Source organism: Mustela erminea, chromosome 10 (genome assembly GCF_009829155.1).
Source record: "Mustela erminea isolate mMusErm1 chromosome 10, mMusErm1.Pri, whole genome shotgun sequence".
Taxonomy (NCBI): domain Eukaryota; kingdom Metazoa; phylum Chordata; class Mammalia; order Carnivora; family Mustelidae; genus Mustela; species Mustela erminea.
Window position 1 is genome coordinate 102,088,404 of NC_045623.1, and position 245,817 is coordinate 102,334,220.

The 245,817-nt window shown below is 56.9% G+C and overlaps 1 protein-coding gene and 1 long non-coding RNA gene across 8 annotated transcripts; both read left to right on the top strand.

The window, feature by feature from the left end:
* Positions 1-83,239: 83,239 nt before the first annotated feature.
* LOC116567316 lies at positions 83,240-86,582 on the top strand. Its single transcript, XR_004276186.1, has 3 exons — positions 83,240-83,503; positions 83,970-84,114; positions 84,980-86,582. It is a non-coding gene; the product is annotated as an uncharacterized LOC116567316 (long non-coding RNA).
* Positions 86,583-98,306: 11,724 nt separating this feature from the next.
* CASZ1 (castor zinc finger 1) lies at positions 98,307-242,863 on the top strand. Of its 7 annotated transcripts, XM_032301782.1 has the most exons (22): positions 98,307-98,438; positions 130,784-130,931; positions 178,613-178,664; positions 190,503-190,541; positions 218,033-218,509; positions 221,585-222,419; positions 223,419-223,487; positions 225,005-225,095; positions 225,790-225,954; positions 226,800-226,972; positions 227,146-227,990; positions 230,302-230,437; positions 230,683-230,746; positions 232,023-232,177; positions 232,282-232,404; positions 233,337-233,675; positions 235,203-235,401; positions 236,098-236,269; positions 237,944-238,095; positions 238,289-238,430; positions 239,062-239,361; positions 241,055-242,863. In XM_032301782.1, the coding sequence occupies exons 4-22, from the start codon at positions 190,526-190,528 to the stop codon at positions 242,173-242,175; spliced, it is 5,574 nt and encodes a 1,857-aa protein (XP_032157673.1). In that variant the 5' UTR covers positions 98,307-98,438; positions 130,784-130,931; positions 178,613-178,664; positions 190,503-190,525; the 3' UTR covers positions 242,176-242,863. The 7 variants fall into 7 exon arrangements, with proteins under 7 accessions (XP_032157673.1, XP_032157677.1, XP_032157671.1 ...); XM_032301780.1 differs by lacking the exons at positions 98,307-98,438; positions 130,784-130,931; positions 178,613-178,664 and adding an exon at positions 189,802-190,063; XM_032301781.1 differs by lacking the exons at positions 98,307-98,438; positions 130,784-130,931; positions 178,613-178,664 and adding an exon at positions 189,802-190,063 and having other exon boundaries at positions 241,079-242,863.
* The last annotated feature ends 2,954 nt before the right edge of the window (positions 242,864-245,817 follow it).

The following is a 245,817-nucleotide window of genomic DNA, read 5'->3' on the forward strand; positions in this document are numbered from 1 at the left end:
ACAAAGCCCCATGTCACCCACGTCCCTTAGCAAAACAAGAGCTCCCTGCCCTGGTCCGCTCAGAGTGCTTTACACGGAAAGGCTTATGCAGAGTTTCTGGTCATCCCAGGAGGTAGATCTCTTCTTATGCCCATTTTACAGGTGAGGAACTGAGGCCGAGTTTGGGTGATGGTTCCAAGACCACGGGGCTTGTAAGTGTGGAACTGTGTGATTCTAATCCAGGCTGGGATCCTGATCCTTTAACCTCTCAGATGTCTGCTGTGTTTTTCTCAGGGCAGGAAGGAATTCCGGGTCTCACTTGGACCACACGGAGCTCGGGTGAGGGGTCATTAGAGCCTGCTTCACACAATACCTTCCTTTAGCATGTACTTTTTGAGCGTTTACTATGTGCCAGGTGCTACGGACATAGGGGCGAGCAAACAAGATGTGGTCCCTGTGCTCCCAGAAACAGCCCATTAAACTCTTTGCAAAGAAAAGAAAAAAGCCCCTCCAAACCCAGAGGGACACAGGCATTGTTTTTATGGACCCTCTGAGCCTTGCCAGGCTGCTTGGCCTGCAGCCAAACCTCCCCCCTTCCCCGCAATTCTCCCACAGAGCCCAGGGCGACATGTCTCTCCAGCAGCTGACCCTGGACTCATTGGCATTGGTTTCTGGTGACAGGTGAGCAGAGTGGTGTCACCGGGTGGCAGTACCCTGGCCCGCAGGTGAGGTGTAGCCCCGACCCAAACCCCAGCCCCTTCTCAGCCAAGATCTGGGTGCCCCCCCACGACTTCCTCTTTGCCTCTCCCCCAAATGCTGGTAATTGGTAGACAAAGGAGTTTCAGACAGTTGGGGACCTGCGTCCTTTGAGTCCCTGAAAACATGCCATTATTAATTAAAGACTTTGGCTTCGGTGGGGCCCAGGCCTGCCTTTTTCTGGCTGGGCCTCAGACTTATGTCTCTCCAGTAGTGTCTTCTTGCTAAATTTTTCAGTGTTTTTAACATCAGACTGATGTTACGTATAATTACCAACTTTGCACCCAAATTATATTTGACATGGCTTGTGTGGGAAATTAGACCATTTCAGCGCCTACAAATTCACCTGGGGAAGCCAAGGCAGTCATGAGGGCGTGCTGGGGGGAAGTAATTTAAATATTACATGTGCCCTCGTGAAAATGCCAAAACTCTTTAAACTGTCAGGAAGGATTCTGTCTCCCCCTCGACCTGCCCCCCTACCCGCCCCTGACTCACTGAGCGCACTGCGGGGTGGGAAGCCAGGCTCTGGGGGAGTGGGAGGCTGTGGGAAGAGCTTCCCACTGGAGACACTCACAGGGATGGCCTGGTTAGCAGGGGAGGGGCCTTCAGAGATGCCCCCGGGGGCCGGGGGGAGCCCTGGTGTCAACCCTGCAGAAGAGTCTGGGTTGTCTGCCTCTCCCCATTCTTCCTCCTGCCTGTGACCCGACTGTCCTGTGCTGGGGGAAAGAAGGCTCCTGGACAGGGTGCCTTCTGGACAGGGCGGGGTCGGGGGCAGGAAAAGCATGGCCACAGCCCCCAGATCCCAGACCCTCGGATGTCTCAAGGCCAGGGCTCCATGGGCCGGTCGGAGCAAGCGTCCATCAGATCAGATAGGCCCACGGGGGGTTGCTTTGTCACTCCGCTTCCACAAACCTTGAATATCTGCTACGTGCTGGGATCCAGAGAAGACTAAGACGCATTCATTCATTCATTCCTCTGATAAGTGCCGATTGAGCCCCTCCATGGGCCAAGCGCAGTGCTGTGCACCAGGAAGACTGATCCTTACAAAGATTCACTCATTCATTTGTTCACCTAACAGCTGCCAGGTTCTGTGGTGGGCTGTGCCCACCCTCGGCTGCTCGCAGGGAAGCTGGGGGACAGCCTTCAGGCAGATAATGAGTTACCGAGTTGATCAGGCTGGGGGGGCCAGCCCTGCTTCGGCTGTTCCATTGCGCATGGAGGCAGCCCCGTGAGGGAGGGAGACCCTCGTGACATCTGAGTCCTGTGGCCTGGACCTGTGAATCTGATGACAAGGAAGTTTTCTGAAGGTGACAGGCCACCCCGGTCCCAGCCCTGAGGTCCATGGGGGCAGGGAGATGCGAGGCCCAGCCTGGCAGGGTCAAGGAGACACGCCCCCTTGCTCTGCCCCGACTCCCTGTCTTAGATGCCGGAGAGGACAGCTGGTCTTTCGGTGAAGTTTACCACCTGCTGGGAGGTGTCCTGGGCCTGCCTGAGAGGCTGTGGTGTGGGAACAGAGAGCCCCCTCCTGCTGCTACCCCCATTACTGTGCTCAGCAAGACCCCCCACAAGCAGAGACCCTCAGCCCAGGATAAGGGGCTCCAGGGAGGTACCAGGCCTCGAGGCCTTCCCAGGGTGTGTTGTGTGGGCACCAGGACCTAGGCATGCGGCCTCGCAGCACCCTTGGGGAGCCATCCGGGAAATCCTAAAGCGAGATGTCAGCTTCCATCCCTGATTGGTGACCAGACCCGCAAGGTTTCCTGTCTTCTTTGCTGTCTATGCCCTGAGAGGCTTTGCTGCCCTCCTGTCCTGGGGGAGGTCCGCCCCATGAGCCCGGCCCTCAGGATGTGCGTGATCCCTGGTGATCGTTTGCCAATGACGGGGCCGCCTCATCTCTCCTCCCACGAGTTCGTGCTCAGTGTGATCGCCACAGCCCTGCCTGCCCCGGGTGGGCTCTGCGACCCTCCCCTTGAAAGTGGGCAGATCTCTGGGAATGCCTCGACCCATGGACAGGATGGCCGCGACGCTCTGGGCCTCCCGAAGCTCCATCGTTGAACTTGCATGCGCTTCAGTCTTGTTCTCTTGGGACGCCAGCCTTTGGGACCCCGGCTCCGTGCCGTGCCATGCAGGAGACACGCGGAGAGACCATAGAGAGAGGCGGTGCAGAGAGTTCTGGCCAAGAGCCCAGTGGAGGCCCCGGCCAAAGCCAGATGCATGAACAAGAGCCGTCAAGGATTCCAGACTCTGGGTCTTCCAGATGAGGCTGTAGACTCGTCGTGCCCTATTCGAGCTCCTGCCCCACGCAGTCTGTGGCCCTGGTGAGACGGCTCTCTGAAGCCACTAAGTATTGCAAGTTGGGTGTTACGCAGTCATAGTTACTAGAACAATCTCGCATGGACCTCTCCATTTTCCCACATGTATTTCCCTCCCTGGAGAGAACAGGCCATGTTCTCCCACACTCCCTGCCTTTGGCTGCACTCTTCCCCCGGCCTGGAATGTCCTTCCTTCTCCATTTTCCAGGCAAATGTCTGACTCTTCCTTTAAGAAGTAGCTCAAACTCTGGCTGAGAGTCTCCTCCTCCAGGAAGACTTCCCTGATATCCTATAGCTGGTGAGGTGCTCTTCTGTTTTCCTGCAAGGCTCATCTCACTGATTTCTACTATTGTAGCAGTCCCAGGTTCCCCCAATAGGCTGCAACCTTCTGGGGAGCAGGCCGCAGACCCTGTTTCTTCCCGGCACCCTTGCTTCCTGCCCCAGCCAGCACCTGGGGCCCTTGTGTCTGGCAAAGACACAGGCTCCTCTGACTGAGTGGAAGGAACAGAGGATGCATGCTGTCCCAGGGAGCCTGGCGGTCCTTCCTTGAAGTTTAGGGGCCACCCTTGCCTGTCCCCTGAGCGTTGGAATCACCGTTGGACACGAGGGCCTGATCTGGACTCTGAGTGACCGGGGGTTGGGCTTTCCCATTTCCAGGCCTCAGTTTCCCCCCACTGTGAAAGAAGAATGTTGGATGACGAGGAGACGGGGGCTCCTCCAGCCCATTTTCTCTGGGATCCTTCGAGAAGGGTGAGGCAGTTTTCCTGGCACAGATGCACAGGTTGATAACCGGACAAGGAATGGGGCAGGGATGGTTATGGGAAGGAAGTTCTGTCTGACCATCTTGGCTCCTTTTCATGGATTTTGTTGGAATTCTGGCAAGACTCAGCAAAATGCAGCCCTGGGGGCTGAACCCAGGCATGACTGAGGGTCTGCTGGGAGCAGGTGTACCTTGAGGGCAGGGCCAGGACCACTGAGAGGCAAGGGCAAGGGGCAAGGGCAAAGGTCTGGAGTCTGCCTGCCTGCCTGCCGGTCCGCTTCTCTTCCTCACTGGTGTGACTCGGGCGAATCACTCAGAAAGCCTCAGTTTCCTCATCTGGAGAATGGAGACAGCAATAAAGCAAATGCTGTGGGGAGCTGCTTGGAGGATTTGAAGACTGTGGGGTGTGCGCCAAGGGCTCTGTGCAGTGCTCCGTGTTCCCCACCAGTCAGGCCATTCATGTGATAGAAGCCACCCTTGATGGGAACTTGCCAGGCGCAAGGGGCTAGGTGTCACGTGTTCTCCTGCCATCAGTTCCCATCCGTTCCCTGCAGGCATGAATATCTTTATTGCTGTTTCATAGGGGAGGGAACGAGGCTCAGAGAGGTTGCATGACTTGTCCAAGGTCACACAACGATGGAGAGATGGGGCTGGAAATTAGAACCCAGGTCCGGCTGATCCCAGAGATCTCCCTGCCTCCCATCCTTGTGTATTTCTGGGCAGGGCAGGGCCCAGAGCTGTGACAGCTGACACCACGGCACAAAGAGCCAATCTCGGCACTGCCTGTTTAACAATGATGGCAGAAGAAGAGGGGGGTATGGCCTCCCTGGTCTCTTTCCCCATCCCTGCTTTGGGCAGGTACCCCCACCCCAGGGGCCGAACCCCGTAGGTGAGTAGGCACCAGAATGGGACCATGAGCCTGCTCTGTGGTGGGCTGGAAGCTCCCCTCACCCCCAGCTCCCACAGGCAGAGGCCAGGCTGAGGCCAGGCTGAGAGAAGTGGGCAAGTGACACTCTCCCCCAGTGACCGGTGATGGCGGTAATTAGGTGAGCAAAGTCCTGCCCTGTGCAATCCTGACCTCCCGCGGGGACGCACGCGGACACAGGGACAGACCCCCAGTCCAGCAGACACACGGACACAAACACAGTTGTGTTCAGAGGCTCACGTGTGCATACTTACCACATGCGAAGAGGCCTCGTGGGTCGGGCATCCTAGATTTGCAGGGCCTGGCGTGCTCGAGGCCTCGCCCACCTGTCCGGGCTCAGCGCTGGTTCCTGAGACCACCTGGGCATGTCTACACGGATACGCAGCAGGCCCCCAGCCCCTGGTGTCCCTTGGCTCTGGGCAGACACATATGAAGAAGGCGGGGCGGGGTCTTGAGAAGAAGCAGAAGGTCCCAGAGCCGAGACTTCCATCCAAGCCACAGATCTCCTGCGTTCTGAGCCTCATTCAGTCCTGGGGACAATCCCATTCATCAGGTAGTAAGAGAGTAGCCTTTTTTTTTTTTTTTTTAAAGATTTATTTATTTATTATTTGAGAGAGAGAGGGAGAGTGAACGAGCGTGGAGAGGGGCAGAGGGAGAGACAGAATCTCAAGCAGACCCATCTCGCGACCCTGAGATCATGACCCGAGCCGAAACCAAGAGTTGGACGCTTAACCGACTGAGCCACCCGGGAGCCCTAAGATGGTAGTTCTTATTGTGCCTCATTTCAGTAGTGATGAAGCACAGAGGGCTCAGAGACGTGAAGCAGCTCACCCAAAATCACACAGCAGGGATAGCGTCAGGCAGCGTGGCAGCCTTGAGCCCCAGGCCTTCCTCGCCCGGGGAGGCTGGGGCAGTGTGGGGGCCCTAATATGCCATTCCATCACAGCCTCCCCGACTTGGCACCCTGTCCCCCCACCCACCCTAGGGGCCCCAGCACTTTAACCATCTGTGCTGGTTTAAATGCACCGTGAATTGGAGCTCTTGGCTTTTCTGCCCCCTCCTCTCCCTCTCCTTCCCTGCCCTCCGCCAGCCCCCACCGCACGCACCATGTAAACCCCCCAGAATTACAAACGAGCACGTGTCTTGTCCTGTCTGCACTCCCGGTGTCCTGGCACACAGCCGGGACTCAAGAGCTCTGTGCTGCCCGCAAGGACTGGTGCATGAATGAACGGGGTCATCCCCGCGGACACGCGGGACATCTTGCTGTTCCAGGCCCCGAGGAGCGAGGGCTGTGAGGCAGGAGGCTGCGGCTACTGGGGGGCTGCAGAAGACACTCTTAGCCCCTTCCTGCCTCACTCTTGGTGTCTCTCGGTAGGAGTACAGACATCTGAGCTGTGGCTGGCGGGGGCTGACCCGGGACTCCTGAGCTGGGCACTGGGTGTCCTGGAGGTGTCCCTTCCCTGTTCTGCTCTCCCACATGGACGGCAGACCCGGGGGTAGGTAGCCTCTTGGGTGCACACTGGCCCCAGGCAGTGCCCGGAGAGGTGGCAGATCCCTGTTCCTGGATCCTTCTCTGGTCCCCATCCTGCCCCAAAGCCCCACCTGCCCCTGCCAGGCCCCCTGGTGCCCCTGCCTACCACTAGGTGGCACCAAGTGCTCTGAGACAGTGGGGAGCTCCCCCCCACCCCGCCCCCTTGCAAGTTCTCAGGGGTGGGGACAGGTGGGGGTGGGTCCCCGTATCATACATTCTGGCGCTGGCTGGGCTTCCTGCCGCCATGGCCCTTCCTTCGAATGGCGGAGCAGCCCCTAAATGCTGAGCTCTAGGCTAGTGGATTTTCATACATGACCTCACACCCCCCTGCAAGCCTCACAAAGGCCAGAGGAGGTAGGCACCATCCTTGCCCCATTTTACAGATAAGGAAACTGAGGTTGAAGCTCTGTGTCCAAGTCACATAGCTAATAAGAAGCAAAGCCTGGTTCTACTCTTAACCGATGCTTCCCTGAAGCTCTCTCCTAAGGGTTTTGTGTCCCCCCTGAGTGAACGAAGGGGTCCCAGAGCTGGCCTGAGGCTCTGAGGAAGTCTTCAGAGGGAGGACGCTGGCTTGGGGGGCAGGGGTGGGTGTGGAGAGAAAAACAAGGACCTCACAGCAGGATGGAGGCTGTGGTGGAAAAGTCCCTGCTCCTGCCGATCGCCCAGCAGCTGTCCCGCCAAGGGGCCAGGACACGGAAGCAGGAGTACCAGGAGGGGGTCAGGGCCTAGAAAGGAAACTGAGGTGGAGAGGCAGAGCCAGCTCCCCCAGAGTGCCAAGAGGAGCTGGGAGAAACTTCAGGCAGGGGGGAGGCACAGGATGGAGGAGGAGCTATTCCAGATGTTAGAGGCAGTGCTGTGTCCATACGGCGCTGAAGTAACTGCACGGGCTGTGCTGGGTCAGGCCCAGACTAGGGGCCCCCTGGCTCTGGTGGAGGGATGGAACCCCCAAATGTGGGAAGCTGGGCTTGCCCTGGGGGCTTTGGGAAACAGAGCAGGATGGGTCATGGGCCAGATGTGCTCTAGGCTTGGCCACGATGACAGCCACGATGACAGCGTCCATCCATCCAGCCTTCTGTCTACACACGGATAGTACCAGGTACTGGGGACCCTGCAGTGAAGAAGACCAAGGCGATCTTTGCCTCACTGGGCCTTATGCTCTAGTTTGGAAGAAACTGGCGAAAAAAGTGAGTGTAAGCAGAGAGGTAACGTGAAAAGTAATGGAGAGTCTACTTTAGATTGGATGATCCTGGAGGGCTTCTTGGAGGAGGCAGCATTCAATGGAAAGGGCCAGAAAAGACTTCAGGCAGGGGGAACAGCAGGATCCCAGATTCTAAGGCCAGAGCAAGCTTAGTGGCTGGAGGAAAAGAGCAAAGATCAGTAGCCCCGCTACAGAGTGAGCACGGGGCAGGGGGTGGGAAAGGAGGCTACAGAGGAGAGCAGGCCCAGACCAGGGGTGCAACGTTCTGGGGCGCAAAACGTTGTCTCGGTGGGATGGGATGTGCTTGGAGAGTATTAGGTAAGAGATGGTTTGCACTTCGGAAGATGACACTGGTCAGTTTTAGCGAATGGATTATACAGGCAAGGATGGGACAGAGAGACCCCAACCCGAGGGCGTCTGGAGACTGCCAAGCACCTGGGTAGCTGGGTACCACGGGAAGGGCATGGAACTGGGTCTCTGGGACTCTGTCCTGGATTCTAGTCCTGACCACATGGGTCACTGGATGGTGACCTGGAGTCACCCCCTCTCCGCTTTGAGCCTCAATGTTTTTAACTACAAGAACGGCTGCCCAGACTCCTTCCCTGGGATGCAGTGAAGGTCACGGTGGGGGCAGGACAAAGGGCCAGAGCTTTATCAGCCTTAGGGTGTTGACGGTGAAGCCGGAAGGTGGGAGGTCCCTGAACCTGGGGCTACTTTGGGGGGCAGGTTTTTTCTGGGAGGAGTCGATAAGAGGGTGACATTGTGATTGAAATCATCCCTGGGGGGGTCAGCCCCCATCGCTGCTCTAAGCTCCCCAGTCCTCCTAGCCTGGGATCCCAGCGCGAGACTCCAGCGCGAGACTCGCCGGTCCCCAGAGGCTGCTGCACCCCTCCCCCACCCAATGTCCCTCAATTTTTTTTTCCCCTTGCATCTCCTTTTTAAAATAAAAACGCCGGCCGCTCGCGGCTCACTGATGTTTATGCCTCAGTAATACATTATGTATTATTTTGTTTTAAGCACAGCTTTTGCATCCTGACAGTAACAATAAAATGTGACTATGGGATTGCTAATACAGACAGACTAATGTTTCCATCGCCCGCCTCTTTTTTTTGCGTCCTAAGCACTTTTGAAAAGGCTCCTTTTATATTCCTAATAAAATTATAGCAAAATACATCGATTTACTGGAAAAGAGTTTAGGGTCGGGGTTGAGATTTTTTTCTCCCCCTCCCCTTGTGTGGGCTTCTCCCCCCCCCACCAAAGGCTGATGAATATTCTTTCTGAATCAAGACTTCTAAGTGCTTTTTGACCCGGGGCTCAGGTTGTGTCCACCGCGGCCTGTCGGATGGCTGCTCGGCTCACCTGGCCCCCAGCCAGCTTCAGGGCAGGGGCGGGCGGGTGCTGAGCATTCTGGGTGTTGGGAAGTGGGGGTGTATCTGTATCGGGGCGTCTGGGTGCCAAGGTGCGCAGGGCTCTGTGCAAAGATGATTGAGGTCTGACTGCGTGTCCGGGGATATGCACTAGCACGGGCGCTAGGTACCGCCTGTCCAGGTGAATGTTTCTTACAGGGGTGACGTAAGGGTTTTGGGTGTCGAGGTGTATGTGTCTACACAGGTCCCTGTGGTGTGTAAGAAGGAGGCATGGCAAAGTGGTTCCACGTATCCAGGGACCACTACTGGCTGGCATGGCGGTGCGGGGGCTCGGAGGCTAGGTCAACAGGCAGACATCAAGTGTCTGGAAGGGTTGGGGGTGCACCCCCCGATGGCGGTGGCCTCCTGGGCAGGAGTGGTGAGGGGAAGCAGGTAGGGGAAGGGTCCCAGGCCACGGGGAGGAGAAGCTATGGATGGAGAGAAGGAACAGGGATCCCCCGGACAGGTGACAGGCCACCCATCCAGCATCTTCGCCAACATCGCGGCCAAAGTGTGGGCAGGAGGTCATGGTGGGCCTCACAAGAGGAGGTAGCCTTAACACTCTGCCCTGTTTACGCACCCAGTGGCAGGACCGAGAATCTGGGGGGGGGGGGGGGCAAAACCTCTTTTTCTATATCCTTAGGAGTTGGTTTCCATGGGGCCAGACCCTGCCAGCTTCCACCCTGCCTCTAGGATCAAAAGTCGGGGGAAAAATAAAGGGACCCTCAGACCCTCCTTACCTGGGACCCCCTGGGACACCCCCAGCCCCTCAGCTAGAGGTGCCGCTTCCTGGGTGTTGAGCTCAGGGGAGAACCCAGCCCAGGACCACGGATCCCCTACCCCCCTCCGGCTGAGGCTGAGCCGAGTGCCCGCGCTCCTCCTGCCACTCCAGCCGAGCCTCCCTTCCTCCCCACCCTCCCCGCCCGCCCTCCCCGGAGTATATGTGGATTTGCACGATCCAGAAACAGGGAAGGGAAAAAAAAAAAAAAAAAAGAATTGGGTTTTGTGTACTAAGCACTTTTGAGGGCAATCTGGGGCCCCCTAATCCAGAGGTTTATAACCTCCTCAGCTAATGCTCTCTGACACTGTGTTTTGATATCATTACTACATTATACTCACAATTTTTGAGTGAAAAAATACAGTACTTAGAAAGTCGAAATTCATAAATAAATTCATGTCAAACCGCACTTAATATTGATTTTGTTAGTGTTCAGATTCAATAATAAGGTACTGCGTGCATGAATATTTAAATATAATCATCATTTCTGCATCTCCTAATGGCCTCTGCTCCTCTACACTCAATTTAAACACAATTTAAAAACTATAATGTATTGAAAAATACTAGGATTTAGCAATAAATCATCATCGGGAGATTCCAGGCCTCTTATAGGGTGGCTCAATATGGGTTTCTCCGGGGACCGTACAATTAGATTCATGTTTTTAAACTTCTCAATTATCCATATACCATAATTTTATGTGAAAGTTTGTTTCGCTCCCCACCCCGCCCCCGCCGCCGCCGCCCCCCACCCCTCACCGCGCCCCCCGCCCCCAGCCTCTCTCTGTAGGAAGTGGTAGAACAGCGCTTAAGTGTTCTCTTAGCCTGAGTGGAGTAGGGTCAAAGGTGGCCGTCCTCAAACTGAATTAGAGGCCAGGCCTGCCAGAGGCAGCCGGCGCTGAGTCACTTAATCACATTATTTGGGAAAAATATAGGGGGGAAAGAGATAAAATGACTTAAAATGAACTTGCCAAGGAGGAAGTGGAGTTTTTTAGATTTATTTAAAAAGCAATCCTTGGCTTGATGAAATAGACGTGGGGCTGCCGGCAGGATGTGGTCTGGCGGGGGGGGGGGGGGGGGGGGGGGGGGGGGGGGGGGGGCAGGGGCGGGAGCGGAGGGGCCTCCAGGCTGGTCCCTGGGCCCCAGGCTTCGGTCGAGGAGCCCCTGTGGCTGCGGAAGGCCCCCCAGGGTGAGGAGGAAGGGGTGCCCTGCGGCCGTCCTTGCCGGTGGGGGCCTGAAGTCAGCTGGGGGAGTCCGGCCCTGGAGGACGGGGTGTGGCAGGGCCCCTGGGGGCATCTGGGGCCTTGGAGGGTGCTCTGATGGCAGCCGGTGCTGACAGATGGCCTTGGAAGGGGCAGGGCCATGTCAATGGATGACAGGAGTGGGTAGGACCCAGAGACCTAGAGGGCTGGTGCCCACTGGCTCAGAGCACCAAGCCTCTGCCCAGTTACAGGACCGATGGAATCTTCGACCCCCACTTCTCAAAGCACCTACTGTGCGCCAAGGGCTTTCTGTACAGCTGACATGAGCCCCGCTTACCCCCCGTTCCTTGTAAGACATGGTCATGCCCATTTTATGGAGGAGAAAGCTGGAGTTCAGAGGGACACCACGATTAAGCCAAGGTCACACAGGTTTGGGCTTGGCAGAGCCCGCGCATTCTAGAACCAGTGTTCTCCTTGCACTGGCTCCTGGCTTCTCTCGCCAGGGGCACTTGGAGGGCGGGAATGATGTTGACCCTGAGCTTTGGGCTCTGGCATGCTGCAGAGCTGTGTAGATGGACCCACAGCTGCCCCTAAGGGGGAGGGGCAAGGACTTGGCACATCTGGGTTCTGGGAACCTGTCTGGTCCCTGGACTCTGGAGCCAGGTAAGGGTCGCTCACAGGGATCCAGAGCTGGTCCTCCGGCCTTGTCACCAAGGACAACCCAAGTAGTGGACTGACAGGGTGGGAAGCCCGAGGACAACGACGTCCCTGGGACCACCCTAGACCCGGCAGGGCGGGCAGCTGGCCGGCGTGGAGCCTTTCCACATCGGACAAAGATACCGGTGGTATCTTTGGACAGGAGCTCCAACTGGGGAGGGGAGGGCCCACAAGGGGGTGGCACCTGCTGCTTCTTGAGCCCAGCAATGATGGACGTCAGGAGGAGCAGGGGTGGGGCCAGGTACACTCGCTCTGGTCCCCAAACACCTCTGAGTCTCTGAGTCTTACTTCGCTTCTGTGGAGTGGGTAGAAGGATACTTACCTGCCTGGGCGGCTTCTCATAGGAAGGGCCCATTCGCGTGGTAGACGGCTGCCGCGGCGGCTGTAATAATGGCTATCTGGGGTCTCACTTGGCCTCCAGACCTCCAGAGCAATGTTTTCCTTCTGGTCTGCACGGCCCTAGTCCTTTTGGGTGGGTTTGGGGCTGCAGGGCTTCGTGCCAAAGAACAAGGCCTTCGGTATTGGGGAGAGCCCAGCTCCCACTCCCAGCAGATGCCTCTGCCGGAGGGGGAGACCCGTGAGCCTCTGTCTGCAGGTTGCCTCTCCCCAGACCTAGGGCACAGGGGAGGCAGGAGGGTCAGGGGAGAGGGCAGCACTGGGGCCTGAGTGCCCGGCCCTGCAGCTCAGCCTCTCCAGCACCCACAGCTCCCACATGTTGAAAGCGTCCATTCATTCTCGAACTCTTTCAGCGGACACCTACTACAGTCCGAGCACAAGTCCAGGGCCTGGGATCCATGAGGGAACAAAGCAGCACTTGTAGCCCAAGACAGAGCCCTTGCCTCCTTCTTGCCAGGGGTGTTCTGCCTCGGTTTTGTCATCTGGGACGAGGGGATTAGCGTTGCCGGTTTCCACAACTTCTGCCTTAATTGTGTAAAATCTCAGAGGTGACCAGGCCCATGATGAAAGCTGCCTTCAAGTGAGCTGTTGTTCTTTTCCCAATGAATGGACGGACTTGACAGGACCCTCATGGATGGGATTATTTTTTTCTGTCTGTGTCCCTGCAGAAGGTAAGGGCAGGAGCAGAGGGGAAACAGAATTAAATATGGGACTTTGGGAAAGTGGGAGCCATGGTGGGTTCTTGAGCCAGAATAAGTCACCGAGGAGGCCTATCCAGGCTTCTCTGGTCCAAAAGGCCTGGGGAGAAGTCGAGGGTGAGGGACAGGCGGGAGGAGCCCTAGAGAAGACGTCCAGCTAATCCCCGTGCCCGAGTTCTCTGCTCTCCCTGACCTGGCTGTGGGCCCGCGATCGGGTGGGATGGGAAGGAAAGAACTCCCTTTGCCCCCATCAAAGTTAGCAGCGAGCAAGAGGTCCTGCCCAGAGCCGTGGGATCTCCTCTTTCGGACAGGAAGGGAGTTGCCAGGGAGAGAGAAGGCAGAACTGGGGCAGGCCAGGGGGCAGGTAGGCGCTCTGGGCCCCCAGGCGGGGCCCTCATCTCTGCGCTAGGGTGAGGTAGGGATGGCTGAGCCTACGGAGGCTTCTTCTCTCCCCCTTCTGCCGGCCTCCCCCCAGAGCACCCAGACATCCCCCCTCGGGAAGCCCCCTGAGCCTGCGCGCTCCTGGGCCACTCTCCGGTTCACCTCCAGCCAGCCTCCTGCAGACCTCAGTCTGTTGTCTGTCAGGTGGAACCTCTGAGGTTGAGCCTCTCAGGCAGGGCCATTGCGGGAACCGTTGCGGGAATCGTGCGGGGCAGGGAGTGCAAAGTGCTTGCTGAACAGAAGAGTCTCTGTGGAACCCCTGAGAGCCCTAAGAAGGAGTCAAGTTCCAAGGCCACTGACAGGGCGCTGGTGATAGCCTCTGGCCATGCCCTGGTGATCAGGCCAGGGAAGGGCCGGGTGCCTCCCTGGGCTCTGTCACTCTGCATCCAGGGTCCGTTTTTTTCTGGAAAACAAGCGACATTCATCACTAGTGACAGCAGGGCCCTAATGCAATCTCGGCTGGAGCCATGAATTGCAAATGCGCTGTATCGAGGAGGCTGCTCCATTAGGCCCCCCAGGGAGGTCACACGCCCTGCGCCCCAGGGCTCCGGACAGTGATGGGGACACCTAGAAGACCCAGCAGGGTCTGGGGCTCCCTGCAGACAAGCTGGGCCAGGCCCCAGCTGCCTCAGGGTCCTAAGCTCGGGGAGGGTGGGGGCAAGGACCAGGCTCCAGAGTGGGTGGAAGTGGGGGCCGGTTCTGGGTGACTCAGAGCCTGCTTTTGTCCCTCTGTGAGATTCACAGGGAAAAAAATAAAACACCCCGGCAATTAACCAGAGCAAGTCAGGTGAGTGGGACAGGGCGGGCGGGGCACCTGCCCGGCAATCTGGAGGACCTCGCCCAGGCTGGGAGCACTCATGTGACGGGGCAGCCCTGCCCGCTGCCACCCTCCGGGACCCTGGGCTCTGCCCCTTGCCACAGACAGACCCTGTCCTCCCCACCTCCATGTAGACTCCATCCAGCTGCCCACCCTCGAGTGCCCTCATCCTCCCCGAGTGAGCTGGGCTCTGCTCCATGCCAGGGCGGCTGCCCTCCCCGCCGCACCCCTCCCCCGGCTCCCACCCCGGCATGTGTGTGCCCAGCACTTCCGGTTGGAGCTCTCCACTCGCATACCTGCTCCCCGGCCTCCCATGCGCGCCCAGCCCCCTACCAGTCCAGCACCGAGTCAGGGCGCGCCAGCAGCCCGCCTCTGGCACCCAGTGTAGACGGGTGGGTTTGTTTTTCCCTGTATGTTTTGGGTTCAGGAAAAAAAAAAAAAATCCCCAAATGAGCTCTCCCTGGGGCACTTTTCCCTTCATTTTTCTGCCCAGGTGTCTCTAAAGGGAACTTCATTGTCTGTTTCAAATTCATTTGCACTTAACTCATCTAGAAGTTTTGCAAGAGCTGTTTGATGTCCAAGAGGCCTCTGAGCACCCCCCTACACACACCTCTCCCCACCCCAGTAATGAGCCCTTTAACCCTTGGAGACCCAGAGCTGCCTCAGGGCCCCAGTCCGAGGGGCAGGGGAGGAAGGGCTCAGGAGGGAGCAGGCTGGGGGGGCGGCGTGGGGGTGTGGAAGATCTGCCCAGTGTGCCCCCCACACCCACCACGTATTCCCCTGGGCATCTCTCAGCAGCCCCTACCCAGAGAGTGGCTCCAGCCCCTGCTGGGTGCAGGGCCCAGCTGTTGGGGTTTTGGCTTCCCCCACTAATTAATGGGTGCCTGTGAGGGCTGACCCAATCAAGCACCCAAATTAATCTCAATTACAGCGATTTGGTAACTGCAGAGCTAGCCAGCTCAACCAAGCCCGGGTGGGGATTTCGTCACCCGAGAACGGGGAGCCGGGACAACTCAGCCTCGATGTTATCGGGAGGGCGGAGGGGGTGCTGGGTGGGGCTCCGGGGCCCCAGGCAGCCTAGCCTTTATCAGCACCATCAAATTAGTTCACACCAGCTAATATTCACATTGGCAGTCTGGCTCAGGGAGGGCGGAGGCGGCCTCGGTTGGATCCTGGGGTGCGGGGCTCCGTTCCCTACTTAGCGCCCCGCTGGGATCCAGTAGCTCAAAAGTCTAGAAAAGGGGCTGGTGGGCCAAGGAGGTGGCTCGGAAACTGCAAGATGGCCAAGTTCCAGGCTCTGGAAGCCCGGGGCCGGCAGGGGCGCCTTGCCCTGGGCCCAGCGCTGCTGGAAGGCAGCCGTGGGCTGACGACTCCCGCACATGGGCAGCTCGCTGTCTGCAGTTTCCAAAGCTGTCCTATCCAGTAGCACTGGTTTGTTCCCTACAACATCCCACAGGCAGGGCAGGGCAGGGTAGGGCAGGGATTATTAGCTCCATTTTACAGAAGGAGAAGTGGAGGCCCAGGGAGGAGACACAGCTTGCCAGGCGAGTCAGTGCAAGAGCCAGCACTCCACCGAGGCTATAGGACTCCTGGTTTAGTGCTCTTCCCACAAGAACAATGCATCTCCTGGTAGACTGCCCTCCTCCCTCCCACTTCAGCCCTCCCCACCTCCCACCACACACTCTGCACACGCAGGCCTTCTTCCCTGCCCCTCTGGCCCCGCCGGCCCTGACCCTGTTGCCATTTACTCATTTCCTCAGACAGGTGGGCCTCCCTGACCCTCAGTTACTTCCTCTGTAAAATGGGGCTGAAAATCATGCTGCCTGCCGCCCTGCCTGCCTGCACAGGGTCCTTTGACCTGCTAAAGCCCCGTGCAAACCTAAGCCTTAGCTGTCTTTTTCCTGTAGACACAGTGTGGGCGGGTAGTGGATAGTAGAGAGGGCGGCCCTTTAGCTGTGCCCCACCCTGGGGCATTTCCCTGTGACAAAAAGGGGAGCAGGGGAGGTCTCCCCTCTGGGGTGGGGAGCTGGTAATGGTAGACTCCCGGGTGGCAGCAGAGGCTAGCCCGTGAAGCAGGTGCCCGGGGCTCTTCCTCACAATTCCGCCCCCCCCCGCCCCCCCGCCTCCACCCAGGAGACTCCCAGTATCCTAACTCAGCTCCTGGAGGGCGGAGGAGGCTGCTCCGTCACCTGCCCCGCCCACGAGGGTGTGGGGGAAGGCTCCGAACACACGGAGGAATGAATCAGGTCCAACTTCCCACTCAGGAGGCACTTAACACGGCAAAGTCAGTTACACTCACACCCCCCACCCGCCACCCACCGCCAACCCCAGCCTCCTGGGGGCTGTTCCCTGTCCAGCCGTGTCTGCCACACCCTTGGCAGAGCCCCAGTGACTCCCACGGGCTCCAGGAGCTCAGCCCAGGGCCTGGCCAGCGGGGAAGGGGCCGAGACCTTGGGACAGGAGTCTGCTGGGAGTTGCTGTGGCCAACATCCCTCCAGCGCCCGCAAACCCTGTCCTCCACCCGCCCTGGGCTGCCACCCCTCCAGGGAGCGGGTGCCCCGAGAGCCCTCCTGCCTGCCCCCACTTCCCGCAAGCGAAGCGGCAGGATGATTGATTTTGCAGGAAGAGTGGCCACGAGGGGGGGGGGGGCGGGGCGTCAGGGGTCCTCACTCCATTTGTCTGTGGCTGTGAGTCAAAGTTAGGTCTCTCTGGGCAGGGTGGGAGGTGTTCCCCAGCTGCTCAGCCTTGCTGTGGGGGGACAGAGAGAGGGCCCTGGGGGTCCAGCAACACGGGGAAGGGATCCTCTGGCCCCTCAGGGTCCTGGTCTTCCCCTCAGAGTGGCTGGCTTGACTCAGGGAGGGGTGGACTCCTCAGCCGTCCCTTGCTTGGTCTGAATTTTGCAGTGACTCCTGGGGCTGGGGTGAGGGGAGGGGCCATGAACTAGATCGTTCTACTGTTTCTGATTCCCATGGCTTCCGCCTCCACGCACGTCTCTTCATGGACGCGCACACACACACACGCACACACGCACAGGGACAGAGCCAGGCCCTCGAGGCATCACGCCCACAAAGTGAGCCCTTGACGTAGGTGTGCCCATCACAGGGGCGCCTGGATGTGTGTGCCCCCAGGTAACACCCGCAGCAGGGGTGATTCGTGGTGTTGGAGCAGTCCCCAGTGTGTGCACCGGGACAACGCGCTCTCCGGTGATTAGAAACAGCAACTTTTTTTTTCCCCCCTCTCTCCTGTTCCTATCGGAGAGATGGGCACACCAAAACCTAGGAAAGAGAAATGATTCAGACTCTGGGTGAGTCATCAGGCAGCCAACAGGAAGGCACCTGGATTCCCGATGCTCCAGAAAAACAGGCTGGATGCCTCTGTGTTTGTTGCATTGGTCTCCGTGCCCCTGGGCCTGGCATGGGTGGGTGTGGGGAGAAGTAGCTCTTTCTAGCAACAGCAGAGGAGGAGATGGCTTCCGCCCACACTGAGAATCATGGGAGACTTTTGGGAGGAGGAGACGGGCAGGAGAGGTCTTCAGAGAGGAAGGGGGAAGTGGGCATGTGAGAGTTGTAGGCTGGCTGTCCCCACTTGGGTGAGGGAAAGGAGGCAGGCTCTGGGAGCAGGGGGCAGCGAGAGCGGCGGGGGTGGGCTTCCTGATGGCATGTTTGCACACAGCCAGGCTGTGCTGGGTGCCCTGTGAGACCCAGGGAGGCCCTCAGAGGTAGCCTCGCCGCCAGGAACCTTGTGGGTCAGCTCGTAGGACAGATCATTTCCGTCATCCAAATACAATCATGAAATCATGGGAGCGTTAAGAACCCCCACCTAAGTTAGCCATCCAGTTAGTGCCCCTGGAGTTCAAAGCAGTTGGGGACCCCTGGGTGAGAGTGGCCCAGAGACAGGCACATTGGGGTCAGTAGAGAGAAAAGGCAAAGAGGCAGACTCCAAGCTCCAGACCCTGTCCGGGGACACCTAGAGAGACCAGTACAGCCCCCAGAGGCCCCACAAAGCATAAGGGTGGCCCTCAAGCACTCCCCACACCACTTCATATGCAGAGACTTGCCACGAATACCTTGTGAGGCAAGGAGCGCCCTCTTACTGACAGCTGTCATGGGCGCTACAGTAGAGGCTCTGATAAGGCCTGCAGAGGTGAGGCTGCTTGTGCAGTGGTCACAATTCCCTGACCCCACGAAAATTTCACCTTGTCATATGCTGTGGCACCAGCATTTGGAAAACTCTGCCCTACGTCTTTAAAACCCCCTTTGTCCGGATTACCCGAGCACTGCAGTTTCCCTGTTCATTGTGAGAGACCTGCAAAATACAACAAAGAAGAAAAAAGGTTGTTTAGATCTTTTACTATCTCATCACCCAGAAGGAACCACTGTTAACATTTTGGTCTATTTCTTTCCAGTCTTTCTTTTTTTTAGGAACGTGTAAGCCTGTCAGGAAGTGCATAAAAACATGTAAATCTAAATTTACAGAGGGGCACCCGGCCGGCTCAGTCAGTGGAGCACACGACTCTATCACGGTTGTGAGTTCGAGCCGCACATTGAGCGTGGAGATGACTTAAAAAAAATAAAATCTTAAAAAAATATATTGGGATCACATAGTCTTGTATCCTGCTTTTTTTCTGCATCCTTATGAGTTACGTAATACTATTAAAGAATATACGCAACAGTTAAAGAATAATAATAAAACAGACAGCCAGATATCCACTACTCCGTTTAAGAATTATATACTACTTTTTCACTTCCCATTACGCTGTGGACATGCCATTAAATATTCTTTGAGAACCTGAGTGTTATTGGCTGCCTCATCTCTCTCCAAAGGCTGTACCATATTTTATTCAACAAATCCCGTCTTCTTAGAAAGTCAGATTGTTCCTGATTTTATATATTTCAAAGAACACTGTGATGAACCCTATCAGATGTAAATCTTTGTCCATAATCAGAATGCTCTCTGTTTCTTTAAGTGGATAGAAGTGGAATTGTAGAGTTTTGAAATGGTAACAGCCAATATACACTAAGCATTTCTTTGCGAGGCATGGTGCAGACAGCTCTGTACCCACTGGCTCATTGAAATGCACAGCTCCAAGTGGTGGGTACTATTCTTACGCCCATTGTACAGATGAGCAAACCGAAGGTGAGGAAGTGAAGCAAATTGCCTCAAATTCCGTGGTAGTAAGTGGCAAAACAAAGTCTTGAAGGAGGTGAGGAAGGAAGCTCTCCTGTGATCTGATGGGAGAATACTCCAGATAGAAGGATCTGCAGGTGCAAATGTCCTGAGGCAACAGTGAGCTGACTGTGGAAGGGGCAGCAAGGAAGCCAGAGAGGCTGGAATCGAGTGAGAGGTGGAGTGTGGGAGGAGAGAGGTCAGACGAATCAGAGGGTCAGGTCTCAGGGCTCCAAGGGCCACTGTAAGGGCTTGGAGTTTTCTCCCAGAGAGGTGAGAGCCCTGGAAGGTTTTGGAGCAGAGTAGTGATGTGATCCTACTCTAACAGGACCTAATCCAACAGGATCCCTCTGCCTAGTGGGTGGAGAACATCTGTAAGGGGCAAAGTTGGCCACTGAAAGGCCCCTGAGACAATGGAGTCTGGAGATGGCCGTGTAGACCAGGCTGGGAGTGTGGGGTGGAAAGAAGTGGTTTCCTTCTGGATATATTTTTAAAAATGGAGTTGACAGGATTTATAAACCACTTGGCTATGGGACTTTAAGGACTCAAGAATGTCTACAGTATGGAGCTTGAGCCCTGGAGCGGAGTGCGGGGGGAGAGGGGGTTGGGCGGCGGGGGGTGGGGATGCATTTAGCCCAGCTGAGAAAAGTGTGGGAGGAATTTGGTTTGAATCGGTTGAACTCAACCCATTCTGGACACTAAGGCAGACATCACTGCTAGCCTCCTAGTCCGTTCCTTCTGTCGGGCCTCCAGGAGGAGGGGATGTCGTGCCAGCTTGGAGTTAGACGTGACCACAAATGAGCTCTGGTCAAGGAGTTGTGGGTGAGGGGATGTGTGTAACTCCTGGGCTAGGGTTTTATTTCCTCCATCTCTGCTGATCCCTTAGTGAGCACGTTCTTGGGTACAACTGCCACCAGCCAGGGCCCCTGAGTGACCCACGGAGGAAAGTCCTCTGCCCACCTGCCCTGGACATGTCTCATCCGAAATAAACATTTGAGGGCACCTGGGTGGCTCAGTGAATTAAGCGTCTGCCTTCCGCTCAGGTCACGATCCCGGGGTCCTGGGATGGAGCCGTGTGTCAGGTTCTCTGCTCAGCAGGGAGCCTACTTCTCCCTCTCCCTCCATCTGCTGCTCTGCCTACTTGTGCTCTCTCTCTGTCAAATAAGTAAATCTTAAAAAAAAAGTTTGTTGTTCTAAGACACTGAGATTTTGATTTTTTAAAAATAATTATTTATTTATTTGAGAGAGAGAGAGAGAGAGATAGAATGCAGGAGAGCGGGGAGGAGCAGAAAGAGAGGGAGAAAGAGAATCCTCAAGTAGGCTCCCCACTGAGCATGGAACCCAATGCAGAGCTTGACCCTGAGATCTCGGCCTGAGCTGAAATCAAGAGTCAGACACTCAACCGACTGGGCCACCCAGGTGCTCCTTGATGTTGTTTATTATCACAGCATAATTTATCCTCTCCTGAATAATACAGGTACTTATTAGTAGGATTGGTATGTAAGGTTGCACAGGTTGTACACTGTACCAGGGCAGTATCCCCAAAGGGGTTTCATTCTGATCATAGACTTGGCTGTTGCAACCATGCTCAAGGCACTCCTGAGGCTGCTCTTCTTGTTTACTAGGCTCTCTCAAAGGCCCGATTTCCCTGCACACCCCCCACCCAACTCTAAGCCTGCCCCAATCTCCCTGGGGTGGTGGGTGTGTTTGGAGTGGGACCGTTGCCTTAGCACTTGGGTATAAGTGAGCAAGAGTGTGAATAGGAGTGTGTCCCCAGTGAGGGCTACCACTACCTGGAAAGCTTCTCCCGGGCAGATCTGGGCCAAGCTGAGGGGAGTGAGGGGACACAGCCACGCTCCAGAAGCTTCACTGCTTCCTAACGGGATACATATGCTCTGGCTACAGATTTAACAAGAAGTCTGATTTATGGAACTGCCATTCATACGAATTTAAGCTGGATGCTACTGATTAAGCCCCAGACCTAGGGCTCTCTCCACCTCCCCCCTCCTGCCTCTCTTTGCTCTCCTCCCCTCCCCCTGCTTTATAGGAGAGCCAGTCTGGGGTTGCCCAGCGCAGCCTGGAATGAGTGGGCAGCTCATTCTGCTTTCCTGTGGCCAGCCTGCCTACAGAATAATATGCAGTATGAAGTTTTTCAAAAAGTTTCATTTCCTTTCTTAGGGACGGCACCATTTTTCTTAAGGAAGACAGATCAGAGGCAAGTTTGGAGCTCTGGAGAGATGTTTGAGCTTGAGACGCAAATCTGGGAATTGGCAGCATATACTGGTGTTTAAGGAGCCATGGCACTGGTTGTCGAGCGGGGCGTCCTGCCGGGGGAGATTTTACACGGAGAAGGGGCAGAAGACCGAGCTTCTGATTCCCTCTGGGAGCAGAAGGAGCAGCTTGGACATGGGAGAGAACAAGCCAAGTAAGAAGACGTTCCCAAGGGTGGAACTGACCAGCCCGTTCCAGTAAAACCAAGAGGCGAGAACTGACCACTGGGCTTTAGCTCGGGGGACCCACAGGTGTCCTGGAGGAGGGCAGCTGCAGGGATCAGGTTCAAGAGAAGATGGGGGAGGGGTGGAGACTGGAGAACAGGGAGCTCAGGTGCCTCTTTTAAGGACTCTTACTGGTCAAGGCCCAGAGGACAGGGTGGTAGTTGGGGAAACAGGGTTGAGGAAGAAGTCCTGTGCACGAGAAGCTGGTGAGAAAAACCCTGAAGGCAGGAGAGTCCCTGTGGCCAGAAAGTTCTGGTTGCAGACCCCCACCAGCAGCAGCAGGTGAGGACGGCCAGTTCCCAACCCCAACACACACACCCCGTCCCGACTGGAGCATCTCTACCCTCTTCGAGAAACCTTATGGGGTTTCCACGCCCCTTCCCGGCCTGGGTGCTAATCCCTGTGGGGGAGGGGAGGGCGTGTCTTATGCGGCGCAGGAATTAGGATTCAAACCTGAACAAAGCTACAAATGGGGAAACGGAGGCCCAGAGAGGTCAAACAATTTGCCCCAGGTCACACCGCTACTAAGTGGCAGAACTAGAACTATCTACCCTAATGGTGCCCACCCCACTCCCCCATACTCAAGGATAAGACCCTGTGGGCTCTGCGGATGGTGCTTCCCACTAGCCTTTGTGCTTCTTCTTTCCTTCCTTCACCCCTGCTACAGGGGTGCCCGGATGGCCAGGAAGATGTGACACAAGGAGTAGCCTCCAAAGAGCTCACAGACACCCCCGCCCCGGGGAGATCCACCCACGATCCCAACTATGAGAAGGGGGGTCAGATGTCCTGCGGACTGTTCAGGGGGCCGGTGAGAAGTGCACAGGTACCCCACTAGGTGTGGGGAGATGGGGTGGTCAGGAAGGCCTCCCCGGAGAGCCAAAGAATGAGCGAGGGGGGGCTTGGTCAGGAGCGGTGGGAGGACCCACGGGTGTCCCGCAGAGGGCACAGCACGCGCCAAGGCCTCGAGGCTGGACCGCCCGACCGACAGGGAACCAGCTGTGCGGACCGGGCACGGGGCGAACGGGGGTCGGACCCGCGGGGTCGGGTTCCCGCATCCCCTCCGGGCCCGTCCGCCGCAGGGGCCGCCTCCGCGGAGCCAGCTCGCCCCGCCCGCGCGGGGGTCGCGCGGCCGGCCGGGGGCGTCTAATGGGCTGCGCGGCCCGGGTTCCGGGGAGTGGTCCCCGGCCGCGCTAATGTGCGGTCGCCCCGCCCGCCGGCAGCTGGTGCCCCCGCGCCGACCCCGGGCGCCGATCGATACGCATCAGGCGGCGGGCGGCCGGGAGCAACCCCCTCCCCCGGGCGCCTCTGCCCGGTCGTTCCGGGGCCTCCCGCGCGGGGGGCGGCGGCGGGCGACGCGGGGAGGGGGTCGCCCCGCCGGGGGTCGCCCCGGGCTCCTCTCCGCCGCTGGGGGCTCGGCGCTCGCTCTCTCCCTTCTCTCGCTCCCTGCCCCTGTCCTGGTTCCGCGGGCCCCGTCGGCCCCTATCCTTCTCCGCTCGCGGTCTCCGGCTCTCCGCGTCGGGGTCTCGGGGACGACCCATCAGCCGCCACAGCCGGGAGGCTTTGGCCTTTGTCCGCAGCCTGGGGCCAGTGGCTTGGCGTCCTCCCGTCCCCCCAACACCCCCCACCCCCTCCCAGTCTCCCCTTTGCCGCTCCTCTCTCCGCTGGGAGCCTGGGAGTCCCAGGAGGCTCCTTTGGGGACAAAGCCAAGGCCAGGGGGACCAGGGTGGGGCAAATGAGGCACTGGGCGGCAACACTTGAGGAGTCCCCCCCAAACCCTAAAAAGTCAGGATCAAAATAATACTTTAATGCAATATTTTTAGAAAGCAAACTTAATGCAAAAAAAAAAAATCCGTGAACAAAAATATATCAACATTTTAAGTGCAAGGTCTGTAACTGTCAAGCAGAGCCATAGTGGGGCCCTGCAGCAAAGGGAGACAACGATCTTTTTTTATTTAAAATGTTGCTGTTCTGGGGCACCTGGCCGGCTCAGTTGGTGGCATGTGTGGCTCTTGGTGTCTGGGTTGTGGGTTAGAGCCCCACCTTTGGTGCAAAGATTGCTTAAAAATAAAATATTTTAAAATAAAATAGGGGCGCCTGGGTTGCTCAGTGGGTTAAATAAAGCCTTTGCCTTCCGCTCAGGTCATGATCTCAGGGTCCTGGGATGGAGTCCCTTAACAGGCTCTGCTCAGCAGGGAACCTGCTTCCTCCTCTCTCTCTGCCTGCCTCGCTGCCTACTTGGGATCTCTTTCTGTCAAATAAATAAATAAAATCTTTAAAAAAAAAAAAACTCAAATGTTGGTATATTGTTCATCTTGGATTGTTCCTGACTTTAAAAGGAGGTTGATCCAGAGGGGTGCTGGGCTTGTGGGTGGGATTTCACACCCAGGGCTATGATTAACCAGTGAGAAAGCATCAGTTTTAATTAGCTGTTTGATCATTTACACACCATACGATTCGCTCATTCAAAGCGTCGGATTCAATGGTTTTTGGTATATTCAGAGTTGTGCAACCATCACCACACCCATTCTGGAACATTTTCATCACCCCCAAAAAGAATCCCTGTACCCACTAGTGTCAGCTCTCCGTTCCCCTCAATTTCCCCAGCCCTAGGCAACCACTAATCTTTTGGTCTCTATGGATTTGCCTATTCTGGCTCTTTCCTATAAATGGAACCATACAACATGTGGTCTCTCGTGTGGGGCTTTTTCACTTAAGTATGATGCTTTCAAGGCTCATCCCTGTCCCGGCGTGTAGGAGTCCTTTCTTCCTAGTGCCCAGTGATCTGCCCTTGTACAGACTTACCACATTTTACTCATGCATTCATCAGCTGATGGACATCTGGGTTGTTTCTCCTTTGGGGCTGTAATGAATAATGCTGTTACAAACATTTATGTACAAGGTATTTTGTGGACATATGTTTTCGTTTCTCTCCGGTGTCTACCTAGAGTAGAATTTCTGGGTTACGTGGTAATTCTGTGTTTAGCCTTTTGAGGAACTTCCAGGTTGTTTTTCTTTTTCTTTCTTTTTTTTCTTTTAAGATTTTATTTATTTATTTGACAGAGATCACAAGTAGGCAGAGAGGCAGGTAGAGAGGAGGGGGAGCAGTCTCCCTGCTGAGCAGAGATGCGTGGCTCCATCCCAGGACCCTGAGATCATGACCTGGGCCGAAAGCAGAGGCTTAACCTACTGAGCCACCCAGGCATCCCAGGTTGTTTTTAAAAGGGGATGTGGGGCCCCTGGGTGGTTCAGTGGGTTAAAGCCTCTGCTTTCGGCTCGGGTCATGATCTCAGGGTCATGGGATCGAGCTCCGCATCGGGCTCTCTGCTCAGCAGGGAGCCTGCTTCCTCCTCTCTCTCTGCCTGCCTCTCTGCCTACTTGTGATCTCTCTCTGTCAAATAAATAAATAAAATCTTAAAAAAAAAAATAAAAGGGGATGTGATCTGTTACAGTCCCATCAGCCATGTATGAGGGCTCCGAATTTCCCCCAGCTTCACCAGCACTTGCAATTATCTGTCTTTTGGATTATAGCTTTGTTAGCGTGTGTGAAGTGGGATCTCATTGTGGTTTTGATGGGCATGTCCCTAATGGCTAATGATGCCGAGCATCTTTTCACATACTTTCGGACATTTGTGTATCTTCTTTGAAGGAATGTCTGTTCAAACTCTTTGCCCATTTTTCAAACGTCTTGTCTTTTAAACAAATGGCATCACAACCCACTTACTGTTCTGACTTGCGTCTTTGGACTTGACGTACGCTTTGGAGAGCTTTTCATGATCTTTATAGATCAACCTCACTATTTTTAAGTAATTTTTTAAAAATTTATTATTACTGGGACACCTGGGTGGCTCAGTGGGTTAAAGCTTCTGCCTTCGGCTCAGGTCATGATCTCAGGGTCCTGGGATCGACCCTTGCATGGGGCTCTCTGCTCAGCGGTGAGCCTGCTTCCCTTCCTCTCTCTCTGCCTAATGTGATCTCTGTCAAATAAATAAAATCTTTAAAAAAAATTATTATTATTATTATTTTAGGGGGGCAGAGGGAGAGAGAGAATCTTAAGCAGGTGGCTCATGACCCTCACGGAGCCCAATGTGGGGCTCAACCTCACAACCCTGAAATCAACCTGAGCTGAAATCAAGAGTTAGAGGCTTAACAGATTTAACCACCCAGGTGCCCTGCACCCCCTACACTATTTTTTTTTAAAGTAATTTCAGTATTTTATCTATAATTTAAAATTTTTATTTATTTATTTGACGGAGAAAGATCACAAGTAGGCAGAGAGGCAGGCAGAGAGAGGGGGGGAAGCAGGCTTCCCCGCTGTGAGAGAGCCTGATGCGGGGCTCGATCCCAGGACTCTGAGATCACGACCTTAGCTGAAGGCAGAGGCTTAACCCACTGAGCCATCCAGGCACCCCCCACTACACTATTTTTAAGTAGCTATTCAAGGTTTCGTAGTGCGGCTGTGTTATCAGTATTTATCCCCATCCCTGCTGGATGGACGTATATGGTTTTCAGAAATGTTTTCTCTTACAAAACATGTAAACATCCTTACACACATCTTTGTGTACCCAAGTGAGTTTTTTTAAAGCCCTAGAGGTGGAAATCCAGACTTATATAGTCTGAATGTGGATTATTTTTCTCGTGGCTCCGTCTTTAGTCACATAGAAATGTTAAATTTCATGTCTATACAAAGAGTGCAACCCTCTTCCTTTTTGGCTCCTGGGTTTCGTGTCTTATTTTTCCTACCCCAAGTTTGTGAAAATAGTTTCCTCTAATATTTACTCTAATATTAAAAGGTACATGGAGCGATATATTTTGGGTGTGATGACAATTTTGAAGTAAAATAAATTTTCCTTAAATTAACTAATAAATCGAATCTAATAAATCTAATTAATTAAATAATAAATCTTCTTAAATTACCTAATAAATCTAATGTTTTTATCAAATGGGATAGAATGTATATGAAAAGGGAATGAGTAATTTAAAAAATTCAAACGTGAATAGTTGAACGGTTGGCAGAATACATTGTAGAGTCATAGTAATTAAAATAGTGTGGTGTTGGAGGAGCACCTGGCCGGCTCAGCTGGTAGAACATACAACTCTTGATTTCAGGATTGTGAGTTCAAGCCCCATGTTGGGCATAGAGATTACTTAAAACAAACAAACAAACTTTAAGAAATAATATAGTATTGAGATCAGATCAGGTAGCTTGATCAATGGAAAGAAACAGGTCTCCGTGTTTATATGAAAGTTTACTTTATGCTAGAGATGACATTTCAAATAAGCAGAATTCAACAAGTGGTCCTGGTTCAAACTGTTATCCATTTGGCAGTGAATATTTATTCATTTATCCTCTGAATATTTGTGAATGTTTAATATGGGCCAGGCACCCTGTGTGTGGGTGAAGCAGTGAGTGGAATAGCAAAAGGACAGAAATTTCTGGCCTCATGGAGCCGACATTCTGGTGAGAAAGGCAGTTAATCAATATAGTACATAGGTAAGTTATGTGATCTATGAGAAATAAAGGAAGGGCAGGGGATGAGGAGAGAAATGGCAATTTAAAATAGAAAGGGAAGGAAAGACTTCAATGAACAGGTGATATTTCAGTCAAAACTCAGAGAAGATGAGGACGTTGGCCTTGTAGATGTTTAGAAGAGCCATCTGAGTTCAGGGAACAGGCAGTGCAAAGGCCCTGGGGCAAGAACATATTTGTGTGTTTTGAGCCCTAACGTATGGACTTGAAACTTTGACCCTGAAGGAGCTGGGGACAGAAGTGTGACAGGAACCAATTTATGCTTTAACTGGACCCCCGTGGTCTGGGAGGAGCATAGATTGTAGGGGTCAGAGTAAGAGTTGACTTACGACGACCCGGGGGGGATGGAGACTACAGTTACCCAGGGGGACCAGCATGGAAGCGTGGAGGAAAGAAGAAGTCAGATGCGGGACATATTTTGAAGATAGACAGGATTTGCTGATAGACTGGGTGGGCTGGAGAAGAGAGGAGTCAAGGATGACTTCAGGGGTTTTGATTGGAGCTTTGGAAGGCAGGGGCCGCCAATTTACAGGGGCAAGAAGGCTGGTGGGGGTGGGGATCAGGAGCTCAGCTTTGGACTGTTTGGTGTTTGAGATGCTCTTAGACCTCTACATGGAGCCACTGAGTAGGAGGAAACAGTCCTGTCCCCAGCAGAGAAGAGAGATCTGGGCTGGACACAGGCGCTGGAAACCGTGCAGAGACCTTCACTGCTGGCAGAAAGGCTGTGAACCACAGGGTCTGGTGACCACCTGAAAGGCAGCCAGTCCGACTGAAATGCTCTCTCGGTGTAAAATGCACACCAGATTTCAAAGGCTCAGGGTGGAGGGGAAAAAAAAAAAGAATAAACCTAAAACAGCTCATTAATGATTCTTTTCCATTGATGAGTGGAAATGATCATATTTTGAATATATTCGGTTAGATAAAATACAGTGTTTATGTTCAATTCACTTTTTTTTGTACTTAAAAAAACGTGGCTACTGAAAAAATGCTTCATTGTCCAAGAGGCTTGTATGATATTTCCGTTGGACAGCGCTGGTCTGGATGCTGGTTAAAAGGCATCAGTGGAATGAGGTCACCGTGGGAGTGAGTGTGGCGGAGCAGAGACCCCAGGACATGCCGCCGAGCCTCCACAATGAAAAATTTGAGCCAGAATCGCCCAGGAGGCCAGAAGAAGCAATGAGGGAGGTTGGAGGAAGAGTGGGGGGCGGGGTGGGGGGAATCTGTCCCAGAAACCATGGCCTGAAAGCTTCTGCAAGCAAGGAGGCCCGCCCTGGGGTAAAATGGTCTGATTTGCTGAGGAAGGCCCCGAGGTGAGCATTGGAGTTGGCGACCTGGTCACCAGCTGACCAGAACATTTCATTCCTACTGCACTCCCGAGTTCCTATCATGCCGTGGCTGGAGGTACAACATGAACAAGGCGAACAGGCCTTTGCCCTCCCCCCAGGGCTCACCATGTAGCTGGAGGGTGGGCAGAGCCCCCAAATAATGAGCTGCGAGTCACCTGGAAGAAAGGGGAAGGAGAAGAGCCAGAAAAGACCAGAACTAAGGTGCCGAGGTCCTGCCCCAGAGATCAGGAGAAAACCCCCATCCCCAAGTCCAAAGCCTCCTACCCCCTCCCCCACCCCAGCATAGGCCCTGGACGGTGGGGTGGGGGGAAGAACAGGGGTATCCTGCTAGGAGCTTTTCAGGGGTAAAGACTCGGCCTAGCATTCTTAGAAGAAGTCAGGATTTGAACTCAGGGCTCTCTGGTCCCAAAGCCTATGGGGCTCTGCTCCCTGCCCAGATGTCCATGGGGATGTGGGTAGTGACAACAGACTTTTCTCCCTCTGGCAGCTTGAAGCTCTCGGACTGCAGAGTTCCCAGTTCTGGTTCCACAGCGAGCCCAGAGCCCTGCAGTAGTTCCCTGCCCAGTTCCGGGGCGGGTGGGGGGAGCCCCTGCCCCCTTAGTTTGCTCATCTGTGTAATGGACCAATCAAATAGCAGCAGCGCAGCACGTTTGTGGCCGCACCACACTGCCTGTTGTGGACAGAGTTGCGCTGGGAGGCTGCTGGGCAGGTGTTTTGGAAACTGGCCACCCAGGGAAGGTGGGCAGAGGAACTGGCTGCAAGGTCACTAGGAGAGGTTGGGCAGGCACAGCCGCTGAGTCCCTCCCTGGCCTGCGTCCAAGAGCTCTGAGCCCCGTTCTGGTGCCCCTGAAGGTCAGGCAGCCTCTCCGGCCCCCGCTGCCCCCTCCCGCCTCCGACTGTCCCCTCCGCACTGGATAAACAGCGCCTCCGCCCGCCTGCCCCCTCAATCCCCCACGCTCCACCAGAATTAAATTCATCATTCATTTTTTATGGTTTATACATGGTGTAATTTATGTTTTCAAATATATTGAGGTCACACTTTAGCAGAAAAAAAGTATTTCACATTGAAATTGAAGGCATGTGTGTTCCATTAAATGGGGATGTTTGGGATAATTTTAAAAGGCTAAAAGTAGTAGAAAGTAACATTAAAATAAAATTTGAGAGATGTAATTACCCCTAATCGCACCATAAAATAATCAATACTGCATTCCATTATTTCTGACTTCCCTAGTTATAGCTTTTTTTGTTAAGCTCTTGAATATTGATGAGGTGAAAGGGTCGTGTCTTCTGGTGGAGGTCTGATGGAGGTGGAATTAAGGTGGTGTCCTCTCCGATTATCCCGTGGAGACCGTAAGTGCCGCTCCTTCTCAGCTCTGAGTCCCAGGGGGCAGCACCAGGCTCCCTTGATCTCCTGGCCAGCTCTTCCCACACGGGGGAGGCCAGGGGGAGCCCACGAAGGCAGGCCAGGCTACATTTGTCTAGGCTACATTTTTGGAGCACTCCCTGTGTGCCAAACTCTACCCAAGGCACGTGGGTATGTCAACGCACTTAATGCTTAAACAGCACTCTGCAGCAGGTGTCTGCAAGTCACCCCGCTTTACAGATGTGCACACTGAGGCTCAGGGAGCTAGACTTACCAAGGGGACAGGCTGAGAGATGGGGATGCCGGCAGGAGGCTCCATGGGTGCTGAGCCAACCCCCTGGGCAAGGGTGGCTCAGTGCCAACCTCAAGGACAGTTGTCACTGGCCACAGGGATGTGGAAACTCAGCCAGAAAACCTCTGGTTCCCTTTAGGACACCTGAGAATTTCCACCCCTTCCCTACAATTTAGATAAGGGGTTCACCTTTCTGAACCTTCCTGTTACCATTTGTAAAATGGGAATCATGTTAGAACGCCCTTCACTAAGTGCGTGCTTTTTTTTTTTTTTAAGATTTTATTTATTTATTTGACAGACAGAGATCACAAGTAGGCAGAGAGGCAGGCAGAGAGAGGAAGAAGCAGGCTCCCTGCTAAGCAGAGAGCCTGATGTGAAGCTCGATCCGAGGACTCTGGGATCATGACCTGAGCCGAAGACAGAGGCTTTAACCCACTGAGCCACCCAGGTGCCCCAACTAAGTGCGTGGTTTAAGGGCGCTCGTGCTGAATGCACACAGGAAGTGCCAGTCAGTGGTATTTATGATGGTATTGGTGACGCTAATGAAGACGTCATTTCTTTTTCCTGGCCTCAGTTTCCCCATGTCTAAAATGCTCTGGGTGGGGCACTTGAACAGGACAATGGCAAGGCCTGTCTCTCTTTGGCATTATGATTTATGCACCAGGGTTCTCCCCTGTTAGGGAGAGACTCCAGCCTGAATACCAGCCCCAAAGGGCCCTCAGAAGTTCATCTTATCCAGCCCCATCCTCCCGCAGGCTTCCATGTCCGAGGGGTACTCCCCAGTCCCTCTTCCCCCCCACCTCAAGGGACCTGGGCCTTTTTTTTTTTTTTTTTTTTTTAAGTAAACTCTACACCCAACATAGGGCTCGAACTCTCAACCCGGAGATCAAGAATCCCATGCTCTACCAACTGAGCCAGGCAGGTGCCCTAAATTTGTACCTTTTCAAGCAGTAGATAGTTTCCCTGGGGCTTAGGGTTGAGCCCTATGACAGCTTACCTACCTAATGAGAGCACCCAGGTGGTCCTTCAGACCCCTGAGCTGGGAATTTAAAGTCTGGACACCCTCACACCTTCAGGTCCAGCCCCCAGACACTCTCATAGCCAGCCTTTGTGGATATCCTTTTATCTGCTATCAAGATATTTACGCACCAGAATCAAGACATCTGCTTGCTCAGAATCCAGATAACTCGATCCTCAGGATCTGGACATCTCATAGCTGCATTATTCACAGTGCCTGAAAGGTGGCAACAGCCCAAATGTCCATGGATGGATGGATGAGTGGGTGGGTGGACGGATGGACGGATGGACAAAATGGGGTACATCCATGCAATGAAGCGTTATTCTGCTATAAACCGGAATGAGATCCTGGTATATGCCACAATACGGATAAACCTGGAAAGCAAGAAGCCAGACACAAAAGGCCAGATGGTGCATGATTCCATTTATACGCCGTACGGAAAGCAGGCAAATCCAGACACAGAGGTAGAATGGTGGTTACCAGGGACTAGGAGCAGGGGTTAGGGGAGTGAGCGCTGAATGCGTACAGAGTAGGCAAAGCCAGAAAAAGGAAATCCGTAGCGACAGAAGGCAGATTAGTGGCTGCCTGGGGAATGGGGAAATGGGGAGCGACCGCTTAATGGGTATAAGGTTACTTTTTGGGGTGATGAAAAATTTCTGGAACTGAATGGTCACATAACATTGTGAATGTGCTTAATGCTACTGACTCATATACTTTAAAATGCTTACAATGTTACATTGCATGCTCTGTGCATTTCACCACAATAAAATTTTTTTTTTTTTAATGTCTGGACACCCCAGGGCCCAGTCCTGTGCCTGAGCCCAGATCACACTCTGTGGAAGGCTCTTGGTTGTGGCTGCTCAGCCCCAGCACGCTGGGAGCCTGGGACAACAGGGAGCTGACGGGCAGCCTCACTCCGTGTCATTACCATTAATAATAAACAACAATAGAGTGTATTTTTAAAACTTTCCTTAATGGAGATTCCCAGGCAGGAACCAAAACACTCAAATTACCCACTGGTCCCCTAAAGATACTGACACATAAAAGCCTTGTGGGCCACAGAGGGCTGGGGCGAGGTGGAAGCTTCCTGGCATTGGGGCAGCCCCCCTCACTTATCCCCACCCCCCCACCAGCTTCCCTCCCCAGCTCTATCCAGAGGTACAAAGGACAAAGGCAAAGGAGGGGGTCTTCTGTACCCTCCAGGTTCTCACCAAATCCCTTGGCCCTCGGACTTGGCGTTGTCCACAGCCTCTGTTTTCTGCTTGTCCTTCCAGAGGCTGTGCTCAGAGCTGGTGGGTGGGGATACTAGGCCTGATACTGTTAGTTCTTAAATTCCATGCCGCTGCTCAGCATAGACAGAACAACCGCCAGGGAGACCTTCCTCCAGGGAACCCCAGGCCAGGTAAGTCACCAAATTTCCAAGCCTCAGTTTCCCCATCTGTCAAGAGAGCAATGACAGCACCTACCTCACTGGCTGGGGAGGGTTAGAGATGATGCGTGTGCGATGTCTCAGTGCTGAGCAAACAGTCATCATCCTTCCAGACACGAGGCCAAGCCCCCAGGCCTGTGCGGTTCACCTCTCCCAGCATCCCTGGGTCCTCGTGGCACCCTGTCCCAAGGCACGCCAGTGCCCCTGCCCCACTGGGCTCTCAAAATGAGATTCGTCTTGATCTGGGCGGTTCGAGTGCTGGCTCACCTGTTCGAGTGCTGGCTCACCTGCCTGGTCAAACAACCCTCCAGGCAACCCTGGTTGGGAAAGGCTGTTGCCTCATTTTATGGAGAGGGAGACTGAGGTCCACAGAGACAGAGAGCTTGCTGAATGGGGGTTTGAAAGCGGTGCTTCTGAGCCAAGAGCCGTTGTTCCAAACACTGTGCAGTGAATGAGTTGGGGTAGCAGGTCCCAGCGATTATACAATCTCTTCGTAGGAGTGAAGGCACCTCCCACCCCAGATTCTCCAAGGGATCAGAGACGGACCTCTAGTTAAGTCCCAGCTCCTCTACTTCACGACTCTGTGAGCCTTGGCCAAGTCACTTCCGCCCCGTGCCTCAGTTTCCCCATTTTCAAACGAGGGGTGTGAATGGAACATCCTCCGAGGCCCCTCCCAGCCCTGTCATTCGCTCCTTGGATCCTCCCACTGGATCCTCTCCCCGACCCCTTTCAGCTTCCCCACGCTCACTCGCCCTAGTCCTGGCACCCCCACCACCCAGCCTCGGGAACAGCCACAGGCCCCACCCGGCAAGCACACCCAGTAAGAAGAGAATCTGTTCTTGGCCAGGGCATATCAGGGAGAAAGCCGATGACCCTCAAGAGCTCTCTGTCCCTGTGTCCCCAACACTGCCTGCCCAGTTTTCCTCTGAGGTCAAGAAAGGCCTCAGCCAGACCCTGTCCAGAGGCCCCGGGGCCCCTCAGTGACCCCTGAGCCAGCCAAAGCCCACCCATCCGGCGTGATTTAATTGGTTTCAATTGACAAGCATAACAAGAAGGCTCTTTAAGGAAGCTTCGGAAATGGAAGGGAGGCCATTAGGAAATTTACATTTGCGAATATGATGTTTAATTAGCAATACCAATAAATTAATAGGAGAATCTTGCTGCGGTTCTGGGTTCATAAAACACCAGCCTCGGTCGGCAGAAGGGGAATGCGGCAGCCAGAGGCCGCCTGAGGGGAGAGACCAGGCCGTGGGCTCATCCCTAGAGCCCACCCGGAGCTCTGGGCCCCCAGCCCATCCTTTGGTGGAGCAGGGGGCTGGCGGGGTGAGGGGGTTGGAGGGGGGATGAGGGGAGGGGTGAAGCCAGCCTCGACTGAGGGACCGGGAACTTCTGAGTTCATATCCTGGCCCAGCCACCAGCTCCTTGGAGAAGTCACTCTGTTCTGAGCCTCCGGGTCCTCGTGGGTCCAGTGGGGACAGTGACGATAATGTAATGTGGGTAAAAGCACATGGAGCAGAAAGAAGCCGGCACAGAATAAGACTTAGTTATAGCTGCCGTTCCTGCTATGGTTATTTTAATGGATAACGAATGGGAAGCATCTGGCGTGGCAGGAGGACTTGATAAATTTGAGGTATTTATACCTTGAATATTATATATATACATATCAAATATATTATATATAAATATATATATTATATATTATATATTATAGGCTTTTACTTTTCCTGTCTCGAGCCCAAGCTGCTCTTCTGGGCTCCGGGGCCCCTGGGATGGTCACTCCAATGGCACTCTCACCTCTTGAGCTGGGCCCCCTTGGCATCACTGGTTCTGTACAGGTCAATGCCACATCTTGCTTATCACCCTATCCCCTGCCCACAGCAGGCAAACACATCTGTAAACAAACATACTCAGCTCTGACAGGTGCTTCCCCCACGTGCAGACCATCGATGGCTCCTGAGTGCTTTTAGTTTCGCTCCCACCTCTCCCCACCCCGCCCCCACCCCGCCCCCACCCCGTGATCAGCTACCTGTTCTCCCACCTGCTGGGCCCAAGGCACCATCTTCTGCCAGGAGCCAGGCTTCTCCCCTTCCCCAAGCACGCCTGTTCCCTCCTGCCCCTAGGTCTCTGTGAATGCGGGGCTTATCTCCGGGTACCCTTCTCTGGCTGATGAATTTCTGCTCCTTTGCAAAGGCCCAGACTTACCAAGCTCCCACAGACTCCAAGTGAGCATCAGAGCCCGCCCAGGGGACTGGGAACCAGGAAGCTTTAGTCACCTGTCCTCCCCTTCCTCTTCTCTGCCACCACCACGATGCCTAGCACTTGTAATGGGGACCTGCCGGCCAGTCCTTATTCAAAGCAGCTGGGACATGCACCCTGATGAGGCTGTCCTCCAGGGGCTCAGATTAGTCACCTTTCGTGAGTCCTGGATGACCCCCTCCATGCCTCCTCCCAAGGAAAACCTTTTTTGGCTGTTTCTCCAGCTTCCATGTTCCCATCTCACTTAGTTCATTCCTTCACCTCCAGGTTTTCCATTACCCTGTAATAATTTGGCTCTAGGTTGTCTCTTGCCCTAGGACTTGGCTCAGAACTGAGCCTTCCATTTCTAGCCCTTTCTAGGAATAAAGTCTGCTCTGCCCAAATGGACGAAAAAGCAAATGAATAAATCAGGAGGTGGGGTTAAATGTTACCTCCTCCAAGAAGTCCTCCCTGACTATCCTAGCTCTATTTGTATACCTTGCATGTGTCTGTCTCTCCCACCAGATTGTCAGCTCCTCAGAGGCAGGAACCTTCATGTTTTATTTACCATGACTTCCCTGGCACCTTTCCTGGAGCTTGTCACATGCTATGCTAATATGCATTCACTGGATAAGTGAATGAATGAATGAATGAATGAATGAATGAATGAATTTATTTCTGAATGAATGAGGGACTGTGTGAATGAATCAATGACTGACTGGCTGGAGAGTGAATGATTACACAAGCAAGAGAATGAATGGATGCCATCAGGTTGGAAAGAGCTTCCCAGGGCTGGGGGCAGAGAGCCCAGTTTCTTCTGAGCCCCGGCCCCCAGGAGGATCTTGTTTCTCCAACTGTTTATTAGGTTGTGTAGAGTGCATAGAAAACACGACAATAATTAAAGCAGACACAACAACAGGTAATTAATTGCATTTCCAAAATCTGATCCATGCATATGAATGAATGGGAGGTCACAGATTCATTCACAGACGCGCACCCCGCACTTCTCTATGCTCTGCAGGGAACAGAGGTCGGGGGTCTATGCCAGGTGGAGCTCCCAGAGAGGGGGAGGACATCCCTGGGGAGGCTGTCTCCTCTTCCTCAACCCCTTTGTTTGGCCTTAGCTCCACAGGTCCAAGGTGTGGGAGGGGTGATGCAGGGAAGATGGGGGGGCAGGAGGGATGTTTCCAGGACTCGCAGTCCCGGGAAGTCTAGTGGCAACTCCCCCACATTTGAGGGAGGTGGCCAGTAGCTCATCTTGGAGTAGGGGATGGGTCATCAACCCAAGTCTGCTGGCCTCACCACAAGACCCTGGGGTGCTTGCTTGGAAATGCAGAAGCTCACATCCTCCCTTGAATATTCTGAGTCAGGAGGTCTGAAAGGGCCAGTGTCCCTACTTAAAGCAAACTCTGCAGGTATTCTGGAAGCTTTGGGAACTTCTTGCTGGCTAATCGCAGGCAGCTCCTCAGGTCCTCGGTCCAGAACTGGCCTCTCTCCTTACTACCCGCCATGAGTGTCTGGGCCCCAGGACAGCTGTCCTGGAGTCCAGGATGGTGAGTGGGCACAGCTGTGGGCCCAGCACAGCAACCAGCAACACAGTATCAGCTACCAGTCAGAGGAACTTTGGAGCACAGGGAACAGTGTGGGAGGAGGCCCCTCTGGACCCCAGCATAGTCTCTGACTCATGGTTCTGCTAGGAAAATGTCCCCTCCTCCAGGAAGCCTTCTCAGCCTCCAGGTTAATTGAGTAAGTACCCTGTCTTTGGGCTCCTAAACAACCAAGAGAACCCCCGCCCCCATCAGCACTAATTCTCTCGAAAAGTGGTCTTCCTCTCTACTCTCCAGCAGGGCTAAGGCTGAGTCTGGCCATCTCTGACTCCAGGGCCTCAGTATGGCCTAAGGTAGGCACTGAGGATGACCAGTATAACTGGACCTCTGTCAAATCCCAGAAGGCACCTGCAACTTTTACCAGACAGGCCCCATCACTCTGACTCAAGCACCCCAAGGACATCCCTCTGGCCGTAGGAGCAAGCTTGGTCCCCATGCCTCGCAACCAGCAACAGATGGAAGTTGCTGGATCAATACCGCAGGCGCCCTACCGCCAACACGCGCACTCCTTGGGACAGTCCTGAGATGGGCTCTCGTCTATGCAGGAATCCCCGGTGAAGTGAACCCCAGTTGTCCACAGCAGCAACTGCACACGGGCCCCCCTTCCCGTCCTATCTCCCCACTCACTCACTGTTCTCCCAAATGCCACACACCCAGGTGGTTGGTCTGCTTTCAGGGAAGCCCAAACGGAGACAGCATCCGTGGGAGGACCCTTGCTTACTAGGCAGCATTCTCCCGGAGGAGGCTGGGTTGCCCTGCAAAACCCTGCACACCCCTCATCTCACCCGGCCCATGCAAGCCTGTGGGACACCAGCACTGCTTTCCTTCCCAACTTGACAGATGAAGAAAGCCAGGCACAGAGACGTCGGACTCCTCCGCAGAGCTAACAGAGCAGAGCAGAAGGAAACCAGGGCTTGGAACCCCGAGCCGTGCTTGAAGGAGCAAGATTCCAAGGTGAAGGTTGCTTACAGGTTGTCCTCACAACCCTGAACTGTTATCCTCTTAAGAACCAAGACTGTTGGGGCACCTGGATGGCTCAGTGGGTTAAAGCCTCTGCCTTCGACTCAGGTCATGATCCCAGGGTCCTGGAATCGAGCCCTGCATGGGACTCTCTGCTCATTGGGGAGCCTGCTTCCCCCCACCCCCCGCCTGCCTCTCTGCCTACTTGGGATCTCTGTCTGTCAAATAAATTAAATTAAAAAAAAAAAAAAAAAAGAACCAAGACTGTTCGGGAAGTTCCTGGGGATCTGTACATTTCCCATGTGTGTTGTTACCAGTCCGGGCTCCCCAGGCACTTGACTTTGCAACCTGTTTCTAGTGGCCCAGACCAAGTGCTGGCCTGATCCAGGGGGCCGGTGGTCCAGCTCAAGGTCCACGTCTAACTTCCGGGGCTGGGGTCCAGGACACAGAGAGGGCTCTCTGGCTGGAAGGATGGCGTTCCTCCTCCCTGCTCCAGGTCTCCTGTTCCATTCTAGCCTCAGTCTCTGTAGAGTGTAAGACTGAGTTCAGGTCTGCTGTGTGATCTAGGGTTCATGACGGTACCTCTCTGAGCCTCAGTCTCGTCATCTGTAGCATGCAGATGGGGCCTGCAGTCCTTCTTTGCAGGATGTTGCTGGGACTAGCGATCCCAAAACGTGACAGACTTTCAGCAGGTGCTCAACAGATGGGCTGGAGATGTGACCTAGAGGCCCAAGGTCCCAGCCTCTGGAATGCTGCCCCACCCTTCTGGCTCACTGAAGCTGGACAGTGGGGCAGTCGAAAGCAGGAGGGTCTGGAGGAGTGGGACTTTCAGTAGAATCTGTTCCCAATGTCTCCAGGGGCCTGCATGACTGGGAGCTAGATCAGCGGCCGGGAAGCTCAGCTAAGACCTCTGCTCCCCTTCTTATGACCTGCTTGTCGGGAGGAGGCAGTGGGCCCAGAGCACAGGCAGTCACGGCTGCAGACCCCCAGAGATCACAGCCATCTTGGGGGACACCCCAGGCCTGGCAGGGGCCTGCTCTTGGCCTGTGTCCTCTGCCACCTGCCATTTCCAGGTGGAGGGCTGCCAAGACAGTCCATTCCCCCCAGAAAGGAACCCTAAGGAAGACACCACCAAGACCCCTGTTCTAAATTGACAGATAGCCTCAGGAACCCAGTGGGCTTTCCTGTGTTTCATTTTAACTTAAAAAAAAAAAAAAAGATATCTTATTGTTCTAAATGTTCTACAGAAACTTGGAAACACTTGTGAAATTGTTTGCCCTATTTTTTAAAATATCATTAACTTAATCAGATAATTATATATTTAGATATTTACCATGAGCTATAGAGACAAAAATGTCACCAAATCAGTCCTGCTAATTTTTATAAATGAATGAAGTCACGTCCTCTGCTCTCTCTGGCCTTCCAGCTGGTCCTTCTCCAAGGCTGCCTTCCTGGCCCGGGCCAAGTTCTAGTTCAGGAGCCCTGGGGTGGGTGGGAGTGGGCTTCCCCATCCTCCCACCCTGCCCCAGCCCGGGATCCCGACGCGGGAGGTCCCAGGCGCTGCGCAGCCCGCCCCGCCTCCTCCCCAAACTCGGTCCTCAGGCTCCGGGTGGGTGGAGGCCACCCCCAGCTCCAGACACGGAGGGAGGGAGGGCGGGCGGGCCGGGGAGGGCGAGTGCTGGGCAGCTGGGCCGGGGAGGGGGGACCGTGACGGGGTTGGGGGGGGCGGCGTGCAGGGAGACCGGCCCCGTCCGCCTGGTCCACGCTCTGTCCCGGGCGCGGCGGGGCCGTGTCCCCGCGGAGCCCGCGGCCGCCGGTAGGGGGCGCCTTGGTCATGCATTATTCATCGCCGAGCCGCCCGCCGCCCGCCGCCCGCGCCGCCGCCGCCGCCTCCCTCGCTTTCCCCGCGCGGGCTGCGGGCTGCGCCGAGGAGCGGGAGCGCGGAGCCTTCACAATATTGTGGCAGCTCCGCGAGTGACGGCTCAGGGGAGGCGGGGGTGCGCAGCCTGGGCGGCGGGCGGCGGGCGGCGGGCGGCAGCGGGAGCTGGGGCTGGGAGGGGTCGGGGTGGGGGCGATGCGGGGTCACACGGCCTGGGGGCGGGGGGGGGGCGCTCAGGCGAGGATGGTGTGTGGTTTCGCGGACCGGCAGGGCTTTCAGCGTCCGTCCCTCCATCTGTCCGTGCATCCGTCCGTCCGTTCGTCTCCCCTGCCTTCCGTCCTTCCTTCCATCCGCCAACCCACACCTAAGGGAGCTCTGCTCTGTGCGAGGTGTAGGGGCTGTAAGGGTGACCAAGGTAGGCAAGGTCCCCATCCTGACAAAACTTCATCTCCAAGTGGGGGTGGGGGGAGAGACTGATAAAATGCATGTAAACGCATAATTAAGATACTTCCAGGTAGTGGCAAGGGCTTTGAATAAAACCAAACACGCAGGCCTGACAGCGGGTGTGTGTTGGAGGCTGTTTGGGTGGTCACGGAGGGCTTCTGGGAGAAGGTGACATTGGTGTAGAGGCCGGAAGAATAGCCTGGAGGAGACTGACCTTGGCCAGTCCCTGGGCCTCTGGGGTCTGTCTTTCTCCTTGTCCCGCCTCTGGCCTTCTAGGGGTGCTATAGAGAGGTCAACCCCCACCACCCCAAGAAAGAGGGAGAAGGGGGAGGCCCTGAGGGAACCCAGGACTCAGCCAGGAGCACCCCCCCCCCACCCGAGACTGCCTCTGGGCTGCAGGTATGGCTGAAGGCGGGGCAGGAGGCCAGGCAGCCAGGCCTGGAGCAGGGGCATCTGTGTTGAAAGGCGCCCCCTCCCCACCCCTGCGCAGACCCTGGGCTGGGGAGCCTCGGCCTGGGGTCTTCCGTGAGGGTCTCGCCATCCCCCGCCCCCACCTCCTGGTGGCCTGCCAGGTCCCCGGCTGGCTTTGGGCCTGCGGGCAGGGGGCACGGAGGGCGTGGGCTCGGGGTCATCACCAGCATCGGATTTCCTTTCACTTGTGCAAAGACTCGTTGACGCCTGAGCACATCAATATCCTTAATGACAGTGAGAGGAGCCGGACTGCAGACGCCCGCGCCCCCCACCCTCGCCCTCACCCCTCCCCGCTGCCTCTTCCTCCTTTTCTCCCTCATTCCCTGTGTCCTAGGTCCCTCCTTTCTCACACATGCCTGGCCCTGTCTCTCCTCTCTCTGTCCCGCTGTTTTTTCTCCCTTTTTTCTATCCTTGCTGGGGGGGGGGGGTGTCTCCCCTCGCCTCCCCTCTTCTGCCCTCCCCTCCTCTCCCTCTCCTCCTCCTCCCAGGGCCCCACAGCATTCAGGCATTCACAAACTTTCACCCAGCCGCTCAGGGGGTCCCAGCTGGGCCAGTCCCCCTGTCGTCTGTCCATCCCCAGTGGGGCCCTGACGCCTTCCCAGGAGACAGCATAGGGGAGGCAGGGCCTGTGCAGTGGGGCCCAAGAAAGGCTGCCTAATTCTGCCCCCACAGCACCCCGAGGCACACACACACACACACACACACACACCCCAGCATGTGTCCTTTGCCCAAAGGCATACGGGCTTTCTGCCTCCCTCTGCCCTGCCGGGTGCTGGGAAATTAAAAAGCCAAGTTTGGGTGTGGGGTGCTGCGGGAGACGGGAGAGTTTTGGGGAGGATTTTCTGTTTTGTATTTTTTATGACCATATATAATTTCGCATTTCTCCCCTCAGCCCCTGCCTCCTTGGCTCCCAGATGTGTCCCACATTGAAGAATTATCTCTCCTCCCCAGAGTGAAATAAATGCAATCAATATGAGTATTGCTCTCAGGGCCTTGAAATATTACATTAATGTTCCATGTGGTGACATTTTAGCTGGAATTTTCAAATACATTATGATGGTTCAAATTAATATTTATCAGATCAGCTTTTATATTTTGCAAAAGAGAGAGAGAGAGAGAGGGAGAGAGGGAGAGAGGGAAGAGGAAAGACAGAGAGAGCATTATTAAAATACAAAATGCAGATCAAGTCTGAAATCGATGGTCCATTTTCCCAGCACTTTCCAGGGGCTGTCTTTAGCTTTCTGGGTTTGTTTTTAAATTTATTGGTATTTCAGGCAAATCTATTGGGCTCCCTCGGCCCCCTGGTCGGTCTCCCTCCTCGCTCCCTCTTGAAGGCTATGGGTCCTTCCTTTTCTGTCTTTCTCTCTTTATTATCCTGAAATGTAAATTACGACATTAGCCCGGTCCTTATTTTTTTTTAAACTCTCCGATGATTAAATCTGCTACACGACATCCTTGTCCTTTCTATAAATTAAATCATCTTGGTTTTGCTCCTCTAGCTCAGGGCGGCCGTCGCCCGGGTGTCGAGGCATGGGGTGGTTGCGGCTGAGCGCTGGGGTCCTTGTCCCCCCCCACCACCACCCCGGGCAGACACCGGGGGAGCCTTTGCGGGGGGCAGGGAGGTTGCCCTCTCGGCTCCCTGCTTTTCTGCCAATAAGCAATGTGAACCGGAGGGAGGAGGTGGTAGCAATCCTGCATTCCACTTTATTTCAGTCCCTTCCAGACTGATTACTCTGTGAAGTGGAAAATCCAGGCAGATTAATGGTTTAATTCTCTCTCTTTTCTTTTGCATTTTCCCCTCTGCCTCCTGTTTTGTTTGGTTTTGTTTCGCCAGCCGCCCCCCCTTCCTTTCGCATCTTTTCCCTTCTCAGAGTTGCGTTCGTAGGCGCTCGGCAAGGGGGACCTGGAGCCACGGAGCCACGGAGCCACAGAGCCACGGCGTGGCCGGCAGGGAGATACTCCTGCCCCGCCCCCAGCTCGGCCTGGATGGGGCAGGGTTCACGATGCCCCCTCGTGCCCTTCACTTCTCTTTGATGATTTCCCATTTCCTGCCTCCTCAAGTTCTGAGTGAGAGTTTGAACCGGCACGAGCGTGTCCTGTCGTGTGCACGGAGGTACACACGCGTGCACAAGCCCGTGCTGCGCACCCCCCACCCCCACCATCGCAGACCACCCGTCCGCACGTGCAGACGTACACAGACACGGGGGGCTCGGATCTGCATAAAGAGAGCTGCCCTCTCCCTCCGACGCCTCCCGGCTGCTGATCCGGCCAAAAGAACGACAGGAAACTTAAAAAAGAAAAGGAGGAGGGATCGATTATTCGACCTGTACTTGAACCCGACTGAAAGAGATAAAGCAGAATTTTCAATAGGTCCCCTGCCCTTTTCACCAGGAGGGAAAGAGGAGAAGAAAAACAAGAGATATTTATATGACAGCAGCTGCTGAAAATAGCATTTCAGAGCCATAAAAAAGGCAAAAAGAAATTCAATGGTAGAAAAGGCAAGAAACTCCTCGTTTGCTCCCCAAAAGGCAAAGCAGGCGGCGAGCGTCTCCGGCTGGAAATGCATGCCTGCCTCCTATAGATCTGTTTGAAATTATACTTGTCATTGAGGGGGAATTTATGCTTCTATTGATCTGCAAAAGGAAAATATTAAATGGTTTGGTTTTGATCTTTCAGTGACCCCAAGGTCAAGGGTAGTAGCGGATTAGTATTCATAGAATTCATCACGGAATTGCAGCCTGCGTCCACTTTATGCAAACACGCTCAAAACACGCCTGCTGAAGCAGGCAGCAAATGGCCAATGACAAGGAAAGAGCCATCGGCACCCCCCCCCCCCCCCCCCCCCCGCCGTGGGGCTCGCCCCCTTCCCCACCCTCCAGGGAGAAGAAAAGAACAGCCCAGGGGTGAGTGCGCCAGGGACGGGTGGTTGGAGGACTGTCCTGGGTTCGTGATAAAGGCGCAGTTCTCCCACTGGGGCAAGTACACAAGGACGTTCAGACCACCCACCGTGGGGATGATGGCGTGGGGCCCGAGACCCAGAACACCGAGCGTGGGGGAGGGCAGGCAGGTAGAAAGGGCGCCCCCCCCTTCCCTGGAGCAGGATGTCCCCGGGTGAGCAGTGACCAGACACCCGCACACACATGTGCACACGCGCTCAGCCAGCGCGAGCCTAGGTCTTTCCTGAAGGGAGGAACATGATGTGCTGGCCAAGAGCTGAGCGTATACTGCTCTCCAAGGGTGATATTGTTTCTCGTTTCCACGCCGAGGCGCGCCTTTAGTGGGAGGCGGCCACGTTCCCAGCTGGGAGGGACAGAAAGGCCAGGCACTCGTGCTTGCCTGACCCAGCCAGGCCCTTCGGCTTCCCCACTCTCTCGGTGGCCACAGGACCCATGTCCAAACGTGTGTGTGAAAGGGAGGCTCGTGGAGCCCCTGGGGACAGGCCCCAAAAGCCCCTCCCTGCCCTGCATTCAGCACACAAGTGCCCTCTTCACAGAGTCTGTCCCCAGTGGTGGGAACATTTGGTCAGTAACAGTCACTTGCCAATGAACTAAAAATAACCTACCCAGCGTATCCCTGCAATGGCAGGAATTCTGGCTGGCCCTGGTTCTGCTGGCTGGTCAGGGGGCCAGCGGGGGGCACAGAGCCTGACTCCCGTTAGGGACAGAAGGAACAGACCTTGGCGGGGGGTGGTGGGGAGCGGGCGACGGGGCGACAGACAGGTCCGTGCTTAATATCTCTATGAGGGTTCCAGCTCTCTTGTGCGTTCCCAGCATTCTCATCTCGCTTAAGACGACCGCAACAGGCAGGGGTCTTTAAGATCCCATTGTATAGATGAGAAAACTGAGCCCCGAGATGCCAAGGCACGTGCTTCAAGTCTCAGCTCCGCGCTGACGTCAAAGTCCGCTCTCCTAGCAGCTCTGCTCTAATGGCCCAGCCCCGTTCGGGTGAATCCCAGGGTTGGTTCACGGTCCAGGCTGGGGGAGAGTGTGGGCGTCTGGGGGAGAGGGGCTCGGAGGCTTTGCAGGGGGGTGGTTTAGGAGCTGTGAGGAGGGAGAGGGAGAGGGCCCCGGCCCTGCCTCCTTGTCCCTGTGAAGAGGACAGCGTTCTGCCTATTAATCATGTTTCATTTATATTAGCTTGACTCGATCTACTGTATATTTGAAATGGATTTAATTTTAGATCACGCACTGTGGAAGGGGGCCAGTTTGGTGTAAGGAGCATTATGAATATTTTCCATAAGCTGGATATACATTATCCAGGGACAGATATACGAGCAGCGGCCCAGGGCTCCCGGCTGGGGGAAGGGGGCTGCTCTCTCCTCCCCCCCCCCCAACTCCCCTGCAGCCAAGAGGGCACAGAGCTTTGAAGGGAGCCCTCTGTGCCCCCACGCCCGCAGAGGGTGGTGGGGGTATCTTAACCCCCTCTTTCTCCTGCCTGTGAGCTCATCTCCACTGACCTTGAAGCCGCTGCTTCTCCCAGCTCCGGGCCAAGTTGCAAGCCGGCAGGTGTGTGCAGGGAGGGAGGATCCCCCAGGCACAGGGCCCCGGAGCTGGGGGAGGCAGAGGGTCCCTCCTGACCAACAGGAGGGGGGGGATGGGAGGGAGAGGGTCTCTGACCTCCACCTTCAACCCCAGGCTCTAGTGAAGAAGGAGATAGCGTTGGCCTCAGGCTCCTCTGCTGGTGTGTGGAAGCTTCCTGCTCAATCACCCAGGGATGGGCAGGTCACATCCAACCATCCCAAGACCTCCCCTCCCCCAACCCTGGGCTGGGGGCAGGCCAGGGGTCTTTTCCTTTTCCAAGGGCAGTAGAGCTAGGAGGCCCCTCTCCAGGAAGCTAAGGCTCACGGTGGGCAAAGGACAAGGCTGTGGACACTTGGCTGGGAAGCAGCTACGGGGGGGTCCTACCCATCCCCTGCCCACCCCCACTGCCTGCCATTAGCCCCCTTGGACAAGTGGGGTCCTGTGCCCTTGTACCTTCATGGTGCGTTCAGGATGGCTCACGCCCCCACCCCCCCAGGACTCCCACACCTGTTAACTTAGTGCTGACCTTCCCACCAGGGAGCCAGGACTCCTGTCACGCTTTACAGATTGAGGAAATTAAAGTTCAGGAAGGTTGTGACCTTCGCACCCAAACGTGAACCTGGCTGCCTCTCCACCCTCACACCGGCCCCCAGCGGCTTGCCCATCTGGGATCCCCTGCCTCCCCAAGCCGCACCCCCACCTCGGCAGGACCAGCCAGCCTGCGACATTCCCTCCCTTGCCACCATCCCTCTCCTGGGAACGTTGCAGGGCCTCCCAGAGTGTCCCCGAAGTTGCCTGCCAACTCCAGTCTGTGCTCAGCCCGGTGGCCGGAGAGACCGTGTTAAAACGCATCACAGGGCCGCCTGGGTGGCTCAGTGGGTTAAAGCCTCTGCCTTTGGCTCAGGTCATGATCCCGGGGTTCTGGGATCGAGCCCCACATCGGGCTCTCTGCTCAGTGGGGAGCCTGCTTCCTCCTCTCTCTCTGCCTGCCTCTCTGCCTGCTTGTGAACTCTGTCAAATAAATAAATAAAATTAAAAAAAAACAAAACAAAAACGCATCACAGCTAAGTCATACTCTTCACCTGTACTCTTGGGGTTGACCCTGAATCTGGCCAAGATTGACCCCAAATCATTGGTCAAGACGGCTCCTTGGGGAGTGGACCCTGCCGAAGTCCCCAGGGTTATCCGCTCCTCTCCAGCTCCATTTCCGGCGGTCTCCACAGCCTTTCCAACTGTTGACCTGCCATGGACCAACTGTTGACCTGCCATGGGCCACATGGACCACCCATGTGACGGGTCCCTCCATCACAGGCCTCTGGCACAAGCTGATCCCTCTACCTGGATGGCTGTACTCCCCACTTGACCTGCCTCCCTTCTTTTCAACCCTCAGGCTCTCCTTCCCCTTTCCCAGGAAGACCTCTGATCCCACACACGCCCACCCCCTCAATCCGGTCCAAATCAAGCCCCACTTCTTCCCTTTGCGAATCCTACCTCCGTAAGGGGCTATCCGGGGTCTGGCTGTCCGCACCCAGCAGGCAAGACTGGGCATGCGCAGGGCCCGCACCAAGGGCAGGTACGAGTCGAACCCCGTCTTCGCCGCCATCCGCCCATCCATCAGCTCCTCCGTCGACGAGGAATATAATACACCCGTCGCCCACCTCAGCCCGGGCTGGCAGCCCTTCAGAAGTGGCATGCGATGCTTCCCTTATTCATTCTTAATTTAAGGTTTTGTGAGTTGTAATAACCCCCCTTTCCCCCAAATCACCGGGGATGGGACCTCCGTGTCAGCCCAGGCCAGGAGAGCTGAAGGGTAATTGCATTGCACATATGCTAATGGTTGTCTGGAGAAGACAAAGACTGCAGCACTGGGACGGGGGCTTCTCTGTGCTCAGAGAACCTGCAGGGTGCGGGAGCCTAGGCTGCTCGTTGGGGAGGCTGGGGCCCTGAGCTGTCTGGGAGCCTCTGGGGACCGCGGGGTCCACAGTTCACCGTAGAGGAGAAGCTGAGAGGGACTAGGGTCCCAGTCTAGAGGGTCTGACTGGGGCCAGAAGCCCTGGAAAAGGGGATCAGAACCTTCTTCCTCCAACTCCTCCTCAAGCCTCAGCAGGGCCCAGGCCGATTCCCTTTCCTGGGAGGACACAGCCCCTTGAGGGGAAGGAGAGTCCAGAACGATGGACACGGGGAGGCAGGGACCACACAGATCCTGCTTCTGCCTCTCACCGGCTGGGTGACGTTAAACAAGCCCCTCAACCTCTCTGAGCTTCAGTTTTCTCATCTTTAAAAGTCTTCTACTAGTATGTTCCTCACAGTTGGTCCGTACGTGAGAAGAGACCAGACTGCAGGGCACTTGGTTCGTGTAGGTCTTCAACAGGTGAACTCACAGCTGAAGTTCGCGTAACTATTCATCTGATAAGGCTTTGCCCACAGTCTGTGGTGAGGTTGAGTGTGGGACTCCTGGCCTCCTACCTGGAGGAGGCGTTCTCCCAGGAGAGGAGAGTCTTGAGGCTCACGCGGCCGTTCCTCAGGGCCTTCTGCCGCCTCCTGTCCCGTTATCTCCAGGGGAGCCTGCTCTCTGCTCCTTCACTGAGCTCATCCCGGCCTGTAACTAAATATTTGTTTTCTCGCTTATTGTCTGTCTCTCTCTCTAGACTGTGGGTTTATCAGGGCACCTGGAGGAGAGAGCCGGGCACATCGCAGGTGCTCATTGAAGACTTGCAGGACGAAGGAGTCACGGAAGGAGACCCATGCAGAAGGGCGGGAGGCAAAGGGCACAAGGAGGGGCGATTCGAAGGTACTGGGGGCGGGCGGTCTCCCGGACCCTCCTTACTTCTGTCCTGGGCCTCAGGTACAAATCCTGCCCTGCCCACGGTCCTGTCCCTATCTGGTCACCAGCATGGACTTTTCCTGCCTCCCGGTGGATTCAGGAGCTGTGAGGTGCTGGTGGAGGGCATGGGGATGGGGTGCAGGGCCCTTTCCAACCTGGGTTCCCATTGTGTCTCCTCCCAGGCTTTTCCTTTTCTGCCTGCCCAAGGCCACGCACGGTGTCTAGACCCCCTTACCTCCTGGCTGGCTTCTCCCCCAGCCCTTGGGACTGAAGCCTCCCCAGCACGGTTCAGCTGTCCCTCCTCAGGGTCTAAACAGTGGCCCGGGGCACCTGAGTGGCTCAGTTGGTTAAGTGGCTCCCTTTGGGTTGGGTCATAATCCCAGGGTCCTGGGATCAAGTCCCATGTCAGGCTCCCTGCTCAGCAGGGAGTCTGCTTCTCCCTCTCCTTCTGCCTCTGCCCCCCTGCTCATGCTCGCTCTCTCTTAAATATATAAGTAAAATATTTTTATTTTTTATTTTTTAAAGATTTATTTATGTATTTATTAGACAGAGATCACAAGTAGGCAGAGAGGCAGGCAGAGAGAGAGGAGGAAGCAGGCTCCCCGCCAAGCAGAGAGCCCGATGCGGGGCTCAATCCCAGGACCCTGAGATCGTGACCCGAGCCGAAGGCAGAGGCTTTAACCCACTGAGCCACCCAGGCGCCCCAAGTAAAATATTTTTTAAAAAATAAATTAAAAAACCAGTGGCCTGACCTCCCTTCCCCAGGGAGGCTGCAGCCCTTGAACAGAGAGCTGAAGACCAGCGTTCCAGGTAGGTTTTGCAGGGTGCTGGAGATTTCAGGGAGCTTGTGACAGTGGCCAAGGAGGATGAAGAAGAAACTTTGCCAGCGCGCCCTCCCACAGCCCCAGTCCCACTGCCATAGTCCATGTGACCCCCAAGTCACCCACATCTCAGCGCCTCACAGACTCTGGCAGCAAGGACAGGCCAGAGGCCGGCAGCCCACCTGCAGCCCAAGCTACAAGCCAGGCGTGCCCTTGCCCTGGGCAGAGGAGGACATAGCGGCCCTCGAGGACTGGCTACACCTCCCTGCAGGGCCCTTGGCAAGGGCCAGGCTAAAGTGCAGCAACTCTCAAAAATTGTGTCGTGAGGCTGAGGGAGAAAACAGATCTGAGGGGGCTGAGCTGGACGACGAGCCTTCCAGCTTACGGGGGGCCATGGGCCGGAGGGGCCTGGGGGTTCTGTGACAGGCAGACAGGAGGGAGTGGGGAAAGACAGACAGACACAGAGGCAGAGAAAGACAAAAAGAGACAGATTTATCTAGAAAAAGATTCAGGGGGGTGAGGAGAGCAAAGAGAAGACCAGGGACACAGCAGCAGAGCCAGAGGGACACGGAAAGATGTTGGACAGAAGGAGGGAGTGGGGGTGCCTGGGTGGCTCAGTGGGTTAAGGCCTCTGCCTTCGGCTCGGGTCATGATCTCAGGGTCCTGGGATCGAGCCCCGCATCGGGCTCTCTGCTCGGCGGGGAGCCTGCTTCCTCCTCTCTCTCTGCCTGCCTCTCTGCCTACTTGTGATCTCGCTCCCTCTGTCAAATAAATAAATAAAACCTTTAAAAAAAAAAAAAAAAAAGAAGGAGGGAGCGGCCACGGGTGACTCCTCGGACACAGACAGACCCACGATGAGGGGGACGGAAGCCAAGATGCCAGAGAGTAAGGCCAGCGGGGATTGTGTGTGCGTGCGCAAGGCAGACGGACAGACACAGCGAGCGTCGGGGCTCAGCGGGTCTGCATGTTGGGCTAAGGGCTGCGAGCACACTGCTAGGCACAGAGCCGTTTGGCCAGCTTGAAATCTGATGGAAAATTGAGAGGGGGGGCAGGTGTCCTGCTCTTGAGAGAACGCGTGTCCTCCTCATGTTACTGTTCCCGAGTCTGTGATCACATGTGCGGGGTGGGCGCGCATGTGAGTGTGTGATGCTGTGCAGGGCTGGGGCAGGGCTCAGTCTCCCCCTCAGCTGTCCCCGTGCCCCCTCGGCGAGGACTCTGTGTGCAGATGGCCCTGGCTGGAGGGCTGCAGGGCCGGGACGGGTGGGCAGCCGGACGCACGCCCTCCCCGGGAAAGGGGGGCCCACGAGCCGTCAGCAGCCAAGGACCAGGCAGGCAGTGAAAGTGAACTGCCAAAGGGCCACTTCTCTGGCCGCCGTTCACTTGACACTCTCCAACCCAGAAGCCACCTGTTCAGCCATCAGTCACCCAAGGAAAACACAGCTTTCCTGAAACTGGGAATTGGACAGACAGTCCTGGGAGGGGGTGTGTGTGGGGGAAGTGCCTGCCTCTGCCACTTCCAGGGGGCCCTCCCCTCGGCAAGGCAGCCTGTGTCTGGCCTGAAAGCCAAAAGCAAACAAACAAACAAACAAACAAACAACAACAAAACCCCCCAAACCCCAACAAACTCCACCAAAAACGAAAGCCAAAAACTTCCCAATCTGGCACAATTGTGATGCACTGGGGAGGCCACGAGGGGTGGGGGGCCCAGAAGTGCCCACGTGACGGTGGCCTAGCAAGAGCTTCGGGAGCTGCGTGTCCCAGGGTGGAGGCGGGGCAAGGGCAGCGTGGGGTGGGGGTGTCTGTGGAGCCGGGCTGGGCCGTGGGGGGCAGGCAGGGCTGCCGAGGCCGGGGAGGGACCTGGCCTGGAGGCAGGCCTGGGGCTCTGCCCAGCGGTGACACCCCGGCCAGGCCCTGCCCCGCCGGCCCCCCCCCTTCGGGTAGCTTGTTAATTTCATCGTTTAGCCCGTTTATGGTGCTCCCAGTTGCTGTTGCTTTTATAAACAAGCATTTTGGTGACCTTCCCCTCCGGACATCAGCTCCGCAAGAATCCCGAGCCCTGAACATTTATAAATAAGCCTTCTCTCAAGTTCCACAACAGGTGTGACCTCTCCCCCGCCCCCCTCCTCTGTCCTGTCCGAAAACTGAACAGTTTCAACAAGCAAAGGGAAGCCGCCCAGGCTGTCTTAAAGGGGTCGAGTGGAGGCCACAGCGCGCGTGGCTGCAAGGGGTGCTGGCCTGCCTCTTCCTCCACCTCCCCTGCTGGAGGGTCCCTGAGGAGAGGGCCAGGCCGGTGGGCAGTTGAACCCCTGACCCCGCTTCCCCAAACATCCCGGCCCGGAGGCTGCGTCTGGAGAGGGCTCCTCAGCCAGTGGAGCATATCTGAGTCAGGCCTCTCCACTCCGGGGAAGTTTGACCAAACTTCACCCCCCACTCCCCTCCAGGGTCTCCTCCTCCTTTGTGCCCCTCCTTGGCGCCACCCTGAGAAATACAGAACATGGTCCCCCCTTCTTTCCTACAGAAAGCTGTCTGAGTCTGGATCCTGAGGTCGGGTCGGAATGGGTGGGCATCTCATACAGGGGCTTCACAAGTGTTCATTTGTTCAACAGGTACTCCTAGAGCTCCTGTGCTGAGCCAGGCTCTGTGCCAGGGCTGTAAAGCCGGAGCAGTCTCAGCCTGCCCCCAAGGAGCTCCCCATCTAGCGGGGCAGACAGTAGGGCAGTAAGACAAGGGAGCCACGGGTGCCAAGTCTCCTGATCTCCGTGGGCAGAATGGGTCCTGGGAGCAGAGAAGAGGATCTCCACCTGGTCTTGGGGCAAAATGCTTCCTCGAGGGGCTGGGTCTTGAGTTATCAGGGGCTGGTTGGTGGAGGTGTCAAGGGGAAAAAACAATGCAAGCTAAGGAAACAGACAGGGCAGGGCGCAGTGGCAAACAAGAGCACAGCCCTGGGGACACGTGTAAGAGTTTGGTCTGGCTGAGCTCAGCAGGAGTGGCTGGGAAGGAAGGACTCTTACAACCCACCCTCCGCATGGCCGGCCCTCGGAGCAGCACAGGTCCTCAATTTAGAAGCACCAGAAAACAGGGACCAGACCTATGATCGTGGGTCCCCTGGTTGGGGGGGTAGGGAAGGGGCCTTTAAAAGTTCTTTTTGTAGGTTACATAAGATGACAGATGGTGGCAGGACGATGAAGACGATGATGATAACCAGGAGAGATGATGAGGCAGAAGGGGGGTGATGAGACGAGGGTGCTGGAGGCACATGGGGGTACAGATGTTGATAGGCATGTACCCATGGTGATTGTGGCAGTGATGGCAGGGATTGTGGTGGTGATGGTGGTGGGGGGGGGGTTGGTGATGGTGGTGATCACAGTGGTGGTGACCGTGGGAGTGATGAGAGTGCTGGTTGGGACCTGTGGTAAGGCTAGTGATGGTGGTGATCAGACTGATCAAAGATGGCGATCCTTTGATGGTTGTCGTGGTGATCGCCGAATCAAACCAAAAGGATTATTTGCCTCAGTGTCGTCCTAGGCAGGAACGTGGTAGATCTTAATCATGCCCGTTAAGAGACTGTCAAGTCACGATTTGGTATGGACGGAAGGTATGGACGAAAACAGGACAAAAAGCAAAAGGATTCGGAGGACTGAGTGCTAGACAAAGTCAGGACTTGAGCGCACAGGGTGCACATCCAGGTCTGTCGGCGGAGAGCTTGGGTGGGAGTTGTTGTTTGCCTAGGCCTGGTGTGGGTCCAGGGTGGGCCTCGTGACCTAGAGGACCTGCAGGGTCTGGACTCTCCACAGGGATGACAGCGTGAGCCACGGCGGTGGGAGTAGCTCAGGGACACCAGAACTGGGGGGTCTGATGGAGGAACCGGGGGCCCTGGGGCTCCTGTCTGTATTAAGGGCCCAAATATTACTTCTTCCCATGTGTCCTGTGCCTCATCTTTTTTTAATTATTATTTATTTATTTTTAATATTTTATTTATTTATTTGACAGAGAGAGAGAGAGAGACAGCGAGACAGGGAACACAAGCAGAGGAGTGGGAGAGGGAGAAGCAGGACTCCCGCCAAGCAGGGAGCCAGATGTGGGGCTCGATCCGGGGACCCTGAGACCAAGATCTGAACCGAAGGCAGAGGCTTACTGACTGAGCCACCCAGGTGCCCCCGAGTCACTACTTTGCGTGGGATTTACTCTCTCCTCTTCTCCCCTTGTAACCCTGTTGGCCCTCTCCCCAACCCCCTCACCCTGCCCTTGACCTGGCTAGCACCGCGGGAGGCCTCCTGGGTGAGCAGCCTCAGGGGGGGTCCATCACCTCCTCTGGGATGGCTGCGTCCTGGTGCTGTACCCTGGCGATCTGTCTCGCTCCACAATTAGACTGAGCGTGGGCTGGCTGTGGGCAGACACCTGCCTTTACCTCCAGCCCCCTGACTCAGGGAGAGCTCAGAAAATGCCATATTTATTGGTCTTGGTCACAAGGTGATTCAAGACCCTCCCCCACCATGCCTGCACCTCCTTTGGCTCTGCTGCTCAGCTCTCCAGTGGGCACAGGCCTCGAGTCTCAAGAGTGAGGACAGACCGTGGGCGGGCCTGGCTCCCCTGTCAGTCTAGGGCCAGTGAAGGGAGGATTTGGGGCTGGGATGTACAGCCGTGCAGCTCCTGTGGGCTGAGCCCCCTTTAATGCTCTGTCTGTCCCGAGGGGCTGACTAATGGCTGACTGGGCACCGTGAATTTAACAGCATCAGAACCAAACCAGCCTTGTCTGTCCTTGACTTGTCCCTTCCCTGCCCAGGGACTGGGGCCTCCCTGGGGGCCTGCCTTGGAAGAGTCAGCCAAGCTCAGAGGAAGTGGGGTGGGGGTGGGGGCACAGGCTGAATTTTGGCCGGCAGACCCAGGGAGCAAGGAGAGCATCCTGGGCTCTGAGGGTGGCTGGGGTGGGTACAGCCAGGCCACCGACCAGGAGCCCTAGGACAAGTAGCCTCACCTCTCCAGGTCCGGGATGATCAGGTTAGAGACCTCCTTGCTTTCGTACCTCTCAGGATCTGTCAGTGCAAGCAGATTTATATCACCCTGTTTATACCTTCTGGGGGGGGTCATTGTAAATACAAGTCCGGGATACCGTTATTGGTCATAACAATAAAGTAGGGCCCCCTCCCCCTTTTGCATCATGCCGCAGAATCACAAAGAACAAAGCGCTGGAGCCGGTTGCTGTGCCGCAGCCCTCACTGAGAGCCCATGGCAGCCCGTTGTCCTGATGTGGAAACTGAGGCTCAAGACAGGAGCAGTGCACAGTCAGGGAACAAGCCATGCTCGGCTTCCAAGTCCCAGTGACCCTTGGCAAGCCCGCCCCCACGTGGCCTTTAGCTCCCCCAAATCTGTGTCACGGGGCACGGCCCGGTGCGGGACTGAAAATCGCTGAGCTCCTTTGGCTTCATCCATTCCACGAGCGTGTTCTGAGCACCTATAAGTGACCAGACTCTGTGCCCGCTGCGTGAGCCAACATGAGCCCTGTCTTTGTGGCAGTCATGGACAGGGCAGGAGACTCTTGGGGAGGTGACATTAGCCCGGATGACATAAGCAGAGGAAGGACTCAGCCTGCAGGCAACATCCATGCTCCAGTCGGACCATCTGGGGCCACATAGCCAGGAAGTGACTATGGCAAGGCTACCGTGGGTCTCCGGGCTGCCATCCCTTTCCAGGGCAGCTGCTGGGCCGAAGCTGGCTGGGCGCTGGGAGAAGCAGCGCCTGAGGCTTCGTTTTGAATCCTGGTTCCGCTGCTTCCTAGTTTCTTCCTTTTACTGATTTACTTATTCTCCAGGCAAAAAGCTGGGACAGTCGTGGGGCCCATCTTGTTCATTTTCCTTCTCTCAGGAATCACTGTCCAGTCAAAAGGTATAGACCTGCCCAGAGTTTCAAAGGAGGCAGTGATGCTGTTAGGACTAGAACTCAGTGCTCTGGACTCCTGGTCCAGTGCTCCTTCCTCTGTCCACTTCCCTACCGTGAATTGGGTGGAGGATCCCTGTGCTTTGGGCCCAGCTGTGGAACATCCAAGACCTCTCGGGACAGAGGGGATGGGCAGGGAGCAGGGAGCCCAGGGCTCCGTCTTCACAGACACAGCCTAGAGGCGGGTCCACAGCAGATCCTTGTCTCTTTCTGATAAAATAGCAGCCTGTTACCAACCATCAGGACAAGCCAGGCACATTCCATATGCCATCTCATATAAATCCCACAGCCATCTGGTGGGGTGCCCTTCGTTTGATCAATGGGAAACGAGGCTCAGAGAGGGAAAGTAGCTTGCCTCAAGTTTCATGGTGGGCAGGTGGCTGAACTTGAATTTGAACCTGCCTGATGCCTATGGATACATTTGGTCAGTGAAGTCTCTCTCTCTCTCTCTCTCTCTCTCTCTCTCACACACACACACTTATTAACTAAGCTCCTGCTCTGAACCAGGCAGGGACACAAGTAGTCTCCACTCTCTCAAGGAGCCCAGTCCAATCAGAGAGGCGGGCGCTAGACCAATGGCAAACTGACCTCTCGCTTACTTACTATAAACACCAGGTAGCTCATTCTCCCACTTACTCCAGGTTACGACACAAAATCACCTTTTCAGGGAAGCTTGACCATCTTGTCCAAGATGTCCCCCTGCGCCCTTTTGCTTTGTTGGGCTTTGCTTTTCCTTGGCTTGGATTGTCTAAAATACAGTATTCTTAACATCTTTGTCTTTTTTTCATCTCTCCCACCAGATCAAACCCTGGCAAACCACAGTTCTTCAGCTCTGGCTCACTGCCTGTTTACGTACAGCTGGTGAGCTAAGAATGGTTTTTACATTCTTAAATGGTTAAAGAAAAAAAATAAAAAGAATAGTATTTTGCGACATGCGAAAATGATATAAAATCCAAATTTCAATACCCATAAATAAAGTTTTATTGGAACACGGCCATGCTCATTCATTTACGTACTGTCTCTGGCTGCTTTCACACTGTAAAGGCAGAGCTGAGCAGTGGTGGCCGAGACCATATGTGGCACTCTCTGCTTGCTGCCCAGCACGCTACAAATCACAGTGACATGGTTACAACTCGATTTTGCCTCTTGGCCCACAAAGCCTAAATATTTACTATCTGGCTTTTCACAGAAGTCTGCTGACCCCTGCATTAGAATGCGAGCTTCACAGGGCTGGGACTTTTTGTCTATTTGCTTGTTACTGCGTCCCCGGCCTCTAGAACAGCGATTGGACTTATGTTCTGGACAGATGGAGTATCAGGACTGGGATTTATCCTCTCACCTCAAGTGTTAGAAAACTGGACAAAATCTACGAAACCATGGTTTTCAGATATTGGACAGCAGCTGGCACAGGATAGTGATCCCTAAGAGGAGGAAAACATGATGTGAGCCCGAGATCACCCCCAGCTTACCGCCTGGAGAAAAGCACCAGGCCAGCGAAGGTACTGGGACAGGGAAGGAACAGAGGAAAGCCAAGTGGAGCCTGGTGGTCTCCCTGAGATGAGGAGATGAAATTTGGGTTCAGGGAGGCTAAGAGACTGAATCTGGGAGCCAAGTGTGGAAGAGGAAGTCCATGCAGAGTGCGTGTGCACAGAAGTGAAGAGAGGTCCTCTCTCGGACCCCCGGAGTGGAAAGACTCCCCGCTACATGGAGCATCAGGCAGAGTCCTTGGAAGGACATGGCTTTGGAGTGGGGCCAACTGAGCCCCAGCCTAAGGCTTCGCTGAACTGACGTTAACAAAGCTTAAAAGCAAGCCTTCCTTCATGGCGTCAAGCCAACTCCATGCAGTCTAACTTGCCTTGGAACGCAGCCAGTAATATTTAAAGGAATACAACCAAATCCAGTCTCCAGCCATGTCAAATTTAAAATGTTGGTGGGACAAATAAGTACGTGGATGGTGAATACTGGAAGCTGGGTTCCCCATGGCTGGGGGGGCAGTTACAGATTAAGGGGAGTTAGACTGAACTCTGTGGACTAGATTAGGTACAGACATCAGTATAAATTCATGTTTGGTGTAATGTAGATACAGATGGAATAATGAAGAACAGATGATCAACATGTGCACATACATGGGTTGTGTCTGATGGAAGGGCCTAGAAGCATTGATATGCTAATAGCAACAGACATCCCCAGCCAGATCTTGTTTGTTTGTTTGTTTTAAGATTTATTTATTTATTTATTTGACAGACAGAGATTACAAGTAGGCAGAGAGGCAGGCAGAGAGAGGGGAGGGGGAGAAGCAGACACCCTCCTGAGCAGAGAGCCTGATGTGGGGCTCGATCCCAGGACCTTGGGACCATGACCCAAGCCGAAGGCAGAGGCTTTAACCCACTGAGTCACCCAGGCACCCCAAGATCTTGGTTTTAATACCATTCCCCAACAAAAAAAGAAATGAGAGATTTTAGGACTGGGGTAGGGAAAACTCAAAATGAGCCAGACCATCTCGTATCACTGGAAAGTAAGGAAGCACTATAAAACCAAAAGTATGAAGTATGTCAAAGGGACATATGAAACAAACTCAACTCCCACTAACCCAAAGCAGGAACAATTTGGACAGTAAAATAAATAGTGTGGTATTGGATTATAATCCAAAATATAAAATAAATATGGAAGTCCATACTGTTATAAATTTAAGGTTGACTGAAGAAAGGGGTGGGTGGAGAATGGGTAAATCTTCCTTACAGAAGAATTCTGAAAAATGTATATCGATGTCCTTCCTATAGGAGGTAAGGCTTAATTCCCCTTTAGTGTTGTCTAGACCTAGTGACTTGTTTCCAAAGAATAGAGTAAGGAAAGGAAAAAATTGTAACCTTACAGTGGAGAAATCTGACAAGCACCACCTTAACCCAGGGATGAAGTTTAACGACACCAGTGATGTCATGTCAATATCAGCTACTCCTACTATGATGCCCTAAAACGAGCTCTTCTCCTTGATGATACTCTTTCCAAAGATCCATAACTTCAATCTAATCATGAGAAAAACAACAGACAAATCCAGCTCGGGGGACATTCTATAAGCTACCTGGACCAGTTACTACTCAAGACAGTCAAGGTCATGAAAAATAAGAAGAGACTAAGAAATTGATACAGACCAGAGGACTTTGGGGAGATGTGACAAATTCAGTGGAATGTGTTATTCGGGGTTAGATCCTGGGATGGAAAGAGGCATTAATGGGAAAATTGGTGAATCCCAAATACAGTCTGGAGTTCATTGTAATGTGGAGTTCATTTGTTCATTGTAACGTGCTAATGTCAGTTGCTTAGCTTTGTCTAATGTACTATGGTCATTAAGATGGCGACAATGGCAGATATCAAACAGGACATATATGCAAACTTTCTATACCATCTCTACAACTTTTCCAGAATCTGAAGTTATTCCAAAATAAAAGAATTATTTATAAAATGTCCAGCACCCAATAAAAATTACCAAGTAAGCCAAGAAGGAGAAAAATATGATGCACAACCAGGAGAAATTGTGATCAGTAAAGTTCTGGGGAGCCTGGTGGGTTCAGTTGGTAGAGCCAGCAACTCTTGATCTCAGGATTGTGAGTTCGAGCCCCATGCTGGATGTAGAGATAACTTAAAAATAAAATCTTAGGACACCTGGGTGGCTCAGTTGTTAAGCATCTGCCTTCGGCTCAGGTCAAGATCTCCGGGTCCTGGGATTGAGCCCTGCATCAGGCTCCCTGCTTGGCAGGAAGCCTGTTCCTCCCTCTCCCACTCTCCCTACTTGTGTTCCCTCTCTCGCTCTCTCTCTCTCTGTCAAATAAATAAATAAATAAATAAATAATATTTTAAAAAATAAAATAAAATCTTTTAAAAATGCCATTCAATAGAGAGAGACTCAGAAATGTCACAGTTGGAATCAGCAGATGAGAACGTTTAGAATAACTGTTATTAAAAAACTCCCCACGTTCGAGACGGTAGAGGAAAAGCAAAACCATGATGAGGAAAGTTTAAAAATGTAGGAAGGACTCTCAGATTCTAGAGGTGGAAAAGATAGTATCTGAAATGAAAAGTATACTGGAGGGGATTAACAGCAGGTTAGACACTGCTGTTTAAATTCAGTGACCAGGGGTGCCTGGGTGGCTCAGTGGGTTAAAGCCTTGGCTTTCAGCGCAGGTCATGATCCCGAAGTCCTGGGATAGAGGCCCGCATCTGGCTTTCTGTTCAGCAGGGAGCCTGCTTCTTCTCTCTCTCTGCCTGCCTCTCTGCCTGCTGTGATTTCTGTGTGTCAAATAAATAAATTAGAAAAAAAAATCTTCAGGGGCGCCTGGGTGGCTCAGTGGGTTGAGGCCTCTGCCTTCGGCTCAGGTCATGATCTCAGGGTCCTGGGATCGAGCCCCACATCAGGCTCTCTGCTCAGCAGTGAGCCTGCTTCCCTTCCTCTCTCTCTGCCTGCCTCTCTGCCTGCTTGTGGTCTCTCTCTGTCAAATAAATAAATAAAATATTTTAAAAAAAAGTTTTCAAATTCATTGACTTTAGAGATTCACAGTAGAAATGACCTAAAATAAAATGCAGAGGGGAAGACAACTTGGGGGTGGTGGGAAGACATAACAGAGCCTCAGGGACCTGTGGGAAAACACCAAGAGGTCTAACATACATGTAATCGAGTTCCAGAAGGAGATGGTAGGAAAAGATATTTGAAGAAATATTGCTGAATTTTTTCGAAATTTGATGAAACTCTTAACCCCTCTAATCCTCAAAAGCTTCATGAACCCCAAGAGAAAGACACCTGGGGACATCATAGGCAAATTGCTGAAAACTACTTTGTGGTGGAAGAACAGAGCTCGGCACGAATGTTCAATAAGTATTTGCCAACTATTGAAACAGATGAAAATAACAAATATATAGAATGTCAAATAAAAGCTAAGGAGAACAATTAAATAAGATAAGGGGGAAAGGGAGTGCCAGACTCAGGGGAAGGAAGTGTTCCGTAGGGTGCTTCTGATAACGTGACATTGGAGTAGAGCCTATAGGAGACAAGGGAGCAAGAGGCATGGACGGGTGTCTGGGGAAAGAGATTCCAGGCAGAAGAAGAGGATGGCCAAAGGCCCTAAAAGGACCATGCCTGGAGTGTTCAAGGAAGAACAAGCCAGCCAATGTAACGGGAATGAGCTGGGCTTAGATCAGCACATGAGGTCTGTGAGTTTGGGTTTTGTGGACAAGGTCAAGACTTGGCTTTTACACTGGGGAAGATGGGGATCTTGGAGGACTTAGAGGAATGGCAGAACTGAATAGGGTTTTAGAAGGTTCTCTCTGGACCTTGCGGGGCAAGATTGACAGGAGGGGGACTGGGGAGCCATTGCAATAATCCAAGGGGGAAATGTTAGTGACCCAAACTAGGGCGACATCCATGCAGTTGGGGAGAGGTGGCGGGAGTCTGGATACGTACCTTTTGAAAGTAGAGACACCAGGATTTGCCTAGGGGTTGGATGTGGGGTAGAGGGAAAGGACAGGAGAGGAAGACTTCAACAGAGCTTTGGCCTGGCAGTCAAGAGGCACTGAGTTACCATTTATAGGAAGAGAAGACTTCATGATGAGCGGGTTGTGGAGGGTGGTGAGAATTGGGGACAGCTCACACAGAGCCATCTCCGCCACCATGGCAGACATCACGGACGCATCGCTGTACTCTTCCTCACTGACCTCAGATACAGCCTCGGAATGCTTCTGAGCTCAGTGCACACAGTGGGCCCCGCTGGTTCACGTAGGAGGCAACAGGTGTAACATTTGACAGTTTGCCCTTGGGGGCCTGATTTCCTGGGTTCAAATCCTGGCTTCACCACTAAGCAGCTTGTGACCTTGAGCAAGTTACTTCATTACTCTGAACCTCGGTTCCCTTCTCTGTTAAATGCTCCCGACTAGCCTAGTGGCTTGGCTGACACTTAGCTCATTGAGTTTTTGTGATGATCAGATGAGAGAGCATAGGGACAACCCCAGGCGCGGAGCCGGGGACATAGTGAGGGCCCCAAGGACCGTGCTGGCAAGGGCCAGTGTGACTACCCACAGGCTCTTCAGGACTTTGCCTGAGGAGGGGCCCCCAGGAGGGGGGGCGAGGGGGTGACAGAGGGTGAGCGCTCAGGTTTGCTCTCTGGCCTGTGGGTCCTTAACGGGAGGGCTAGAGAACCCCACACGGGCCCGATGAAAACTCTCCCATTTTTGGACAGAGTGGGGCGTCGCTGAAATATAAGTCCCTGTTGGAAAATGTCCCCGCTGTGAGCCCTGCTGGGTGGACTAGCTGGCCTTCCTCCTCCTCTATTGAGCGGAGTCGCGAGCTAATAAATATTTCAGGCCGGACTGTATTCAATCCAGCCCTTGTCCCGTTTGACGTCTGTTCTCTCAGCTTTCAGAAGGAGACAGGTGCGGGAGGATGAAAAGGGATTTCATTACTAAACATCCCCGACTCCCGATGTGCAAACACGCGCTGAATCGTACACACACCCACTGCCCACGGTCATGCACACCCTGTGTGCCCACGCCCGTGTGCAGGCGCAGCCACGGAGCCCTCGCACACCCACCCGTGCCCACATGTGCACACCTGCCCAGCACTCGCACAGGAGCCCCACATAGAGGCATACGGGCAGGCTGTGCCTGCGGTGGGGCGTGCGCCCAAACCAGGACAGAGCCCCCGTGGGTGTGAACGTGAGCGTGTTTGCAGTCCCTCTGGGTGGGTGTGCGTGCACGCATTCATTTCTCACGTGCTTACACAGAAGGGCACACATCTGCGATACAGCCGCTCGGGGACCCGTGCTTACACACGCACGTGTGTGAGGTTTTGCTGAGAAAAGAAGCATGGCCAATTTGTGTCGCGAGTAGTTCACCATAAGGAAAAATTAGGCGATTTAGGTGATGGGAAGGGGCATGGAGGCCTTTCATGTTGAAAACTTGTATTTTTCCCTGACATGTTACTGAGCACGCGTGCACGGCCCACGGATGAAGCCCTGAGCCCCCAGACCCGCAGGTCCGCAAACGAGCCACGCCCGGGATGCACGTCCGCTCCCTCCCCCGCCCGCGGAGACTGTGTCGCGCACACACGCACAGTAAGCGGGCCTTTGACTCGCCACACTCTTGTGCTCACAGGCATATCAGTTGTGTACACACCAACACACACACACACACACACACACACACACACACACCCCTCTGCGGGCATCTCACGTTTTCCCTCCTCCCTGAGAATTGGCCCACTCTTGCTACCCGCCCTCTGGGCGACTGGGAGACTCCAAGGCCAGGGGGCAAACAGAAAGGGTTTTCAAAAATGCATGACCAGGCATCTGGGCCTGATCTGGAGAGAGGAAGTCATGGCTCTGGATCCCATCTTAGTATCGAGGACTGGAGGGAAGGCAAAGGGATGGTGGGGAGGCAGGAGGCAAAGCCAGAGGCAGGGTCCTGACTAGCAGCCCTCGGGTCTCCCCAGCCGCCTCCCCAGGGCTGGCCTCACCGGCCCAGGGGACCAGGCCCCAGCTTAGAGCTTCTGGGGATCTCATCCCCTAGACCCCACTTGAAGATCTAAGACTGCTTTGCCCTATTCATGCCTTCGCTCATTCATAGACGGGAGAGCCAGGGAGCACCTTCTAGATGTCGGGAGACCTGAAGACTGTTACTTGCTCTGCGCTAGTGAGGAGTCCCTAAGGCCCTGAGCCCCCGACCCCACCCAGACCAGGCTTGTGGTGGGTCAGCTTGAGCCCTCTGTCAAGCAGAACCCAATCTTGCTTCTTTTTCCAAGCAGGGCCCTCGCAAGCAGGCAGGGGTTGGGGAGGGGGGCTTTCAAATAACCAATCAGTAGGCCTTATGGAAATATATGCAAATGAAAGATGCAAATCAGCACGGAGGCTTTTTGCATCTGCAGCCAGCCCGACCTGCCCTAGGTGAGCACTTCCTTCCCTCTCACAGGAAGGATGGGAGCTCCAGCCGCGGGAGGAAGCAGGCCTCTGGCTGCACCTAGTTCCGAGGTCCCTGCCTGCTAGCCTGGGGGCCATCTCCCCTCCTCCCCACTGCGGGGCCCAGCCCGCTCCCCTGATAGGGAGCGGCCCTCCTCCTCCTGCTCCGGCCTCAGCTGACCCTGTCCACACTCAGCCACACCCTGTCACACTCACTTAGGCAATAATTTGTGTTACCCACGTAAGTGTTCACAGACATCTCTGCACACTTTCACTTTGTCGCATGTACCTACACACAGTCACATCTTTGTATCTGCACATTCACACACACTCACCCCGTAGCACAGTTGTCCGCACACACAATCACTTGCACATGTTAGCACACACCCACTCGCACGCCTGCACACACCTAACCTTGAACTCGTGGGAACCTATGGACCTATAACCCATCCAGGCCAAGAGTCCGGGGTCCTGGGAGAGGCAGCTGGGTGGGGCCGTGGGCAGACTGGGTGCTCAGACCAACCGACAGACAGACAGACCAAGCTACTGACTGACCTACAGAGACGGACGACGGGAGGGCTGCTTCTTGGAGGCTGCCCAGGAGGCCGGCCGTCAGGACCCAGCGTGGCGCCCCATGGGTTTCCCTGAATGGATGGGGACCCCCCCCACTAAAAACACCCCCGACGGCCTCTGGGACAGACAAGAGGGTGGGTGCTCCCTGGGAATTCCTCCCTCCGGAAGTAGTAATTGCGGGGTAGAGAATTAGATAACCAGCACCGCCAGGAGTGGGGGTGTGCCCGCCTTGCCTTTGTTCCTAGAATGAGTATGTGGGGGATGGGAGAGAAGGAACCCAGCCAAGCTCAGGGGGAGGCGTGGAGGGGAGCGGGGTGCCCTCCTCCCTCATCTGCTGGCACCAGCAGGACCCAAGCCCACCAGTGGGGGAGTCCCTGGGGACCTGCTGGGCCTTGGAGGGGCCTGAGAGCCGCCTCATTGCCCTGGCCTTCCCCTGGGCCTTGCCCTCCACGCTGTGCACCAGAGAAGCGGCCAAGGGCCCAGGAACAACACGGACCTGAATTCAAATCCTGACTCCTGCACTTTGGGCTCTGTCACCTTGGGTGACGCCCTGAACGCTTTGAGCCCCTGACCCTTCCTGGCTGGCTCGGCACTCCCAGGTCACGGAGCACTAACGACAGTGCCCACGCTGACCCCGTGGCCAGGCTGGGCAAGGACCCAGTGTGCACTCTCAGCAAGTCCTCCCCCCAACCCCCAAGGGCGAGCAAGGGGCAGAGCTCGGGTTTAAGCCAGGTCTCTGGGACACCCCGTGTCTGCCGGCGGCCCTCTCCTGGCCCAGCAAAGGGCCTTGCAGCCTGCATGACATCCCTCCAAGGAGAAATCTTGATGGCTTGTCCCCCAAGGAAATGAGGCCACCGCAGCCAATATAGGCGTAGCAGGCAAGCCACCTTTTGCAGCCTCTCCTCGGTCCCCATCTGCTTCGGGGGCCAGGCGCCCTGCGCTTGGCCCCGGGGTGTGCAGGAGCCTTCACTTGCTCACCGGGAGGGCTTTCTCCGCCCAAAAACCCTCCCAGGCATGCCAGGCCCACGGCAGAGACTTGATCTCTGAGGCTCCTCCTTCTGGGCCTTAGATGAAGGGAATCCCTTCGACCCCTCCAGCCAGGGGTACTTTCTACTCACAACGGCCCCAGCCTCATGGCACAGAGGCAGTCGCTGAGCCCAGGGATGGGCAGGGGCTTTTCCAAAGGCATCCTCGGGGCTGCGGTTTCCCCTTCCGTAACAGGAGAAGGTTGGACTCTCTCCTGTTCCTTCTAAGATCCTCCTGAATCCACCCCGACAGGCACCTGGTGCCTCAGAGCCAAGCTCAGAGCCACAAGGAAGGTCTCCCAAGCTGCACGGGGAGGAAACACACTGGAGACCCCTCCAGAGATGGGCCACACCCGCACCAGCTACTTCCCCGCCCTTTCCCCACCTTCCCCGTCCTGTTCTCTGTCTGGTTCCGCAGCGCTGGGGTGGTCTTGACGGCACCATGTCCTCACCCCTGACCCGGGACAGGGGAGCTCAGCACCCAGCACCTGGGCCATGACTGACGGGGTGCTCCCCTTCTCGAGCCTCAGTGTTCTCATCTGGAAAATGGGGGTGACGAGTCTACATTTCTGGGGCTCAGAGGCCATGCGCTGGATAAATGCATCTGCAAAGGAGTGTGACAAGAGTCATCATCAGCGCTGTTGTTAGCACGTTGTTTGTTCTAAGCACTTCACCTGCGTCCCCTTCTCTAGCTCCCCCCGCCCCAAATCCTATGAACAGGCACTCTCACCAGCCACCTGCCATTCCCTCTGCCAGGAATGCCTTTCCCTCAGATCTGCCTGGGTCGCTCCAGACTTTTTTGGGGATTGATCTCCTGTTTCAAGTTGTAACCCCTCATTGCCCTTCCTTGGCTTCCCTCCTAATCCTGCGAGGTAATTAATTTCTTTGTCTTGACCATTGTCTGTCTCTTACACTAGGATGTGAGCTCTGTGGGGCGGGGACTTGGATCTGTTTTTTCACCCCATTGTTGCTCATCTCGTGCCCAGGGCTGTGCCAGGCACATAGCAAGTGCTCTGTGTATATTTAGTGAGTAGACACCCATTTTACAGATGAAGAAACTGAGGCCCAGAGTGGTTCTGTGCACTGCTCCAGTGGGTGGTACCTTGAGCCAGAGTACAGCCTTCTCTGGATTCCCCAGCACCGCGAGAAGCCCACCAGTTCCTCCAGTCAGCCCAGTCTGGCCTGGGGCCGGTGTTCCCCCTCTGCCCTGCTCTAGGTGGCAGTGGTGGTGGGCTGACAGTCCCCCCCCCCAACCCCTAATTCTGTCCCTCCTACTCTCCCTCAGGGACCCGAGGTTGGGAGGAGCGGCTGAAGGGTGGGGAGGAGCCTGACCCCTCCCCCAACCCATCCTGGGCCGCCCCCCACCCCCAAACCCCGGGACTGGAAATCTGACACCCGGGGCCCATCTGCTGCCCTCCTGTCCTCCCGCCCCTGGAGGCCGCTGGGCCGGCGGCTGCGGAGCAGTGATTGTTCAGGGCTGAATGGGCAGGCCTGGCGCCCACGCCAGGTGCACCATTGTGAGGGCTCTGACACCTGCCTGGCGGGGCACGGGCTCCCCGAGCAAGGACCCTCGCCTGGCTGAGCCGCAGCCCACCCGCCACCAGGGGTCGAGCTAGGGGCTAGGTTCCCGCTGCTCTTCCCATGGTAGAGCACCCCAGCCACACCCTGAGTCCCTGCCTGAGGTCTGTGCCCCCAGCCCCTCCAAACCCACCACCTCCCTGGTCCTCTCTTTGCCTCTGAGCCCGTATCAGTGACACCATCACTTGCTGGCTGTAATGGGCAAGAGACACAAGGGGTCTGAGCCTCAGTTTCTCGTCTGTAGAATGGGGATAATCACTGGACACACCCCATAGGGGCGTTAGGAAGATCAAAGGCAATACAGTCCGTGTCATATTGAATACCTAGTGGGGACAGAGAAAAGCCATTATGATTATGAAGACCTGGTAGCGTGCAGCCTGGAACCCAGGGGAGCCAGTCTTAGCCCCCAGCAGACCCAGCCAAGGGACCCCCCAGCCTACTCCCCCTGCCTGCCTCCCCTTGCCCGGCCTCCCGCCCGCTCTATGAAAATTTAATGCTGGGTAATGACAGTCTGGGCTAATGAAAGAGGCTTCTCTTCTGGCAAAAAGAGAAAAACAAACAAAAATCAACAACCTGCAAGGGGGCATTAACTTTTCATGAGATGCTCTCCCCACTGACACCAGCCGCCCCCCTGCCCTGGCTCACTCGGGCAGCACCAAGCCCCCTCCCTCCTTTCTTCCCTCTCTGAGCTGGGCTGGGCAGCCTGCAGTGGGGGTGGGGTAAGCCCGAGGGGGCCTGGCTCTTTGGGAGGCCCCTTCTGGGGGGAGCGTCTCCCCAGGACATCTGCCAACTTTGGGGAGAGAGGAGAGCCCCAGAGGGCTTTTGGGGTAGGGCTCCAGCCCACAGAATCTTTTCTGGGCAGTGGGCAGGCATGGGGGTGCACAAGAACCCCAAGTGGGTGGGAGGGAAGAGGAAGGGCTCACGGACACCCCGCTCGCCCGCCCCCACCCCTTCGCCATCAGTCGCCCGCGCTGCACGAGGCCACAGCAGCTTGGATGTCTGCTGCCAGCCGGGCTGGAAGTGGTTAGAGAAAAGGGCACGGAGCCTCTCGCGCTGCCTTTCCCTCTCTTTGTGGTATCCTGGAGAGCCATTGGCTGCTGCCTGTGATATCCTGAGAGATGCGACAATTAATTTTCTTTTAATCAAGGTCGGATGAAGTAAATTGGCGCGGCTCTGCAGCCCTTCATTTTCTGTTTTTGCAGTGATGCAAAACAAATATGATCAAATTATGCTCCTTCTCACCTTATTGAATTAGGAAGCATGACTGATCAGAGGGAGTGGAGATGGTCTAGACCATGGAGCACCCCCTGGCTCTCTCCCCGCCCTGGCCTCAGTCTCCCTGGGCTCATGGGGACTCGGAGCAGGTTTGCCGCCCGCAGAGACAGCCCGGGGCGCTGAAAGGCAACACCCCGCGCAGTCTGCGCTCGGTGAACTAGTGATTCAATGAGTCCACAAATGAATGAGTGAGTCAGTGGGTGAGTGAGTGACAGATGTGGCCGAACATCAGGGCCGACTCAGGCTCAGAGCGGGACTCACTCGCTAAAGGCCGGAGTGACGTCTGCCTGCTGAGGTTCTCTCCGGAACATCACCTCGTTTGCTCGTGGCTATCTGAAACGATCTTGTCGACACATGTATTGCCTGCGTCTCCTTCTCGGGTTTGGGCTCCAGCAGTTCAAGGCCTTGTCTGTCTTGTTCACCATGAGTCCTGGGGTCTAGTATGTGTACGCTATCAGCTGAGTATCCGAGCGGGTCTGAGTCATCCTGATGGCATGGCTGGTCTCCTGGTTCAGCAAGGGTGACAGACATAGGCAACCCTCGGGCTGTGTACTTGGTGTCACACAAGGATCTGAACTCAGGGCCGCCACAGTGGCCCTAGTTCTGGGTGGCAGGTGACGTTCGAGCTGGCTCAGCAAAGATAAAGAGGAGGTGGGCCTCAGGACAAGCAGGGGGAGAACTTTCAGGCAGGGTGTATACTGAGGCTTCTGGCCGGCCTTGACAGGGCTGCCAGCTTGCTGGTAGGAGAGGCTGCCGCTACGGGGACTTGTGTGGCCCTGGGATTAGGACTGTGCCAGGGGACACCCAGCAAACGGGGCTCAAGTCCCAGCCCCTTCCTGGACCTTTTAGATTTTCTGTCTCCCTCTCTACAGTGAGAATGACAGAGGAAAATTCATCGGAGAGTCATCTGAGGAATGAACGAGTGACAACGATGTCAGCTGTCCCCCCAGAGTAAGCACTTGGCAAATGTCAACCACCGTCATTTTTCTTTCTATTAAGAAAGGCACAGGGGCGCTAGACAGGGGAAGGCCTTGAATGCCACACCAAAGAGCAGGTAGGTATGTGGGTTTCTCAGGCTGCTGGTGAACCCAGCCCAAGACTCTCAGAGCGTGGGGGGATCTCTGCAGACAATACATTTGGCAGGTGCGGGGAGAGCTGGCCGTTTGAGCCTCTGCCAGTATCCTTCTCTAAAGCAAAGACTTTCTTAAAAGTGAAAGATCCTCCCCATCCCTGAGCGCTGGATCAGCCCCTTAAAAGAGTTACTTTTGCTTAGAGCAAGGAGGACCTGGTCTGTGAGTCCCAGGAGGGTGCTGGAACCCTCCTGTGGTGGGCAAGGGCCCTTCTGGGGGGTTGGGGATGGAGGACAGTGATGACATGGTTGCTTCTCTCTGGGAGCTTCGAGCCTCGTTGGGGGATAAGACAGGCACACGCAGTGGTAAATGCCATGAAGAAACCAACGAGGTGATACACACACACACACACACACACACACACACACACACACCCTTGGAGAAAAGGAGAAAAAAGGCTGAAGAAGTAACCCATCCCCCAGAGTCAGGGACGTTGCGTCCGGGGCACGGGGCCTGAGGTCCATAATGGCTCAGGGAGGCTGCCTGGAGGAGGACAAGAACTTTAAACAGGGGTGCAGAGGGGCTGTGGAGGCAAGAACGAGCTGTTCCCAGTGGAAGGAGCCGCGCTTGGGGAGCTCAGCGATGAGGCGAGTCCCCAAGGGCATGTGGATAAGTGGGATTGTCCGTCTCTCACTCCCGGGGCCGGGTCTGCAGTGAAAACACCCATGGATGGTCCTTGGGAGCCTTGCGGAAGCATCCTCTGAACACCAGGGCCCCCAGGGCCACTCCTGCCGAACATTCCATGGTTCTCGGGTTGTAGGAGTAAAACGACTCAGACCAGTGCCATCTCCAGCCAGACTCTGGGCATCCTGCCATCACAGGCAAGATCTTGGCTTCTCGGCTCTAACATGGACCTTGGCTGACTGTGGAACCTTGGGCAGGTGACTTGACCTCTCTGGGTGTGAATGAGATGAAGCCGACGGGACTTGCTGTGTCGTCCCGAAAACCCCTTCCTGTCTTTGCGTCTGCCCCGTCTCAGGGAAGTCACTTAGCCAGCTCCTGGTCCTCAGCCCCCGCTGGGGGTAAAGAGACGAGGGGATGTGTGAGCCATGGGGCAGACTGATGACCCTGGGCATCACTCCATGGGCCTCCCTGGCGTGTGTCTGTTGTGCCCATGGGACTGGGCCACAGCCTGTGGGACGAGTCTTTGGGTGGGGACTTTTCCTCACTAGTTGAGTCATCACCCCTGGGGTGCAGCTGGTGACCCAAATGGGGTAAGATCAGGACACATCTTTATCTCTGTCATCACCGCAGTGACTCCCCTTCCCCTTCCTCTTCCTGTTCTTTTTTTTTTTTTTTTTTAGATTATTTATTTATTTATTTGACAGACAGAGATCACAAGTAGGTAGAGAGGCAGGCTGAGAGAGAGGAGGAAGCAGGCTCCCTGCTGAGCAGAGAGCCCAATGCGGGGCCTGATCCCAGGACCCTGGGATCATGACCTGAGCTGAAGGCAGAGGTTTTAACCCACTGAGCCACCCAGGCGCCCCTCCTCTTCCTGTTCTCACCTCCGCACCCCCACCCTGTCATTGGGTGGGCCAGGCCAACACTGCGACTACTCAGCCCCAGATTCCTCCTACGCCAGACAAGCGCGCTCTGGGACTCCTAGGCCTTCTGTCTCCACGTTCGATGACAACAGTAATAGCTTCATTTCTTGAGGACTTACCAGTTACACACCTCTTTGCGTGCATTGAGTCTAATCGCTCTATATGCCAGGCGAGGTTGTTATGATTATTATCCCATTTTACGGGGGATGGAAAGGAGGCTCAGAGAAGGTGAGTGGCTGGCCCAAAGTTGCAGAGCTAGGCGACGTCAGGCAGGGATCTCAGCTGTGTCGCTCTGGTGGCAGAGCGTGAGATTTTCCCATGATGCTTTGTGCAGTTGGCATGCATCACGCCCTCCTAGCTCTCTAGGGGTCCTCCCTCCTGTGCGAGTGCCCTGGCCGGGGAACCCCACGTCCCTGTCCCAGGTCCAAGCCCACCAGGGCTCTGTTCTCTCAGCAGCCAATCGGATCTCTCCCGCCAGTTACATGGATGGACTTGCTCATTGTCACAGGCGCCTTCTAGAGCTGCTGCCTGAGTCCACAGGGCCGTGCAGGATAACCGGCGTCTCTCAGTCTGCGATCGCAGTGGAGGGGTGGGGGGGGCAATCCTGGCGTCACATCCCCACACAGGGCCTGGGATGCAGGGGGAAGGTGACAAGAGGGAAGGGGCGGCTCCCAGGGTGGGGGGCGCCCAGCTGGTGAGCGGTGAGCCCTCCTTATCCACCATCAGCGCCACGCTGGTTACCCAGGTTCGAGTTTCATGTCTCGTTTTCACTCTGGCCTTTGCTCACACCCGGAGGGGGTGGCAGTTGGGCCAAGGAGGACAGGCTGTGGGGGAGAGTGGATTTCAAGGAGAAATCCCTCCCCCACGGTCAGGAGTGATGCTCTGAGGACAAGTGACAAACACAGCTGGAACCGGGGCTCCAACACAAGGTCCCCAACCGGACATCGCCTCTGGCCCACTCCCGGGGCTACTTCTCTTCTTGTTTTCCGGATGAAAGTCGCTTTGCTGAGCTCCCCACCCCGTGATTGTTAAGGCCACGTATGTTTGTCGCATGAGGCTCGGGTGACACAGAAGTAAAACTCCCCCCAAATCTTCCCTCCTTGTGGCTGCCGTGGGGGAAGGGGGTGCTGACTCTCTACCTCCGTGCCCACAGAGGTCTTTCTCCACTGGTGGAAACAGGACAATCTGTCTCACAGTGTTCAGACCTGCCTTTTTGGCTTCCAATGTATTCTGAACATTTCTCGGTGGCCATTGAAAGCTACATTTAGGTAGCTTTCAATGGGGGTCACCAGACAGGGGTCCTTGCCGGGCTGTAATTAACCAACTCCTTCATGCTGCACATGGAAATTGCTTCCCCTCTGGCCCGTCCAGCCAGGCGTCTCGGCCTCCACCTCCCGCTGTGCTCCTCCAGCTCCTTCCCCCAAGAAGGGTCTCAGCTCACAGGCCACGATGGTGCCGGTGGTGGGCAAGGGTTCGACGCCGTGGAAGTAGCCTGGGTGTGAATGCAGGAGACCTGGGCTGAAGCATCACCTGGGGCCATCTATGAACCATGAGGACTTGAATAAGCGCTTTACCTTGATGAACCTCAATTTTCCCATCTGAAAAATGGGGGAACTAGTAAACCCCTCTTTTAGAGCCAATGTGAGGAATTTGTGAGCTCGTGGGTGTGAGCCAGTCCTGGGCATCTGGTGGGGGCCCAGCACGGCAAAGCCAAGGCAGAAGCAGGCCGAGCGGTGACGTGGGGGGGACTCCATTCCTTCTTTCTCACAGCTGCTCATCTTCACCTTTTCATTCTTCGCTTAAAAAAAAAAAAATAGGCACACACACGCTCATCGAGAAGAAGTCAGAAAACAGAGGGATTCTAAGAATGGAATTCCCTGGTGATTTGACCCCCGTGAATTAAGTACTGTGAATGTTCTCTGGTCATGGATTTGAAAGGCAGAGCCTTGCTGTTCCTGAGGGCCCTGCCCTGCAGAACCAGGAGGTCGGGATGTGGTCGGCCGTAAGTAGGACTGAAGGTAAATTGGGGAGGGACTGTCCCAACCAAGAGGGTCAGTGTCCCTAGCTCAGGTGGTGGAGGAAAACAGAGAAGGGCCAGGTGCCCCAGAACCAGAGGCCGGCGGAGCGCCCCCCCCCCAACCTTGCCACGGTGGAGGTGGCCACCTGCATGGCACTGACCCTTGAGGGTAGACAAGAAGGGTCATGAAGTCGGGGCAGGTGGCATTTTTGAGAAGACGGCTCTTCCAGAGGGGAGGACTGAGGAGGAGGGCGGGACCGTTTGCAGCCAGAACCCTGCGTCTGCGAGGGGGGCTGGTGGAATGAAAGATGGTGGTGGGCTCTGAAAATGTGTGTGTCAGCAGTGGGCAGACCCCGCCAACGCTCAGAGCTGCCAGGCCGGGAGGCACTTTCAGGGCAAGCGGAGAAAGAGCCAAAGAGCCGGGTCGAGCGATTAATCTCCGGCCGAGCCCGTTCACACCCCAAGAACCCGTATCCCCTCCGGCCACTGCCGAGGGAGGGGGCGCCGGGGATCTGGGGGTGCCTCTGTCATTCTTCATCACCCCTTGCCATCCCTGTCTCCCCAGGAATGTCCTTCATCTGGCCCGCAGGGTTCACGTCACCCCATGGAGCGCGGGCTCTGTGCCACTGTACACTTCGGAGAATCATTAGCAGAAATCATTAGCTAGAATACAGCCTCCCCCATAAATCTCTCCCTTGCACCTGGGTCGTTTGTCCGTGCCTAATTTCCATCTCCCGAACTTTATGATTTGTCCCTTGTTTGATGAGAGCTTCTCCCATCAATTGTGCCGTAAGTGCTTGCAGAGAAAGACCCCCCGCACTGACCCCATCTCAGACGGACAGGTTTGGGCTCCTTGCCCTGCGTGCTGGGTGGAGGCCCCCTCCCCAGCCCCCTCCTTGGCTCGTCCCTCAAAGGGCAGCTTAAAGACGCTGTGCCTGCAGCCTGCCTCGGAGATGGGAGGCAGAGCCGGGCCCAGAGTGCGGCTGGGACAACCGGAGGAGAGAGATGGGAAGGGCTCCTGGGGGAGGGGTCAGGAGGCTTGATCGTCGTCTCTGCCTCAGCTCACCGGGTGACCCCAAGCATGTTGCTTTCCCTCTCTGAGCCTCAATTTCCTCATCTGATGCACGAGGATTAGTGCTGCTCGTCTCTCACGGTTATGGGGAGAGCTGAGGTCATTCATTCATTCCCTTGCTGATTCACTCACCCATCTGCACACATTCAAAAACCTCTCAGTACATTCATCCTCTCTGTAAGCACTGGTCGGACCCCTGCTGTATACCAGGCCGTTCTGCACGCAGACAGGATCAGCAAAAGACTTGCCAGCCGCTGGAGCTGGAAGCAACCTTGGTGGTTAAAAGCCGGAGCCTTTGTGTCCAAAGATGTGGGTTCTGAATCCTGGCTCTGCCACTGACTCTTTCTATGACCTTAGGCAAGTCATTTGCCCTCGGGACATCTCTGTTCCCTCATCCGTAAAATGGGGCTGATGTGAGTGACAGTCTGGAAAGCATCTAATACAGAACACATGCTCGACCGTGACTCCCGTTGCCATTGTCGTCTTGTCACTCTGAGGGCACGAGGAGACAGCGGAATTCCTAAGCCACATAGGGAACGAGATGCTTAGAGAAATGTAAGGCAGGACAGAAGTGTGGGTCCAGGGGCTTCTGCCCCGGGAGGGAGCATTTATTTATATTTTTTAAGATTTATTTATTAATCTATTTTAGAGAGGGCGTGTGCTCAGGTGCAAGGGGCAGGGAGGTGGGAGGGGCAAAGAGAGAGAGGGAGAGAGAGAATCCCAAGCAGACTCCCTGCTGAGCACAGAGCTAGAATCAGGGCTTGATCTCGAGACCCAGAGATCATGACCCTGAGATCATGATGTGAACCAAGAATCAAAGAGTCCACGCTTAACCGCCTGAGCTACCCCGCCTCCCCCAGCACCCCAGGAAGGGAGCATTTAAAGCCTTGCCTCACTGCGCAGCTGAAGGCTTCAGAAATGACGGATGAAACCCAGGAAATGTGCCTGAGGGAGAGTATGAACGCAACTTAGATTTCCAGCCCCCACCAAGGAAGGGTGTTCCCAGGGTCTGTCCTCCCACAGCCTTGGGGACCCAAGGAGGCTCTCACTCCCCTGGCTAGGGTGAAGATGTGGAGTTCAGGAAATTGGGAAATCTGGCCGGTGGGCCCTTCCGGAGGCAGATCTGGAAGGCTCCCTAGTCATGACGCATGTACCTCTGGGTTTTGGGACACAGCGTTAAGCCCTGCCCGCCCACGGGAGGGAGCTGGGAGAAGCTAAGGCCTCTGGGAGTTGGGGCAGGGCTGGGGAGGCAGGGCACTGGGAGGAAGCTGTGACTTCCATTAGGTCGCTGGCAGGGGCAGGCCATGCCTAGGGGAAACCGGGGAGTGGAACACCTGGTTTCATTCTGGACTGGCCTCACCTACAGGGCAGGGAAGGGGCTCGGCTGTGATCACTGTGCCTGGTATTTGCAGGGATGTCCTTAATTCCCACTGTGGGTGGCCGTTGGGTGTATGCCTTGTGGCCTGAGGGGAGTTACTTAACCTCTCTGAGCTTCGGTCCCCTCCTTTAGCAGAAGGGATGGTAGTCTCACAGACCCCCTCGGGCTGCGGGGAGAGTAGACTGTAAACCACGTCGGTTCAGTGCTTGGGCCATAGTAGACACTCAGGAAATGGCAGTTAGCGTCACCATCCCAGAAACTACCCTCGCTAGAACATACCCACTCTATTGCCTTCTAGCAAAACTACAAAGGATGCGATTGTTATGCCCATTTTCAATGCAGAGAAACCCAGACCCGAATTGTCTCCGAATGAACACGTTTTCGAGCAGCCGGCTGGTGGCAAGACTGGGACCAGCACCTCCGGCTCCCGACTCCCAGCTCTCGGTGCCATCCGGCCGCAGACGGCCCCGGTGTCTGGCCCCCGTGTGCGAATTCCCAGGAGCTCCAAACAAAGAGCCCGGGTTCGGATTCATCAACACACTCCCACGGGGTGACTCACCTGGGAGAGCGAGAGAGCAAAAGCAGAACACACCTGTCCCAGCACATTCCCGCCCCCTGGCCTGGCAGCAGCAGCTCTGCTGACCCGAGGGCCCCGGGAAGGGGCGGGGGTGCAGAGGAGGAAGTGGAGGAAGGGGCCCCACGTGGGCAGACCACAGTGGTTTGGGGTTGCTCTCTCCCCCGGCCTGAGGGTCCCCAGCGCTCTGAAGGCCTGAACCCTCAGGGATTCCCAGGGTAATGCCCTCGGCCCGAGGGCGAGAGAGTGGACCTGGGGAGTGGGAGTGGGGTGTAGGGGCCCCCGTGTCATGGGCTGGGAAGCAGCTTGCCGGTTTTACAGGTCACATTATTTTTTATGGGCATCCTAAAAAGAATGTCAGGCACTGGAGGGTGTTTTTCCCCTTCTCTCTCTCTCTCTGACGCAGATCACTGCAGGATTTTTATCGCAGCCCTGGCAGTGGAGCTGGGCAGCCCCACTGGTACCTGCCGAGCGCTGGGTCCCAGGAGAGCTGGGCAGCCCTTCCTGGGGGGAAGGGGCTAGTACTGCGGCTGGTGGGAGCAGCCTGTTCCCGCGCCCCCTTCTGATGGAGGGGCCACAGTCCCCCCACCTAGCTAGGACATCAGCCAGAGTTAAAAGCCCCCTCTTCCCCGCTCCACACCCATGGAGTCCCCTGATGGGAATGACATGCTTCCAGCATGACCTCTCCAACCTGCTTCGCCCCGTGAAGCTCCTCATCTTTTCCCAGGTGACTCGATTTCCCCTTGGGGCCACCTTCAGCTGATCTTGCTCCCAGAAAGAGGTCCAGCCCCTCCCTGGCCCCAGAAACTGGTTTTGGGGGCCCCAAAGTCCTCCCTGAGCAGCCTCATCTCCTTCACCTTTCAAACAGGTTGTGTGTACCTCAAAGGCATTGTGTCTGGGCTTTTGGCCTTTACCCTTAATCCCCATTCTGGAGCAGACAGGGAGAGATCCAGAAGACAAGGGTGTAGGGGTAGAGGAAAGGTGCACTTAACCAGAAGAGGCATATTCGAAGGCTCTTGGAGTCCCTAGGGCATGGTGGGTGGTGGCACTGATGTGGGGTCCCATCTCCATTGCGTAACAACCGTGAGCCTCAGTTTTCCCATTGCTCAAATGGGAGCAATGACGGTAGCCTTACTTCATGAGGTCGTTGGAGGAAGTCACCGAGTTCACAGAGCCTGGCCCCATAGTAGGTGCTCAATAAATGCTAATGGTCATAATTAGTGTTATTCTTCAAGTCTGGGTACATCCGAGCTGCTGTTCTGTGCCTGGGGACTCCAGGGACAGGAGATGTGGCTGACGTGGCAGCAAGAGACACAGAGGTGACACAGCAGGAAAACACTTCAGGCCACGATACCAGCGGCAGCAAGGGGGCCGGGGGTGTGACAGCTCTTTCCTCTGAAACGGTTAAGAAAGAGGGGAGACTAGCCAAGAAAGCAAGTGCCGCCCAGGAAAATTAGGCAGTGGGCCTAATGAAAACCAGGCAGCGGGCCAAGTCAGAAATGTGACCTTCCTCCTGCCTCTCTTTCTCCTCTCTGAGCCTGGGGTGGTCTTTGCCTTCAGTCGGCCTCAGGCAGGAGGTACCACCAGGTCGGGGGTGAGGATGGGGAAGCAGGGCGTGGGGCGGGGGAGAGAAGACCGCGGGGAGGGGTCTGGGAGGTGGCATGGGACCCATGAGCGGGTCAACCAATTCTGGCCTTAGAGTCAGACAGGTTTTTCGGGCCTGCTGGACTCCCAAAGAAGTTTTAGTTCAAGTGCATCGCTTTATCCACAAGACTGAGAAGACCCAGAGGGGTGAGGGCTTGAACGGCAGGCAGGAGCAGAACCCCAGCTTGAGCCCCGGCGCTCAACATCCTCCTGACCTCGAAGCTCTGGGCTCAGCCAGAGGGATCCAGAGGCCTCTAGATGCCTGGCTTTCTCAGGCTAGGACAGCTGCATCCCTTGCATGTGAGGTCTCCAACCTTCTCCCCCAAAGAGCCACGAAGAGCACCCCTAGCCTGGGAGAGCTGACAGTGAAGCCTCAGGGGTCTCCCCAAATTAAAAATTTGACAGACGTCTGAGAGGCTATCCCATAAGGGATCCGTGCTGCTTAAATAAAAGAAAATGCTTCTTCCCACAAGCCCCCATGATTCCCCGCCCCAGGCCAATTTAAGAAAGTGATGTATTAGGATGATACACTAAGTTTATCTTGCCGATTTGTGTCCCCCAAGCGTGGGGCAGTAGCTCTGCAGGGGGACGGTTCCCCTGGCTAGAGACGCTCAGGGTTTTCTGGTCTACCCTGGACACCAGCCCCTCAAGGACGGAGGAGTCTGTCAGTGCCGTTCGCTGCTGTGTCATCAGCGGCAGGAACAGCGCTGGCCCTACAGTAGGTGTTCTGGGTATGTGGGAGGGACAGACCAGGGAAGTGACATTCCAGCCGCAGTCTGAGGGATAAGGAGGTGGGAGAAAAGGGACAAGCCCTCGAGGCAGAGGGAACAGCATGGCTGGAGGTCTTCAGGCAAACAGAGCCCGAACGAGTGAGTGTTGGAAGAGCAGACAAGGCAGAGGTGACTGCATCCAGACGTGGTGTCACCTTGGACAGGTCACTGGTTTTCTTTGAGCCTCAGTCCCCTGGACTGTCAAATGAGAGAGTAAAAGTGTCCACGTCATGGGCAGCCGGGAGGACCCAGGCATCAGCTCACAGGGCCAACCCATGGCCAGTCCTGAATATCCAGTGGCAATACTATTACTACTAATAATAATTTGACTAATAATTAATGGTAATAATAGTAATTATTGTTCTAACTACTACCAAGAAGCTCTGTTTTTCATTTTAGACCATGCCCTCATGCCCCATCCTAAACCCCAGCCAAGCCCAGGGGCGCCCCCTTCCTGTCCCCACTCCTCTGGAAGGTCGGGCCTTCCCAAGGTTATCTCTGTTTTTCTCTGGATTCTGTGAAGTCGCAGAGGTCACACTCTGGGGCTGAAAAGTGTTGCTTTTTATAGCCTTCCCTGATGGCAAGGAATGCCTGTGGGGCCCGTCCTGGGAAGTCCTGTCCTGGGGCAGAGACACCTCCAGGGGCAGGGGCCCCACAGCCACGCCAGCCAGGAGTCTGGGGCCCTCCCAGGCCAAGCACACACACACACACACACCCCACCGCTAGGTGCCAAAGGGGCAGGGAGGCTGGCCGAGAAGGCGAAGTGCCCTGGACAGAGAGCTAGGAGTCCCCAATTCCAACTGTGGTGTTTGGGCGAACCACGATCCTCTCTGGGTTCAGTTTCTCTATCTGTAAAATGGGACTACTGGACCTTGCCCGCCTTGGGCGGCAGCGGTGAAAGGTCGGGAAGCTTTGGAATGAATGGGGCAGAGGGTCAGCGGTCTCAGGACCAGGACCTTGGGATGGTAAGAGGGAGAGGGATAAGGGACGAGGGAAGCCGTGGGCAGGCCCGTGTCCGTGTCAGAGCCTCCCTCAGTCCCGCCGCGCTAAAGGGCTTGGCGGGAGGAGGGAGGAAGTGTTTCTGTGTCACAGGCGCGCTGCCTCCTTTACTTCAGTTAATCCTCCCCCTGAGCCTCGGAGTAGGAGCAGTCGTCAGCGTGGTTGACAGATGGGGACACCACGGCCGGCAGAGCTGGAGTGGCTTACCCACGGCCACCCGGCTGATAGGGCGGAGCCAGGATCAGCATTCAGTTCTGTCCCTCCTTTGGGTCCTTTAAGCAGGCAGTCCCCCGATGATGGCCGGCGCCGGGGAGAGCTGTGTCCCTGTGCCAAGCCCGCAGCTTGCAAAGTCCCTGCCCCCCACCCCGCCCCACCCTGTTCTACCAGGCGGGTGCCCGCAACCCCCTCGCCAGGCTCTGCCCAGAGTCTCCAAGGAAGGGGCTTGGTTCCGGGGTCCCCGCCAGGCGCGGGCCAGAGGGCTTGCTCAGCAAGACCCACGCTGCCCTTTGCTCCTCCCCCACCCCTCACCCCGCCTCTGCCTCCCCCTCCCTCCTTTTAATCTAGTTCTTATCGGGGATGATAACATTCAGCAATAATAAACCCGACTCCACTTTCTAACAGCTGATTGCCCCACGCCCTGATTCAGCGATACCGCAGCCCAAGTCCCAGGCAGGAGACCTCAGTCCGGCCCCGAGGCACCTGAGGCCACTTTCATCACCCCACCCCCGGCTGGCTCCCTTGGGTCGTCTGGGGAAAGGATGAAGCCTCCCATCTCTCGAAGTATCTCAGAGCTGCTTCCTTTCCTCTGGGGACCTAGAGACTCACGTGCGGTGTCCGTCTGTCCATCCCCCTCTCCAAACACAGCAAGGAACAGCTACTGTTAACCGAGCCCCTATTTGGGGATGGGCTCTGTGGCAAGTATCTGAGCATTTTCTCCACAAATCTTAAATCATAGGTATTATTCTTAACCCCATTTTACTCAGAGATGAGCCAACTAAGGCTCAGAGAGGTCAAGCAGCTTGCCCAAGATCACGCAGCTGCTCAGGGACAGAGTCAAGATTCCGACTCATGACTGCTAGACTGCAGGGTCTAGACTTACCCGCCTCCTGCCTGTGGGAAGAAACTACCAAGAGGCATCCTGGCCTCCCGTAACTTGGGTGGCTGAACCTGAAGGGAGACAGCCCAAGGACCCCGCTTTTTCCCTCTCTGCCCTGAGAGTGGGGGTTCCTGCCACAGCCCGAACCCGGGCCAGCTGCCAGGGCTGAGCTGGGGTGCCTGCACCCTGTGAGGACCTTTGTCCCTTTAATAGGTCCTTCTTGGTACGGGACGTCCCAGGGCAGAGGGCGCAGCCTGAGCGCCAGGCCTGGGCAAGCCCTGCCCAGGGCACTCCCCATGCTCTGGGGCTCGGGGGAGGGCGCCCACATCTTTGACTACAGACACAGTTTTCCTTGCTCCCAAGAGCTGGGGCTCCTTGGCATCCCCAGCCAGAGTGGGGCTTAGGGGGTCCCAGGCACGATGGTGGCCAGGTGGGCAGCCTGGATCTTTCCTAAATAGAATTCACAGACAAGACCCTCAGCTCCAAAGTTTGTGCCGATGCCCCCTTCCCCACCCTACCCTGTTTTCAACCACAGCCCCTGCTCCTCCACCCCGAGCTTTGCCCTCACCATACCTAGAGAGGGCCCGTCTCCAAGGCTCTGCTCCTAGAGTCTCCCCAGAAAGGCCTCTCCGGCTCCTGCAGGTCACAACCGTCCTGCCCCCGCTACCCCCTCACCTCGCCACCAACCCTGAGCCTGCAAAGCTCGAATGAGACCTCTGTGCCTTGTGCAGTCCTCTTTGGTCACGTTCACCGAGCCCCTCCCGTGGGCCAGTCCACTCATGAGGCTCTCTGGGTTGGGGGGTGGGAGAAAAAACAGCAACACACAGCCCAGCCTTATCAGGGTATCTCCTCGTACATTCCCACAGCACTTTTCTAAGTAGCACAAGCACCCTCCCGTGCCCCCAGGTCCCCAGGTCTCTAGCCCCAGGGGTGCAGCCGCCCTAGGTTCAGCCCTGGTGTCCGCTCACAGTAGGTCCTCAAAAAGTACTTCCTGGGTGAAGAATGAATGAATGACCTGGTACCTGTGGGTTGGCGCCATTCCCTCTCCTGGATGCTAAGTTTCTCGAGCGCAGGGACCAGGTGGTCTCACACTCAGGAAAAGCAGGTATCTCCGGCCTAAGGTGGTTAGCTAGTGCGGTGTCTTTGCAGAGCTGACAATGGAAGGGGAGGGCGAGAAGGCAGGGGAGAGAAGGGTTAGGGGCAGGGAACAGAGTGCCGGGAGACCATTCCTAGGAAGGCCATGCCATGAGCCAGGACCAGGACCAAGATCACATGGCACTTTTGAGGGAGAGCAGAAGGTCAGTGTTGGAAAGGGGAAGCCACGGAGGAGAGAGGAGAGGGCAGGGTGGGAGAGGGAGGCTAGACCCCACTAGGTGGGACCTCGTGAGTCATGTGATGGAGGCTGGACTGGACCATCGTACAGGCCCCTGGAGCCTCTAATGGACTTGGGGCCCTGTTGCACCGACGGCCGGTCAGCAGGACCAGCCGGGGGCCAGTGTCCTGTTGGGCAGCTGTAGGATTCCCGAAGAGCCTGAGGGCAGCTGCATTTACCACTCTTCCTTCCTCAGCTGGGACGGTCCGGGGCTTCCAGATCTTAGCCTCCGGGGATGCTTGGGGCTCATTCAGTCTTGTCTTCAACTTCCACATGGGAGCGTTGGGGGGCCCCAGAACTAGGGCCAGACTTGCACAAGTCTGAGAAGGAGCTGGGGGTGAGAACCTGGGTCCCAGGCCTCAGGCCAGGTCCCCAGGGAAGGGTGGTGGGCACCTGTGAGAGCAGGGGTGCGTCCGGACGCACGTGCTCAGGCCACAGGCAAGGTGGTCTTGAGTGGTCCTGGCAAGACCAGGGCATTTAGAATCGTCCAGAACTGGGGGCCGAGGATGAGAAAAGTCTTTCCAAGAAACGGGGGGAGGGAGAGCATGTAGAGGACCAGGTGTGCGTGTGCTGCGGGATCCCCAGCCCACGGAGCCCCAGCCCTGGGGGACCCCTGCCAGCCTCGCTGCTTTCAAAGAGGCAGCCTGGGTCATAAAGTAACAATGTTCTTACTCGAGCTACAGGGGTGACAGCATGGCCACCCTCCGCCAAGCACCGGCTATGTGCCCAGCACTAGCTTACTGGCCCTCGTGATCACCTGTAAGGAGGTCATGTCATTGCCTCATCTTCCAGGTGAGGAAACAGAGGCACAGACCAGTGACATATTGATGTGACAGCCATGAGCGAGTCAGGATTGGACCCTGACAGGCCTGACCCCAGAGCCGTCTCTTAACACCGCAGGGCAGATCCGGGTTATGCCAAGTTGCGGGTCAGACAGGCCTGAGCCCATGCCACGCCACTAAGTGACGATTGTCATTTATCTGGCTTCCCGAGCCTCAGTTTCCTTCCCTCTGTTTCCCGAACGTGGGGATGAGGATGAGTTGACCTCAAGGAGCTGCTCTGAAGACAGGGAAGGTGATGCATTCCGAGGGTCTGGAGCAGGAAGGGTGTCCGGCAGCCAGCCTGGCCCTGCCCGGCCTCCGTCGGTCGCACGCACCTGTCTCCGGGCACACTCTGTCTCTGCTCCACGCCCATTTGCATGCCAAGCCGCCAGCCTTGGACGGTGAGCTGGGCCCGCCTCCCGCCCTCCCTCCTGTGCACAGGCAAGGGGGAGAGGGCTGGGCCCTGGGGCGTCCTACCTGGGCGCTGAGCAGGGGGCTCCTGGATGGGGCAGGGGGGAGGGTGGGCACTGGGCACAGAAGGAAGCCATGCTCTCTGAGGGCCCGAGAATTCTGGAGAAAGGGCGAAGCCCCCCCACCCCCCCAGTTCCCCCAGGCTGCTTTCTCAGCCCTCTGTAAAGGTGTTTCATGAGCAAACAGGTATAAAGAGGAGGCCCACTTCTGGGAAGACCGCCTCCTCTGAGATGCCACATAAGCCATTCCCTCTCTCACCCCCGCCACAACCGGCTTTGGTTTAGATGTTGCCTCTGCTGAATGCTCTGGGCCTCAACCTCCTCCTCTGTAAAATGGGCTGAGACTTCCTTCCTGCAGGGTTGCGAGGTGCGAGGCTTCAATAAAAGCACCAGGAGGGACAGCTACTCCAGCTTAACCAGATACTGTCCTGCCTCTGCTACCGGGCTGAAGTTCCTCCTTCTGCGCACCCTGGGAGCCTGAGGACCTGTTCCCTTGCTCCTGGGGGTCCAGGTGGGGAACAGAACCCGGGCGGGCCAGCTCCTGCCTCTGCCTGTCCTTGGGGTGGCGGCGCAGAGACGCGGGCTCCCCTCCCCAGGGCCCAGAGGAATTTGGACAGCAAAGAAAAAACAACAAGCCCCAACCCAGTGTTTTGTATTTTTGTCCTGAACAATGCTGTTTCTGGGCTGGTTGCTGAGCAAATATTCCAGGAGGCGGGACGGACAGCTGACGCAGGTTGGGGTATTATCAGAGCTGCAGCCCTGGTCCCAGGGCCCTGATGCCTACAGATTCTTCCCCGGGGACTCCGGGTCCCCCTGTCCACCCCTCCCAAGTCCAGCCACCTCTGGGGAGGGGCCCTCAGGGGCTGGGATCCGAGGAAGCCCTGACTTGAGAGGAGTTATTATGGGGAAAGCAGGATTTCCCCCCAACACCAGACCTCCCTCTGTTTCCACCCTCTCGAGGGCACTAGGGAGTTGACAGACTGCCCCAGTTTGCTCTGGACTGTGGGGTTTCTTGTGATGGGACTGTCAGTGCTAGACCTGGGAGAGTCTGGAGCAAACCAGGATGGCTGGTCACCCTGCAGGGCTCCGAGCGTTGAGAGTCCACAGGGATGACTCCTTGGAGATGAGGAGGAGGAGGCTGACCACATCCGCTACTACCACTGCCACCATTTATTGAGTGACGGCGACCGGGAGGCCCATTTCACAGCTGAGAAAACGGAGGCTCAGAAATTGACCTGCGTGAAGTCATGCAGCTGGGAAGGGGCAGTGCAGCGAGGTAAACCCAGTGGGTTTCCAAAGCCCTAGCTTTCAGTTACTCTTGGCCCCATCTGGGAGATTGACCTTGGCCAACTACAGAGGGTAAGACCAAGGTCAAGAGAGGTGGAGAGAGCCCTGTCTTTAACTGTTCCCTCCGTGTGGCTGGCTTTATGGTGCCCTTGCCTACCCGTCTTGGGAGGCCCGGACGACTGGAGGTCCCACCCCTGACAAACACGTACCGGCTGGTTTGGGGCAAGAAGATTCTCCCGGCTTATCTAAAGGGTCCCAGAAATTTCCCCAGATGTGGGGGGTCAGTGTGGCCCCTGGAATCTCGCTTTCCTTTGAGAGCCTGTTGTGAAGTCAGACAAACTCAGGCTTGTTCATCACGGGTGAGTCACATTCAGGGCTCTGGCCACGACAGGGTCCCAGAACTCCAGCTCCCACGGGGTTCTGAAGACCCGAAGACAGGGCTCAGACCTGGCCTGGAACCCCTTCTCTGCAGAGGCTGGACCTGGGGCTGCCCATGGAGCCCCCTCCTCTCTGTCCCCTATACTTGGCCGGTGCCTTGGCCTCCGTGGCAGGGAGAGCGCTGGCGCTCGCTCTGGGGGTCTGTTTGAGGTTTCCTCCAGCGGCTGGTGGCGGCGGGTACAGCTCACTAATTAATTAGCGCTTAAGTACTTAGCATCCTTCTGCATCGTGTCAAACGAGGATTTGAGTCTTAATTCCCTGTGTAGGTAACGGTGGGAATGTGCCTGGGAGAACGGTCAGGACTTAGAGGAAACGCTTCCCCTTGCTTGGTTGCCAGCTGGGAACACCGGTGCTGCAGAGGCAGAGAGAGACCCAGGGGGCAGAGCTCCTGGACCCCCAAACCCTCATCCACCCCCACACCCACTCACTTACCCCCACGGCTGAGATCAGTCACAAGGTGGGCTCTGCAGCTAGACAGTCTGGGGCTGACTCCCGGCCCCACTGCCAGCGACCCGTGTGCCCCGAGGGAGTCACTTAATCTCCTTGGGTCTTGTTTTGTGTCGAGGTGATGATCGCTGTACCTGCCCATAGGACTGCAGCAGAGATTAAACAAGCTAACTCGGGGAAACTCTGCAGACCGTGGCTGGCCTGTGGTTGGCCCCCCACTGAAAGGACCTCTTCTCTTTCATTCAGCCACTCTCTTGGTCGTGTTTTTATTTCTCCCGCAGACATTTCCTGGGCACTGCCCAGCACAGGCCTGGGTGCTGAGGGCAGGGTTGCACAAACCTCTCCAAGCCTTCGTCAGACCACCGGTAGAATGGGGCTGATGACAGACTGTCTCAAAGGGGCAGAGGGAGGCTTCAGTGCAATGCTGTAAGTCAAAACCCTTAGCTCTGGGCCTGCCGCAGGCTGAGCCCCACGCGGCTGGGTATGGGTTTGAGGAGGGGGAGGAGGGGCTCCAGGAGAACTGAGGGGCGGGGGGCTGTAGGCCAGGCAGGTGGTCCCTACCTCCATTACTCAGAGCCCAGATTTGTTCCCAGGACCCACCTGGAAAGGTGCCAGGGTGGTGGCAGGGCTGGTGGGACTGCTTGGGAGGACTCCTCCACTCGGGGCCAGGACTTAGGGACATGGCTACAGGTCTCAATGGGTCCTTGTCAGGGGAGCCATGGGCAGGTGTCGCCAAATCCAGTCCTTCTTTTCCAAACACATTGGCATGGTCCTTCTCCCTCGGCATCCCCTAAAGATGCTGGGCCCCACAGATGGTTTTCATTCCTTGCTGTCACGAAAGGGGCATCAGTAGGGTCTCTAGCATGACCCCCTGCAATGGTGGGTCTTGAGGGTGGGGGAATGCATCTCAGCCCCTTAGAATGTTAGTTGACCATCCATGGGTGCCAGAGAAGGTCCCAGGCTACCCCAGTGTAAGGGAAAGGTATTACCAAGGGGTGGAGGTTGGGGGCTGCTGTAAGGCAGAGTAGGGGAGCGGTCGAGGGAGGTGCTCAGAACTGAGTCTGAGGTTCTCTGGTGGACCACATGGCTCTGCTCTGTGACCTGAAGAAAGGCGCACAACCTCTCTGAGTTTTGATTTTCATGAGTGGAATGAGGATGGCAGGTCCCGCAGGAGACCGCGCCTCCAGTCCAGTGCTCTGTAGATGGACAGCATGTCCGAAAACTTCAGGGATTGTGTTATTTAGGAACCAAAATTGGCTGATGGTCCTACGGAATCCTTTAGCTGTTACAGAAATCTTTACAGAGACTCAAATTCAGCTGCAGCCACTGCGGTCCTCACACAGAGTCTTACCCTTCATGAAAATCCCTGCCATATTTGCAGGACCTACTATGTGCCAGGCACACGCTAAGTGCCGGGCATTCCTTCTGTCTCGACTCCTCACCGTGGACCCCTCATGGGAGAGATGGGCGCTCTTCTCTCCTCTCAGCGATGAGGAACCCTGGAGCAGTGTGGTCAAGTCTCTCGACGAAGTTCTTCCAGCTGCTAAGGGGTTGAGCCAAGATTCCAACCCAGGTCAGCCGCCCCGAGCCCTCAGTGCACGTTTACAGAGCGAAGAAATGAGCAGATGAATGCGGGGTTCAGGGGCATCATTGGTTGGAGGGTAATGAGTGGGCTCCTTGTTTTCAGTGACGCTACAAAGGCAGGGGGCGTGGGGAGAGAGTCCCCCATGGCTTAGGTTGGTCTCAAGCTGTTACCTGTTATTGCACAGAACTCCAGAAGCTTAAGAGAAAAGAAATGAGGAGAGGAGAAGAGAAGGGAAGGGAAAGGAAAGGCAAAGAAAAGAAAAATCCGGAAGGAAGGAAGGGCCCAGGGGAAGAAAGGAACCTGCCCAGAAGGAAGAGAGCAGAGCTCCATGGCCATGGCCAGTGTGAACAGTCACTGAGTCCTGGAGGAGCTGCTACCCGCTGGGCACTGGGGGAGGGGCTCAGGATGCAATGCTGGTTGGACCCGACATCGTCCTGCCCTCGGGGAGCTTCTGGCACGTGGCAATGGCGGAGCCTTGCACAGGAGGGTCTCGTGGAAGGGAACGCATCTGGGGCAGCAGGTCGGGGCTTGGGGCCAACCACATCTCACCCGCTCTATGTGCCCACTCTCTTCTGGGAGATGAAGGGTTTGAGAATGAGGGCACGGTCCAGTCCCATCGCCTTGCTTTACGGATCCAGACCAGAGCCTGGAGGAAAGTGGATGGAGGCGCAGTAACAGACTGGGGGTTGGAAGAATGAAAGCCACAGGACAGCCTACAAGCTGCTCCTTGACCAAAAGGATAGCTCACGTCCACTGTGGGGTGCTGAGCCCCCCCACATGCTTTATTGCCCTTGGCCCTCCAAACAACTCCACTTGGCAGCTGAAAAACGGAGGCTTAGAGAGGTCACCTTGCCCAAGGTCAAACTGCTAGTAAGGGGACCTGAGATTCAGACCCCACAGTGTCTGACCGCAGAGACCAGACGGTCAGCGTGCGCTCTGGGGCTTCCCTTCTTTGGGTTGGAAAAGCTCCCAGCAGTCCCACTGCACACAGTATGTGGCACAGGGCAAGTGGGGGAAAGGCAGAGGCGTGTCCCCAGGCTGGTGGCTGGTATCTTCTCTGCAAGGCTGCCTGAGCACGCGTGGCCCCAGCCTCAAGGCAATGGACAGAAAAGGGAGATGCGGAAACAGAAGCGCTGGGAAACTCACCAGTCTCTGAGGTCACGAGAAGCTTGGACAACCTCTCTGAGGGTTCCTGGCAGTGTCCTGTGGGAGCCAGTTCATGGATTTTAAGAAAAAAAAAAATCATTAAAGAAGTTAGGACGATGGAGAGGTCGTAAATGTAAAATATTGGTGGTTCGACAGTGTATCTCGAGCAGCCGCGAGCAGAGTTCGTCTTGACAAGGCAGAACTCGGTCCAAGAAGTAAATCATTTTGTTTTCCCTAGATGGCTCCCCCTGAATCTTCCCAGGATGTCTGCGCCCAGTCTTCATTGACCCGCCTACCTGGGGCCCATGAAAACCGGGGCTACACCTAGCCGAGGAGGCATCCAAAGCCTCGGCGGAAAGAAAGGTCTGGACCCTCTGTGGTAAGGGCGCCCAAGAGAGCCAATCCTCCAGACACCCCCCAGCCCCCTAACCTTGGTTATCCGCACCCATAACCATAATGCCAAGGTCACTTCACTTCCTGGACATTCCAAGGGGTATCTTATTCTCTTGTTCTCTCCTCCCTTTGCCCTGGGGCTCCCCGCAGCAAAGAAGGCACCACCACCCAGCCACACTCCTTCATTCTGCTCCCTCCTTCCTTGGGCGAGCCATAGAGAGAATCAGGAATGAGCTGACTTAAAGGTGTTGAGGAACCCCCCAATCCCGCCGCGGGCCCCCGCGGGCTCTGCCAACTCAGATCAGATGAAAGTCAGTTGCTGCCCAGGCCTGGACCCGGCCAGCTGAGACCGGGTCTGAGACTAGAGGGAGGATTTCCAAGGTCCCACCCTAGCCCCCAGCCCCCACATCCAGGGTGACTTCCAACAAACCACCTGACCCCCGCTCCCCCCCTTCCCAGCTGGGAGACAGGGAGGGTGACATTGAGCGCCGGCTCTGGGGCGTCCTAAGGGTTAACTAATTAATGGTTGGAAAGTGCTTTGAAAAAATAAAGTGCTGGATAATGGGAAGGGCAATTATGTTGGGAGAAACTCCTAATTTGGCTGGAATTGATGTTAATGATAAAGTATCTGAAACATGTAGCAAGCAGGCGTGATTGTATTTTATATGACAGAGAGAGACACTCACACGCAGGGGACATGGAGAGCAGTTAATTTGGTTAAATAAAGTGAAAGATAAAAGGAACGCGGACGCCACAGAACTCGCTGTTTATCTGGACTTGGTGTAACACTTTGGAATTGGATCGGGCCCTTTGGCTCTTATTTATTTGTTTGTGATCGACATAAATGGGGAAGTGCTGGGTTTATGGCTCCAAAAGAGGCCACGGAAAGCAGGCTCTGATTAGGAGGCCTCCGAACAGGTGCCGGCTGCGTTCCCAGGAAGGAGCCAAGGTCTCCAACAGGGAGTCAAGGTGGGTGAGGATGTCCCCACCGCACCCCCATCCTGGAGGCAGAAGCCTCGCCCACCAGAGCTGGCGGGGGGTGGGGGACGGAGATGACCGCCAGCGCAGAAGGAGAAGCCGAGAAGGAGAAACTGAGCCCCCAAAAGAAGGGTAAAGAATATTAATCACTCTGGGAACCAACATTTAGGAGGGCTTCGCTCTGCTAGGGTACCACTTTCACCACCGTCTTACAGAGGACAAAACAGAAGCTCAGAGAAGTGGAGCAAGGTGCCCAAGGTCACACAGCCAGGAAGGAGGGGGCAGGGAGTGGGGCTCGGGCAGCCTGACTCTGGGAGTAAAACCCCATGGTCGTGACTTTTGGACTTGATATTCACAGCTCTGCTCTCCCTGACCGGTTCTGCTTAAGCAGGGAACCAGGACAAGGAAATGGGGGAGACGCTTATAACACCTGTCCTGTGAGGACAGAGCGCCAGGGCCTCCTGGCCTACCTGGGACCCTCTTGGGAGGGTCTGAGCCGTAGTTTTGTGCCTGAGAGGACAGCATGAGGTTGCCCCAGGGAAGAGCAGGAGCCTTGGTTTCTGGAAGGTCTGTGAGGTCCCCGCAGGTCCAGATTAGTATTCAGTATTTATAATATTTCCATAATGGTAAAACAAAAGAAAACAAGCAGAGAGAATGCATTTTTAATCACCAATCATTTCTCTTTGTTTGTTGTGAATGAACAGCGAGGTGAAATAGTATTTCATAATCACCCCATTCGAATTTTCCTCCCCTCAAAGCACCGAGAAATCTCTAAATAAAATAAATAAACAGCCAAGACCTTAAAATAAATTCCAGAGGGCAGAGTGCTACGTGTGGGTTATGACAGCTGCGAGGAGGCAGGGGCTGGGGGGTGGGGAAGGGAGGACAAAGGGACAGGGCCCTTGTCAATTACCTGGGAATAGACACCCGGTTCTAAGTGACCCACAGGCAGGGTCAGAATAGGAGAGGAAGTGTTTGAAGACCCAGAGAGCAGGGTGGAGCTGGAGCAGACTCTCCACCCTCATTTCCTCTTCTTTATTCCAGAATTTTCTGCTCCTCATCCTCTCACTATCAATCAAGGGAACCCCTGTCCCCTGCCCCTTTGGAGCTTCACAACGTCCCTCTCAAAAGGCTGCCCGTCCAAGGGAGCTTCTCTGTGTAGCGTCTGCCTGTCCTCTGAGCTAGTCCAACCCTTTCAGTGGGTAGAGGAGGAAACCATAGTAAAGAGAGAATGAAGGGACACGTCCAAGACACCCCAGCAAACTAGGGGCAGAGCTGGACCTGGAACTCTGGGGGCTTGATTCCCTGTCAGGCCACCTGTCATGTACTTACACTTGAAGTTGACTTTTCTTCATAGTCTGTTCCTGGTGTTTGGTTTTGTGCATCTCAGCATCCCCAGATACTCAGGTCTTAGCAAGGCTCCTGATACATGGGGCACTCACCAGGTGTTTGTAAGATATATGGATTGGTGAGTGGATGGATGGATGGACGGATGGATGGACAGATGATGAACAGATGGATGGATGGATGGTGGATGGATGGATGGATGGACGGAGGGACAGATGATGAACGGATCGTTGGATGGATGGGTGGATGGTGGACACGGATGGATGGACGGATGGAAGGATGGATGCTGGATGGATGGATGGATGGACAGACGGATGCTGGATGGATGGATGGATGGACAGATGGATGATGAACAGATGGATGGATGGATGATGGATATGGATGGACGGATGGACGGATGGATGATGAACAGATAGTTGGTTGGATGGGTGGATGGGTGGATGATGAATGGATGGACCGATGGACGGATGGATGGATGGATGGTGGATATGGATGGATGGAGGGATGGATGGAAGGATGATGGGTAGATGAATAGAGTCTAAGCTGATCTGGTCCCCTCATTAGCCATTAGCTTACTACCAGATAGATAAGCCAATCACAGTTACATCACTTAACAATCACTTAACATCTGGGGTCTCCACCAATTTCCTGAAAGACACCAGAAAAAAATCACCTACTAGCAAGTCAGATCCCTTCCAGGTAGAAATTTGAGGCAGAGCTCTGGGACCAAGAAGGCGCTATGTTCAAGTGAGTCATGTGGTAAAGAGCATTGGTCTGGGGTTGGGGGACCGGAGCTCTGCTCCTACTCTGTCACTGACTTGCTGCATGGTCCCAGGTGACCCGTGACTTCCTCCCTCTGGGCCTCAACTGTCTCCTCTGGAATGCCCTCTATTAAATGTTCTAGGCTCAGAGTCTGGTCCCTTCAACGCAGACAATTCAGCCAGAACTCGGAAGAACTCTACCTCCTGTTCTGTAGTCTGGGCAGTCCCTCTCCATCTGTCCCAGACTCCCCCTCCCCCTGCATGTTTAGGACCATCCCTTAGCCCTCTCCAGCCTTTTCCTTGCCTGGGCAGTTGGAATGGGGGTAGATCAAAGCATCAGGATATTCTCAAAGCTGGGCTGTTCTGGTCATAGCCAAGGCCCACGCTCCCTCTGAATCCTATTGAAAAAATAATAAAAAGGTAATTACTTTGTCATTACTGAACACTGGTTTGTCTTTTTTTTTTTCTTAAGCCATGACCATAAATAACCAGCCCATTACCCTTCAGAGTGGACACACATATCCATACAGGACCTGCTCCTTCTAGATGCTGGCCCTCCCCCCATGCCCTGGTATATACCTACCACACATCCACACACACGTGTACATCAAACACAGGGGCGCTGCTCGTTCCCCAGACATTTTCCAAGCATTTTGCTAGATTATTATAATACTGTTATGTGTGAATCCAGGCTAAGTGCTTTGCATGAATTACCTGCATTCATTCTTCTGACAGTGCTGTGTGAAGCAGACACTGATTGTGTTGCCATTTTACAGATGAGTACTGTAAGCTGAGGGAGGTCAGGAACCTGCCCAACGTCATGAGGCTAGTACGTAGTAAGCTAGTCAGTAGCAGAGGCAGAGTTTGAACCCATGTTACCCAATTCAGAAATCCACACTCCCATAGACCCATTATTTAAACACAGACTTAAAAATCACATACGTAGTCTGCTGCAAGAAGATAATTATAATACAGCGTGACAAATATTGGCACAGAGGAAACAAGAGGGCGGCGGGAGCCCAAACAGCGGCCTCCAAGCCAATTTGGGGCAAGGGGACATCCGGGAAGGTTCCCTGGAAGAGGTGATACCTCCTTTGGTCCTAATGGGCAAGTGGGAGCAGGACAAGTAAAGAAAGGGAAGGAAGGCCTTCAGGGCAGGAGGAACAGCTTGGACAAAGGCCTGGAGGCTCTCTCAGCAGCTCCGTGTGGCTGGAACAGAGGCTGTGCAAGCGCGCCACAGACAGAATGTCGAGAGGGGAGGCTGGAGAGGCGGGTCGGAGTCGCTCACATCCTGGCCAGGCCGGCGCAGCGGGCCAGCCCTCCCCCACCCACATTCAGCTCCCTGGCACGTCCGTGTGACACGAAGGCACCTCCTCAGCAAAACAGCTCTTTCCTGCCTCCCCGGCCAGCCCCGCCCTCTGAGACACCGTGCCACGGGCGGCGGCTGGCACCTGCGCAGGTGCCACGGGAGGAAACATGGCTACTTCCGGAGTCTCAGAGCAGGTTCCCGGGGCCGTGGTCCCGCCACGCCGACCTCACGCGGGATCACATCCCGGGGGCCGAGGCAGCCCCGCCAGGGCCGGTCCGTTCTGCTCCCGCCCCCGGAGGACCGCGCTGATTTCAGATCTGGGCGAGGCGGGGCAGGAAGGGGCACGGGCGACAGGGGCGCACGTGGGCCCGTGGCAAGAACGCGCTCCGTGGTGGCCGCGGGAGCGTGGCTTTTGCTCCAAGCACAGGTGGGGCCCTTCTGCTTCTCCATCATGGGGTCTCCCTGGCTCCCCAGCGTCCCCCCTCCCACCCCGGGCCAGGCCTGGCCCTCCCCGGCAGGCGTGGGAGGGGTCAGGTGTTGCCCGTGGATCTGTGGGTAAGAGGTGATGTCAGCAGTCAGCCCTGCCCTTCACCTGGTTGTACCTCTCTGCGTTCAGGTGTCGCTGACAGCATGAGCTCGATCTTGTGGTGTGCAAACAGCGCCCGGCCATACCTCTGTGACCAAACCCTCCTTTAAAGGGACATGGAGTTCCGCACGTGTGGTCACCCTCAGACACACACTTTCCCCTCGCAGATAAAATCAGACGCACACCTCACTGCTGGGCATGAAAGTCACTCCTATCCACACACATCCTCCAATCGCCCAGGCCCACCGCTGGGGTGGGCCCCAAAAGAGGTAGGGGAGGGGGAAGGGGGTTCATTTAAATTCATTCTTTTAGTGTTTTTTTTCTTTTTTTTTAAATCCAAGTCACATCCAAATACATGACTTTCTGAATTTTTTTTTTTAATTTTCTGCATGATATTTCTATGTGTATTTTTCTATGTTTCCTGAACCATTAGCACGGAATGTGAATTACCCTTTTCTTCAGAAACGTAAAGCTGTCTTTTTTTATTTTAAAGTAAGATGGTTCAGAGGATATTAAAACTGAAACGGGCCATAGACACCAGAAACCCTGGGATCGGAAAATATTTCCTACAAGGGAAAAAATTAGTCACCTGCCATTCTCCTGTGATCAGGCAGGGGTAAACACAAACCCCTCAAAAGTGACTTAATTAGAACTGGAAAGAAGAAGCTTGAACGGGAGCTCCGTGAGAGGCCAGGCAGGGAAAGCAAAAGCAGGTACAATGTGTGGATCCTGAGCTCGGAAAACAGATAGTATTTATGGCACAGAAATCCCTAAGGCTCTCTGTCGAGAGAGAGAGAGGTTTCTGGAAGGTGTGGGTGCAGAGAGGTGGGAGGCAGCCAGCGCTCATCTCTGCGGAGGCTGAAAGACTGAGACAGGCCCCACCCCTCCGCCCCCGACGGTTGAGCGGATGGCCAAGAAGCCTGGGCTCAGGTAGATGTACTACAAAAAGACTCTGCCCTCAGCTCCGGGAGTCTGCCCTTCTGCTCATCTCTGCCCGAGCTTGCAAGTCTGAACACGGCTGCTCAAACCCTGAAGCAGCCCCTGCTTGTGGCCAGCATGGTTCTAACAAGGTTCATTACCAGAATCACAGACTCTTTCACCCATTAAATTAACAGGGGTTAAAATTAAAAAAAAAAAAAATTAAAAAAATAAAAGGAGAGAGCGAATACCAAAGGTTGGAGAGCTTCCCGGGAGAACACGGCCAGTGGGAGAGCAAATCCACATGGCCTTTCCCCAGAAGGGGCAACTGGCAACAGGAATGAGAAGCTTGGAGATGTATGCACTTTTTGACTCAACATTTCCATTTTAAGGATGGCGCACGATTCTTTCTGGACAAGGATATTCAGTAGAGTTCTTCAGAATATTGGAAAGTATTAGAAAGGAGTCTGATGTCCAAAATTTCTCAGAGTGAGGGACTAGTTCTGCAAATTAGGACACCTTCTACAATCCAGCCAGCAAGAATCGTGGCATGGAAGAGCAGCCGGTGGTTGCAGAAATGTCCACGCTCCGTGCACGTGGCAGGCTGACACACAGCCACCGCCGCGGACAGGTGTGTTTGGCGCCATTCTGATTTTATAAAACAAAACGCAGCGAAAAATCGCAAGCGAACGAAGCAAAAAACCTAGACTGGCAGGAAGTACACCAAAACATCCACAGTGATTATTCATGGATGGTGGGATTACAGATGATGTAAATTTTCTTCTTCCTGTTTATCTGTGTTTTGTGACTTTCCTACGCTAAACACGTATTATAAATATATAGTCAGAAACAAATAATCGTGTACTTTGCAAAAAGAATGAGGAAACTGGGGTGGGGGGTGGAGGGGAGTTGGAAGGATTTGTCAAGTTCATCGACTCGGATGGCATTCAGGAACCACGCTTGGCTTTTGGGAAAAAGACCCTCTCCCATTCTCCCTTCCCAGGACTCCCAAGAGAGGCATTTGTAAATAAAAGAAATGCACTCAGCTTTTTTTTTTTTTTTTTCATTTTTAATTACAACTTGCCCAGTAATCACCATAATCACTTATCTCGGACATTTGTTGAATTATTCAGTCACTAAGCATCTATTGAGCGCCTACTGTGAGGCTAGTACCAGGCTAGGCCCAGGGACTCCAGAAAAGAGACCTCGCCAAGGAGAGTCTCGAGACCAGGAGCAGCTTACGGGAAAGGGAGACAGAGCACATAGTCTGTAATTTTTTAAATGAAAAATCATCATTCTTCGTCAACACTTATTGAGTGCTTACTGTATACAGAACCTAGCACTGGGTCCTGAATCTCTTTGGCTCTTTTTTTCGTCTTTTACAACACTGAGATACAATTTACAGTTACAGGACAGATCTGTTCTCTTTCCTCTCTCCTCCTCTCCCAACGCACTCACCTTCAACTTTCATCTCTTTATGAGCTCAGAGTAAGGGTAAAAAAAAATGCTTGTTGCTCTGGGCTAAGTCACCTCCCAGCCCAAATGTGAAGAACATTGGTTCTGGGTTCACAGCCCAGTTCATCCTTGGGAAAGTTACTCTATGCCTTGCCCTCCTCATCTGTATAATGGGTATATTATATAGACAACCCCCCCTCCTCCCTACAGCTGTTGTGAGGGTCTAATAAGATGACCCAAGCGCTTAGCCTGGTGCCTGGTGCACGACAACCACTCGGCAAAGAGTAACAATTGGCGTCCGGCTGGGTGTTGCTTTCCGTCACTGCAGAGGGGTCAGAAACCAAATGACTGTGACCAGGAGGCTGAGCTGTGATTACTTCTTTCAAGTCTTTCCCAATTACACAGACTGAGACAGACCAATGTCTTTGTGCAACAATCATCAGGAGACTCCTGGGTGCCAGGAACTGTGCTTGTCTCTCTGGCTTCTGCCAAAAAGGCCCAGATCCTCTGCTCAGGAAGCTCACAGTCCAGTGAGGAAGTTGGTAAGGGCAAGAGGAGGGGGTCTTCCCTTCGAGACTCAGAAGAGGCTCTCAGTGGAGACAGGGGCTAGATAGATGACCTCCATAGGGTCCCTTGCTGACCCTACCCCCCTTCTGCCTATGGAGGCCATTCTGCTGGGGTCTGGTTTCACAGAACCTACTCTCTCCCCACTGTTGACCCCTGGCCTCAGGTCAGGGAGTGGGAAACTCGGCAAAGCCCCCGTGCCAACCTGGCAACTTCTGGCAATTCCTGGGTTGTGACAGCTCCTCCTCCTTCCCCTAAACTTTGTCCTAGGAACTTGGTCATTCTTTTCCTGCAGCATGGGCTCCTCGAGGACAGGGACCGTGTAGACTCCTCTTGATCTGGTGCCTGACTCAAAGAAAGTGAAGGTCTTTTATGCACCAGGCACAGTTTGAGGTGCTGAGGACATAAAGGGACACAGAAAAAAGTCCCTGCCTCCCAGGAGCTCCCATTCTAGCGGGGGCAACTGGACAGGAAATATGAGAACAAAATGAATAAGCAAAATTATTGTAAACACTCCAACAGGATAAGGCGAGAGAGAAAGCTAGAGAACTACTTCAGGGAGAAAGCCTCCCTGAGGAGGTGACATGTGAGCAGAGACCTAAGTGATGTCAAGGAAGCAGGCGCAGAACGGGCCTTCCAGGCAGAGGGAACAAGTGCAAAGGCCCTGGGGTAGGGATAAGCTTAGTTTTCCAGGACAGCAAGAAGCTAGTGTGTCAGGACAATGTGACTGAGGGGAGGTCCAGGGACAGGCAGTGTTAGATCTTGTTGACCATGGGGAAAAGTTTGTATTTTATTTTATGGAAAGCTCAGGACATGCTAAGATGAAGCAGATGAGGAAAATAGCATGTGATTTTAGTCTCTGCAAGGCTAGTTGGGGGGGTGGGGGGGAAACAAGACAGCAAGAGGCTTGAGAGACTAGGGCCACGTTTTAGGTATGATGTTCTCTCTTAGTCCCTTGCTTTGTTTAAAACAAAAATTTTTTTGAGTTGGGGGGTGGTCTGGAGAGGAAGAGTTAGAGTCCCTGTTCACCTCACCCCAAAGTCCTCCTCCCCCCTCCCACTCTTGTCACTGTTTCCAGCTTCCCCCTCCCAGATGAGGTTCCTTCAGAGGAGGTAGACGCCCCCCCACCCCCCAGAGGACGGGAGAATTGTGAAGTAGCTGAGAAAAAAATGGATGGAAGAATAAATGTCTTAAAACTTTGGTGCTTGAGACACAGCTGTTGGGAGGGGGGTGAGGCTTCTAGCGAGAAAGCAGGAAGGCGAAAACCAGCCATCAGACCTTTGTGTCTTCCCTGGGAAGGACCTGCTCTTCACCGGCAGGGCAGGCGGCAAAAGACACCTCCAGCCGTTCTGGAGGAAGGAAAGGACAGAGGAGAAGAAGGAAAGGAGAGGGGACAGGAAGAAACAAGAAGTAGAGGGAGCACCGGATGTCCCAAGGAGCAATGACAATTACTGGCATTTATCGATCACTCGCTTGGCTCAAGCACTTTTCCTGCATTAACTCATTTTAGCCTCCCAACAAGCCCAGGCAGCAGGACTATTATTGTCCCCATTTTACGGTTGAGGCAACTGAGGCACAGAGGGGTCATATGCCTTACTCAAGGTCACCCCTCTGGTGAGTAGCTAGGGTCTGACCCCGAAGTACAAGCTGTGAGCCACTTCTCCATATAGCCCCAGGATTGGAATTAGCCTCAGATCCAAAGCTAGAAATTCTCCCTCACCACTACTCAGGTCATTACCCTCACTGTGCCTCAGTTTTTCCTTCTGCAGAATGGAGGGATCGGGCTTGAGATCCTTGGGGCTGGGTATACCGCTGAGTCACCAGACACAAGGGTCTTATGTGTGGTAGGCCAGGACAGCAACTCCTGAAACAGGGGACTGATCTGATGGCATGGGGTGGTGGTAGAGAGTAATGGGTCAGTGGTCCATGGGAAGTGTTAATTATTGATGTGTTGCTGCGTCCTGTTAATTACAGGGTTAAAGAGGGGAGAAAATTCTCTGAACCTGAGAGGTGTGTCTCACCCTCAAATCTGCCTTCCTGTGTGGACAAATCCCAAACATGGGATTCTCAGACCCGTTCCAGGTGGGAAGGAGACAAGCTGTACTTTTGAGGGTTTTTTTGGTGTGTTTTTTTTCTCAGCTAGTCCAAAACAAGTAGAGATCACTTGGCAACTATGGGATAAGGGCATGGTTGGGCCTCCTCTCCCAAATCTGGAGGTTTTATTAGAGAACAGGGCAAATCCTGGCCACTTCAAGGCCAGAGGGCTATGGAGTCCCCAGTCTCTATGCATTTACCAATAAACTTCCAGTTTAAGGCAGGGCATGGAATGCATCCCAGCGGATGTCTCTGTCTCGGGCAATTACCATCCAGGGCTTCTGGAAACTTCGGTCCTGAGAAGCTTTGCCGAAACCTTGCAGATTAGGTCCCAAAGTCTACCAGCCAGCACCACCATTTACTAGCCTGTGGCATTTCCTCTTAGTTTAATGCACTCTCCAAACTGAGGGTCACACTTTGAATTTGTTTTCATTTATTCAACAAATCGTTTAGTTATTTCGTTTACTATGGTGGTCAGTTTTTCACTTCTCTCCCCACCGGAGTGTTGCCCCATTTCTTTCGCTTCTTATGTTATTTCCATCATGTCCTTGTTCAGAAAGAAAACCAGGTACAGCGACTAGCTCAGTCCTGGGACAGGGGTGGCCTGGTGGAGAAAGGCAGGACCAGAGCCATGGCGCCAAGACTGCAGCTGATCTCCAAGCTCAGCCTGGTGTGGCCACCTCAGACCAGCTGGGAGGTAGGTATGGGGACAAAGGGAGAAAAGGCAGGGGCTTCTGCAGTGGGGTTGGAAGGCCCCCCCTCCCCACAGAGGCCGTCTTCCTTCACCTGGGAGGGGTAAATTAGCTTTCCTAAAAACACGTTATCCAATTGCCTGGCTTTATTCTCTTCACGGATCCTTTCACTTTCTGAAATAATATTATTCATTTGTTTTAATGCTCATTACCTTCTCGCCTTCACACCCCCTCCACCCCCAACCAGGTTCATTCTTCTCGGCCTATCTTGCTCACTTAAGGATTTATTTCTTGCACAATGGACTGAATGAAAAACTCCCTTGCAAAGAGTAAGTGCAAAGCAGATACCAAACAGTGAGAACATCACGTTCCTTTGGGTTCGACAATTCTAACATTCTAACTTGCAGAAAAGAGCTAGGTCTTCAGTGGGAAAGCGGGAAGCCGACTGGCTCTACGGGATCAGAACAGGTGAAAAGTAACCCACTCTGCCCCTTCTCTCTTGTCCCCCAGCCTCAGCTCCTCTCAACTTGGGGGGGTGGGTGGGTGGGTGCGGAGAGCTTCTCCAGCCGCAAAAGGGAGCCCTGCGCTCAGATCCTCCTCCGCAGGCCGCGTCTCGCTGCGCGCACGAGCAGCGCTCAGCCCGGGCGGTGGGTGGGAAGAAACCGGGAGGGGAAGGTCTGGGGGTGTGAGGGTGGAGCGGAGCCCGGCCCAGCGATCCGGCCCGGGTTTTGCATGCCACCCACTCGCCCGCTCGGCCGCGGAGAATTCCATAATCACAGCGGGCGAGAGCGGAGACTGGGAGCGAAAAATCCGGGATCCGGCAACTTTGGGCAGCGCATGCGCGCCCGCGGCGCTCCATCCCAAACACACACACATTTTTCCCCCGGACTTGGAAAGTCACCCAAAGCCGCCCCAAGTGCAGGTAAGAGACTCGGCGCTCTCTCCGCCGCGCCCCCCCCACGCCCCTCAGCTCCCGGGGCCTCCCGAGGTGCTTCCCCGCCTCGCCCCCTGTCCCGGTGCAGCCCCCCAGCCCCGGGGCTGCCGCTTGCAGCCGGGAGCGGGCGAGCGAGCGAGCGAGAGAGCCAGCCAGCCAGCCTGCCTGCGCGCGGCGGCTGCCACCCAACTCCGGCAGTGCGGGAGGCAGGGGGCACGGAGGGCTGGCATCCGGGCGCGGGGCGGCGCGTCGCCCGCCGCGGCCAGGGGAATGCCCAGCGCGCGGCTCGGGTAGAGGGGAGGGCTGCTGCTCCTGGGGGTCACTTACTCCAGCTGAGGGGGCGGCGGGGTAGGGGAGAAGAGGGGGAGGTGCCAGGCGCGAGTGCAGGACTTTGCGAATAGGGTGGGGGCGCCCCCCGCGCTGCAGGCTGGGGGGGGCAGGTGCTCGCCAATACCGGGTAATCACTCCTTCCCCCTACGCCCCCCCACCCCCACCCCCGGCTGCAGGGGTTCGAGCGCCCGTCAGGGCAGAGAAGGAGGCAGGCGTGAGGGGTGCCTGGGGTGACTTTGCAAGACTTTGCCCAGGGGAAGGGGTGGGTGGGGAACCCCTCCAGCCGACTCTTGTGCCCCCATACCAGGGTGTAGGTGCCACCGGCAGAGGTAGGCAGTGTTCACTTAGGCGCGGGGTGCCAAGGGGTGCCTCCGGGTGGGAAAACGAAGGCGAAGGGTTGCTTGGCTGGGGGGAGCGGCGCCCCCTTTTTCATTCGTGCCTGGGAAGTTTGTCTCAAGTGCGCTGCTCCGGGCGCGGCAAGTGGCGCTCCTCACTCCCCCCACCCCCACCCCAGGCTTCCCGGGGCGCAGGGCTGGCAGTGCTGGGCACAGGGAGCCGGGGCACCGGCTCACGGCCATGCGGCTGTCCGCCAGAGCCCGCCTGGGTCCGGGGAAAAGTTCGGGGGAGTTGCCGCGGTTGTTGTGTGCGCTGGGAGAGAAGTTGCGCCCGGGGATGTGGGACTTTGGGCTGGCGGGCCGGCAGGCGGGTAGAGCGGTGCGCTCCCAGGGGCCTCAGCCGAGGTGGGAGAGGGTCTGGCGGACTGTGCCCCAGGGTGGGCTGAGGGTGACCCCGGGCTTAGCAGTTGCGGAGAGGAATCCGTGAATCCAGGGACGCGCGGCTGAAATAGGCACGAGGGGGAGGACAGAGAGAAGAGCAGCTCGTGGGGCAGCAGGGGGGCACCGAAGGGAAGAGGGCTGGACGGACCACTCGGTCACTTGGGGTCGACCTTCAGGGCAGAGGAGCGCGTGGTGGCTGGCGGAGGAGCGTCGCGAAGCGGGGCTCCAGGGGGCGCGCCGGAATGGGGGACCGGGTCGGACCGACAGTCAGGGAGCTCCCGGGGCAGGGGGCCGAGTCGTGCGCCCGGGGTGAGCCGGCCGGGCGGAGCGGCGGCCGGTTTATTTTTACTCGGTGGCATTTGCAGAATGTGCAGCTGATGGCCGTCGGCCGCCAGGAAGTTTTGCTTTCTGTTCTTTCTCTCTTCCCGAAGCCAGCGCGGCCGGGAGCGGGCGGACTGGGGAGCCGGGCCTGGGAGGGGAGGGGGCGGCTGCCGGGGTGGCAAGGTGCGGGCAGGGGCGCGCTGGGGCGGCGGGCGGGGGCTGACCGGCGAGGGCGGCGAGCTGGCGCTGGGTCGCTGCGGCGGAGCATTTGGGCGAACGTCTGTCCCCAGCGCTGGGAGCTTCTCGGCGAGGGGAACAGGTGTATGCGCCGTCAATCACGGCGGGAGGGACACTTCGGGGGCGTAGATTAAGATAATAATAATAGATTTTTCTCTAGGGGGTGGGTGCAGATTCTTCTTCCAAGTCGTCCCCGACCCAGGTCCGAAGTTGGGGGAGGAGAAGAGTGCCGAGGGAGGCAGGGGGCCGCTTCTCCCTCTACACAAGTTCTTCCGGACCCAGCCTCAGCTTGGGAAGCGGGCCCTGGGTGCGGCGAGGACCTCCTTCCAGTCCCGCTGGGGAGGGTGCGGGTGCGTGTGCGGGTGCGTATCATTTGTCCACCAGGGAAGCAGCGAGAACACCCCTCCAACAAGCCCGGAGCTCCCCCAAACCCAGCTGGATCAAGGGGCGACGGGGGGGGGGAATTATGCGTCGCTGTCTCAGCGGAGTCTGGGGGCACGACCCCCCAGAGCCTGTGGTCGTCCCGCCAACACCCGGTACACTCAAAGAGATGGGGGCGGCGAGGGGGGAAAAGGCCAAGGGTAGTCGTGAAGCAAAGTTGGTAAATTTAGGACGTCTCGGAGCTGGTACAGGCGCTCGATAAGAGCGCGCGAGGGGGGACGGGGAAACAGATCGCCCGGTAAACTGGCGCGCCCCCCCCGCCCACCCCACGGCGCGCGCGCGTACACACACACACACACACACACACGCACACGCACAACACACGCGCGCGTGCGCGCGCGCGCACACACACGCACACACACCCCACACACATCGCCGTCCTAAAGGGAGCTGTCCGGGCTGAGCAGGAGCAGCTGCGCCGGGCGTGGTGAGGGGGGTAGTTGGTCCCCGGGGGCTGCGCCCGGGCTGCGCTCCACGTGCCCAGAGGGGGCGCTGGGCTGTTCCGCGCCCGAGCGCAAAGCTCCGGGTTTGCGCCTTGGTGGCGGCCAGGAGGTGCGTCCCGGGCGGGCGTCGCGTCCCGCGCGATCTCCCGCGACTCGCGCTACCTCCCCCGACGCCAGCCGCTTTCCCACTTGCCAAACTTCGACTGTACGGTGTGCCCCTCACTCGAGCTCTCAGACCCTCTGCAGGGCAGGATGGGGAACTTTTCCCTCCCCGTGCGGCGGCCACCGCCTCTCCGGGGATCCCGCGAGCTGGAGAGATAGCCCCCCCCACCCCCATCTTGTTAGCCACCTTAGAGGCGGTTAACGAGAGTTTATGGGGAATATTGTTGAACTTCAGTAATCAGGTTTCCAGCGATCTTATGCCTCCTGTTTAATTTATTAGACTAGTTATTTATTCTGTTGATGATAATCTGTTGCTGGTTTCTATGGAGATGTTAAACTGATCTCTTTCAGAAATCAAACTCCATATGCACTAAAACGTTTAAAGGGGCAGTGCCTCTCTCTCTCTCTGTCTTTTTGATTTTTGTTTTTTTAGACTTTGCACCTTGCAGAGACTTCACGTCTTTCCCTGAGTCTCCGTGCATTTTATTTCCTTCTTACGAAGGAGAGGAGCCGGGAGACTCGCGCTTTGTGGCAAGTACAGCTTATTATGGCTAGAAGAGAGCGAAGGCTTTGATCCCGAAGTTGCATCATCATTTAAAACAGATCATTTCACCCCCATCTTCCCCATCGTATAAGAGCAAAATTCTTTCAAGATCAAAGAGTCCAATCTAAAACAAAAAAAAAACACAACTATTGTTTAAAAAAAAAAAATAGGAAGTCAGTCGAATGTGAACCTCTCCTTTGTATCTGCTCCCCTTGTGTTGAAAGAATTTTTTAAACAAGAAAAACAAAACTTGTAGCTCAGCTAATTTTTCATACTTATTAATAGTTTATCTGCTCCCCCCCCTTTTTTTTAATTTAAAAGGAAGTTCAAAGTTAGATTTCTCTGCCTGTGGGGGTTGAGGTATATTTGCTTCTCTTTTAGATCCTGACCATCTGTTTTTGGAAAATTAGCCTCTGGGAAGAGGGGGAAAGTTTCTACTCAAACTTAATGGAGTACTTTAAAAATTTTTAAAAATATCCAAATATTTGACAGTCCTGATTTCCCCACTTTTGGGGTGGGAGGAAGATCAGTAACCTCTGTCCCGTGTATAAAAGCATATCAACTTTTTCTCCTTTTCTTCTCCTGTGTTCTTCTCAGGTATTTTTTTGGTAGACTCCTGACTTTGAAAGGGTGGGTGCAGTGAATTAAGAAAGTAAGGCAGAAAAAAAAATTATCTTGGTCTGTGACACTCTGAAAAATTGCAAACCTACTCTGAACTCAGTATTTATCACGCTGACAGATATGATACAAAGCGATTGCATTTCCTAATGATCCTCTGGGACTAAGTTGTAGGTAAAACCATTTAATGCATTTTTAATTTTAAAGTAAGGCCCGGGTTCCATTTTCTTGGAGGTGGGGGGAGTGGATGTCCCTCTCTGGAGCTGATGCTTTCTGAGTATACTGTTTTGCTTTTTCAAGAACAGTCCCCCCACCTCCACCCCTTCGCATTTCCATTTAGTTTGGGGAGGGGTGAGGCACACACAGGGCATTTGGCTTTCATAAATAAATTTATATCTGGCCAGAAGGTCCAAAGCTGAATAAGAGCACACTTAAAAAAAAAAAAAAAAGAAAGAAAGAAGCAAAAACAAACCTCAGACTCCACCCCTGCTATAGGAAATAAAACAGAGTCAATACTTGACACCCCCCCCCCCATGCCATCCTGGTTCTCTTTTACATTATTTTATTTTAGAAGGGGGTGGCGTGGTTGTTGCTTCTCAGCTCAGAGGAGAGAGGAGCAGTTCCTGCTCTTTCCCCCTTTGCTATATTTTAAAAATTTGTTTGATTTGGATTGCAAACAGAACAGGCTTACGGGAGAAAAGAGCACTGTGGCTTTAAACTCAGGAGTTTGCATATTCTCCTTGTATCTTTCCCCTTTGCTAATTATTGTGTTGTTTTCAGAGCAAATATGTCATATCCATGGCGACCGGGCAGGTTTATTGTCTTTCTGAAGCAATAGCTCACATAAGTAATTAATGACTTTCTTTTTTTTCCTCTGGCTTAGGTTAAACAGATCATTCAAGGAAAGTCATATCTCTCTCTTCTCTCTCTCTCTCTCTCTCTCTCTTTTTTTTAGCCCAGTGACATAAGAACATGAGTTAGAACAAGAAAATACTTTAACCAAGAAGTCAACCGCTTATTTTCCCCCATTTCTTTTAAAAGCTGAAGTGTCAGCTTTCAGACATATGAGGCTGTCATTCTGGCAGAGCCGCGAGCCGTGTAGAGTCCACGCCTGGGCTGGAAATCCATTTGAAGGTTGTACAGCAGGGGAAGTGTTGGCATGGTGGGGAGTAACCTGCAGGAATTTGCTTTTGAGGTGGGGGGGGGAGCCCTCCAAAATGAGTATTTCTCCTGTATTTAGCAGAATTTAATTAAATTGTTTACAGGAAAGAATTAATGAGTTGGTATTAATGTGTGCCCCCCCCTTTCTTTTTCCCAGTCTAGTTAATTGGAAAGACAAAGTTTTCCTTTTTTGATTCACCTTGAGCTTCAGCTTTCTCCAGCCTTTGTCTCAAGTGTTTTTTCCTGGAAAAGTACTTTTTGGAATCCCCTCTGGTTCATATTTCCAGAATTATAGTGGAGGGGTTTTTTGTTTTTTCCCCTTAGACCCATAATTCGAAACTCCTTTCTCCTCAGGAATCCACGATGATGATTGACTGTGACTTGGATTTTTTTCACTTTTTGGGGAGGGGGTGGCTTTTTGAGGATGTAACATATAGACGGCCTATCTCCTGTTATCAAGAGACAGTGTTATGGAAGGCAGAAGAAACGTTTTCCTTTAAAAAAAAAAAATCACCATGTATGTTCCACCCTTTTCAAATAGGCTTTTTTGCTAATAAGAAGTCTTATGATGTCACTCCTTAACTTTAGAAATACACTAGATGTCCAACTGATAGTCTCCAGCAGCTCTCTTTCCTCCCCAGCACAGACGTGCATTAATTAAGCATACTTGTACTGTGTCCCCCTACCCCCTTTTGAAATTCCACGTATCGCTAAGGTTTTGTGTGTGTCCTTAAGAAAGGGGAACGAGATACAGAGAAAAGCATTTCCATGATATTTATACTCGGACACAATTAAAAAGGATATCCCCCCCCCACCACCATTTGAAGTAAGTTAAAAAAGGCCGTGACTCAACTGAATGAATCTTGAGGCTTTTGGCATTAAAAATAAAAATATAAAGCAGAAGAGAGATTTCTTTGGTATCTGGTTTCTGAAGAGCAGAAGAGAAGGCCAGGCGAGTCTGGTGCTGAGACTCAAACGGAGCTGTAATTGAGCCTGTAACCTCTTGATGTCTATATCAGAAAAGCAGACAAGAGCAGAGGGAACCGAAGAGAGGCAAACAAGCCTTGTAAAGGAGGGAGCTCACCGGGAGATTCAGAGAGAGAGAGAGAGCGAGAGAGAGCGAGCGCGATCCGGGTGGGGGGAGAGATTTAATTTATAGACATTTTAAAAACTGTAATTTCATTAGGATCTGTTCTTCCCCTTCTCTGAAGGGCAGCCCGGCAGACCGATAAGGCCGGTCCCTCTGCTGGGATGCGTGGTGTGGCTCGGTGGGCGCGAACTTGGACATCATTTTCAGCCTCTCCGGTTCCTTTCCTCGTTGTCCCATATTCTAACGGCTTCCCTGTTTTGAAATTAGAAAGTCGCACAGGGCCAGAAGTTAGCCGTGGCTTCTGGGTGCCCGGGGACCGCTCCCCCACCCCCACCCCGTGGGTGCCATGCCGTTCCTTGTGCGGGTCTGTCTCCCGCCTGGCCTTTGGCATTCTGTGTGTCTTCTGTCTGGCGCTGGGCTGCCTGTGGTTCCGGCTGCAGGAAGCCACTGGCGGGGGTGGGGGGGCATCCCAGCTCTGTCCCCCAATCCCGCCGCAGTCAAGTTCACCAAGTTAAGTTGCTGTGGTGTTGAGGCCACCCTGTGGGCTGGGGTGGGGGGGTCGGGGGGGAAGCTGAAGCCTGTCATAAATTCTGCAGAAATTAATCAACCGTTTAAGAGCCGGACGTTAACGAGGTTGTGCAGGCAAGCCGGGCCCTTCTCCAGTTCCCCCTGCTCAAAGTCCAGCAGAGTGAGGGGTGGCCTGGAGGGTGAGGAGTGGAAGGGGGAGGGTTGCGTGTGTGTGTGTGTGTGTGTGTGTGTGTGTGTTTAATCTCAATAATTGAGAACAACTAGGGAGAGGGAAGAAGAGAAAGGGATTTATGGAATATCAATCCTCAAGTGCCCTTGGTCCATATTGTCGGAATTTTTTTTCCTTTTGGTCTGGATTTGTCCTGTGTGTCTTTGGTGGAAAAGACACGTAGAGAAAGAGAGCAAAGGGGGGGGGGGAGGGAGGGATAGAGAAGAGAGAGGGAGAGAGAGAGAGAGAGAGAGAGAGACGTGTGGCTCCTTTGGAACTCATTATCATTCTTAATAAGCCTTAAGGAATAAAGAAGAGCGTGCAGTGTAAATGCTGGGTAATCCTAACACTTCTCAAGGTGAGAGGAGTCTTGAGGACACAGAAAAGAGAGAGCGGGGGGGGGGCAAGCAGTCCTGGGGGAGTGGTGGGCCCAGCGTTTGGGAGTTTCTGTGGGAGGCCTGGAGGCTGGGGTGGGGGGAACCCAGAGGAGCCCCGCCAGCCGGTTGTCTGAGAGGACACTGGGGATCTCCAGGAGAGGGTGACTCGCTGAGGCGAGGAGCAGGGCTGAGGGTATCATCGGCACTGGGTCTGCCCCGCCTTGGGTTGGGGTGGGGAGCAGGGGCACAGGGCCGTTCCTCTTTCCCGGGCCCTGTCTCCCCCGCAGGCTCAGCCCCTGGAGCCCGGGCCTCAGGTCCCTGGAAGAGGAGGCAGGGTGGCTTGTCCTGCTCCCTTGGGCTCCCCTGCATTGTCCGCCCTGCTAAGCGGGAGGGACAGAGCCGCGGCCAGAGCTCAGCTCTGGACACTAGGTGGCTTAGAGGATCTTCGAGGTTTTCCAAGACAGCCGCTGGCTTCCTCTCTCCTCCCCGCTGGTGGGCTCTGCCGTGCCTGTCCTCTGTCGGGCCCGCGGCCGTCCTGGCACACTGGCAGGAGGGTGAGTGGGTCTTGGCACAGGGGCTTGGCACAGCTCCCGGGGCCAGCGCTCCTGATGACCGGCTTCCCAGCCAGGCGAGGAGGAAGCCCCCGGGGGCCAGAGAGGCAGCTGGTCAGGGCCACTGGAGAGGGACAGTGGGGGCACTGCTGAGCCCACCGTGCTAGTGGTCTGGGGGGGTGTCTCTGCTTCTTCCTCTTTTGAGTTCATGGGCCCCCTCTGAGAATCCTCTTCATAAAACAAGATCTCCTAAGCATAAATACTGCTTATTGTTTGAGGGGTTTCACAGGTCTTATAAACCCAGCTAAGGACCCTCTAGGGTCCCTGGCTCTGGTGGGCTTCTTTCCAATTCTCCAGGACTGTTTTTGGGGGGTGTGGTAAGGAAGTGAGGAGCCCATTCACACCCCTGCCTACCTCCGTACTGGGGGAGTAGAGTCACGTCAACTGTGATCCAGGGTCCCCCGCAAGTGGACTGGGGCCAGCACTCAGAGTCCCACCTGAAGAACCCACACCTGCTCAGGTAGATTCCCCTCTCCGGGACAAAGGCAGCCTCCCCCCTCATCTGGCAGGCATACTATAGAATTTCTAGGGTTATCTGAGGAAGGGTCTTAGCCAAGGTCATGTCCAAACCTTGGATGATTTTCTCTGGGGACAGAGCAGGCAAGAGATACAATTCAGGTTTGACTTACAGTAGGCAGGTTGTGTGTGTGTGTGCGCGCGCGCGCTCGCGCGTGTGTGTGTGAGAGTGTGTGTTTTAACTCTGTGTTTCGTTTGGAAAGCAACTTCTGGGGAGCATGCAAAAGGGGGTGCGTGGGAGTTGGAGATGAAGGCTGGTGACTGAGCTGGTGTGAAACCCGGAGGGAGAGCAGGACGGGTTAATGGCGGGTGGATTCTGCTTTTCTGTTGTTTAAAAGCAGTAATGACCAAATTGCATGCCCTGCGTGTGCTCGCTGACGAGATTTACCGAAAGGAAGGCGCACGGCTTCTCTGCTGGTCTCGGGGTGGGTAAGCGCGTGTGTGCGTGTGCATGTGTGAGCGTGCGTATGTGTGTGTGTCTGTGTGTGTGTGATGGGAAGGCGGGGTGGGGGAATCAGCTCTGCCAGGCTGGCACCCTTCCCCGGCACTAATTGCTGGCAGAGTACCCACAGGGGCAGCTCCAGCGTCTCCAGCTCCGCCTGCCCCCCTCAGCCCTGGGGAGCTCAGCTGTGCAGCTCACTCGCTATGTGAGGGCCATTTCCGGGCCCACTAGTCCCAGAGGCTCCTTTGGGAATTTCAGGGAAATCTGATCCCTCGGGGGACCATGGGCCGAGCCCAGCATTCCTGGTCTGGCATGAGGGGACGGGGTGGGACCTGGGTGGTCCGGAGCCCCACTGAGGCCTAGTTGTAGGGGTCAGGGGACCGCATTCCCAGTCTGGCTCTGCAGTAAATCACTGTGTGGTCTTGGGCGAGTCATTTGACCTCTCTGGGCCTCGGTTTCCTCTCTTATCAAATGGCCTCCGACCCGATTTCCCTGACAGGGTCGCTCTGCCGGTCAGCTGGCCTCGTAGCTGTGAACATTCGCTGAAACCGTGAAACGTGATGGAGAATTGATTACGGTCCCGTCAAGTGCAGGGTGCCCCCAGCGTCAGATGAGTCCGTTTTATGTAGTAGGGTATCAGGGATTCCAGAAAGCCAGGGGCCTGGACATGGTGTGTGCGGTGCTGGGGCTGCATGTTTGTATCAGGTTGTGTTTTTTGGTTCTCATCCTTGGGAGCTTGGGGCTGAGTTGGGGGGCAGGGTGGGTAGTTGCTTTTCAGGCAGGATGAGGGAATCCCTTGAAGAGCTGTGTATCTTTATAGATCATGCATTCTGAACCTAATTACCTGGGGATCAAAGTCATGTCCTTACATCAGTTATTTAACTAGCCTGTGCCTCAGTGTTCTCATCTGTAAAATGGGGATAACACTGCCAGCCTTGTGGGGTTGATGTGAGGATCTGATGAGCTGAGACTTGCGAAGTATTCAGAACTGGCCTGGCCCCTGTGTGTGATTCAGACTCGCATGGGAGGGAGTGTGGACACACCTGCTGCCCACCAGGGCGTGCTGTGGGCGAGAGAGAAGGGAGAACCCACTCTCTATATCTGGGGGCTGGGACTCCTGAAGGTGTGGGGTGCGATGATGTTTGTTAGAAATTCTGAGTTTGCATTTTATCTTTTGGGGCTACCCTGAGGCCTCCTGGTGGTTTTGGCGATGAGTCAGAAGGTGTCGAGAAGCGAGATTGTGCCCACCTTTGGCTTCCCACAGGAAGAGAGGGGTCATTAGTTTCTTGTCCTCCATGTGGCCAGAAAAGATGTTTCTGGAGCTGGGGAGGCAGGGAGGCTCATCACAGGAGCTTTTGGGGACAGGAGGCAAGGGGGCTGGTGGAGGAAGCCCCTGGGAATGTCTGTAAGGTGCTGGGGGCCCGCGAGTTTCATGCAAAGAGCTGGCGGGCCCTGGATGCCAGTGCATGTGGGCTGCTGTGGCAGAGATGACATGGAAGACGACATGGACAGCAGAGGGGTAGAGAGCCTTCTTTTGGAGTCAGGCTGGACCCAATGCGAACCATGTTTCTCTTGCTTAGGCAGATTAATTTCTCTAATCCTTTGTTCCTGCATCTGTAAAATGGGGTTGGAAAAGAGAAAAGGATGTAGTCATAGCCCCCATTCACTGAGGTTTGACTTGGAGAAATAATTCCATTATTTCTGGAATTCACTTAGCCCGGGGAGCAGCACACAGTGGGGACTGCAGGGTCAAAATTCGAGGAGCAGCGGGCTTTGAGCCCGAGCTGATCCCTGGACTATCTCGCACTGAACGCTAAGCTCAGTGCTCAGACAGAGGGCAGAGCTGGAGGGAAACAGGCATGGTGGGGATGGAGCCCAGGCTTCCCCCCGCTGCCCTTGGGTGGTCCTGCCATGGGGAGCAGCCCGGGGCCTGAGGAGATGGGGAGGGAGGGGCCGGGAGAAGAAGCAGAGGTGGCTTGGAGGTAGTGACCTAGGGAGCCAAGGACGCGGGGGCTGCGAAGCAGGGGGCACTGGAGGGGCGAGGGGCACTTACAGAAGATGAGGTGTGTGAATCGCCACCAGCCTCTCCCATTTCACTGCGCTATGCCAAAACACCCCGGTTCTAGTTTCACTATCTGCGATCTGGGAGCAGGTTAATTTCCATGACGAACTCCAGGCCACGTGCTCAGAGGATTTATCTAATTAAACTGATGCTTTTTTTTTTCTAAGAAAGAAAGGACAGAAGGGAGGGAATAAAGAAAGATAGGAAGAAAGGAAAGAAAGAAGGAAGAAGAAATGGACGGAGAGGGAGGGAAAGAAAAGAAGAAAGAGAAGAAAAGAAGAAAGAAAGACGGGAGCGAGCGAGGGAAGGGGAGAGAAGTCGGAGGCGGACCTGTGATTTTGGAGAGGCCTGCTGTCTGAGCAGGGACCTTGCAAGTGGGCCCCACTTCTGTCTTTTGACGCTTTTAAGTTTATTTCCCACATCGCTCTTGGCTGGGAGCGAAAGGGGCAGCTGGAGGGATTCTGGATCTGGACGGGCCAGTCCGGCGGCCCCTAGCCCATGTGGCAATTGAAAGGAACTGAAGTGAAAAATCCAGTTCTTCTGTGAACTAGCCCCATGTCAAGTACTCCACGGCCACTCGTGGCTACTATGTTGGGCCGCACAGATAAGGAGCATTTCCAGCGTCACTGGCAAGTTCTGTTGGACAAGGGGGGTATGAGAGGGGCAGGAGCTTCCCTCCAGGGGCCTAGGCTAAAGGGATGCAGGAGCCCCCAGAGGACAGTGATGGAGGCAGGGGCTGGGCTCCCAGCCTGCAGCCAAGACCTTTGTGGTGCTGGGCCCTCCTCTTCTCTAGAATCCCCTATAGGTTTCCTCTCTCCCAGGACAGGGCAAGATGGTAGGGCTACGGTTGGTTGGCAGAATGGGATTTAAATTCTTTTCTCACTTGCTGTCTTTTTGACTTGGGGCGGGGGTCGTAACTGTCTGATTGTGTGGACGCGGGCTACCGGGACGCCGCATCAGCTTGGTGGGCCTTTGGGGTCATTGCCTGAGCCGATGGGTGAGAGCACTTAGTAGAGCGCTGGGCTCATTGTGAACACTTGGAAAACGGGGACCCCGGTTTTTATAATAATTATATTATTACTGTTGATATTATTTTAATGTGATTATTGGAGAGCTTTTGCGGCTGCCAAGTTCTTAGGGACATTCCCAGACCACATGCTAATTTCTCTACAATCAACACTTTCCAGAATTAGGTTAAATGGAGCCTACCCCCCCATACACCCCTCCACCCCCCGACCCCCCACCGCCCGCCCCGGCCAAAATCCCTACCTTCTGGGAGCCTAAGTTGGATCTCTTTCCATCTCTCCCCATCCCTTCTTTTTCTGGGCAAAAAGAAGAGTTGGAACTGCCCTAGAATTAACTCTCATAAGCCTTTCTACTTGTGAGACCCCTACTTTTCCCAGCACACAGAAAATTGTGCCCATGCGTGTGTGTACACACAGACGCGCGCGCGCGCGCACACACACACACACACACACACACTACTCTACTGGCCAAAATACATTTAAAAATAAATAAATAAAACAACCACCCAAAGTATTAAAATAGGGGAGAGCAGATGTGGCCCAGGCGGGGTTGGCTGGATTGTTTGGGGCTGAGGGTGGGGGCCGTGGCCTCTGGGAGGGACGTGTGTGTTTATTCCTGGACATTGCCCAGTGCCCTGTGTGCTAATATGGAACTGAAAAGTCCCCTGTATTGTGTAGGCTCCTTTCCCCGTGAAAAGGCAATTGAGTCAGTGAGTTCTGAATGGATTGGAGCTGACAGTAAATGAGAATTTGGCAGTGGGTAGAAAACAAGTTCCCCCACCCCTGCCCTCCACCGAACGCCAATTCACTCGTCCCTCCCTAAACCCCCAAGGCTCGTCAGGTTTTTTAGAGGGTTTTGGGGAAAAAAAAAAAATCACTGTTTCCTTTCGTACATATCCACATTATCAGCAGGGGTTCGGCCCCAACCTGCCCACTTCCCCAGGGATGGCCTCACCCCCTCCCCGTCGCCTCGGTGGCTCCGCCAGTGATCCCGAATGAGTTAAAGGCTGAATCAACTCGAGACCCAGCTGTACGTTTTACTCTGGGTTCCTGAATGAAGCGATGTGCTGTGCTCAGCACGATTGGAGACTGTCTGCCCCGGGTGGCCCACCAGGCCCCCACCCTGCTAGGCTCCACAGGCTTCCACGGGACCCGATCCTGGCCACGGGGGAGCCTTGTCTGGGGGTCCCCACGTCCAACCTCCATGACAGACCTATTTGAATTTTAAAAGAAAAGGGGCCTCATCTTGAGCTGGTGTCACACCTGGTCTGCAAAGAAGGTGCACAGGTTCGATGGTTGGGATGTACCGTGGCCCTGTTCCTCCCCCACAGCCCCCACCGTATTTCCCCTCTCCGCCACGCGCACACGAGTAAGTTGGTCAGCAAACATTTACTTGTACTTGGCCCTTGTGATGGTCCCATGTCCCTAGACCTCCCCACTTCCACATGCCCAAGAGAGCCAGGGACGGACATAGGCACCTTACAGGTGTAAGGTCTGTATGTTTCTAAAGCGGTAGCTCATTCACTCAACCCTCCTCCTCTCTCGGTGGGGATGTGCAGTACCTCTTCTTCCTCGGGGGCAAGAGGCAAGGAGAAGCACTCATTTTGGCAGGATCACAGCCTGATTTGCGGGGTGGGTCCTGTGTCCCCCAGGAGCTGCGGATGCCTCTCAGGAGGTCCCTTTCTGGAAGAGGTCCCGTGGAGTGCGGGAGAATGGCCCCCTTGCCGAGGCACTGTGGGATCATTGAGTGCAACGTTAAAATTCCTAGTTCCTCCTTTATTAGTACTGTGACTTTAGGCACGTCCCTAACCCTTGCAAGGCTCAGTTTCCTTCCTTGTAAAAGGAGAGCGATCATAGTGCCTCCAGCATTCGGTTGCTGCTGGGATTAAATAAAATAATGCTGGTGAGGCCCTTGGCAAGAGGCCTGGCGCCTTGAACTAGGGGTAGCCACGAGGGCGGCCATCACTATGATGACTCCTCCCTCCCCGTCTGTTATCAGGAAGGCGGGAAGGTGGAGGACTCAGGCCTGTCGCTGTATTCAGGTTCCAGGACGCCCCGGGCCAGGCTGGAGCCTTGGCACCCCAACCCGGAGGCCGTGGCCACCAGAATTCTGCCGAAGCATACTTGCCTAACCAGCAGAGTGAACATGAATATGAACGTGTCGGCCCAGTACAGAGCACTGGAGGGGAGCAGGAAGAAGCTTGCCACACGCAGGGCTGAGTTCACAGACCCCCCAAAGTGGCAGCCCCTGGGCTGGCCTGGCCTGCCTGACTCAGGGAGGTGTTGGCTCCCAGACGCTGGCACCATCTTGATTCTCCTTGGCCTCCCCTCTGCGGTCGGGAGCATGGCCCTTGCCCTCCCCCAGGAGCAGGTGGCCTTTGCAGCCTGGCACCTGTTCCTGGACGGCGGCTGCCAGGAAGGCGCAAACCTGGGGATCGCCCAGTGTGTCTGCCGAGTGAGTCCTTCCGCGAGGCCAGTTTACTCCCTGGAGGGGCTCGCCTGGGCCTGACCTGGTGGAGGAGGTCAGAGCAGGGCTCGTGTCGTCGTCCCCGAGACCCCCCTGCCCTGCAAGCCCTCCAGGTGAGTCCCAGGAGGGTCCCAGGAGAACTGGGACCAGCAGCCTGAGGGCTGTGTTGGGGACTTGCTGGGGGAGTGCCGGGAGCCAGGAGAAGGGGTGAGGGATGTAGGAGGAAAGTGGCGAGGATGCGGGTGAAGCCTCTTGCTTTTGTCCCCAAGGGGCAGCAAGCAAGCGGAGGTGATTTTACCTTTTCAGTTTATTAAAAGGGGAAAGAAATAGACATTTTCCGAGTGCCAACCAGGTGTCAGATGCTGGACCGTGACGTTCTGCGGGACTGAAGGACACAGGGCAGGTGGTGGCTCGACCCCTGCTGTACCAGTCCTGAAATAAGGCTCAGAGAGGCTAAGTAGTTCGCCTGAGATAACCCAGCTGCCTAGAGGAGAGCCAGCCTTTGAACGCAGGCTGATACGATTCTGATGCTTATGTTGATTCTGATGATTTTTGATGTTTTTCTCCATGTGCTTGGAGAATATCACCGTATTTTAAATAGTTTTTGAGAATAAAAAAAGGGAAAACATTCACTCGTAATTTGACTATTGTAATATCACCTCCTTTAGCATTTAGTGTCTTCTGGTGTCTTTTTCCCCTCTTTGGTGACTGTCTATACTTGTATAATATACATTTTACATAATTATAATCATGAGAGAATATGGTTTTAGTTGAGAAGTAAGAGGGTCTCCTGAGCTGGGGTCACCGGGGAGTGATTGATTCTTAGCAAAATGGAAACCTGGCTTTGGCCCTGAGCCATCTTTTCCGTAACGAGGTTCCTGAAGTTGCATCGGAAAAAGCAAACTGGGTGAATGGAGAGGCAGAGAAGACCCTGCGTTCCCTCCTGCGTTGATCGGGCGCAGTTAAGTGGTAGAATTTTCCTTTTAACTCACTTCCTCCTTGCTTTTGACAAATGGGAATATTTGTACCATTTTCCCGAATGACCTCCTCTCCTTGGGGTAATGAGAAAATGAAAGTCTTTGCTAAGTGCTTTGCGATATTCAGATATAAAAATGGAGAGCGGAGTGTTGTCATGGGCCTTTTGCTGCCAGGGCGCTTTATAAAGAGGAAGTACGGCTCGTGGGGGTGAAGGTCAGCGTCAGGTTGAAGGCCGTTGCTGGAACCAGCGTCTCTCTGGGCAGGAGGGCAGAGGCGTGCGTGGCCCCGTACAGGATGGGGAGGGTTTTGGTGGAGCCTCTGCCTGTCTTCCAGGTTCACACTCCAAGGCCAGGGTGATCCAGATCATTCGGGCAAAGCCCCCACCGCGGCCACCAGTATGTGGCTAAATGGTTCCATTCATGGAAAGGTCTCCCGCAGGCCCCCTTCTCCCCCTCTGGCTTCCTAGCGTCAACCCAAGAACAACAGGGCCGAAGAAATACTGTGTCACCTCTACAGGTAATAATGTTGAAGATGATTTCGAAACATGGGAAAATGTTTATTACCTGAGTGAAAAAAAAAAAAAAAAACACCGAAGGCCAAGTATACGCCACTATAGAAACTATATAAAAATCACAAATGCATACGGACGAAGCTTGGAAGGTAATCCTCCAAAATGAAAATTACAGCGTGAGCGGTGGGACCACGGTGATTTGTTTTTTATTTCACAACATTTTCTTTAAATTCCCCCCTGTGATTAAAAACCAACAAAGCCAACGTGGCGGCCCAGGAGGGAGCCCGGGGAGGGGGAGGGGGCGGGGCAGCGCCAGGCGGGAGGGCGCCTGCTCCCACGGCCCCCGCAGGGTGCTGAGCTCACAGGCTGTGGCAGCGGCAGAAACCTATGAGATCTCCAGAAGCCGAGGCGTATCGGTGACTCAGACCTTCGTGTTATGCTGTTCAACAATAGCTTTTGTCCTTTGCCCAAAACCCTAGGCCAGTGTGTTAAAAAAAATTATAAAATTATGAGATAGTTTGTACTTTCCTTCCCAGCCCGTGCTGGCCTCGGGTGCTTTATTTATTCAAGGTGGGGAGGCAGGGAGGGCGGGGTGGGGGTTGAGGGGCAGAGAGAAAGGAGAAGAAAAACAAGGTAGAACTCGGACAAGGCCCAAGAAACGTTTGAGGCTCACCAACAAACTTTCTTTTGTTTCCCCCTGGGGAGAAAAAAATAAGGCGGAAAAAATGCAGAGGACCAGTTTGAACCAAATAAAGCTCCTCGTGTATTGTGCATGGGGTTGTTTCTTACAGTGGGTTTTGCCCTTTGTTAAGTAAGAAAGCTATTGCATGAATCTCATCTCTGGGCCAGAACATGATGAGGGCAGGAACCGAGGGGCCTGAGCCGAAAGGGCTGGAGCAAGGACAGCCAGGTTGGGCTCTAGTGAACGTCAGTGTTTCTCTTGGCTCTTCTGGCCAATCATGCCTAACTGCTAAAAGCCTTTGCCCCCACTGCTGGTTGTGTTAAGGGAGATTCCTACCTCCTGGTGTCCCTGAAGCAGCTTTGTGCGAGTGGGGCTCAGAATTCCATGTGAATCGGGAATAAGAATGAGTTTGGCTTGGACCAGCTTGGAGCAGAATGATCCTCCCAGTGTCCATTGGAAGAGGTTTTAAGCTTGAGATCCAGGAAGAAAGACCTTGGGAGGGTAGAGTGGGGAATGGGGAGGGGGGCATGGGTGATTGTGCATGTCTAATAGGGTGTGAGTGATATTGCGTGTGGTTGTGTGATTATGTATGTGACTATGTGTGCGTGTGCATGTGTTTCCCCTGACCACTTTTTTCCCTAGTTGTAATGACTGGGCTAAGCAAGGCTTATGGGGGAGGGGGGCTGCTTTACATCATTTTTTTTCCCTGTATTACCTTGTCTGCCTGCCCCAAACCATTTCTCCTAATGAACCCCTCAGGCGATCTGGACCCTGGGCGGATTGGTGATTCTTTCTTCAAGAGTAGTTCAAAGGATTCCATAGGCATAATCCAGGTTCTTGGCAGTGGTTTGACCAGTAAGAGAAAGGAGTCTTTTGGGTTAGAGGCAAAGACGCAGAGGTCTGTGGCACCCTGGACTGGAACTCAGGTGTCTATGTCTGAGGCCCTACTGGGGCCCCGGCCCTGCCTCCCCAGTCCCTCCTCGTCTAGGCCATATTGGGATTTGCTGTTGAGGTTCCAGGCTCTGTGGGCTTTAATGGGCTTTCTTGATCTTCTAGTCGCAGTGATCATGCCTGCGAAAAAGGCAGTGCAGATGCTATTGTGCCTCTTTCACAGATGGAGAGACTGAGGCCCAGAGAGGAGAGGCACCTTGTCCACAATCACACAGCTAGTCAGTGACAGATCTGGAACCAGGACAGTGTTTGGGGCCACTTGGAAACATGGTCATCTGTACCAGTGGCTCGGGGCAAGGCTGGCTGGTCCCAGACAAGGAATTCTGCCTTTTTTTTACCTCTTCCGGGAAACAAAGGGACCCTCTTGGAGCATCAGACGCTTTGTGGCTGTGGTTGGAGTGACCGGTCTGGTTTTAGGGTCTGTCTCGGTGGAAGAAAGAGCACTGGAGGGCGAGCCCCCTGCCTCTGTCACTGTGAGCTGCCACGTCCCAAGCCCTCAGCTTTGCTGTCTGTGTGCAGAGTCAGAGGCTGTCCCCAGTGGTTCCCGTCCTGTCCCACATCAAGACAGCTGAGCTTCCTGCCATAATCCAGTCCCCAGCCATGCCACGCAGCAAACCCTCTCCCACAACCTGTCAAACGAGAGGCGCCAGTCTCCTCAGGGCTTCCACGAGCTCCTGGCCCCTTTCTTATGCCAAGAAGAGCCTCTGCCGACTTGTGAAGCAATGCCCCGGCCCATGCCCCATGCACCTGCTTATTGATAACCGCGTCTCTGAATGTGCCTTGTGTTCAAGCCCTTTGGTTTGAACTTGCTGAGCACTGAGAGGCTGGGGCGTGAGGAAATACGAGCAGGGGAGAGAAGTGGTACCCTCTGACCAGAGGCAGCTGTGGTGAAGGGGGTAGGCGCCATGCCCAGGGTGAGCGCCATCTGGGCGGGAGGCCTGGCTTCCAGCTGTGGGGGCTCCGGAAGGGCAGAGCCTGGGAGGAATGATTTTGAAGCCACTACTATGGAGATTAAGGGGATGAGAATGTAAATCTCAAGTAAAAAGGTAATTGAATGTAATAGCAAACACTGCTCGCGCTATGTTAATTTTAGCTCTTCCCCTGGATACAAGGCGCTGTATTAGTGTTTTATTACCATTTTGTTTGCACTAATAAAATAGTAAAATTTATTTCAAGGAAGTTGAAGGATGGTTTTACAATGCAAATTTGAAGAAATTGGACTTTTCATTTATGCCTCTGCTATTTTAAACCCTGACGGGTGTAAATTAGCTACAGGGACCGAGCAGACCCCACTGATGGGGACTTGGGAGGCGGGAGCCCTGGCAGAGGTTCCAGACTCCCTCAGAGCAGGAAGCAGACCGTGTTCCACAGAGAGGCTGGAGGGGCACAGAGGTCTTACTGGGTGGATGGGGAGGTGGGTGAGGGCGTGTCAGGCACGAACGACTCTGGGGGTAGGCAAGCATGTCACTCACTGAGCCTGTGGGGAGACACACGTGGCCACAGACCTCTCTGCCCTTTGGCCTCCTTCCTGTCTTGCTTGACATTGAGCCTCGATTAACCAGGTGACTCCTCAGAAGGAACTGAGCAACTCTTTAATCTGCACCTAGAAAGGAGGGGTAGACCAGATGTCTGGTCCTTTTTTTCTTTAAGATTGTATTTATTTATTTGACAGACAGAGATCACAAGTAGGCAGAGAGGCAGGCAGAGAGAGAGGAGGAAGCAGGCTCCCTGCTGAGCAGAGAGCCCGATGCGGGGCTCGATCCCAGGACCCTGGGATCATGACCTGAGCTGAAGGCAGAGGCTTTAACCCACTGAGCCACCCAGGCTCCCCCCCACCCCTTTCTCTAAGTGGCTGACAATTGAGGGGAGTCATGGGGTGTGGGCGAAAGACCTGAGGCTAAAAGGAGCTTGGGGAAAAGGACCAAGGCAGGACACCAGTCCATGTTCCAAGGCACGTTCCCCTTGTCTGTTCTTCCTTCTGACCTGTGCCTACTTAAGAGAAAGAAAGCAAAACGTTTTTCGGTAAAAGCCAGCATCCCATCAGGTTGCGCCCAGGTATGGTCATATTCATGAACAGAAAGGCTAGAGAGCTGAATTAAAAAAAAAAAAAAATCCAGTTGTCTGAGTTTTAGGGAACATGATGATGGCATAGGAAGGTGGAGAAGAGAAGGCAACAGGAGATCGGAGAGTTTCATTTTGAGTTTTGGGTGAAGGCTTCAGGTTGGTTCTTGTTTTATCCAAACCGGTTTGTTTATCTCTGAGAAATTATCAGCAGCAGTGGCCCGAAGCAATGCACTGGGGGACCAGCTTCCAAAGGGTAGGGACCCGAACAAGTGTACCGATGTCTGGCGAGGTCTGTGACACGTGTTGCCCAGGGTTCTCTGGCCGCCTGCCTGATGTGGGGGAAACTGAGCTGGTGACACCGGTTTCCAGCCCCAACCCTAGGTCCTATGGGTTTTTTGTCAGTGTGTTCTCTGTCTCTCATCTGGGAGTGTAGTGTGTGTGTGTGTATGTGTGTGTGTGTCTGTGTGTTTAATGCAAAGATTCAAAGTGTTGATACTGGCAAGACCAGAGCTGAGAAACTGGAGGAGAATGGTGGCAGAAGGCAATCGGAGATTCCTTTGACTGCAGACGGTGTGAGCTCTGGGTGTCAGCACTCTGAGTTTGCAGGGAACTTGGCACTGGAGCAGAGGAGGGTGGGCACCAGCTATAGTCGGGCCTACAGGGTCATATTTGGAGCAGACTGGGGTGCCGGGAAATCACCACAGGTCAGGCTTCCAGCAGCAAAGCCAGCAACCCACACTGTTTTGCTTAGGGCAGGAAAGTTCTGCATCTGGGCCTCTCAGCTTCCTTTTGGATCCAGGGTCTGTAGGTGGCATTTCTTGGGATCATGGTGTTCCTGCAAAAGACAAGGGACTCCAGACCCAGCCCTGTAACAGGCCAGGAACCTCTTTGTTCCCCTGTTGGGTGCTGCCCAGGAGGCCCCGGTGGCTGAGGGGACAGAGAGGGGGAGGACCTGAGCTGGCTGAAGCAGCCAGGGTGAGGACAGTTTTGAGAGGGTTGCTGAAAGAAACCAGAGATGAGGACATTAAAAAGAGGTGCGACTTTTCACTTTTGAAATAGTCTCCGATTCTCAGGGAGTGGGGAGGTGCGCTGCTGTGTACCCAAGCATGTAGAGAGTGCATCAGGTGGGGGGGGCGGGTTACACTCTGGGTGGATTTCAACCCCAAACTGTAATTACATCAAGGAGCAGACAGAAATGGGAAAAGCAGATTAGTGGTGTGGCCTGCTTGGGCCTAGCGGTGGAAGTGGCTCCCGGAGCCCCTCTCAGGCTCGACCTCTGTGCCCGATCCTAGCCAAGGTGGTTCGCCCCCGACCACCCCAAGGAACAGCCAGGACCCTGGGCACCTCTTTTCTGTTCGTCTGCTCTTAACGGCCCCCAGGCCACCCCTGGAGAGTTGAGGCTCCTCCGTGCAGCTCGAGGGCTGCTCCCAGTCCTCCCTGCTTCCTTTCCACGCTGGCTTCCGCATGTCAGTTCCAGCCTGCAATAGAAGGACCGGACTTTCTTCTCAGCGCGAGGTCTATGCACGTGTGTTGGAGAAAGAGAGTGACCCTAGAGGACACTGCGGGTCGCTCTCATAGGTGGCATTGGTAAGCCCCAGAAGCTAGCTCCCTGTCTGCTGCTTTGTCCTGTTTGGTTTGGGGGAGCCTGTGGCCTGGTCCACAGCGTCTCCCCAGATGCCATTTTAATCGGGTGAAAAGGTGGCCAGAACTTCTAGGTCTTCGGCCCACAAGCCCGTGACCCTTCCTGTCATCCTACTCAGCCCCCTGGGGTGTGACGGTGGCATCCCCAAGTATTGCAAACCCCCGGCTCACCTTTCTCTTCTCCCTGCCCCCCTTCCCTGCACCTGTCAGCTGTTTCATTGACTGTCTGGCTTGGCTGCCACCCATCCTACCTCCCAGGCCAGCTCCTCCCCCGCCCCCCTCCCCCCAGGCCCACACTCCCTCCCTTCCTGTCTCTGCCCACGTCTGTCTCTACCTGCCCGTCGCCGGCACACCTGAGGATCCGAGGCTGCCTAACGGAGTGCGGGGATGGTTCAGGGTGTTTACCAGACAGCAGGGATAAGGTATTAAATCCTGTTGCTGTCTTCCCAGGGCCAGGTTCCTCAGATGGTTTTCCAAATTCCTAATCTCAGTGCCCACATCCCTGCCCAGCCCATGTTTGATGGGAGCTTTCCTTTCCGATTGAAGCTGAACTGAGCAGGATCTGTCGCGAGGCTGGGTCTGGCTTCCCACCGGTGCTCGATGACATGGAGGGCCAGCCCCTTCCTCTCTGGTTCTTCCTTCCTCTCCTCCTTCCTTTCTCGGGGAATCTTAGTGAATGGGGAGGCCAGGATTCTGCTGCCAGGTGTTCTAGAGCCTTCTTGATTGCCCCTTTCCCCACCAGTTTTGTCTTGAGGCCACCTGCTGTCATCTGGGGGAGGGAACCCCAGAGTAGGCTTAGGGTCAGAAGCAAGGAGGACCCCAGCTTGAGGACGGTCTGCGATGGAAATGAGCAGGTGAACGACAGCCTCTCCCGAGGACAGGACATCGTTCGGATTCTTCCCACTCAGAATACAGAAGGCCAGCGTGGAGTTCTGCTCACCACGCTCGGTAGCCTGGTTCGCCCTAGGAGACAGTCCGCAAGGCAAACCTGTTCCTCCATGGTGTCTCCACGCTGGTTTTGGAGAGGCAGGACTAGGGAGGCAGTGTGTTCCTGGCAGCCCTAGTTAAGCTGGCCTGGCCTTGGGGAGGAGCAACAGGAGGGCTCAGAGACTCCCCAGTGAACGGGGACATTCAATCACCCGGTGATGTTCACTTTCTGATCTGGGGCAGAGGCGGCTTCCAGGGATCTTCCCTTCTCTGGGACATCCAGGGCTTGTCTCCCATTCCTGCGAACTCTGTCCCCATGCTCAGCCTTCTCTTTTGGAAACTAGGCTAAAGGCGCAGATTAACTTACTCTCCCCATCCACTGCCACCCCCATGGCTGGGAACTTTCTAGGAAGGGAGAGGCAGGACTTTGCAGCAACCTTCAGAAACGTCACTGGTGGTGGCAGCCTGGATCTACCCTTCGCGGGTACCTGGGACTGATGGGTGTGTCCTGTCTCTGAGCTGCCACGTGACCTAGACAGACCCTTCCAATTTCAGCTTCTCTTTCCCTAGCGGCAGGCTCCCTCTTCTTTCTCTCCCCTTCTTCCTCCGGGCGTGGGGAGATGGCTTGGTATTCCCTCACTCTCCAAGTGGTCTACCCTGGATCCTGCCGCAGATTTTCCAGGGGTCCACCCTGTCCCCGTTGCCTGGGCAGTCAGCCCTGCGCTGGGCTTCTCTCTCCCTTTCTGAGTGCAGGACACCAACAGGAGCAGAGGGATCTCTGGGGCCTGGCAGAGAGGGGTTTGCAGGGCTGGGGACAGGACAGAGGGTGTGGCATACTGGGTGCTCAGCCAGGATGCTCACCAGCCAGGCTTCTTCTGTGATCTTACAAGCTGGGCTCCTAATTTTATTTGGGGGTATTCTTTTTCTAGTATGTGTTAGGCAAGGATTAAAAAGTGGAATAGGTAAAAAGAGGGCCAAGAAGTTCTGGAAGATGACAGTTGGGCTAGTGGGGAGGAGGAGGAGGAGGGAAGAGGTGAAATTAATTCATTAGAAAAACTTGTTTACTGGCTTTGCTTAGGCACCTCCATTTTAAAAGTCTACGTTTACAATAAGTCGCTAATTAAAATACAAAGTGAAGCAACAGCTATGTTTTTTTTTCCCTTACACTTTAATTGCATGATTTTTTGTGATGTAATTTCTGGAAACACCCAGTGTACCTCACAGGGCTGATTGTTTGATAAACTAGAAGCACCTGAAACCAACCCAAAAAATAAATATATAAATCCAAGGGGATCTTAAGGTAGATTGGAAATGACAGAGAACGGCAGACAGCAGGGAACCGAAAATCCATAATAATAATAAGAAAAAAAAAAAAACCCTTTTAAGTAAGGACATTTATCCTGCCTAGCCCAAAAGGAGAACTGGTCTTCCCATCTGGGATTGGTGGGGGAGAGGGGGGAGCTGAAATGGAAATGAGACCGAGTGGGGTTATCACTCTCCCGCACCCCCTAGTTGGTGCTATGGAAAAAAACCCAAAAACCACTTGGACTCTTCCCTGGTTCCATTTCTTTGCTGAGGCTGCTTCTTTCATCACAGACCTTTCAAGAGGATTTTCATCCCCCTTGTTCTGAGCCTAGATGCGGTCCCAAGAGGGAGCAAAGGAAGGCAGTGGCTGCCCCCCACCCCACCCCGGGAAGAACAAGCCTCTCCATGCTCACAGAAGGAAGACAGGGTGTCCCCAGGCTTGGGCCGCAGGCCCAGAGTTCCTGGCTCTCCTAGAACGCAGTGGGAAAGGTGGTCCATAGTAAGAATGGTGGGCACTGTCTTTTGCAGACAGCCCTGTGGCCTGCTGCCTTCTTTAAGATGCAGACCTGGGTGTGTGGTTGCAAACCTGCTGAGAAACCTGTTAGGAACTGACTCCGGGGTGGGGCTGGGAGGAACCCGGATCCGGCTGGCAGCCTGGCTGCTGGAGGAGCCTAGGCCCCAGTGTGGTCTGTGGGCACCCCCCGACCCCCGCCGCCTCAATGTTGGCATCTGGGCAGTGGGAGCATGAGGGACGGAGGGGACCCTTGACCTCACCTCCTTCTCTTTCTCCATCTGAAAGTGGGAGGCCCAGTTGGTCAGGGGTCCCAGAGATCTCTCTCTACACTCCCCACCAGGGGAGGAAGGATTTGCCTCTTTTTAGGGTCTTAAAAAACACATTTTTCTCCTTGATTATGTAACGCATGCTTATGGCTCATTGGAAAATACAAAGAAAGTGTAAAGAAAATAATTTTAAAATATGCAGTGTGCTCGTTAATCACATGAGCTAGGGGAACAGAGAGACCTGGGTTTGAAACCCAATTTTGCCACCACCCGGGCAGGGCGACTTCGGGTGGGTTACTCAAGCTTGCTGAATCCCAGGGTCCTCGCCTGTAGAGTGGGGATCGTGGTCATCTGCAGCTTGGAAGTGGGCAGATTCAGTGTGAGGATCCGCATAAAATATTGAGCACCGAGCCTGGCACCCAGCGCCCGTAAACATTCACGATTTCTGTTATTGTAGTTAATAATGATTATTCCACTGCTTTGGGATAATAGGCTTTTAAATTTTTTATTAAGAATTTTTTTTTTCCCGACATCGATGAAATTCTCTGTCTAACCCCGTGCGGCCCAATACCGTAGCCTCTAGCCACGTGTCGCTGTTTAAATTAAGTCAAATACAAAAATTAAGCGCCACCGTCGCACCCGCCGGACTTCAAGGACTCCGCAGCCACACGTGGCCAGTGGCTGCCCACCCTGGACAGCCCCGAAAGTTCTACTGGACCGCATTCTAAACAACAGAGCCATCTGAGTTTTCTGGCTTTGGGTAAATGGGTGTTGATGGCTGCATAGTAGTTTGTGAGGTGGGAATCGCCCTTCTCATTGGCTTGAGGCTTTGTTCCTGGGGTGTTGGAGCATCCTCTGGGCTCTGATTGGGTCTGCTGGGGTTGCCCGGCTCAGGCGCTGTGGCGCTCTCTGATTGGTGCTAGGCAGCAAGGGGTTCTGGGAGGAGCAGAGCCTTGCCTGCTGATTGGCTCCCGGTGGTGGTGCCAGGGCAAGGGGCGGGGCTCTGCTTGCCTCCAGTTGGCCCTGGCAGAGCAGGAGGAGGTTGCCTCCCCTGAACCCCCAGTGTGTGCCCCTCAGGCTGGCTCATCCACAGCGTCACCTCTCAGTTCCCAGACCAGGGAGAGGAGGAACGAGTCCGAGGTAGTAATAACGAGCAATAATGACCCATCCTCCACTGACTGGAGAATCCCAGGTGTACCTCGAAGCCCGCCTCCCCACGCCGAGACCCCTCCCCCACTCAGGGAGCCCCCAGGGAGCGGGCAACCTTTCTCGGTGGGAATGAATGTTGTGGTTGGGGGTCCCCAGCGCAGGCCTCCGGATCCTAGTGAGGGTCTTCAGGCTTCAGGAAGGGCCGGGACTAAAGGTGGGGGGTGAGGTGGCAGGGTGGGGGTGCTGGGGGTCCCGGCCCGAGGGGCGCTCCAGGAAGACCTCGCGATGGCAGGTGGCATCCTGCAGCGGGGTGCTGGAGGGAGTGTTGGGGTCCCGGGGTCGTGGCCCCAGCCTCTCCTCCAGCGGGGTGGTCCACGCCCCGGGCACGTGGCTGAGGGCCGCGCTCCGGATGGGGGCTGCGGGTGGGCAGGACCGGCTCGGGAAGTGTGATCCCCGGAGCGGTGGGCAAGACAGATAGGCAGAGTCCAAACCGGACCTGCTGATGTGGCCCTTTCTGCTCGCAGCGGATCATAAAATATGGCTCAGATTTTCATTACGGGCTCTATCGATTATCTTCTGGGACGGATGAATTATAGAGAACATTAAATTTTTTTTAAAAAGCAAGTGAGAGAGGAAATATCTGAATGAGTTTGGGTGGTCGATGGCAGAAAGGGCTGAGCCACCAAGCCTGCGTGGCCTCCGTCTCCGGAGCAGGGAAAGGACCAGACCACTCAGGCCGGCAGCCTGTGATTCCAGCCTACACCTGCCATCGGGGAAGCCCGTGCTCCCCTTTGCTTCCCTTGCCTGTGCCCCATCCCCTGCAGGGATCTGGCTAGCTTCTGGGAAGGCAGACAGTTGGGCTCTTTGCAGGGCTCCGACCCAGAAGAAAGGTTTTTCCCAGGTTTTGGGCCTCTGTGGCTGGAAGGTGCTGCTGTGTTCCCTCCAGGGAGGTCTTGCTTCTAGACGTGCCCGCATGGGCACTAGGGCGATCCAGAGGGCCTCCTTTAGTCAGGTCTGGGATAGGAACTCCGGAAGAACGTGACCAGCACCTCAGCTTTTCCCTGCTGCTTGTTCCTTCCGTCTGCAGTCCCTGGCTTGGAAGATTTCTGTCTTCCCTTTAGAAGCTTGAGAGAAACAGGTCTGGGTCCCACTGCTATGCACCCAGGGATCCAGTCTGGAAAGAGAACCACCTGGAAGCCCATCCCTCCCTCGCTCCTTCCCCAACTCCTTCCCCCTGCCTCTCCTTGTCAAGCAGTATGGTGCAAAGGTGGCCGGCAGGCCTGGGTTCAATCTGCTTCTGAGTGTGTGACCTTGGGTGGGTCACATGCCTCCCTGAGTCTTAGCTCCTCAGCTCTCCAGTCGAGATGATAACCCACCTCATTGGATTCTTGGGATGATACGTATAAATGGGTTAAAATCCTTAGTACATACTGCTTAATAAACATAAACTGTTATTTTCCTGCACTGCAGCAGAGTCTGGAGACCCTTATCCCCGCCTTCATTTAGCTTTTTTGATTTATGATTCCATTTTACAGATGGGGAAACTGAGGCACGGAGAGGTTAAAGTCAGTTGCCCCAGGTCACCCAAATTGTAAATGGCAGAGCCTGGATTCCTGACTGACGGCCTGGCTCCGGGGCTTCTACACTAAACTCCCGTGTCATGTTGTCCCCAGGATCTGGCAGGGGTGGCCCAGATGCGTGTGCCTGCACGTGTGCGCTGACACGAACTTCAAGAGCCCTGCCATCATGGTGGTCTCTGACCAGCCCTTCCTCCTGACTCTCCACACTTCATGGGGCTCCTTCGGATCATCGGGAAGCCCAGCATTTTCTGGGGCCCTGTTCTGCGTGGAGTGTCCTCTCCCTACCGCTGCACCATCCCCCTCATCCTGGCTTCACCTAGACTGCCCTGAAAAGGTGGTGGTTTCCATGGATATCCGGCTCCCTCTGGCGACACGCCCTTTTTGTAGAACTCTGTTCCCTAGAGTTGATTGTCTTTGGCACACAGCTCTGTAAACTCATCCAACAATTAAAAGGGGGGAGGGGCGGAACAAAAAGGAGACGGATAGTAACGGGGGGGTGAGCGAGGCAGGAGGGGCGCCCGGGGCGTGGGTCCCCTCCCTCTCCCCCATCGGCAGCAGGACAGCACCTTAAGTGTCACATAAGCAGCTGCAGCTGGCCAGGAGTTCCGCTTGCGGGGTTCTGAGAATACAGAACTACGAGTTTTCTTCCATTTGAGCTGCACTCTTGTCCCTCTTTATTTCTTTCTCCCTTAGAAATCGAGGGGCCCATCCGCAGAGCCAACGTAGCCGTCTCCGGTGGCCACCTGAAGTCCTGAGATGCCAACTCAGACCAATTTGAATATTTGCTGCCCTTGTTTTGGTTAATTGTGTATGTGTTTGCTCCGTTTGTGTACCATCAAATACCTTCTGCTTTGGGCGGACCCGTCGTAGGCTGTGTGAGATCACAGGTGAAAAATGCAGTGAAAAACACTTTCGTGCCACAACACATCATGTAGGATTTTTGTATTAAGATGTGGATTTTTTTATTGTTTTTTTTTTTCCCCCTTTTCCATACAGCCTGAAGTTGGGCAATGTACATGTCTGTGTTTTTGTTTTCACTCCGGGTGGTTTGTGAAATCTGCTCATTAAGGCTCTGTCCTGCCCCCAGCCTGGCCTGATCTTTCCACCCTTTATCCTCTCGGGTGTAGATCTTTCCCCATCACCTCCTGTGGTCTTCTCTCCTTTGGGGAGATGCTGGGTACCCTCCCCATATGCACTCACCCAGATGATAATCAGAAGTTCCTGTGTCCCTGCTTCTCAGTCCCACATCTCTGTGGCAGAGGGGCCTGGTAATAGGAGGTCCCTATGTGGAGGAGGCAGCAGAAATCTCTGTGCCCCTCCCCCCCACCGCTCATTCCCCACGGTGAAGCCCCTTAGCTTGCCCCCCCCACCCCCACCCCGTGCTGGTTTGGAGAGAAGAACAGAACCTTCTGACCCAGAACGGCCTTCTTCTGGGTAGCCTTCCTGTCCCCATCTCACCAAATGACAGCAGTGGGCGGCTCAGCCCCTTTTCCCTCCAGGAGGCCATGCCCTTGGCTGGGACCCATTTACCAAGTAGGTTCAGGTGTTTCTCCTGCTCCGCAGGCACCTCCCCATAGGCCTCACCTGCCCCCATTCACAGCCCAGCTAGAAGGAAGCAGGTAAGCATGACCTTTGTCTTCCCTCTGGCTGTGACCTCTGGGTGCTTCCTGCTGGCTTTAGGGGGTTTGCGGGAGAACTGTCTGGGGGCAGGAGGACTGAGATCCAGGAGCAGAAAAAGCCTTAGGTATGGGTCGCTGCTGAGACCAGGGGTGGGGACAGAGGAGAACTTTCATGTGAGTTGGGCCTGGGAGCCTGTCAGCCCCGAGTCCAGGCCCGAGCTGGGTGACCTTTGGCAAGTCACTTCATATCTCCGTGCCTCCGTTCCCTAATCAATCCACGGGGACCCTAATCCTTCCTACCTCGCGTTGTAAAGATTTGGCAAGATCACACGGGTACAACACTTAGCACGGGGCTTGGCGAATAGAAGGCATCACGTGGGCCTGTTGGCAGAGGGTGAAAACCACTCAGCTGGTGTGCCCTGCACTCCCGGCATGCTCTCCGTCACATAGTAGCTGCTCAGTCCGTTCTCACTGGCATCAGCCGGAGGAGGATCGGGTCAGCAAGCACTCCCCTTGAACCTGGGAGTTGTTCGTTCGTTCGCAGTCTGGATGCGGGCGGGGCTTAGGGGAGCCAGAGGGAGCGGAGCAGGGAAAACGGCCGGAGGAGCGTTCTGTCATTAGGGACGGAGGAAGCTGCGCCGGGCCCATCTGATTGTGACGTGAGATCAGGGACGTGAGTTCAGTTCCGCGAACACCTACGCTGCCCACCCTGGGCCAGCTGTTGTGCTTAAATGCTGGGGACACAAAGATAATTAGGACCTGGTCTCTGCCCTTGAGGAGTTAAAAAGCCAGTGGTGGGGACAGACTCGTGAACAAATTGCTTTAGTCCCGTACAGATTTAAATGCCACAGTGAAGGATGCGTGAGGAACAGAGCAGAGAAGTACATGGGCCTGCTTGGAGCGGATTCTGGAAGGTTACCTTGAAGAAGTGTGGGAGGAGAAGGCGGTGGGAGTGGAGAAGTTTCCGGAGCGCTCTTAGCACCTTGCCCCTCTCTTGGGGATGCCCTACCACAGCCGCCATGTAGGAGGGAAGAAGGTGTGAAGAAATGGGGCCCTGCAGAGGTCTGTAGTGGCCTGACTGGGATTCAGACCCATGTCTTCTGATTCTCGGCCCAGTGTTATTTCTGTACCTGCACATGGCTTCTCACCCCTTCACCCCAGAGCCGCTGGCCAGAGAGCTCTGTCCTCTGGGCTCTCTACCTACTGACCGAGATTCCTGCTGCCACCGTGGCCCCGGGGGCCTGTGCCGTGGGAGGGCCCCGTCCATGGCAGGCCCCGAGGCCTGTGCCCTGGTTTGGTAAATAGGTCAGGCCACTTGCTTGGGGACAGTCCCTGAGCAAGGCCGCACCCTGGCAGGGCTGGAGGATGGCAGGAATGGGGAAGACTGAGGAGGGGGGGGAGGACGAGCCCTGGCCACACCCTTTCTTCAGTTGTTCTTGCTGCTAAGGTGAGAAGCTCCCTCTGCCCTGGGTAGGCCCCTACCTCAGCTGGAAGAGGCCAGACAAGGGCCCCTCCAGGGTCTAGAAACCCCTCTTCTCCTGTAACTAGAATCCCCTTCTAAGCCAGGGCATGAGAGCCTAGTATCGCTCCCATTTGTGTGTGATCAGGCTCTGGTCTTTCTTTTTTTTAATTATTTTTTATTTGTTGGTTTGTCAGAGAGAGAGAGAGAGAGATCACAAGGAGGCAGAGAGGCAGGCAGAGAGAGAGAGGAGGAAGCAGGCTCCCTGCTGAGCAGAGAGCCTGATACGGGGCTCAATCCAAGGATCCTGGGACCATGACCTGAACCAAAGGCAGAGGCTTAACCCACTGAACCACCCAGGTGCCCCCAGGCTCTGGTCTATCTAGAAAGCTCCTTGCCAGGAGTCAGGGAGCTGGGAGTACTTTTCTTGACCTTTTCCCTGGGAAATGTGTATGTTTGCAAGGGGAGAGTGTGGGCCACCTGTACAAGATGTTGTCTTTCAGGAGAGGCAGGGGCCATTCTGATGGCATATTGGAATGGTGCTGAAGCACCCCCCGCCCCCCGCACACACACACAGCCCAAGAATGTTCTGGGGGCAGAGAGCTGGAGGTGGTCTGAGGCACCCCTTTCTCTCTGGCTTGGAGATATTTGGTTGGTGGGTGGGCTGCCCAGAGCTCTGGAGGATTCTGGACCAACAGGCAGGGGAATGTCAGAGCCCAGAAGAGTAAGTCTCCCAGTGGCCCTGAAGTTCCCATTAAAGTGTTTTTTCCTCTTTTTTAAAGAAAAAAATATTCCCAAACTGGAAAACAAAGGAAATCCACTTCCCCCAAATCACACGAAACTCACATTAGGGGCCTGGCGGGAATCCATGGAAACCAGGAAACCCGCTGTTAACCCTGTGTGGTGCCGAAGGGTGGGGTGGGAGCCAGGCTGATTCAAGCCCCGGGGCCACTGTCACTGGCCCATCACGGTGGCAGTGGCCCAGAGCAGAGGCAGGGGGGAGCTGCTGCTGAGACCTCTCGCCTTCACAGCCCAACCACCCCTTCCACTCCGGGCCCAACCTTGGGAGATAGGAGAGGAGGGGTTCCTGCCCTCCAGGGAGGCTCTGGGATCTGAGGGCTGGGTCATGTTGGAGAACCTACTGGGTCGCTGCCCACACCACACGACACCGGCAAGTCAGGCTGAGCCCACTCACACACTCTGGGAACACATAGGCACCCTGGATGCTGCCATCCCCCAGCCAAGGTGGGGGAAGGAAGGAACCGGAATTTCAGCCACCACCCTGATGCCAACCCCATGTGCAAGGGGGTGGGTGTGGGAGCAGATAGAGAACCCCCTTGGGGATTCCACACCCCACTCCCATCCATGCGGCCGGACCTCTGGGTCTGGAAGCTTGTGCACCGAGGTCAGGTGCTGTGCTTGTGTTTGAACGCACACTGGCCGATTTTTCTAAAAAGGCTGAAAATATTTACAGATTTGAAGTTGAAACGCAAACAGGAAAAGCCCTTTAAAAAGTGAGTGTAGTGGATATTCAAAACAGGAATCACCATGGAAACACCACAATATTTGCTTAAATTGACACAAAGGTTGCCGGTAGCAGGGCACCAACTTTCTTTGGCCACATTTTTTTGGCCCGCCACCTATGACACGAATCTCCGCAGCCCCTCTCGGTATGTGCCTGCGTCCTCTGTTCTGTTCAGTGGGGATGAGATGGCACGGGGCCAGCACGGATGGCGGGGAGTTGGGGGCCGGTGGGTGACAGAAGAAACCAAACTGACCATCCGGGGTCGTTGCAGAGACACCTGTCGATTCCGTTTTTAGAGACTCCCACACGGCCACTGGAGGGTCATGAGAGCAGCTGGGAGCTGGTCTGGGGAAAGTCTGGAGGGAGCAGAGGCTGGGGAGCCCAAAGCTTCGTGCAGTTGCGTGACTCTGATCCGGCTTCCAGGGTCTGTGTGATCCATTGTCAGGCTGACCTTCCCCCTGGGGCGCGGAGCCTTGGGTGCGATCCCTCTGTTACTAGCCGGGGTGGCATCTGATCGGCCTATCATGGTTCCCACCTGTCTGATTCTTTTGTTTGGTGGCACAGCTGCTTAGCGATTGGCTAGTGATTGTGCAAAGGGGGCCTGGTCGTCGGGTCCATCACCGGACGTAACACGGTGATGCGGTCTGCCCACTGGCAGGCAGAATCCGAGGCTCTGTTACCAGCAACTGCTGACAGGTTACGGTGTGAGATGTCGGCATCACGCCGTCTGTTGCCCTCTTTGGAGTAGTTTTGTGGGTCTCCACTGTAGCCTAATAATGTGCTCTCCCTCTTCATTCTGGTAGGCAAACAGAACTCATTGACTGAAGGCAAAGATCCTTCCATCTCACCTGCCCTTTCCGCCGCCACGGTTGTCGACCCCTCCCATAGAAGGGGATCCTGTAACCCCAGCATTGGAGTGGACTTCGGACACCGGCCTCTTGGGATGCAAAGGTAGCTGCTCCTAATGCCCAGGATATGGCTGGGAAATGGGGGCGGGGGCTGTGCTTGGCCAGTTTGGGGGTTCCTTCTTAGGAGAGGGCACAAGGAGGCCCTTCTCAGAGGGTTCTGACCTGGATGGCGGCAGCTCAGGCACCCTCGGTGAAAATAAGAAGATGTAGGATTGAGGACAGAGCCCTGGCCTAGGAACAGGACCAGACGTATTGGCCCTGGCTTTGACATTGAGTCTCTGCTTTCTCCCCTCCAGGTCTGGTTTGGCCGTGGGTAAAATAAGGGTATTAGAATAACTGGCCTTTAAAATCCTCCCAGCATTACCAGTGTATGACATTGAATGGTGCCAGCAGCACGCGGGTGCTGTAGGCGAGGCCTGTGCCCTAACAGACAGCACTCCTGGAGCTAAGTGTTGGGTCATTTCTGTGCATCCTCTCTGGGAGCCATAGGTCTGGTCCGTCTGCGTGTCCAAAGGCCACAGAGCTGCTCTGAGCTCAGGTGCGACTTGTGGGAGCTCTTATGGGTGGTCCTCCAGCCCAGGCAGGACCTTCCCGAGAGGAGAAGCCACAAGTGTCTTTTTTTGTTTTCCCCTAGAGATTTTATGCATTTATTGAGAGAGAGAGTGTGTGTGTGTGTTTGTGTGTGTGTATCTGTAAGCCCAGGGAGGGGCAGAGGAAGAGAGAGAATCTCAAGCAGACTCTGCTGGGCACAAAGCCCAGAGCCCAGTGCTGGGCTCGATCCTAAGGCCCTGACATCACGACCTGAGCCGAAATCAAGAGTCTGATGCTCAACCAGCTGAGCCACCCAGGCACATCCCACAGGTGTCTTTTGATCCAGGCTCAGAAATTGCCCCTCGCTGAAAGCCGGTCCCTTACAGCACGGAAGGGTCGTCTGTGAGGCTAGTGCGGTCAGACATCTCCCCGCAGGCAGCAGACTTGGTGGGTTTTGTCATGGGAGGTTCCCACACAGCAGGTGACTTACCATGTGTTCGTCCTTGTTCAGTGTTCCCTCGGGATCCCAAGAAAGCCAGTCCAGAGGGGTTGGGTGCTGATGAAGTTGATGGGCATGGTGTTAGGACAGGGGCCAAGGTGGGTCTAGAAAATGGCAGGGAGGGCAAGGCTGTAAGCCACGCCTTCTCTGTGCACCGGATGGGAGTCAGCAGCCCCAGCTTACTTACCAGTTCCGTCCCTCCCCGCGGGTGCCATGGGCAGGTGTGTCTTGCCCCTCCCTCCATGGCCAGGCTCTGCAACTCTGGACTTTGAACTTCCAGGGAGGAAGCACTTGGCAGCGATGGGCGCGTTGGTGCCCACTTGGGTTTGAGAGGTCCCTGAAGCTGTGGGCCTGCTTCGTTCCGGGCCGAGCCACCTCAGGGACCAGCAGAAGCCTTGGATACAGAGCAGGGATTTGCAAATCAGATGTAAATGTCGCCTTGGGTTACTGCAGTGGAGCAACTGGGTGGCGGAGACTCTCCTTCCTGGTGTCTAGAATGCAATCACACGCCGGGAGTTGGTCCGTCTGCATTTAAGATGTGCCGCCATTGTCCTCTGATGGCAGCGTCGAGACCGTTGGCGTCGCGGTCTTGCTGGGTGTTTGGCATGTGTACCTCGATGGCTCTACACTTCTTGGGTCCTTCTTGCCTGACTCGGCATCTCTGATGATCAGGGGTCCTAGGAAAGCAGGCCCATGTGTCTTCGAGCCTCTGGCTGGCCTCCCAGGCCCCGCCTGGGCCCAACCCATGAGCAGGTTGCCAAAGTGCGTGTGGCCCCGCTTTGAAGGGGGAATGTTGCCTGTTCTGTTCTCAGTGGCAGGCTTTTTGTTTTCTTCGTTCCCTCAGCAAAACATGCCTATTAGTTTTTCCCTTTCTGAAGTTTCCACTCACTGTTGACTCCCAGGGGCCAGGCTGGCCTAGGGGACGGGCTTCACGAGTCCTGTGGGGCTCCCGCATCCTGGCATCGGCCGTCTAAGGCTTCATAATAAAGCTTGGGAACTCCGAGGACCCTGAGAGGGAATGTCGTGGCTAAGCCGCTCTGCATTCGCCCACCTCTTCCCGGGGACTGGGTTTGGCCACAGGCCCGCGTCCTCTGGGACAGGGCTGACCCATGGTCCTCGGAAGGGTCCTTCCTCACCACCCTGGAGTGTGGGCCAGGAGCGAGTCTACACTCGGGCCTTGTCCACAGGCCTGCTCCTGTCTAGTTCAGACTCTCCCCATTTCTGGCTGTGCCATCTAAGATCTGGTTATGTTTAATCAACAGAAGCCGAGGGCCTGTGGTCTTCCAGTCATTAGGGGTAGAGTGGAGAACACAGTTCGGACTCTTACGGACATCACTCGATGTCCCGAGTGGCCCTTTTGAGGAGGAGACAGGCAGCTGAGATGGAAGGAGAGGAAGTGGACAACCATCGGAGGAGCAGGCAGAATATTCCAGAAGGAAAACAACTGGTCAAAAGGTCCTGAGGTGGTCTGAGCTCAGTACATTTGGTAACAGACAGAAGGTCCTGGAGGCCGGGACGGGGACCGGGTTTGTAGGCGTCGCGGAGCCCAGGCAAGCTGGTGTTTTATTCTTCAGGTGACAGGAAGCCGCTGGAGGGTTTTCGGCACGGAGGGAAAACGACCTGGGTTTTGCTTTGAAAACTGGCTGGGGCTGCAGTGGGAAGACTGGATCGCACGGGGACGGGGAGAAAGCAGGAGGCCCAAGGGGGGCTGCTATGGGCGCTGACACCAGGAGGTGGGCCGCCCAGAAGGGCTCAGGGTCCATGCATTGAGAGGGGGGGTGAGTAGCACTTGCTGTGGGAACGAACGGTGAAGAGAAAAGCCAGGCCAGCCCCAGATTCCGGGCGCCCCGATGTCGCCCTGCATCTCCTCCCCTCTCTTGCCCCCATCCTGCCAGGGCCAGGAACTTCCCAGGCCTTTCAGAGGCCCTGTGCTTTGTGGATTAGGGAGAAGCACCACCCGGGGCCCAGGGCTGGTTGCTGAGAGAGCGTGGTTGAGTGGGTTAGGCACATCTTGGCCGGCACTGTGCGGAGGGAAGGCCAGAGGCCCGCTCATCTCTGGCATCATTTTCAGCTGCGATTTCCAAGCTCGCCATCCATTTGGCCCTGAAGACTGCACTGGAGCCTGGTTTGTGCCTCTGCTCCGTGGGCTCGGTGCTGGGTCTGAGGTTGGGTCTAGTTCGTATCGCTCTTGTCACTGCGGTCTTGAACAGGATCTGTGTTCTCAAGGGCTGAGCATCTGCGTACCCTCCCCCAGGCCTCCGGTCACCCAGGACCGAGGAAAGGATTTGTCTGAGACCTCATTTCCGCTGGAGCCATCTCAGCTTCCAGCCCCAGTGTATGGGCAGGGATCCTGGCAGTCCTTGCATGTGGCAAGTCTTTTCACAATTCACGGGGTGGATTCCCATGGGTATCCCCCTAAGATTTGACTTGGGCCACCGTCTCTTTTCTCTGGGCCTCTGATACAAGGCTCGACTCTCCTGGGTCTTGGTATCATCTGCTGGGGCTCAGGTGAGACAGGCAACCCCAAACAGCAATGCTATCACAGTGAAGCGACCCTGGGCCCTCCTCGCTGAGTGTCACGCATCCCAAACAGCAAGCCAGAGGTCTGGCGGGAGGGAGCACGGAGATGTCACAGCCGGCTGCGGGGGCCCCAGTGAGTACTTGCCCATGTTGGCAACATATTCCCAGCCATATGGGCCAGCTCAGCCCTCCAGGAAAGCTCTGGAGGCTTGACCTCCAGGGGGAGTGACAGGAGGGAGCAGAAGGGCACGCTGGTGACATCTCGCAGGGGGTGACAGGGATGTCCCGAGCGGGCAGCTGGTGCCTCCGCCTGGCTCCGAGCGGGTGGCAGCCAGCCTTCCTGGGTGTGTCTGCCAACATCAGAACACTGGGCTGAGCCCCGGGGGAGGGTGCATCTGGGCGGGCAGCCGTGTGCGTCTGCGTCTGCGCGCAGGGGAGGCTCTTTGGCTTTCTGCCTCCATGGCCTGTACTAGATCCGTGGCCTTCACTCGTAACCAGACTGGACAGTTCTAACTCCTTCCTCCCAGGCTCGGATCTGATGTGGGGCTGGCTGCTTGAGGCCAGCAGCTGGGCTAGGGGGTGATCAGGAGAGGAGCTGGCTGAGGGACTTGGGGGCCCGAGCCCTCTGCCCCCCACCTGGGGCACTTTACGCCTGGGGGGATGGCTGAACACAAGGCTTGGGAAGTGTCATCGACCCTTCTGGTTTCTGTCTGGGGTGGGACTTCAGCCCTGATGTTGTGGACTCCCCAGCCCTGGGCCTGCTTTCTCAGTTCTCCCTTGTCTCCTAGCAGACTCAGAAATCAGGTAGCCCCTGGGTCCCAGGTGCAGACCCAAGGAGAGAGGGATGGGGAAGGACCGGCCGCTCCTGCCTGCCTGGAGCTTCCTCGGAGCCTCTCTTCATTTGGTGATGCTCATGGCTTTGGGAGGGTTAATGTATGGTGGACAAGGCAAGAAGCCCTTCTGCCCTGCCTCCATCCTCGTGACCTTGGGGCCTCCACAGGGAGAGCACTCTGGTGGTGTTGGAGGACCACCATCGGTCTGCTCCCAGAGAGGAAGCCCGGGGGGCTGGGAACACGTCATCCTCTCTGGCAGATCTTGGGGCTTCTGCAGATCTTGTTCCCTATCTTCTCTGGGCTCTATTATTCCAGAATCTACCCAGGTGTAGAAAGGTCTAGAAAGCCCCCCAGCCCCAGAGGACACCACACGGAGGCCTGGGCAGCCCAGTGTGGAGATCCTTGTGTGGCCACTTCACACCACCAGCTACTGCTTCTCTGCGAAATTAGCTCCGGGCTTGTTCCTCACCTTCCACTCCCCACTCGAGTTTTCTCTCATTTGGTTTCCTGGCCCCGGGAGCAGGTGCCTTTTCTGTCCCTGAGCCTCCATATGGCAACCCGGGGTTGGGACCCCTGTGGCCAGGGCGAGTGGAAATGGGAAGGTGTAATTAATCACTAGTTTCTCCTCCAGAAATGCTAATCGGGAGAAGCAATTAAAAGCAACTTTTTTCCCTTAGTAATCTGCGCTAAAAGCTGGTAATGAAGTTTAGGGCCGTCGTGACTCAATATTTCAGCTTCACCGACTCAAGTCAAAACAATCCAAGCCCAGGAGTTTGCCGGCAGCCGAGCCGGGCATGGGCAGCAGCTGGGAGTCCCTGCTCCCTCTCCTCTTCCCTCATTCCTCACTGCCACCACCCGCACCCCTGCTTCTGGGGCAGAGCCCATAGCAGGCCCAGCTGGGAGGGGAGGGTCTGGGTGGCAGGGAGATGGGTCCCCGGGGCCATCCCTCAGGAGACCCGGAGCCGGAAGTGCGGCTTAGGGAAAATGATAGGACCCTCTGAGAGGAACGCCTACCTCAGTGGGGCAGAGCTGGGGAAGGAGGAATCGGGGAGGCGGGTGCCCGGGAAGCCCCCAGGGCGGCCCAGGGTTCAGCCACAATCCGCTCAGAGCCGGAAGAGGTGGTGGTCCAAATCTCGACCTTCAAGCGCAGTCATTCATTCCTCATTTTCATTCATTCATCAAGCCTCACCGAGAGACACGGCGAACTGGACCCGAACCCCCGCAGTGAATGAACAGTGCTGTGGGATTTGTACTTTAGTGGAGGGAAGCCAACGACAAAGGAGATAAAGAAATGCGATATTTGTAGGATGGTCACGTGCATCCAGGAGAAAACCTGCAGCTTTGGAGAATAGGTTGGGGAGAGCGTGCGGCGGGAGTGGAAGGGATGGTTTATAATTCTAGGTGTGGCATCTGGGGGACACAGCACTGGATGGTGACATCTGGGTAAGGATGGAGGAGGTGAGGGAGCAAGTCCCCCTGCTTAATACCTGGAAGAAAAGTGTTGCAACAGGGGGAACAGCAAGTGTGAACTCCCGGGCTCAAGAGCAGCCCAACTTGCTGAAGCGCGGCTCATGGGGCAGAAGCCACATGAGGTCATAGGGGTGTGTGGGGGACCCCAGATCCCACAGGCCTCGTCACCATTACCCCAAGTGAAATAAGAAGCTTTTGGAAGAGTTCCGGGTGACTCGATCTGATTAGGCACAAGCTCTTTATTAAAAAGCAAGACCCAACTGTCACCGACTCCTCCTCTCCGGGGTCCCTAGGTGTGGTCCCTGGGTACATTGGCACCCACTGCCTCCTGGGTGGTCGCTTCTGAGCAGGGGAGGGGAGTGCCGAGGGCTCTGTTGCAAACCACCCTCCCTAGCCTCTGCCTGCCCACCTCAGTCCTCCTTAGGGAGCGGTTCAGAAACGGGCTCTTGTCACTTTAAGCAGCCCCCCGCCCAGCTTCCCTGGCCTGCTTTATCTGAAGTCCAAGCGCATGTTGTTCCAGGACCGATCCGCTTTAGCTAATTAATAATCTGACAGGAGCCACCCAGGGGATTAGCCGCTGAGCTGAGCTCCACCAAGCCCCAGCAAATGAGCCCTGTACTCCTTGGGGACACGGAGGTGACTTTGAGGGGTGCAGGGAGAGGGGACCCCCACAGGTGAGCCACGGCACCAGGCTGTGCTGTAGTGACCACTGAGGGGAGAGGCTGAGGGCGGAAGTGGGGGGACAGTGACAAGCAGCCTCTTGAATGGATGGTTGTCCCAAGATGGGCCGGGATCTCCGTTCTCCCTCACTGCCCCCTGCAGTCCTGCTCAGCCACCTGCCAGGTGTTCCTGGCTGAGAAGTGGGAGAGGGGCGACTCCGCAAATACAAATACAGGCTGGGAGCCAGACTCCTGAAACTAACAGAATGCTGTATGTTACCAAACTGGAATTAAAATAAAAACTGAAAAAAAAAAAAAACAAAAAACCCAAACCAGGATGCTCCGTGAGATTTGCATTTCAGATAAACCACAAGTAAATTTGAGTAGAAGCATGTTCTGTGTAATATTGGGGACGTACACCAAAAAAGTAGGTGAGGTTTATCTGAAATTCAGATCTCGCCAGTGGTCGTCCTGCGTTTTCTCAGACGGTCGGTCCTGAGCAGGGAGGGACGGAGGGTTCTGGGCTCTCTCCCAAGAGTAGCCTGGAGCTCCCCTTGGAAGAGGTAGCACCCTTAGGGAGCAAGGGAGGACCAGGCCAGAGACCTTCACGGGCCTGCTGGTGCAGGACAAGGAGGATGGGACAGACTCCTGCAAGCCAGCTGCTTGCAGGAGTCTCTGACCTATATTTGGGCCCAGGTGGCCCTTGGATGAGTAGAGTCCAAGTGTCCTCCGAAGGATCCATGACCTCTGGGCCCAGAAGGATGTCCCATGGCTGCTTCCCCCTGGTGGGAGTCGGGGAGCGATGGCCGGGAGGGGTGCTGATGGCTGGAGTCTGGGGCCTCTCCAGAGGGGAAGGTGTGAAGTTGCTGGGGTCAGCTGGGCTAGGTGGCCGTCCTTTGCTAAGGGCACCTGTCTGCTCTGAGCCCAGGAAGAGGTCAGCAGGGGGGCCCACTGGGTGGGCAGGGTCAGGCCAGGTCAGGTAGGAGGTCAGGGACAACAGCCTGCCATGCAGGGCCCCCGCCAGGTTCCAGGACCTCGGGGCACGGGATGGAAATGCCCATGTGCAGACCTCTTGGGGCCCACCCCCAAGGCCGCCGAGCAGCCGAAGCCAGGGTAGCCTGGGACGTCATGCTGGGGTGGTCTTTATTGGAGTCCGTCCTTGCTGTGGGGTCCTTCCTATTCCCTGTCATGACCCTTCTCACCCTGGCTCCGTTCCCAGTGGTCAGGGCGCTCAGGGCGGGGAGAGGGGCCCACTGCCAGCTGGTGGTAGGCCAGCCGCCTGCAGCCAAGGAGCCCGATGCCAGGCAGGCGGTGCCCCCGAGGTGGGAGCGCTCTCACTCCTGCTCCCTTCCGTCCTCTAGGAGGTAACGGCAGCCTGTGCCCTCGAGGCCGCCTCTCCCCCAGCCCCTGGGCTGCCCTCCTCCCAGCCCTTCCCGGCACTGCCAGCTGAGGAAGCTCCCGGCGCAGGAGCAGAGGGGGCTGGGGGTGCCGAGCCGGTGGGAACCTCTTCCTCCTGCCGAGCTCTCAGCCTCTTCCCCAGCGTGCCCGGCGGTTTGGCCCTGTTTCGCGAGCCGTCTGCTGCCCGTGCTGCCTCTGACCCACATCGTTAGCATGGGCATTTATATTTCATTAACGACATTAAGCCCAAATGGCATTAAAAGCAAAGCTGGTGATAAATAGCTTATTAATAAACAGGGAGTGCTCCGTGCCGCCTGGCCTCTCCCAGCCCCGGCGTTAACCCTTGCTGCCTGAGATAATCGTGTCTCATCCCAAAGTTCATCTCCCCCAACTCCACTGTGGGCCTGGACGATGCAGCCGGGGGTCCAAGGTCTGGCTGCTCTGAGCTGGGCGCCTTGTGGGGCCCGAGTGGGCCAGTTAGGGGTCACTCAGGCTCATGCAACCTGGCCAGACCCCTCACAGCCTCGAATCAAATCGTCACTGCCCTCTCTCTCCTCTCTAGTTTCAATTCTGGGCTCAACACTTCGGGAAATGTGGCTTTTCTAGGCCATAAGCTCAGATCGACCCCATCACTCTGTAGTTCTGGGAGGAGGCACATAGAATGTCTGGAATCCAAAAGAGTGATGCGCCTGAAAATGTTGCTAATAATAATAATAATCATGACAATGATAATCACAGTTGGCACCTCTGAGGGCTGAGTGGGAGCAGGCCCGTGACCCCTCCTCTCCCCTGTAGCAGCTCTGGCCTGCTCCCTGCGACCCCAGGGGTCGTGCAGCTCAGGTTCATTTTACAAGTGGGAAAACCAACGCCCAGAAGAGTGGGTCAGGTTCACCAGCCAGAGTCTACCTCACAGGTGCTAGCACTGGGGCACTGGGTGGCCTCCTGAAACAGGGCCATCCCCATCCCAGGGCCTCTGGGACACAGCAAGGCTTCTCAGCCTCGATTGTCCGTAGCTCCTTGCCCTGGGACCCTGCTGTTCCATCGCTTGATGTCTGGGTGAGTGTGTCTACACAGGCTGGCCACCAGTGAGTGTTTTGTTTCTGATTGGAGCCATGTCTCTATGGTGTCCTCCTGGGGCAGGGGAGGGCGGACCAGCCAGCTTTGATTGTCGGGTTTTAAGTTAGTGGTTTTGGAAACAGAGTCATCTCTTAACACCTCCAAGAAATAGGGGAAGACTCAGCCCTGGGTCCCCTACCCCCTTGCTGAATTGTTTGAAGGCAAGAAGAGTTGAAGGCAAGAAGAAAGTGGAGTCTTGTCTGAACTTTGGCTCCCCTTAGAACTCTCTCTGCTGCAAACCAGGATCAGAGTTTTCATCGTCCTCCGCATCCTCCTGGGGCTCTCTGGGCCCAGGACAGGCTGAGGCAGAGAAGGGGTTGGGGGGGGGAGGATTTATGCAATAGAGAAGGGGAAGCTGGAGGCAGGGTGTAAGGTGAAGATGTCCTGTCATTTTAAGGGGGGGACGGGGCACATCGCTGGGACCATCTGGTTCTGTCTGGGGAACACATGGGGAAGATGGAGAGTGAAATAATTAGCAGGACTCCCGCTGCCTCCTCTAGGAGCTTGGACTGCTTCTCCCGTCCTATTCCCAAGCTGGGAAGGAAGGACTTCCACCTATCCTGATGGCTGGAAGCCTGTCTAGCCGCGCAGAGCAAGGCAAACAGGAAGGTGCCAGCAGGGAGGCCCACTTGACCAGATGGTGATGTGGGGACCACCTTGGAAGGTCAGATTCATGCCTGCTTCTCCTCCTGGAAAGGCCTTCCAGCTTGCTCTGGCCATGCAGGCTTTGACCTTCACCATGGTGGGTAGCTAGGAAGAGTCATGCTTATCACCTGCTTTACACTCTGAGCGCTCAAGGCATATGCATTAAACCAGTAACCAGAGAATCCAGCAGCCCGTGGGAATGGGCCAGCCGGGCCTCATGCCAGGGGTCAGACGAGAGACCCTGGGTGGCAGAAGGGGCTGGTGGTGAGAGACGGGCTTTGGAAGCGGGCCCACCTGGGCTGCAGTCAGGACCACCTTTGGTTCATGTGTGGCCATCACGTCACCATGCTCAGCGTCAATGTCCGCCTCTGTAAAATGGATGTGATAGTCCCTTCTCTGCAGGGGTATGGCCTCTACAGTGCTCACAACAGGGTCTGGGCCCCTTAGGTGCTCCTGCCTTCGTTGCTGGTGATAAATAGCTTATTAAGAAACAGGGAGCGCTCCGTGCCGCCTGGCCTCTCCCGCTGGTTATCGCCCATCCCTGACAGTCTGTTCGAGAGCTGAGAAAGGAAACTGGTGAAGAACACAGCATATCTGGCGGGGCCCGGCGCCCCACTCCAGCAGGGGGTCGTCTTTGCAGCAGGCAAGGGCTGGCCCATCCATTCGGTGGGGTTTCTGGAGCACATCCTCCTAGCCTAGGCTTCGAAGAGGCGGTGGGGGGTAGTGCAGAGGAAAGCCAGGAGAGCGCCGTGCTCCCCACTCAGCCCGAGTGCCCATTCTGGTAGGAGAACCAGGTGTGGGTGTGGTCACTGGGGTGACGTGGGACAAAGCAGGACGGGGGTCTTCAGCATGGTTGTCCCACTGCCTTGGATGCCAGCAGTGAGGCAGGGTCTTCCTGTCCCTCTCTCGGATGTGCCCAACTGTCGCTGGCTGGCTTTAGTTGGAAAGCCCCCTCACCATCCTGCCATGCCTCACAGGTAGGGGGTCAGGCCACCTGATCCCGCCGGTGGGCTTGAGGCAGGCTGGGGCTCCTTACCCTCCGGGGTTCTTCCCCAGCCGCCTCTCTCCTGCCATGGGGACCAGCTGCTGTTATGACATTGATGCCAGCCGGTGCTTCGGCCGTGGTGGGGTTCGTGCTGGCCTTGCTGCTTATGCTTAGCACGATCCCCCCGCTGTGGGGTTTGCTCCGTCTGCTGAGTTGCATCTGGTGACAGGAGGAGGAAGAGTATGGACACCTTTCTCGGCACACCCTTACCTTCTCTTTTCTTTCCAGACCCACAAACCCAGTCCAGGGTCCCCTGTGTCCTCCAAGGGCCAGGGCAGGGCAGGGGCTTGGAGCAGGATCACGGGGTGGCCAGTGCCACCTGGAGCCCAGGGGCCATGTGTGCTTCCCTTGCCTGGGCACGTTGTCACCCCGAGGGTTCCTGAGAGCACGCCGTCACATGGAGGGCCCGGGTGAAGAGAGGCCTTGGGGCATCTGCTTTGCCTACATGACCTCAGGGCCACCCAGTTTCTCATGGACCCAGGACAAGGATCTAGAGTCACAGATGGGAGGACAGCTCCGGGGAATGGGAGCCGTGTCATGTGGGTAGATTCGTCGGTGGCCAATGAGCCGGGCCTTGTGACTTGATGGGCACATCTTTCAGTGAGTCAAAGGTCATTCCAGACCCAAAGCTTTACCTCTTTCCTTGCTTCCTTACCTCCAGGGCTGGTAGAAAGAGCTTCCCTTCCCTTTAGCCGCATGGCGCCCCAACGCTGGGTGAGCCGCCTCAGGCTGGGGCCTAGGAAAGCCCTGGGTGAAGGACCCAAGACCAAGCCTGGCCCTCGCCTGGGGTGTGCCATGCTTGGCTTCGTGCCTGCCCTCACGATGGGCAGTGCCAACACTCCAGTGCCCGCCACAGGAAGGGTAGCCTTCACCCCGAGCCCCTGGCCCTGGGAAGAGGGAAGGGGCCACACGCGTCATCCCTCCTCAGGGAGCCTTCTCCTACGTTCATTTTCCTTTTGCCACTATTTTTTCTTGGGGTCTAATTAAAGACTTGGAACCATTTACAGCCTGTGGTTGGCTTTTTATTTGGGTCTTTGGCAATTACCTCCCGCCCTAAAATAAGTTTCGATGGAACAGGGGTAGGATTTTTCTTTTTGGCCAAGTTCTCAGCTTTAATTTCGCCGTGTGTACGCACACACATGCGCGCCCGAGTTGTGTGTGCGTGTGTGTGTATGATAGAATGGAATGAAGCCTTTCCGTCCTCGCCGTTCCAAATCCTGCCTCCTTCTCCTTCTCACTGTCCTCATCTCAAGTGTCCTGTGGCCAGAGCAGAGCCTGGACAGCAGGAACAGTATGTCCTCAGCCTTGCCCTGCCTGGAGGCGGCTCTGTGACAACAGGCAGGTCATCTGTTGACTCTGTCCCAGTTTCTTCAACTGAGAATGGGGCCAGCGGGTTGGGCATAGGGCACAGGCTTCCCTACCACACTGCTTTGAAAGCAGACATCTTGCCACAGGGAGGAAGGTCATCCTTGGGGTGGGAGGAAGCCGCCCCCAACACGAATCGACCGGCCTCACTTTTCCCTCTTGGTCAACACACCTCATGTTTGACAGGATCATATAATCATGTTCCCAAATTTCTTCTCCCCACTCTGCCCATCTTGGTTCCCCCGGCCACCGTGAGAGCAGGTGTGATCACCCCGCTTGATAGGCGAGGCTCCCTGCCGCCAGAGATAATAAGTAGCTTTTCTGATGTCACTTGGCTTATAGGGGGCAGAGCCTTGGGGTTCTAATCCAGGTCCTCTGATCTCCCAAAACCTAGGACCAGCTTCGTAATTTGAGGAGCCCAGTGCAAAATGAAAATATGGGGGCCCTTGTTCTAAACTATTAAGAATTTCATGACACAGGGCGCCTGGGTGGCTCAGTGGCTTAAGCTGCTGCCTTCGGCTCGGGTCATGATCTCAGGGTCCTGGGATGGAGTCCCGCATCGGGCTCTCTGCTCAGCGGGGAGCCTGCTTCCTCCTCTCTCTCTCTCTCTGCCTGCCTCTCTGCCTACTTGTGATCTCTCTCTGTCAAATAAATAAATAAAATCTTTAAAAAAAAAAAAATAAAAGAATTTCATGACAAGGGTGCCTGGGTGGCTCAGTTGCCTGGGTGCCCAACTTGGTTTCGGCTCAGGACATGAACTCAGTGCTGGGACCAAGCCCCATGTCAGGGAGTCTGCTTGTGATTCTCCTTCTCCCTCTCCTTCTGCTCCTCCCTTTCCCTCTTTCTTTCTCAAATAAATGAATAAATCTTAAAAAAAAAAAAAATAGTGATTTCATGGCAGTGACAGCATGTGCCCTCCTGAGCATGGGGCCCTGGGTAACTGTGTGGGTTGCCTACCCAGACAGGACCCGCTGTCTCCACCCCCTTGAGCTCCCTTCTCTTGTTTGCCAACACTCCTGCCTGCGTGGTGAGGGGCAGGGAATTTCACAAGGACTCACATATGCTCTGGGTCCCCAGCCAGTGTGGCTTTCTCCCGCAGATGGAGGGGATTCTGCGTTCTTCTGATTCTTGGCCTGTCCTGCCTGACCCCTATCTTATGAAGAACCATTGCCTTAGCATGGTGCGGGCTTTCTGGGGTTCCCTGAGTCTCTCAGGGTCCTCCAGGCCTCCTTAAGTTCTCCTGAGACTTTAAGTCAGTCAGAGGTGAGGGGGAAAAAGAAAGAATAAAGAGAATTTGGTACAAACTCCATTTCCATAGGGTGGAGGGAAGATTCTGGGCATTGATCCTCCAGGCCCTTTCAGGAGCTCCACAGAGCTCTCCTGGTCAAGTTGAAGCAGGTGGTGACCCACCAAAGTATCCAAGTCGTGCTGGGCTCCGATTGCCGCGCTTGGGGAAGAAGGTCAGGAGGCCACTCCTGGGGCTGATCTGGAAACTTCCTGGTGGGTTGTTGGGGACTTGGAGTAGCCACAGAACCTTGTGGGGTTCACCAAAGTTTCCCAATAATGGACAGACTGATAGAGCGCCCAGGCGGGCACAGGTCCACACATGCAGTGGGGTGTGCATGCGCTCAGGTGAGGCCACGGCTCTCAATGTCCCAGGCCGCCACTTAAAGAAGAACCGAGTGAATGGCTATCGCTGGCTCCCCCAGACAGAGCGGCCTTTGCCTGGCTGTCTGGGACCACACTCCTGTGGCAGTACATGCTACCCCCTCACATTCATTCTCTCTCCTGCTAATGCACCCCACCCACCCACCCCAAGAAGTCTGGGGACCAAAGTCCTGGCCCCAGGACCCCCAACTCCAGCTCGCTCTGGCACCGCCTGCTTCCTAGAAAACCTTATAGATTCTGGACCTTGGGCAAACTTCAGGATGAAATGTGTCCTAAAAGCCACAGCAGCTGGTTTTACGGGGGGGGGGGCAGTTTTATCTAAAATGGGGGGACAGGGTGCAGGTGGGAACCCCATAGGCTTGAGGTCTAAGGCAGTTTGACGATAGATAGGAGGGAGAGAGTGCCCGGGTTTCCAAGGACTGATTAGATGGCATGCCAAGTGTATTAAATTTTGCAGACATTTTAACAGCAATATGCTAGATAGTTGGGTGTCCCCCGAGGCGGCTGGATTTTTTATATCCTTCACAGAAGGTCGGAACCCTCTTCTGCCTGCCTCCCCCTCCACCCCGTGCTCCGTGCTCCCCTCTCTCCCTCCCTCCCTTCCTTCAACCATTTTCCTTGCTTCTTGCTCTCTGCTCATAGAGAACCTAAACGACACCTCCGATCTCGGCCCCATAGGGCATTCTGTCCTTCCCGCCCTCCTGTCGGGAGACCAGGGGTCTCCAGGGAAGGGGACGGGCACAAGCGAGGGGTCTGATTTCTATGTGTTCTCCCCTTCCGCTTCCTCCCCCCATTTTGGAGACTGTCGTAAGACCCACTCCTGCCACCCTCCTTATTTTTATAGGGAAAAAAAAAAAAAAAAGGCAGGAAAAGAATCCATCTGGCATATGAATAATTGAAATGGCTCAACTCTGTTCCTGTTGCTACTGTCTGTTCTTGGCCCCTGGGTCCCCGGCCCAGCCCCCGGAGTACGGGTCTCTAAGCAGAGGGTGTGCGGGCATTCTCAGAAGGTTCTCGGTAGACGTCCAGGGCTTGGCTGGATTTTGAGCCCTTTCTCCCCGAAAATCCATAGGGCCGAGTCAGAGACATTTGGAAATGTGGTTTTCTTCTCACCACCCATGCCAGTAGCCAACCCCTGGCTACAGTCTCCCCAAATATCACTCAAACTGGACTGGGTCCTTCGGCCCTTGGGCCTCAAGGGACAGTTTCCCCTGACCGTGATTTCCTTCAGGGCCCCCCTGGAATTCTGTGGTTGATGCCCAGTCTCCTCCTTTCCCTAGCCTCGGCCTCTCTGTCCTCAGCTGCAGGGGACTCCTGTCTCCGGGGAGCCGCCCTCCGCCCTCCCTGCATGCTCTCTTAGCGCTGTCTCCAGGAGACTGCCGCCAGCCTCCCCCCTGCCCCCGGCGCTGACCCCGGCACCTTGATTCACAGCCCTTGCAGGCTGCACCCCTTCGCCTGCCCCCAGTTTGCCCAGCCGCGGGCTCTGCTGTGTGATGCTGCCCAGGCCGGGAACCGTGAAAGCCAGACCTGGGTAACTTTCTTTCTACAAGTTGGGAGAAGACCAGGCGGCAGCAGGGTGGGCCGGGGAAAGAAAGATAATGGGCTCAGGCCTGGCGAGAATGGGCCGCCTGTTCAGTTTCCAGAGGCCGGGCCAGCTGCACACCAAGCCCCCGGGTCCGGACGGAGCATTCACCCGTCTCTTTAAAACCATTTAGGGGAAAAACAAAAGAACTTTAGTGCATTAATTCTAGATGAAGATGGGTCTCCAGATGACAGGCTGATCTACATTATTCCCCACAAGACAAGTTCCCCCTCGCTCACCCTCCCCCCTCCCCCCCCCACCCCGCCCCTCTGCCCGGTTCTTTGTCGCCCTCCACGGTTTGTGCAAAGCCGACAACGGGCTTGCTACGAAGCGTGATGGTGCTCTTTGTGTCTGAAAAGTCAATACTTTTGTCTGTCTGTTTGGGACATCATGTTTGTGTCATGTGTGAGGTATCAACTTGCAGCCGTGCAGCCGTGGTTGTGAAGTGTTGTGAGCCAGTGTGCGGTTCAGAGCCACCGAGTGGCCGTGGGAGGGGCAGGCACGTGTGTCATCGCATACAGCATGGTGGCCCTTTCCCTGGAGCTTTCTGGGTTGGGCACATTAGGGCTCAGAAATATGCCCCCCAGAAAGAGGGTCTGAGCAGCACCAAAGTGTTCTAGCTCTTTCCCAGGTTCAGGGGGAGAAAACACACACACACACACACACACACACACACACACACAAGTGCTCGCTAAGCAAAAAATTCAGATGAAATTCAAATCAGGTTCGTTAATATATAGCTATATTTATATATAACTCTCTATATAACGATATATATGTGTATAGTTGTATGTATGTCGTTTGTAAAGACTCCTACACATGTTATAAAAGCTGCAGAATGTCTGGCATTCCAGGGCCTGGTACAAATAATTAGATATTTATATCCAATAAAACTGGTTTGATGGGGAAATCGTTTCCCTCTGCAAGGATTCTCAGTTGAAGACGAGTTTCGGTGGTTGGGTTTGTTTTTTCCCTGACAATAAAACCAGGGCTTTGGCACCAACCGATGTACTTCCGGTAAATATCTCAACCTTTTTGCACCATGGCTTCTGCTAGGCGGCCCAGCGCGCCAGCCCAGCTCCGCTGTTCCCTCCTGCCGTCTCATGCGCGCAGGAGAACCCCGGGTGTGCCGAGCCCCCCTCCCTGCGCGCCGAGCCCGGGGCCCGCGTGGGCACTCGCATACCTCGTGTCTGCTGCGTGTCCCTGTCCTCTGCCCTCACCCAGCCACTGCCTGGGGGTCTTCTCTCTGTTCTTTGCTCTTTTTTCCCTTTGAAGAATTCTCTGGAATGGGGTTTCTGCCTCATTATCCCTTAAAGCCCCATCTAAGTATTTTTCTGATTTCATTAAGGCCCTGTTACCCCCAATTTTCAGCTTCTCTTCCTCAGTCTCCTGCTTCTGGATCCTTCTCTCCCTACTTTCCCGAGCCCTGCTTAACCTCCTGGCCCATTCAGGGCCTCCTCCACAGCGTGAGGCGGCCTGGGGGAGCCCGTCTGCCTTACCTCCCCGGCTTGGGGAGAACACCCCCCGCCCCAGATTCTCTTCCATCTGTTACACAGTTGTGAACAGATGGAGCCAAAAAAGCCAAGTATGAGCGCGGCCTCCCTCTCCCATTCTACAGATGGAGACCTGAAGCCCCGCGTGGCGGAGGCGGGCTTCCTAACTGGGACGGGGCAGAGCCGGGGTGGGGAGTGTGACCCCTGGCCTTCCAGCTGTTTCTGGGAGTGGGACAGACCCACAGGCCGCACCACCAGTTGGCAGTCGTTTCTGTGAGACTTTGGGCAAGTGGCTTCACCTCCCCTGGCCTTGCTTTTCTGTATTTGTAACTTGGAACAGGTCATTCTGATGCCGTAGGGTCTCTGAGAAGAGTAAAGGCGCCAGGCACTGACGAGCCCCTACGTGGGCACTCGGCCTGTGGGCCGCCCTTCCACAGAGGGTGGTGGGAGTCAGTGTTCACCGTAACTGTGAAATGAGGACCCGTTGTGACACGGAACTGAGGCTTTGCCCGCCAGGGGTGCCCACACACAGCAGGGTGGCCTTTCTCCCTTTCCCCCTGAAAGGCCGAGTGTCACCCCTTCAGGAGGCCCCCAGCTGGATCAGAGCACCTTGTAGCTTCCCAGAGCTCAGGCCCTGACCAGCTTCAGCCCAGAAGGAAAAGCCAGGGGTAGTGGAGGAGCTGGCGGACCGCAGGTGCCGGAGGCCTGGGGGTCTAATCCGGAGCGGAACCCCGGGGAGTGGGCACAGGGAGTTGGGAGCGATGACCCAGAGCAGCCGTTCAGGGACTGGGCGCCCGTGGTTTTGACAAAGGCCTTTCAGATCAAGAATCTGAAGTCTCTTGAAGGGTCTCTGGAAAGACCGAGGGGCCAGCAAGGCTGGGGAAGGGGGACTGGGTTCCCTAACGGGGGGAGGATTGGGGCGCTCTGGAAAAGGTCTGTTAGCCCAAGTGGGAGCAGCCGAGTTTAATTACAGAGCAGCGAGTGGAGTGAAAATACGCCGTCCTTGATGTGCAGCTGGGGCTGCCGAGCGGCCAGCGTGTCCCCCGCCCCCCGGCACCCTTCCCCCAGCCCCGGTGCCCTCCGCCCTCTCCTCTCCAAGGGCACTGCCCTCCTGAGGTGTGTGTGGCTGGCAGTTCCAGGCCCCTGGGAGGATGTTCCCGCCAAGTGACATACACAGAGGGGCACCTGCCCACTCTCTCTGCGCCCACACCAGAGAGCAGGAGTGACCCACGTGCACACACACCCAGACGGCTCGCATGTGCGCATGTCTTTGGTGACTGTGGTTGAGTGACACACTTGATACAGAGCCGACTGGACCCTGGCCCGGAATTAGAAACTACCCATCAGAAAATTCTTGGGTGTCTTGTTTTCTGTTGTTCCTTCCTTTCTTTTTTTTTTTTTTTTTTCCCCCTCTGACACCCCTCCAAAATGAAAAAAAAAAAGAAAAAAGAAAACTCAACAAGAAGCAGAGCCCAAGCTTCCTGTGACTGGCTCTCAGAGAAGCCAGTCAAATCTCCCCTCGTTGAGAACATTTTGACAGCATAAAATTGCTGCCGGAATGTGACTTTAGTGAAAAGTAAAAAAAAAAAAAAAAAAAAAAAGAAAGAAAAAAAAAAGAAAAAAAAAATCGTGCCTTCATGCATATGGAGTTTTTTGGAAAAAAAAATGGTATTTTAATGCTTTCTATTAAATTGGGACTAAAAGTGGTGTCTTAATTTGCATGCATTAGCATATTTGCATATAGATCACTGAAATGGTGGAAGAGAGAAGAGCCTTTAAATGAAAATTCTTTTAAAGGCACAGGCCTGCCTCCCTCTCCTGCTCCCTCTGGAATTCAGGCTCACTCTGCCTCTCACCTCCCACCCCACCCTTTGTGTCTTTGTGGCAAGCGGACAGGAGGGTCAAGGCCGTCCATCTCTGGGGCTGGCCTGGGGTGGAGTCAAGGAGCCCTTGGGCATCCCCTGGCCTTCCAGCCTCCCAGTGCAGGCAGGACCCCACGCGGGCCACCCGGTTCCCTTCTGTCCTGGCGGCGGCCCTGGAGGAGGGCCCTGTGTTCACAGCAACAGGGCAGGTGCCCTCATGTCCCTGGTCCTCTGCCAGCCATTGTCCTGCTCCCTTCATTCTGCCCCTCTTACCCTTTCCCAGGCCACGGGGATGCTCGGCAAGCCTCAGGGCGCCCGTCCTGCCAGCCACTGGCTTAAGCCTTTGGGCACCTGGCACCAAGGGGGTGCTCCTTCTGGCATTTTCTGCTGCATCAGCCCCCTGGGACGGAGACCTTCCCCACCTTCCTCAACTGGAAGGCCCAGGCTGCCCTGTTCCCTTTTATCTTTCTGGTATCTGGTTTGGATGGCACCTCCTCAGAGGCAACTCAAGTAATCCCACCTCTGTCCTCTGTCACTCTCTACCACCGTCCTTACTTTATTGTCCCCCAGAGCTCAGTAGTTTTTGGTTCACTCAGTTATTTGTTCCCACCCTCCCTCCCCACCCCCTTACCAAGGCTAAGCCCCATGGAGGCAGGGATTTGGGTCTGTTCACACCTGTACCCGTAGGACAATGTCTGGCACATCGTGGTGTTGAGGAACCGTTTGTCGGATGAAGGAGTAGGCGCCCGGACCCCAGCCAGGGCTGAGACCACCCCGGAGTCTCCACCGGCTGAGCACAGTGCCCCCAGCTGCTGAGCCCAGCCTGCGCGAGGGGCGCTCTGCCCGGCAAGAGGAGCGGGACTGGGAATTGGTCAGCACCTTCCAGTCTGATATGAGGCCCTTGAGGAGGGCATGGTAGCCCACTGGACAGGAGGTTGGAGCCAGACCCGACCCTAGAGGACAGGCAGCCTGAGTGGCCTGGGTGTAACTTCTGGCTCAGGGGAAGAGTGGGGGCCGAGAGAGCTGGGGTCACCTTGTGGCAGCCCAACCCTACAGCTGCCAGACTCCCCCCTGGGCTCCCTCACTCCAGGTGTGGAAGGTGGAGACCCCCCCAGAAACTTCAGAGCCAGCAAACAAGAACCTCAGCTTTCTAGAACCAGCTCATGCTCACCAGCTGGTCCTACTGTGGGTGTTGGAGTCCTAGGGAAACCCCGCCACCCTCTGCGTCGCCCAGGGGCCAGCCAGGGAAGCGAGGTCTGGCTGCTGAGATCTGCACGTCCCGGCTTCACCACTCTGGTGGGTTGGGCTTTCTGAACGGCCCCTCCAGGCTGACGGTAGGCAACCCTGGGCGCCATGCCCAGCCCGAGGGGGGAGGGACCAGAGGGGTGAGGGGGACGCCCAGCCTTGGAGCAGGGCTGTGCCTCCACCGCTAATGAAAATCGGAAACCAATTGAGCAGGACAGGGTGCCCAGCCAGCAGGCTGTGGGAACGAGGGGCCTAATGGATGTGGCTGGGGGGGAGCGGATGCCTCATTGATCGCCCAGTGGCTATATTTACCCACCTTGGGTCTGTGGCCCCAGCAGCTGGATGGTGTAGGGATAAATAAATGGCCGCTGAAATATTCATGAGCTGCACATGCACATCCGTGGTCAGGGGACCGCCAAGGGCCTTCTCTTCCTTCCTCCGCCCCATCTCTCTGCAGGGGCCTTTCAGGAAATTCCTCCCACCTGGGCCAGGTGAAGTGTGGCGCACCCAGCGGGGTGCTCAGCCCAGCCAGGTACCCTGGGGGGAGCACCTCACTGCGTGTTGATCCCTGCCTTCCCTTTGTCCCCACTGTCGTTCCCGTGCTCCCATGTCCCTGTCCCTTCGTGACGGATTGGACACATCAGGCCGTGTGTGTTTGCTTGACCCTCTGTGTCCTCACTAGACCGTGCATTCCTCAAGGACGGGCTTGTGGCTCCATTGGTCCCTGTGTTTCCCACGTGACCTGGCCTGGTGCCTAACACGGCCTTGGGAGAGGGGCATTGCATGTTACAGGTGACAGCTCAGAGGTGGCTTCAAATCTCAGTCCTGCCCTATCTGCAAAAGTGGCTTAACCCCGCTGGGTCTCCGCTGCCTCATCTGCAGACTGGGATCACAGACCGTGTTGCCTGTGCCTCTTAAGTGTGGGCCTGGGACTGCCTGTCTCAGGCTCTCGGGGGGACAGGTTAAAAACGCGGATTCTGGTCCCTCCAGATACAGCATCAGATTCTCTGAAGCCAGGGCCTGATGAGCCTACAGGTTTAAGGAGGTTCTCCAATGAGTCACTGATCACCAAAGTTTGGAACTCCCGGTTTATTGCCTCATGATACCTTTGTCTGGGTAGCAAATGGGGCTTTCCTCTGGGAACCAGAGTTCTACGGCATGATTCCCAGAAGCCAAGAAACAAGGCCAGGAGCAGGAGGAGGGAGGCCCAATCTAAACCCTCTACCACCGGGGGGTTGCCGATGAGCACCTGGCCCAGAGCTAGTGCTCAATGGCAGGACTGGCCCTCTGCGACAGGTGGGTGGCACCGGGGCCCGGGCAGCAGAGCTGCATGTTGCTGGCAGAGCCCCCAGGGGACATGCCCATGGTGCTTTTCGGGGTCTGTTCTGCTTCTTGCTCTCTGCTGTTCTTCCCCCGTTCAAAGAAGGCGGGGTCAGCCTGCCCTGCCCTTGGGGAGCGGGGAGCGGGGTCAGCAGGGGACTCCCTGACCAGAGCTGGCTCGAAAAGTTCATTTTTCAGCCAGATGTGCTTGCTGCCCACCCCCCACGGTCTGTCTCTGGATACCCTGGACACCTACAATGAAGGTTGCCCATTCGGTGCAGCGCTGGCCACGCGCGGTTTGCCTGGCGGGTGGCATGGGGCCTGTCCCCTGGTAGGCAGATGCCTGTGACTCAGAAACCATTTGACCCCATTTAACTGAAGAGAGGGAGGTTAAGCTGGCCATCTGTGGAGGGTTCTTCGAGGGCTCAGGGCACAGAAAGTGGGAAAGTCATCTGGGATGGTTAAAGGTAGAGAACTTCTGTCCCCGGCACTCAGCTAAGAGGCACCTGCTGTCCCTCCTACTCGCTTGCCTGCCCCCTCCCCCAGTCAAAGTTTGATCCAAACAGAAGCAAACTTTGGGGACAGCCCTGGCACTGCGTGGAGCCAGCTGAGCCTGCGAGTGGCAGCAGGAGCGGAGGGAGGCAGCCTCGGCAGCCCCGGCGCCTGACTCCGCCGGTCCCCCGTCCCCTCCAAGAGCTCCCCATCCGCGCCCGCGTTTGCAGGCGCCTCTCTCGGCAGCTCAGAATGCAGCTTGGGGCCCGTGGCGGCTCAACCTTTCCCTCTCCCAGAGCCCCGGTCTAATCAACCCCTATAATTTATGCAGAAAATATGATTTATATTTAATTTCACCACACTTGCATTGTTAATTTGAGATGTAATTAACCCGTCGCCATGACAACTAATTTTGTGATGCCGTAAATTACCGCCGTCTTTTCATCAAAATTCAGTTACTTTGGCTCCTGTGTGCAATGTACTGATGCAATTAGGTTGCTAAGGGCAACTCAAAAGTGTTCAATTTCTTTTGTGCAACTGCAATGGGGTAGAAGCTCCCTTGCGTCCTCCCAGGGTCCCGTTGGCCATGGGGCGGGGACTTGGGGGTATGTGGCCTGCCCTAGAGGAATGTCGTTGGAAAGCCGGACTGGGTGGGCGCCTGCTGCCCCCACTTTTCTCCCTCCCACCCTCCTCTCTCCAGTAATTGTTTTTAAACAGTGACCCCTGGACACATGCTCCTCGTGCCCCACACAGGACCCCAGAGCGGGCAGAGGGACTCCCTTCCAGGCCCCAGACCCTGTCCCTTACACTTTGCTGTCCCAAACATATTGGTGCTCCAGTTAGAAAAAGAAAACCACCTCGTCTTTCTTTTCTCCTGGTGTCTAACTTGTTTATATAGATCTTCCCTTTTCCCTCTCTCTCTCTCTCTCTCTTTTTTTCTTTATTTAAAACAAAAACCCTCTGTGTTGCTTTTGTCACGTTAATTCCCATTTTGCCAACACCAGGGGCCCAGGCAGACGAGTTACCAAGGAACACAAAATTTTAATTAGTGTATTTTAATCATTCAGGCTTTCCGAGCTAATCCACATGCCCTAGAGAATTCCCGAGATGCAGCTCTGCCCTGCTTTACCATTTATTGTTGAGTCTATTATAATTACTGTTAGCAGGTGGGGACTGGGAGATGTTTATTATGAGTTTTTCATCTTTAGTATAATTACCGAAAAAAACAAAATAAAAAGATGTCGTTGTATTTTGTTTCCTAGAAATTTTTTTTTTTTTTTTCCAGGGGAGGGCATGGCCGTGGGATTTTTTTTTTTTTCCCTGTTTCTTCCCAGGCAGGTGACTTGGAGTTTCCATGCTGGAAGATAACATTCATCAAGATCAGCACTGAGTTGTGCTTGACGCTCCACAGACCCAGGAGAGGTGGGCAGCCGCCACCTCTGCTTGCCATCTGCCGGACCAGGCCCTGGGGTTGAACCCTTCCAACCCGAGTGTGCCTGCTATATGGAAAGGGTCAGGGTTGAGGCTGACTGGGCCAGGCGGTTTATCAGTGCTCCCTCCCAGCACTGGCAGCTTGGCCTGGTATGGACCAGTCCGGGGTCTGCTCTGGGTGGACTTAGCAAGGGAAAGACTAGGACCTGGCATGGTTGTAAATAGAACGCTTAACATTTATGTGGCAATCCCCATCTCGTGCTCTTTACCTGCATTATTTCACTTAATTCTTTAGCAACCCTTGATACAGATACTAATATCATCTTAATTTATAGGGGAGGGGTCAAGGCTTAGAATCACAGAGCTAAGAAGTAGGCTTCAAACCCAAGGCTCCTACCACCTACACTGTATTGTCTCTTCTGAGCTGGTCCTCCAGATACCTTCCCTGATTGCCCAAGGCTGTGTTCGGGTTCTCTTCCTGCGTTCCCACAGCTTTGCAGGCAAGGTGTCTGTCCCAGTGGCCTGGTTCCTTCTCTGAGAGTGAGATCTGTGAGGGTGGAGGGCTTCCTGCCATTGTCCCTGATGGGCTCCTAGCATGTAATCTGGTGTCTGGTGCAAAGCCAGCTCTCATGGCTGGCTGTGGGATGGATGGGCCTATAGGTGTGTCTGGTGGAGTGCTGTACCCTCACCTCTGTTTGGGATATCAGACCCTAGATGTTTGGCTGGTTGACTGTCCAGAGACTGCCTCTAAGATGCTGCTCTCAGCAAAAACCATAAGGCCTGTGGGTCCCCTAGCTTTAAATCCTGGGAGGAGGTCATGACCCGGGGCGCCAGGTCAAGTTTGGGTGCTGGCCTGGGAACTTTGTGTGTGAGATGAAAACACATAGTTTCAGCATTCACATCCCCAGCGCCCTGTGTTCTGAGGGTACCTGGGGAACCCAGCCCCTGCCCTTTTATTTTCTTTCCCCTCTTCGAGATCAGTTTTCAACTGTCTTTCCCTCTCAGTGATGATTTTGAAGTTTTCCTGGAAAATTCCACATCTCTGCACCAGAGCCAAGGTTGGGGCTGAGGATGGTTGGTTTTCCCAGCCAGAACAGAGGAAAGTGAGCTGGAGATTGCCTCTGCTCATTTCCAGCCTGGTTACCCATGGGGACCAGTGGGGGAAGGTAATTAACACGTCCCTGGGAAGGGGCCCGGGGCATCCTGTGAATTGCACACTGGTGGCAGGAATCCCTCCCTGTTCAGCTCTAAATTCTTGGGCACCCCCTCCACCAGCTCCTCTTTACTTTCTGATGGAGCAGTGGGGCCCAGGGCGTGTTCCCTCCCCTGTAGCCCGGATTCCCACGCCGCCACCGCCGCCACCACCCCCAGCCCCACCTCTCCCAGGCCAACTCGGAAGTGGCCGCCTCCTCTCCCTCGCCCTCCGCTCACTCGGGGCCTCCGGGTGGCTCTTCTACTACCTGCCAGGACCCCCTCACCCATGTCACCATCCCACCCAAGGTTGTGTCTGTCGCCATAGGATGCAGTGTAGAATTCTCAAACGCCCTTACTGAATCCAAGGCCAACTATGGGGGCAGAGAATGATTCCTGCTGGCGCCCTGCTCCACAAAACGTGACAACACATGCCCTCTGCCCTCTTCCTATCTGTTTCCCATGCCCTAAGCCAGTGGTTCTAGAACCGTTGGTCTCAGCGCCCCTTGATGCTCTTAAAAAAGTATTGAGGACCCCAAGGAGCTTTGGCTTCGTGTGGCCAATTGCTATGGATATTCATTGTATGAGAAATTACAACTGAGAAAAAAAATTCGGAACTTACTAATTTCTGTAAAGATAACAGTGGTAACACATTAATGCGTGACTTGTTCGTAAGCCTCTTTAGTGTCTGACTTAACAGGACAGCCGGGCTCTCAGATGTGCTTCTGTCTTCAGTCCTGGCTGATACATTGTTTTGGTCAGGCTGTGGAAAAAATCCAGCTTCCCACGGATGTGTGTTTGGCAAAGGGAGGACTATTGAAGTGGACTTTGCAGATCACGGTGGCTGCTCTTCTTTGCTATTACACTAAAACTCGGCTAGTGGTGGCTTCTCAAAGGTCGGGTGCAGTGTGGAATCTTGAAACCACGGCTCTGAACTTTGCGCACTCTCCCATTAAAACCCACTGGTCTGCCTTGCACTTTGAATGAATCATTTCCCAACGCGTGATTTTGTAACCTGTTGCGTGGGTCATTCAGAAAATACTGGTTCACTGAGGAATGCAGATCTTCTGAATGTCGACACGTTTCATGCCACGATGTTCTAGAAAATGACATTCCTTGGTATCATGACTGGTCTCATCGGAACACGTGACTGGTTGAGTCGTAGGACACTGTCAGAGTCACAGTGCCCGAGATTTTTATCCAAAAGGCTCATTTTCACTTGAAAGCTCAGATTTTATTACTAGTGACAAATACTGTCAGTTTTGTTTCCCCTTTGAAGTGACAGTCTGACTTTGTTCACTTTTGAGAAAATGTCTGCCAGATACCCAAATTCAAAAAAGTCAGGGTTTGTCTGTCAGTCACTCTTTCAAGTTCAGGCGGCGTTTGGTGAAAAAAGTGGCTCTCAGCGTTGTCACGAGAGTACCTGTCCTGGAGGCCAAGCCCTGGATGTCAGGACACAGCAAGAGCTTTGTGTGTATTTCCCGTTCCATCCCTCAGAATGTTAAAAAGACATGTACTCCAGGGGTAAGATTTCATAAAAATTAACAATTCTTTATAGCTTCATCAAGGACATTCTTAAGCGAATACAGCTCTTCTTTCCCAGCAAGGGCACAGCGATGACGACCACAGTGACCGCCGGCACACTGCTTGGTGTGGGGCACCAGCGGTTTTACCTGCCACTGCTTCCCACCCTTAATACCCAGGTTGCCGCCGTGAGAAAAGCAGTTACATCTTTCCATCTTTATGAAAAGTTCTCAGGAACCCCCAGAGGCCATCGGGCCACACTTTGAGAACCGTCACCCTAAGACACCCCAGTGTCCCTCTCTCGCTCTCCATCTCTGTCTGTCTCTCTGGTCAGGGCTGAAGAAAAGCGTTTTGCTCTAGCATCTTGTCTCTCCCATCAGAAAAAGCTAAGGTCTTGGCCGGATTCAGCCCCTCCCTTGGGCCCCCTGGGGACAGGGTCCATCAAGAGCTGCTGTGGGGAGAGACATCAAGGAGGTCCTGGCAGGTGGCCCAGGGAGTGGGACAGGAACCACCCTGCGGTCTGTGTCCGTGGACACTGGCACCCTCCTGGCCGTGGCCTGAATCACTCCTACAGGGTCTCCTTCCCCAGAAAACTGTAGTCCTGTAGCCCCCTGTTTTCCCATTAGGGCCCAGCCTGTGTTGAGCTTAGGCTCTCTCTGTCCCCACCCCACAGCGGCCCAGTTTCCCAGCGGCCACCTGCCTTCACGCTGGGGGCTGGGGGGCGGCATGCAGGAGCCAGAGGCAGGCCCCCCGCCCCCTTCTCCTCCCTCTGCTTCCCCACTTGGCTTCCCCCAGCTGCCTTCCAGCCACCCCCCCCCCGCCCCGCCCCAGCATGGCAGCCTGTCCGAGACACTGGGTTTTGTCCCCTCCATCCCGGCACCCTGAGAGAGAGGGAAAAGAGCTGTCCTGTGAGCGGTGGGGGAAGGCCTCTTGTTTTCACCTCCCAGTGGCTGGTTTTCTCAACTTTCCCATCCCAGCTCCTGAGGAACAAAGGGCCTCCGACTCCCGTGTGCTGGGCCGGGCCCAGTGAGGGGACTCGCCAGCAACTCTTTATTGAGTCTTCAAGCGCTGGCCAGGCGCTCCATTAAAAAGCCATTCCCCTTTGTGCTGCCCGGCCCCCAGCTGTCCCCCCTCTCATGTGACGGTCGGTCACAGTTGTAAAACAACAACACACAGAGTTGGCAACTAACGAGGCTTTTTTTCAAGCCAGGGTCTCCATGGCAACCCCCGTCAGTCACCCCTCAGGAGCGCTTTAACCTGACCCAGAGGGGGAAATAAAAAATAAAAAAAAAATAAAAAAAAAAAAAAGCCAAGAAAGAAAGACTTGGAAAGAGAGCAAGAGGCCAGTAGACAACTCGGGGGAGGGCGGGGGTGGGGTACAATTCAGAAAGTTTCTGGGGTTTGCTCCCTCAGTGGGAACACAAATGAAAATTTTCTCTGTTGGGTGAGTTGTCCCAGTGACTGTAGGGGAAGGATATTCATTTTAATTTTTACATATAGTACCTATGTTGCAACTAATTTGACAAAGGCTTCTGACATCATCCCATGGTCCATAAAATGGTCGAAGATGGTTGTCTGTGGACAGAGTGGGAGGTGGGGCGGTCTTCTGGGCTGCCATGGTGAAAAGATGGTACCATGGGCCCAAACACGGAGATGCCCTGTTTATGGCCTTGAGCCAGCAGGGAGAACCATTCCGAGCCTGGCTGGGGTCCAGCAGAGCGTCTGAGCTCTTCCACGTGCGGCCGGGTGCCAATGAGGATGGCCCATGGTATGCGGTGGGCATTGCGCCAAAGGGACATTTGGGGGCCCCTGTACTCCGTGCCATGCAGGGAAGGAGCAGACGTACCCCTGTGACGTGTCAGGGAAAGCCCAGAGCGACAGGCGGTGCTTGGACCCCTAGTTCTTCACACGATGCCATGCCAGCAGATGCCCACTCCTTGGGCACGTGGCATCCCGCCAGGGGTGAGTTCAACCTTCCACGTGTTGGCATGGTGCCGGGGGCACGGAAAGCCTGAATTCTCAACCCCCCCCACCTCACCCCCTGATACTCATACACGCTGTCTGGCCGCTAGCCAGGGGCTCCACAGGTTCCAAGGTCTGCACAGTCTGGGCACGGGTGCAGTCTGGGCACGGGTGGCCTGGCAGCTGCTGCCTGGCCCTTCTGTGCTCAGGAAACAGGCAAAGGCCAGCTTCGAGGCCCGGACCTTCTCTCTCTGGGATGCCGACCATCCGGAAATTGGGGACCCAGGTCTCCTTTCTCCACGGGAGTGGGGGAAAGTCAGAAGCTCCTGGTTCCCAGCATCTCAGGAGGCTTTTCTCCTTGGAGTCTAAGAATCCAACTTGGGTCTGAGGGGAGTGAGGGGGGGGACTCAGGAGGGCAGAGCCTGTCCGAGAGTGGGCCTTGGGTCTGCATTTGTTCAGCACCCTTTGGCCACGCCGATTCCTCAGGTCCCCGAGGATGAAAGGGCTGGGGTTCTGGAGTCTGTGGGCTTCAGGAGGCTAGTTTTTTTTCTGGACTTCTAAGGCCTTGCAAAAACCTCGCACCCAGAATAAGCAAACAACCAGGGGTTGCGGGTGGATGGATGGATGGACGGATGACCTGGCCAAAGCATGGGGTCCCAGGGCCTCTTCCTATACTGGGGCTGTGGGCTGGGCTTGAAGGGCATATGTAGGCCTCATGGCCTCGTAGCCAAGGCTCTGCATGACACCCTGGTCGCCCAGACCTGGCACTGCTTGGGCCCCATGCTACCTCGGCCCAATTCTCCCACGGCCCTCTCGCTGCCCCCCTGCCCTCCCTGACAAGTTGTAGGCCTTGACCCTGGCTCCCACCACTCCCCTCTCTGCCTTCACTTCAGTGCTGGGTCCTTCACTCACACTCGTGTGCCCTGGGGCTCTGTTCACAGGCAGGGCCGGTAAAGCCACCCCCCACCCAGCCGTCAGCTCCTTCCTTTCTCCTAGCTTTGGTGATGGGGTAGGGGGGAGCCCCCCCAGGGCCCACACAGCACTATTTACATGACATCTCAATGGGCTTGGCGGGGGTTGATTCCTACACCTCCCTCCCCACCCCCCGCCCTGAGCCATTCTCCCCCAAGATGAGAAGGCCAAGGGAGCCACCCCAGTTTCAGGGCAGGCCCGGTCCAGCCTGTCTTTGGCCTCCCTTCAGAGCTCTGGATCGCTGCTGGCGTGAGGACCCTCCAGGGACTGGAACAGCCTTGGCCGGGGCTCTGTCTTTGCTTCTCCTTTCCTGGGTGCCCCGGGAAGCTCCTGCAGGGAAGGAATGCGAGCAATCTGCTGGTGTAGTAAGCTGGCTCGGTACCCAGGCAGGGGCTGCTCAGTGCCAGAGCCTAGTAAAGAAGCTGGCGAGGCTCCTCTCCCATGCCCAGAGTTTCCTCTGTCCGGACTGGCACGCGGCCTTCAGCCGACCCAGGGCAGCATGGGGAAGAGGTGGCAGGGCAGGGCCCAGCCTGGCCTGCCTGGAGGACCACACCTCCTTGCCACCTTGCACTAGCCCCCGCCGGAAGGATCATATGGGGTGGTTTTGTCACACTGGGGACAAGGGGCCACACGGTGCAGGCTCAGCCGGGGCAGGCTGGGGTCCCAGAACTCTCCGGCTGTTGGTCAGTAGAGGCCAAACGGGGAGGTGGGGGGCTGGCTTCATGTTTCAGAGCCTCATTTCCTCCTCAGTAAAATGCAGATATGAATAGCCTACCTCCTGTCTCATTGAGTGAGGCGGTGGGTGTAAAGGGCTTTGACCTGCTTGGGATACGGTAAGCCCTCCACACACGTGAACAAGGCGCAGTAGTGTTTGTAGCTGTGACAGTGGCTACCCCAGAGGTGGTGTGAGGAGCGGATGTGCTAGAGCCCATGAAGCACTTCATACGCTGCCTGACAAACAGCAAGCTCAGCAAATGTTAGCAGTCACCATTATTATTACTATTATCATTATTATTTCCTGGTGCACTGAGGTGGATCCTCTCTCATAGGGCACACCCTGTACCGTGAGCCCTGCTCTTGCTACTGAGGGATTCTGGGTTGCTGCCCCCTGCCGAGTCTGGCTGGTCCTTCTAGAATGTTCCGTAGGTCCCCTTGCCCCCACATTTACTCTCCAGCATCTGCCCCACTGTCTTACAAGGCCATGCCCTCCAGGCCCTCTGTCACTGTCACCCACTGGCCCAGGATTCCCCAGGCACCATCCCCCTGGGCTTTCCTGGCAGAAAGGGCTCCCCCAGAACCCTACTTCTGCCTCCTAGCCCAGCCTGGCCTCCCCCAGGCCTGGAATCTGACTGGGTATTGTAACATAGTAGCTGAATGAACTCCAGTTTCAAAGGTTAATATCAAAATCTGGAGTGGATTACCTAAAAATTACTTACAACACCATTAAAATTCTGAACTCTTTTTGTTGTGGCTGTAAATTAATTTAAAATGTCAGGTTTTTTGAGAAATCCAATAAGAAATTGAGCCAACAGAGCAATCTGCAAACTGTCTGGCAAAGAGGAAAGTGTGTCTCTTCAATCGACAAGGAAAAATATGGAGCTTAACTGGAACCATATGGCTTAGTACTTGAGAGAAATCTGCTGAAGAGGGAGGGCGGGAGGGGGGAGGGCGGTGGGAGCTCAGCTGACAGCCACACACAGGCAGCGGGAGGCCAGAGGGGAGCACGGCCAGCGCAGCGGCTTTGGTGAAGCCGAGGGGCCTGGCAGGCACCTGGCACGCGGCCTACTTGGCTGCCCCCTGTCCAGGGTCACCAGGCTGCCCCAGGCAGCGACTTGGTCAGCCCGCTGTCTTAACACGTTCTCTCTGCGTCCATCCGGAGCTCCCTGGCCCACTCGGGAAGGCTACCCCACCTGCAGGGGCGCCCACGCCCCCTCCTTCCAGGGGACCGCGGGCATCCAGGGTCCCTGCCTGGGACAGCCACCTGTGTGTCTGAGAGAGCCTCCCCTCCTCAGCCCTCTGTGGGCTTCCTCCGGGCCAACATGTGGTCCCCATTACTCCTGAATTCCCCCAGATTTACAACACATTAAGTAATTTGTAGGTTATTTCAACTCCAATCTGCCAAAGTTGAGAAAATCAAAATGAAATTCAAACCACAAGGGAACTTCAAAGAAAGAGGAAGACGAGGAAGATGAGAACACTGGAGTGCAGTTCTCTCCCCCAGGTTCCCCTGGATCCTCGTACGGCGGCCTCTGGGGGGCCCCACCGCCCGTCTTCCTCTACTTCCCCCTCCTTGCCTGGGTACCCCCCTCTAGATAGGGCGGTGACCCCTGTTTCCCCTCTGAGTGTGGATGCGGAAGTCCAGGAGCGGGTTGGGGGCTTGTGTTAGCTGGTGTTTGGGGCCAAGGAGAACCCCCCCCACACACACACAGACCCACAACTGATAGCCCCAAGCTCCCCACTGCTGATTGGGTTATTCTGGAGCTCCAAAGCCTGTCTCTGCTTTTCCAGCCCATTTTGGGGGACTCTGCGCCCGCCCTCACCCAGCTCCCCGTGTGCCTGGGACAGCTGACAGCTGGTAGGTACCACCTGGCCCCTCCATTTAATAGCTCAGGTTACCTTATTTTGCTTTCTACCCTTTAAAACAGCCTTGTAAATAAGCAAACACTCGGTGCCAAGCACCTTCGGCACTTCGCCAGGCTGGTAAATATTTTAGTAGTGACTTGGTAACAGTTGTGTTCACTTTGATTTCCTCAGAAAGGTTCTTGGTGCTGGGGAGGGGGCCGCGGCTCTGGGAAATGATTTGCTGGTTATTTATAGTCCGGCTCTGACCATGTGGCCCTTGCTCTAACCCCGTGGATTGTGTGCTGGGGTATTTTTAACGTTAGTATGGCGTTGACGTTCTACCCTTTACAGCTAGATGGGGGGACGCTTCTACCTCTCTGAAAGTGACCCAGGGTGAAAGAGCTCCTAGGTCTCAGATTGAGAACAGATTCTAGACTCTTCCCTAGCAAGAACCTGAATGATCTGGGAGACCCTAGGAGACCCCAGGATTGGGGCTGACCCAGGCTGATGTGGTTTGGACTTGGTGAGAACCCCGAGGTCCTGGAGAAAGAGGGCTATGGGGAAGGAGCTACATGAAGCTGAGGCCGTGCTGAACGGGGTGGCCACCTGCGGCAGCTAGTGTAAAGCAGACTCGGGGAACAGCCACATTGCGGATGGAATTTAGGGGAAATGCAACCATCAGACAAGTTTCCTAGGCTTCTGGCTCTGGACCCATACCACTTGGGGAGAAAAAATGGGAGACGGGGCCGAGGAAGACAGAGGGCGGGAAGGTGCTTCCAAGTTGGTGCCCTGGGGTCCTGTCCTTCCCGGACAAGGGCACCTGTGAAGGGCAGGTCCTCTCTGCCCTGTGCCAGGAAGCTGGTCTAGCTTGACCCGGATCCAGTAATCATGCCTTCCATAGGTCAGGCTGCCGTGTCCAGCTGGGCGTGTGCTGCTCCCAGGCCGGGCACTGGGGGAAGGGTGAGGCAGTGGGCTGGGGGGCAGGCGTCTGACCTTAACACGATGCTCAGAGCCACGGCCGTGTACTCCTTTGTTTTATGGGAAGGTTTACTGGACAGATGGGTTGGTTTTAAAGGGATTCTAAGTCATGGCACCATGAGACCATATCGCTGTTCCCCACACCCCAGTGCCCCACTGGCTGTGCCTGGGAGCGCCTGTGGGGTGGACATATGCAAAGTCGGAACAAGGCCTGTCCTCTCTCACCGGACCGGACCAGTGGTGGAGAACAGACCAAGGGGAAAGCGGGCACTTCCGGCCGGGGGAGGGCGAGGCTCAGTGTTCTAGAAGACCCTTTCTTGGGTTCCCCACTGGCAGGTGGGGCGGTCCCGCCTGGGGCGTACGGGCAGAGCACTCTTAAGCTGACCAGCCCACCTGCTGCCACTCCCCAGCCGCCTGCCCTTCCCCCTTTGGCTCCTGGCGCCATGATGCGCGCCTCCCGTCTGCGCCCACGCACACCCCATTGGTGCTGAGCCGCCGTGGGCGCGAGTCAGGTGAGCGGCAGACGGAGTGGCAGACCCAGCTCACCTCCTTCCCCGCAGGACTGGTGCCAGGGCCGCGCTCTTCCCGGAAGGCTTCCAAGCTCCCCCGCACGGCATCCTGTTGAGCCTGTTCCTGGGGTGCGGGGGCAGGCCTTTTGGGGGGAGAGTGTCTGCCCTGAGCTGCCCTGGCGCCAGCTCTTCCTGGAGGCCCATGTCAGAGTCGCCGGAGGCAGGCAGCTGGGCCAGGGCAGGAGCGGGGGACGTTGGGGATGGGAGTCAACTGGGATGGAGCCACCTCCCTGTCGCCACCACTGCGGCCCAGGCCAGAGACAACTGCAGAGCCCTGGGCAGATGTGTGTCGGTGCCCACTAGGTGGCTGTGGCTTCAGTGGCCCTCAGGGGGACTTGACCTGCAGGAGGCCCACAGAGTCCCTTGCTGTGCCCTCAGCTGTGCCCAGCACTCAGCGGTGCTCAGGGACCCGCATCGCTCTTTGGCCTTGCCCACCCTGGCTCCCCAATCCCTGTTTTCAATGTCCTTGGGAACTCGGTGGGGTTCTAGGGAGGAGGCAGGAAGATAGTAGAGGCCTTCTGAGTGTCCAGAATGTTTGAGCCCAAATGGCAAGAGACCAGCCTTCCAAGCTCCTGAGCCACAAGGCAATGCCCTCTGGTCTTCCCTGGTCCACTGGCCCCTTGTGTGGGGAGAAGTGCGCCACACCTGGAACCCTCTTGTTCTTCACCTGGTATGTTGAGCAAAAAACTGTCTTTACCATTTCCGTTTGGCCTTTGGTAATAAGGATGCCCGTCACCACTCATTCCCTTCCCCATTCCTTCTAAAAGAAAAGGAAGCCCCATGTCCTCCTGAGGGGTCTAAGTGGCTCGGAGGTGCCTGGGCTGTGGCAGCTGACCCACCCCCTTCAGTGAGGTCACCAGGTGGAGGCTGACATGCAGATGTCTGCCTAGCTGGCATGTGTGCCCAGGCATTTCAGACATTTCCGTAGACTCCCTGTGTCATCTAAGGGAGGGCGCCATGCCTCAGTTTCCCCAGGTAGCTTCTCTCAACAAGTGTTGTGAGAAATATATCTGGAGAAGCAGGAGAAGAGAGTTGGGGTTGGGCATCTGCAGGACCCAAAGAAGCTCCCACTCCTTCCTCTAAAAGCTTCCTAGCAGGAGGGAGTAGAAAGCAACAAAGCACCTGGCCAGGAGTGGGGCAGAAAGGTGGCCTGCCTGAGGCCCGCCCCAGCCTATCAGACCCAGCAGACCCCAAGCCTCCTGCTCCCCGGTTTGCAGGCCAACACCTGAACGAAGTGCACATGGGAAGGGAGAACCACTGGCAAAGTCCTGTAGAAGGTTAGGGTCACCGGCCGCCCCATGGGACCAGAAGCAGGCAGCTGGCCCCAGACATAGGTCTGGTGGGGAGGGGCCACACAGACGGGCAGCCGCTCTGCCCTGCTTCTCCCGGATGCCTACGTGGATGAGTCCTGGTTTCGAGCTCCCTGAGAGCCAGGAATGGAGGAGATCCTATGAAAATGATGATATGTGACAATCAGTCACAGCAATTAGTGTTTTGGTTAACAGGCCTTTTTTGTTTTCTCTCACCCAGACAGAATGTCACAAATAAATCCTCTCCTGCATTTGCATATTAATTGGATCGGAGACGTCAAGCATCTTTCATTAAAGAAAATGATCTGCATATTTGGAGACATAAAATAGTTATTTTGATGGGTTTTTTTTCCTAAGATCAGGGGGTGGGGGAGGTAGGTGATGGGTGCAGTAGAAATTGAGGTAGAGTGAAGGCAAGCCAGCCCCTCTGTCTCAGTTAACCCTGTGCGGGCTGGAGTCCTGGGCCAAGCTTGGGCAGAAGATCATTAATATGTAAATCAATCCAGGAGCCCAGGGGCCCCAAGGCATCTCGGAGTGGCCCAGAAGCCCGACTTGGCCTCTGTGCAAAAGGGACCCCTATCAGAGATGTGGGCAAGGAGGTAGTGTGCCATCCTGACTATCGTCCCGGGTGCGTTTCCCAGGGGCAGGGAGTAGTGGGCAGAGGGCGTGGTTCAGTGCCCACCTGTGTCTTGGGGATCTTGGCTTGCTTTGCCCAGCTCTGTCCCCCCTACCACCTCGACCTCTGGGTCAGCTGCTCCTCTGGCCTCTTGCTTTCCTTTCCCATTGGCTTACCCATCTGTGCCTCCTTTCTGGCATGCTCTCTGACCTCGGGCTTCCCTGCGCCTGCCATCCTTCCTGTCCCCACATGGAAAGTTTTCTGGGGGCAGCAGAAGCAAAGTCATTATCACAAGCACTCACTCGAAATAACCCAGAAAGCTGCTGGGCCCATATTAGGGCATGAGTTCCCCAGGAAAGCTGAGTGAACGTAGAGTTTTTGATAGGCAAATGTGACTCCCAGAGAGTCAGCCTGGTCCCCCCCCCCACCTTCAACTCTAGGTCCTTGTGGGCTGGGCAGGCACCAGGGACAGCCTCCTCTAGACATTTCAGAGCTCCCCTGGACTCTTGGAGGAGCACAGCAGTGAGGCTGGTCAGCAATATCAGATTTGCTCCCCAGTCTCTCTGCCCTCACTGGGCCTAAAGCCACAATCCCTTGTGTTTAGGTGATGATGATGATGATGATGATGATGATGATGATGATGATGGTGACAATGACGACAAGGTTGATTGCCACTACTTTTTGCACCTAGGAAGTGTGCAGACACTTGGCTAAGCGTGGCACTCATTGTCTCTCCGAATCATCACTGCTACTATCAGCCCATGCATTTGATAGATAAGGAAACTTGACCTCAGAGGATAAGGTGCCCGTGGGTGCCATCAGGGTTCAGAACCGCGGCAACAGCCGCACTCTTCACACAAGCCTGTGGGACCTCTGGGCCGTGGGGACCAGTGGGGTCTGGATCCTGGTTTGACGGCAGCTGACTATAATTCCCACATATGAAATCAGAGGACGTGGGTTGAGACTCTGTCTCAGCACTGCTGCCTCCTCTCACCCCGCCGAGAGAGGCCGGCCCGTGTTCACAAGACTTGCAGGGGGCTGACTCCCGGGGGTTCTGTAGGCCCCTGAACCGGAGGGGTCTGTTCCAGGCCCACCTATGCTCCTGGTGTGCTGTTTTGCTTAGAACTATGAAGTGCCCACTTGCCCTGTTCCCACACCCTGCTGGTCCTTTGCCATGCAGGGCCCTGGGCTCTTGGGCTCCCTAGGGATTGGGCTGGCCCTGAGGACGTGGTCAGCTCCCTGGCTGAGCTGAGAAGCCACTCACCTGTGCAACTCCCCCCACCCCACCCGAAAAGCAGGCCAGCCTCTCCTTACACCCTGCGGTGGGCCCGAGCATCCAGTGGAAGGCTATTGGGTTGGTGTTGCCTGCCCCACAGTGCTGCTTCTAGGGAGCCCTTCTCCCAAGCACCCAGATTCTGAATGTTTGGTGTGTGCAGCCTTGGGCCATCACCTTGAACTTCAGGGTTCTTTCGTTTTCACAGTCTTCCTCTACTAACCATGGTGCTTGGGCAGAAACACTGCTCCTGGGTCTGGGAGGAAGGTACAGAGGTATGGTAGAAAGAACCAGGGCTTTTCATTCAAAATGAATCAGCCTGGACACTGGCCTGGCTGTTTTTTTGAGCTGTGTACCTTGGGCAGGATTTCTCCCCTTGCAAAGAGGGGGCAGTCATTCTTCCCAAGGAGTAATCTGGTTCATCTCTGTTGAGGGCCCAGACACGGGCCTGGGATAAGACGGACACCCCACACATGCCAGCTAAGGGGACAGGTGCTTGGGTCTACTGCCCACTCCTCAGGAGGTCGGGACTTTGGAATGGAAGCGATCATTTCCCAAAGGACCTGGCAGCTTTGCCCAGCTTGTTCCTTTTTCTCTCTGGCCATCAGCAACTTTGTCAGCATGTGTTTCCGGCAGGGCAGATGGGGGTATCTCGTGGCCCTCAAATTTGGGGTTCTTGGAGAAGGGGCATTGGGTGCCCTCCTTGAAGAGCCCGCGGACAGGCTAGGTGTTTTATGGAGTCTGGGGGAGTCCTGCAGCAGCGTATCTGTTAAATGCCAAGAAGCCAAGTTGGTTTAATATGATTGTAGCTGCTGCTTTGATAAATCAAAATAATTAAAAATAATAAATTTGATTCCTCAACCAACAGGCTGTGTGTGGGCGCAGGGCCTGGGCTGCCGAGCTAGGGCCAGGAGGTGGGAGGGGGCCGTGGGACACAGGAAGGCCTGTCTTTGTGGGGTCATAAACGAGGAGGTAGATGTGAGCCTGGCAAATCAGTTAGGGGAAGAGGGTCTTTCACTCCACAGAGCTGTTGGCCAGCCTGGGCTGGAGCCTCTGCTGGGGCCTGCCACTGGCTCTGTGGCCTTGGGCCAGCCTCGATTTCCTCGTCTGTCCCCCACCTCATGGGGCAGTGGGAGGAGTCGAGCCTGATGTGAACGCCGGTCGGCCCTACATTGAGTGGGGTCCAGTGGCCCCTCTTGGTCTTCCTTTCACACCACTTTGTCACTACCGTGGCCCGGGCACCCCCTTTTGGCAGTGCCATGGCCAGGGCACTCCACCTTGGTACTCCTGGGGCACCCCGTCTTGGGCAGCACCACGGCCGGGGCACCCCCTTTGGTACTGCTGTGGGCACAGTGACTGGACATGTTCATATCAACTGAGCAGCCTTGCTGGTCCGGCAGCTCATCAGGACCTCTTCCTCCAGCTGCCGGCTGTTGTCCTAACACAGGATTGTTCTGTTTATGAGGACGTCCCCTGTTGTAGGACGTTTCTATTGATAGCTTCCTTCTGCTTCCAGAGTTGGGGCAGGAAGTACATGCCACTCCCTGCAGACCCGGGTCCCTGGTCTGGGTGCCGGCCGCTCTGACATGGCTGGGAGGGTGGGAGTCGGAGGGGGCAACTGGCCCCTTGGCTTCCACCCTGCGCCCTCTCCCCGACCCCCCTCCACATCCTCAGAAGCTCTATTTGGTGTCTGATCCAGAACAGCCGGAGCAGCTGGAAATCTGAACTGAGTGGAGGGGGCAGGGGCCGGTGGGGCGGGAGGGACAGGGTGTCTGTCTCTTTAAATGCACTTTGTGTCAGTGTGATAAGGAATTTGATGGCTTTATCAGAAATACCAAAGCTTTATTTAGCAGGGTGAGGCTCACACCACTCAGCTCCACACAATCCGCTGATAAATTGCAAAAAAGAAAAAACCCAACATCTCACCAACACCCAGCACGGCGAGGGAGAGAAGGCCAGGCGGGCAGGAGGGCAGAGGAGCCAACTTGGACCTTTGGGGGGCTGTGGAGCTGCACGGGGTGGGAGGGCTGGTGGGAGCAGTGGGAATTGCAGGCGCTTTCTGGAAAGTGCTAACAGGCAGGTGTTCTTCCATTCTCCACCGGTGGCCTTTGTAGATGTTTCTGGTTTTTGGCAAAAGTGCAAGAAGTATCTTCATTCTTCCGGGGAAAGGGCTGGTGAAAGAGACCTTTCGTTCTCCTTGGCCACTTCTATCTGTTCCTCCTGTCCCTCTGCCATCCCAACCCACCTCAGTCTCTAGGTGAATCCTTCGAGCTGAGCTGGTGAAGGCAGAATGCAGGAGAGACCCTCAGGCATGGCAATTTGCAACTCTGGAAAGGGGGTCAAGTCTCTGCCCAGGTCACAGGAGGAAGCTGAAGGCGCTTTGGCAGGCCTCGCCTACTGCAACATTCCAGGACTTTCCAAGCTCTCTGCCAGTTGGGTGGCTCTGGGGGAGCCCCCTATCCTGGCCACTCGAGATTTCTGTACCTTCTGGAGGGGCAGCAGAAGGACAGAACGACATTTCCACTTCGGTCTCTTCCTCCTCAAGCCTTCTCTCTACACCCTGTATGTTTCTCCTTGCCCCTTTCTCTCGGGGAGCCCCTCCCTGAGCTGGCTTTCTGGCTCAAGGACTGCCCCTGTTCTCCCTTTGCCCTCAGCTCCATGTGCACCTTTCGGTGTGAGCAGACGGAATTTAAGTCGCAGTCCCCACGACACCTCTTTGTGTGTTCTCTGAAGGTTGGGCCTACTCCGACTCCTTCCAGAAACGGAGGCAGGTACCACCTCTCTGGGTCCAGATGAGAGCCACGTGGAGAGGAGTGAGTTGGGTGCTGTGTGTAGTAAAAAGGAGGCACCTCTGTTTCTGCAGCTTCCTGGGGACTGTCCTCCGCCCAGCTAGCACCGCTCCCTCGCTGCTGAGCCCCTCACCCCTTTCCAGCGGTGCCATGGCCTGGCAGAGCTAAGGGATCGGGGCGGTCACCACAGGCCCTGCCTATCCCCGGTCCATGGCTGCCGCAGCCCCTTTTCTCTACCCAGTGTCCCTCTCAGTGCCTCAAGGGGTTGGTTGAGGTGGGGACATCACTGCTCACATAGCTGTCCCCAAACATGGCTAAAGGGCCAAGGCTTCCGAGGGCCCTCCTAACTGGGTGGAGGCTGGCTGAGGCCAGAAGATCCTTCAGGAGCAGTTGTGGGGAACCCAAAGTCAGGCTGACCCAAGGCAAGGGGAGGCAGAGTTTGAGAACAGCTCTGCCCTAAGCACCCTTCACCTGGAGCAGAGGAGGGGCCGTGCCCGTGTGCTCTCTAGAGGCAGTTTCCCAGAGGTCACCTGGACAAGGTGAGGCCAGCCAGGCCGAGTGCCGCTTCAGATAGTGGAGCCCCAGGATTAGCCCACTGCCAGGAGAGGGGAAATGCTGGGCGGAGAAACAGGGGAGCTTGGAGGAGAGGGGGGAGCTGAGCTGGCCAGGGAAGGGCAGAGGGTGGAGGAAGCTGTGGAAAGGCCGCAGCAGAGAGACAGACAGGAGGAGTAAATGGAAGTGACAGGGTCAGGCCAGACCTTTGTCCTCCAGCCTGATTAGAGAGTCTGCCCTGGATTTCTGAAACTTTGGGATGTTGTCGGACAAACTGAAGCTTAATTCTGTCAGAGCGCTGGGGAGATTAGAATTGACATCCCGGGAGCACATTCCTGGCTGGGCAGAAATCCAACCCCCGCTGGGAAAAACCTGTGAAAGCATGGCCAGCCCAGGGGCGGTGGCGGGGGTGCCCATCAGGCCCAGTGGCCATCTCAGCCCTGTGGGCTGGAGCCAGGAGCCTTTGGGAGGCCGGGCTGTGTTGCCGGAAGCCTCGGACCCAGCGGACACAATGGAAGTGCAGCAGAGCCCCTTCTGGGTCTAAACCCTGGTTCTAGGCCTCTGCCTAGTGGTGCCACCTTGGGGAGAAAGCTTAATTAAGTTGGTTGAACCTCAGTTTCCGCATCTGTAAAATGGGACAAGTCTGCCTTCTGGAGCCACTGAATCTTCCTGTCCTTTGATGTTGAAGGCGTAGCCTTGGGAAGGCTGAGAGGAGGGGGTCAGTCTTCCCTGGCTGAGCTCCCCAGTGCTGGGCGGACCCGGGGAGTGCCGTTCCTGCAGGATGCTGCGGCATGCCAAGCCGAGGTGCCCACCCCTGCACCCAGGAGGGCTCTTCCAGCAGCCGGTCCCATCAGCCGTGAGCAGCCCGCAGTACCTCTGTGCCCTGTGTGTCTAAGAGCTCCCAGGAAACCCCCTCAAACCCAGTGAGCCCAAGCAAGTTGGCAGTATCCATCCCATCCAGAACAGTTCCTCTCAGACCAGGAGATGGGGTCGGAGGACCGGAGTGAGGGCAGAGCACCTTAGCCCCAAACCAGGCTGTTTGTGGAAGAACAGAGTACCCCTCCTCACTTCCCTTCCGATTCTAATGACTTCTAAATATTGGTAAATATTTTGGCTAATGCAGGCTCTCATGGCAGAGAGCAAAGCCGTCTGCAGTTCAGGACCTACAAATTATTTATTAAAGATCTGAGATGCGGCGCAATTATGTGGAAAGAACCCCCAAAATTAAATAAATAACTAACAAAATAAATAAATAACAGCCACACTGGCCGCTCGCAGGCTTGGGGAGCTGCATACATGATTGCCGTCTTGATGAACTCCCCCCGGATGTAATGAGCTGATTTTCTGCTGTTAATATTGCATCTGCTGATGAAGGATTCGTTAGGATAATGGAACGAAGCTAAAATATAAATGACTCCCTGTCAAGAAGCAGCTTTTGTTTGTTGATCTCCTGACAGTTCCCGGGCCAAGGCAGGGGTTTCCGGGCGCACACGCATTCAGGATGCGGGCAGGAGGGCGGGGAGAGGGCTCGGGGGGCTGCCCCCAGGGCCCGGCGCTCCCGGTGTCCCAGGCTTTCCCTGCCAGGTGGAACCCCATCCTTCGGTGGTGGGGGGGGGGGCCTTAGCCCTGTGGGTGGGGAAGTCCTTGATCCAGACCCTCCATCCCCGCCCAGAGGGCAGCGTGTCGTGTCGCACCAGGCATCTGAGCAGAAGCGGAAGTCATCGGGGGAGCCTGGCAGAGGCTGCTGGCCAGGGCCATGTGCATCGGGCTCCGCTCACCAGACGGGACGCTCGCGTGTTCGCGGGAACCGGAGCATCCGGGATACGGAATCCTGGGCTCTTAAGTGACGTAGGCTGCCGGGAGGCCCACCCCTGGAGCCACCTTCGCCTTTCCATATTGTCTTTTTTCCCCTCGGCGGTCATAAACCGAATCTCGCAGAGGCCTAGGAAGTCCCTGGGCAGGGGCGCCCGCCATTCTTGAGAATAAGGGACCGTCTGAGTTGTGACAATTGACCTTGTAACACCCAGGCTGAGCCGCCACCCAGGGGCCATCTTTCTCCTTTCTCAAGCTGCCAGAACTGCTTCTGCCGCCGTTTCTTTGGCTTTCTTCTTTTACCTCATTGAGGTAAAAGGGACATCCCCTAAAATTCACCTCGTCACTATTTTAAACCGTATGATTCAGTAGCATTAAGCACCTTCACGGTGTCGTGCAACCCTCACCAACATCCAGTTCCGGGAATTGGTCATCACCCCAGACAGAACCCCATGCCCGTTAGCGGCCACTCCCCAGTCCCCCTTCGCCCTACCCCTGCCAACCACCCACCTGCCCTCTGTCCCCATGGATTTGCCGGCTCTGGATATTCCACGTACTCACAATGGGACGATCCGAGCCCTCTGTGTCTGTCTTCTCTCCCTTAGCACGTTCTCGGGGCGCGGCCACACTGGGGTGTGTCTGAGGACCCCGTTCCTTTCTACGGCTGCCCGATATTCCGCAGCGTGGTTCGCCCCACCCCGTCCATCCCATCATCCGCTGGTGCACGTTTGGGCTGCTGTTTGCCTTTGGGCTCTTGTGAGGAGAGCATCTGTGAATGTCCGTGTCCAAGTTTACTTGGGTCCATGTTCCATTCTTTTGGGCTTATACCTGCATCTCCCCGCAGCTTCTTCCAGGCGGGGACCCTGAAAGGTACGAACAGGGAACGTAGCTTGAGCACTCCCCCCGTGTGGGACCAGAGTGCGGCGCGTTTTTTCAGCAAATCTTGGCCACAGCCGTGAGCACAGAAGGTCCGTGAGGACTGTCTTTGGTTTCCCACAGTTCTCTAGGCCTAGGACCGTATCCAGCCTGTGGTGCGTACTCAGGGGAGACTCAGGGAACCAACTGCCTTTGAGGTGGGCACTTCTGCTCCTACTTTTCATTAAAGGAGCTGAGGCCTGGAAAAGGTTAAGCAGGCTGGTCTGCCAGACCCCATGGTTATAAGTGACAGAAGCAAGATTGTAGTTCCTCCACCCTGACTCTGCTCTCGCTCCCATGTGCTGGATGTTTTTCCTTCCACATGCCTAGCACCGCACCCCATGCACACCATATGCACTCCCTGAATTTCTAAGACCACTACAGAGCAGGGGACAGAGAGATCTAGGGTCATTTCACTTGGCGGAGGGGCTGGGCGACGCCCAGAGCAGGTGTTGTCTTTCTGTGCATCTATGTGGCAGAATGTGACCGTCTTTCCAAGGAGGCACTGCCTTACCCTCATTGAGCTCTGAGCTGGCAAGGACTGGATTGGACATTGCCGAGCACTCTTCCCAGGAAACTTTCTTGCTGATGGTCTGGCCAGAATGACTCCTCGCCTTGACCTTCGAGGCTCTCAGATGGGGAAGCACGTGCAAACCCTGCTGCCGAGCTGGCTCCCTCTGAGTAGGGAGAGGATGTGCCCCACCAGAAAGACCTCAGGCAGTTCTGCCTTCAATGATCAGGCAGGGCCTCTGGGAAATGGAAAAGTGTCTTCCTCCCGTGGGGTCTCAGGAGGGGTAGGGAGGCTGGCTCCTCTCTGGAAGCCTGAGTATAAGGAAGGGGCCTCCCATCCCATCACGGGCTGATCACATCACAACCCAGCATTTCTGAGACAGAAAGAAGAGAAACGGCAAGCCAGGAATGGGGATTTTCAGGGCATCCTCCGGCAAAGGGACCAAGGCCTGGGCAGGGAACGTGTAAGGCGGAGAGGGTGAGCGAGAGGCCCTGGGGCTGGTGGGAGTCAGCTGAGTACTTCTGTGCTTTTCATTTATGTATTTATTAAACATATTTCCTGAGCCAAGACTTGACAGATCAAGGTGGGAAAACCCCTTTCTTGCCCCAAAACGACCGGACCCTCTCTCCCTGTTGACCCTGTACAGATTTTTCAGGATTCTGGCCAAATTCCAGCCCAGAGTGTTTGGAAACCAGTTCCCCACTCTCTCCACCCCCAGAACCCATCCAGAGACCTGCTCAGACTTCCTGGTGCTGGGGGGCCCACCTCCTGCCTGCCTTGGGGTGTTAGGTCCCTTTCCCTAAGAGGGGACAGACGCCTGCTGGATTGTGCCGAGCCCTTGGACCCCTCTTTGTCCTGCTAACCACTGTGTAAAAGTTTCAGGCTTCCTTTGACCTTTCCGTTTTGCTTGGTTACACTGCGGCTGTCCCACTGACCCACATCCCCTGGCCTGTTTGCGGGGGTAACTGCTCAGCCCCTGCCTGCCTGTGGCCTTTCTCTCCCTGGCAGAACTTTCCATTCTTTCTTTTCTCCCCTTCTATTCCTCCCTGCCTCTCTCTCTCTCTCTCCCTCTTTCACTCTTTTAACATGGTTTTCCTAAAAAGTTTTTTAATCAATCAAATTTGAGGCAGAAAATAGGTTTTGTCACGCCTGGTCCCGGGGTGGTGTGGCTCTCACTCAGGCTCCTGACAGCTCCTCAATGCAGGAAGGAGGCCAAACAGAATATTTCTCGGGGAAAGTGCCCGTTTCCATGACACTGCCCCTTGTCTGTGCTGCCCCCCTCCTCAAGCTGCCGGCTGACATGGCCTCAGCTCCTGTGAAAGGGCCGTGGAGAGGGTGTGTGTGAGGATGGGGGAGGGGGCAGGGGACGGCATGGGGGGGGGTAGATGGGGGCCGACAGCTGCCCCGAGCCGCCATGGCCTGAGAGGGTTGGGGAAGCAGGTAGGGGCGGCAGGGGCCGAGGAGCCTGGCCTGGGGCTGCATAATCAGCAGAGCCTCATACATATGGTGCTGGGGAGCTGTGGGGGAGACACTGCGAAGCCAAGTCCGGGATAGTCGGTGGCTCCAGCCAGAGGGGACTACAGCTGGGTGAGGCCTCCTCAGGTCCCGGCATGCTGGGCACGGCAGCTTCCTCACACTTCCCTCTGCCCTTCCCTCCTCTCCTTGCCTGTCCCTCCGCCTCCTCACCGGAGGCAGCCCCTCTCCATAGCTCTGGCCTCCATCCAGCCCGCCTTCCACCCCAGGACTCCTTGGGCCCGGAGGAGCCTCTAGTGTCCCCCCCCCCCGGGGCTACCGCCCCCGCCCCAGAGCTCCCCGCTGGCCCGCAGGGGTCTCCCCTCTCCTTCCCATTTCCCTCTTCCCCTTCCCCTCTCAGACGTCCACCTTCTCCCTCTCTTCCACTCTCCTCACTCGCTTTTATAATTAATGATTAGTTTTAATTGGTTTGCTTAGGCAGCCTGACAGCAAATTAACAGAAGCCAGCCCAGGGCTGCCAGGCTCGGGGAGAGACCACCGCACTCCTGCACTGGCCGGGCGAGGGCAGGCCAGGCGGAGCCAGGGGGCCCCGTGGGCCGGCCGGCCGGGCTCCAGAAGCACCGCGCTCACAGCCAGGGCTGGGCCGCACCGGGCGCGCAGTGGCCAATGGGAAGAAGGCAATGGACTCTTGGCACACGAGGCACATAACTGGCAACTTTCTCTGGGCACTTCTGTTCCTCTCCTCCTCCTCACACCCCTCTCGTGTTCTCATTCACAGATGGTGTCGTCCACATCTGCGGAATGAGGGCCAGGTATAAAGGGAGGCCAGGGGCCCTGCCTTCAGACTGGGGTGGGGCTGGCTTGAGTGGGCTCCCCCCCCGATCCTCACTCGGGCCACAGGCCAGTGGGGTTAGCGGCTTGACACCTCTGGGGCCAGGCTTCTGCTTTTTCACATGGACAGGAGGGATTCAGTCTTCCGGCTGTTGGTCTGGTTAACTCAGCTGCCTGCCTCCATCTGGAAGCTCCAGGACCTGGTTCTGTATCTGATTTCCCGGGCACCTCGACCCAGAACACAACCTTTCGGTCCTCAGTTTTCTGGTTGGAGTCCTTAAGAGAAAGACCATCGGATGGGTGGATGGGCCAGAGGGGCAGTGGCGGACAGCTGGCCAGAGGGGCAGTGGCGGACAGCTGGCCAGAGGGGCAGTGCGCGGACAGCTGGCAGAGAAGAGACGCATGGGCCATGATCCCTGAGCACGCGTTACTTTTCTTTCTCGGTCAAACCTAGAGCTTCCTGCTCTGCTCTGTGTTTTCGCACGCTGTGTCTTTTCCCTGGCCTTGCAGAAGCCCTTCCTGAGCCCCAGCGCTCTTCTGGTCCTCTGCGGGGCCCTGAGGGTGCCCGGCCACTAGCTCACACAGGCCAGACCAGACATCAGGGACAGTGGGGGTGCAGAGAGAGACAGGAGGAGATGCCTGGGAGCAAGGGGGTGTAGGGCGAGGAAGAAAACAGAGAAGTTGAACTTCTCAGGCTCTCCCTGGGGTTCCAAAACGCACCCAGCCGCCCCGCCGCTCCTGTCTGCCAGGCCACCTGCCCCGGGGCCCGTGAGAGGCGCCACCTCAGGTTGGGGCCCCACGGGCAGCATCCCTGCCCCTCCCCCTTCCTCCCCCCCCCCCCGACCCCCCCTTCCCGCCGGGCCAACTCCCGCAAAGTTTCCTGTGATTGTTGTGTGCGATCGGATCTGCAAGTTGCTCTCTAAGCTTCTTGTCACATTTTGACTTAATGAAGTGCAACTGCTGAGGGATTTGGGTTCAGAGCTCCGGCCTCCCTCGCTCCCTTGTTGTCAGAAAACAGGGGCGGTTGGGGACGGCAACACCGTGCTGCAAGTCGTTATCATTCCGGTCAGTCTGTTTAACACAAAATTAAACAAAGAACTAATTAGTGCCTCATGAATTAATAAATGCACAGTTGCAGGGGAGGATGGGAGGGGAGAAAAAGGTGGTGGAAGGGAGATACTGGAGTTACGGGGTTGGGGGGCTTTGGGGGTTCAAGGGAGGCTGGCCAGGGCACCCGGAGAGATCTCAGGCAGCAAGTGTGGGATGGACGCGCGGCCGGGTTCTGACAGCCAGGTCTGGCCAGAGTGTCTCAGCCGAGGCCCAGCTCTCCAGCCCCAGCCCTGCGGCCCCGCCCTGCTCGGCCTCTGTGTCCCCCAGCTCCCTTCTCTGGCCTCTTGCTCTTTCCACTCTCCTACCTCAGAGCCCCCCCTTCCTCTCTACTGCCCCCTATCTCAGTGGACCCCCGGCCTCTCACCCTCTGTGTCGGGTGGGCCTAGGAGGCCCCCCTGGGGGAGGGGGGCAGCCTTCCCAACAGCCCAGCACGCCCCAGAGCCCTGTGCCTGGCAGGGTGGGTTCTGCCTGGGTAGGCCCCTCTGCCCAGGCAGCCCAGCCAAGGCCGCGAAAGCTGGCAGAAGACCCAGCCCTCCTTAGGAGGACTTGTCAAGTACAATTAGCATTATCTGTCTAAATATGTCCTGGGAAAGAGAGGGCAGGCAGCAGGACTGGGTGGCATTCCGGGAGCCCTGTACAAGGTCACCTCACCTCTTGCAATCCCCCCAATCTGATTTGGGGATTACACAGCCTAAGGAAATTGGTGTTATTCCTCTTGCATCATTGATAAGCCACAAGTGAGGGAGTGGGGAGGAAAAAACGTAATAAACAGAAAAGTCTTCCCGAGTAGGGGTAGGGTTCTGAGGCCTCGGGGCAGGAGGGTGGAGGTGGGAGTCGGGGTGGGGACTAAGGGCTCCTTGGGTTTTTTATCCACATCAGGAGTCTGTCTTCCCAAACTCAACTCCAGGCAGGAGGGTCTGAGCCTGGCAAGCTGGGCTGAGTTATATGTTGGCTAAAGATCCTCTCCGTTGTTGGACCGTGTCCCTTTCCTTACATGGGCCCCTAACGTGGGCCCCCGGCGTGGGTGGGTTCGTCTCCTTGGTAGGACCTCAAGGTAGAAGGTACTGTCCTAGTCTGTTCCTGGGAGGTGAGGCTTCTTGGTGATGTGGCCCCTGGTCCATCTTTGCCCTCTGTCTCTCACTTACAGTAGTGAACAGCTTGCCATGTGGCGTTTTTATTCCCAGGGGCTGGGGAAGAGAGTGAAGGAATGGGTGCTGCTGTGCTCTGCCGTCCCAGGCCCCTCAGTTTAGCCACTGCACCCCGCTCCCCGGCCACCAACAGACTTCTGTCTCTGTCTCCGCAGACATGTGTGCAGTAGGGTGTGACTGTTCCCTCTTTGGTTAGGGGTGTGTCCTGAGGGCCCTATTTCCCCTGGCATCAGCTCCCACTGCTTTCTGAACTTTTTCAAATTTTGGTTGGAATATACTTAAATGATCCAAAATCCATTTTTGACCCCCTTTGCCAGTCCTGGAATATCAGCCCCTTGGCCCGTCGTGTCAGGGAGTCCTTGGGCACACAGCAGGATGGAGGGCACGCACTAGGCAGTTGCGGGCATCCTGCCTTGAAAGACTAACCGGCCTTTTTTTCTCTCCCTCCCCAGGATGAAGTGACGCCCCTACTGTCAAAGAGGAGCCTCTAGGACCCGCTGCGAGGTAAGGCCGAGACCCTCCCCCGATATGCTGTCCTGTCTCCTGCACCGGGGAGCTGGTGCTGGAGTCACTCAGGGCTGGGTCCCGTCCTGTGGAGCACCCAAGGGGGACTGGGAAGATGGAGACAGGATCGGAGCCACACTGCCCATTTGAACCTGGCCAGAAACAATAGCCCTGTAGGAACGTGTCAGATTGGCTTGTAGGCTGGAAATGGGCCAGGGGCTCCTGGCTAGTGGACTGTGGGCATGGAATGTGTTCGAGGTGGTGTGGGGCAGAGGCCTCCCTGGTGCCTGGGTTCGGTCACCCGTCGGTGCCAGCCCCGGTTCTGCACAGCGCCGTCTGCCCACTGTGGCAGCCTCTGCCGGCTACCTCTGGAAGCTCTGCTTCTAGCTCTTGGGGAGCCTCATGGACTTGAAAGCCCTAGAACTCCAGCCCTGCCTCTCTCCTTGAAGCTGCAGGTCCCCGGTGGCCTCCTCCCCTCTCCGTGAGTGGCTGGTAGGGAGGAAGCCGTAGATCCTGAGCCCAGATCTTGCTGCTGACCTGCCCTTCCCAGACCCGGGGGCTTCCCCCGTCTGGCTGGGCCTTCACAGGCTGTCTCAGTCCCTCCCCCCGCTCGCCAGTGGCTCGAGGAACCTCGGGGGCCACCGGGCCTCGGCCCCAGGCAGCGCGGTGTCAGAGGTGACCGGTGGAACGCCAGTGTTATGTAAATAGCGGGACCCGCCCGGCGGGCGAGCTGGCTGGCTGCAGCCATCCATCATCCTGGCTTGGCGGGGCGGGGGACAGACAGGGCACCGTGCGCCTGGCTCCAAACCTGTTTGTTTTCCCTTTGTCTCCCGCATTTCGGGCCTGGCTGTGACCGGCTCCGGGTTTTGTCCTGCTGGCCCCCTCCCCCGGGAGGATGGGGGGAAGGGAGGAGATTCGTGCGGCTCCCACCGCGGCATCCCTTTCGGACTTCAAAGGCTCCCCCAGCATTGTCTGTGCCTGCGGGCAGTGGCCCTGAAAACGTGATCAGAGGCGGCCGGTGTAGGGCAGGCCCGGCCCGCGCCCTGCGCTCTCGCTGGGGCCCGGAGATTCCTCCCTTTGCCGCCAGCTCCACCCTGGTTACAGCCGTACTCCCCGGGCCTCTCTCCTCGCCTTCCTCCCCCTGGCGTCCCCTCTGGCCAGCCTGGCCCTCCGCTGCCCACTCCCATCCCCTCTTTGCTGTAGCGTAATGCCTCTCTTGTGGTGTCGAGACTCCTAGAATGTAGAGAGCTCCAAGTCACCACCGCCTGCCCCTGCGTATCATCCATGAGGATCCGAAGCCAAGTGAAGGGCTTCTGGGCAGGCTGGGTGCCAGACCCGTTTCGGGGACATAGGGTTCCCCCTGTCAGCACCTGTTCTTTCTCTTCTTTTAATCTATCCTCTGCTGATCATGAGAGCCTGACTTCCACCTGAGGCCTCTGCCTAGCCCTTCCCTCCACTCTAGGCAAGGTCCAGATCGGATACTCCTGTCCCCAAGCAGCGGGACAGCATCCTGGATCTTGAAAATCAGCCCTAGGTGCTTCTATTCTCTGGAGGCCCACTGCCTATATTTGTAAATAAAGTTTTATTGGCACATAGCCACTCATTTGCATATGGGCGTGGCTGCAGCTTACTGTACGGTGGCAGAGCTGAGCAACTACAACAGAGAACGTTTGGCCCCCAAAGTGTAAATACTTTCTAAGCCTTTATGAAAAAAGATTGCTGTCTCTTGACCTCTGCTCTTTTCTTTTTTTTTAAACTGGCAAAATATACTTAAAGTGAAAATTACCACGTAACCATTTTTAAGTATAGCGTCTCCTGGCGTTAAGTCCATAGCATTGCCTGTCACCTGCCCTGTGCTCTTGTCTTCCATGGGATTGCTCCAAGGGGTTCCAGCAGTGGTGTGGGAGCCCATCCCGGGGGCTGCGGGCTACTTGGCAGACCTGGTCTGCTAGGGGCTGCCCTCCCTGTCTCTACCCTCCTCAGGGCCTTGTCCTCTGCTCAGTCCCACCCACCTACAAGTCCAGGTTGGCCTTTCCTTTAACAGCCACCATTTCCTGAGAGCTTGGCATCCTATTCCAGGAGCCCAGCGTAGTCTTCTGCCTTCACTAAGCTCTCACGTCCAGTTTCCTCTTCTGTAAAGTGAGCAGAATAGCTACTTTTTTTTTTTTTTTTAGATTTGTATATTTATTTGAGAGAGCGTGCCTGTGGTCGGGGGGAGGGGCAGAGGGAGAAGGAGAGGGAGAGAACCTCAGGCAGACTCCGCACTCAGCGCAGAGCCTGATGTGGGACTGGATCTCAGGACGCTAAGAGGATGGCCTGAACCGAAATCGAGACTCAGATGCTTAACCCACGGAGCCACCCAGACGCCCCCCAAAACAACTACTTTTGCAGACAAAATTAGGGGGATGAGTGAGTTCACGTGGCCAAAGGTGTTTGGCCTGGGCCTGACCGGTAGCAAGAGCTCACATTCCCTCCTTCCCCCGCAGCTTTTCACCTCCCAGAGCCCTCGCCATCCCCGGGCAGGTTCTCAGGGCTTCCCGACCCCTACCCAAGGACTTATGGGGCTGACTTCTTGGGGAAGATGAGTCTCCTCACTCCAGTGGGTGCCCTGGAAAGAAAAGCCCCGCGGGTGGCAGGCTGAGTGGCATTGGGGTTCCCAGGTCAGTGTGGGGTCCTCTGTGCCCTCCCCTGCGGGGTCCTCCGCTGCGGCAGGCTCTGGGAAACCACACACGTTTTCTGAGCACCTGACTTTCTCTCTGTAAAAGGGCGCCCCGCACCATGTTCTTTGCTTCCCAGGCTGTGGCAAGGAGGAACTAGGTACTCAGGGGAGAGCCGTGAAGGTTGTGTTCATGGGTGCTGCTGGGAGTGAAGCAGGCCAAGGGGAGAGTCTGCATTTGAACCTGGGCCCATTCTGGGGAAGGTGGCAACTAGGCCACAGCTCCACTTGAGAAGGCCCCCGAAGTTGTGTGGTGGGCCCTTGTTGCGTACAGGAACAGGGATCAAGGCTGCTCTGACACGTTACTGGTGCTGTGAGCTGATCTGGGAGCCTGGCTCCAAGCCCTGGGGGAGCCGCTGATGGAGAGGGGGCCGGGGGAGGGGGAGAGAAGGTGAAGCTGGGCGGCAGTCGGAGGTTTGAGGCCAGAGCTTGTCCACTGGCTGCCCACTCTAGCTGCTTCTGCCGCCGGCTCTCTTACTGCCGTCTTTTCTTGGGCTCCCGGCCTTTTGTCCTTCCCTTTCCCCCTGCCAGCATCCCGCTGGTTTCTCTCCCTCTTGGCCTTCCCACCACCCATACTGTCACCCCCAACTCCACAGCGCCCGCAAGCACGCGCTCTCTCTCTCTCTCTCTCTCTCCTTTTCATCTACTCCGAAGGCTTTACTTTACTTCCTTGTCACCCTAATTGATTGCATTAACCTTTCAGCGTATTGGATTCCTCGGCATCGTGCAGAGAGCCCTGCGCAATATGCTTATAATCTGAGCCATAATGGACAGTTTACAGTCAACAAGCTCCTTCTCCCTTCTCTGCCATTGGCCCCGTGACATCTCTCTTGCCCCGGCCACCATGGCCACTTCCCCCGTGGGCAGGGGTGGGGCGGCGGAATGAGGCTGGGTGGAAGCAGACACAGCCTGGTTCCCCCCACCCCCCAGGGGTCTCCCAGTACCTCCCCTCCTCCTGGCTCTGCCCTGCTGTCCCTCTCCTTCTCCTTGGAACCTCCCAGCCCAGGTCCTTCCCCAGGCCTCTGGTCTTGGAGAATCCTCTCGGCTTGGCTCTCCGCTCCTGGGACTCTGACTAATGAGTGGCTGATGGGACCCTCTTGGATTTGGGGAATAAGGGAATCGCCTGGTTCCACCAGAGGGTTTTCAGATCAAACTGGCGCTCCTTCGCTTGTCTCGGGGGCTTTGGGGAGAGATACTGGTGAGCACTTCGGGAGGCCGAGAGAGGGGATGCAGGCAGCGGAGCAGTAAGCCAGAGAGAAGCTTCTGCAAGGCAGGCAGAAGCCTCATGGAGGACCTGGCATGGGGGAGGCAGAGGAAAACGAAAGCTGGCTTCTCAGGTTAGTAAAAACGGGCTCCCTCATGGGTTCCCGGGCGGGCACCTCCTCATCCAGCAATCAGGCAAACGAGCCAGTCCATGCCAGCTGCCCGGTCCTGGGAGCTCAGTGAGCCCCGGCCTTGAAGGGTCCTGGCTGGGGCTCCCAGCCCTCAGACCCAAAGCCCGGTCAGCCGAATCTTCATTCACAATAGGATGGATGCTGGCTTGAATACATTAGTGTCAGGCCGGAGGAGCAGGACAGAAGCTCCCCTTAGCCCTGGTGCTACTTCCTCTCTCCCGCACTGTTTCCCCCCTACTCTCCGCCCCCACTCTCTGCCCATCATCTTCTTCTGAGCACCCCCTCCTGCTGTCACTCCATCACTCGGAAGGGCAGGCTTTGGCAACAGGGGGCCGGACTAGATCCTTCCCACCCTCTCCCAGGGATTTTGGGGGTGGGCAGAGGGCACAGCAGGGAGAAGCCAAGCAGCGAATTAAAGTTTGGTGATTGTCAGTGTCAGGAGAAGCTAAATAACCCTGTAACTAGTATGAAGGTGAATTCACGGTCTGCTGCACATGGAAAATATGAGTGCTCTGTGAGACGAGGAAAGTGAGCGGCAGAGTCTGCCTGCCACGGTGGGCAGCCTCCTCTCCAGGGACCTGGGCAGGGAGGCAGGAGGAGTGCCATGCCCTCTCCCATCCCTGCCAGGGAACAGCCCCCCGGGACCCCATCCACGCAGGGGCGGGTGGCTCAGCTTGCTCAACGACCTGCTGGACCAGTGCTGGGGACCCAGGTAGATGTCTGTTGGCACCCAGCCCAGGGCCCGGGATGCCAGCCCATCCGGCCAGGTCCGTGTTCATCTCTGCTCACCAGTCCTTTCTGAGTGCTTACTCTGTGCCAGGCTACATGCTGTGCCCTCTACCCCCACTCTGTGCAGTGCTATTGTTTTTCCCCCCCATTTCATTCCCACTTTGTTATAATCCACTTCTCTGAGCTGTAATTTACATGCCAAGTGTACAATTCAGTGGTTTTTTAGTATATTCCCAATATCGTGTGATCACCATCACTATCTAATTTTAGAATATTTCCATCACTCCAGAAAGAAACCCCATACTCATTAGCAGTCACTCCACATTCCTCCTTGACCCCCAGCCCGAGGCAGTCACTAATTATTCCCTTTGATGCTGAGAAAATGGAGGCTCAGAGAGGGTCAGTGATTTGGTCAAGGTGGCACAGCCAGGGAGTGAGGGAGCGGGAGTGTGAACCCAGGTAGTGGGTTCCTCCAGAGTCAGTGCTCCTTGAGGGACTGTCTGCCCATGTCCTGGCTGCCCCGGCCACCCCACCCCCTCTCCCCCGCCACACATTTCTAACAGCCCAGGCTCAGGCGTGTACAAGCACCATGCAAACACGTAGGCCCAGGCGGCAACACGCATCTCTCTCCCTAGGTACCCTTGCGAGCCCATACAGAAAAATCTCACACCCGGCAGAAGGACGGCCAACGTCCCCTCCTCTAGCACCTTCTCTTCCCCAGCCCAGGTCCTGGAAGGGAGGGTTGGCACAGGATCCAAGGGCAACAGGGGAGCTGGAGTGGCCAGTGAGACCTCGGTTGTTTCAGAGTTTTAAAAGGAGAAATCTCCACATCTCCTGTAGCTGATTGTTGTAACTAAAATCCAATGCCAACACAACATTCCAGAACAGGTCCCGCCCGGGTTGGGGCCACAGGCTGGGCCGTGTGGTGCCCACAGGGGAACTGGAGAAGCTCAGCTCCACATCACACTTACTCTCTTTCCGTCCAACTCTCGCCCTCTCCTTTGCTCCTGTCCTGTCCTCCCCCGGCCTCTTTCTTATTTACACCCCCGCTGTCCCACCCCCAAAGCTTCAAAAAGAATTTTTTTTTTTTTTTTTTTTTTTTTTTTTTTTTTTTTTGGTGGCCATACTCTTGACTTGCAAAATTTGGACATTAATCTGAAACTCATCCTGCCTCTGATAAGAGATGAATACAGGAGGAGACACAAAGGGAAAGGCAGACCAGAGAATGAGTCTGTTGGATTTGGTTTGGGGTTTTTTCCTCCTTTTCCTCTCTCCCTCCAAAGCGGAGGATCCGGCCTGGCCAGTTTGGATATTTATTAAGAAAAAGCCAAAGATAATTAACTTTTTTGTTTTTGTTTTGTTTGCGGGTGCCTCCCCTGCTGGCACTCCTGACTGCCTGGCAAATTAAAGCTTCTCCCTGCTCCCAGGGCGCTGGGCTGCTGGCAACTCGGCTGTTGGCTGCCCAGGAACCGCCCGGCCCCTCGGCTGCCGCCCGGCCCCTCGGCTGCCGCCCCAGCCACCCACCTCGGGGGTCAGACCTAGGGTCACTCTATGCCGCCACCGATGCCACGTCCCCAGGCTCTCCTGACTTCTAGAGCACCCTTTAGAGCTGGGTAAGTGGGGGAGAGAGAGGAGGGCTACTGTTGGGGTTATGGCCACCACTTCCCTAAAAGGAGAAGAGAGGGCTATCCCTGGGCTGGGGCATAAGCCCCTTGGCCAGCTCGCGGCTGTCCGCTTTCCAGAAGAGGGCGAGGAGAACAGAATGAGGTGCAGTGGAAGAGAGACCAGGCTGGGGCCAGGCCCACCCCCAGCTCTCCTAGGAGGCTGGTACACTGCCAGGACCTATGGGCCTTGGGTATTCTTCAGAGGAGACTCAGGGCCACGGAGCCATCCCGCCATCACTGTCCACCCTCAATACCGGCCTCATCCCACTCCCACCTCTGCCCCAGCCCAGGCTATCCGGGGGCCCCGCAACGTGGTGAGGGCACCCTGTGCTGCCTCTGGCCTGCCGCCCTAGAACATGCAGAGCCCCGAGGCCAAGCCCCAACCTGAGCCTGAGCCCTGTCCGTGGGCCAAGAAGGTGGCAGTTCTAGACTGTCTCTGTGGGGGGATAGAGTAGAGAGTATCTCGGGAGCCGGGACAGCCAGCAAGGAAGGCAGGTCCTCCCTAGGGGCCAGCCAAGCCAAAGCTTAGAGTTGGAGGTGTGGTTTGGCCCTCTGCTAAATGAATATGCCTCAGCCCCTCCCCGGGCAGAGACCTCTCCTCCATGCCCCTGGCTGCAACCCCAAGTGGGCAAGTAGACAGCAATATGAGGTCCCTCTGGGTGGGGAGCCTGCCTTGGAGCTGGGTACAGAAAGGAGGGCATTCTTTTTCAAGGATTTTGCTGGCCCTTTTTTTTTTCTCTGAAATATAAGGATGTGCAATTTTTTTGGTTTCAATTTAGCATTGGAGAATTTTATAATTTAGTAATTAAAATCTCTGATAGGCTTTAGAAATTGCGGCTAATTGAATTTAATGGGAAGATGATTTTCAATTTTATTTGATTACCGGGACCCCTGGCATCGGTATTTATGGGAAAAAAATGGGAAATGTGCTGTGTGGGCTAAGATGGCATAATTGAATTAGGGATAATCGGATTTCTCCGTCATGAATTTCACTATAATTTTCCTATAATTTTCCATTAGATATCTAGTTTACAAATATTCACAAAGAAATGAAGCTCTTTCGGAATGGAGATTGCTGGCTAACAGGATTACGGGGCCGAGCGCGCGGCTGTGCCAGCCCCTACATGGGCCATAATGCGATCCCTGTATCTGCCTTATACTTAGCCTAAGCCTGGCCTCGGCCCCTCACTCCGCCGCCCACTCCCCTGCTCCTCTCGGCCCTTTGCACCTTCTGCATCCCTGTGTGCCCCCTGCCCGGACACCCACCCATCCCTGGCCCATGGCCTCTTGCGGCCTGGCGGACCGTCCCGTGCCCGTGCCACAATGTTTCCTGCCCACACTTTGCTCACTCGACGCTCTCCCCGAACCCTCCCTCCGTCAGCCCGAGCAGTGCGCTCACACGCAAACACACGGACTCCATCGCAGGTGCGAACATGCTTGTTCACATGCACACACAGCCCTTTGGCCAAGGCTTCCGTGCCCTGGCCCAGTCGCCTCGGAGGGAACCAGTTTATTGGGATCCTGGGGTGGGGTGCAGGAACAAAAGGAGCTTTGTTCAAGTTTATGTGAAAGTTACAAATTCAGAATGAGAGCAGATAAAGCCTGAGATACCTGGTGTGTAAACAGGCTGGTGAGTGAGAAGGCCCCGGGCTCGGGAGGGATAGGGAATGAGTGGGCACGCTCTGGGGGTGTGAGGGGACCGGGAGCCAAGCGTGGAAGCCGTCCTGGGGAGAGCTGACAGTTTTCCCTGGACTCGTGTGAGGGGCCCGGTGGCTGGGATTTCCCGTGCGCAGCTCCGCATCTTCTCTTGGGGACGGGACGGAGTGCGTGAGGAGGAGCTGGGGCCTCGAGACCGGGAGGAATTGAGGCATTGGGCTTTCCGTGACCTGAGTCCTGGGCACAAATGTCCTCACTGTGGCCTGGCCTTAGGGTCTAAGAGGTGTCCCCTCATCGGGGTCCTCAAGGCAAAAATGGGCCATAGCCTCAGAGATGGCAGAGCTCTGGGCCTCTCCCCTTCCTACAAGCACACACCCGAAGAGAAAGAAAGAGGGAGAAGTCTGGGGACCCCTCCATTATGCAGCCTCTGACTCACACCTCATGACCTCGATGCCTCAGCCTTCTTCTCAGACTTTCTTAAATCATAACACACCAAGATGGCCTCATTCTCTGGGCCTCTCTGGCCTGTCCTCTGCTCTCGGGCGAGGCCTCTTAAGCCTGTAGTGGCTGATTGCGCCTGTCGCCTTGGCAGAACAGAGGCTCTTTGGGCCGCCCACACTCCCCTCCACCACTGTGCCTGACGGGTGCCTCCAGCTTTTGTCCATCAGAGGCCCCAAAGTCACTGCACAGCCACCCTCTTGGCCTTGTCTAGGTAACTGGAAGTTACGCCCTCCCATGCCCTGACCACCAGCAGCAGAAGCCCAGAAAGATACTTAGACACAGCCAGGAGGTCATGTGGGTCACATATGCAGGGGGCCTCCATTATGTGCGTCATCAAATAAACCCAGAAATCACCCCTCCACTCCTCTGTGACTCTTACTCTGCCTCACCCCAGCTGCCCAGGACTGGGGTTTGGGACTGAGTGTCTGTTGTTACAACCCAAAGCTGTAAGCCTTGCTTTGGAGAGTCGTGGGTGAGAGCAGCCAGAGGCCTGTGTATACTCTGGAGTAGTCCTGGACACGGAGGTGTCCTCCCTGAGATCCTGCGTGGGGAGCAGAGCTCACAGTCTTCTGTGCGTGATTGCCCTATACCAATGCTTGTCCTGGTCTCCAGGTAGCTTAAGTCTTGGTTATTCAGGGTTTTAAGGACAGGGGACTGTCAGCAAAGTGTTTGGGCCTCTCTAGCTACTTTTCCTACATAGGAACAGGGCAGGCATGAAGGGTGGAGGGTTGCATGTGGCAACCAGGAAAGGTGCTTGCCAAGAAGGCATCAGGGAAGGCAGTCAAATAGGGAAGAGATGCTAACTCCCTGTGAAGCCATTTGGAACCAAAAAAAAAAAAAAAAAAAAACCCTAAGAAAAATAAGGAGAAAATGGGAGAACAACTAGATTGGTTAGTCTCTGATTTTTTTGCCCCAAGGTTTCCCTGAGCCTCTCCTTTTGCAAAATAGAAATATTGCAACAATAGGCCAGTGCCATTTTGCTGAATGCTGCCCAAAGACCAGAGAAAACCCAGGGTCTAGTCCCTTGCCCTAATTGGAGGCAGTGTGGCCTTTCCTAAAACAGGAGGAGAGGAAGGTGGCAGCGTGGAGACACAAGGGACAAAGAGCTTGTGACAGTGAGATCTAGGTACTGTACTAGCAACGCTGCCCACCTTCTTGCTCATCGGACTGCCTCCTTCCTGAGCCCGCCCCGCTTCTCCCCGCCACGACCATTGGGTAACTTGGATCACTAAAATTTAAGGAATTTCAACGTATCTGGCCCTAGCAGGGATGTCTGGGCACAGAGAGACCCACCAAAGTACTTTCTCTGAGGAAAAAGGAGGAGGGCCAAAGAGAGCACAGGAACCCTTGTCCAGAGATGAGATGGCAGACAGGAAATGCGGCCATTGCCCGAGGGGCAGGTGGCGGGAGGCTGGGTCCTTGGTTCAAGGGTGCCTTTCCCCTCCATGCCAAGGTTCTTAATGAGGCAAGAGGGTGGAAGGGAAGCCCAACTGATGGCATGGATCTGTGGTGGGAGCTTGACTGCAGGCTGCCGAGCGGAGTGAGGTACTGGCTGCCCCCTCGGGGCCCCATTGCAGGGCTGGGGGGACGAATTGGGGCAGAGGAGGAGGAGAAAGACCCCGGGCGGAGAGCAGGGATGTTTAGGCGGCCTGGGTCGGCTCGGTAGGCGGGGCACCAGCGCCCATTTCAAGGCACAGCCAAGCCCAAGTGGTGGAAGCTAGGGGTCCTGGCTCCCCGTGGAAGCTGCTACAGGTGGCAGGCAGAGCTGCGCGAGGCCGAAGCGCGTGTCCTGTCCCCCTTCCCGCCCCCCACCCCGCCAGGCCCACCTCCCGGTAGCCTCCTTGCGACTAAAGAGCCCGGCCGCCACCCCCACCATGACAGTCGGGTATGAGGGGAAACACAAGCCCTGGTACCGCCTCACCCAGAGCCCACAGGGCGCGCGAGAAGGAGCACGGGGGCGCGCGACCGAGCAGGCGCGACCCCGAGGCGCTCACACCTGCGTCCGCCCTGGCGGAAAAGTTTGCGCGGCCGCGCGCCCCGCGAGCCTTGGGCGGGCCAGCACCCGGAGCGAGTCCGCGCGCGGCCGCCGTCGAGGGGCGCGCGCGGGGCCGGGACCCGGGCGCGTTCGGGAGCGAGCGAGCCCGCGGGCCCGCCGTTGTCCGGCCAGAGTTGGCTCGGGGACGCGAGTGCCGCTCGCCTCGCCCCTGCTGCCCGGGTCCGCGCGCCGAGTCCCCGCCTCCCTCCTCCCGAAGTCTAAGGTTTGGGGAATCACTGAGCCAATGAGGCGGGCCGCCCGAGCGGGTGTGCGGAGCCGCGCGCGAGCGCGCACGCGGCGGGGGGCGGGGGGGGGGCAGAGCGGCGGGGGCGCGCGTGCGGCGCGGCCGGCGGGCGGGCGAGCGCGCGCCCATTCACTCCAGCACCGCGGCGGGCGGGCGGGCGCGCGCGCGGGCGGGCCGAGCTCTGCTCTTTCACCTGCCGGGGCGGCGCGGCTCGGCCCGGAGGAGGCGGCGCCGCGGCCGCCCTGCCAATCACCTCGGCGCCTGGCAGCGCCCCCGGCCGCTCCCGCCCGCCCGCTCCCTCCTGCCAAACTGTTACCCTGAGTGTTACCGTCAGGAGCAATGACATCAGGGCTTTAAAACAACTTGTTATTCGGGGAGTAATCAGTTGCAATTAGGCATTAATTAAGTATTATGAAAGTTGATTATTTAAGTGAATTCGGCTTTCGACTCTCCGACTATGGTGAGTACGGCAGTGGGGCGGGGGAGGGCAGGGGGCGCCGCCGCGGGGCTCGACCCCGGCGCGGGCGGGGGGCGCGGGCGGGGCCGGGCCGGGCGCGGGCGGGGGGCCCCCCTCGGCCTCTCGGGCAGCTCGGGCCCCCCGACCCGGGCCGCGTCTATAAATAGTTTCTCTTTTAGTTTAATAAACTCGAGAGCCGAGAGGAGCTGCTCCGAGTGTGCAATGCCGGAGCGTGAGAGCGACGGGGGAGGGAGGGAGGGAGAAACTTTCGCTCTCCCTCCCGGGTCCCCCTGTCACTGCCGGCCGGGTCCCGGGGACTCGTCCGGCCCTCGCTGGGGGCTGCGGCGAGCGGAGGGGGGCGGGAGAGGGGCGGCGGGGGCCGCTGCGCGAGACTAAACAGATGTTTTTTTCTTTCCCCTTCTGTTTTTGGCGTTCCTCGAAGAGTTTGGGACCAAAGAGAGGAGAATGGATCTTGGTACAGGTACCGGCGGTGGGAACGAGGGGAGGCTCTTTCACTTTTCTTTCGGTTCTTTTACGGAAGTTAGTATTTTTAGCCCAATGAAGTAGCAGCTGAGCAGGGGGTGGGGGCTGGCCTGGAGAGGGTCCGGCGCCCGCTGCGCTTCTCGCTCGCCCTGGTTTCTGGATTGCGAGGCTTCGGATGATATTATTGTTATTATTTGTTACTTGCTTAGTGACTGTGACTAATTTGATGCTTGTCATTATGAAAGAACAGAGGGGAGAGGGAGCTGGGGGGCACCCAAAGAGAGGATTTAGGGGTTTTTTGTGGGGGTTTTTGTTCTCCGTGTTTTTTGAATGGCTCCGTGTTTAGTGTGTGGTGTGTTTTTCTTTTTCTCCTGCAAAGATTGTGTGTCAGGCTGTGGGGTGTGTGTTTTTATTTTTTTAGTGGGGGGTGGTTTAGTTTTTGAAAGCAGCGTCCTGTTGGGAAAGGTGGTTAGTCTGGTTTCGGGGCGACTGTCTCAAGGTAAAGGAATTTAATTTATTTGGGACAAGGCTGTGTCGGATGATCAAGCTGCTTATTATGGCTAATGAGTATTTTTCACCTGAGAATCCGTGGGATGAGGCGGCTGTTATCAGTTCAAAGTGAGGGGCCCAGGACTCTCTCCCATCCCCCTTTTGAGCTCCCCCCAGGGGATACACCAGGCAAACTACTAAATGTGGACTCTGGGTTTTGGGGGGGCCTAGTATGGTACCTAGGCTAGGGTTCCAGATAGCATGATGCTGGCCTGGAGCCGTTTATCCTGATATGTTGGTGTTTTTACTGGTTTTAATCTATTTTTTTTCAATATTTTGCTTCTCCTCCCATCTGGGGTTCCTGAGGGGGCACCTGAGGCCAGAGTGAGGTTTACCATAGGCTCTCAATTAGCCCTCTTTGTTGAAACCACACTGTGACCAGGACCCTCGGATCCTAGCCTGGGAAAAGCCACCGTCGTCGTCTTAAATGTTTTTGAAAGAAGTCCGTAAGAAACAGGCTTATCATTCATTGAGGCTGATCTCTGAACCCTTGTGTCTCATTTATAGAAGGAGAGGTGGCAGTTGGGTTGCTGTTTATAATGGGCTCAAGTTCATGGCATTGCCCCTTGGGACCCATGAGCTGACATTTGACCTTCTGAGGTCAAAGGGGAGTAGGCAGAGAGAACAGGAAGGAGGCAGCACTGTGGGGCCCAGGGTGGGTGACAGGGTGCTCAGCTTTGGGAAGTGGGTGTGTATTTTGTGGGGAGGGAGATGGCTCAGAGTTTTGTGACAGTGTCCAACCAGGTGTGATCTCGGGTAATCGGATGTGGAGGGCCTCAGGACCTCTGCGCCCAGGGAAGGTGTAACACCCCCTGCTGGGCAAATCAGTGAAGGTGTCTAAGGCCAGTGCTGCCACCCTGCCCCTCCCTGGCCTCCACGCCCCAGAGAGGCAGTCCACCCCCACTCTAATCAGGTGCCTCATCACCTCCTTCCCTCGGGCCCCACCCCCTTTCTTCAGAAAAAGGGCCCCCACCCAACCAGCCAAGAAGCAGTCCTTACAGACGGGCCTCTGCTTGTGGGCGGGCACAGTGGACCTGGGCATTACTCAGCTGGAAGGTGGACCCTCCCCATCTTCCTCCCTCTAACTTGGCTGCCAACTAGAGCGGGCGTCCATCCTCCTGCCGTTACGCCAAACAGTGCCTCCCAGTCTGCTGTGGGCGCACGACTCCGAAGCCCTTCTGGAAGGTGTCCCGGACTGGAGAGAGAGAGCCTCCCAAGCCTGCGTGTGCAGAACCTCTTACAGCATCTCTCCTGGGCCTTAGGGAGACTGACTTCTCCCAGCACTCCAGGGATAGGCTCTGGAAACTTTTTCTAGAACCTGGGAAGAGCCACTGAGATGGACTGCTACGTTCTCTAGTTGGAGCAGGGCTAGCCCAGCAGGACCCAGACCTGTACTCTGGCCACTCAGTGAGGGGAGGTTTGGGTGTCAGAGTTCTGACTGCTTCCTGGAGGAGTCATCTGGTGAGACCATCTCAGCCTTTTCTTTGAATTTTGAAGTTTTGCTTAATTTCAGAACTTCAGAAGAAAAACATTTTTTTCTCTCTTCACAAAAAAAGGGAAGCAGGTGGGAACTCTGAGATCCCCCTCAGAGCCCATCTCTGGCTTGACTCCGTGCTCACCTTCCCTCAAGATCTGGAAGGTACTTCTGGACCCAGCCATGGCCTGGAGTTTCACTACTGGCCAGGGTTCATTGCTGGGACTGTGAGGGGCTCTCTTCTTTGGGGGGACCCTGGACAGCTTCCACCGAGAGCTTCTCTAGCACAGGACAAGACTGGAGGCACAAGCTCCAAAGAGGTTGCTGACACCAGGGACCCTACAAGCATTGGATTACGGGTTAAGATCCTGTCCTGCCTCGGACAGGTCCAAGTCCTGAAGCATTCCGTTCAGAAGCCATTCAGTGGTGGCAGAACCTAGGCTTCTCAGGAGGGGACAGCAGGACCTCAGGACCCTTAGAGGCCATGTGGACCCCTGTTCCCCCACCATAGTTCAGCCAAGGGCTGGATCAATCTGGACGTCTTTAGCAATAAAAAATGCCGATGTCGTCCTAATTCACCAGGCCCCGAGATGACAGCAAATTTACATTTTTTAATTAAACTAGCAGCCAGTTTTTATGAGAGGGGGTTGGGTTATGCAAATCAAATGGTTGTGTACGGAAGATTAGGAGAGTTTGGGAATAAATTCCACAAATGCTAATAAAAAAAAAAGGAAAGGGAAAGAGGAGGGAGGGAGGAGAGAGAGGAAGAGGGGAGGACATAGTTCCATTAGGCCCTTTTAGAGTGATTTCCCTGGGGGAGGGAGCCGGGCAGGGGAGGGGCGGGGGGAGGGAGCTTTCAGACACAGGTAAATCCATCCTGCAGTTGGGAAGCTCCCCAGGGTTAGGCCCCACTAGGCTGATGACTTGGCCCAACAAGACTGGAGGCCGGGGCACAAGGGCCGCGAAGCAACAGTGAAGCTTTGGGAAGGACCTTGCCCTTGATTCTCAGGGTCTGCTTGTAACTGCCCTCACTCTGCCCAGGGAGAGCATGAGAAGAAGAGGAGAGGCTGTCCAGGGCTAGAGCTGTATGTCAGGATCCAAGCTAGGCCCTGCCAGATCAAGGGCCAAAGAGGCAAGAGACTGAGTTCAAGAGGATGGCCACAGATGGAGGGCCAGAGAGGGGTGGCTCTGTCCACTTGGTAGCCTTGGGTCAAGGAGAGGTCAGTGGGAGGAATCGGGGCTGCTCGCTGAGCCAGGCCTGCTTCTTTTTCCCTCGGATAAGCTCTGCTGGAACTCTGGGCCAGGACACCCCTACCCCAACCCAACCCCCACCATTGCTTCCCAGCCCCAGCCTCAGCGGTGGAGGAAGCCTGAGCAGGTTGTCCTCAATTTTCCTTCCTCAAGCCTTTACTTGGCCAGATACACCCACTCGACCAGTCTAAGCTGGGGCCAGTCCCTGCAGTCAGGCTGTGCACCGGTTCTGCCAGTCTGCCGCGAGGGGTAGGTGCCATCTTGGCAGGAAGGAGCAGTCAGAGCCAAGGACAGAGTGGGCTGACTCGGAAGTAGTGAGTTTCCTGGTACCATTCAAACAGAGGCTGGCTGTGACGTGTGCGGGGACTGGAGCATCAGATGACCTTTAAGGTCTCTGGCTCTCTAGCTCCCAGCTGGATCTTACTGGGAAGCTTCAGTGGGGGCAGTTCATGGCGCGGGGGGGCGGGGGGTGGTTGAGGGGATGAGGTGAGAAGCACATGGTTTGGGCCTTCTCTTTGGAAGAAGGCATTTGAGACCCAGGGCTCTGGACTGCCAGGAGGCCCTCGCACCAACCCCGGTCCTGGCTGTGAGACGTCAGAGCAGAACACAGGATAAAAGCGCTGGCGTAACCATTCTTGCAACACGAGGCAGAGGCAGCAAGGGCAGATAGATCTGTAAGGATCCCTAGAAGGGCCCCACCCTGGGCCGTTTATTCCTGTAGGGACCAGCCAGGAGAACCCATTAACTCTCCTCTCTGAAAAGGGCACTGTGGCCACTTAGCCAGACCTCCTTGCCGCCTCGCCATGGCTGCCACTGTCCACCCATCCCCCAAGGCCAGGGAATCTGGCTGAGTTGCAGCTTGGGTTTTTATGATGGAAAAATAAAATAAATGGAGACACCTTTGGAGGGCTGAGTCACGCAGCAGCATCTCCTCATTAAAGCTGCTGCCCCTGGCTCAAGTCCCTGGGCTGGGGAGCGGGTGGGGCCCGGGAAGATTCTGGGCGCCAGCTTATCCACCTGGACCCTGCCAGGTTAGGGGTGCACCTGTCCCCCCATCAGCTTTCTCCGGCAGCCCAGCCATGCTTAGAGGGGTCAGGCCGTTTCTCCTCCCAACCCCCAACCCGGGGCCCTCAGCCTTGTCCTTTACCATGGCCCTCTCCAAGCTGGTTTTTAAACCTTGACCACCCTGGTGGGGGACGCATCTCCTTCTCATCTTTGGGGTTGGGGAGGGCAGTGATGGAGGAAGTTGCTCTCTAGTATTTCCAGCCTGTGGGTCCCCCAAGGCAAGCAGCAGCTGTCCCAGGGTCCCTGGACCAGGGTACAGCAGGAGGTAGAAGGAGCAGGGGAGGAGGAGAAGGCTGGCCATCCCAGGGGGCAGAGGACGGCCTTCATCCCTTGGACCGATTGGTCCAGCATTCACCTTCTGGCTGCCCAAAGGCATCCTCGGGGGGCATCCTCGCACCCTGCATTCATCAGCTCATAGTGCCCCTGTCTGGAGGAGACCCCATGCAGGTGGTGAGGCTGGCGATTCAGAACATGTTAGGGAGAACCTGCTAGAGTTGCCACAGCAGTGAAGCTGCCTGGTCCTTCCCTGTGTTCCAGGAGCCGTCCGGTGGAGGGAGACAGGTGTGTCCATCTGCCACCAGGGGCAGAGGAGCACAGGGCGGAGAGCTCCAGGAGCTCTGTGAAGGAGCCACCTTTGAACGTGATAAAGGATGGGAAGTAGCAGGACAGAGGAGATAGGCGGCGGGATGTTCCCCGCACCCCCCAGCACCTTCTGGACGTCACACGGCTTTGCTTCCCTTGCCTTCTAGTCCCTGGCCACCCACCCCCCTCACCCCCAGCAGAACTCCTGCTTCCCATCGTGCAACTGCAGCCTTCTGCCCTTTCGCTCCAGGCCGCCCAGCTCCCTAAAGGCAGGCCCTCCTGCCTACTTCGTCCCTCCTCCTGACAGCCTCGTACCCAGTTGGCCCTGGAAAGACATAGCAGATAAGAGGCTGGCTGGAGGCCTGCATCTCTGAGGATCTGGTTAGACCCACGGCAGGGGTGTGTCCAGGTGGCACTCAGACTTCTGGACCCCGGCCCCCAGAAGGTCAAGCAAAGTGCTTGCTTCTGCTACTCCTGCTTCTAATGGCCACCATTAGAGTTAGCTCTGTGTTGACACCCCCTCCCAGCACTCGGTCTGGGGCTGGTCTCGCGCCTTCCCACTGTTAGTGCTGGTGGAATTGATTGATGGATGTACCTCTTCGCCAAGTGCCTCCCGGCTTCTTAGTGGGGGCAGAAGGAGGCAGGCAGGAAACATTGGCCGGTTCCCCTGGGACCTGGGTTTTAGCTCCTTGAGAGCTTTCTATAGCCTGGTTTACAGGAAGGAGTGGGGCTGGGATTAAGGATGACACGAAGGGGGTCCAAGGGTAAAGATAGGCATTGTATGGTTAGGTGGGGGCCTCCATTAGCTGCTCACCATGACTCTGGCTCGGGCCTGGGAGGGTCCTCGGTGCCTGCAGCCTGCCACCCTGTGAGGGGCAAGCAGGCAGTGACTGATGTGCGGTCTGGGACTCCACCGCCCCCCCTGCCCACCTCCATCTCCCCCCAAGCAGACCTCACAGCAGCATGTCCATCCTCTGCAGGTCCTGGTCCCAGGACCTCCCAGGTCCCAGGAGCCCTGCAACTAGGTGGACCCTGTGCCGAAAAGAGGGCCCAGCCTGCATTGCCGAGACCTTGCCCCTCCTGAGCTGGCTGTGGTTCTTAGAGCATCCCATAGGCTGCCTCCTGGGGCTTCTTCTGGCCCCTCAGTCTCGGCTGGTGCCATGGGCTCCAGGCTGCTGAGACTCTCCTGAAAGCCAAGAGGGCTGTTGCCTTCTGGCCTGAGGCTGGGGCACTGGCTGACTTTGGGGGAGCAGAGGAGTGGACACATTTGTGTTGCCAAAGACCAGCGTTTCCCAGAGGAAACCTTCTCGAGCTGAGCTTTAGCCCACATTGGCCTTTCCTTATAGGGCTTTTGGGGGACCCCCCCACCCCGGGAGGGAATGTGCTGCGTGCAAACTGGCAATGAGTAAGTGGGGGGTCCACCACCTCACGGCTGCCGGAGGTACATCTTCTTGGCTAGATCATCACCTGCTGTAGACCAGAGCCTGCCTCCCCCTCAGCCCAAGGCCACAGCAAGCCAGGTGGGCTGCCTGGGGGAGGGGTTGGCCAGGTGCCCTGCTGCCCAGCAGGGGGCGCCCCAGCGTATCTGCCCTAGTTCTAAGGACAAGGATGCTGGTCCCCTGTCTGGTCTGAGCCTTCTGGCCGTGGGTGGGGGGGAGGGATAGCCTCCCCTCCCCACCCCCAGAGGTTCCTTGGCTGAGTTTGTTTTGCCAGGGTGACCTGTTTAATCATCTCATTTTCTGGTGGCCGTTTATTCCTCGTTTCCACGGTTACGGCCCCATTAAGGGGAGAAGCAATAAGGCAGCGAGTCAAACAGGTAATAAAAACATTAAGGCCCATGTGCACTGAGGGAGGGCGGTGGGTGGGAAGGGGGCTCAGTGAGGTGAGACGGCCCAGGGAGAAGCAGAGGTAAGAGGCCGCTGGCCTTGTCCTCCAAAGGCCACCAAGAGGGCTCCTGGCCGGTGGAAGCAGTGGACCGCTCACTATGGCCTGGCTTCTGAGCTGTACCCTTTGGGGGCCGAGACCCAGGGCTCGCTCAGAACCGTCCCCAGCCCTTGGTGCCCTGGCAACAGGCTGTATGTTGGGAAGTAGCACAGGAAGGAGACCCATGAGAGTGACAGAAGCCTCCCCCAGGACTCCTCCGGCCAGGCCGTGCAGCCCGTTTGCAGGCCTCACCTCGCCCTCCCTTGCTGGGGGTGGGGATGATTTCTGACATTGCTTTGAGCACTAGAACTTTTTTTCTGCCAACTTTATCAGAAAGCATATTTGTGGTGAGTGCTGCTAACAGGGCCAGGCTGGTGAGTAAATATTCCTGGTGTGGACAGCCCCGTGACCTTGAGAAGGAGGAGCGTCGCAGGGGGGCCAAGGGCACGCAGGGGAAAGCAGACCTAGTGGTCCCGGTGCTGTTGGGGGGCCCCCGAAGATGGGGTGAGGAGGCCAGAGTGTTTGGGTTTGGCCCTAACTGTCTCTTCCCAGCAGCGTGATCCGCCTCAAGCTCGAGTGACACTTGGCTCGGGCTGGCGTGTGTGACTTTCCCGCTGGTGGACTGGGCTGGGAGCCCTTGGTGTTGCTCCCACAGAGGAGTTTCTGGCAGGTTCTCCTCTGGGCTCCATAGAGACGCGGCCCTCCCTTCCTTTCGGAGATGGAAGCTAAAAGGAAAGTCAGCCTCTTGCCAAGGCCGTCTGCGCCCAGGGGCACGTGCCTTCTTCCCTAGGGGCCTCCTGAGTGACCCCAGCCCCTCTGGGTGGCCCTCGAGATTGACAAGTGAGCAGCCAGTCCGTGGGGCTGACCGGGAGGGGTGGGGGAGAGACGGAGTCTTTCTCAGCTGGGAAGAGCAGGGCTCCGGGGCAGTGCTTATGCGCGCTCAAGCCCGGAGCTGCTGCCCCAAAACTTTGGGTCAGTGGCTCAGAGGGAAGAGCAGAGGCCCGGTGGGGACGCCTCTGGGTGAGGAGCACCTACTTGCTTTTCCTCCCCAGTGCCCTGATCCTTTGCAAACTCACCGAGGTCTGCGTCTCCAATTTTTAATTTCAAAGTTGATTTCTGACTCGAGAGGGAGAAAGAGAGGAAGGTCTGGGAAATGGGGGAAACCCTCTGGCTGCGGAGTGTGTCTTGGGAGCGGACCTAGATGAGTTAATATTCCGAATCAAACAATTAAAAATAGAAAATGTGCCCGCGGCCCCAGCTGCTGAGGCTTTTCGGCAACTGCCACCGGGAGCTTCACGGGGCAGGTGGTGCGGGAAAGGCGTTTTTCCACAAATAGCGAGTATCAGACACTACTGCGCGCCCCCCCCCCCAACCAACCTCCCTCCCAGGACCCAGGACAGGTGTCCAGGGGCTCCCAGCTCTCCCTGAGCTCGCCCATGGCCTGGAGCCCGGGGTCTGTGCAGCTTCAGGGCAGCCCTCCTCCCCTGCGGGGCCCAGCCACAGTGGTGAGGTCATCGCCAGATGCCTTGCTAATTGCTTTAAGAATCTAACTTAAAATAAGATGAAAACTTATATTCCTGGGTGAGGCGTAATTTCCCATCGAATAGTAAGTTAATGGAAGGGTTATACCAGAGGGCCTGGCTGGGAGGCCGTGTGCTCATCGGATAAAGCCAAGTGGCTTGGGCAGAACAGGTCTAGAGTTGGGGTCCCCTAAACCTCAGGCCAGGCCCTGCCCCCCGGCTCCTCTCGCGCTTCACCATGGCCTGCTGAGCCAAGAGGACACGTCCCACGCGTGCTCAAGTCCCTGTCAATGCTGGGGACCGGCTTTTCAAAGCCCTCAGGTGGGAGAGGCTCGAGTTTGATGTCCCTCAGGCATGAGAAGGCTCTGGGTAGTCAGTTCACCCAGGAGCACGTCTCTTGACACCCAAGAACACAGAGCTTCGGGAGCACTTTCCAGATCCCAGCATGGCGACCAGCCGCCCTAGTTCGCCCAGGACCGGAAAGACCCACATCCTGTGAATACCTGAGTTCTGGAGACCAGTGGACAGGCTGATTGATATGGCCCCTCCCTTGGGGTCCCGGAGAGCCCAAGCACCTCCTGGACTAGACTGCTCTCTGTCCAGGATGGGTGATTTACGACAGGCACCACCTAAAACCCCCAGCTCCTAGGGCTGCTGCCTTTGACATGTGTGAACTCAAGCGGGTATGATACAAGCCTTCCCAGGCGGGACGAGGCACTGCCTTGGAGCCTCTGCAGGGAGCAGGAAGGGACTTGCCCCTGGGCACCCACCTCCATGCCCCGCCCCTTTCCGCTGAGCCCTTCCCCCTATGGCAAGGATGGGCACACGGGGCAGGATCATGACAGCAGAGCACCTGCAAGTTTACCTGGTGCCTACCTGCCTTCCGAGAGATTCTGAGCTCTCCACGTCTAATACTGCAGTCCCCGGGAGAAAGACAGGGAGTTGTCCTGTGGCTCAGAGACACGGATAGGTCAGGGAGTGGGGCTGCCTCCCATGGGGAAGAGGGTCTTGCTGGAGGACCTCTCTGCTGGCAGCCCGCTCCTAGATATCTCCCATGCTGCTGGGCCCACTGCCCCAAACATCTCTAGGTCCCCCCGAGATCCCGCCAGTAACCTGTGGCACACCCTGGGCCTTCCCTGCAAAATAAAACGCACTTTTTCACACGGTTGCATTTTGAGCTTTTTGGAGGAAGCCTCCCCTCGAGGCACTCGTCCCTGCCTATCTCCTGAAAAAGGGTCTCCCCTTCTGTGTGCAGGAAAGGGTTGCAGAGGAGTGGGGAAACATCCTGACTTGTCTCTTTGGTGAAATGGAAATGTGCAGACTGGACCCTGGGCCCTTCAGGAGGAGAGTCTAAACGAATGGGCATTCCCCTAGGAGACAGGACAGCAAAAGCGAGTTTGTGGATGTGTTTCTGTGTATGCATAGACTTCGCTGGAGGGAAGATCAGGATGTTTCCCCTGGTTCACCAGGAGACACTTGCAGCTCAGCGAAGGGGTGCATATCACCATTGGCCTTCACGGCTTCTAGAAGCAATGGGGCCTCCTTGGGAACCAGAGAGGATAAACTTGCTGCTGTCCTTGCCTGCGGTTTGAGCCCAGGGGCTGTATTGAGTATGGCAGGTGTAATCCCAGAGGGGCCCCGCTCCTTTCCCCGTGTTGCCCACTGCCCACGCTGCTTTCAGAGGGAGGGAGGGAGCGGCCGGGTGCTCTGGGGCGGACTAAGGCTGCGTGAGTGGCCTCTTCCAGGCTCCTACAGCACACCTATTCCCCCCACCGCCACCCCAGAAGAAGGAATTATGGGGCATTAGGACTGAGAATTCCTAGTCTAAACAACTCAGGAAAGCATGTTCCAAGAGTGAGCCAAGCCGGAACCTCAGCTGGTGTGAGCCTGGGTTGTAACTACGCGGACAGGAGCTGCAAATGTTCCATGTTCTACGGCAGTTGCTGTTCAAGCAGACTGATTGGGGAACTCCTGCCTGTGGGGATCTGAGCGGGCCCTCCTCTGTTCATCTTTTCTCACCCCTGGAGGGGAGGAAGTGATGCTGGGTTAGACAGGGGGGACAGCCGGCCAGCCAGCTCTAGAAAGGCCGGTGGTGGACGGAGCAGGAGACAGGCAGCCTGGGAACACCCAGCCCCCGGCCAGAGGGTTCAGCCTCCTGCTCAGTCTGCATGGGCCCCTTTCCCTGGGCCTGCCTGATTGGAAGGGTCACTTTGGGGGTTCCCGGGAGGCCTTCAGATAGGTGGTGAATGCCGTGCCTCCCTGGAGACCCCAGGGCAGGGCCAAGAGCCCAGAGAAGGAACCCAGGATGTTTTCTGTTTCGGGGTCCCCTGGGGGCCCAGGGGCAGATTGAGACAGGCTCCTTGCAGGGAAGGTGTTAACAAACAGCAGGTGATTAAACATGACAAGCGGTGACATTTCTGTGCAGGGTTCTCGGTCCCGGCAATGCCAAGAATGAAGCTATAAACCCTGACATTTTGTGTTATGCACTGAGAGGTTTTTAATAGACCTCTCTCTCTCCTCCCCAGTCAACTTCTTTGTCCCTCTTCTCCCCCACGTCGTAGCCACTGTCCCCACAGAAGCTTCCTGCCTCTCCATTCAGCCTGGCCTCAGGGAGCCTCCAATTCTGGGGTCTCTACTGGCCGTGGCCTCTCCGTCCCGTCCGTCCCTCACCCTGGAGCTGTTCTCCTGGGCCGCTCGGGCTCTCCCTGCTCTCCCACTGCCCTCCACACCCCCTCCCTCCGCTTTGATCTCTCCCCGCAGCCTGCACTCCCTTCTCCTTTTTTTGGGTCCTGATCTCACAGCCTCACCCTCTGCTGTGGCTGTCCCGGTTGTTTGCTGTGGCAGGTGTCTGTCCCTGTGCCCTCTTTGTGTTAATAACATTTTCAGGCAGACTTGAGAGGGGCTGCAGGGAGGTGGTGGGGCTGTGGATGGGATTTTCGCCCCATCTTTTTTCAGTTTCTTTTCTCCTTTTTGGGACGGAGACCGGAGGTGCAGCGAGAGCCGGGCAGCACAGTGCAAACAGTTGCTGGATTGATTCCGAAGGGGCCTGGCTGGTAACAGTTGTTCCTCTCCCAGAGAAATGTTGGAACAACTGGGGCCTCTTTTGTTCTCGAGGCAGAGCCCTGCGAAGGGCATTTGGAGGTGAGCCTGAGGCGCAAGAGGGTCAGAGACCCAAAAGCTTCAGCCTCTGTCTCATGCCAGGGAGGAGGGGTTCCTAGAGCTCCACGGGGCCTGCTTGGTACAGAAGCCCGGCCACACACCCCTCATCCCCGCTCTTCCCCTAATGAACTTAAGAAGCACTTAGTTTTCTGTATTCATTCAGTAAATATTTATTTGGGTCAGGCGCTCTGCTAAAACAGTAGTTCTGTCCTACGGATCCTGCAGTCTAAGGAGATAGAAGGGTCATTAAGCAAGTCATTACCAAAGCTGTACACGGAGCAGGGCGTCAGGAGAGGACGAGGCCAGGGCCCTACAGAGTGTGGTGATCTCCGAGGGCTTCCAGGAGGAAGTGAAATTTCACCTGGGATGTTGGAGGGATGCATGGATGCATGGAGGTCCTGGTGTGATTAGCCAGTCCCTGAACTGAAGGAGGTTATGGGGGTGGGGCTGCTGTTCCCTGTTCCACAGGTGCTGGCTGGCGGGCCAGGGCTGGGTGTTGAATTGTGCCAGTCCACTAGGGCCGTGCTCCTTCAAGCTCTGGCTAACTGGCCAGGGACTTGCTCTTCCAGCCACCCTCCTACCAAGTAGACCTATCTGTGCCAGGGACAGTGCTTGGAGGCAGAGCAGGAATGGGCTCAGCCCTGTTCCTGGGGGACGGAGAGTAGCCCGGAAGTCAGCAAGTGACACGGAGGGGTAGGCTGCTCCCCGTTCCTCCTGCTGACGCCTCGCTGAAGAGGGGCCAGGGGAGAGTGTGCAGACCCGCGTAGGGGGCAGAGCTGCTGCAGGAGCCCAGGGGAGTCCAGCTGGGACTGTGGCACGAGTCCGGGTATCTGCTTACTACCCACCTCTTACCTCCTGCACCTGCTGGCCTCCATGAGGCCCTCCTCGAACTCACAGCTGGCCTCCACCCAGGCCTTCCGTGGTGTGCAGAATGCTCCCAGGCTGGTGTGTCTTCCCCAGGAGACTCCGGCCCTCTGACACCTGGAACCGTGCTCCCTGAGTCCCTAGGGCCAGCCGGAGTCTGGGAAGTATCTGCCTGTAGCTACTTGGAATGTATCGGAGATACTGGGCTGTGAAAGAGGAGGACATGCACTGACCCTTAGAAGTGAGGAGCCCAGAGACAGACCAGGGGGCCCCTGGTGTCCGGGAAGCCAGGCTCTGGGGGTCCAGGGTCAGTTTCCTCACCGAACCTGAGCCGGCCCCACACCCCAGAGTCATTCCTCCATAGCAATGGGGCAGCCATAAGGCCCGCGGCCTAGAAGGGCCTCACGGAGCCTTTAGAGCGCTTCCTTCCCTACCTTGCGCCACCTGTGCCCAGAGGTCAGAGCCGGGACACCTTGCCTCCGTACCTGTTCCCTGAGGAGGACCAGGTTAGCGCCCAGTCCGGTCCCGTTGTTAAATGGTCCAGGGCAGATTTCAGCCGTAACTCCCCATCCCCACACTGCCTTTTTGCCAGATTTGGCCTGGGTCCCATAATGCCACCCCTTGTCATCCACTTCTCAGAGTCCAGCCAAGACCCCAGGAAGGCCCCAGAGGGTCAGCCTTCCAGGCCCTTGGGCAGGCGAGAGGAAGGAGGCGTGCAGAAATGGGAGAGGAGGGGAGTCCCAGAGCCAGGACTTGGCCCCCTGCCCCTGTAGATCCGGAGCCAGGTTTTACTGTAATCCCTACATCCTGTTGCAGATCCTTAATCAGCTGGAGCCCAGGTTGGGCCGGACCCTGTGGTGACACTCAGGGCTGTAGGATGGAAAACCTGAAGTGGAGCTTCCGGAGTTGGGGTTGGGGGCTGCGAGGAGGAGGCAGGTGGAGGGGAGGAGAAGAGAGCCAGTGCAGGCACAGGATGTGGACAGAGCCCAGAGCCGCCACCCACCCGACCCAGGCTGGGGGTGGAGGAGCAGCTGTTGCAAACTGGGAACCAGGGATATGAGAGGACGAGGAGGGGCCCACACGGGGCCCCCTGGAGAACACCAGAGTCTGTGGGGGCTGCTTGCGTGGTCTGTTAGCACCATTGAGACAGCTGGCCCTGGAGTCGCTCAGATAGTGAGCAAGGACTCCGGCCTAGAGACAGCAGGGAGGGGACCCTGGGTGCTGTGGGTTCCAGGGGTCTCCACCGGCCAGGGCCTAAGTCCAAGGCAGGAAGGGCTTCTGTCCTCCCAGGAGCTCTGCTTCCTGAAGAGGCCTGAGGCAGGGGACTTAGAAGGGTCCCATGGGGGGCTTGGGCAGCCAGGGGACTAGGCTCCTCCAGGGAGCAGCAGGGGCCCCTGAGCAGGAAAGCGGGATCCCAGGATCCGCCATTCCTTCAGCCAGGAGCTGCCGGCCCCAGGGCCCTGGCCGTCCAGCTCTGCTCTGCTCCGCAGTCTCTGCATGAGTCAGGGGAAGGGTTGGGGTCTGGGGGGCGTGTAACCCTCCCGGACCTCAACTCTGCCTGCCCCCCCCCCCCGCCCCCAGGAGCAGTGGTGGAGTGGGATGGGGGAAATGCCCAGTCCACAGCCAGCCAGGGAGCGCAGGCCAGGAGTGGGCTGGCTGGCAGCGGGCGGGCAGACGGGCGTCTGTCCTGCCAGGGGCCCAGGCTGGCTACGCAGACAGCCTCTTTTCTATATGGAAATGAAGAATTTAGGCTAATGGAGCTCAACCATCTCTAATTTTGCGATGGCAGGAGGATTTTGATTGAAAGTAATTAAGCAAGCTAGCTGTAAAATTAATTAAAGCAAAAGGGGGGGATTTTTTATTGGATTGGATAGCGATATAGCGTCTGTCAGGCGGGGGACGGATGGGGGTGACCTGAATCCTCTGCCCTCCCCCCTCCCACTCGGGACGTTTATGTCACTTTAATCTCCTTACAGCGGCTGCTGTGCATTTGTTTGAAATAATCAAGGAAATATGGTCAGAAATTGTCAGCTTTCAGATCTAATTTACCTGACGGCCCCTGCGCGAGCCGGCGCGGCCCGGGGAGTAAGCGCGCGTGAGCAGGCGGGGGAGCCCGAGTGGGCACAGAGGACACCGGGCTCTCCAGCCCCCTCCCCAGACCCAGGCCCCCTCCCAGGGCAAAGGGAGGGGCTCCCCAGGGCTGGGGCCACCTCCCTGGGACAGGCCCCCACCCCACCCACCTGCTGCCTCCCCCTTGAGCTGTAACCAGCTTTGGGTTTAGGGCTATAGGATCAGGGAGGTGACGGTAATTCCTTACTCCAGATGGCTGACAACTGCTAAACCCCTCCACCAGGGCCACAGTTTTAAAAATACTCCTAAATTAGTCCCCTCGTGTCGTTGGCAGCCTCAGCAAGGGGATTGTGGAGATGGGCTGTAGAGAGGGTGGGGACAGCAGCGTCCCCCACGGCACCCCTCTGCCACCTGCTGCCGTGTCCCCATCTTCTCGCCCGGGGCTGCCTCTCTCTCGGGCCTTTCCTCTAAATCCCCGAACGGTGTTTGGCCCTGTTTTCCCCTTTGCAGAACAAATCGCAAGTTCTGGGGGTCTCAGTCTCTGCAAGAGGAGGGTCCCCTCCCTCGAACACACATGCTCCCGCCCTGAGCCCAGGCAGGCTCTCCCTCAGATGGCCACCCCCGTGTCCTGCCCCTTTTCCAGGGCGTGAGCCAGGCCGCAGGCTTCCCCCTGCACCCCTCGCAGGCCCTGCACCCTGGAAGTGTTGGTTCAGAGCCTTGCCCAGATGGTCCAGTATGGGGTTGAAGCTTTTCCAGCAGGGAGCCCTTGTGGGGTTTGGGGCCAGTGGGTCCTGGAGCAGTCAGTCTGCGAGGGCTGCAGAAAGTTCCCCTTTAAAGCACAATGGGGAGCAATTTGATCTGCTGGTCATGGGAGCGGCCCAGGTGGGGAACTGAGGCTCTGGATTTGTCTGGTCCTCCCAAGTTAGTGACGTGGGCTTCTGACGGACGAGCCTCTCAACCTCCTGGGCCTCAGTTCCCTTCCAGTTCTAAAGTTCTATGCAGATCTAGGGCAACCTGTGCTCTGATTGTTGCCACCCTTGGAGCTCCTTGTCCAGCCAGAGCTCCTCGCCATGCCCCTGCGATAAGGGAAAAGGTGGAAGGTTCTAGAAACAGAGCAGATTAGGATGAGCACTCTGCTCCCAGTTTGCCCCACATTACAACACACCTGTTAGAAGCTCACTGGCCCCACCTGCCCTCCTTCCAGCAGTCCTTATCCTAACCCTGGCTGTCTCCCGGCTCCACCCCAGCTTTGGTGCTGGGTGACTTGGTGGGGGGCCTCCTCCAGGAGCAAGGGGGGGATTGAGCCCCGACTTCCTTCCAGGCTGGCTCCCAAACTGAGCACTGGGGGATTGGGAAGCATTGACTGCCCCCTTCTTGAGCTCTCTCTGCCTGACCCTCTACTCTACCATGAGTCACTCATCTTGGGGCAGGGGGTGGAGCCCCAAAGCACTCTGCCCAGGAAAGAGGGGGAGGAGAGCCCTTCTCCTACTGCCTCTTCTCCACGTCTTCAGGGCAAAGTTCTTCTTGCCTAGAGCCCAGGCGGCAGGGAGGTCATTTGGGCCCAGCACTCCCCTAGATGTACCTGCGGGAACTTGGTGAGAGGCAGGGGCATGGCCCTGCACCATGGGCGCCCCCAGAGCCGGAGTCCCTGCCCTTTATGCCCGCCAGCTGCCCAGGAACTAGATCCCAGGAGACACAGAGCTAAGAGAGTATATCCGGCACCGACCCAGCGCCTCACCTCCACGTGTGGCTATCAGCAGCTCACGTCCACCCCCATAGCTGTGATGCGGGGGAACTGGCCAGGACCCAGTGCCAGCCACCCAGTGGAGCTGATTTTGCCGAGCCTGGGGCTGGTCTTGGCTTGGTGCTGGTCCAGGCCACTCGGGGCAGCCACCATGGTGGAGAGAGGCTCCAGCAGAGGTCATATGCCCAGGCAGGCCTGGACAGGTTGGTGCACTGAAGCACAGGGAGGTGGAAGAGGCCAAGAGAAGGGTCAAGAGTGCTTGAGGGCCTCATGGTGTCCCCAGGTTGGCCCTTTGCTCTGCCCTTGTGAGAAGAACCGCAGTTGCAGGTGCTGTACCCAAAACAGCTTTGGGAATGAATCCTATGCGGTGAGGAGGGAGCTTTGTGCAGGGGCTTCTCTGGGAAGGACAGGCATAGGCAGTGGGCATGTAGGCGAGGTCCTCAAGACTAGCCACGGGCTCTGAGATTATAAGGTCAGAGAGAGAGAGAGAGAGAGGGAACGCCCCACAGCACAGCCCAGGACAGCCCAAGGAGTCTGGGAGAGGGATGAAGTAAGGGCATCTGGGGGCTGCTAAGTCCGAGGCCGGCCCAGCAGCACCCGGTACCCGTCACCCGGCCAGCGTTTGAGAACACACATGCACTCTGGCCTCCAGGAGTTCCCACCCCCCCTTCCTCCCCAGCCCCCACAGCTTTAGGAAAAAGCAGACCGTGCTGGCCTTGTCCAGGTGGAGCCCCTCCTCTTTCCAGGGCTCCTTCCTGGCTCTGGGCCATCCCTATGGCCAGGTGTCTGAGCCTCTAGGCGGAGCTTGTGCAGGGAGAACCAGAGAGGGTGAAGGATGACTGGCTTGGCCTTGGACCAGCCCTCCGGGCCCAGCTCCCTGGGGCAGTTTTTGAGTGAGGACTCCCACCAGCGGGGCCCACCCTGGCTTCCATGGCCCCGGGCTTCCTCCCTTTGGGGCCCAGTGTGAGTGGGCTAATCTCCCTGCCACCGAGTGCAGAGACCAGGGTCTCTCCCCTGAGTCCTTGCTCGTGCTTCGTAGTGGCCAGAAGCTCCCGGAGGGATCTGAGGGGTATGCGGTGTCCCAGCCACAGGAGCCGGGAGAGCTACCTGCCCGACTGGGAGAGGAGCCCAGAGTGGCCGGGGTCCAGCCCTGGGAATCATTCTCGGCAGGGTCTGGTGATGCCCACAGGGCTCCCGCAGCCAGGGCCGCGCTGGAGTTGGCTGGATGTGACCAAGGCACTGGGCTCCCGGAAGTGCCCGGGGCCAAGCTGGGCTCTGCTATGGCAAAGCCTGGGCTTGGCCGTTTCCTGCCGGCGTCAGGCCTTCTCTCTCTCTCCTGCTCCCGGGGTACCCACCCTGCTCCTCTGGGTCTGGGGGGGTGGGGATGGTGGCCCCCGCCCAGCTCCGCATCCCCGTCCAGGGCCCCGCCTCCCCTCCCCCACAGTCTGGCCAAGCTTCCTTACCCCTCAGGCCTGAAGCCTCCCTGGCCCCGGCCCGGCCCTGTCCTCCGTCCCCCCTGGCTTCACAGTCGCATTTTGCTGCCAGCACAGGGCACTGAAAAACTGCTGGCACTGCCAAAAACCCTGTGTGCGCTATGACTCCCCAAACATCCCTTTATTTTTATTGTTCTGTTAATTACTGTTTAAACTTTAATAAGTCACTTCGTCAGGAGGGGGGACCTGCCGTGAGCTTTTCTGTGCAAACACGGGCCCGGGAGTGACTCGGGTGTAATATAACCCTTTATGCGATGTGGGAATGTTTAGATTGTAACAGAAACTTGTTATTTTAATGACAGTTGGGGGGGGGCATCTGAGCACAGAAGGGGCGGAGGGTGGGCTCCCCTCAGGTCCCCACCAAGGGCTGGGGTGGCCTGGCGACAGCAGGGGTGCCCCTTGCTGCTGCCTCCAAGAACGCTGAGGCGCCCTTCCTGGACTGCCAAAGGTCAGGCCCACCCAGAGGGAGAGATGCTTCCCAGGAGATGCTCTGGAACTCGAGGGTAGGAGGGAACTCGGGTCTCAGTAGCCTGGACAGCTGAGGGGCCCAGGAGTAAAAGGGGCTTTGGGGGTTGGGAGAAGCAGGAGGACCCAGAGTTCCTAGAGCTCGGGGAGGCTGGACTCTCTGCCCTGCCCGCGTCTGCCCCCAGGTCTGGGAGGGAGCAGCCCTCCCTGCTCCCAAGACAGGACCCTGCCCACAGTCACTGTCCAGTAAAGGGGCAGGCCCCACGTGCTCCGTGGTGCTGTGCCAGACCGGTCACTCGATGCCATCCTTTCAAGAGCCCTGTTTCAGAGGAGGACACTGAGTTCCAGGGCAGAGACCAAACTCTGTCAGAAGTGGCAAGCTTTAAGAGGAGGACTGAGATTCTGGTGTCGGTTTGTCTGATCTGGACGCAGCTGGAGTCCCAGTGCCCAAGCATGGGTGTTACGGGAGGGCCGGGCACTGTCCGGCAGTGGCAAGGCCCGGAAAGGCTCCAGGCTCTGTGCTGGGAACCGGGACCATCCCCCTCAGCCCTGGGGCGGGGCTCCCCCCTTGGGCCCCTCGTCCTGCTCTCCCTAGGGAGGAAGGGCTGCAAGGGGAAGGGGGCATGGAAGTAAGGGTTGTCCCCAAGGCTGGGCGGAGGACACGTGCCCTCTTCCTCACAAGACCTGGCTCCATCTCAGGGAGTTGGGACTCAGGCCTAGGGTAGGGGCGATGGTAGCCAGGCCGCCCCTCTTGCTCCAGTGCCCCCCATCCTCTCTACCCAGAGGCACTCCTGTCCCATCCCCATAACCCGGACAGGGAGCCTTTCTCCAGCATCTGTGAGTCTCCTGCTGGCGTCTGAGGGCATCTGGGCCTGATTTCCTACTTTGTCTTCACTCAGTCCCTCCATCTGCCCGCCCATCCATCCATCCATCCATCCACAGAGCTAAGCTTCTGCCCTGCGCCAGCACTGGCTGCAGAAGGGCAGGAGCCCCATGCTTGCCCTCGGAGGCCCATGCCTGGTGGGGCTGGTGAAGGCATGTTGGGGGAGAGCACAGCAAGGGGCACTGCGCTCTGGTCTGCCCGGGTGTTCTCCTCCAGCCAAGGCAGAGACCCTTGCTCTCCCTCTGCTCTCTCCCCTCCCTCCACAGGCTCCCCCCACGAGGGCCCCTCCCTGACCCTCCCGGTGGGCAGGGCCAGAGGTTCAGGGCCCAGGCTCCCTGGAGCTGGAGGCGAGAGCCCCCCAGATGGCAGCGGCGTGGGTCACGAATCGCTGAGGTTTTCCTTTTCCGAGCAGCGCGTTTCCCTAAATTGTCTTTGACTGCGTGCATGGGTAATGAAAGTTTATGCCCTTGTTAGAAGGACAGGCGGCCAGTTCCAGTTAGAACTGGGGCTGTCTCCCTGCCAGCCCCCCCGCAGCCCCCCTCCCCAGCAGGAGAGGGAGCAGGAGGAGCACAAGCGTGCGTGTGTGTGTGTGTGTGCGTGTGCACGCGTGCGCGTGCGTGTCCCCGCGTGCGTGCACACACATACACCCCCGCCCCCCTGCCCCGCACCCTGGTGGATAAGAAGGCTGTTAGGGGAAGGGAGAGGGGACAGGGAAAAAAGAAAAAAAAATTTCCATATTTGTGTAAGTTGCTTTAAAAGCATTTTATCATGTCATAAAAAAGGGAAAGTACTCTCAGAAATTGATCCTCTCCGCCAGCCCATTGGACAGAAGGACGTTGGGATGTTAATGGCCATCCTGCTCCAGGGTGGCTTATTAAAAAATTTATACATAAATGCTTAAAATTGCATAAATTATTTAAAAAAAACCAACAAAGTAAGCAATTTGAATTCCCTCTTTTCCTCCCCTTCGCTTGGTCCCCCTTCTGCGACCCCCCTTTTCCGGGCCCTCGGCATGGTCCTTCCGTTCCCGGGGGCCCCCCGCCCCCCTCCTCGGGGCTCCCCTCCTGCCCCTTCCACTTCCCACCGCACCCCCGGCACCGTCCGCCCTGCCCTCCTCTGGGCTTTCCCAGCCTCACCCACAAATTAACGGAGCAGCCGGCTCACCACCAGACACTCACATGCACACGCACTAATAAAAACACCACTAATAATGGCCCAAATCGCGAAATTAAATATTAAGGCCAGAAGAGGCGGACGTGGAGCCGAGCGCTGCCACCGTAGCCGAACTTGGAGCTGATGAGTGTGTCTCTCACAGGCGTGGAATGTCACCCACACATCCCGGAGACTGGAGTGGGGAGTTTTATGATGGTTTTTCATTGATTTGTTTCCCCAGCGCAGCTGCCGACCTCTATTGAGGGACAAACATAATCAGCACTGACGCAAATTAGATGGTTATTCGTTTTGAAAATTGACAGAAAAACAATAAAAAAGATGAAATGCTCCCAAATCAATAGATATAATGAAATTCAAATAATCCGAGAGATGAGGTCTCCATGGCAACTGATAATGTGGAAAAGAAAACAATTTAATAAAGGACAGACACACTTTGAAAACAGATTGGGCCCGGGGAGGGGGGCGGGCTGGCGGGCGGAGGGCCGGAGCGGGCTGGCGAGTGAAGGATCACTGTCCGTCCCAAGGACACCCGCCATAATTAAGCGAGGCTTTCGGCCCCAGAAAGTGCAGATTCAGGTTTTAATACACAAAATTATTTCAGGAGCAGTGAATCGGAAAGTCGTTTGTAATGACCTTCCTGAGAGGCCCGGGCGCGGGGCATGTTGGAGGCTGGGCGGCCGGGCCGGCTGAGTTATGGCATATTTGTGTTTTTATAGTGCGGAGGGGAGGGGGTGGGGGGGAGGGGGGGAGAAGGTTAAACAGTATTTACAGCTCAGTTGTTTTCAGAGAGGAAAGAGAAATAGAGTTCACGGGAGATGCTGCGGGCAGGCGGGCGGGTGAGCCGCGAGGCTTCCAGGGCGAGGTGGGAGAGGTGGGTCCCGGGTGGGCCGTCCCCCGTCGGGCCGCCTTGTCTGGCCGTGGGGATCCACAGAGCAGGCCAGGGGAGGGGAGGCCTCTCCCACTCCGCTGCCTGCTGTGGCCCAGCCAGTGGGTCCTTCCAGGTCTGGGGCCTCTCGGGGTGATGGCAGTAGGGGCCTGTGTCCAGTCTACGTGCACATCCAGGAAAAAGGTGGGGCGTCCCTGTAGACAGGTGGCTCCGGCCGCTCTCCTAGCTTTGGCACCCTCCGAGGCAGCTGGTCACTCCTTCAGATGGTGCCACCCTGTGTCGGGGGGCGTGCCCGGCCTCAGGCGCACCTGGCAAAGACCCAGGACCACAGCGAGCCCCAGCCTCCCTGCTGTTTACCTTGGGCACGCAGAAGGGGAACGCTAGGCCCTTTGGGTTTGCAGAGGCAGGGGCCACAGAGAGCGGAGGGGACCAAGTGGAGCCCCTCCCCGGCCCTCCAGAGCCACTTCCCCCAGCAGGGCAGCTCCAGCAGGGGCCTTGGGGGCCCCACAGAGGCTCCCTGCCCTCGGGCTCTGACTCCCTGTTCGGCTGCAGGAGCCTCGTTTGTTATCATGACCACACGCGGCATGGCCAGTTTCCGGGCCGCTCTGCTTGTGCATGTGTGACTTCTAACATGATTGTACAAATAGGGAGCCGCCCGAGTGTGCGCGCGCGTGCACGGTGCATGTGTGTGTGTGCCTCAAGCGCACCCGTGTGTGTGTGTGTGTGTGTGTGTGTGTGTGTGTGTGTTTTAAATCTCCCCTGGGTGGTAGCTCTTTTTTCTCCCCTTCCTGTTTGGCTGTGACCTGGGGGAGATTGATAGCCAGCCCGCGCGGTGGATGCTAACAGTTGCCCTGATTTATAGAGTTACTTACGCTAAGTGAGGCCACTTAGACGCGTCTGGATAGTAAACCTTTTAACTGGACTAAAAAATCATAATAAATAAATAAACAAAGGGGGGCAAGTAGGGCCCCGTGGCCGGGGCCCCCCCAGTTCCCGTCTTAACGTTGCTGGGGACCAGCAGGCCTGGCTGAGAGCCCTGGGAAGCAGCGGCCACTGCTCCCGCCCGCAAAAGCTGGACGGCCCTTCTGTTCCAAGCTGGCCCGAGAGAGGAGGACACCCTCTCCTAGGGGACAGGTGCTGGCTGGGGGAGGGGGTCACAGCTGGAGAAGATAGAAGGTAGGGGAGGGACCTGGGCTGGCAGTGGGGGCAAGGAGAGAGGTGGGAGGAATTGGTCACGGAGCTTGGGGGGAGCAGGGAATGGGACACCTGTCCCTGGGAGGATCTTCTGACTCCCCAGGCTCACTGCCCCTGTGGCACCTGGACCTTCCACCGCAGCGGTCGTGCTTGTAATGACGTGAACCTCTGCCCCCTTGTCTAAATATGGGCTGGCTGGGATGGCAGGAACCGGGACAGTCTTTCTTGCTCACGTCGTGTCCAGAGGATTAAGCCCAGAGCCTGGCCCCTAGAAGGAACTCAGAGGGGCTGTTGAACAAACATAGATGCATCCCCCCCCCCCCAAAACTGGGGCCTGTGGCCCATCAAGTTCAAGTTCTTAGGGATGACAGGGTGGAGGCTCCAACATTGCTACCACCCAGACTGGGAGGCTGTGGGAGGGGTGTGTGGGGTGTTAGACCATGACCGCGGACATCCGAGCCCCGTGGGAGTCCAGTTCCAGCACTGACATGGGGGGGGTACCATGGGCAGTTACCAATCTCACCAGGCTCTGCTTCCTCGTCTGGAAATGGGGACAGGTCAAAAGTCTCATGGGGATGGGGAGGGGGGCATCCACTGAAGCGACACTGTGAAGTGCCCGGTGTGGTCTCTGGCATAGGCCAGGTATTCAGAGCCAGTCAGCTGCCCTGTCCCTCCGGGCTGTGGGACAGGGCAGCCACCAGTGGCCTGGCAGTGCCCATGGCCCCTGAGCTGCCTGGCCACAGACAGGTGGGCCCTGGAGCATCCCCACCCCAGGGGACGGGTGCCCGGGCCCTGCCTCCCCACCCCCTGATATACAGCGGGCATTAGGCTGCCCAAAGGGGACACTGCATCCTTAGGAAGAAATATGTCCTCATTTTTCTTAAACACCGTTTCCACTGAGTGAAATGTTTAGAAGGGACGCACAGGGAGAACTTTATTTCCTACCAGGGAGTTCAAAGCCACCAGGCAGAGCCCATAAAGCACCCGGAGCCTGGTAGCTGACAGGCCGCCCAGCCCCGAAACACATTACTCACGAGCGCAGGGGGGGCGCTGCCAGGCCTGCCCAGCCCCCAGGGACCGCGCCCCCACCCCCGCCCACAGCAGGACAGGCAACTTGGAGACCCAGGCCGTGGGCACCGGGCACTGGAGCCTCTCATCCCCTTGAGCGTGGGCTGCGCGGGTCAGGGACAGGGCTGGCCCCAACCTGGCCAGGGGGTGGAGCTGTCCCAGCCACCCCCAGCCCCTTAGTCCCCTGAGATGAGGGACCAGGGGCCCAGGTGCAGCTCTAGGAGCCCCCCTGTCTCCCCCGTAACTGGCAGGAGCCCTGGCCGCCTCAGCCTTTGCAGGGAGTGATGAGATTCCTGCCATAACGGGCCCTTCTCCCGAGGCCCTCCCTTCATTTGATTTCTGAAGCTGGCTGATTTGAATATTTATAAATATCAGTAAATTATTTATTGTAGCAATCTGCTGCACCATTTTACCCATTGCAGTTAACACTTTAGGGGGCTCTGTGTTATGGGAACCGGGGGTGGGAGTGAGGAGGAGGCGGCGCAGAGAGGCCCAAGACTTCCCACAGCCCACCCAGGAGCCCGAACTGGGGACATGGTGGCAGTTCTAGTGCCTTGCTGATCCTGGGGCCTCTGTGAGCCCAGGCTCTGGGGTGTCTGCGCAGCTCCGGGATCAGTTGCCTCTTCCATCAAATGGGATGATGGCGGTCCCTGCTTGGCTGGGTCATCGTGAGGCATACGGTGAGAGAGTACCCAGAAATGTGTGTCCGATTTCTGCCCCCGCCGGCCTGCCCCCAGGATCTGCTCAGCTCAGAGAGGAAAGCGGCGTGCAGGTGGGCTGGTGGAGTTTGGAGCCCTGGGAGGGAAGGGTCAGACCCTGGGAGCTGATGGGAGGGCGGTGCTGTTTTTGCTGAGTGCGCAGCCGGTCCCCCACCAGGCCCCCAGCCTCTCTGCTCTCCTCTCTCTTCTGTGCCGGGCGAGATGTCCAGGTCTTGCGATCTTGTGCCTAGATGTGCATCACATCTGCTTGCTTGTCCCCACCGGAGCTCAGCAGCCTTCTCTCGGGTCCTTGCTTGCCACAGCTCTCCCACCTTATAGCCCCGTGGCCCTTTCTCGGGGAGAGAGACTGCCCAGGGTCCTGAGCTAGCAAGGGGGAGAACCAGGTATGTCCTGGAGCCGTGCCACCTCCTGAGGCTCACCGCACGGGGCCAGAGCCACCGGGGCCACGGGTGAGAGTCTGGGAGGGCCGCTGGGCTTGCTACCTGTGCGCAGGTCCTGGCCAGCCCTTGCCCGGGGCCTGACTGGGCCCACCTGAGCGGCCCGGCCCCTTGCCTCCCTTCTGGAGCGCGGCCCTGAGTAAGCAGGGCAGGAGTCCCCTCGCCTTCCCACCCTCTGGCCGAAGCCTGCCTCCTGGGCAGTATTGTTCCCAGAGGAAGTGTCCAGTGTAAATAGAGCAGCGGGCAGGCTGGTGGCGGGAAGGAGATGAAAGGGGCAGTGACAGGGCCGGGGACGGATGGCTTCCTCCCATTGAGGCCTGGCCACGGCGTTTATATTTTAGGGAAGAAAGTCGGGGGAATGTTTACATGGACAGGAGCCTGGGGTCAGACCACAAGGGGGGTAGTCTGTATGTCCCAGGGCCCGGAGCGAGGGGGAGGGGAGAAGGGCTCCGCGGAGTGGGCCGGAAGGCAGACGGATGGGCAGGCAACTTGGACCTGAGCTCTTTCATACTCCCTACCCGCTGCCCTAGCCTCTGCCTCCCGCCCTGCTCCCCCGGCCCACATGCCTTCTCCGCCTCTACCCCTGGGGCCAGGAGTAGAGTCAGAGGGAGGGCAACATCTGGAAGGCAGGTGGGCTGGGGCAGAGCGGCAGCTGGAGGGCAGGTGTGGGGGGTGTAGGCGGAGCAAAGGGGCCTGCGGGCTGGGGGTGGGCCCTGGGTGCACAGCTGCCTTGCAGCTGGTGGGGGCCCAGGAGGAACGGAGCCAGGCACAGGGCCGAGACCAGGGGAGGGTGGGCCCAAGGGCCGGGAGGCTCCAGGATGGGTGGGAGCCCGGGGAGGGGGTGTCACCAGCGGCAAGTGCAGCCCTGGGAGCTTCTGCTTCCCTCTTCCTTGGGATAAATATTTATAGATCCATTTGCTGTCGGCCATATACACTTGGCTGCTTACCTCCTGGTAAAAATAGAGCAGGCTCCCCTGCTCCCCCCCTTCGCTTCCCCACCAGGGCAGAGGACAGACGGGGCCAGGTGAGGCCCGCGGCCTCTGGGTCTGCTGGAGGAAACTTGGTAGCGTGCAGCCTGGCAGCCAGCCCAGCAGTTAGGTGGGACAGTGCGAATAGGGGACCCATCGCCGCACTTTGAGGAGGAGCCCACGTCAGTGCTTGGAGACTTGGGTGTGGGCAGCACAGACTTGGAGATCTGGGTGAACTTGGATAGAGTGGGCCCCTGGCCTGGGCAAGGGTGGGGCCCAGCGGAGCCAGGACCCCAGCACTGGGAGTGGAGCAGAGCCTTCTCTGGCAGGGTGCTGCCTGGCCTGGGCTAGGTCGCCGGGCCGCTGGGCTTAGTGAGGCCTTGTGCATAGGCGGCCAGCTCCAGGGCCGCTCTGGGGCTGCTGGGCATCGTACGAGCGCCCGTGCATGCAAGCCGAGTCTCCTCGGACGGGGTCCCTGGGGAGGCCCAGGTGCCGTCATCCTGTCTGAGCATGCCTCTCGGGGGCCTTCCAGGTGGGGGGGGGTTTGACCCATTACAGGGGAGACCCTTCCGTCCACGGCCTGGGGAGTAGAGCCCTGCCCTCACTCAGGGTCCCGGAGTGAGGGGCCTTTTTTTAACCACTGTGGGTGGACACTCAGACAAGCCCACGCAAGGGGGTCCCACCACTGAGAGACTCCAGCAGGGCCCCCCATGCCCAAAGCCTGCTTGGGCTGAACCTGCGTGTGGGGCCCACCACGGGATCTGGCACACAGCAGGAGCTGACTAAATGGACAGATGGAAGGGCGGAGGACAGACAGACAGGCACGCAAGCAGGCGTATGTGTGTCCACCCTTGGCCCTCCTGGCACGTCACAGGCTGCGTGGTGAGGGGACTTGCTGGGCGCTGGACCCCCACCCCGGACCCTGGGCGCCCCCGCTCAGCAGCCGTGATGGAGGTGGCAACACCTCGGACAGCCTTCGTTAGAGTTTCCGTCTTGTGCAGGAGATCGGCACCGCGCCTGCAGCCTTTGGGCTCGCTGCTGGGGATCTGAGGAACCCAACCTCTTCCAGCTGTGGCTTCTCCAGGCTGGGATGTGGGCTTCCCGGAATCAACCAGGCCTTCGAGGGCTGCGGGACCTGGGTGAGGCCGAGCAGGCTGAGTGAGATCCCGGGACAGGGATGAGCCGTTCTCGGAGCGGCTGTGAGGAGCTTTGTCCTGGAATGGCCCTCACTGAGGCTTGGGCAAGGGAAATGGCCAGATAATTCGAGCGGGTCTGTGAAGGGGAGGGTTGGGAGGAAAAACAGAGGCCTTTGGAGGGCCCTGGGTAGCCAGGGACGAAGGAAGAGCTATCGGAGCTCTCCAGTGAGCGCAAGTAGGGGTCCGGAAGGGTCCAGGGCCCGGTCTGAGGGAGGGGCGGCCAGGGATGAGATGCTCAGGTGGGCAAGGGTGCCGGCCCCTTGCGACTGGGACAGGGAAGCAGGAGGTTGGTGCGGGCTGCTCCCAGGCTCTCAGCTGCCTCCTCCCCTCATGGCAGAGGCTCACAAGTAGTCAGGCCGCTGTCACTTGCCAGAGCTCCCCCAGTGACCAGCCCCTCAGCCAGCGTGCATGCCTCAGTATCCTTGAGTGTCCGAGGACGCGTTGTCTCCTCTATCTGGGGTCGTGTCTGAGGGCCGAACAGGTGTAGGAAGTGCTTCCAGAAACCAGGTGCTGAGGAAAGCCTGCCCCTGGTGTTTGAAGATCGTCCATGTGTGTGCTCGTTTACAAACAAGCTCTCCTTGAACCACCCGGTCCAGGCCCACCCAGTGCCCAGCTCTGGGCACGGAGCGCTGGGTGAGCGGGGCCCCTGGAGTTCACGGTCTGGGGAGGGGCCCAAAGCCCCACCATCCAGGCTCAGGGCAGTGAGAGGAAGGCAGGATTGGGAAGACCTAGGGCCTGGGGGCTGCCGGGGGTTGGGGGGCCGAGCCTGGCACGTGCCCACCTCTGACCTCTCCGTCTGTCCACAGCTGAAGGCACCCGGTGCACCGACCCGCCCGCAGGCAAGCCCGCGATGGCGGCCAAGCGCAAAGGCGGCCTGAAGCTCAACGCCATCTGCGCCAAGCTGAGCCGCCAGGTGGTGGTGGAGAAGGGGGCGGAGGCGGGTCCCCAGACCGAGGGCAGCCCGCTGCGGCCGCGGGACCGAGAGGCCGGCGTGGCCCGGGGCGCCCGCAGCGAGGAAGACAAGAGGCGGGCGGTGATCGAGAAGTGGGTCAACGGCGAGTACAGCGAGGAGCCCGCGCCCACGCCCAGCCTGGGGCGCATCAGCCGCGAGGGCCTGGAGCTGCCCCCCGAGGGCGTCTACATGGTGCAGCCCCAGGGTTGCAGCGACGAGGAGGACCATGGCGAAGCGCCCTCCAAGGACGGCAGCGGCGCGGCAGAGGAGAAGGAGTCTAGTGGGGCAGCCTCCAAGGATGACAGCAGCCCCAGTGCCAAGCAGGCTTCAGGTAGGTGTCTGAGCCCCGGACAGACAGACGGATAGATGGATGGCATGACCCTGGAGGGGAAGGAGGGGGGGGGTCTGCAGAACCTGCCCGCTTCCCCCACGCATGCTCCCCTTATGGGTACCTCATTCTGCCCCACCGGTTCTCTTGCTATGGGGGCCCGGGGCCAAAGTAGTGGCAAGAACAGGGGAGACTTTTGGGGCGGGAGGGAAGCTTCCCAGTGTGAGCCAGGCTGGGGGCCGCCATGAGCACCGTGGGTCTGACAGCTGCAGGGACGAGGGCCGGAGGGCGGCCGGTGGGACTGTCTCTCCACACCTGCATCAGAGAAATCTGCTGGGGGCCGGGGGGGCCGGGGGCGCTGGCCGGGCTGTCGGCTCCAGGATGGGTCTGCTGCCCCACCCTCCCCTGCCCCCTCCTGGAAGCCTTCCCCTCACCAAGGACACTGGCTGTCCCAGGCAGGACCTCTCAGGGGTGAGGCCCAGGGCGGCAGGATGGCCCCGCCCGGCCCAGCCCGAATATCCCATAATACCCACCTGCCTGGGACACGCGCCTCCGGCTGACCTCCTTCCCCGCACGTGAGATGGCTAAGGCCTGGCTCTGCGGCCGTCTCCTTGTCCTCACGACTTGGAGCGGCCGGAGCTCCTTCCCCTCCTGGGAAGGAGGGCCTGTGGTTTCGGTGGAGGGCCCATGGTCCCCACCGCTGGGATGGAACCCCAGGTCTGGGGGCTTTTCTCCGGCTCCCAGCCTCCTTCTCAGGCCTGCGCTGGGCGCCCCGAGCCTCCCCTGCCTGCTCCCCGGTCCCCTTCCCCTGCAGCGAGGGGCGCATCTCCTCCCTGCACGGGGAGCCCTGCGCAGCCACATAATTATGCATATAAGATATAAACAGAGCTGTTTAATTATCCTTCGCCACATCAGTGACAGAGTAATTAACAAACATTGCAAGATCAATGAGGAAAAGTGTGACCTTCAGTTTCCTCTGATAGGAAAAGCCCTTGCCGTTCCCAGACACAAGGTGATTGTGCTGAGCCAGAGGAGAGGGAGGGACAGGGACAGGGCCGCTGTCCCGTCAGGGCCCCAGCCCCTCCCAGGACCAGCTCTGCCCTGACTGCTGCCTTGTCTCCCTGCGAGTGGAGAGCTGGGGCCGTAGGAGGCAGGGCGGGAGCTGCCAGTGGCCTCATGATCCAGGCAGGCATCGTTCTAGAGGCCCCGAGGGACTGTAGTCTGACACCTGGGGCAGCCTGCTCAGCCTGGGGCACCAGGGAGAAGCAGCTGGAGCCCTAGCTGCCCACTGGGGCTGGGGTGGGCCACCTTCTCTGGGCCTGGGGGCTCAGGAATGCAGGCCTCGGGGCTGCCCTAGACCCTCACCAGGCCCCCTCCCTCCTCTAAGCTGCCTGCCCTTCAAAGCCTTCTGTCTCTCTGCCATATATAGTGAGGGCTCAGCTGCCTCCTGCTATTTTTAGCCCCTTTCCCTGGTCCCTGAACCACAGAATCTAGCAGCCAGAGCCCACTCCTCCCAGGCTGGGCCCCCCACCCCACGTAGCCTGGGGTCAGGACAGTGGCCCACTGGCCAACCTGTCCAAGGAACAGCCACCTGTTGGCTCCTGGAGTCACTCTGCTCACCCTGCGGGTCAGGTGCTGCCTGTGACTGTCCTTCTCACACGGACTTGGGAGGCGGGGATGTGGGTTGGGAGGTGGCCCCCCATAATCAGCCACCCTGCTGGGGTCCTGGGCCACCTCTTTTGCAGCCACGCCTTCCCCGGCTGTCCCAGTGTCCTACTGCTGAGTATGCCCGGCCTTGCTGGTTCAGGCGAGAATGCAGAGAACGTGTGTGTCCCTGAGGCGGGTGTGGGCCTCGCCATTCTAGGTGCACCTGCCCCTGATTCAGGCACAGCACGTAGTAGGTGTGGAGTGAGTTTCTGCACGGGATGAGCAGGTCTGGGCATGCTTGGAAGCCACACGTGTGCTGTGGTGGAAGGTCGTGCGTGCAAGGAGGCGGGTCCCCACAGGAGAAACCCCGGCAGAATAGGATCGGCTTGCCTCCACCACCAGGAGACTCGTCCTAGGGAGATGCGTGCAGGATTTGGGGTGGTTTGTATCGTGTGTGTGTGTCTGTAGAGCTGGGCAGGTAGCCAGGGTTGTGCGTGTGTGTGCACGTGTGCACGTGTATTTGCTCACATCCCTGTGGAGAGGTTGCCCCGGACTGGGCACAGGGGGCCCCCAGACACGCTGCAGTGGGCGCTGCTAGGGCTGGCAGGCCCAGCCTCTCGGGCCCGGACTCTCCTCAGGGGACCACCCTCACACACGAGCAGTGGATGGACAGGGGAGGTGCGTAGGACTCCCCCCATCATAAATCTTCGCTGAGGCAAGGAGCCCTGAATGAGTCTGATTGGACACCTCAGCAGGGCCCCTGCCCCCTCCGCCCTGCTGTCTGGGACCCTCAGTCACCGGGGGGCCTCTGCAGAGCCAAGAGACCCGCTCCTGGGGAGGCTTGGGGCAAGCTGTCCACCTCCCAGGGATGAGGGGCTGTATGTCCACTTGTGGGGCCCAGGGAGAGTCCGCCAGGTGGGCTCAGCCAGTCCCACCCCATCCCTGTCCCCAGTGGCTTCTTCAGCTCCTGGGGTCCCTCCTGACTGCCCAGATGCCACCCCTCGTCCCTACCTGTCCCCTGCCCCTGTGTCACCCCACCCCAAGGAGGCAGGTTGGGATCTGGCCTTACTTCCAGTAAAGTGACTTCTCTTTCATATTAGGCCAAGGCAAGAGAGAGGAGACATTTATGAAACTTTGTTTAATGTACTGAAAAGCCATCGGCCAGAACATTTAGGAAATTGATTTTCCTGGCATTGATGAACTCGTTTTATTTTACCCCGGTATTAATTACTTTTTTTTTAAACAAATTAATTTAAGAGTCGTAAAACCTAACAAGTGAGCCAAATGTCCATAGATCATGTCGTGCTCCGCCCCCTCCCCACGCCAGCCTCCTCCCTCCGTGGGTGGGGGCTCGCGGGGAGGGGGAACCCCCCCAAGCCCTCGGCCACCCTGCTCCCTCCCAGAGGTGACTAGGCTCTCCCTGTGCTACAGGAGAGGCCTCCTCACTCCGGGACTACGCGGCTTCCACCATGACTGAATTCCTCGGCATGTTCGGCTATGATGACCAGAACACGAGGGACGAGCTGGCCAGGAAGATCAGCTTCGAGAAGCTCCAGGCGGGCTCCACCCCTGAGGTGGCCACCTCCTCCGTGCTGCCTGCTTCCGAGGACGCCCTCAGCAAGCGGGCGCGCTTCTCCAAATACGAGGAGTACATCCGCAAGCTCAAGGCCGGCGAGCAGCTCTCCTGGCCGGCCCACAGCACCAAGGCCGAGGAGCGGGCGGGCAAGGAGGGGGCGGGGCCTCTGCCTGGCCTGCGGCTGCCCAGCAACACGGCCCACCTGGAGACCAAGGCTACCATCCTGCCCCTGCCATCACACAGCAGCGTCCCCATGCAGGGCCTGGTGGCCCGAGCCTCCAAGTACGACTTCTTCATCCAAAAACTGAAGACAGGTGACAACCTGCGGCCCCAGAACGGAAGCACTTACAAGAAGCCATCCAAGTATGACCTGGAGAACGTCAAGTACCTCCATCTCTTCAAGCCCGGGGAGGGCAGCCCCGATATGGGCGGGGCCATTGCCTTCAAGACGGGCAAGGTGGGGCGCCCCTCCAAGTACGACGTCCGGGCCATCCAGAAGCCGGGCCCCGCCAAGGTCCCACCCACCCCCAGCCTGGCCCCTGCGCCCCTCCCCAGTGTGCCCAGTGCTCCCAGCGCCCCTGGGCCAGGGCCTGAGCCACCTGCCTCCCTGCCCTTCAACACTCCTGAGTACCTGAAGTCGACCTTCTCCAAAACAGACTCCATCACCACGGGAACCGTCTCCACTGTCAAGTAAGGCACCCCCTGTCCTGAGCTTGGGACTAGAGTCGCCGGGAAGGCCACTCTCTGCCTCAGAAGGCCAGCCCTGGGCACACATCCACTCATACCTCAGACGCATCCACCACACCCAGGTTCTCATACACGTGCTTGCACACATGTGTGTGTACACATGCACACTTATACACACACGTAATCGCTCATGCTCGGTTCATGGGCAGACATCTCGCCGTCTGCACACTTGCTCTCGCATGTGCTCGTCCGCCAACATGCACACTGGGGACTTCTGTGACCCCCGTTTCCCAGTGACAGGCTTTCTCCACCTCAGATGCAGCCTCACAGTTGGCTCGGGAAGCCCCAGTCCGGGTTAGGGGTTCTGGGCTCCAAGCTGGTGACCATGGCTCCCAGGCTCGAAGCCTGGGCCCCGGGGAAGGCAGCGAGAGAAGGCACGAGTCTGGGGTGGAGGAGAGCCCACTCTTTGCTAACGCCCAGGCCATGGCAAACTGCTCCCTGGATCAGCTGTGTGGCCCAGAGACACCCTCCCCCGTGCCGCTGTCCCCCTGGAGACAGACCCCAACCTGGGAGTGATCTAGGGAGCTGCCCGCTGGCCTGGGAGGGGGGCTTCTGACCAGCTAAGCACACTTTCTTGGCACTGCTCTCGCCCCTCCCCTGGATTGTCCCAGCATCCTCCTGACTCCCAGTGTGCAACAGGGGCCAGACCCCGCTTCCAAGCCTTCCTACCCAGCTGGACTCCAGGTTGGGCCCACCACTCAGGTGGAGCCCTCCAGCCAGCCAGCTTGGGTGGCCTTGTCTTTGCCACAGTTGGGCTTCTTGAACCTGAGCCAAGGTTCTGCCAAAAGCGCTTTTCAGTCCCACCTTGAGGGCCTCAGAACATGACAGAGCAAGAGAGGGAAGGGTCAGGGCCCCAGGTCAGGGCGCTGCCCCCTAGATGCTCCTGGGGCATGAGGCTACCCCCATCCGCTAATCAGTTGTGCCCTGTGTGTCTCTTGCCAGGAATGGATTGCCCACAGATAAACCAGCTGTCACTGAAGATGTAAACATTTACCAGAAATATATTGCCAGGTAGGCCCCTGGGGAGGAGACGGCCATGGAGAGAAGGTGGGTGGTGCCAGGAACGCCTGGGGACTGTGGGACCGTAGGTCCGTCTGAGCGCCAGAGCCAAGGTGCCTGCTGCTCTCCCACTCGTGCGCTTCTGCCCTCAAATTCCCCTGAGGGACCCCTCCCCATCTCAGAGCCCTCACCCCTTAACGTGTTCTGGGCTGCATGTCTTCAAGCCCTAGGCAGTGCCACAGTGTCCGAAGGCCACAGGGGAGCCCAGAGCCCCGCAATCGCTTACAGAGTCTTGCGTGGGATACAGACCAGTGCCGAACCCTCGGGGATGAGAAGGGTGTGGGGGATGGTCCTCCCAGACCTGGCCTGGGGTGATCCCTGAGCCAGGCCCCACAGCCCGACTCTAGACCCACTCCTGTACATTTCTGAGGCAGTGGGATGGGCAGGTCGAGAACCTTCACCTCGACAGATTTCCCCCCAGTCAGGTCCCTCACTGCCAGCAGCCGATGGGGCAGCACCTGGCGGGAGCTCTCCCCAGCCTCTGTCTGTCTGCAGATCCGCCCGGTTCTTCCCAGCTGTCTCTGTCTTTTCGGCTTCGCTCCGTTCTCTCTATTATTATTATTATCATTATTATTAGGGCCGCAGCAGATGGCCCTTTTGGCAGCTTCAGTGTAAATATGTATTTGCGAGCTGTTCTCTCCGTATAAGGGGGTCTCCAGCTCTGTCCTGCCGGCTGAGACCGTCTCCTCCCCTGCTGTCATCACGGGCTCTCCTCCCAGAGCGGCCTCCCCAGGGTAGCCGGCGCCTTCGGGGCCTGGAGAAGGCACGGGGTTTCCCGGGAGCCAGGCCGCAGCCGGGCCGCACGGGGCTCCCGGCTGCCGGGTTGGCTGGAGCGTAGCCTCCCTGCCGCAGGGCGCCGAACAGATGCTGTACTTTAAAAATTCATAACCCTGGGCTGTTTCAAGTGTCAGGAAAGCCTAGGAAAGAGAGAGGCTTTAACACCTCTCAGCAGCCGGGCCCGCCCAGCCTGTATCTGCTGCACCTAGCTGAGCCCTGGGTAGGGGGCCAGCGGTGGCCCCTGCAGGAAAGGCAGTCGGGCCACCATGGGGGCTCTTGCCCTCACCGCCTCACCCCGTCCCTTCCCGTCCTATCCTGGCCTCTTCCCCTGTCTCTGCTCTGACTTTTGGCCTGCCCTGGCTTCTTCCTTCCCACCTTGGTGCTAGGCTTGTGTGCCTCCCTGGGCCCTCATCCCCAGGGAAGGGGGCAAAGGTCTGCAGTTCAGTGGCTCTGGGATGCACAACAGGTGCAGTCACGTCCCCTGCCTTTTTTAGGCCTCTGCCATTTCACCCCTACAGATTACCTCTGCCTCCCACCCCTGTACCCCAGCACAGGGCCTCTGAACCCCAGCAGCACTTCCCTGAGGTGTAGGCACAGATTTTTCTCAGCTGCTCGGGCCGAGAGCCTGGGAAGTGTCCTCCCTAGGGCTGCTGGCCAGAGAGGCCTGAGCCCACCTCTCCTCCTCCCTGCAGGTTCTCGGGCAGTCAGCACTGTGGCCACATCCACTGCGCCTACCAGTACCGAGAGCACTACCATTGCCTGGACCCCGAGTGCAACTACCAGGTAGGGCCCGATGGGCACCAGCCCTGCCCCCGTGTGCCAGCTCCAGGGGGCAGACAAGCTTTTCACAGGTGTGTTGGGGGCACTGAACCCAAGCAGGCAGAGAACCCAGAAAGCCATCTGATAGGATCCAGAGCCTTCTGCACGCCCGGGACAGTGACAGAAGCTCCCATTCCCTAGGAGCCCACCCTGCCCCAGGGATGGAGCCCGTGGGCTAAGGCCCCTTTTGGGACGCCTCCCAGTGTCCTCGTGAAGTCAGGACTCCTGTACCATCCAACCGATGATCACACTGAGGCCCAGACAGATTGTTGCTTACGGTCAAACCACCTCTGGTCCGTGCAGAGCGGGTCGTCCCCTCTTGCTCACCAGGGGGCCCGTAGACAAAAGTTGTCCTCACCGCCTAGAGCCCCTGCCTGAAGGGCCCAGCCTGCTCCGAGCTTTTCCGCTCGTGGGCATGACTGCGGGGGAGCCTGGCGGGAGGTCAGGCAGGACAGGGTTGGGGGTTGGGGGCTCCGGAACCACTGGAATGGCTCCGACTGGGTCCCTGGTGCTGGCCTAGAGGCCACACAGGCTGCCTCTGCCAGAAGCAGGATTGTTCCCTGGGAGAGCTGGGGGCCACGGTCTGGGCTGTGGGGTGAGGGTAGGGGCCGGCCCCCACCGGGTGGCCGGCCCCAACCCACATGGCGCTCTCCCGCAGAGGTTCACGAGCAAGCAGGACGTGATCCGGCACTACAACATGCACAAAAAGCGCGACAACTCCCTGCAGCACGGCTTCATGCGCTTCAGCCCGCTGGACGACTGCAGCGTCTACTACCACGGCTGCCACCTCAACGGAAAGAGCACCCACTATCACTGCATGCAGGTGCCCACCCAAGGCGGGCCGGGCGGGGCCGGGGGCGGGCCAGACGGGGGCGGGGCCACCCCCGTGACCTTAATTGGCGCGGGCGAAATTCAGGGAGCTGTTTATACAGACCGACATTTTTCAGGCTTTAACACCAAGAGCCGCATCGCAAATGGTTCCCGAGGAGGTTTTTGTTTAATTCTCTGTTTTAATGCCACGCAGAGTCTGGGCTTTTTCAAGGTGTCAGGTCCCGGGGGAGCGGCTGGGGGTTGCACATAACAGCAGGCGTGCCTCCCCCGGTATTTGTCAGGGGGTTGTTATGGGCTCCGTGGAACAACCTGGGCCAGGAGCAGAGGGGGGCTTGGTCTCCGGGCCCTGAGATGGTGCAGACACTGGCACGGCCCAGCCTTCAAGAGTGCTCGGATTCCACGGGTTTTTACTCAATATGGCAACGTTGCCTGCCGTGGCCCAGCCCGGGTGGGGTGGGGAGGGCCCCATGCCAGGAACTGTCCACTCATTGAGTCCCTGGGCTGAAGGTGACTGCCAGGCCCCCCAGGTCCAACCCTGCCCACCGCTAGGGGCTATGGAAAGAGAGGCACCAATGAGGACCCCGAAGTCACCTCCTGTAGGAGGGAACTGCCACACCTCTGCCCGGAGGGGCGTAGGAGAGGCCCTGAGGACAAGCCGGCCCTCAGCACAGGCAAGGCCTGGAGGGCTGGAGAGGTTAGAGACTCCCCACGGCCCAGGGGGACGTTTACAGGGCCGACGACCCTGAGCAGGGAGGTCAGTGGCCAACAACACGGCAGCTCTGGCCTGGGCCCAAGGGCTCCTGGCCTCAGTTGCCCCCACGGCCGTCCTGCCTGCAGGTGGGCTGTAACAAGGTGTACACCAGTACATCGGACGTGATGACCCACGAGAACTTCCACAAGAAGAACACTCAGCTCATCAACGACGGCTTCCAGCGCTTCCGAGCAACTGAGGACTGCGGCACGGCCGACTGCCAGTTCTACGGGCAGAAGACCACCCATTTCCACTGCAGGTGAGTGGGGTGCCAGCCAGGGGGAGGGACGGACCCAGGCCGGTGGGCCCATGCGGGGCTTGGGGTCCTGCTTCCTCAAGGCAGTGGGCACAGGGGTGGGGGTCTGCCCAGAAGCTCCTCCTGGGCTCCCCCTTCCCCGAGGCCCTGCAACAGGCTCCCGACGTCCCGTCCAGGCGCCCTGGCTGCACGTTCACCTTCAAGAACAAGTGTGACATCGAGAAGCACAAGAGCTACCACATCAAGGACGACGCGTACGCCAAGGACGGCTTCAAGAAGTTCTACAAGTACGAGGAGTGCAGGTACGAGGGCTGCGTGTACAGCAAGGCCACCAACCACTTCCACTGCATCCGCGCCGGCTGCGGCTTCACCTTCACCTCCACCAGCCAGATGACCTCGCACAAGCGCAAGCACGAACGCAGGCACGTCCGCTCCTCGGGCGCGCTGGGGCTGCCGTCCTCGCTGCTGGGCGCCAAGGACACGGAGCACGAGGAGTCGAGCAACGACGACCTGGTCGACTTCTCGGCCTTGAGCAGCAAGAACTCCAGCCTCAGCGCCTCCCCGACCAGCCAGCAGTCCTCCGCCTCCCTGGCCGCTGCCGCCACTGCCGCTGCCGATGCCGTGCCTGGCGCCACCAAGCCTCCCAACAGCAAGATCTCCGGGCTGCTGTCCCAGGGCCTGCCCGCGTCCATCCCGCTGGCACTGGCCCTCTCCAACTCGGGCCTGCCCACCGCTGCCCCCTACTTCCCCATCCTGCCTGGCCGGAGCGGTGCCTCCCTGCCTGTGGGCACCCCTGGCCTCCTGGGGGCCATGTCATCGGGGACAGCGGCCTCTGCAGCCGCTGACACACCTGCTCTGGCTGCCTCGGGAGCCGGCGACTCTGCCCCTGCGGCTGCCTCCTCTGTCCCAGTGCCCCCCGCCTCTATCATGGAAAGGATCTCAGCGAGCAAGGGCCTCATCTCACCCATGATGGCCAGGCTGGCCGCTGCTGCCCTCAAGCCCTCTGCCACTTTTGACCCAGGTGAGCAGGCTGGGCCCTGCCCAGGAAACAGGCGGCTCGCAGACCCCCGGAGCCCACGGCGTCAGTTTGCGGAGCAGAGTGGGAGTGGGGGTGGAGGCTGGCGAGGGGTCATTCTACTCTCACACCCATGGTCCCTGCCTGCTCAGACCCCCAACTTGCCTGGCCTCTGCCTCCTACTGTTTATTTGCTCTTGGTGGGGGCCTCATTCTGGCCTGCCCACCCCACCCCAGGCAGCTCTGGTCCCTCATCTGTGAAGCAGAGGTGGTTAAGCCTTTGCATCCTGAGGGCAACTGGTCCTTGCCCACTGCTCTGACTTTTCACCTTACCTCATACCAAGTCTGGCCCCTGATGAGAGCAGTCCAGAGGCCCATGTCTCCCTAGCGCCCCCTCTGTGTCCCTGGAGGGGGCAGGACTTCAGGGGTGGCCAGTGGGGTGGCCAGACTTCAGGGATCCCTGGGATTCATTCTTGGCCAGCCCCTCGAGGCCAAGGACATCTTGCCAGTCTCTCCCCGTCAGTCGGTGCCATCTGGGAGAACTTTCTGCAGCCATGGAAAACGTTCTGTTCTGCGCTGTCCCGTATGCAGCTGCTAGTCACAGGGGGCTGTTGAGTGCTTGAGGCTGGCTGTGTGGCCAGGGAACTGGATTTCTACTGGAACTAGTTTAACTGAGTCACACCTGGCAGGTGGCTGGTTGGACAACACAGCCCGGGCATCCCGGTGACACCTCCGCCCTCCCTCTGGCTTGCTGTGAGGCGTGGTTCCCCTCGCTCACATTTTTAGTCTTTGTAAACGTCTTCTGTGTCTCTGGAGCTCTTTGGCTTTTCTGTTTACCTGGCTCCTGTCCCCTGCCGTCCCCAGCCTCCCTTTGGCACTTGGCTGACAGAAGTCAGCGGCCACTCCATCCACTCACTCAACAACCACTGTGCTTGCCGGGGGCCATACACCTGGCCAGTGCTGGGGCACAGCAGGGACCCAGAGTCCTGCCTTGTGGAGCTGAAGGACCAGTGGGGATAGTCTGCTCGCGGGCACTGGACTTGGACCTCCGTGGGCCAGCTCCTGAGCCCTAGCACCCTGCTCCTCCGTGAGAGCCTCTCGAGACCCCCCCAAACCCTAAAGACCCTGCGGCCTTTCCCAGGGATCTGCCCAGACCCCCTGGAGGGCCAGCCAGTACTGGGCAGCAGGGCCAGGCAATGTCCTGGGGGACCTTGAGCAAGTGACTTTGGGGACCTCCCGGCATGTGGATGTTGAGTTCCAAAAACTCGTCCGTCCCCTGTGGGACGCTCCTGTCAGCTGGAAGTGGAGTGACCCACCTTTCATTCCAGGTGTGGGAGGGACAGCAGGACCACCCTGGGGCCGAGCCCCTCTGGCCAGCTGCCTGCCGGCTGGGGTGGAACCCACTTCAGGGCCACACGGGGCTCCGTGGCCAGACTGGCAAATTCTTCCTTTCCACTAGAAAAATCTCCTACCCCCAAAACAAAGGTCAAGGGAAGGGGAGGGGGCCCGTTTTCCTTGATTTTTTAATAAAATGCCACTTGCTGCCTGTGAACCAGCCCTCTGTGAGCCGCAATGCCTTGGGGCAAAGTAATATTTGAGCCACTTGGGGATTGTGGAGAAGGACTCAGTGGACACGTTCCCGTCAGCAATTTCTTCTGCTCAGCCTTTCCCCCAAGGGCTGCACCCCGCCAGCTCCCACCTAGCCCCTGTGCAGCCCGGCCCGGCCGGGCTGGGCCTCCTCTCCCTGCCCCGGACAGCTTGACGGCCGAGGTCACATAGTTTGAACCACTCTGATTGGCTGTCAGCTTCCATAGCCCTGACAGGGCAGATGCCCCTCCTAGGCATGCTCAGTGGAAGGCAGGATCGTCGCCCCGGCAACAGTGGGACGGGGACGCGGAGGGGGCGCAGCTCCCAGTCTAGATCTGCCACTTTGCCTCAGCATTAACAGAGTCTTTAATAAAAGCCTAAGCGGCAGCCCCACAAATTGACTGTGACAGTCGGTGGAGAAAATGAAGGGCCCCCACCCCCGTGCCAGCCCCCTCCCCAGCCTCCCGCCCTTCTCCTCCAGGAGGCCCTGAGCCAGGACAACTTTGACATAATTTTGCAATAATTATCACTTGAAGAATTGCCACACAGGGGTAAGCGTCACAAGCGATCATGTCAGTGGGGAGAATCGCTGACCGGCAGCCAGGGCTCCCCACGGCCCCCGGCCCACCCAGCCCACTGTCCTCCCTGCCCGGCAGGGTGAGGGGTTCTGGTTCATGCCCAGAGGAAGCCCTCGGCCCCTCTAACACCCTCTTCCTTCCCCTCCCCTGTAGGAAGCGGGCAGCAGGCCACCCCCGCCAGGTTCCCCCCGGCCCCGGTGAAGCAGGAGCCCGGTGAGAACGCTGGTGCCCCGGTTCCCCACGAGGTCTCCCAGGACCGCAGTTTAGACCTGACTGTGAAGGAGCCCAGGTGAGGCCTCCCAGCTCTGCTCCAGGCGACAGGCTCTGGGACAGCACCCCTGGAGGCAGAGCCCACAGAGGCCAGCCGGGGACCCCTCCTAGCGGGGGGTCATCCTCCTGCCCAGGCAGTTGAAGCCTGGTGGGGTGGGGGGGGGGAGTGGGGGCCAGGGCCCGAGGAGTGGGCTGGGAAGGGTGAGTATCTGGGCTCAGTCCCACGTACGTCCACGCTAAAGCCCCTTGGTCTGTATGTTCCAGTAATGAATCAAATGGCCACGCAGTCCCGGCAAATTCATCTCTTTTATCCTCGCTTATGAATAAGGTAAGGACCATCGATCACACGCCCCCCGTTCCCCCACCCAGAGAAATTAAAGCTACGCTGGGGGGTGGGGGGGATGTGTTTGTTTTTTAATGTTTTGCCTCTAATAAGATGAGTTTGTACCATTTAAATTTTGAGGCCATTTTTCATCGGATATAATTTCAGAGCCACTGCTTACAAATTAATTTAATGAACTGGCTGAAGAAATATATTCCAGCCTCTGACACCCTTTTTTTCCCTTCAGATGGAGGGCTCCAAAAGCTTTTCCAGAGCCCTCTAACTTCTTCTGCTCTCAGTTATTAATTTTATTTATTTATTTTATATATTTTTTTGTTTGTTTAAAAAGAGGTGGGGGAGGGGCCCTGAAGTGGGAGCAAAGCATCAATTTCCACTTTTCGGGTTGAGTAATGGTCTCGGACGCCTTCCGCAGAGGTCGCTCCAGAATATTTATTTTAAATAATGCAGGGTCTTTGTAAATTATACATCATCTCAAATATATTTTCCCCCTTCACATGATAAATTTGACTACAGCAAGATTAATTTGGTTACCGCACACAAGTGACTGCTGAAGGAACCGGGCCCAGGCTGGACCTCACGGACGGGGGTCCCGGCTGGGCCCTTGGCAGGAAAGGAGCCCCCTGCCACCCCTGCCACCCTCTGCCCTCCGCCTCGCCTCCCTCCCTGCCAGCTCTCTTGCTCTCCTTTACCCTTCTCGGGCCACTGCCCCCTGCACCCTCTGGCTCCTTCCTGTCAGGGCCCCACGCCCCATGTGGGTCGAGCCTTTACACGCCCCCCCCACTCCCCTCCGGGCCAGCAGCAGCGAGCCGTCTTGATCTCACCCTGTGAGCCTCCCTCCCTCTCTGCTCCTCCTTTGTGTGCCTTCTCTTGTTCTCAAGGAATTCATAGGGGCTCCCCCCCCCTCCTCCTGCACTTCTTTTGAAAACCTGGCAGGAAAATAACCAGGGAGCCACGAAGTCTGGGAAAAGCTAGGCTGGAGTGTGTGCCCAGAGTCTTGGCCTTACTTGAGTGATGGATCGTAGCACCCCGGGGCTTGTGTGGAGGAGTCCGGACATCTCCATGGGGCCAGGGTAGTGCTGCACGTTGCCTGCGGCGACCTCCATTCAGAGCAGGCTTGGCTGTGGCCAGGTCTCCGCTCCTCTCCGTGGCTCTGGTCCGCTGCAAGAGGCCCAAGGGGCCCAGAGCTCTTCCTTCTCCCAGGGCAGCCACGTTTGTGTCCTGAGGTCCCCAGCCTCAAGCACAGCCCCTGTGCCCTTCGCAGATGTCTCAGGGCAACCCCAACCTCGGCAGCCTGTTGAACATCAAGACGGAAGCAGAGGGCAGTGCCGCCATGGAGTCCTCGCCCTTCCTGGGCAAGGCTGTGAAGGCGCTGGTTCAGGAGAAGCTGTCCGAGCCCTGGAAGGTGTACCTTCGAAGGTGAGGGGTTTCCTGGCAGAGCAAAGGCGCAGGGAGGGCCACGCCCACCTTTCATGGTGGCCACTGCCCCCAGGGTCTCCTCTGACCAGCAGTTCCTCTGCCAGGTTTGGCACCAAGGACTTCTGTGACGCCCAGTGTGACTTCCTGCACAAGGCCCACTTCCACTGCGTGGTGGAGGAGTGCGGCGCGCTTTTCAGCACCCTGGACGGGGCCATCAAGCACGCCAAGTGAGTGGGGGTCCCCGGGGCCCAGCCTCATTCATCCCAGCCGGGCTCCGGGCTGGGTGGGGCCGGGGGCTGTGCGGGCCTCTAGCTGCCCTGTGTGCAGCTCCCACCAGACCTCAGAAGCTGAGCTGGCTTCTTAGAAGGTACTGCCTGAGGAAAAGGCAGACTTGCCCTCCCTTCCACCAGTTCAACTCCCAGCAGGGCCCTCTGAGCCCGCCCAGGCCCCACTTAGAGACCTGGAGCAGGGTCTGCTTCAGCCCCCCGCCCAGTGCGGCCCGACCACAGATGTTTCCTGCAGAGTTAGCCAGAGAGACCCTGCTCTGACCAGGCAGGGACCCTGGGTGAAGATCTTTCTAAGCCACAGTTGTAGATTTGTAGATTCTCTTTGACCTAAAGATAATGAAATTAATTTGTAAACCCACTGAGCTGAAAAGCAGCAGTCCAGCCGCCCAGCATAACTGAACCCAGAACTTGAGGACATTTCAAACAGACCGAGGCTGTGGGGCCCTCGCTTGGGCTCTGCTTCCTCTTAGGCAGCCCCAGATGCCCCAGAAGCAGGTAGCCAGCTTCACCGAAGGCTGAGACCCGCCTTTAATTCTCAGAGCAGATTCTGGAAGCATGAACTTTGTGCACCAGGGCCTGGTGTCCCTATCCCCTGCCCCACTCCGTGTAGGGAGGAGCTAGGGACAGCCACAGCAGGAAGGTCACAGGTAGGAAGGTGCAGTTAGGGCCGAGCCAGGAGCCCAAGTTCAGGCCCAGAGGATACAACCACTTGTTGTCCATCCTTCCTTCCTGGTAGGATCACGCCTAGGGTTGGAGACTTGGCGGGGGGACACTGGGCCCCAAGGTTTGTGAGGAGATCAGACCCCAGGAAAGGCTAGCTGCTCAGGGCCCTTGTCACTCCCCACCTGAGACGTGGCTCCGGCCTCTTGCAGCTTCCACTTCCGGACGGAGGGTGGAGCACTGAAGGGGAGCACGGAGGCCTCCTTCCCCACCTCGGCTGCTGAGACCAAACCTGCCTTGGCCCCGTCATCCCCTCCAGCGCCTCCTGTCACCACAGCCACAGTGTCCTCCCTGGAGGGTCCCACTCCCAGCCCGGCCGCCGTGCCCTCCACCCCCACGCTGCTCGCCTGGAAGCAGCTGGCTTCCACCATCCCCCAGATGCCTCAGATTCCAGCGTCAGTGCCTCACCTGCCCACTTCGCCCTTGGCAACGACTTCTCTAGAAAACGCCAAGCCCCAGGTCAAACCCGGATTCCTCCAGTTCCAGGAGAAGTGAGTCCCTCGATGAGCCGGGAGTCCCGCGTCCCCCGCATGTCTCGGGAGTAGGTGCTAGCAAGGGCAGCCGAGGCCCAACTCCTCTCCCTGCACTTAGCCCTGGCTGTCCCCAGCCTCTCTGGGACACCGTCACCGGGCAATGTCCTTCTAGCCAAAGATGCTGCTGCTTGGACCTCCCCGCTTGTTCCCAGAGCGGCCAGCTGGGGTGGGGGGAGATGGTGGTGGTCGTGGCCGCTGTTCCAGAGGGGCAGTGTTGACACTGCGAGGACCAGCTTAGGTGGGCTGGGAGTGGTAGTCCTTGCCTCGCAAGGAGGGCTGCGTCTTGCCCTGGGCCTCCTTGTTGGTCTCAGTGGCTCGTGTTCATGGCTGACCCTTTGCAGAACAAGAGAAGTCACGGGTGGGGGCGAGGGGGCTAGGCGCCCCCCGGGCCCGCGCCCATCTGCATGATGGCCTGAGCTCTCAGGGGTGGAAGGGCCCCTCCTCACTGGATGGTGGTGGTGCCTTGTGGCGAGAACGGTGACTCTGTATCGTTATGTGTGCGGTTTCCTGTTCTCAATAAAAGTAATAAATTGGATGTGAACACACACGGCCTGAGTGGCAGCTGTCCTCCCTCTCTGAGCACCTGGGGCTGGGCCATGGCGTGGAAGGTCCTGCACTCCTCTCCGTTCCTCCCCGGGCTTCCTTTCCTCCGTTCCGCCTCCCCTCCGCGGCAGCCCTCGTAGTTTCCACAGCGTGGCCAGCTGCCCACCCCAGGGCCCCCGTGGGACCAGCCATGCCGGGGGCCAGGGTGGAAGGCCAGCGTACAGCGTCCTCCCCACCTGTCTGCCCGACCGTGGGGCAGGCCGTGGGGCAGGGCTGCTGCTCCTGGGGCCGGCCAGCAAGGGGGCTTGGCCCAGCACCCCTCTGCTCCCCGATCTCCCCCACTCAGCCGCCCTGTGAGGTCCTCTGAGTGGACGGGAGCCCCACATCCTGGGCCAACCCTGGGGGGCCCCCGGCAGCCGTGCGCCTCGGCAGGACCCAACACCAGGCACACATTCCCAATGGCCAGGGCCCCGTGGTAGCTGAGCTTCCTGGTAGGGCTGCCCACCCATCTGCACCCTGTCAGTCAGCCACACCCAGGGCAGTGCCTGTGCCAGGCCAGCCAGGCCCTCACTGGCCCCCCGCCAGGGCTGGCAGCACCATCTCTCATTTTCACATCCAAGAGGTTACTGCAGCCGTCCTTATCTATAATCCTGAGGTGTGGCCATGGAAACTACGTGTCCCAGCATGCAATGCTCTGGGCAGCCTGCACAGTGCAATCCTTCCTGCCCCATCCAGTCCAAAAAGAAGGCAGGAGTGCATGCTGGGATCTGTAGTCTCCTCTGGCCAAAGCCACTTGCTGCTCAGAAGGGCAGCCCAGGGGCCATCCTCTGGGCTGCGCCACGGGGGATGAGGGAGCAAAACCCCGACACGACAAATGTCAGGATGTCAGAAGGGAGGGCCCTGGCACTGCCAGTGACCTTCTGGGCTGTGGTTTCATTCCAGCGACCCTTGCCTCACGACGGACTGCAAGTACGCCAACAAGTTCCACTTCCACTGTCTCTTTGGGAACTGCAAGTACGTGTGTAAAACCTCCGGCAAGGCCGAGTCGCACTGCCTGGACCACATCAACCCCAGCAACAACCTGGTGAACGTGCGAGACCAGTTCGCATACTACTCCCTGCAGTGTCTCTGCCCCAACCAGGTTAGCATGGGAGCGGGGGAGGGCCGGGGCCCGGGGCGGGGCCTGGGACCAGCTCCGCCCGGCAGGGATTCCTGCCTTACGCCCTCCGCCCTGGAAAGGGCGTCGTTGGGCCTTGGGCCCTTGGAGGCTCCTGGGCAGGGGTCCAAACTGGGGCTCTGTTGGTGAGGGTCGTCACGTCATTCTAGCCCTCAGTGGGACCTCATGCTGAACCACTGCTCTCTGCTTGGCATCATTCCACCCACTCTGGAACTGTGCTCCCTCTCCCCAGATGCCTGCCCACTGGACAGCTAGAGATTGAACTGTCCATGCCGCAGGCAGGAAGGGCAGATCAGGTTCACCTTCATGAAGGCCTACCCTGAGACTAGCAGGGGCTGTTTGTCTGAACACCTTGAGGAGGAGTCTGATCCCAGAGCTGAGTGATGCGGGGAAGAGCACGGGGATAGATTAGTGATGTCTGCTCTGGGTGTGAGATCAGTAGCGGTGGGCAAATCACCAGGTCGATGTTTCAGTCAAATGACAAAAGGGACATACTGCTTTTGGACTCGTGAAAGGCCTGTACCTGATCATGTTTCCTGATTCTGAGCACGGAGGAGGGCCTGCCATGGCCCAGAGGCGGGGGCCAGGTGGGAGCTCACAGAGGCTACTGGCCTGCTACTGGCCTGCTCCTGACCCCCCCCCCCCCGCCCCTTCCTGCAGCACTGCGAGTTCCGGATGCGCGGACACTACCACTGCCTCCGGACCGGCTGCTACTTCGTGACCAACATCACCACCAAGTTGCCATGGCACATAAAGAAGCATGAGAAGGCCGAGCGGCGGGCGGCCAATGGGTTTAAGTACTTCACCAAGCGCGAAGAGTGTGGCAGGCTAGGTACTGGCAGCCGGGACTGGGGCGGCAGCTTGCGGCAGGTGGCGGGGTGTAGCTCTGGCCCCTTCTCCTGGTACCACCTCTCCTCCCTGCCTCTCAGGCTCTGCGATTCGTTAACATCCCAGATCTCACAGGCTGGACATTGTCACATGGGGAAAACCATCCAAACAAAGAGCCCTGGAATCGGGGCGAGGGTGATTTGGAGTGCCCCAACCACCCCCCACATCCCCCAGGGAAAATGCCACATGGGCAGAGTCAGGCCCTGAACCTGCTGCTCTTTCCTTTTCCCTTGGGGCCGTGCGGGTAACGTAGGAGTTCCTAAAGTGGGCCGCCCTAGGATCTCTTTCCCGGGCTTGCACTACAAGGGCTTTGTCCAGAGCGGACCCTACTTTGTCTGCCCCCGTGGTCGTAGAGCGCGCGTTATCGAGGGACGGCTGTGTGTGGAGTGCACTGTTGCAGGAGGTGGCAGGGCTGGTGGCAGGCAGGGTTTGGAACGTCTGCTCTGGCCAGCACGGTGCTTGGTCAGGGGGAGCTGGTGGGACAGGCAGGGGCACTGTGGTTCAGCCCAGTGTCTGCGACCTGGGCGACTCAGAGGGAGGTGGCCGTAGGGTCGGGAAGGAGACCAAGGTGCCCTGAGCTTCTCAGCAGATGCCGGGGAACGGAGTCTGCTTTGAGAGCTGGGCCCTCAGCTGGAAAGCCGGCCACAGCCCCCAGCCAGGGCCCCTGAGTGGGGGTGTCTTTTGGGCTCCGCCATGAGCGGGCAGAGGCCAAGCCCACCCATGTGCCTTAGGATAGAGCCACATGTTCCCAGGCCTGCTGAGGTGGGGCAGGAATCTGCCAGAACAAACTGGAACCCGGAAAGCAGGTGGCTGTGAGGCAGGCAAGCAGACCTCTGGGCGCAGGCTGGGCCTGCTGGGACTGAGGTGGCCAGAGCCGAGGTGTGGCCGCTGCCTCTGCTGACTGCCCCTTCCAGAGGGAGAGGGTGAGACACGCGGGGCGACTGCCAGAGAAAGACAGGAAACAAACCTTTTCTTTCAAGTATTAATTCAAGAAGAATTCATGGCCCCGGAGAGGGTTGGTAACCGTGGCAACAGATGTCAATATTCGGTGGCCCGTGCTGTCCTCGGGCTCAGCTTACGGGTGTCGGGGTGCTCCGTAGCTGTTTGTATTTACTCAACTTTGGGGGGTTTGGGTGGTAGTTGGGGCCAAACAAAGCTGGGGGGTGATATAAGACACCTGGCCAGCCCCGGTGCCATGGAGACGGGCAGGCCTTCACCTGCCCTGTGCCGACACTGGCTCAGCCCTGCCTGCTGTTTGTTCTCAGCCCAGAGCCAAGAGGTGGGTGGGGGCAGGGCAGAGGCCTAAACAGAGCCGGGGACAGGCACCGGGGCTCCCCAGAAGGGACTAGGGGACACATCTCGCTTGCTGGGAGGGGGCTGACCTGGTGGATGGGTCACTAAGGTCTCTCGCCTGGAGCCCCAGGAGGGGCCGGGGATGGGGGCCCAGCCTGCCATGGCACACGCCCTCATGCCCCCGGGGGTGGTGGAGCACAAGCCCTCGGAGGAGGAGGTGGGGGGACGCCGTTTTCACCGTGGGCCACACTTCCCCGGGGCCCAGACGCTGTGACCCGCAGCAGGTGTGGCGGGCGCTCATGGCCCGGCGGGGCTCTGCCCACAGGCTGCAAGTACAACCAGGTGAACAGCCACTTCCACTGCATCCGGGAGGGCTGCCAGTTCTCCTTCCTGCTCAAGCACCAGATGACCTCCCACGCCCGGAAGCACATGCGGAGGATGCTAGGGAAGAACTTCGATCGTGCGCCCCCCGCCCAGGTGAGAGCCCGGGGCGGGGCGGGCCGGCCGCCACCCTGCGCCGGGGTGGCAACAGGGCATCACCGGGGACAGCCCGCTCCTGCTTCCAGGTTGCGGGGGTGCATACCACCCCGAATCGACAGTCCGCCCACCCCCCCCAGGGGCAGCACAGCCACCAGCCCAGCTTCCTCAGGGCTCCCCTGCTTGCTTTCAGGGCCCCCCGAGCCTGATGGATGCGGAGACGGATGACTACATGGACTACACGGGCTGCAGCCCTGGCGCCGTGTCCTCCGAGTCGTCCACCATGGACCGGAGCTGCTCCAGCACCCCAGTGGGCAACGAAAGCACCGCGGCCGGTGAGTGCGGGGGGCCTGAGGACTTCCAGACGGGCCCCTCCATCCAGGTCCCCAGGCACTGCTGGGTCCCCCTGAGGACTGGAGGGTCATGGGCAAGTGGCCTCAGAGGGAGCCAGAGCCGGCCTCTGGGTGTGGCACAGCGGGTGGGCGGGAGCCTTTGGGACACGGGCCGAAGAGGCCATCTCCTGCCAGCACTCAGCCCTTGGCTTCAGTTTCCAGGAGGGGACCCTGGGTTGTCCTCTCTGAGCGCGAACAGAGTAAGAGTAGCACAGCCCTCCGCCCGGAGGGCAGGTTGGCCAAGACATGCCAGAGCCGGGGGCCCAGGCACCTGGCCCACCACCCCAGCCGCTGGCCCAGACCGGACTCCGCCCCAGGCTGGGCTGGGCCACAGGCCCACCCGAGGCCACCGTGACCTCCCCCTGCACAGCTTCCCCCTCCCGTTCTCTCCCTGCCCCGCCACCTCCTTCCCTACTCTCTCGTGTTGCCTCTCTGCTCCTCCTCTGTCTACATGTTTTCATATCATACTTGCTTCTGCCATTGGGTTTCTCATTTGGGTTCTTTTTTGTTTGTTTTTTCTTTGTTTTGGTTTTTTTTTTTTTTTTTTTTTTCTGCTTTTCTCCACCCTCTCCAGGCTGCCCGGCTCCTCTTCCTCCTCCTCTTCCTCCTCCTGCTGCCGCTGGCGACGAGGCTGCCCGCGGGGCTCCGCAGCCCCCACTGACCCCATCCTTCTCAGCCGCCGTGCTCCGGGCACCCCTCCCCTCCCTCCCATGCCTCTTTTCTCCGCCCTGTCTCTCATACTCTCTGCTCAGTGCCACTCTCGGAGCCACGCGGGGCCTGGGCCACCCTGTCGGCAGCCCCCCCCGCTTCCCGCCCGCCACTGCCACTCCAACTCCAGTAAAAAGTGACGTACCCCTAGTTCAGGACGCCGCAGGTAATTCGCACACACCTCTTCACCCTCAAGGCCATGATCCGGGACCTGACCTTTTTCTGTGGCTTTGCTGGGCCGAGGACCAGGCCACCTTGTGCCCCTCACAGCCCAGTACCCCCAGCCCGAAACCGGAGAGCCTAGTCCTGCCTCGTGGACAGCTCCTCTCGACACCTGCCCGCACTGGGTCCAGGCAAGGTCCTGGCGGCCTGAACCCCATCCCTGGGGCCAAGCAGGGAGAGGCAGGGGGGCTTCAGGGCCCAGCCCCAGGCGTGCTCGCTGGCAGAGGGACCTCCTCTTCCCACCCCCACCTCCACGCATCCGATGCTGTGCCGGGATGAGACCTACCTTCCCTCCCCTCCGCTGTACTCATCACCTCGGCTCTGCACCTGCCCTCACTCATTTGTGCCTCCCACTCTGCCCGAGTGCCAGGCCAGTACTGTGCCAGACCCGGGGCTGTGGCAGGGAGCAAGGTAGAGGGCCCCCCCACCCATGGAATTCAGCCCATGGAAAGCTGTCACTAGCATAACCAGAGCTGCTGCTGCGCACACACCTGATCTCCTAGCCCCAGGCCGTCCCTTGTCCTCTGCTGGGCACCCCCAACCCATGGCAGGCCTTGGTTTCACCCGCTAAGGGTGGGTGACTTGGTCTATACCTGAGTGGACGGTGCAGCCCAGTGGGGCCATGCAGGCTGGGCCTTCTAGGCAGGTTCCCGGCGGGCTGAGTGGGAGGAGCCTGGAGGGATGCCCGCCCTTGACCCTGGCTAGGGCTGGGCCCTGGAGCTTTCCCTCTGGTTTCTAGGCTGTGGGGCCGGGAGCCCTAGGATGGCCGCCCCTTCCCAGATATCCTGTGCCGCACCCCTCACCCTGCAGCCACAGGGGCCACGGTGCATCCCAGAAAGGGGGTAGAGGAAGAAGAGCCACACCGCCAGTCAGGCAGCCCTGGCTATAGGGCACCCTACGTCTAGGGAAGCAGTCGGGTCCAGGAGGGAGGGCACAGATGGGCACCCATCTGTTGGCTGAGCCCCTGCTCTGGCCCCAGGCCCTCAGCAGAGCTGCCCTCTCCCGGCTAACTGGGGCCAGAAGACCCCAACAAGACCTTAAAGAACCTTTTGGTACAAAGGGGAAGGTGTCCCTCGGGGCAGGGAGTTACAGTCCCAAACAGCCCCGGGGTGCCTGGCCTCCCTTTTGCAAATAGGCTGGTCCCCTGGGCAGACAGGTGGGCAGCCAGGGGAACTGGTTAGCCAGCCGGAGAAGGAGCTGGCTTGTCCCTCATTAGAGGCGGGTGCATGATGGCGTCCTGGCCCTTGTCCAACCTGGGTAATTATACTCTGCCGACCTAGATTCCCCCTTCAGCTTCAATTAGCACCAGGACGTGTCCTCACTTCCCACCCAAACTGGCCAGGAAGCAGCCACCACATCCCCCCCCCCCCCCAGCTACTTGCTCTGCCACCCCAGGCGGATGCCTGTGCGGTTATCCTGCAGACACGGGATGACGCAAGGGGAAGCCTGGGGCTCCCAGGCTCTTCTGGGGAGGGGGAGGGCAGAGGCCCCCAGAGCCCCCTTGGGGCCACAGGAGCCAAGGCGGTGACCCCCCCAGGGGCACCCCCTGGCCATGGTGCCAGGCCCCAGGAGCCGGCATGGGTGCCATGCTGAGAATGGTGCCACAGGGGCACTGACCTCCCCCGCCCCTCCCCCAGGGAACACCATCTCCATGCCCACAGCCTCCGGGGCCAAGAAGCGCTTCTGGATCATTGAGGACATGTCGCCCTTTGGCAAGAGGCGCAAGACGGCCTCCTCGCGGAAGATGCTGGACGAGGGCATGATGCTGGAGGGCTTCCGGCGCTTCGACCTCTACGAGGACTGCAAGGACGCCGCGTGCCAATTCTCGCTCAAGGTCACCCACTACCACTGCACGCGGGAGAACTGCGGCTACAAGTTCTGCGGGCGCACGCACATGTACAAGCACGCGCAGCACCACGACCGCGTGGACAACCTCGTGCTGGACGACTTCAAGCGCTTCAAGGCCTCCCTCAGCTGCCACTTCGCCGACTGCCCCTTCTCCGGCAGCAGCACGCACTTCCACTGCCTGCGCTGCCGCTTCCGCTGCACTGACAGCACCAAGGTCACGGCGCACCGCAAGCACCACGGCAAGCAGGACGTGATCAGCGCGGCGGGCTTCTGCCAGTTCAGCTCGAGCGCCGACTGCGCGGTGCCCGACTGCAAGTACAAGCTCAAGTGCTCGCACTTCCACTGCACCTACCCGGGCTGCCGCCACACGGTGGTGGGCATGTCGCAGATGGACTCGCACAAGCGCAAGCACGAGAAGCAGGAGCGCGGGGAGCCGCCCGCCGCCTCCCCGGGCCCCGCCGTCGGCCTGGACGGGGCGCTGTCGCTGGGCGCCGAGCCCGGGGGCGCCCTGCTCTTCCTGCCGCCCGCCGCCGCCGCCGCCGCTGCCTCTGCCGGCGGGCCGGGGGCGCTGGGGCTGGGCGACGCGGGCGATCCCGGCGACCCCGGCCCCCCCGACGGCCCCGGGCCCCGCGATGGCCCCGCTGCGCCCGCCCCTGGCCACGCGGCCGAAGAGTCGTCGCAGGAGGACGAGGAGGAGGAGCTGGAGCTGCCCGAGGAGGAGGCGGACGACGACGAGGACGAGGACGAGGACGACGACGACGAGGACGACGACGACGAGGACGACGACGACGACGAGGACCTGCGCACCGACTCAGAGGAGTCGCTGGCCGAGGCGGCGGCGGCGGCGGCGGGGCCCGGGGCGCGGAGCCCGGAGCTGGCGGCCCCCGCGCCCGCCGCAGCCTCGCCCTAGCCGGCCGTCGGGGGTGGGGGGGCCCGGGGCCGGGGCCGCCTCGCCCGCGCCCTCTGCCCTGGTGGCCACTGCGATTCCCTTCGTAAGAGATGCTGTTTCTGGGCAGCGCTGCCCTCGGTCCAGAGCGAGACGGTCGCCCCCGCTGCCGGGCTCGGGGCGGCCCCGCCGGTGCTTCCGGACCCCGAGTCCGTCTCAGGACAGAGGCGGGGGCCTCCCTCTGGTGCTCCGGGGCCGCCCCCGCCCCGCCCGCGGCGCGCGGCCCGCGGCTGGAAGGACAGGCTGCGAGCGACCCTCCTCTGGCTGCACTTCGGGGATCTTCTTCTTCAGGGAAACAGAAGGTGCTCTTGTCCGGGGTGGGACCGAGGAGCAGGGGCCCCCACCCCCCAGGGCCAGGCGGGCGCCGACGACCGGGCAGCCGCCCCCGCGCGCCCCTCCCCGCGGCCGGACCCCGGGCCCCACGACCAGGCCGGTGGGATTCCTCATTGCTCAGGACTGGGAAGGGCGCTGGGGGTCCCCGCGACCCCCACCCCTCACCCCCAGAGGCGGGTCCCAGCAGCATCTGGCAGGGCCTTCCATTCATGCAGCTAAGACGCTCCCTCCGGGCCCTGGGGCGTTGGGGGGGGCGGGGCAGAGGCGACACTGCAGGGACCGCGGAGGGAACCTCACGGAAGAATTAGGCGAGCTGGGAGGCCCGGGCGCTGCGCCCCACCGCGGGGCCCAGCCCTGGCGTCTGCTCCCGAGGGCTGGGGCCCTCGGCCTGCCCTTCGGTGACTCCCAGGCCCCAGCCTGGCCCCCTGGGGGGAGGCCGAAGCTGGGTGCGCTTCCAAACCAAGGAGCAGCGGGTGCTGGGGTGCTGGGCCCCGCAGGGGTCTGAGCCACCCACGTGGTGGGAACAGGAAGGATACCACTGTTTGGGGCTTTAATATTCAAAATGGGGGGAAAAATGCGAGAAAGTTGTACAGTATTTTTCCTGTAAAGGTTATTATTCTACATAGAACAAAAAAAAGAAAAAAAAAAGGCAGGCGGGCCCCGAGAGCACAGGCCCGCCTCGGACCAGCCCTGAGGTTGGAGACCGAGTGCAATCGCTCACGTGGGATTTCGTTTCGCATTGATTTTCGAGGCCTTACCAGTCTGAGGCTGTCTGTCCTTACACTAGCACTGACGGGAGCTGCGTGATTCCAACTTTTAACTTGAATTTTGTAGAAACAAGGAAAAAGGACTATTACTGTTGATACAAGTTTGTAGTTAACTTAACAATTGAGTTTTTCTCTATTGGTTATGCGTGTGGCTTTATAGGGCTTTTTTTTTTTTTTCCCAGTTTGTTTTTATTTCTTGTTTGTTTGGGATGCTTCTTTACTGGTGCAGCCCACCCAGATTTGCTTCTCTTTGCAAAACATCCCCCCTTCCCAGAGTGGATGAGGTCACTGAGCCCGGCTTGGCAGGGTGGGGGGGAGGGCACCAGGTGGCCCGTGGCTGTGACAGGGACAGGGACGAGGGCAGAGGGCCCGAGCTTCCCGTGTCTCCAGTCCTGGCCACCAGTGTGGCTCAGGTGGGACCCTGAGACTTGGCCACAGGGAGAGAGCCGTGCCCAGCCTGGAGGAGGACTGTCGCCCAGAGCCTCCCGGCAGATCTCCAAGGGGAGCCCCAGATGGCAGGGGGAGCTGGTGTTTTGTTTTTGTTCTTTTTTTTTTTTTTTTTTTTTTTGGTCTGTATGTGTGTGCGTGTGTGTACGTGTGTGCGCGTGTGTATGTGTGTGTGCGTGTCCTCTTGGCTGCCCACAGCCAGAGAGCCAGGATCATCTGCACTGGAGAGGGAGGGAGGAGCGGCCACACGGAGCGTACCTGATTCAACGGGCAGCAAGTCGTTGTCTAAAACAGCCCCTACCGGAGCCTCCTGAATTCTGCGGGCGCCGCGCTGCTGCCAGGCACCTGCCCAGACTCTGTGCCCCACCGCCGAACCGCTGGGTGTGTGGAGGGAGTTTTATAAAGGAAAACAAACAAAAAAAGAAAAAACAACAAAAAAAAACAAAACACAAAAACATTTTTCAATGTAGCAGAATTAAAAAGAAAAAAAAATCGAAGATGCCGACAGTGCGAAGTCTAGCCTTTTGTAACCTCCATGTTGCACACTAGGACTATAAGCCATTGCTAGCTCATTTTGAATTTTAATGTGTAATTCTTGTTTTCTTTTCTTTCTGTGGGGAAAACAATGCTTGATCCACCAATGCTCTTTTTAATGTTTTATAACTATGTATGTGTATATATATAAATACAAAATAATATGTATGCACATATGTGTGTATATATCTATATGTATATACATATATAGATATATAGAGATATATAGAGAGGTTTTGAGACGAAAAAATGCAGAACGTGAAAACCGAACTCAACAGCGTGTGCTCTGATTACTTGAATCTGGTCTCCTCGGCACCTGGTTAACTGAATATTTTTCCACTTGAATTTAGTGCTATTAGAAATTTAATATATGTGTTTTATTTATTTGATTTTTTTTTTTTTTTGCATGACTGATGCAAGGTTTGACATTTTCACTCAATAAAAACTGGAAAAAAATCTATCAAGTGAGCTTTTATTTTTAAAAATCAGCCCCAAGTGGCCGGCAGGGACCCAGCTGTGTAGTGTGGCCCAGCCACAGCCGGACTCCACAGGCCAGGGAGGCATGGAGGGCGTCAGTCACCCCTCAACCCTGGCAGGAAAGGGGCAGACCAGTTTCGCCCTGGGATGGGCCCAATTTCCACCCGTTGCTGGGCACAGGCGGTGGGGCGCTCAGGCCCTGTGCACTCAAAGGGCGGCTGCCTTCCTCAGCGCTGCCCGAAGCCCCCGCGTGAGGCTCAGGGGCTGCTGGAGGGCACAGCCGACTGGCACAGAAGCCTCTGGCCTCAGGCAAAGGCTCCATGGGCTCCCCGGGCCCCCGAGACCCTGGCCGGCCCCAACTTCTCTGGCCAGGGCTACTGGGCAGGCGCTTGGCAGGGTCATCCCTCTGCCTCCTCCTTCGGCTCCTTCCTCCTTCCTGCAGGGACCTGCCTGGGCTGGGAACGGCGCGTACCCGGATCCGATCCGGATGCTGGCTCAGCTCCTGCCTGGAGCACACGGGGGCAGAGCCAGAGGGGGCTGATTCCTAGGTCCGCAGCCACCAGCCCCGGGCCTGAGCTGCTGTCCTTGGCGGCCCCCTGGCAGGGGGGCTCCCTCGCAAGCGTGGGTGGCGGCAGGATCAGGACCAGGCTGGCCCAGAGTGAGGGCCTGGTATCCCTGACACTTTTAAATGGTGACCCAGTTCCCATGAGCCCTCATCATCGGCACCATCTTGCCAGCCTTGCCCTGAGCTGAGCTCCTTCCAGGTGGCCAAAGCATCGCAAAGCCCCACGGGGGTGGGGTGGGGGGACATGTGTGGGATCCCCCAAGTCCTTCCACCTCCCTGCGTGTCACAGCCCTGCACTGAGCACACCCACCTTCCCGAGGAGGGAACCAGGGGCCCCACTTTCCTGGTTGGGCAGCGGCCTGCCAGGGCTGGGAGTGCGGGGTACGGTGGCTGCAGGAGGGCCTGCGCAGGGGCTGCCTCTCCCCCCGAGCTCCCCAGGGCCGCACCGCCCAGCACCCTGCTCGGTGCCCTTCCCACCGCAAA

What these genes read in the sequence shown, in the direction of transcription:
- CASZ1 (XM_032301780.1), top strand. Translation starts at nt 190,015, where the DNA reads ATGAAAGTTGATTATTTAAGTGAATTCGGCTTTCGACTCTCCGACTAT. An exon ending in ACCCCGAGTGCAACTACCAG is followed by an intron (nt 225,096 to 225,789) that starts GTAGGGCCCGAT and finishes GCTCTCCCGCAG; the next exon opens with AGGTTCACGAGCAAGCAGGA. An exon ending in TATCCTCGCTTATGAATAAG is followed by an intron (nt 230,747 to 232,022) that starts GTAAGGACCATC and finishes TGCCCTTCGCAG; the next exon opens with ATGTCTCAGGGCAACCCCAA.